At 47.2% G+C, this 288,358-nt stretch overlaps 1 protein-coding gene across 1 annotated transcript; it reads left to right on the top strand.

Annotated features, from left to right (window-relative positions):
• The first annotated feature begins 63,369 nt into the window (after nt 1-63,369).
• CALB2 (calbindin 2) lies at nt 63,370-216,939 on the top strand. The gene is made up of 11 exons (XM_069217466.1): nt 63,370-63,604; nt 151,577-151,653; nt 152,335-152,424; nt 153,617-153,697; nt 156,628-156,684; nt 160,266-160,343; nt 165,486-165,541; nt 173,792-173,831; nt 178,109-178,162; nt 186,749-186,820; nt 216,335-216,939. Exons 1-11 carry the CDS (start codon nt 63,508-63,510, stop codon nt 216,455-216,457), a joined length of 825 nt encoding a protein of 274 aa, XP_069073567.1. The 5' UTR covers nt 63,370-63,507; the 3' UTR covers nt 216,458-216,939.
• The last annotated feature ends 71,419 nt before the right edge of the window (nt 216,940-288,358 follow it).

The following is a 288,358-nucleotide window of genomic DNA, read 5'->3' as shown; positions in this document are numbered from 1 at the left end:
ACTTTGTATTTTGTATCACAGTGGTCACAAAGTTGTGATCATTGAGCTAACAAGTACTCAGGCTCTGAAGGACTCTACACAGTCTTATAAAAGATCAAAGACATCAACTACCCACTTGCCATTGGAACTCCCATGAGTGTCAGCATGTGAAATGTGAGGCATTGGAGCACTAGTGTTAAGCAGAAGTACCCACCACAGATACAGCATAGTAACCGTGAGAAAGTAGCTTCTTTCTAGAATGGTTACCCCCAATTTTGGCCTGTTTATGAGTGTTTATCAGTATGTTTTTATTGTCTCACTGGGATCCTGCTAGCCAGGACTTCAGTGCTCATAGTTAAAACCCTATTTGTCAGTGTGTTTTGCCTGTCTCACTGGGATCCTACTAGCCAGGACCCCAGTGCTCATAGTTTGTGTCCTATGTGTGTGTTGTCAGTATGCTTAACTGTGTCACTGAAATTCTGCTAACCAGAACTCCAGTGCGTATGCTCTCTCTGCTTACCAAATCTGTCACTATAGTTTAGTGACTCCATATTCCAATTCCAATTGGCACACTGGACCCCCCTTTTAAGTCCCTAGTATATGGTACCTAGGTATCCAGGGCATTGGGGTTCCAGGAGATCTTTATGGGCTGCAGCATTTCTTTTGCCACCCATAAGGAGCTCAAACAAACCTTTCTTCCGGACTGCCACTGCAACCTGAGTGAAAAAGTGCACACACTTTTTCACAGCCATTTACACTGAACTTAAGTAACTTATAAGTTACCTATATGTCTAACCTTCATTTACTGAAGGCTAGGTGCAAAGTTACTAGGTGTGAGGGCACCCTTCACTAGCAAAGGTGCCCCCACGTTGTTCAGGGCCAATTCCCCAGACTTCATGAGTGCATGGATACCATTACGCGCATGCACTACATATATGTCAATACATATATGTAGCTTCACAATGGTAACTCGAATATGGCCATGTGAGGTGTCTAAGATCATGGAATTGTCCCCCATTCCAAATATGGTATTGGTGGGCCAATCCCATGCACCCTGGGTGCTCCACTGTGTACCCTCAGTACTGTCAAACCAGCTCTCTGAGGTTGCCACTGCAGGCCCAGCTGCTGCCACCTCACAGATAGGATTCTGCCCTCCTGGGGAATGAGCAGCTAAATCCTAGGAAGGCAGAACAATGCATTTTCTTTGGGAGGAGGGTGTTACAGGCTTGGGAGGGGTAGCCTCCCAGAGCCTCTGGAAATCCTTTGAAGAGCACAGATGGTGCCCTCCTTGCATAAGCCAATCTACACTGGTTCAGGGACCCCTAGTCCCTGCTCTGGCACAAAACTGGACAAAGGAAAGGGGAGTGACCACTCCCCTGTCCATCACCACTCCAGGGGTGGTGCCCAGAGCTCCTTCAGTGTGACCCAAGCGTTGGCAATCTTGGATTCTAATGTGTTGGGACACTCTGGAGACCTCAGAGTGTTCAGTGCCAGCAGGTGACGTCAGAGACCCTCCTGATAGGTTCATTCCTGGGTAGGTATCCAATCCCCCTCTCAGGGCTATTTAGGGTCTCTCCTCTGGGTGGTTCCATTATATTCAGCTTGCAAGACTCCTCAAGGAATCCTCTGCATCCTCTATTTCAGCTTCTGACCGTCAAATCAACCGCAGACTGCTCCAGGAACCGCTGTAACTGCAACAAAGTACCCAGGACAACTCATGTGACCTGCAACTTCAGCAGCTCCAGACAGCATTTGCAACATTTTCCAAGGTCTGCCTTTCTTCATCCTGCACCAGAAGAACCGAAGGAATCTCCAGTGGAGTGACCGAGTCACTTCCCTGCTTCTGCAGGCACCCGTCTGTGACGACAACCAGTACTCTGGGTCTCCTCTCCTGATGATGAGCTTAATCCCTAGGAACACAGGTGGTGGACCGACGTGACCCAGACTGTCCTAAGGTCCAGCTGTCCAAATTTGGTGGAGGCAAGAGCTTGCCTCCCCATGCTGCCACAGTACCCCTGTGCACTGCGTCATCTCCAGCTCCTTGGGCTTCTGTGCACTTCTTCCAAGAATCCTTCATGCACAGTGTAGCCCATGTCCCCAGCACTCCATCCTGCGATGAACAACTCACTGAGTTGTTCTCTGGTGGTGTGGGATCTTCCTTTGTGGTGGGGCGAGGACCGCACTTTGCATCTTCTTTGTCCCCGTGTCCTGGGACTCCGGTGGGTGCTGCCTGGTCTTCTGTGGGCTCTCTGAAGTGCTGAGAGCCACCTCTGTCTCCTCAGTCTGAGTTGAGACCCCCCAGGTCCCTCCTGGGTCCAGGCAGCTCCATTTTGATGCAACCCGCATACTTGCGTGAACCAAGGCTTGTTGGTGAAATCCAGCAACGCAACAGCCTGCATCCAACAACTCGACACGGGACATCTCCTGCACCATGCAGAAACCCACAGCCATCTTCTTTAGTGCTCTTCTGTACTCTTCTTCTTACCGGAGAATCCACTATTGTACCATCTTCTAGGTTGGCAGGGGCTCCTGTACTTCCTGGACCCTTCTTCAGCTTCTCGACTTGGTCTCCTCTCTTTAAAGGTCTTCAGGTCCAAGAATCCACCGTTTGTTGATTGCAGTCTTGCTTGGTTCTTGCAAAATCTCTTATCATGACTTGTAGTGTGTCCTGAGGAAACTTGCTGTACTTTACTCCTGCTTTCCTGGGCTCTGGGCTGGGTTGCTTTACTTACCTTTGGGGTTTTCCTACACTCCCAGTGCCCTTCTACACACTACACTTGTCTAGGGGGAAATTTGTGATTCGCATTCCACTATTTTAGTATATGGTTTGTGTTGCCCCTAGGCCCATTGGATTCTAATGTATTTTCTGCTGTTTGCACTAACTATGACTGTTCACTTACCTGATTTGGTTACTAGTGTATATATTGTGTACAATACTTACCTTCAGAAGGAGTATTGCCTCTAAGATATTTTTGGCCTTGTGTCACTAAAATAAAGTACTGTATAATTATTATGGTATTGCAGGAGCTTTGCATGTCTCCTAGTTCAGCCTAAGTTTCTCTGCTATAGCTACCTCTAGACAGCCTAAGCTGCTAGAACACTACCTACATTTCACTAATAACAGATAACTGGACCTGGTAGAAGGTGTAAGTACCTTAGGTACCCACTACAAACCAGGCCTGCCTCCTACAGTGACCATTGGCTGCCCAGGACAATGAGACTCTCAAAGTATCAAGAGTTACCGTAGGGATCTTGAAGTTTAATTCAACGGCCTCATTTCATGAACTGAGGAGAATAATGATAGGCTAATCAGATCCATTAGGATGCAGGGCCTTGACCATTTGTTTAGACACATGTTCTTCAGTGAACACATTTGTCCACTGAGCCACCAGACACCTTGCACAGAAAATGTAATATTTATCAGAGAAAGTGATCTTCGCCTTTTTAAAACTGTTTGTATTTTCAGATTATAATAATCAATGTATTGACAGTTTATTGTTTTTTTTCTGTTGTTACTCTATTTTTTGCTGTATCATGTTGCATTATGTAATGTGTTCTGTTGCCTTTATTGCTGTATAAAAATATATATAAAAACATATAATAAAATAACAATAAATATAGATACTTACAAAATTAAAAGACAAAATGAGAATACATACTTTGAACAATGAGCAGCTATAAAATGTACATTCTTTTTAAAACATCCAATGTGTTTATCTATGTATGGACGATATGAGAAGTCTTTCGGTTCCTTTTAAGCTTTCTAACATGCTACTTGAAAAATGCTCTCCACGTACAGCACATCATCGACATTATGGTTACAATTTGACACTCATACACTAAAAGTTAAGGCCCTTTAGCACTGGCCGAGGAGAGGCACACAATATGGTGAGCTGTATGGCCCTTCAAATAACTCTGAGAAACCGTTTGGCTCTGCTCCTCAATAGCTTTTGTCAACAATGATATTTTGCAGATAACTAACTCATCCAGAAGCTCAACATGGGTAAGCAGCTACATAGAGGGACAAAGCACCAGACTAAGGCCCTCATTACAGGTTTGGCGGTCCGAAAACTACGATCGCCAAACTTGCGGAGCGGAGGCAGCCATCGTACCGGCTGCCTCCCAACCCAGTGGCATTGCAATGTTCCTGCCGGGCTGACTGGCGGGAACAGTGCTACGATATTGGTCTCGGCTTCCATGAGGCCAGTACCGTAGCACTATAGCATCCTTGGAATATGCACTGTCCTAGGGTGCTGGGCAGGGGGGCCCACAGCACTGTGTTTCCCCCAGCCTTTCGATTGCGGGGTCCCCACCATGGAAAGGCTGGCGGAATTAGGAATCATGCTCAGCGTCCCCGTGGCTGAGCACTATTCCGACTGCCATCAAACCGCCAGGAACCTTGTCCCGGCGGTGACAGCGGTCCCCTGGGGGTTCAACCTCCAGGGTTGTAATGAGGCGGTCAGACCTGCTGGAGTGCAGCGGTCTAACCGTCATCGTGAGTCTGGCGGTCCTAGGACAGACTCTAAATGAGGCCCAAAGATAACTAACTAATATTCTTTTGTCAAACTGACTGGGATGTTGTAATGACTGTGGTGAACAAAATTATTGTAGTATGGCAAGGCTTGTCCGGAATAACACAGGCAAATAGTTGAAAATTGTAAAATCCTTTTCTTTTAAAAGTTGTGAGGATTAAGTTGTTTATCCTAATATGGAAATCAGGAATAAACTTTGCCCGAAGGAGAACATAATCAGGACACCGAAGCAGGAAATGACATCATAACGAGAGATATTCTAGCAAGATGATGCTTGGTGGGTGCCATCTTTTGGGATATTTATTTCCTGCATGGGTTAGAAAGTCACTTCCCAATGCGATGTTGGCTTTTTTTTAGTTTTGGTGGCATTTTTCAGAGAGGTCAGAGTATTGGGAGTTGCTAGCACACTTTTTTGGATTACAACTTTACAGATTAGTATGTTTTGGAAAAGGGACTTGTGTTATCATCTAGTGTAATGATTTAGAAGAATAAGCCTAAGATTTGGATTTCTTCCTAGTTTATAGACAGTTTCCATAAAACGGTTTTGTGGTTGAGAAAGTGAAGCAACTCTATCAATTTCGGATGATACATATTCTATGGGAGATACTTTCCTGATTGGGAATTTAGTGTGGCTTGAGCTACATTCTGATTTGCAGTAAACCGCCATGGAAAGGCTGGCGGATGGGGACTCGTAATCCCCACCCAGAGCAGCACTGCTTGCAGCGCTGCCCTGATAGATTACAACCGGCAGGACCGCCAGGCTGCAGGCTGGCGGCAGTCTGACAGTGTTGGCAATTGGACTGTGGTGGCTCTGCCACGGTCATAATAGGGCAGTCGGGCTGCCTTGCCTGCGGCGGTCCGATCTCCATTGCGAGTGTGGCGGTCTTGAGACCCCCACACTCGTAATGAGGGCTTTTATGAACATTTGCAAACACAACAATTTCTTCAAAATTGAGTCTTACACAATTTTTATTTTTTTGTAGGATAAGATGTGCACAAGGATAATTTTTCCTGCAGAAACCCTTACAGATTAAGTCATTACATAACAGGTTAAAACCCATGAGGCATAAACTGAGGAAAGCACTGACTAGAGATTTGAGGGTGCAATGAAAGGAGACATGTATGTTTTTATTGGGCCTTTCAGGCTTGTTTCTAGGCCACACCATTTAACCTATGTGAAAATTCTCACCTGGCCATCTCACCTAGAGAAAGATAATTCTGCTTGTCATTATGATTACATTACTGTAGGGTGTTCTTTATACTTGTTGATGCCTGATCGCCTTCAGTCTGCCCTACCACTTCAGTGCTTGCTGCCATGCTTCCTATGATGCAATACACTGTGGGTGCAGATTTATAGAACAACTACCGAGCCTACACTATACTATGGAAATAACACAACCCAATAGTCAGCCTCTACTTTTGAGGAAATATTGTTTGAAGCCACCTTATTTAGGTAACTTTAAAAGTCTGCGCTATTGTAAATCTTCTTATCTCTATTTTCCTGTTGTGGACTGCAGAACTGGACTAGAAAAAAGCAAGAAAATTGGCTTTATCTGTTTCCATATGAGAGAATAATTATGAACTGTCAAATACATTTCGTGTGAAGGAATCTGAAAATAAATTCATCTGGACCATTAATTAGCAGTTACTTTGTTCTCACAGAAATGTTCATGACACACTTGACAGTAGGCATTGTGATTACTGACCTCATCTGTGAGCCTCCTTCTGGTGTCACTAGTTGTCTGAAATACGTGACATAAATGAGCTCTCCAACTGTCACCAAGGAGTTGAATGGTCATAAAGAGGTTAGAGGCTACATGAACGAATGAATCATTTTATTTGATCTTGACCCTACTCAAGGTCTGCAAATAAGGGTTACCATCACTAAATCTTTGCAAGCAAAACATATCACATCTGTGAAAAGCTTTTGACTAATTTAAAAACAATAGAAAGTGAGGCAAGAGGAGAGCCATAAGTAAAACCTATGGAAGATTTCCAAGTCTAAACATTTTTAAAACATGGGTCTTGCGAATCTCATACTTACTGTTGCTACATGGTTCAGGCCTTTATGAGGTTATGAAAGCCTGAAGTGACTTTCAATTTTCTAATTAATTATGTTGGGGGTATTTAATTGCCAATAATGCATGATCCCTAAAACAGGGCATTGATGTAAACAGACATTTTTGGAATATAAATTATTTTAGATGTCTATATGCACACATTTTCGATGCAGAATAGTGTATTTATATCATTTAAAAATCTTAAATCTACTATTTTGCTAAAAAGTGCTATTGAAGAATTACCCTTACTGATGTATCCAGTCAATAGTTTCCGCAGAGCTACTTCAGAGAATAGAAAGGCATGAAACCTTTTGTTTCTGGCAAAAACTACGAATTATTTTCTATGTTTCTACACCAACAGCAAAGAGAACACTTTCAGGAAGATCCTGTGGTAAAAGTTCAAAATGTAGTCATTTTGAAGCAAATGAAGTGAAGAAATGTGGGGGGAGCTGCCTCATGCTTCGCAACTGAAGTTCCTTCACCTGACAATGTAATCAACTTCTGCGCCAGTGATGATTTTGTTATTAGAAGCAAAACAAGACATCAGACCTTGTCTATAGTAAGGAAGTGAAGGCCTTCATAAGAATATTCAAGTAGACAAGCTTACAGCCCAAGAATTGTAATGAAATGATAATCAAGATATTTTAAAATTATAAAATTAGTCCATGTTTCTGTCAGTCAGAAAATCTTTACTCAGATCTTAGATAGAAATCCATAAAAGAGCATATGTACAAAGTTAAATATTATGTTAAAAAGAACTTGGTAGACGACTGTTCAACAAAGGTCACCATTTTTATGTAGATAACTTCTTCACTGGAGTTCAGTTGTTCAAGGGAGCTTGTCTGTAAAAAACTTGAGAGGGGACAATGCAGTGCCTTGCGGAATGACGAGCTGCTAGCTTTGAAATTTTCAGACATGAGGGATGTCTACATGCTTAGTACCATCCATGATGAGAGTACTTCCCCCATGACTGGTTGGGGCCAAGTTGCTGAAGTGCACAAACCTGTGTGTATTTTAGATTATAATAAGCACACAGGAGGTGTAGATAGGGTTGATCAGAGGTTGGAACCTTATACTGCTATTCGTAAGTCTTACGTTTGGAATAAGAAGTTAGCAATTCACCTCTTCCACTTAGCAACTTTTAATGCTTTTATTGTGTTTAAGGATATGTCTCCAGAGTCAAAGATGACATTTGTGAAATTTCAGGAGTCAGTGGTAGAGAGCCTTATTGTGGTGCAACAGGCCAGAGTTCCTAGAGAAGCAGTGGTGGAGGATATGGCTAGATTGAAAGATCGCCACTTTGCTGAGCACATTCCTCCCACACCCAAAAAAGACTTTCCAGCTAAGAAATGTAGAGTGTGTTTTCGTAGAGGTATCCGGAGGGAGACTTGAATGTACTGCCCAGATTGTCCTTCAAAGCCTGGGCTGTGTGTGGGTGGTTGTTTCAAGAATTACCACACTCAGAAGAATTACTAGGAACAACCATGAGTGTAAAATGCCTGTTTTTTATTTTCATGTGTTCAGTTTCATGGTTGGCATTTCTGTGATGTACTTAGTTAGAGCTTTTGTGTTTGTAGTTTTGTAATTATTTCTAATTAGTTAGTGGTTTCTCTGTTTAAAAAAAAAAAAAGTGATGCCATTGTGTGGAGTGGCGCTTGGCTGACCGTGTACATATTGACTTGCTGTTGGCTACTGCAACAAACTGCCAGCCAAACACCAGTCCACACACTCCCATCAGCTGGTGTGATTGCTGTATCAAGCATGTGGGCGTATGTAAGTGATGGGCCCTTGAGTGGCGCTGTGTGTCGATGCGAGTGTTGTAATGTGCTGGGCCCGTCGCTGGCGGCGTGAATGGTATTGTGCATGTCATGTATGAAAGGTGTGTGAATGGACGGTAAAGCAGTTGGTGCCTTGCCGTGGCTTTACAGCTCACGAGCTGTGAGTCATTGGTTCCGTTTTTTGGCCTTTCAGGTAATAACAGTGCATTTCATTTTTGTGAAATCTCTTGTTAATAAAATTTGATCCACTGAACCATCACTCACCCTCGTGCCAAATCCAACCAATATGTGTGGTAAAAATGGCAAAACCTGCTCTGCTGTAATCAGGCGTCGCAGCATACCTGTGACACGTTAGGTGCCTCGAGTGGGACCCCGATGATGAAGCATGCCACCAACTTATTTGGTGGGTGAGGGGTCTTTTTAACATAACCTAAGTGCGTTTCTTTTCACAATTTTTGTGTTTGGAACATCACATAAGTATGTGGACACACCAAAATGATCTATTGTAAAACTACCTGTGTTTGGGGGGGTGAGGCACCTATGGTTTTGGTCCCGGGTGCGGCCTACCAAACCCAGACATGTTTTAAAAATAGACACCCCAAGGAGTCCAAGGAGGTGTGGCTTGCCTGGATCCCCCAACATTTTCTTACCCAGACTCCTCGGCAAACCTCAAACTTTGCATACAAAATCATATTTTCCTCACTTTTCTTTGTAGGATCACCGCTGCGATACAAATTTCCTACCACCCAGCGTTCCCCTCAGTACCCCAAGTAAAATGATACCTCACTTGCATGGGTCCCCAAAGCAGAGTCAGCCTAAAAGATGCATAAAAGAAAAATATGTGCTTATCAAATCGCAGTGCTATCCCCTCAATCTCTAAAATGATTTGGCCTTTTTCTGTTGCAGGCACCTGGCCCACCCCAACAAGTGAGGTACTATTTTTATCGGGAGACTTGGGGGAACGCTGCGTGGAAGGAAATTTGTGGCTCCTCTCAGATTCCAGAACTTTCTGTCACCGAAATGAGAGGAAAAAGTATTTTTTTGGTCAATTTTTGAGGTTTGCAAAGGATTATGGGTAACAGAACCTGGTCAGAGCCCCACAAGTCAACCCATCCTGGATTCCCCTAGGTGTCTAGTTTTCAAAACTGCACTGGTTTGATAGGTTTCCCTAGGTACCGGCTGAGCTACAGGCCAAAATCCACAGCTAGGCACTTTGCAAAAAACAGCTCTGTTTTCCTTGTGAAAATGTGATGTGTCCAAGTTGTGTTTTGGGGCTTTTCCTGTCACGGGCGCTAGGTCTACCCCACAAGTGAGGTGCCATTTTTATCGGGAGACTTGGGGGAACGCCGTGTGGAAGGAAATTTGTGGCTCCTCTCAGATTCCAGAACTTTCTGTCACCGAAATGAGAGGAAAAAGTGTTTTTTGGGCCAAATTTTGAGGTTTGCAAAGGATTCTGGGTAACAGAACTTTGTCAGAGCCCCACAAGTCACCCCGTCTTAGATTCCCCTAGATGTCTAGTTTTCAAAACTGCACAGGTTTGCTAGGTTTCCCTAGCTGCCGGCTAAGCTAGAGGCCAAAATCCACAGCTAGGCACTTTGCTAAAAACAGCTCTGTTTTCTTTGTGAAAATGTGATGTGTCCACGTTGTGTTTTGGGGCTTTTCCTGTTGCTGGCGCTAGGCCTACCCCCACAAATGAGGTACCATTTTTATCGGGAGACTTGGGGAAATGCTGGGTGGAAGGACATTTGTGGCTCCTCTCAGATTCCAGAACTTTCTGTCACCTAAATGAGAGGAAAAGGTGTTTTTTTGGCCAAATTTTGAGGTTTGCAAAGGATTCTGGGTAACAGAACCTGGTCAGAGCCCCACAAGTCACCCCATCTCTTGGATTCCCCTAGGTGTCTAGTTTTCAAAAATGCGCTGGTTTGCTAGGTTTCCCCAGGTGCCGGCTGAGCTAGAGGCCAATATCCACAGGTAGGCACTTTGTAAAAAACACCTCTGTTTTCTGTGAAAAAATGTGATGTGTCCACGTTGTGTTTAGGGCCATTTCCTTTCGTGGGCGCTAGGCCTACCCACACAAGTCAGGTATAATTTTTATCTGGAGACTTGGGGGAACGCTGGGTGGAAGGAAATTTGTGGCTCCTCTCAGATTCCAGAACTTTCTGTCACAGAAATGAGAGGAAAAAGTGTTTTTTGGCCAAATTTTGAGGTTTGCAAAGGATTATGGGTAACAGAACCTGGTCAGAGCCCCACAAGTCACCACATCTTGGATTCCCCTAGGTATCTAGGTTTAAAAAATGCACTGGTTTGCTAGGTTTCCCCAGGTGCCGGCTGAGCTAGAGGCCATAATCCACAGGTAGGCACTTTGTAAAAAAGACCTCTGTTTTCTGTGGAAAAATGTGATGTGCCCACGTTGTGTTTTGGTGCATTTCCTTTCGCGGGCGCTAGGCCTACCTCCACAAGTGAGGTACCATTTTTATCGGGAGACTTGGGGGAATGCTATGCTGCGTGGAAGGAAATTGGTGGCTCCTCTCAGATTCCAGAACTTTCTGTCACCGAAATGAGAGGAAAAAGTGGTTTTTTTTGGCCAAATTTTGAGGTTTTCAAAGGATTCTGGGTAACAGAACCTGGTCAGAGCCCCACAAGTCACCCCATCTTGGAATCCCCTAGGTGTCTAGTTTTCAAAACTACACAGGTTTGCTAGGTTTTCTTAGGTGCCGGCTGAGCTAGAGGACAAAATCCACAGCTAGGCACCTTGCTAAAAACAGCTCTGTTTTCTTTGTGAAAATGTGATATGTCCACGTTGTGTTTTGGGGCTTTTCATGTCGCGGGCGCTAGGCCTACCCACACAAGTGAGGTACCATTTTTATCGGGAGACTTGGGGAAACGCTGGGTGGAAGGACATTTGTGGCATCTCTCAGATTCCAGAACTTTCTGTCACATAAATGAGTGGGAAAAGTATTTTTTGGGCCAAATTTTGAGGTTTGCAAAGGATTCTGGGTAACACAACCTGGTCAGAACCCCAAAAGTCACCCCATCTTACATTTCCCTAGGTGTCTAGTTTTCAAAACTGCACAGGTTTGCTAGGTTTCCCTAGGTGCTGGCTGAGCTAGAGGCCAAAATCCACAGCTAGGCACTTTGTAAAAAACAGCTCTGTTTTCTTCGTGAAAATGTGATGTGTTCACGTTGTGTTTTGGGGCATTTCCTGTTGCGAATGCTAGGCCTATCCACGCAAGTGAGGTACCATTTTTATCGGGAGACGTGAGGGAACACAGAATAGCAAAACAAGTGTTATTGCCCCTTGTCTTTCACTACATTTTGTCCTTCCAGATGTAAGACAGTGTGTAAAGAAGACGTCTATTTGAGAAATGCCCTGTAATTCACATGCTAGTATGGGCACCCTGAAATTCAGAGATATGCAAATAACCACTGCTTCACAACACCTTATCTTGTAGCCATTTTGTAAATACAAAGGTTTTCTTGATACCTATTTTTCACTTTTTATATTTCAACAAATGAATTGCTGTATACCGGTATAGAATGAAAACACAATGCAAGGTGCAGCTCATTTATTGGCTCTAGGTACCAAGGGTTCTTGATGAACCTGCAAGCTCTATATATCCCTACAACCAGTAGATTCCAGCTGACGTAACAGTATATTGCTTTAAAAAATCTGACATTGCAGGAAAAAGTTACAGAGTAAAACGTGGAGAAAAATTGCTGTTTTTTCCACTCAATTTCAATATTTTTTTATTTCAGCTGTTGTTTTCTATAGGAAACACTTGCAGGATCTACACAAATGACCCCTTGCTGAATTCAGATTTTTGCATACTTTTCAGAAATGTTTAGCTTTCTGGGATCCAGCATTGGTTTCTTACCCATTTTGGTCACTAACTGGAAGAAGGCTGAAAGCACAAACAATTTTTTTAATGGGGTATGTCCCAGTAAAATGTCAAAATTGTCTTGAAAAATGTTGTTTTCTAATTCAAGTCTGCCTGTTCCTGAAAGCTGGGAAGATGGTGATCTTACCACCGCAAACCCTTTGTTGTTGATGCCATTTTCAGGGGAAAAACCATGAGCCTTCTTCTGCAGCCTTTTTTCCCCATTTTTTTTTAGAAAACGAAATGTTCACTGTATTTTGGCTAATTTCTTGGTCTCCTTCAGGGGAACCCACAAAGTCTGGGTACCACTAGAATCCCTAGGATGTTGGAAAAAAGGATGCAAAGTTGGCGTGGGTAGCTTATGTGAACAAAAAGTTATGAAGGCCTAAGCGCGAACTGCCCTAAATAGCCAAAAAAAGGCTCGGCACAGGAGGGGAAAAGGCCTGGCAGCGAAGGGGTTAAAATTTGCATACCTGATCAGAAAGTCATTTGGTCATCTAAAATATTTTTTGCCAAGCTGTGCAAATTTGTAACAAGGTGCTTAGCAGTTAGAATCAAGATATTTGCTTTATTTTATCGCTGCAGCAATAAAGCGATAAATAGCTATACAGATCATATCAGACTGGAGTAACTGCAGATGAAAAATAGCTTCCTTACACCCCCGATATTTAGTGATTTAAGAAGTGGCATTAAAAAAACCTTCCTCTGCTCTTTGTAAAGCTTACAAAATAAAAACATATGCATTTACGATGGTTCTAAACGCATATCACATGGACAGGGTATTAGGTCCCTATTTCGTTGCACCTTAGGGGGATAAGCCACTAAAAAGTGGGCCGGGCCCAGGCAAAACCTTGTCAAGAAACATTTATGGTGCCAGTTCTCTGCTTCTTACCAAGTAACTTTGATCAGAACAAAGGAACCAGAGTCCGTGCGCACTCTTTCCTGCATGTGTGCGTTTATTTCACAGGTTGAGCTGATGTCATTTTTTTTCCAAACTTTGTTTATTGGTCTTTTATGCTTAACAGATAACAAAAAAAAACTTTCAAAAAACAGCTTTACACCTGAGTAATTACAAAGTAGAAGGTTAATCTACAAGCTTTAGTGATATTGTCTTTTATCAAGTGTTACTGCGGGCCATGCCCGTAGCAGTTTCATACACTGAGTTCAGTTTAGACATTTAGTATGTATTAACATTTGGATCATATCCAGGGGGAAGTCACATCCGGTATCTATTAGTTCACATTGTATTGCTGCCATCAATCACACTATGAATAGAGCTATAAACAATAAACATAGCGCTTAAGGAACAAATCCCTGTGAAGGTGTGTTGTGGTGTTGATAGCGATATGGGAGTTGCCAGTTGATGGGGCCGCTGACTCCGAGTCATATGGTCTCGGTAGGGGAGGGAGTTCTGACTATTTAGGTGGGGCGTGGGTTCAGCATTTGCGTTCTGAATTAGCCCTCTTTGCAGCATGTGATACCATCCTGCCCTACCTGTCCACTTCTGCTGACGCTCGTGCAGAGCGCTCGCTGGTGGTGACCATTTCTCTCTGTTCCCTGCCCACGTGGGTAAGGTGGGTCTCAATCAAACTGTCTGTGTCCTGAGCTCCATGTCCTGATCGCCATCCCGCTCCTGCGACTCCCATGTCTCCCATGTCTCCAGTATTTCTGACCATAGGGGGGTGATGGGGCGCGCGCGCGCACTCCGCGTGCCTCCTCCTGTTTTATCACGCTCAACTCCGCTCATGCCCATCTCTTTACATCTTGCTTCCAGCCTATCAGGGTCGGGCCTGTGGGGGATTTTGTTGGGCTGACGTCATCAGGGTGCAACCATTGTGTCATGGACCTGTGGGTGCCATATTTCCTGACACATAGACTCACCACGCCTCTGAAGTTCCAGTGGACATAACACTGTTGGACGTAGATTCCCCGCAGTGGCAGGGGTAGCAGAAGTGAGGTCACATGCACCTTATAACCACAGATGTGTAGACCCCCCGCCCCCCCCGCCTCCTATTTGCTGCTGAGGGATTAGCGGTAGGCGAAAGCTGATATCGGTAATCGTGGGTTATGAAGGCGACTCCCAAGTCAAGATAATGCCAAGTCCCCTTCGGTAAAAGGCTGTAAACAGTGGCAAGCAGAATCTGTGCAGACCACTGGGTAACCACGGACGCCATTTAGGGCTCGCAGCTGCAAACTCTGACTTGCCCTTTGCGACCCCTGGCACTACCTTTGCGACCCCGGACCTTAGATGAGTCAAATTCATTACCAGGAACACAGTGGCAGCTTGTCCATGTGGAGACATCAGTTGGGGCTCCACTCTCTTTCTTTTTTGTCAATTTGTTATTACACTAAAAGTGAATAATAATATATTATTCACTATTACTGTAATGCAAATGGAGTACATTTAACTGTAATATGCCCTTTACATGGCAGCTGAGGCAAGGACAAATTATTTTTAAAGTATGTTGTCTGCGTGCTTGCGGGCGAGTGTTTATGTGCGAGAAAGTGTATGTAAGTGTACATTTGTATGTACTGTGTGAGTGAAAGTGGAGGTCAAAGGGCGTGTGGTCACTTCCGCTATCCCTGACATTTAGGTGAATTGACGTCCATGTGGGTGACACGGACAACTGTGTAGACTTAAAGGATGGGCATTCACAGTAGCTACTAGGCAGGGTGGTTGGTGGCAGGAATAGGCTGCCTGTGTGTTAAACTGCGCCGGTCCACGCACTCCGTTTCAGGGGCTGCCGACTTTCCTTCCGCCAGTGCCTAATGGTGCGCAAGGTGCGGACCACGCAGCATCCCTTATAGATCAGAGCACACTGCGATTTCCCTTCATCTCCCTGTCATGTTCCATCACACCCCTGACTGGCTCGGGCTCTTCTTTCTTTCCGTACCTGGAAGCCCTAGCCACCCTCCATTATTCTGCAGTGGTTTCCATGGAAACCTTTCTCCGTCCTCAAAATGAGTTCCTGGGCGCTTGTATTCTATGTGGCCCAAATTCTCAATCCCTCTGGCCCACTCATGGCCAGTGGGGAGACAGGGACTACGGGGGAGGCGCAGGGGGTCTCACAGCCCATCTTCAAGGCTCCAGGCATACTTCCCTGCATACTCACTGTCCCTGGCAATGTGCACACTGCTGACATATGGACTAAGCCCCTTCTTGATAAGTGCACTGGCTTTCCTTTCTGCCCTGATGACGCTAAGTGGCATGGGCGAAACAGCATCCATCAGAACCTGGCTTTGTGTAGGTTGTTTGGACTCTTGAACTGGTTTCTGATGCGCCCGATTGGCAGACATCTTCCTCTCCTGAAATTTTATAAATTCTATCTTTCTGTTTGTATATGCTTCGAAATGGAAACGTAGAAGAAATGCAAGTACTCCTTTTTCCAGAGTACCTATTTGCTGCTGAGAGGTGCTGAACTCTTCTGTAGCAGTGCTGGGAATTGACCATACCAAGGGCACACCTGAAGGAGGGGTACGCCCCCTAACTAAATCCCATTTTGGGTCCTGACACCCAGAGGCAGTCACTCATGGTTTTTCAGCATGGGCCACACATTGTAAGTGTTCTTTGACTTACAATGTTTTCTTTTTTGCCTCTGTTACCCTAGGGGACCCCACTATGCGTGGTCTGCTTCATTTTACTAGCAATGGTGCAAGACGAATATACTATGTAGGCATTTCTGGTAGAAATTAAGGCCTGGCGTCGGTCTTCTGTCCTAAGAAGCCAGTCCTGGCCTCGGTTTATCAGTAAAAAAAACTGCACAGGCCAAATAGATAGGTACATTATCCATTCCTCCTTCCTGACAGTACCTTTCTTCCTGTAGGGACTGGAAGTCAGGAATATTTGAAGCCACAAGTTAATCAGGATAATTTTTACTGCTACTGTTGCATCCATCACTGGGGTTCTTTTTCTCATTGAGGTTCCTCTTAGAATCTGGCCACTCTCACTAGGAATCCTTACTATTTCTAGATTTTCAACTGAAAACGTTCAAGTTGAGTTTAATGGTTGCTCCCATCGTGGTCAACTAGGTGCTTTTCAGGCTTTCCACTCTCCTGGGGGTGATTTGGGTCCTTTTGGACCCTTTAGTCACCTCTTCTTAGAATCTTTAAGCTAGCACATTGCGGGTTATTTTCTCTGTCCTTTTTCACGATCTTATCCTTGCTCTGGGGTTCTCCAGCATGCCCCCTTTGAACCTCAAGAAGAAGTCTCCATAAAAATTGTTTCAACTCAGTCATCTTTTTACTTGCCTTTAGTTCTGTTCACAAACTTGGAGCTTTTATGTGCTCTGCTCCTTTTCTTTGTTTTTTTCCCTGGGGAATTTGTTCTTTGGCCTTCCCTGGAATTTGTACCAAAAATACTATTAGATTTTTACCTCTGCTAACAGATCGTTTTCCCATACCATGTACTTCTCCCTTCTCAGCTAATATAGCAGACCCTCATTCCCGGGATGTAAGAACATATAGGGGGTCATTACAACATTGGCGGTAAAAGACGCTTACCGGCGTGCAGAAGACCGCCAATACACCGCCGCAGCCGCAGAATTCCGCCACAGCTATTATGACCCACAGCTCGGAATCCGCCGAAATTCAGACACCCACACAAGTCCGCCACAACAAACACCACTCCCACACACCCAACACAATATAAAACACACACCCACATCACCCACAAACCCCTACGACCACAAGTCACGACCGAAGGCCAGAGAGACAGAGAGCACAGCAACAGAGAACCCCACCACACAGAGGCACCCAACACCATCACCCATACAACATTACACCCACAATACACCACACACCACTACACATTACCACAAACATCAACACTGATACCACCCCACACATCACCCAAACCACCCCATGTCACGCCAAAGACACCCCTGGTTTTCCGAGGAGGAGCTCCGGGTCACGGTGGAGGAAATCCTACGTGTAGAGCCACAGCTATTTGGCTCACAGGTGCAGCACACATCCATAGCCAGGAAGATGGAGCTATGGCGCAGAATAGTCGACAGGGTCAACGCAGTGGGACAGCATCCAAGAAATCAGGAGGACATCAGGAAGAGGTGGAACGACCTACGGGGGAAGGTGCGTTCTGTGGTCTCCAGGCACAACATTGCGGTTCAGCGGACTGGCGGCGGACCCCCACCTCCTCCCCCACAACTAACAACATGGGAGGAGCAAGTCTTGACCATCATGCATCCAGAGGGCCTCAGAGGTGTCGGTGGAGGAATGGACACTGGTAAGTCAAATCTTAACTATCATATCCCCCACCGTACCTGCATGCCATCACACACCCCCACCCTCACCCCCTCCTCTATCACCCCAACTCCTCACTAATGTACTAATAACACAAACCACAAATCCCAACACCAAGCCCTGCATGACACAACTAAGCATGGTCACCCCTCACCAAAGTATGCTCACTGCACATACCCATAACAACCCCCTAACCATCATCACACAAACCCACACACAGGAATGCTTGCACTGGGGTACAAAAACACCCACCCATTGCACACCATGACACACACACATGCAACAATCATGCTCTTATATCCCTGCAGGACCACTAAGGAACGTCACCACACAGGAGGGTCCAGACATCTCCACTCCACCCACAGAAGAGGCCCACAGTGACGACAGCAGCTCTGCCCTACTGGATCCTGATGACCAGCCCGGACCATCGTGGGCCTCGGGACAGTCGGTTCCCCTTGTACAGGCACAGCCCAACAACGACCTTCCACCCTCTGGTAACACCAGCACAGCACCCACCCAGCGGGCCCATACCTCCGTACCCAGGACACGTCAATCAGCGGTGTGTCCACCACTACAGGGAACCCAGGATAACCCACCACCCCAACAACAACAGGGGCCTGGGGGCAGTGGTAGTGGGCACACGGTCCAGGGGATGGAGGCACAGGAACACAGGGGAACTGGGAGGGCTGTGTGCGACAGGGGGCGGACAGGCCAAGGGAACCCACTCTCCACGAGGCCCTCTCCTCCATCATGGGAGCATACCACCACTCCCAGGAGACGATGGCGACGGTCCTGGCCAAGTTTCAGGAGACCCAGTGCCTGCAGGAGGAGCAGTATTTGGGGTTCAGGGAGGAGCTCAAGGCCATCAGCTCCGCCCTGGGCACCATGAGGGACACCGTGGCACTCCAAGGGGCCCCTGACACTAGCATGGACGATGAACTGCCCACCACCTCCACCGGCGCTAGTGGACAGGACGCCCCGCCACAGGCCCACAACACCAGCACCCCACCCCCTGCAGACGGACAACCACCACGCAAGCGGTCCCTGAGATCCAGGAACAGGACAGAGCAAGATGGCAAGACCCCCGCCAGGAAATGAGACCACCCTGATTGTCCTCCCACTGTCCCACTTTGTTACCCTGTCCATACTTAAACTGCCCCAGCTCCACTTCCTATGCCCATATGGGCAGTGCACCTGTGTGACCAATAGACTGGACTCTGCCATGGACATTCCTCCACCGTCCCCCATCACCATTTTACAACCCCCTCCATTTTTGAGCACTTAAATAAACACCCTTGAACCACAAAACAATCTGGAGTCAGTCTGTGATTTGGTTAATTTGTATTATCAATGACAGAGTCAAAATGCGTTCCCAATTGTAAAGCCAACATACCTATGTCACACATCACAAGTCCTTGAAGGATGCAAGCAGATGACACACGTTGGTAACCACACCTGTGAAACCGTAATGGAAAGGTACAACTCAGTGACCAAATACTGCTATTAAATAACAGACAGGATAGAGGTAGTAGTGTGAAAGTGAATGTAATGTGAAAAAAAGTTTTTCTCACCTGTGTATCACTGGAAATATTGCTGTATGACTGACTCCCTGTTGTCTATGTTTTCTTCCTCAGCTTCCTCCTCATCACTGTCCACAGGCTCCACAGGCTCCACAGCTGCTACAACTCCGTCATCTGGACCTTCCTCCTGCAGAAAAGGCACCTGGCGTCGCAAAGCAAGATTGTGAAGCATCGAGCAGGCGATGATGATCTGGCACACCTTCTTTGGTGAGTAGAATAGGGAACCACCTGTCATATGAAGGCACCTGAACCTGGCCTTCAGAAGGCCGAAGGTGCGTTCGATCACCCTCCTAGTCCGCCCATGGGCCTCATTGTACCGTTCCTCTGCCCTGGTCCTGGGATTCCTCACTGGAGTCAATAGCCAGGAAAGGTTGGGGTAACCAGAGTCCCCTTATAGCCACACACGGTGCCTCTGGATTTGACCCATCATAAAAGGGATGCTGCTATTCCGCAGGATGTAGGCGTCATGCACTGAGCCTGGCAACATAGCATTTACCTGGTCTGCCAAACATACCATCTGTACATTCATGGAATGATAACTCTTCCGGTTCCTGTACATCTGTGGTGGGGGGGGGGGGAGCAAAGCTACATGGGTGCCATCAATAGCACCTATGATGTTGGGGATATGTCCAAGGGCATAGAAGTCACCTTTCACTGTGGGCAAATCCTCCACCTCAGGGAAAACGATGTATCTTCTTACGTGTTTCAGCAGGGCAGACAACACTCTGGACAACACATTGGAAAACATAGGCTGGGACATCCCTGATGCCATGGCCACTGTTGTCTGAAAAGACCCACTAGCAAGGAAATGGAGCACAGACAGCACCTGCATGTCAGGGGGGATTCCAGTGGAATGGCGGATTGCTGACATCAGGTCTGGCTCCAACTGGGTACATAGTTCCTGGATAGTGGCACGGTCAAACCTGTAGGTGATGACTAAATGTCGCTCCTCCATTGTCAACAGGTCCACCAGCGGGCGGTACACCAGAGGATTCCGCCATCTTATCAATTGTCCCAGCTGACGGTGCCTAGGAAGGACAGCAGTGACCACAGAGTCAACAAATTCCCAGGTATGTACCCACAGATACACAGAACACGACACCAAACACAAAACTCTTCCTGTATGTGTGTTGAGTGTAGGCCTAGCTATGTGTGACGCAGTAGTAAAAGAAGCCATGTGGGCCCCTGAAATAGCGGCTGCCTGACCTCTAAACTGGGACAATGGGAATGTGAGGTAACTGCGCTGGCGTTGTACACCGTCACGGTAGGCGGTCGTAGACCGCGGCGCAATGCTGCATTGGTTAACATAGGACCCTATGGGTCCCAGGAGCCAATGACGAAGTGTGCCGGCGGTGATGATACGCACCGCCGCGGACGTCACCGCCGCGGACGTGACCGCCATTTTCTATCTGTTCAATCACTCGATACCAGATCTTCGACAGGAGAGGACCTACACTGCAAGTGCTGCTGTGACCTCGGTCTGGAAGAGACAATGGCTGCTGCGTCTGGGGAAAGGGCCCCTGCCTTCACTGCTCAGGAGTTGGAGAAGCTAGTAGACGGGGTCCTCCCCCAGTACACGCTACTCTACGGTCCTCCAGACCAACAGGTAAGTACACAGGGAGCACGTTGTATGGGCTATGCTTGGGTGGAGAGGGCTGGTTGTAAGAGGGAAGGGGGCAGAGTTCAGGGAACATGAAGGACTGTGAATGCATGTGCCACATGTCAAGGGTAGGGATGGGGGCCACTCACATCGACGGTGCAGTTGTTAATGACTTCTCTTCTTCCCCGGTGCGTCATGTAGGTCAGTGCCCACCAGAAGAAGGACATTTGGCGTGCCATCGCCAAGGAAGTCCGGACCCTGGGGGTCCACCAGAGACGGGGCACCCACTGCCGTAAAAGATGGGAGGACATTCGCCGCTGGAGCAAGAAGACGGCGGAGGCTCAGTGAGGAGGCCATTGACCTCTTCAGGTCCCTCACTGTTGGGCAGTCTACCATTGTGAATGCCATCTAGGGTGTAGAAAGGGAGTTGCAACACACTAATGCATTCCTGGAGGGCATTCATTCTGGTCAGGCTGCCCATCATCGAACCCTGCAATCTCTGGCCTCAGCACTGATGGCAGCGATTGTCCCTGTCTCTAGCCTCCCCCTTCCAACTTCCTCCACCCAGACCCAATCCCCTGTACCCCAGCCTCTGTCCCAAGCACACCATCAGACAAGCATGCATACACCTCAACACCCAAAAGTAGCTCAGGCAAACATAGGCACCACACAACCCACAGGCACTCACAAAAGCATCACCCACATGCAGACACAGCAACATCCACTGCCTCCACTGTGTCTCCCTCCTCGTCGGCTCCCTCCTCCCTCCCAGTATCGTCTACACTCTCACCTGCATGCACTACATCTACAGGCACTAGGACTCGCACCAGAACACCCAGCACTACACCCCGCTCACCTGCACTCACCACCCCCACTCCCATTTACACGTCCCCTGTGTCCTCTCCCAGTGTGTCTGTGACGCCCCCTCCCAAAGTACACAAACGCGGGCACCCACACACCCAACATCCATCCACCTCACGACAGCCTCCAATACCTGCACCCAAAACACCTAAAGTGATACCTCCTACAACCACCTCCTCTTCCTCCACTCCCAGACCCCCTCCAGCTACCCATCCCAGTGTTCATCAGAAACTGTCCCTCTGCAACGTTGACCTCTTTGCCCTCACCCCCATCCCTCCAATTCATCAGTCCCGTAGTAGCGCCTCAGCCAAAAAGACTCCAGTACCAGTGGTGCGTGTTACAGGTGTGTGGAGTGCACCGGCCACCAGGGCAGGCAGTGTGACACAGAGCCAAGGCACTGCCAGTCCACCCCCTGTAAAGCATCTCAAGTTGGCAAGTGGCCGACGGGACCGGGTGAAGACTCCTGGAGGCAAAACTACTCACAAGGGTCCCAGGGGGATTGCAGAGTCAGCTGTGACTCCTCCAAAGGCGGTGAAGTGCCAGAAGAAGTCTGCACAGCCTCGTGAGAGCAGCACGGCGGAGATGGGCTGCATCCTCCCCGGAGGCCGGGACGCCACTGCCAGCACTGTCGTCACTGGTCCGGAGACCACCGCCAGAGTCAGTGCCCAGGAGGGCAGAAGTATCGTCACTGGTCAGGAGACCACCGCCAGAGTCAGTGCCCAGGAGGGCCCAAGTATCATCACTGGTCAGGAGACCACCGCCGGAGTCAGTGCCCAGGATGGCCCAAGTATCGTCACTGGTCAGGAGACCACCGCCAGAGTCAGTGCCCAGGAGGGCAGAAGTATCGTCACTGGTCAGGAGACCACCGCCAGAGTCAGTGCCCAGGAGGGCAGAAGTATTGTCACTGGTCAGGAGACCACCGCCGGAGTCAGTGCCCAGGAGGGCCCTAGTATCGTCACTGGTCAAGGGACCACCGCCGGAGTCAGTGCCCAGGAGGGCCCCGGCTGCCACACCCCCGCTGGGTAATGAGGGACCATCTTGCCACACACCAATGCACAGGTCAGAGACCGCCATGGCAAAGCACCGCTGTACAGGGCAAGCACCGCTGAACAGGGCAAGCACCGCTGAACAGCCCAGAGACCGCCATGGCAAAGCACCGCTGAACAGCCCAGAGACCGCCATGGCAAAGCACCGCTGAATAGGGCAAGCACCGCTGAACAGCCCAGAGACCGCCATGGCAAAGCACCGCTGAACAGGGCAAGCACCGCTGAACAGGGCAAGCACCGCTGAACAGGGCAGAGACCGCCATGGCAAAGCACGCTGAACAGGGCAAGCACCGCTGAACAGGCCAGAGACCGCCATGACAAAGCACCGCTGAACAGGGCAAGCACCGCCGAACAGGGCAAGCACCACTGAACAGTCCAGAGACCGCCATGGCAGAGCACAGCTGAACAGGGCAAAGCACTGCTGCAGAAGGAAAAGACCGCCACATCAAGCATCGTTATCCGATGTACAGCTGGGACAGTGACGGGACAGGAACTGTCACGGGGAGCCTAATCCAGTCTAGGCACCATTCCCCCTCCAGAACCAGTGGAGAGATCCATCTACTACCTCTGTCCTTCACAGGATGAAGCACTCTGGGCACCAGTCCCCATCCAGAACCAGTGGAGGCTGTTATCCACTTGAGAGACTGTGGCTTTGCACTCCCCAGGATATGGCAGTGGGCAACCCACCCACTGTAGAGACTTGAGAGACTGTGGCTTTGCCCCCCCCAGGATACATCAATGGGCATGGAGCCCCGTCGTGGATCTGGCGTGGTGCTGTAATCCGGCTGTGGTGCCCCCCCTTCCCTTCCCCCTGAGGTGCCTGTTGTATTTCTCTCTGATGCCCTGGCAGTGTTCTCTCCGTTTGTGGACAGGTATCTTGTGTGGGCCTCGCCCATGTATTTTTGGCCCAGTGGTGCACGGACATTGAGATGTGCATATCTGCACTACTTCTCGTAATGTATACACTTTTGAATGGGTTTATATATATCCGTATATATTTGAAACATGTATTTTGATACATTACAATGTTTGAACTGATTTTGTTTTGTCTTTGCATTCTTCCGGGGGGGGGGGGGTTGTGGGTTGTTACAGTGATGTTTGGAAATGCATTGGTGTGTGTGTTGTAATGTGCGAAGGTGGGGGTGGGGGTGGTGGTGTTGCATGTGTGTCCCCCTGACTTTTGCCTCCCCTATGTCGTAGGTGCAGTACTCACCGTTGTCTTCGCCGCCGCCGCCGCTTGTGTTCGTAGATGAGTAGGAAGACAAGGGCAGGGAGGATTTATAATTCCGGCTCCATGGTGTCCTCCTTCCTCATGGGATGTGTTAAGGTGAGCGTTTTCCCATTACAAAAGCTGTTTCCGCCGTGTTTTTATCCACGGTGAAACCGCCCCAGAAAAGGTGATGGATTGGCGGGTTGTGATACTGTGGGCGGTACATTGTCTTCCGCCTGTCTGTTGGCAGTGACCGCCGCGCTGCTTGTCTGTACCGCCGTGGCGGGCAGAGTGTTAAAGTGGCTGTCTATGTTGGCGGTTTCCGCCACAGTCATAATTCCCTTTTTTTGTCCGCCGGCCTGGTTGTAATGACCCCCATAGTTCTGATTTATCTTGACTATAACTCTTCTTGTGTGACTCATTCTTTTTTTCTTTAACTTTTGGCTTAGGTCAACAGAGTCATAAACCTTGTGTTGCTTCCATCAGCTGATGGTTACATTCAGCCATTTCTCTGGCTTGTATTCAGTCGGAGGTTCCTTTTCCTTTTTCCATTCAGGACCACCCCACCATGGGTATGGCAGCATCATGGACTGAGCCCAGGGGAGTTTCTCTTATGAATGTCTACTGTGCTGCCTCTTGGGCTTTCTCCAGGATCCTTTATTAGACACTGCAACCATCAGGTATTTCCTCAGTTGATAAAGTTGAAACAGCTGTACTGAGTTTTGTAGCTATGCAGTGAAATTAAGCTAATTAAAATGGTTTCATGTGTGCTGCATTGCTTCGTTCGGTCTGTGTATTTTCCATGTCCTTCCTAATGCATACTATTTCCGCATAGGTGAGCAGTGAAAGAGAGAAAAGTGGTAATGTCTTGATTACTTACAATAATATTCATTGCAGAGTTCTACATTTCCTCATCCCAGTCCTGGAAGATCTCTTTCCCACCCTGGCAGAGATGGGCATGATTTCTCTGTTTTCAGTCACAGGATTTCTTTAGGAGGTGTAACCCTCTTATACCTCCTGTTGATAAGGAGGAGTTTTTTTAAGAAAGCAAGTGAGTAAAGGCAGATCATGGCAGCTTCCTTAGGATAAGGCAGCATAGGGATAACATCAGAAGGATAGCCCATCGGGTAGAGAAAATTAATTAGAAAGCCATTTCGATGTTATTACTTTCAGTCGATGCTGAAAAATCTTTTGATCGTGTTTCCTGGTCACACTTAGAGGTTTTGTTGAAAGCTGTTGGGCTGGGCCTAAGTATTTTGGACTGGAAACTGGTATGCTATGTAGCCCATAGCGTTAGAATGTGGCTCGGTGGAGGGGTGTCAGAAAGCTTTCTCTTGACAAGGGGCACAAGATAGGAGTGCTTAGTATTACTCCTCCTGTTGTTCACCCTTCTGGACGAGCCCTTAGCAATAGCTATAAGTATACTCGACACATCAGGGGATGGAATTTGGGGGACTTATAAAGTATGCCTCTTTGCGAAATTCTACTATTATCAACCCGAGGAATCCATACCTGCCTTTGTTAGGCTGCTTGAGCCTGGAAAGGTGTTGGGTTACCAAATTAATAGGAACAAATCTGAAGCACTAGGCATGTCTATACCCAATTGGGCAATGAAATACCTTATAGACAAATCTGGGCTGACATTGACTGATACAAATTTGAAGTAACTATGCATGTGCCTGACATGGAAGCTCAAAGGGTGGGGTGCGTTCTGCTGACCAGGGCAAGTGCATGTTCTCAAGATGAAAGTCTTCCTATATTTGTTATATCTTTTTCAATCCCTCCTGGTCCTTATCCCAAAAGTGGAACTAACAGACCTTCAGGATAAACTAATTAATTAAATTTGGGCTGCTGAAAAGACAAGAGTCAACAAAAATACTAATACTAGCTTCCAAGGAGAGGGCTGGTCCACCTTGCCCAGGTATACTTAAGCACTTTCAGGCAGTACATATATAGGTGATTGCAGAGTGAGACAGAAAGGTGAGAGCGCGAGAGAGGGGAGATGGCTATTGATGGGCTGAGGAGTAGTGGTGAGAACTTTCTGGTCTTGGCCTTGTTACAAAAGGGACACAGATCGAAGAACACATACACAGTAACCAAATTAAGTATCCCAGAAGTGAGGCCTATTAATGTTGCCTTTACCCAGTTCACCTATTCATAACAATCTGCAATTTACCCCAGCTCTCAAGAGAGAAATCTTTAAAAACTGGAGAATTGAAAACTGCACATGATTGTCAGACCTGTTCAAATATTTTAAAAAAACAGATGATGGATGGAATGCTAAAAAATGCAAACATTCATCCCCAGTCATAAAGATCTGGGTTTAATCCATAATTTTCTGCCCAGCACGCCACCCCAGTTTGGTCCCAGCCATATGCAAATCAATCTTGACTCTGGTCTCCATGGGAACAGTTCAGCCCGAACTGTGACTGGGGGTGAACGTTTGCATTGTTCAGCATTCCATCCATCATCTGTTCTTTTTGCTGATCAAGGATGGGAAAGTCAGGTTATTTACTGATTGTAAAGTCGAGTCTGGAATAATAGAAAATGGTGGGTTACTATCAATTTGGATGTCCATAGCTGAGCATGGCACAAGATGAAGGGTGAGCAAAGCCTCCCTTGGCAGTGAAAGTATGTTGCCTGCATTCCTGAAGCTAGAGGGACAGGAGACCCAGATACTGATGGGAGAAGGAAGGACATTCGATAAAGACATTGATAGTAAGCGATTTGTGATCCCAGTCATGTTGGCTGAAATACAAGGTGAGATTTACATCCCTATGTATTTACATTTTCTTCAAATATTTTATCACTACTGTTTTTCACCGTTCCCTCATAGTTCACAAACCAATTTAACAGATAGTGTTCATATGTTCTTCCTATTCTCTTCTAGGTCCTTCTGTCAGACGAGGATGGTTTTGCTGCTTTTATCCCTACCAGGAATGCTACGCTCGAAAGAACACAGATTAGTAGTAACTGAAAGAGAAGAAAAATAAGTCTATTTTTCACCCATGCATTCTCCTTCTTATCTATATTCTTCTCACAACTTATGTTTATTTATTTTTTACCTAAGTTTATCTCGCTGTTTGACACATTTTTTGTTTTTGTTTTTCAAATGACTTTGGTTTAAGTGACTATATCCAAACTGGAGATTAAGGGCAGAGGCAATGTCCAAGTGAGTAAGGGAGGACAAAAGCAAAAAGGAAATCGGATTCCAAATCAAGAACACAAGGAAAATGGAGGATACAAACGTTTTCCCAATCCCAAAGTGATTACTTGTTAAAGGTGTCACAAGGATGGCCTTTAGAAAAGGGAATGTCAAGGGAAAGACCCTACACTAACTGCACCAATCATATTAAGGGCGTTCATTGCGAGTGAAGGGACCCAAGAGGACTCATTTGCCCTCAGTCTGGTTGTAATGGTCACTTCAGGAAATGGACCCATATGCTCATAAGCATATCTATCCAAGTATCGTGTTGCTTATGTTGAAAACTAGTGTCAATAGGAGGAAAGTCCCATCCCTGAGGGATAAAGGTGGTTATAGCATTATAGTTGAGAAAAAAGTACCTCAAACCCAAGGTTGTCCTCCCTGGTGCCAAATGCACAGGCTTGGCAACTAGTGGGGACAACATGGAGAACTTGGCTGCACGAGTTGAAGTAGAAGTCAATAGAAGTCAGCCATGGTCAGTCTGTGGGTGAGAGAGAAGCGAAGTGCTCAATGTTTGTTGGCAAGTGACTTGATCACCCTTCGTTTAATACCAGGACTAGAACACAATGTGGCTCAGCCCATGTTGACTGTGTTGACCAGAGGACAAGTCGCTTGCCGGTCTTAGCAGTGACTAGAACCATTGCAGATCTGCACAGACTAGCAAGAGGTAATGAGTGGATCAGGATAGAGTCTGAGAAGGCATAAGAGTTGGAATCCATCTTCCCTGCTCAAGAGGGGAGGAGAATGATGTACTAGAAGCAGAGCAGGTGTTGGAGTCTGATGACCAGCAGCTGCTCATTAATAGGAGCATCAGGGTCACGCCCCTCCACCCCATTGCCTGTCTCAGTTTGTTTTAGTTTTATTTCAGGCAGTGTGGCAAGCACTTTTGGGCAGTGCAACGGTCAGGCAGAGACATGGCTCTTTTCGCAAACACATGGCTAGTGCGCATGTGCCCCGTCACAGTTTCTCCCGGGCTTGTCCATTTTCAACCCAAAACCTTTTCATCCCGCAACGCTATAGAGCCACCCCCACCGATCACGCACAGCATCCTCGCTGACTGAACACAGCATGGGCACTTTCGGTTTAAGCCCTGTGCTTCCTGAAACTGTGTGTCAATCAGCGAGTTGCACCTTTCCCACACTGTCCCTGGGTGGTGTGGGATCAGCAGCCATCGCTGCCCGAGTGCACCTGATTCCCTTTGCACTGCAAGCCCAGAGCTTGGAGATCTCCCTGCCAAGACGCCAAGCTATAAGGTCAAATACTCAGCAGGTCCTTTCATTTCTAAGAGTACCAGGCGTGAGCAAAACATTACAATTAGTTGCATCAGCTGTGAAACATTTTGGAGTCCATCAGTCTCCTGTGTTATCTGGAAGACAAGCACAATTTGGGTGTTCTCGTCGTAGGCTGAGCCTCACTGAAAGGAGGGAAGCCAATATCTGGGAACTGCCTGGCGTGAGGGGGTTGCCACCAGCACTGTGAGGGAATGAAGAAAAATAGGCTGCGAGTGCAAGGAGAGGCCTGACGTGCAGCACGCAAAGGTGGCCATATTGTGAGTACTACGTTCCCCAGGTGAGACTCCTCTGTCACTGCCCCAGTCAAATGTTCTGTCTCCTCAATGCCTCTTACCTGGTCTCCTGTCCATAAGAAGGGAATAGGTAAGAGAGGAGGTGAGGCATAGGAATGAAAATGACAGGGAAAGAGTGGGAATGAATTGAAAGCACAAAGCATGAGTAAGTGCAACAGAGAGAAGGAGAGTGTACAGGGAGAAAGACAGACCTGTGTATGAGCAACGGTGTGTAGCTCAGCTCGTCTGCATTTATGTACACATAATTGTAAGCACACTGGGTCAGTGAAATTGGGTCTCGGAAGTACCTAGTGAGGTAATTCTCTGACATAGGAGATACAAACCATATAAAAAAAATGGGATTAACTCAATATCTTTTTCTGAAAGAGCAGAACATATAAATATTCCTGCAGAGGAACATACTTACATATGTAATTGATTGCAGTTCTTTAAATCAGCAAGACTTAAGTTCCAGATAGGCTAGTTGCAGAGACACAGTTACACAGGAATAGTGCAGGGCATGATCTATAGGCACAGTTTTGGTAGCTAAATCCATCAGCTGCAGAGCCATGGGCTATGGAAAAGCACCTTTGAGCGAAAAGAAGGTTGTGCAATGGACAGCAATGCTTACTGAAAATCTCTCTGGCATACCTCTACACCCTGCCTTTTTATCCTCACGTTCAATCTAAGGCCCATATTTATACTTTTTTTAGCGCCGCATTTGCGTCGTTTTTTTACGCAAAAGCGGCGCAAACATCCAAAATACATTTGCACCACTTTTGCGTCAAAAAGCGACGCAAATGCGGCGCTAAAAAGGTATAAATATGGGCCTTTAAGTACACAGAGAAAATACAATGGCTTGTTAATAGCAGCCAAGCAGTGCATCCATCTAGCAACCAGCAGTCGAAATTCAATTCCTGAAAAGTTTGTGATTGTAAATAAAACTGAAGCCCAGGAGGTGCTTTGCCACAAATTTGATAGTGAAGCTTATGTATATTTAAGGAAGGCTGGCTGTCAACAACTACGAGAAGGAACATTTGATTCTTTGTGGTGATTTTTGGAATATTTATGAGACATCCCTTCAGATGTTCTGGATTTTTAGGCAATTTTGTTCAACTTTGTACTATAAAATGCAACATTTCGCACTTTCCCCCCAAATATGCCAAGGAGAGATAATCTCCTAAAAAGAGGTTATACTAGCTTGATTTGCTCACTTGCTTCAGTTAGTGAATGGCATTTCTGCCCACCACTTTTAAAGTGTACCAGCCGCCACTGCTGATGACTGCCAATTCTGAAGGGTTTAATATATGCTGAAGGACCTACACTAGAGGAAGTCCACTCTGCATAAGTAAAGTGCCCTACATTTAAGGGCATAGAAAGAAAGCCTAGGACGAGGTCAGTAAGGGACTGGTAGCAAGGCACTATGTTGGCTGGGAAGACAGACTGCTTTATAATGATCCTGTGTCAAATTGGCCAGGAAGCTAGTTGTTCCCCTACTACACAAGGATTTTCTTTTGTCACTAGTCCACAAAGTACCCTTAGAAGAAATACTCAAGATAAACAAGACCCAGGGTAGGCTGTACGTTTTGCTCTACTAGCCAAGGATGTGCAGAGACACAAAGACATTTTTTTGTATAACCTATTGTATTCCCAACTGTGAGGAGGAAAGACCAAGGCACCTTTAGTGCTGCTTCCCTATTTGGATGTTCCATTCAAGCCGGTAGGCATTGACATTGTTCTGTTTGCCCCGCACCACCCCTGCCACTTCAGGCACCTTGGTTTTGGTGTACCATGCCACTAAGTTTCCAGAGGCAGCTGGCCTCGAAAAATCATAATAATATTACTAGAACTGCAGGTCGAATATCTTAAATAATCTACTTGACCTAAATAAATGTACTTGCCCCATAAACTGGCCTCAAATTGTGTAATCCTAGGCAAATATTTTATTTTAAAGCACCACCTTTTTTTTAATTCTCAGATAAGTGAGTTTAGCATTTCTGCTGTACAAAAAAGCTCATTAATTTGATTAAATAGACTAAGGGCCTGATTATTATGGCGGTGGTCTAGCCACCGCCGTGTGCCGCCAGGGCCACGGCGGAGGCCAGACCACCGCGCAGCTAATGGTCTGACCACCACATTACGATGTGGACGGTTGGACTGTAAGCGGTCCACCGACACTATCAGGACCAGAGGTCCTGACAGGCTGGCGGCTGACCCATTACCTATTCAGCCACGTGGCGCTGAATTTGGCACCACTATGCTGATTAGGAAATGGTTTTACACCAGCCTTTCCATGGCTGGTTTCCTGCCATAGAAAGGCTGGCAGAAACCCAAAAAGGGGGCCACTGGGCCCCCTTTTTGGTCATTCAATGGGAAATTCACTGCCTGTAAATGACAGTGTGCTACCGCATCATGCTTTAGTAATGTGTTAAATAAAATTGAATGTTTAAACATGACCTGAGAAACACTCCTGCCCCGATGGCAGTGCTATTAATGAACTAAGTCAGAGATCATGTGTACACTATATGTAGATTCTTACTATATATGGAGCAAACATTTAGGGCCTGATTACAGTACAATCCACCAAAACTGTGGAGGTGAGGCCACTGCCAAGTTGCTGGCCTCTCCTCCCACCCTATTAGGATATTCCCCCTTATGCAGGACCCACAGAATGAGCACAATCTGAAGACCCTGCATGGCCCCGTGTGCAGCTGCAATGGCTTTGGCTCCATGAGAACCCCAGACCAATGCATCCGTGGATGTTCTTGCTGCCTGCATGGGGGGCATATCCTAATAGGGTGGGATAAAAAGATGATTTAAAGGCTTTTTATTGCTCCTTCACTTTCTGAGTGAAAAGAACACTTGTTACTTGTCAACTCCCCAGAACGGGCAAGTAGGTTCTGAATTTACCTTGACCTGATAAAATCTAAGTCGCCATAGTGAGTGGGTGAGTAGATTTCTCGAGGCCTGGGCAGTACCGCTGAGGAGCACAACTACAAAGGTGGTAGATAGGGCACTCATAGGAGCATTACAAGGCTTGGGTTCCCTAACACAGTGTGATTTTTTATGTTAGAACAAACTTTATCTCCTTATACAGGAGAGGGATGTGGCATCAAGATGGTGTAAACTACCACTTCTCCATGGCATAAGATTTGAAAACAGGTTTTCACAAGACGCTTAGAAGCATGGTGTAATTCTTCTAGATGAATTTCACAGAAAGAAGTTGGGTTCAGTCACTTTAAGCTTCTTTTTGGGCAGCTAATTCACAACACACTCACCTTCATCAGGGAAGCCTGGGAAGGAGCTTCTGAATCACCTCATAAGGATTTAGTGAACTATGTTATTGACCTTAGGATGTAGCTGGTGCAATGCATGGGTCAAGCAAAGAAAAATCTTCAGACAAAACAAGAGTTGATGAAGCAATGGAATGACCACAAAGCTATGAAGACTGGGTACCAGGAGGTCAGGAGGTATAGGTGCCGAAGCCCAGTTGTCCCACCACTTTAAAGAATAGGTGGTAGTGCCGGGCGTTTTTCAGGTAAACAACCTAGTGGGCACAAGTGGCACACAAACCCAAAGAGTGTGTTCTATGTGAACTGGCTTAAGCCATACTTCCAGAAAGATTTCAAAGTAAGAATCATGGCAATGGTAGAGGAATTTGAGGAAGACAGTGAGCCACTTCCTGGTGTACTGCACGGTTATGTGAATGATGTTTCTGTGGGTGTAAGATGCCCTTAAGTAGGATGGTGCTAAGACAATATTCTGATCTCTTTTCTCTGACTCCAGGGTTGATGCACATCTGTACACATTTTTATAATGTTGGAAATGTGACGTCGTTATCACATAAATACATTTAAAAAGTAGACAAAATATAGACTCACTGGATTAATAACTGAAACACCTTTGAGAAACATGCACAATCTCTTACCCTTTGAATTGTCAAAAAAGGAATGAAACATGGTGGCTGTTATATCTCATTTATTTATGGAGAATAAAGAACAATTTTGACTGGCAATTTGGATGTTTTTGTAAGTGTATTACTTTTTGGCAGAATGCCCTTACTCAGTTGGACATATACATATCTGGGCACATGACAGAGCTTCAGGGGCTAGGTTTGCCAGTGAAGACCAATGTATAAAGGATGTCTAACTGACTCCAGGAGTCCATAATTCCAGAGGTTGCTGGGATTTTGGACTTGGGGGTAATTCAGTGATCTCATAGTCCTTGGGCCAATTGTAGCGGTACTCTATCAAGAATCAACCAGCTTCCAGATTTGTGTTGCCTTCTAGAACCCCAAGGAGATGACCACGACCAATGCACACCCGATTCCCAGAGCTGATGAGATAGTGTACGACTTGGTGCTGCTAGCTACTTTAGCATATTCATTTGACCATTGGTTATTGACAGATCACATTAGTACATGGGGCAAAAGAGATGTCTGGGTTCTCTATGCTAGAGGGATTGTGCCAGTTTAGGGTGATGTCCTTTGGGCTTACAAATGCTACTGTCCCTTTTCAGTACCCGGTGAACCATGTTCTCTGAGGGCTGGAGGAATTCTGCGTGGCCAACTGTGACAACATTGCTATCTTAAGCAGGTTGTCAGAAGACCACTTCAGGTACCTAGAATAGATGTTGGTTAGGATACAGGGAGATAAACTGTCCATCAATGTGCAAGGTGCGCAGTTCTCTGTACTATACATTGGGCTTCATGTGGGCAATTGGACGATCTGCCAGCTAGATACCAAAAACAATCTGTGTTGGAGTGGGAGGTTCCCATTCTCAGATAAGAATCTTATGATTTGCCGGCTACTACAGAAATCTTGTGACCAGCTATGGGACTATATCTGTGCCCATGACAGCTCTGACAGCCAAGAAGCACTCTCAGAAGGTGTAGAGTTTCATAATGGCTGGAGGACCTGAAGACAGCTCTATGTAATGCGCCTGTGGTGCAGTCATCTGACTATAGTCTGTCCTTTATTGTACAGACCGATGCATCAGACAAAGGAATTGGAACAGTACTGGTTGAACTTGATGAAAAGGATTGAAAGTGTCAAGTTGCCTTTATCAGCCACAGACTACTTCCTACGGAACAGAACTCAGCGGCTGTAGAAACATAATGCTGTGAATAACAATGGGCTTGAAGAGGTTCTGGCCTTACTTGTTTGTTACCAAGTTTGTGGCGAAAACAGATCATAACCCACTTATGTGATTGATGAAAATGAAGGGCAAGAATCCAAGTTGCTAAGGTAGACTGTCTCATTACAAGGCCTAGATTTCACAGTGATGCACAAAGCTGGAGTAAATCATCGAAGCACAGATAGACATTCCTACTGATTTTGCTGATCCTCCATCTAAACTTCTCCAATGATAGAGTAAGGATTCTGGTAGCCATACCTGTGAGGGGTGTCTGTTGAGACAGGAATGTTCCCTGCATGGGATAGAGGTGTGTTCCCCTGTGATGAGTGCCTGATTGCATTGGAATCTAGTATCCTGACTTTTTAATTAGTCTGGAATCATGAACAGCTAGCTTGTGCACAATGAATTAGGTCTTTCTTTGACAATGTGAGGTCTAGGACCTGTCCTGTGACATGGAGGAGTGCACCAAGTGTGCCCTCATAGTTAACAGTGAACTACTGTCCCTGTTCTGGGTTTATTACATAAAGTGGTGATTGAAGCATACCATGTTTGAAAGTGTATAGTGTGACCAGACCTTTTAATCTGTGTCAGGGCAAGCATAGCATACTCTTCCTTCTTGTGTAAAGCTCTGCTGTTATGTGAGACCCAACATCTTGTGCTGACATCATATGTGTATGTAGAGTGTGTGTGTGTGTGTGTGTGTGTGTACTGTGAGTTTTGGTTCTGAAGTTTTGGAGATTGATCCATATTCCCTATCTAAAATGTGTGTAAAAGTGGGACCTAAACTACCCTACTTGGTTCCAGTCCCAGATTCCTGTTGACTAAAGAATGGATTGCTATGCAGAGTACTCCAACAACTTCTTTATAGCCAGGTACGGTGCCTGTTTGAAAACTAGTCTCCCATAGGTCTGGAAGTGTGCTAAGGTGTGCCTTGGTGTCAACTTTGTGCTGGAGCCTTGTTTCCCCTTCCAACTTTACTTGCCCTTTCTGGGTATTCATGTATGGGCAGCAACAGGCATGCAGGTGTGGCTTATATTTTTTACCTCGTTTTGGTACATTATGCCCTTCATTGGTTTTTTTTTACCAGTTCTGCTTCTAAGGTATTTTGTAAGTTAGGCTGTTTGTGCCTTCTTTGATGACCCTTCCTGGTCAGTGCTCCTTGTTTGGTTATGCTGCATGTTAGACCTGGCATCCTTGTGTGGTTTCCCCTGATGTTTTCCTTTCTGACCTCCTGTTTTGCTGACGTCATTTTTGATGGCTTTAGGAATCTGGTCCTTTTACCACTGCTGACCAATGCTAAAGTGCAGGTGCTCTAACCCTAAAACATGGTAATATTGGCTTATCCTCAACTGGCATATTTAAAAAACGTATAAGTCCCTGGTAAAGTGCACTACATGTGCCCAGGACTTGTAAAATAAATGCTATTAGTGGGCCTACAGCATTGATTGTGCCACCCACTTCAAAGTAGGATATGTACTTCTTAGATTACATGTTAAGGTAGTGAAAAACTCTGAAACGTATTTCTCACTTCTGCAAGGCATATCTTGTTCATAGGTTAACATTGGGATTGTCTTATTACACCTTATAAGTGCAATTTCCAATTGAGGCAAGATAGACATTTTAAGTTTGGTGTCTCTGGACTCCCAATTTAAAATCACAACTTATGGTAAAGTCAGACTTTACTTCTGAAAATGCCACTTTTAGAAAGTTGGCATTTTCTTACTTTAACCATTCTGTGCCTCTGCCTGCCTCTGAATACACACCAGGTTTGGGTGACAGCTGGGCTTTGTGCATTCCCTCTGGACAGTTACACTCAAAGGGAGCTGAGGTGTGCCATTCACTTCCTGATGGCCTGAGCTAGATGGAAGGGAGAAACTGACACTTGCACCTGGATAGAACAGTATACACCCCTGCAGTGAGTCTGGAACCTGGGCAGGAAGGGCAGGGACCTTGTGGACTTCAGAGGCCTCTCTTTGAAGTCTTCCCCACATCAAAGGCACAACTGGGTACACGTACTGGACCCCTGACACCACAAACTCAGTACAATTCAGGGCCTGAGGACACTGCCAAAAAAGAAGGACTGCTGTGCTGCTGAAAGGACTGTCAATCTGCTGGACTCTGCTGGACTTTGCTGGACTCCTGCTTTGCTGTGCCTGCTCTGCTGCCTGGTTTGCTTGGTAGTGAAAAGGACTGGACCTGAATCTCTACATCCCGAGAACCAATTAACTCGAAGGGCTTGCTGGCTTGCCTCCTGATCTCTTGCAGTCTCAGGGACATCAAAGACTGCTACCACCCTCCAACAGCACCTGGACTATGCCATCCTATGAGTCCAGCCAAGTGCTGTCAAACCAGTCCTGGGACCTTGGAAGTGGGGTTTCTCTGTGTCGCAACTCTCTGCGTCAATGCATCACCATCATTGTGCCGATTGGAACCGGCGCATACCACCCAACGATGATGCATTGCGCCATCTCCAGTGCTGCTCAACGCTGAAGCCTTCCCTGAGCACTGCTTGAAAATGAAGCATCACCAATCTGCAGCTTGGTCGACGCTGAAGCTTTTTCTGAGTGCTGCCCGATGCAGAAACTTTCCCTGAGTGTACGGCTCGACGATCATACACCGCCAATGTCTCCCTCAGATCGACGACGCATTGCCTCCCTGCTGCTCATCCTGAGCACCACTCCTCCAAAGCTCTGTTTACAGTGGGCCAAGGCTAGTGTCTGTATCTGACCCGTGCTCCATCGCAATCAGGAGGAGGGAACCAATAAAATGTCAGTAATCCGCCAATAAGGTGCTGTCACCCCCCTCCGCCCAAATCCCGGATGGACCCCTGCTTAGGGAGTTGCTCCCCTCTGGCTATCCCCAAGCAGGATCCACTAGGCACAGATATCATTGGAAAGGGGGAAATCTGACCTTTCCAACAATATCTATCCGACCCCAACCAATGCTCGAGGGCTGATCTGTGCCCGCCCCCCAGCACTGATGTAGGGGAAGTAAAACTAGCCCATAGGCTTGTTTTACTTCACTTTAGTGTAATGATGTCCATGTGTCCTGCGTGCTGATCGCCATTACACTAAAAGCAAATAAAAGACTCTTGCTGCTTGAGAAGCTCTTCCTGAGCAGCCTGAGTTCAAATTATAATAAAGGAGCCCCTCTGGTGCTGTGCATCAGAGGGGCCTTTTTATGCCTCCCACTGTCGGCCAGTGGCTGACAAACACGTTGGGGATGTACTGCAGATGTCTGGCATTGGTTGACACCACACTCATGGGGTTAAGAATGTTTGAGTAGACGAGTGAGGCTCAAACATATATATTATAATATCATCAACATAAGCAGAATGTTAGACAATTTCACAGCTGAAATCAACAGTGTTGATATTAACATTATTTCAGATACTATTAAAAGTGGTTCTAAGCAGAACAAATAAGGGAGAAAGTGGACATCCGTGTGTAGTGTCACATAAGTGAACATGAGATGAGAATATAGCATCTGTTGGAAACACAGGTGTTTGGGTTTATATTTAGAACACATATATTTTTATATAATTAGAACTAAAGCAAGATAGTGTTTTTAATAGGAATGGGCACTTGATCATATAAAGTCTTTCGGCATCAAGTCAAATGGCAGCTGTTGGTGGGTTAAGAGAAGATTATTTTAAAATAAATAAAAAATATCTAGCATGAACTGAGGAAAATTATCCTTTAATGAAGCCAGGTTGATTAATCTGATATACGAGAGGATAAATGTTTCAAGCCTAGTAGCTAATGTTTTGGCATACATTTTGCAGTCACTATTTATCAAATTGATTGAAGGTCTTTGCAAGAACTGTGCTTTTTATCATGTTAAAGAATAGTTGTAATTGCTGCTTCTAAAAAGCATGTATATAAATCTGAGAAACATGCCAAAAAGTCAATAGAGAGGCCAACTTGTCCAGGAGCTTTGAATTTTTTAAGTGCATGTAATATGATTGATGTTTAACTTTTTGCAACATAATGACAACTTTCAGTTTATCAAAATCAAAACTCCTACTTTGTTGCTTAGGATGTTTTGCAAAATATCCCTTAATATCCTTTTCTGAGGGTGTGATTATTTTCTGCATATAGATTTTTGTAATAGAGTTCACACATGGTAGGAATATCCTCATCCTAGACAACCTCCTTTGTGGCAGATATTTGTATCATATTGCTTTTTTTTCTTGTTCAAATACTTTGCCACATATACCTGCTTTGTTGTGGGTGTCATGATATTTGCCTTTGACCGTTTTGGATTTCTAAAAAAGTGGTAATATATCAGAAATACTAGAGAGGTGATATTGATGTTGCAATGTAATTAGCTTTAATCAATACGTATGTGAGGCATTATTGGCAACCTTTTCCTACTGAGAGAAGAAATAATGAAAGCTCTTAAAGCAGCGTGGTCTGCCCAAGTTGTTTGATACAGATGTATCACCAGCACTAAATTGGGCAAAAATGAATTTGTGAAATGAATTCTTCAGTAAAGATAACATTAGATATAAGTGATATGCGGACATTACTGAACCTACATCTACTATTGAATGTTTAAGTACAGTTATGGTCAACAACCATAAAGAAGCAGAACCTCCTAGAACCAAATTCCTATTTCTATTCTTATTTAATTATAAGTGGTAATGGATTTACTCCAAAAGCTGTTGATTTTTAGATCAAGAGGTTCACAGCTGTGCAAACATCAGAGATATTTCACTTATGCTGGATCGTCGTGGTCAGGCCGTTCCCAACACAGGTGCAAATGTCTCAATATATTACTTTCGGTGAAACTCACAAGTATAAAGAACGTACATAGAATCTAACATGTTGGGTACAGTTAGGTTAACTAAGTTACTGCAGCTCGGCTTCTGAAACGGGAGGAAGAATGTGATAATGCACAACAGTCACAGGCACATTTGAAAGTTTAGCATGAATTATTTTAACATAGGCCTATATCAACTATGAATAACCTAACATGAACACACTTTAACTATGGTTTGATTATAACATGAGAAACACCAACTGAGGTCAAACTTAACATATTAATCACTCCTCAGACATATGTATATAATGTGCATTAATAAAACAATTGTTAAGCAAAATGAAAAATAGTGACAATGTATTACTAACATAGATGGATACGTTGGGCCCAATAGTCGCCCTTACAAAACCTTTACGCATGCTGAGGCTGAATTCCGATCCTGATTCAGTAACACGCCAAAGCTATCCCTCAAAGGAGCTTGAGCAAAAGTAACATTTGTGCTCTGGGTGGTCTGAATTGCTTTACCTGTGCCAGCAAGAGATGAGGAAAGTCCATAACGATGTGAAGTACCTTTAAAACATCCTGGACTGTAGTGTATATTGCAATTACAATCACTGCCTTTTGATTCAGTAGAGTTTGTCTCAAGAGTAATTGTATATTTACGAAACAATAAAGCTTTTGATTTGCTTTTCAGCATTTGAAACATGACTTAGACTGTTAAACATTCTACTCAAATGTCACTGAAACATTCAGATCACTTCATATAAAGCAAGGCCTTCCATTCTGTTGAGTTATGCCTCAATTACTCACCGGTAAACGCATTACCCCAAGTGCTTTGTATGCCTAGATTAATGACTGTATGAGAAGTTTTCATGGACACACCCTCCCAAATTTGAATATTCCATTAAGGGTCCTTCTTACCTCTTCACATTCCTGTTTTGTTGACTCAAGCTCCCTCTCCATAAAGTGGTCCAGACACACATAATTAATCTGAGCAAGAGAAGCACGCAGAGTAATGCAACTCACAGTAATTAATGGAGCAATTACCCCTTTGTGACTTTTTTTGCCACAAGTAATACTGTATGAGATGTAACAAGCAATGAAGACCAGGACAATGGAAATTCGCTGCTGGACCCAAAAAAATATTTAATACATTTTTAGATCCTTGGCTACTACATCATAATAGAGTTGGCCTTCAAACCAAAAACACTGTGAATCTCCATGTCCCTCATTATTCTATAATGTCTTATAAACATTGAAGGAGTAGCCCAGGATGCTACACTACCTATCTTCACTAGAGAAGCCCCATGAGACTCTGCAAATGTAGTGGACCTTCTTGTTGATCTTCCTTCCACTCCCTGCGGTAAAGCTACTCCTGCCTCTTTATGTGCTACAGCAACTGTAGCTCGAACTCATCTCCTAAGAGTCTAAGTCAATGGTTTACCTCCTTTTATTCTAGGACCGAAATTGACAAACAAACTGTGAGAACCTGTGGGTCGGAAGTCTGAGACTATCCCTAACTATACTAAAATTGCCCTCTTAACATCTAATGAATGGAGCCTGCGCATCTTAGCTGATAGGAGATTCAGACAGAGTCTTTCTGTGTGAAAGCTTGGATTACGTTTAGGGATAAAGGAGGGACCTACGAGTAACATAATACTATCTTCATACACCCAAAAAAGAGTGTCTGAATGATAAAAATCCTAACTCCCCTAACCTTCAACCTAAGGTAACCTCCACTATAAAAATGTTTTAAGTGTACAATACTTCAGATCTAAAGTCAAAAGGTTCAAAAGGGGAAGATTTAAGGGCACAAAAGACTAAGGGCAGACTCCAGAGTCGAAAAGATGGCCTGATGTTAGTGAACCTTCTAAAATATCTACTCACTATATCCTAATCTTTATTAGAATACACCCAAGAGACTCTAAAAGCTTAAATAGTCACCCACTGTAGTCTGAGAGATGCTACTTTAAGGCTATGCGTAAAGCTTTCCTGTAGGAATTCAAGAATTTCATGCAACTGGGTTGATTGTGGGGATAGACTCTTAGCTAGACACCAGCATCTAAAAGTATCCCAGTGTCTGGCGTAACAGGTCAATGTAGATATTTTCCTTGAGGCCTGAATCAACGATGCTACTCTAAATGAAAGGCTCCTGTCAATCAGCCCCTGCCTTTCAACCTCCATGCTGCCAATAGTAACTTTCTGAGGACCTCTAGTTAAGCCTGGGAAATGAAAAGGGAGCAGGACTAACTGGCAGAGGCCATTCCCTGTTGCTGTTCATCACTACAATTAGAGAGTAATAGATGGAGCCAAACCAATCTGGAGCAATCAGAATTAGTGCAGCTGTCTCTGTCTTCTTCTGACTAGTAACTTCATAAGAAGAGGGAAGGGAGGAAAGACATATAAGAGGTCGCTTGGACAACTGAATATACCCCAAGCCTTCCTGTTGGTGATCTTCAAACAGAAACAAGGTAATAACGTGTCCTCCCGGTTGGCAAAAAAGATCCAGCACTGGACGGCCCCACACGTGAGAAATCTGGTAAAAATGAGAGATTTGAGGGTTCAGGCAAAATTCGTTGGAGCACGTTCATTTTCTGCTCAGCTTGTCCGGTAGAAGGTTCCTTTTGATCTGGATATGTATGGCTGTCAACAATAGGACTTTAGATGAGCCAACTCGAAGATCTGATCAGCTGTGCAGGACAGGAAGCAAGATTTTGTTCCTCGCTGTTTGTTTATGTAAGCTTTGGCAGTACTGTTGTTGGTCCTGACTAAGACTACTTTGTTGGAGAGGAGGTGAGCAAATTAACTGAGGGCCAAGTGAAATATCGCCAGCTCCTTCCAACTGGAGGAACTGTTTGTCTGACCAAAGCCATTGAAATTTGGTCCAAGACCAAAACTGACGAATGTGTCAGACTAGCTTGTTCGACTGGAACCTTGCCTATGAAACCAGGAATATAGTTGTAGTTAGATCCCCCTAGACCTTAAGACACTCCACCACTGTAGGACTGGCCTGTTTCATGAGACTGGAAAGGTGGCTTTGAATTTTCAGTAATCATTTTTCTGGTATGGTGACTATGCTGTCAACTGACTTGAACTTGGCTCCCATGTAAACGTGATCCTGAACCGGAACAAGATATGATTTTGACCAGTTTATTAGAAAGACATGATTTTGAAGAGTTGATAGTACAACCTCTGTTTGCTCTTTGATAGTCTGACATTAAAATGATGTTACCAAACAGCTGTTTAGATATGGAACAACTGTTATCCCTTGGTGATGTATAATTGATAATTAACTGAGCCAAACTTGTTGAGAACACTGGAAGTGATGACTTGAGACCGAATGGTAGCACTCTAAATTGGAAATGTTGAGGCCTCTCTGCAAACCTCTGATATCTCTGATGTGATCAGTGTATCTGCACATGCAGGTACATATTCTGCCGATCTATCATTGTTAGAAAGTCTTCTTGAGAACTTAGAGGTATCACTTCTTGTAAACAAACCATTCTGAAGTGAATAGTCTTATTACCCATACTCACCCTTCTCAGATTGACCATTGGCCTGTAATTACCCAATTTTTTTTTTTACTAAGAACAAAATAGAGTAATCTCTTTGTTCTATTGGAACCAGAATAATTGCCTTCTTCTATACTAGGGCCTGTGTCCCAGACCGTAGGCAAGACTCTTTTAGAGGGTCGGTAGGGATAGTTGTGTGGATGCTCCTCAACTCTGGTGGCAGCAGGACGAATTTTATTAAATACCCTCTCTTGAATGTACTCAATACCCTCTGATTCTTTATTGCTACCTTCCAGAACTTGTAGAACTTTAAAAGTTCCCCTCCCATTTGGCCAGTTGCATTTGAGGTAGAAGGATAATCGGGTGGATGTGGACCCATATGTGACCAAGTATTGGTCCTTAGTTGCATTCCGAGAGTGACATTTTCTCCTGGAAAGATTAGATCTTGACGCCTTTCTGGAAAAGCCTTTTGAATATTTGTTCCATACTCTAGCAGATTTTGATAGTGTGGCCTTATATGGCAGAGTATGTTTCCTGTCTTTGTGTGACTTCATGATAATGGAATCTAACTGATCCCCCAAACACTTTAAAGGGTAAATTCAGGAATGCAGACTTCTCTGAAAAGTCTATTTTCTAATCTTGCATTCATAACTTGTCATGGGATTGCACAAATGCAGCAGATATCAAAGGTATTGGTGTAATGATAACCAATGAAACATCAGCTAAATATTTTCCTTGGAGCCACGGAATATGAGATAAATCAGCACCTTCATGAATTGCTCCAGACAAATTCTCAAAGTTTCGGACAAAAGATAGACGTATGTTGAGGTTCTTAGAGTTATATTAATTGCTGCATAAGATTTCTTTAAGCTGTGTCAATTTTATAATGTACTCCGACTGAGGAGCACAGTCATCAGGATTCACAGAGGTTCTACTTATTAAAGGTGCTAAGACTGAGTCCACTTTCACATTAGTTGGAAGCGTGTGCTCTGAAACGGCCAGAGAATACATTCTCTGTAGAAATCTGGGTACAGTCCACCTCTTTCAACTGTCTGAAAATCAATTATTTGATAGTCTTGTACCGTGGCAGAGAGACTGACATGGGCTTTCTACATTGTGAGAAAATTCCTTCTTCACCTCGTCAACTCACAGTACAGTGACCCGGAAGACGTCTGTTAATATCCTTATTATCATTACTATTAAAGGCATCAGTAGTATTATCACTGCCATCAACTTTTTTATCAGTAATATCATTATTACTATTATCATCAGTCATCATAATTATTGGTATTATGATTAACAGTAGTTATTATCATTGCCTTTATTGGTGACACTCTTCTTATTATTATTCATATGATTATTATTAGTAGTATTAGTATTGTTATTACCACTGTTAAAATTAGTGATAGTATTATTATAATCATTACTATTATTATTGGTAGTGTTGTTATTTTAACATTATTTAATTTTATATTTTACTTCATATTTCTGTTATGCCTGTAACGTGCTCATGCATGTGCTGTCCTATGGCAGTCAGACCAGGGTCCTACCTTCACAGCTAGCTACTAATCACAGCAATGAAAAAACCCTTTGAAGCTAAAGTCACTAGCTAGAAGCTGATTTCCAGACTCACAATGTCTCTTGAAAATCAGCCCTTTCTTCTTCTCCTCCCAACTTTATTTTTGTTGGGTAGACCAACCCTTTTCCACCTGTATTTTCAGAGGTGCTTGCATTAAGACACAAGCCACTGAAAGAGTAAACAAATGTTTGGCCTTTATCAGTAAGCAAAGAGAGGTGAGGCGATGTTCTGTCGTCAACCATTGGACTTGTCCCTCTCTGCAGGATTATTCTCAAACGTTTTGCCTTCACCCCTCCAGTTTTGCTGAATTCAGTTTTGTTGGCTTTAGGAATATATGCCCTTTACTGTTGTTAACCAGTGCTAAACTGCTTGTGCTAACTCCCTAAAACATTACTCCTGATTGGCATATTTAATTTACGTACAAATCCCTAGTAGAGTGGTAGTCCATGTACCCAAGACAGGTAAATTAAATGCTTCTAGTGGGCCTGCAGCACCTATTATGCCAGCCATTTACATAAACCCTTTGAAACATGTCTCAGACTTGACCTGCTATGTGCAATAAACTGCCAATTAGACTTAGCAAAATAATCCAGTCAAACCTAAAACACCCCTTTTATTACACATGTCACCCCTAGTGTAGGCTCCAGACTGCCCATAGGGCAAGATGCATTATAATTAAAAGGTTGCATGCGTCTTTTTAAGGTTTACCTGTCCTGGTAATGGAAAACTCACAAATTCCTTGTTCACTACTGTGAGGCCTACTCTCCCATAGGATAACACTGAGTTCGCTTATGGTTAAAGTGGTAACTTTTGTTTGGGAGCAGGTAGAAATGTAATGTTTGGCATCTACGGAACTGTAATTTAAAATCCTTTGTAATGGTAAAGTTGGATTTTAAGTCACAATTCGGTAAATGCCAAAGTTGAGATATTCTTGTCCAGACCATTTGGTGCTGAAGCCTGTTTTCTGTGTTACATGCCTGGGTGTAATTGGCAGTTGGCCTGTGTGTACTCTTCCCAGACACCCACACAATAGAGGGAGTGGGAGTTGGCAGGATGGGCCATCCATGTCCGGATTGGGGGCAGAGCTATTCAGAGCCCTACTTGCAGTTCAAAGACTCTGCACCAGCTCACATACAAATAAATTCAAACCAGCCCATTGTGCCTGCAAGCATCCTAGGACCAGTGCAGGGAGGCTGGAAATTCCAGACACTTCTGTGCAGGGGAACTTAAGAGGTTTCTTCCCATTCAAATGGGCCACTAGTTATAAAAATAGGGCTCTAACACCCATTCTTCAGTTCACTTATGGACCTGAAGGAACAACTACTAGATGACTACCATGCTGCTATGGTCTGATGTGTACTTCACTGAAATACCATGCTTCTTCAGACCTGCTTTCCTGCTTGAACCCAGGACTTTCAGAGTGACTCCAAGGGCCTGTTGGCTGGCTTCCTGATCAGAGCCTCAGGGACAGAAAGGGTTCCAACCATCTTGAACCCATAACTGGACCCACCCTGGGAGAGCCCTTCCCCTCAAAGTGTGCCCCTCCAGTTCTGGATCCACAGAAGTGGTTATAAATGTGCCCATTAAACCCAAATCCAAAGCATGGGACTTATAATGTGTTTGCCAAAAAGTGCTGTGAAAACCAAGAGGAGACCAGGATCGCCCTGCCTCCCAATTGTTCAACAGCTCCTCACAAAAGGGTTATCTGGCCACATGGAGCCCTCATCGGCTACAGCCTGCAGCTTTGTCTCACTGGAGATTTTCTTATTCCATAAAAGAGACTGAGGGCAAGATTTAAGAAAAGTGGCACTGCACACAGTTCAGCACCACTTTTCTTGCACCCCTTAGTGCCCCCCTAATGCCACCATGTGTGAGCTATATGTAAAATACGGCGCACCATGACTGTAGTTAGGGGAACTAGCATCAAAATTGTTGACACTAGTTGTAAGCTTTGCAGGATTAGCATCAACATTTCTTACGCTAATCCTGCAAAGCCCATTGAGGCCCATTGTAAACAATGGTGTTAAAAGTGCTGAAAAAAATGACGCAAAGAAATCTCTTAGATTTCTTTGCACCATTTTTTCAGCTCCATTAACAGAGGAATGCCCCCTTTGCATACATTTTGCCTGGCGCAGGCATAATGAAGCACAAAGGGTTACAAAGTAGCGCAAGGCATGCATTGTGCCACTTTGTAAATTTGGTGCTGTGGTTTTGGCCTTGTTGGGGCATATTAGCGTAATAAATGATGCTAGTGTGACGCAAGGAGGCGCTAGGGGCTCTTAAATCTGCCCCTAAGTCTCAAAGTAGAAATCTTCACTGCGACTTTGTCCCACAGCTCCCCGACAACAATGCCTCCTCCACCAACACCGCTCGCTGCCATGCCCCTTTGAACTTTGCCAGCAGAACTTTACCTTTTCAGACATTTTTCGTCAAGATTTCTTCTAAGCCCGAAAGCAAGGGTAAACCGGGCACAGTCCACTTTGTGCATCCGACTCGTGTTCCATCTCAGTTGGCCATAACTTTTACTTTGCCCTGGTCTTGCACAACTACATGTCCGCGGTCGGCGCTTTGATCTTTTAGGTGCTATTGTACACTTTAACCTTTAAAAAATCATAACTCTGATTCTACGGATTGGCTTTTTGTCATTTTGGTGTCAACAAATTTATTAAAATGTACTCTATTCCTTACAATTGTTGTATGATTTTTCTTATGTTATGTTTTCACTTTATTACTGTTTAAGCACTGCATACATACTTTACACATTACCTCTAAATTAAGCCTAACTGCTTCTGTGCCAGGCTACCAGAGGATTAAGGACAGGTTAATTTAGTGACTTTTTGTGCTTCACCCTGACAAGGAGCGAGGCTATTGCCTGAGTGAGGTTTCACTCCCCTCAACCAACAACCCAGTCTCTCACACCAACTATCTGTGATCTTTATGAAAGAGGTGGTGAGCATAGCCTCCAGCCTTGCAACATGTTTTTTGAGTATGTGTGGTGGCAGCAGTTGGGGTTGGTGAGGTGCTGATTTATTCACCACCCAATACATGGCTAAAGGGATGCTGTGTTTTACTTCAGGTGATGATACCACAGATCTCTTATCAAGGTATTTATTTATCCCTTACATCAAGGGGCAAATCTATAATTTTAAAGTATCACCACTTGGAACTCACTTTTGTATTTTTTACAGATTAATAGTGTGCACTTGTATCACAGTGGCTCAAACACATTTGAGACCTCAGAACACAGAATATAAACATTAGGCATCTCACTCTGACCTGCAGTGTCTACTGCCAGAAACCACCAAACTTTTAGTCCGGATCCAGCTTGAGCAATGTATGCTTCCATACCTCTGTGAATCCACTCCCTACAATACATAGAATAATATGTTGATTGGCAGTAGATCTGGGAAAAGGGGAAGCAGGTAAAAGAGAAAATAGAGACACTTGATCTCGCCACTCTGACTTGACATTCAGCGAGACACTGCCTTCAACTGGATGAGTTCTGATATCTAAAAACAAATACAAAAATATTAACAACCTTTTTGTAAAAATATTTTATTGGTATTTTAACAATAAACAGCATACATACAAGTCTTCCTGTTGCGCTACCTATAATGATTTTGTGAACTTTGGTCGTGGCATTAGGAGCCTACTGTTTTTATACAACACTTTCTTGATACAGGTGAATTCAGCAACCACGGGATGCTCCATAGTTACTGCTGTTAAATCTCAGATGCTACCCCTCCAATTTGGTTTAGTAGAGCAACATGTAAGTTGGACTTTCACCACATAACCCCATGGTCCTTTCCCGGTCCCACCCGTTATTCAGTAGCGCCATTGTGTACTGAGGTCTGCATATAATGATTACATGTTAGCAGGACAAGGAATAGAGAGGCAATCATTGAAGTGTGTTCATCTCCCACAGCTCAACTGGTATGGCAGTAATATTTACCAAAAGTCCTGCGGTTACATTGCCACTGTGTGTTAACTGGAGAGAGATATCTATTATTTGTCTAGTCCCAGTTTTGCATCAAAGTAGCATAGAGAATTAATATGTCTCCTGCAAAGAATATCATGTAACAGCAGATAACAGATTTTTTTTTAATGTAAATGAGTCAGTGGGGTACTGCTTTTAACACTGAGATCCTTTTGTTACTTGCAGTTCATAAATTGTAAGTCACAGTGAGCTATGAAGGACGTCACTCATACACCTTGTAACCATCCCTGTCTTACGTAACACAGCCTGTACATTTACACACATGATTTATTGTCAAAGCATAATATATACATGTGAGTAAAGCGCTCTTACAACCTTGATTAGGACTATAAAAGAAATAAAACAAAATAGTGGTATTCAAATCTTTGTGTAAATACTGGGACAGACCAAAACATCTGACGTTCTTCCAGTGCATGCTTATGCCTTATAGACAGAGGCTGAGCAAAGCCAAAAACATCCCTCTCAAGTACCTGAGAAGAGTTAAGCTGTGTCTTTGTTTCCTCTCCATTGCTTTTAGGTGTGAGGGTCCTGACTGCTCCCAGCCAGGATACTTCAACAAAAGGAGGCATGATGGCCCCTTAACTTTGGCCTTTGTTATGGGCCCAGGTGGAATCTGACAAGCCCCTTCCCTGCCTGCATGTTTCTGTTCCAAAGGCCCTCATAATGAACACAGCGGTCGAAACCGCGGTGTTCATGCTGGCGGTCAAAACACTGACCGCCAGTGTCCCTGGATCCCCGCTGGCCGTATTAGCAACATTCCTCTGGTGGCATTGTTTTCGCCCACTGGCCCAGAGGAATGCCTGGCCGGGACATTGGCAGCGGCTCCACATGGAGCTGCCACCAATGCCTTTGTGCGGCGGGTGCAGCTGCACCCATCGCGACCTGCACGATAGGGCAGTGCAGGGCCCCCCCCGGGTGCCCCGGGGCACCCCCTCCGCAAGCCTAGCGCTGGTGGGTTTCCCCACCAGGGAAAGGCTGGGGGATTAGGGATCATTATCTGAGGGGCACCATCGCTGCCCTGTCGGATAATGATTCCGACCACCGCCAGGCTGCCTGACGGAGGCAGCCTAGCTGTGAGTGAGGGCTGCCGATGGCAGCCCTCAAGGTGTTCTTTATGTGGCGGTGTGGCCCGCCATGCCGGCTGGCGGGTTTTCCCGCCACCACCAGCATGGCAGGCCACACCGCCAACATCATAATGACCACCAAAATGTCTACAAATTATACTGGGACAAGCTTAGAATATTTCTGTGGGGCCCACATTCTTTACAGGGTAGACGGCGACCACCGATGAAAAAGGTGTGGAGACTCCATGGACTTGAGCCCTGACCATCGGTTACAGTCCCTTCTTAATAGCACAACACCGCTTACAGCTAGGTTCGGATAGGCAGGGCGGGCACCAAGGGGCCAGTGGCAGAGGCTGGATGGTAGGCCATTTTTTTTTAGCTGTGGATAAAGCAACTCCACGTGTCTGGGTCGATTTTGCTACAGGCTTAGAAACCGAAAGGCTGCTGTGGCCTTAGGTGAAAGTTAGTCAGAGCATTCCACAAAGCTAGGCCTAGGCCCATTCTTCGTCATTTGCAAAACAACAATGGGCTGAACTATGAAGGCACAGCATGTGGTGCGCCTCCTCCCGTCCCAAGAGCTGCTTCTTTCAAGCAGCACAATTAACACATCTTGTGTGCAGGTAGGAGGCTTTTGTCCCCTGCAGCAGACCACACAGATCGGACAACCAAGCTGCAGGTGGCTGCTGTACTGCAGTCTTCTCCCATGAGGATTGGGGGTGTGATGCTGTACTGTGGATGCTCTAAGAGCAATGGAACAAGAGAAAAACATTAAGAATCCCAAAAGTTTTAATCAAATTCAGATTTAAAAAATATGAATGGAAACAGGTAAAATGAAATCACATTTTTTAACTCTGTTGCTGTAAAACATCCTCATTCAACCGCTATCCTGAGGTAAAAAGCTAAAGGCAGGGGAACGCTAGAGAAGGAAAGGAGAACGAGATAAAGGGAAATGAGACACTGGACGTGGGATAAAGAGACAGACAGAGGGGGAGGTGAAAGAGGGAGAATTAACTGAGGGGGAGAACAGAGGAAAGAGGAGAGGAGAAAATTCTGAATAATCTGATGGAGAGAGAAAAGGGAGAGGGAGGAGACTAAGAAGAAGATGAAGTAAGGAAAGACTGAGTGGAGGGAAGGGTAGAATAACAGCCTGGTATAAAGATAGGGGAATGAAAGGTGAGAAACAAAAGTGGAGCGAAAGAAGATGACAAAGGGAAAAAAAGTGAACAATAAACCCCAAAAGGTTTTTAACTAACTTCAAATTTAAAGTAAAACATGAACAGATGTGGGTAAAAAAAGCACATTCCTTGACAATGTTACTGTGAAAAAAATATCATTCACTAGCCAACGCCCCCCTTCCCATCCTGGGGTGAAAGGGCAGAGGCAGTGAAGAGCTAGTCAAATGAAAGGAGAGAGGGATAAAAAAGGAAATCAGAGACTGTGAGATAGGTGATCAGACAAATGGATGGGGAGAGGGGAGATGAAAGAGGGGAAAACAATTAGGGGAGAGAAGAGAGGAAAAGAGGAAAGAGAGGAGGAAGAAAATAATTCCAGATAAGCAGAGGGAGGGAGAGAGGGAAGAGACTAAAGAGAAGATAAAGTAAGGAAAACTGAGTGGAAAGAATGGTAGAATGAGATTAGAATAGAGAGAGAGTGAAGGGTGGGAAACAAAACTGGAGGCAAATGAGATGGTAAAGCGAGAAAAACTGTGAACAGTGAATGATGAAGTGAAGGGTGGATGGAGAAGATTATGTCAGAAGTTCCCTGGTCAATGAGAATACAGAAAGGAGTCATTGTGGCCTCAAACATACTCCATAGTTCTCCGATGGGCCAGCAGTTTACAGCTTGATTTAGAAGCAGGGTACTTATAGGAATTGGTGAATATGTAGTCAACCCACTAGTTGTACCATAAAGAAAAATATAGTCAGGTAAAGGGAATACAATCAATGGATTTTCCTTAAGATTTACCATTACCACCAGAAATATGTGGCTTTTCTTACCACCCAACTCTAAATTAGGATCTTGGACTGTCTATTCCCAGAGGTATAACAAAGACCCTCCACATTCCTGAATCACCTTCGGAAGAATGTGGAACTCAAAGCACTCACAAGGGCAGCAATTCTTTGAACTTCTCTGGGGATTGGTGTTCTGCAAATACCAAGGCTTGCTAAAGCAGATAGTTTGTGACTGCAGAAAGGCAATACATAAAAACACACCAGAATAGAACATTTGTTGTAGTGTAGGACACAAATGAGTTCAAGGGATGGATAGAAATGAGTGTGAGTGATACAAAAAATAAAACTGATGAAAGGAAGAATTTGCAAGACAGAAAAGAGACCTGAAGTAAAACTCAAAAGGGAGATCGAAACTAAGAGTGGGGAACAAAGAGAAAGGAGGTAGAAAAAATGAAAGAGAGCTTACATATGAGACAGAGGAGTAAGAGAGACGGGACACTTTATAGTTTAAGAAAAAGAAAGGTGGAGAGATGGAAAGAGATCAGGATGAGGGAAATGGGGAAAATGAGAGCAACTAAGGGTAAGAGACTCAGGGAAAAATAAATATGCAACAAAAGAGAAGGGAAAAGAGTGGGAAGGAGAATGATAAACAGGAGAGTAAAATAGATAACGGGGACTGAAGGCATGGCTGATGGATGTAGCTAGAGGATGCAAAGCTGATACAATAAATAGAGAGACATACAGAAACATAAAAAATCCAATAGATGCATTGGGTTAGAAAGTGAGAGTGGAGGTGAAATGGTGGAATGTAAAAGGGGATAGATGGAAGAGTGCCAGAGGGAGGAGAGAATGAATGTCCATACGTGTGCGTAAGCGAAAGCATGGACACAGATATTATATAAAAATGTAAATTAAAGGCTGGAGTTGAAGTGAGTTTCTGTAGCATGTCAAGCGGATTCGGATAATGTCTCTTCTCAAACATAAAAGTTATCCAGTACCAAGCTGTCTTACATCCTTACGATATAACCTGCAGAGAGGCTTCTGTGGATCCATGAAAGTCGTAGATGTGTACAGCCATGGTATCTGAGGTTTAGCAGGGAGTTTTCTGGCCACCTAAGGGGGTGGGGGGAAGAAGCCTCAATGTGAACAGGAAAGTCAGTGACTTGAGGCAAGCAAGAACTTTTGGGATGTGAAATTGAGTATGAGTTTTAATGATCTGGGGATAAGAAGTAACTTCAGGAGCAGAAGCTTTGGAGCTTTGATGATCAATGCCCCTGAGGAGGAGCCTCTGGGCATCTGATAGGGACAGGGAGACCAAGTAAACAACAGTGAAAAGAAGCCTTGGGCACCACATGATGAGCAGGAGCTATTAGGGTAAGGTACCTAAATGAAGCAATGTCTCTGAAGCAAATGTTCACCCGCAGTGCCCACTGGGAGTATTGATGATGAGCAGGAGCTTCAGAGATCTGGCACTGACCATGAGCCGTATGCCCTTAGGGTGGGCAGTGCTGAAAAGGAGCTACACAGAAATATAAGTTTTGCAGAATCTCGTGGTGAGCACCTTTTTAAGGGCAGTGAGGGTACCCTGCTGTTTCCAGTTAAGAGTGATCACAAATTACTGGCTCTAAGGGTGCCCAGATAAATTAGGTGACCAGAAGATCAGCTGGAATCCAAAGGCACCTGAGAGTAAGTTGAAACCTCAGCCATCTGAGTCTGAGTAGGATCTTCAGGGGACAAAAGAGTGGAAATGGTCTTAAGGGTCCTATTGGAAGTGGGCAGTTTAAAGACCAACTGATAGGAAGGAAAGTCGTTGAGGCCTTAGTTTGAACAGACATGGGTTCATTAGGGTGAAAAGAAGAATACAGACTTGAGGATGAGTATGAACTCTGAGGTCATCTTGGTCAGTGGCAAGTGAGAATCCCTAAGGATGATGAGGAGATTTAGGTCCCGACATGGAATTCAGAGATACAAGGGTGAGCGAGGACTTAGGGATCTAACAGGGAGCAACGGATTCAAACACCCACCCCCAGGTCACAGACCGGGGTTTAATCCATCTTCTTTTGCTCACCATGTTACCCCACTTAGGATACAGCCATATGCAAATCAATCTTGACCCTGTGTGTGTCAGAAGACCTGTGGGTGACCTGCAATGGAATAATGGTGTTTCCAGTCTTGGATAATTTTACTGGCCATGTAGACCTTAAAAAGCTTAACTTACCAAATTTTTCCCAAAATTAAATCCTTGATACTTTCCATGAAATGTTTCATGAAAGGTTCCAACCCGCCCACGTGAGCCACTTTTTTGGGTTGCCAGGCCAAATTGTGGTCCCAATCTGACCCTGCTTAAAGATTTTTTTTATTTTATTTTCCTTCTATGTCCCTTTCTATAAGACCGACACCACCACCCATCATTAGCCCCCTATCTTTCCCCTCTCAGTCACACCATTGGCCCCATCTGTCCCCCCCTCCCCCTATATCACCACTCCTTTCAGACCCCTCATAAAACACCTCCATTCCCTACAAACCCCTCTTATAACATCTTCACTCTCATCCTCATTCTAAAAGATCCTCTCTTAGTCCTTTAGTATAGCATCACCTCCTCTTACTATCAGCCTATAATTTCTGCATCCCTACTATTACAGTCCTAAAACTACCCTACCCTGTTAGTCCCTCCTATAGAACAACCACACTTTTCAGTCCCTCCTATGACACACCCGTCTTTCAGGCCCCTCCTCAAGCATCAACCCTGTCACCCCGTTATAGAACATAAAACCTCTCACTGCCATCCGATAATTCTCTCCATCTCTCCCACTCCTCTTCTTAAACCCCACTGTCCCTCTTAGGTCCTTCTTAAACAAAAAAGCTCCTTGTTAGAGCCCCATCCTATAACACCACGCACTTCACAGTCCTTTCTTATAAGTTAAAGCCATGGCCCCTTTGCAGGACCCTCCAATAACACTGTAATCCCCCTCGTCCCATTAGAAGCCCCTCCAATAACATCACAGCCCCTAACAGGTCCTTTCTATACCAACCCTCCCCCACACCCCCTCAGTCTCTTACAGGCACCTCTTATACAGGGCGACCAGATCTTGAGGAGAAAAAAACGGGACAGGTCAGACATAAAAGAAGGACCCTGCACCCCCAACCCGCCCCCACCCACCTCTTCCTGCTCCCCACTCCGTCTCTCTGCTGGGAGCAGACAAGGGACTATGTTGCCTGACAGTAACAGATAAAATACTTTAATTATTTCATACTTTGTAGGTGTTTTTAACTTATGCTTCCCTAGGTGATCTGACATTTGTCTCAAAAAACGGGACATTTATTTAAAGATCTGCCCTTTGTCCCAAAAACCGGGATATTAATTTAAAATTAAGAGAAGAGTTGGGACACCAGGACAGTTCTCTAAAAACCGGGACTGTCTGGGAAAATCCGGGATGTCTGGTCACCCTACTCTTATAAGCCCTTTCAGGTCTTCCTGTGTTACATCTACGTCCTTCGTCCTCCACCCAGTCCTTACCTCATGAGGTTATCCCCTATCCCAACAGGAAACACTCTTTCTTAACACCCACCCCCAGGTCAGGCATAACCCCACAGCCCTATCAGCCCCCATGTAATACCACCCTGTCCTCCCAGGCCTTTACCTCCCACTGCGCTCCTGAAACACCTGCGTTCCTCCAGCCCCCCTTCTATAGCACCGCCCCCTGTAGTGAGGCAGCGCAAAATGATCCCCTGCAGCAGAATGGGATGAAGGGCCCCTGAATTTCCCTCATGGATGACCATTGGCACTGTCAGGTCGCGGCGGGACCTGAATAATTACGCCAAACACAGGTAACGGTTAAGTACGTCTTTCTTTATTCTCCTACTCGCGCGCACTGACTTCGCGCCTCCCTTTTCCTCCCTTGTCACTTCCCCTTCCTTTTCTCCCAGCCCAGTCCATTCTGACCTGATTCGAGGGGTGTTAGGGCTCCATCACCCTCCTGCTCCTCTCGTGGTGTCGTCTTACCTCCATGACGACATCACATCCCTCCCAACGGGGAAGGGAAACTTTTAACATGAACATCAAACTGAAAACTGGAAACCATTTATTTTGCCAACGTGGATTTCTGTTGAAACAGTTCTTGGCCCATGGATGAGTGCTCATGGGGTCGGTCAGTCATCGGCATAGTTCTCGTATCTCCGGGACGGGCCTGGATTGTGCCTCAGTAGGTATCTTCCTGTCCTGGATCGTTCTGACACTTGGCTCTCTCCTGTTCTCCCGTCGGGTGCTATTTTTCCACAGAGTTGTTCTTGCCTTTGTTCTGCTGTTGGGTGTGTTCCGTTGTGTTCCGGAGTGTCTCTCTCTTCTCTATTCATGGGTATCGGTCCCCCGGCATCTCCGTTCAGGTCTGCCCATTCTTCTGCGGTGTCCTCACCTCATTCATCTCTCCTCGCACAGGGTAAATGTTTGAACAGTGCTGCATTGCGTGTTACTGTTTCTGGCCCACGCCGAGCCGTTACCATAGTGCCTTTTATCTCCGTCACAGTCCATGGTTGTACTTCGAACGGGAGACGGAATTTTCCTCCTGGGTGGCGATCTTTTACCAGGACGGTGTCCCCGATCCGTAACGTCGTTTCACGGGCCCTCCGTTTTTGTGATGCTTTTGTGTTGGCATTGGTCCTCCTGGTTTCTGACTTGTTTGGTGGTGGTGATCTTGCTGCCCATGATGGATGATGCGGGATGGCATCCGACACCACTCTCCCGAAGCAAAGTTGGCTGGGGGTGACTCCTGTGGTGGCGTGTGGCGTGACTCTGTATTCTCTTAAGAAAGCATATATTGCTCATTTCGGATCTCTGCCTTCTGCTATCGCTATGCGGATGACCTTGTTGATTGTCTTCACAAACCTTTCCACCTCTCCGTTCGCTTGTGGCCACCGTGGCGTGATGCGCCGATGTTTAGTGTTTGTGGATGCTAGGAATGCCGCCCATTCATGGCTGTTGAAAGGTGGCCCATTGTCAGTGCGCACCTCTCCGAAAAGTCCATGGGTGGCCATCATTTTCTCTACTTTGGGGATGACTGCATGGGCGGCTGTGGAGTGTACGACTTCGACTTCCGGGTAGCGAGAGTAGTCGTCTACCACAATGATCATATGCGAGCCATCAGGAAGGCTTCCGAAATCTGCACTGACCCGTTGCCACGGCGTTGTGGGTCCCTCCTCAGTAATGACTGGCGTTGGGGGGTCTGGACTGCCACTGGCTTGGCATACTAGGCATTGTTTTCCCGTGTCTTCCACCATCTTGTCTAGGCCTGGGAACCACACTTTATCTCTGATACGGGATTTCGATTTTACGATGCCTTGGTGAGCCGCATGAGCCAGGGATACTGCTCTAGTTGTCAGGCTGGACGGGATAACCAAACGGAGGCCTCTCAGAAGACAGCCTTCTTCGCTTCTGGAGAGTTCTTGTCGCACATTGAATAGTGCATGCAAACGGGCTTGCGCTTCCTGTGTTCTGAAGGTGTCGGGGCGCTGCAGGGGTCGCCAGTTCCCCGTTCTTGTGGCTGCGATGGCTAGCTGTAGACACTCGTCTTGGGCGGTTGCTTCGATCACTTCGCTGAGCGGTATGGGTACCGGCCTGGCGCGTTCCACTATCGTTCTGACGTACTCTTCTGTTTCCAGTGCGTCTTCCGCTTCTTGCGGCGTGGCTACGCGGGCATGCCGGGAGAGGAAATCCGCTGGGTTTCTTGTGCCCGGTTGGTACTCTAGTGTGAAATCATATTCCTGTAGTTGTAGGATCCATTTTTCTATTCTCGGTGGTGGCTTTGAAGATGAGCCTTTGAATAGAGGTAATAATGGTTTGTGATCCGTCACCACGGAGAATGGCTTTCCGTACAAATAGAGGTGATAATGGCGGCATCCCCAGTGGATAGCGATGGCTTCCCGTTCGATCTGCGAGTATCGCTGTTCCGTTGGTGTAAGCGTGCGGCTGGCGAAAGCAATGGGTGCCCATTCCCCGCAGTCCTGCTTTTGTGCTAACACCGCACCTAGTCCTGTGGGGCTGGCATCAACGACTAACTGTGACTGTCGTCGTGGGTCGAAAAATGCTAGCGTGGTTTCTGCAGATAATGCATTTTTCGTGGCTTGGAACGCATTTTCTTGTTCTTCGCCCCACTTCCATTGTCTATTGGCTTGTGTGAGCTCCCGCAGAGGTCCTGTGATGTCTGCCAGGTTCTGCATGAAACGACTGCAGTACGTGACCATGCCTAGGAAACTCCTTACCCCTGAAACTGATGTGGGCGCTGGTGCCTCTTGGATGTCTTTGACTTTCAGGGGGTCAGGTCCGACTCCATTTTTCAAAAATCGGTATCCAAAAAAAAAGATTTCCTGTTTGAGGAATTCACATTTGTCCTTATGTAGTGTTAGCCCTTTGCTTTGGAGCCTGGCAAATACTGCCCGCAATCTTTTCAAATGTATTTCCACGGTGGGTGAGTGGACTAGGATGTCATCACTTACGTTGAGGACTCCTGGGAGTCCTTGCAGGACCTCTTTTATGACGTGTTGGAACACCTCTGCGGCGCTAGAGATGCCAAAGTTTAGTCTCTTGTATCTCCAGAGGCCAACGTGGGTGGAGAACGTGGTGATGGGTCGTGATTCTGGGTGTAGCATGACCTGATGGTAGCCTGACCGAAGGTCCATTTTTGAGAACCAGTATGACCCAGATAATTCGCTGAGGATGTCATCTATTGTAGGAGTTAGGTGTCGCTCCCTCTTGATTGCCAGGCTTGGCAGGCGCATGTCTATGCAAATTCTGACTGCTCCTGGTTGTTTGGGCTTTCGGGCAACTACGATGGGGGAGACCCATGGCGTCGGGCCAGACACCTTTTCAATGATTCCTGCCTGTTCCAGGAGGCGTAGTTCCTGTTCTACTTTGGGTCTTAGGTGGATTGCTATCCGACGGTGTCTGAGGGCTGTGGGTTTTACTGATTCGTCAATGTGCAGTCGTAGTGGCGGCCCTTTGAGGCATCCGATGCCTTCGAAGAGGGACTTGAAATCTTGCATTAGGAGTTGGAGTGTGCTCACGTGAATTGCGAAAGCGAAATGTACGAGGTTGAGGTCTTGAGCCGTGCGGCAGCCTAGTAGGAATCCTGTTCCGTCCTTTGATACATACACTTTGGTGGCTCTTTCCGTGCTATCGTGTGTAATTTCGGTCGTGAAAACTCCTGCTATGTCAAGCGGTCGGTTGTTTCCGAATGCAAACACTTGTATGTTTGTGGGCCGAAGTGCTGGTCGTGGTTGCGACAGGTTGTTGTACACGTCTAAAGCCATTAAGTTGATGGACGCGCCTGTGTCCACTAGTGCCTGTGTCGGGACGCCCTTGACAGTGACGGTGCACATGGGTAAACGTCGACCTCCGACTGCGTGAATTACGTGGACCGTGTGCTGGTCGTTGTCCGTGTCACTGTCCGAGTCTTGGATCAGAGATGCCTCTACCATCTTGACGGTTTTCTTTGTGGGGTTGTTTGCCTGTTTTGGTGTTGATTTGCAGACCTTTGCAAAGTGATTTAGCTTTCCGCATGCGCTGCACATCTTTCCCCAGGCTGGGCATGTGGTCGGATGTGGAGCTGGGCCACCGCACCATTTGCATGGCTTGCCCCATAGTCTTCCTTTGTACGGTTCTCTTTTAGGCCGCGGTGCGTTCGTTCGTACTGCATTAGCCGTCTCTGCTTTCGGCTGTGTTGTTGGCAGTTGTTCCATGTGCGCTGCTCTGGCTCATGCTAACTCTTGTGAGCGCCCCAGTGTGAGGATATCCTTCATCGGCATGTTGGGTTGCTGGAGGATGCGTTCTCTGAGTTTTGATGAGGAGCACCCTTGTATGAATTGTGCTCGGATTTCGTCCTCTTCATCTGGTAGGGTGCAGGTGCTGGCTAGCTCTTTTAGCCTAGCGTAGAAAACGTCGACAGACTCGTCCGTGATTTGGCGTGCTTGGCGCAGTAGGAACCTCTCGTAGTCTGAGTTTGCATAGGGCTCAAAATGTGCTGTAATTGCTCTTTTCAAAGTTTCATACGTGCGCGGCTGTACTTCCGTCACCGACTTGTATATTTTGTGGATGTCCGCTCCGCCGATGTGGAGGAGGAGGGGCCTGCGCCGTTCTGCCTTGATGTCCAACGCTTCAAAGTATGTCTCCAGGCGTTCTACCCACACCTTCCACCTTGCTGCTTGGGTGGGGGGGGCTCCAGTGGCGGTGAACGGTTCTATTGGCGGGACGCCGGCCATCATGGGTAGTGTCGCCTTGTGGTTGTTCGTGATTTGAAAAGTTCTTTTTTTTTGTTTTTGTTTTTTGTGAGGCAGGAGGGTACTGCCCTCTGTGGCTGTGTCCCTTTTGTTTCGCTTTATTTATATTATTTGTTTTCTTTTTTTTTTCCTTCCAGGCCTGGCCTCGCAGTCCTCACCTCCTTTCTGTGGTGTTCAGGTTGCTGGCAGCACGTGGGGGGCTCCGGGAAAAAGGCTTTATCTCTGTGGTGGCCGCCCCTCTTCGATAGCTGTCAGAGCTATGTAGTTTCCTTTCCTCTGTTTTTTTTTTTCTCGGAGGTTGCGGGTGCCTTCTTTGCTGCCGCCGTTGTGCTAGGGCCACGCAGCACTGCAGATTGGCAGCTGGGTCGGCGCGAGTCAGAGAGAGACAGCGCCTTCCTCCATGAGCGGCCGCCGTGGGCGAGAGGTACGCGTGCTTCTCTTCTTTTTTTTTTTTTTTTTTGAAAAGGTGGTGCCCCGCCCACTGCACGTTCCTTGCTGGTTGCAGCTTGGGCGAGACACGCCCGCGCTGGACAGCGCGTATTTCACTGACACTGGGGGAGCGCCGGTGTTCGGAGGCTTACCGGTCGCTCTCCCGTATTGCTGCCTGGTGGGTGGCGCTTCTCCCCGCGGGGTTCTTGCCGGCCTGCGCCTCTCGCAGGGGGGGGCACGCAGCGGTCCGTCCGGCGTCTGTTTGGGGTGCTGCCAAGGGATTGGCAGGCCCACCCTTCGTCGCCAAATGTCAGGTCGCGGCGGGACCTGAATAATTACGCCAGACACAGGTAATGGTTAAGTACGTCTTTCTTTATTCTCCTACTCGCGCGCACTGACTTCGCGCCTCCCTTTTCCTCCCTTGTCACCTCCCCTTCCTTTTCTCCCAGCCCAGTCCATTCTGACCTGGTTCGAGGGCTGTTAGGGCTCCATCACCCTCCTGCTCCTCTCGTGGTGTCGTCTTACCTCCATGACGACATCACAGGCACTGGGCTGAATGGTCCCCCCTGAAGGTTTAGGGACCCCTGGCGGATAATGCCCCCTCCACCCCCCTAATATCCTAGTGCGCTGCAGGGGGCTGGGTTACGCATTGCCATTTGCGAGACCTTGCGTCTATCTTCACCGCTCCTCTCAGCCCCCCTCTTATAAGGACATCGCTCAAACCATCCTGTCACGCGCAGGGGGTAAGATAGCTCACGGGGTCAATGCATTTTTCTCAGAGATCTGTGTTTTACCTGAAGTTTGCGAAGAGCCGACTCGAACATGTATGGTTCCTAGGAGGGACACGTGAGCACCTTTAAGGAGGGGGTCCCGTTAGTGGCGTAATGAGGATAGAGACGCTTAAGGCATGGACAGAGTGGGCTCAAGCCCAGGGCTCCGGCCCTCCAAAGGGCCTCCGGATAGAGCTGCCCTGTTCTGCAGGGTCTCGCCCTAACAGGCCCTGAGTTTCATATCTCACAGATATTCACTAGCCGAGGGCCGACTGGCGCCTCCTGACGCCTGGGACTCCCTCAGTAGTTGACCCCCCTCCTCCCCTTTCCCTTACCTCCCCTATCCCGAGTCGCCAAGCTGCTAATGCCCGCGTCACACCCAGTGGCGTAACAAGGGCCCCGCAGCCCCCGCCCTCAGAGCTCCAGGGGCCCCTCAGCACAGAATACTGTGCACGGGCGACAGTCCCCCTGACTGAGTCCACGGGGGTGCCACACCCCCCAAAGGTACTTTACTGGGGAACCCCTCAATTTTCGTTACGCCACTGGTTACACCCCTGCGCTGCTTCCCGTCTCTACCATAACCCGAGTTGCGCGTTTGCACGTCATGTGGAGTGCGCGGCGCGGACCCCTCCGCCTCTGGTCCCGGCACGCCCTCCTCCCTCTCTTCCCTGTCGCTCAAGCGAGCCTCAGTCCCCTCGATCTGCGCATCAGTACTTGCTCCCAGCGACCTCTCACCCCTCCTTCCATATGAGTCCATCCTCCTCCAGTCTGTCCTCCCCCTTCACCACACAACCAGCCCCGTCTCAGCTACACCTGTCTGTTACCCCTCCCTCAACAGCCCCTGCTCCCATACTCATCCTCGTTTCACCACTCTCTTTATCAATCTGTGAATCTCTAATACCCCCCATTCCCCGCCACTCCCCCCGGCTCTTCCTTTCATCCTTTTGCCTTTCTAGGTTCTATTTCTACATTCGGCAATCTGTCGCAGTCCCACATATTCGCCTCCTCTCTCCTCTTCATCCCGCTGCCCTCTCTCCCTCCTTAGGATCTGCTCCACATTTCACCCGTCTGTCACCTCTCCCTTACCTGTCCCTGCATTCTGCTCTCCCTTTTATCTGTCCACAATCTATCATCTGCTCATTGGTCCCTGATCCCCTTTCATCCGTCGGGCCCTCTCTTTAATTAGTCCCTGGTCTCTTCTTCGCTCACCTGCCCGCAACCCCTGCTAGTCCGGCCCCTCCTTTCACCAGTCTGCCCACTCCCCGCTCACACACCCCTGCGCCCCTTTCCGCCTACCGCTCTCCCCTCAGTAGCCCCGCTCTCTTTACACAACTCTGTCCCCAACACCCCTCACCAGCTCCTGCTCTACGTTCACCTGTCAGTCTACTCTCCCCTGAGCGATCCCTGCGCTCTCCCTTTCATCCACCTTTCTACTCTCTTCTCACAAGTCCCTGCTCCCCTATCACCACTGACCCCTCCCGCTCACCAGCTAGTCTCGGTGAAACGTTTCACCTGCCTGCACCCTCCCCTCGCTGGTCTTTGTTATCCACTCACCATTCTGACCCAACACACACACTTTCCCCGTCTGTCCCCTCTCTCCCAGTAGCCCCGGCTCTTCTTTCCACCTCTGTGCCCCTCTCCCCTCGCTGGTATTTGTTATACGTTCACCATTCTGGCCCAATACACACCATATTTATACTTTTTTTGCGCTGCATTTGCGTCATTTTCTGATGCAAAAGCAGCGCAAACTTGCAAAATACAATTGTATTTCGTACGTTTGCGCTGTTTTTGCGACGCAAATGCGGCGCTAACAAAGTATAAATATGGGCCACACTTTCCCCATCTGTCCCCTGCCCCCCACTAGTCCCAGCTCTTCTTTCCATCTCTGTGCCCCTCTCCCCTCGCTGGTACTTGTTATCCAGTCACCGTTCTGACGCAACACACACAGAGACACACACACTTTCCCCCATCTGCCCCCACTAGCCCGGGCTCTTCTTTCTATCTCTGTGCCCCTCTCCCCTCGCTGGTACTTGTTATCCAGTCACCGTTCTGACGCAACACACACAGACACACACACGGGACACACACACGCAGTCTGCCCCCCACTAGTCCCGGCTCTTCTTTCCATCTCTGTGCCTCTCTCCCATCGCCGGCTGTAGCTCTCCGTTCGCCAGCCTGCTCTCCCGCACAAACTGCTCCCTTCGCCCCTTTTGCCCTCTCTCGCTCATTATTAGGCGCCCTCCACGTCGCACCGCCATCCCTCGCCCTCACCAGTTCCTGCACACTGCTCCCCTTGTCATCAGTACAAACCTCGCGTGTGCTGTCCCTCCGCTCTTTCTCCTCAGCTGACCCCCTCCATCTTTAGTCCCCGCTCTCTGGTGCTGCCGCCTGCCCCCGGCTCCTCTCACCAGGCCGTGTTTGCTCTGGTCAGTGTGGCCACTCTCCACGCACTCGTTCCTTTCACTCTCATTTTCATTCGCCTACTTTCCCCTCACTCTTCTCTGATTATCTTCTCAGCCGTCTGCCCCCCGTCCCTTACTAGTCCTGCCCTCCTTACACCCGTCAGCTCCCCCTCTCACTAGCCTCTGCTCGCCTTTTCAACCCCCCCTTCCTCGCTAGCTGCTGCTCCCCCTTTCATCCGCCAGCAGCCGCTCCCTCGGTAGGCCTCACTCTCTCTGGGCAGCCTGTCCCTTGCCCCAGCTGGGCTCTGCTGGCCCTGGTTCTCCCCGTCTCGCTCACAATGTATGTAGCTTTATGTCTGACCCGGACTCACCCATCGCTGCCTGCACCCCTCTTCTGTCACCCAGTGGCACAGCAAGGGTGCGAGGGAGTGCTCCTGGCGTCACCACCATCCAGGCAGTAGAGGGCCGTCATAAATGGAGTGAAGTGGGCCCTTTAACCCCCTGGGCCCCGGAGCCCCTACCGCACAAGGGATGGCTGCGCGCTCTCCACAGCTCATAAATGTCTGGTGCTCTCTGCCCCCCACCGCCCCTGCACTAAACCCGCTTTGCGGCACTTCCCTGGTTGGGTGACTCTCTTCACAGCAGGTGTCTTGGTGCATATTCATTCCCTGTAGCCACCCCTTCCCACCTCTTTCTTGATCACCTGCCCTGAGAAGTCACTCTCCCCCCTCACTGCGTGACTCGCCCACATCCTAGCCCAGGGCTCGGCCCCTGCCCCTCCCTTCTTCCGGCCACACTCCCTCCCTTGCGCAGGTCTCAGCCTCTCCCTCGCACATCTGGGCTCCCTCCCAGCCTCGGTTTCAGGAGTGCTAGCGCCCTCCTGTGGCTGCGGCAGGCATCACCCACCTCCCCAGGGCGGTATATAAAGGGCGAGCCGTGGAGCGGGGCTAGGAGTCTGCGGAGAGAGTGGAGAGCAGTCGGGAGTATCTGAGCATCACCTGAGCATCACTCCAGCCTCCCCGAGGAGCTACCCCAGAGCCCCGAGCAGCAGAACCCCTGAGGACCAGAGACCCCCAGCAGCCCCCATGGCCCTGAAGCAGAAGTCGCAGCCCCCCTACCTGCACCTGGCCGAGCTCACAGCTTCCCAGTTCCTAGACATCTGGAAGCACTATGATGCGGACGGTAAGCGCTATACTGGATGAAGGAAGTTTGTACTTTACAGAAAGAATTCTGGACACTTGTTACTAGATAGTCAGTGGAAGTGCAGTGCCCTTGTCGTACCCCAGTTCATAACGGTGCTTTACTGTGGCTGTTGCAAAGTTTTGAGTGTCAATACGTCTCGTGCATCAGCTTCGGGGCGCTTTGAGACGTTGCAAGAGTAAAGTCACGCGGTACTCTCAAAGACACATTTTGGGTGAAAATTTAGTTTTGCTGTATACAGCGGGTAGGTGCCTTTTATGCCGGTACGGTCTATGTACCCTTTCGCGTTTTTATACGTTGATTTATTCGTTTTATGTAAAGCGCCTACACGCGGTGACACTGCACCTTTCGGGCGCTTTAGGATTCCAAATAAATGTTGGTAATAGGGCCGTCACGGCGTGCAGGAAGAAATGCGTTTTATGTGTAAATATGCAGTAGCTGGCATACCATCTCTTTTATACGAAAAGAATAAACTCAACAGCTCGGCGGGTTGATGCATCTGCTGGAGCGCGCGCATCTATATATAGACAAGGACAGTCAGAGAGCGGCGCAGTTTTGGATGGAAAAGGGGGGGCAAGCTTAACGCAGGTTTGACAAGTGATCTCAGACAATTCATTTTCGGGACCTATTTTTATTTCAACAAAAGGAAATACACATTTTTTAAGGCTAGCAGATTGTTTAAGGCCCTTACATAGAGGAAGAAATCTCGAAATGAGAAACAGTGCATTTCGAGACCACTTGCGTCCGACCAGCTAAACGAGAGCGATAGCTCAGTGGGTAAATTCACTGCCACATCGAAGAGTATGGTCATGGAATTACTTGATTCACAAACCGTTAACCTGCTGGCCGCCTCCAGGCGCTTTGGGCAGACGAGGGGACAGCCAGACGGGCATATCCAGGTTGCCCGCAGTGGTGTGTTCTGGTGGAGTGGGACTCGGCGTTGTCTTCCAAGCCCCTGAAATCGGGCCACAAGGTGTGCAGATATTAAAATGCTTCATACCTCATCTCAGGAGCCCCACACTGGTGGAAATGAAAGGATGGCCAGAGCTGCCACTTTAGAAGTGGGAATCAGGTTCGAGTCTCGACTTCGGCTCAACATCCTGTGATTATGGATAAATCACTTAATCCCACACCTGCCAAAAACTATATGTGGAAGTGCCTTTGTGTAATGTAATTGGTGTTCGTGTACAGACCTCCAATATCTTCTGGTCTGGCTGGTGCTATATAAAAACTGCAAAAATAGATTCCAGTCGACCAGTTACAGATGGATTCTATTAGACCCAGTTGCCTGCGGGCTTTAGGATGTTCGGAGCAAGCGCTTGCCTACTATGGAGCAATCCCAGGTGTACCTTGGAATTTGTTCGTGGTACCTGGTGGTGTCTCTCCAGATTTTAATTCGACCAGCACAAGTATATGGCCAAATACAAACAGAAATGTTACAGCTAGATCCAGCGGAAACCATTTGTAAGTCGTCCGCCCAAATTTCTTCCAGGGATGCCCTTTATTAGACAAATGAAATGAAAGCGACGCCGGAGCGGCCTGTGATCTTTTCAGAGTACAGATTTGAGAGACCAAGCAAATGAGGCAGCGCGGTGGGTTGAGGCGCCTGCTGCGAGCCGCAGGCCAGATGCTAGACACGGTGAGCTTGGCTCAAACTTCTGGCTTCATTAGGTTCGGCTCAGTGATTTGGGCAGTAGGAAAAACCGTTGCTCATAGAGCCACGAAGCAGTAAGAATGTTCTAGCACGTGAAATAAAGAATCAAGGTATATATTTTTTAAAGCTTACCATGCAGATGTCTGGAGAAAAGTGGAAACGTTAACGTGCAATATCTTCCGCCCGTTAAAAAACCAAGAGGGCGTACCCACCAAATGTGAAAGGGGTGACCGCCACCCGGCAGCGTACCCAGTGTGCCATGGACTCTACTGCCCCCGGCTGCTGTTTGAATTATAAAATACAGAAGTAAACAGGGTTCAACCCCACAAACCCGCCCTGCAGGGCTCCGGGCTCAGGTGACACAGCACCTGCTGCACAATGGAAGCAACGCCCCTGCTTCCACCCAGGGACGCAGCTCGGTCAGTAAAATGGGTTGGTTGGGAGGAGGGGAATGGGGGGGGCGGGGGCAGTTAAGCTTCAAATTTCCCAACAATCCCTCTGGCACATAATGTTAAAATAGGTTATCCGACAAGCCGGGCGCACAGAGGGGCTTAAGGGGCACCGGAAATGCTTATTGATAGGGATACTAAGTGATAGAGCGCAGATCATTGTAGGAACTAACCAACATTTTTTAATTCTTTCGGAACAGAGAGGGGGAAAGAGTGTGTGAGCGTTTTTGTCTATTTGAGTGTAAAAGTCCCTGGTGAAATCTGACAGACTCCGCGCCATATCTGACTGAAAGCACCCGAACCGAACTGCTGACATTTCTTAGGGGTGTAACGCCCCAAACACCCCTTGCTTCCACCCCTTTTGCTCGTTCTAAACATGCATATTTTCGAGCCATTCCACCTTCAGCACCCCTTGTGCAGTGAGGATCTGTGTGCCCCCTTTCGCCCCCAACACACACGTCTCCATCCTCCGACTTCTCGGGCGTGACGGAGCGCGTGCCGTGTCCCCGCAGTTCTCAGGGGTGACATCAGTCCAAAGTGAGTTACAGACACCCCGTGCTCCCCTGGCTGTACCCATCTTTCCTCGCAGCGACCAGTACCTACTTTTACAGCCTCTCAGACCTCCTCTCCCTAGTAGAACCTGCTCTCCCCCTCTTCCTGTCTGCGCCCCCTCCCCAGCAGCCGCTTCCAACACACCCTGCTTTTTATTACTTCTTTTTCGGACACCCCCTCCCATTGGCCCTCGCTGCCCTTCCCTGCCTCTCTCTCCTCAGGTCTGCCTCGTTTTCTTAGGCGCGCCCCTCACCCCTCCTTCCGAGATTGCCTAATGTGCTCCAGTTGTTGCATTTTTGCAGTTTTAAATGGTGCAGCCTCGACCCAATGGTATCAGCGCGCTTTACACGAGGACCAGATCACATCACACGTGTTTTTTACGCATAGGTAGATTACTTAAATTGCCTAGAGTCACAGTATGCTGTGCACAGGACTCGAACCTGGCGCCAAAGTCTGTAGGTCTGTCCTTGGCCGCACCGCCTCCACCTCAGGTGGTGGGCTTGTTAGCTCATTTTTGGTGACTCAAATCTACTCGTCATCATTAGACCTTGACCCAGAGCAAGAAAATACCAAAGCAGAAAAGGGAGAAAGACGGAGGAAAATAGGTGTATGAGCACAGTGACGAAGGGAGTAAGCAGAGAGGAGCAGTGGCTGGCAAAGCCAATAAGTCTGGCTCGCATTTTGAGATTTCACTTAAACGTTTAGAAAGTCTGATGCATTGAAGAAGCAACAAAGTTAATGTGTGCTGATTCAGTAACATAAAAAGGATGATGGACGGAGTGCTGAACAATGCAAACACTCACCCCCAGTCACAGATCTGGGTTTTTACCTGGGTTGGCTACTTACTGTTTCATCTGGCCTGCTGTGGAATGCTTGAACACAAAAAGGACTATTTTAAATCTCTAAGGCATACGGAATCAGCAACATCACAAAACAAAATAAAATGATGGATGGAGTGTTGAAACTTTTCAAACACCCACCCCCCAGTCACAGACCTGGGTTTAATCCATCTTCTTTTGCTCACCATGTTACCCCACTTTGGATACAGCCATATGCAAATCAGTCTTGACCCTGTTCCTCATGGGAACACTCCAGCCCGAACTGCCAAGCCAGGTCCTCCCTGGACCAGAAACAAGCATCCTGGGACCAGTTTCAGGATATCACCCTTCATTAGCCAGGCTAGCTTGAATCCAGTGGCACAGTGAGCAAGGGAGCCACGTCTGGGTATACCCTACCCACTTCGGGAAACTTTAGCAACACAAAAGGATGATGGACTGAGTGCTGAACAATGCAAACGCTCACCCCCATGCTCAGACGTGGGTCCCTTGCTCACTGCGCCACTGGATTCAAGCTAGCCTGGCTGATGAAGGGTGATACCCTGAAACCGGTCCCATGATGCTTGTTTCCTGTGCAGGGAAGACCTGGCCTAGCAGTTCGGGCTGGACTGTTCCCATGGGGAACATGGTCAAGACTGATTTGCATATTGCTGGGTCTAAACTGGGGTGACGTGGTGAGCAAAATAACGATGGATTAAACCCAGATCTGTGACTGAGGGTGAGTGTTTGAAAAGTTTCAACACTACATCCATTATTTTATTTTGTTTTGTGATGTTGCTTTGTGCGCCCTAAGTGGCAAGGGTATGCCCAGACGTGGGTCCCTTGCTCACTGCACCATTGGATTCAAGCTAGCCTGGCTGATGAAGGGTGATACCCTGAAACCTGTCCCAGGATGCTTGTTTCCTGTCCAGGGAGGACATGGCCTAGCAGTTTGGACTGGACTGTTCCCATGGGGAACAGGGTCAAGACTGATTTGCATATGGCTGGGTCTAAACTGAGTTGACAATAACAATAGATTAAACCCAGATCTGTGACTGGGGGTGAGTGTTTGAAAAGTTTCAACACTCTGTCCATCATTTTATTTTGTTTTGTGATAATGCTTTGTGCACCCTAAGTGGCAAGGGTATCCCCAGACATGGGTCCCCTGCTCACTGGATTCAAGCTAGCCTGGCTTTGGGCTGGACTGTTCCCATGGGGTACAGAGTCAAGACTGATTTGCAAATGGCTGGGTCTAAACTGAGGTGAAGTGGCGAGCAAAATAACAATGGATTAAACCCAGATCTGTGACTGGGGGGTGAGTGTTTGAAAAGTTTCAACACTAAACAGTCAATTTTGTGTTCAAGCGCTCCACAGCAGGCCAGATGAAACAGTAAGTAGCCAATGGCCTGCGGTGAGTAGGGACGGAGCCATAGTCTACTTTAGATATATGATAAATCATCGGAAGCAACTGGTCTCACACAATCCACACCATAAAGGACCTTCAAGAGTGCAATAAGGAAGAACAGGTTGTGTTAAAAAACGCTTTTCTTAACTTCACTATTAATATGGGTGATGTATAGAGTCTATTACAGATATTTTGCAAAGAAATGCTGTGCTTTATTTTTTTAACACCATATATCCATAAAGAAATTTCTTTTGGATAAAAATACATTAGTGAGCTGCCTCTGCATTACAATATTGAAAACGTCACTATCCCAGGATATTACATGTAAATGCATTTAGAATTTAAAACAATGTACTTCTGCACTCAGCGATCCGGCCAAATAGGGCATGAAAAAGCAGAAATTGGATCATAAATGTAAAGCTGTTCCACACAGGGGATCCTTAATAGGTTTGGCCCAGTGCCCCTAAAATCCTCAAGATGTCCCTGTCCTATCCTATACAATACTCCCATGAAAAATTAAGCAAAAACCTCATAACTTGCAATAAAACCCCTGCTTTTCCGTTTACGTTCTTGCACTGTCTCTCAACAGCATAGCACTTGAAAGCCCCTTGCCAAAACCTGTTTCCCAAACTCTGTCCACTTGGTAGGTGTCTTTGCCCACAACCTTTCGATCCACAGTAAATCCGCCTTCATTAGTTTGGCACAGCCAAACCTGACAACTGCACTAAATCATTCTCGCCTAAATGTACCACCAACAAAATTCTACCCATACCCTTTGTGCTAACTCGGGTGATGACTGCCCTCATCACACGCCACTCTTACCCCACAGTAGCACAGCATACACCTCCGATCTGAAGCCTAAGCCTTTGCCATAAGGCCATCACCCGACCTGCTTAGCTGCCCACGGCACTAAGCAGTGACCAAAAATTCAAATGGTGACAGTGGCCGATAAAGGTCCCAGAACACAACCCCAAACAAAAATCAATGTAGGAATACATTAACCAAAATACTTAGACAGAACCATTAAGCCTAACACAACTCTCATTACAGCTCTAACTCCAACAACCTAAACTCTAATGTCTGCCCTCGGAATCCAAACTCTTCACTTCCTTGACTGTCCCAAACTGGAATAAAATGTGCCAAACCGCTCCACCTCCCAACCCAATGTGTGAGGTAGCTTTCACACGACTCCTAACAACTGAAAATGTGTTAATGAGGACCCTTCCTTATGCCTCACTCTTTCATGCCAAACCTGGGAACCCCCTAATCACAGCCACAGCTAAAGGACCTAGTGGGGTACCTGACAACTCATCCAGCAAAATCTATGCCCCCTTCATCTTTCTGGTCTGCGCTGACCATCTCAGCTTCAACCACAATTCTGTGCTCCTCAGCAAAATTTCTTTCTACCTCATGCTCTGTCTTCTTCTGGTACCTAACAACTCTGAAACCCTAAACGCTCCTTGGAACAACCAAACCATACACAACTTGAACAGAATTAAAGCCTGGCGCACGTCTCCTCCTTACTGGCCCAATATCTGCCTATGTGACCTCTTTAAATTCTTCATTCTAACGTAACCTGCCAAAATGCCATCATGTCCATGTGCTAACTCCTTGTCCTACACCCAAGCCACCCACTCCACCCTAAGTGGGATACTCCGGAAAAAGCTAATAAGGCACCAGCGTCCCGCTTGCCCTATGTAGTGCTGGAGCCGGCCTAGTCGAGCCTCTCCACTATAGCTACAGCTCACTTTCTACCTCTCCCCTAAGTTTAGCCAGGTAAAACCCCATGCATCCTCTAAACTCCTCAATATTCCTTAACTGTGTTCAGCCTGTGAACTCCATCTGTGCTTTGTGAATAACATCCAGATATTTAAACAGGGCCACGTATCTTTATGGTGTGTCTCACAGTATACACTGGCGTCAATCAGCAGTAACAAGCCTACATGTCAGTAGTAGTCACGCGTGGTCTCCTGGCCAACTTCCACTTCCCTTCCACGCTTATTCTTTGGTAAATAATGCCAGGTTGTCCCTAAAGGCCATGGCTATTTCGATAAACCGTAGTTTTCCCCAAGGTCCTCATTCTATTTTTTAACCCCATCCAACTTCTCACTTAACCACCAGTTTTCTTGTCTATATTTACTGGATGCTGTTCAGTTTTCCTAGCATTGTCATTCACTCCCTCAATCCTGGTGTTTAGAACACCTTTTTATCTGCCTTCCCTGTCTTAGCAAACCCTTTTCCATCCATACCCACTGCCTTGTCAACACACCCAACTACCTTTGACTCATCTGTTTTCCCTCAGGCACCGCACCACAAGGGCCACTACAACCACCCCCCACGCTGTTAAATATCAGAAACAGACCTAAGAAGTGCCCCTTTTTCTCTCCAACCCATTCCAAGATGGCCTCCATTGTATTGTGTCTCAGTGACTCCTTCTTCCACAAATTTCGTATTGATCTTTACAATTCAGCTGATCTTGCTATTTAACCACCCTCTCATCTTCATCATCAGTTGACTGTAAGACACCAGTGCTCCAACCTTTGTTAGTTTTAACAAACCCAGTTACTTTCCATTACCCACCATCTACTTATTTCTTCCAATGCTTTCACACCCCCAATCAGCCCACCTTGTTATCTCACCTTCGTCCAAAACGTCCTCCTCATCCTTGTAATCCAAGTCTAACTCCTCACAATAACCAAAACACCAATATCCCTGGTACTTGGTCTCTCACTGTCTCCCATGCCCCCATCATACACTTTCGAGGGTTGGTGCATGCCGTCTTCAATTCCCTTTAGGTGGATGCCCTTGAGCCACTCTGCCCTCACCCTGCACCTGAAAGCCACCCCCAGTCACCAATACTGGGGTTGACGGGCTGGTATCCCCATGTTGCACCTGCCAATGGGTTCTATGGACCTGTGGGCCCCAGGAGCTGCTCTAGCCTGTGCCACTCTACCACAGATGGTACCCACACCTACTGCCCCACCAATTACTTACCAGTCACCCATCATCCTTGCCTGCTAACCACACACTGACACAAAGCACTGAGTTCCTTTACTTCAACCAAGATTATCACTTTCCTTATGGCTGTCTCATTCTCAGCCCTTTTCATGAACGTAGGCTTATCTCTCGGGACTGCCCCCTCTGTCCCCCTCACCGCCATGTGCCCCATTTGTCACCAACGTATTGTATTGCTCTCCCAGCAGCCTCTTGGGATGTCAGGAGTGGGCGGAGCGTATGAAGACCAGGAAGTGCTGAGAAGAAGTACTCTGGAAATGCAAGGGCAGGAGGAACTCATGCAACAGGTTGTTTTTTAGGGAGAGGAGTAGGAAGCGGAATAGAGACTACAGAGGAGAAAAAAAATGGAAAGGCGGGTTTGCATAAGTGCGGGAGAGGCGTGATTATGGAGACACGAGGAGAGGCAGAGAAAGGGTGAAAGAGCGACGTCTGTGGCAAGCTCTTTGCCAGGTGAGGAGAAGTAGCAGTAACACCAGCAGCAGTATCACCAGATCAGGGAGGGAGACCTCTGCACCTTAGGAAATGCACATTCATGATACAGTCTGCACAGATCAGAAGGAGCAGGCACAGAGGCAGGCATAGTAGCCAAGCCTCTTGGAATCCGTACCCCAGGATACCCACCCTTTTCTTCTGTCACCAAAACACTCACAATCAGTCAGGGGGTGGGGGATACTGTCTCAGGGTAAGCAAAGTACAAAGGGATCAGGTGGTTGGTTCCAGTTCTCATGTTATGAACTAAGAATGACACCAAATATATATAATGCAGCACTCCAAGGGGCCAAGGTCTCACTTTCAGGAGACAGACTCTCCAGCGGTGACAGTGGTTCCACGTGGCACTCTTGTGTTACACTACCCCTGACAGATGCTTGAACCTAGACTAGATTCCACGATCAGTGCAAGGCCTTCAGTCGGGGTGAGACCTATTGCTCTGGTTTGGAAGATCATAGAAACATTGGGGCCAGCAGCCACGTTTGTGGTTGAGTTTTACTTGAATAGCTCCAGGAGAGGGGCAAATACATGAAGGAGACAGAAAGCTATAGAATTGGAAGCAAGAAAATAATATTGACTAGAAAGCTAATTACTGACAAGCAATGGGCCAACCAAAACCCACTCAAAGTATCGGTTTTGTACACAAAATATCTTTTGTGAAAAAGCAGTTAAAGAAGTCCCTGGGCAAGACCTAAAACAGGCAAAAACACTGCACCAATTGTCAAACTGCACCCATACATAAAGTATCAACCGTTTTTATTACATTTGTTTAAAATCGGGCATTTAATGTATATGTAAGGTAGTACACAGCATTTGTAATGGCTAATTTTAAATTACTGTAAATTAGTAAGCAGTTTCATTTCACACCTAGTTTTGTTTGATTTCTGAAATTCAGTTTTGTTAAAAATCAAAGGTCAAATTCTGCTTCATAGGTGAAAAAAACGAACTTAGCCTTAGAATAATAGATGTTTATTTCTTCATCTATGGTAATTTTATTGCACGCACGTGTACTAGTGTTCTAGAGCACGTGATGGGCTTACCAGCAATTTTCAACCATTCTAAACGTGTACATTTTGTCAAACATTGTCATTGCACTGGTTAGCTGCACTAATCACTTTCGAAGCTAAGTATATGGTTCAATGCGCTTTACACAGGATGGTTCATACTTTTATACAAAAAGACTTTAAGCACTAATTCCATTTGACAATTGCAATTCTCAGGAAATTACCTTTCCAGGCTACCTAAGACATATAGAGTTGTCAGAATATTTCACAACAACAGAAGGACTACAATTTTACTTCAACCAAGCACACACAATGACAGAGCTCATCAGCGTAGAATTGGAGAAATGCACTAAGAACATAAATAAAATACAATTTTTAAAGCCAGTGTAATGCCTAATAATTAAATTTCTTTCTGGTAACACCTGAGTATTATCTCACCTTTGGAAAACAAAAAATCACCTCCCACTGTTTTCAGGCGACCCTCTATAAAAAGCGGGACATGAGCTAAATTTCCCAAAATCTGCCGGGACAGTTGGTGAAAAACCAGGACCTTTCCGGCAACTGCGGGACTCCTGGTCTCCCTAAATATTTCTTTGCTTGATCGAAAATCATCTGTGTTTTAGAAAAGCCCTGAAGACTCTCTTCTTCTCACAATCTTGCATTATCACTAGAACTTCAGACCCTTGCTTGTCATCTGTGTTCTTACCTTTTCAGATGTCTACATCTGGAAGCTGACCAAAATCCCTCAGCGCCAGGACACCTGACAGTAAGCGCTATGCAAATACCTAAAACATAGCATAAGATAACATAACTAGTTGAAAAGTACTAATTATTTATACAGTAGGCTAAGTTTCTCTCAAAAGACGCCTGCGTTTTTGTTGTTCATTCTTATCATTTCAAAGGAAATGTAATCCTATTTAAAAAAAACACCTAAATCCTAGGTTGCTTAAGAGATGTGAAGGACAGTCAAGCATAATTTCATGTAGGTGCGCATGCCGGTGTCAGTGCAAACCTCTTCCAAGCCTTTGCACCAGTGCCTCCCTCTTGGAAACACCACCCATTGCCAATGGATGTGGAGCTCGATAATTGTTAAACTGGACAAAGAGGTGAGCCCCTAACAACTGGCTACCCCGGAGACAGCCCATTCACCGGTCATATCAGAAGAATGCCAGATCCATTGGTTACAGAGGAGGCGCAACAACTATATTGATTATACTTAAGGCTACTCCTACCCACAAGTCAAACTGGAGAGGAATCACTTACCCTGGTCACACTTAAGGCAATCTGTGTCCATGCGATATACAGAAAGCAAATCATATAACATGCAATATTTGAGGAGAGCCCCATCGACTGGCGATACGGGAGGTGAGTCAAGAGCCTTGGCTATAAAGATGCTCGAATCAAGGCCCACAAGTGTTTCCTAATCTTGTGATAGCTCGTTTGACTTGTTAATTGTCTTTCCAATTTGTTCCAACGGCAGGGACCTAGTCTTTTAAGGACTCTATCTCCATGTATTATTTGCCTGGAGTTACTTGGGCATAGTGGCTGAGGTCAGTGTCCTCCCTAATGTCCTAGCGGTAGGTGAATTTGCTCGTGGCTTACAGACACTGTCAGTTCTGTTGGGCAACAACATCTCCCTTCCACTGATGCTGCAAGAGTGAAGTCAAATTTATCCTTCCATAGGGGAATCAAGGGGACCGAGTTCAGTTCTATTATTTTGGGGTACGAGGATATGGGCTCAAAAAACATTAATGGTAAAATAGTATTTTTAAGAATCTGCAAATTTTCGAAGTTCATCCTCCAAAATGGGCCTTTCTGTGTCCAAGATTTTATGAATCCTGGTTCTACCAAGTGGTCCTCTTTCAGTTACTGAGCCACATGGACTGCACTGATATTTAGGAGTATGACTCTTTAAAAAGGGTCACCACAATATCTGGACACCGTTGAGACTAGAAAGAGGAAATTAGTGATCCTGAAAACAGAAAGGCGTGGATCACACAATGTACAGCACAACGAGAGGCTCGTGTGCAAAGGGGTTTACCCTAGTGTTACTCCTGGACTCATAGGCAAAAGTGATGGAGGCCTAGGGAAGTTTAAATGCTTCTGCTCCTCCAGAAGAGGAGCGGTGTAGGAGGTGATCCAGCATCCTCCGGGCCTACTCCTATGGACCCCTTAGACAGAAGCCCAGCTTGCCAGTGGCATGTGGGCATGTAAGTGGACAAAGCATGCCAGCTGTCTCTCAAATCAGGCTTCACCGGCTTGAATTCCCCTGCTGGATTTTGCCCAGGATGTCATTGTTCTTGTTTCTTTGCACTGCGCAGCTGTAGGAATCATTCTTGGGTCCCGGCTGGCCTTTCTTGTGCAGGCATAAGCACATTGTAGTTCTCTGGCAGGTGAGGCTCACCTATGGTCCATGGGGGGCAGGTAGATCTTCTCTGCACAGAACAGTCAAATCCACGCCCTCTTATATTCTCGGGAAGACTGCTGGGGGGCAGTAACCTCCTGCAAGGAAACGTGGTACTATTCTAGTCTGATGTATAACTTGGCCAATGGAAGCAACAACAGAAGCTGTGGAGCCCCTCAGGTGACTCAAGCCGGGAGTCCTCCTAGTAGGAAGCACACTGGCTCAGCTAGAATGCACAAGATGGAGGCATGAAGGCCCAGTTCATGATCCATGGGAGTGGCCATTATTAGATGGGTACCTCGCCAGTGTTCCAGTTTTTTTTAGAGGATGTGGCACTCAGTGACTTTGGGGTCTGGGGGGACGGGTACTCAGGAGCCTTGCCCCCAGGGATTTCGAAAGAGTGGAGCAGGCCAGGTCTTGCTGGGCACATGACTGGCCAGCTGGGCGAGTTTAGAGTGAAGAAGTAGTTAGGGAAGCCATGTTTGGGTCTCTTTGGGGTCGGTGCACACCCGCCACCACGGTGTAGGGAGCGAGATATTTCTGGCTCACCCTATAATAAAAGGCTCTGGGGGAGTGGGGGGGGGGGGGGGGTCAGTTCACATTTCCTGTGGGGGAGAGGGCTGGATGGAATGGTACAGGTAGGTTTTGTTGTAAAAGCAGTATTCACGGGAGGGGAGGGGGCAGGTTGATGAACAGGTAAAACTATATATTAGTGAGGCTTTGAATTTAAGTGTCTGTGGCGTTTGCCAGGGCATAATAATGTGATAAAATGCACCGTCTGGCTGAAAGGATTTTGTCTAAGGTTCGAGTGCGCGACAAATGATGAACAGCAGGCAGCCCTCAGAGCGAGGGGAGAGGCCAGTGATTGGCGGGTTCACGGAGGCTGGAGCAGGCCACGGGATTTAGGAAGCCTCAGGGTCATGGAGGGGGCAACTCCAGCAAGATTCAGTGAGCGCCGCCAGGAATAAAATAAGACAGGGAGCCCGGTGGGCGGAACCGAACCTGCAGAGCAGCGACCTGTCCGAGACAAGAGCCCAGCAGCCCTCGGTGAGACTGGACACAGCTGCCCCGTGTGAGACTGTTCACACCAGCACTCTGTTGCTTCTGTGGGAGACTGTTCATAGCTGCCCTCTGTGTGAGACTGTTCACAGCTGCCCTGTCTGAGACTAGGGCCCAGTAGCCCTCGGTGAGACTGGAAACAGCTGCCCTGTGTGAGACTGTTCACAGCTGCCCTCTGTGGGAGACTGTTCACAGCTGCCTTGTGTGAGACTGTTCACAGCTGCACTCTGTGTGCCCTCTGTTTGAGACGGTTCATAGCTGCTCTCTGTGTGAGACTGTTCACAGCTGCCCTGTCTGAGACTAGGGCCCAGCAGCCCTCGGTGAGACTGCACACAGCTGCCCTGTGTGAGACTGTTCACAGCTGCCCTCTGTGGGAGACTGTTCACAGCAGCACTCTGTGTGAGAGTGTTCATAGCTGCCCCCTGTGTGAGACTGTTCACAGCTGCCTTCTGTGTGAGACTGTTCACAGCTGCCCTCTGTGTGAGACTGTTCACAGCTGCCCTCTGCATGAGACGGTGCAATAACCCTCTAAGTGGACAAGGCCCAGCTGCCCTCTGTGTAAGACTTTTCAAGGATGCCCTCTGTGTGAGACTGTTCACAGCTGCCCTCTGTGAGAGACGGTTCAAAGCAGCCCTCTGTGGGAGACTGTTCACAGCAGCTCTCTGTGTGCTCCTTTGTGAGACTGTTCACAGCAGCCTTCTGTGTGAGACTATTCACAGCAGCCCTCTGTGTGAGAGTGATCCTAGCTGCCCCCTGTGTGAGACAGTTCACAGCTGCCCTCTGCGCGAGACGGTGCAATAACCCTCTAAGTGGACAAGGCCCAGCAGCCCCCTGTGTGAGACTGTTCAAGGATGCCCTCTGTGTGAGACTGTTCACAGCAGCCCTCTGTGTGAGACTGTTCACAGCAGCACTCTGTGTGCTCCTTTATGAGACTGTTCACAGCAGCCTTCTGTGTGAGACTGTTCACAGCAGCACTCTGTGTGAGAGTGTTCATAGCTGCCCCCTGTGTGAGACTGTTCACAGCTGCCCTTTCTGTGAGACGGTGCAATAACTGTGTGCACAAGGCCCAGCAGCACTCTCCGAGAGACTGGACACACCTTCCCTCTCGCCCAGGAGCCCTTGGTGAGACTGGACAAGGTGCAATACCCGGCACACCAGACGTCTGTGAGAATGGACAAAGCCCAGCGCCCTCTGCTGGGGCAACGTGCAATAGCCCTCTGTATGAGAGACTGGGAAAGGCACAGAGCCCTGTGTGGGAAAGGTGACAAATCCGAGCCGCCCTGTGTGTGAGACGGGGCCAGGCCCGGACCCTCGGAGGGGCAGTGGACAAGGCCAGCAGACCTCGTACGTGACTGGACAAGGCACACTGGTGACCCATAGGGGAGTGGATAAGACCTATTGCCCATTCTCCTCGGTGAGGCTGTACAGAGTAAATGTCAGCTCGTGTGTGGGACTGGAAACAGTATAAGTGCTTTTTGAACATCGGCTACGAACAGGGTGTACCAGGGGTGTACAAATTTGGCCCAGGAGAGGTGAATTATTGTCAGATTTTCCAGGTAATGCATATAAAATACATTGTGATGCAGTAAATGGAAATGGAACTCGTTTGCATAATGGCCGTCCTGAAAATGCGAGGGATCCTCACCTCCAAGACCGAAATGTGGCCCTCGCGGGTTATATGAGCCCTTTGCCAAAGGCTGTAGGTTTAAGAATAACCCAGTGCACGCGCCCGCAGAGCACAAGGGACTTATCCATGCCACTAAATGCGCATCTCCTGCGCTTTCTCCGATTGCTCAGTGACCTGTGTGGTGACCTATGTGCTGGTGATCATGGCCACAGTCCGTATCCTAGTGATCCTTACATCCCCCTGAGATCAATAAAACGAGTACTATTGAACAAAGAACAATAACCATCTGCTATGTAGAGCCAAGAAACCTCTCTGGATGGACGTGTGCTCTACACACCATGCCTTGTGTATGAGTCTATGGGAACGGAATGCTGAACATTGTCAAACACTCACCCCCAGTCACAGATCTGGGTTTAATCCATCGTTCTTTTGCTCACCATGCCACCCCAGTTTGGACCCAGCCATATGCAAATCAGTCTTGACCCTGTTCCTCATGGGAACAGTCCAGCCCGAACTGCCAAGCCAGGTCCTCACTGGACCGGAAACAAGCATTCTGGGACCGGTTTCGGGGTTTCACCCCTCATCAGCCAGGCTAGCTTGAATCCAGTGGCATGGGAAGCACGGGACCCACGTCTGGGCATACCCTTCCCACTTAGGGCGACAAAGCAAAAACAACAAGTGATGGACGGAATGCTGAACATTGTCAAACACTCACCCCCAGTCACAGATCTGGGTTTAATCCATCGTTCTTTTGCTCACCATGCCACTGGCCTAGCAGTTCGGGCTGGACTGTTCCCATGGGGAACAGGGTCAAGACTGATTTGCATATGGCTGGGTCCAAACTGGAATGGCATGGGCAGCAAAAAAACGATGGATTTAGGCCCAGATCACTGTACTGGGGGTGAATGTTTGACAATGTTCAGCATTCTGTCCATCACTTGTTGTTTTTGCTTTGTTGCCCTAAGTGGGAAGGGTATGCCCAGACGTGGGTCCCGTGCTTCCCATGCCACTGGATTCAAGCTAGCCTGGCTGATGAGGGGTGAAACCCCGAAACCGGTCCCAGGATTCTTGTTTCCAGTCCAGGGAAGACCTGGCCTAGCAGTTCGGGCTGGACTGTTCCCATGAATAACAGGGTCAAGACTGATTTGCATATGGCTGGGTCCAAACTGGAATGGCATGGGCAGCAAAAAAACGATGGATTTAGGCCCAGATCACTGTACTGGGGGTGAATGTTTGACAATGTTCAGCATTCCTTCCATCACTTGTTGTTTTTGCTTTGTTGCCCTAAGTGGGAAGGGTATGCCCAGACGTGGGTGCCACTGGATTCAAGCTAGCCTGGCTGATGAGGGGTGAAACCCCGAAACCGGTCCCAGGATTCTTGTTTCCAGTCCAGGGAAGACCTGGCCTAGCAGTTCGGGCTGGACTGTTCCCATGGGGAACAGGGTCAAGACTGATTTGCATATGGCTGGGTACAAACTGGAATGGCATGGGCAGCAAAAAAACGATGGATTTAGGCCCAGATCACTGTACTGGGGGTGAATGTTTGACAATGTTCAGCATTCCGTCCATCACTTGTATTCATGTGTGTTAGAACTCGTAGCTCAATGAAAGGCGCACAAAGTGCCTTCACAAAAACCTACTCATAGACTATCTCCAGATTTAGTCAGGGCTGTGCCAGAGAGATGGTACTGAACAGCATCAAAGGGGCCGTGCACTCTGTAAAGATGTTGAAAGAAGGGACGGGGCAGATAAAGTTTTAGGGGTTCTTTACAAACTTCGTGAAGCTTTACAACGTTTGCAGAAATGTAAAACAGGACTAGACAGAGCCATTGGTCTTCCAAGTAGAGTCGTTTGTCATCTATCGGTAGATTACAACATCATTTATGTTACAGACCGCCTTCTACCGATGTGAGTCCTGCACAACTCTCAATGGGGAAAGCCCTGATCCGATCCCCGAGCTACAGCCCTCTGTAACCCCAAGATCCAGCCGCTCCTTCCACGGGATCGCACCTGAGGCACATTCAGTAAGGTTAAAGGACTCAGCCTAGGGAAGACATCCAGTGACGAGCCGAAATCCCCAAAAATCTTTGCAATGAGTGCTTCATTTGTTAAAAATAAATAAGTAGAGAGGTGCACAGATTTTTGTTTTAGAAGCATGCCGCTGGCCCTACCAAATGCAGGGGTTACCACATACCAAGGCTCTCTAGTCTGTGTTAAACCTTATTTATGTCTTTCTACCACCCGCCAACACTTCTCACTCTTTCTCTATTTCTTTTTAGGTTGCATAATGGCCAATACTTTTTACATACAGGGCATCAGGTCAGCCCTCTGCATCCATTGGATTGTTATTCTGTCAATCACATATTCTACTACAGCAAACAGCATGAGGCAGTGGGACAGCCTAGTGTTTAATTTGAGTTGGTGGTTGCCAGTGGGGCCACTGGCACGCTTTTCTGGGGACTGGCAAGTGTTTTTCCTCACAGGACACTTCCCAAGAGCAAATGAGGGAAATTAAACAAAGAGGAAAAAGGGAAAGAGAGAGAGATGGAAACTGTCACAGAGAGAAAGCAAGAGCCTGCAAGAGTGAGATAAAAGGGGCAGAGGGTGTCTGGTAGTTCATTAAAGAGGCCTGAGGTGGAGTCCAGACTATGTAGCTTTGGCATTGGGTGTGCTGACATGTAATATACCCAGCCACTGGGTTCTAAACAGAGCTTCTGTTACATATTAAGTACTGCTTCAGCCTTTGGCTAACTTACTGTGAGCAATGGTATTCTGCCCTTTCACGAGGCGCACATCCACACACAAGTAGTTCCTTTTGTTGCCAAGAACTACTATGGCAATTTGTGCTTTATGACACCACACTGAATATTTTTGTTTTAAGCCAATGTATTTTTTTTATTAGATTCACGAAGGTCTGACAACTTTCCAATCAATAACGTTTTGCAAAATCCACGACAAAGTAAACAATCATTGACAACTTAAAAAAACCTGACAGCCAGTGCCAGACCTGTTGGCTTTCCCAATGCGTGTGCATCCACTGTCTGTGACTGCGTTGCTCTCTTCCACATCTTCCGTCTTTTTCTAATCATATATTGTTCTTGGTCAACTCTGAAAACTCAAATGTCAAGCTCTCTGTCACAAGAGCTCTTAACCAAGTACTAGATTTTATTGTGCTGTAATGCAGTTGATCAAAGATGTATGAAAGTGCAGCTCTAGTCTTGCTTTTTTACAGGATTGCGCGCAATTTTCTGCTGATATATCCGGCGCTGTCCGATTCACCTCCGTTGCAAGCAGTGCTTTAAATGGGCCGGTACTGTCCGGTACTGAGTACCGGCACTTTTTTATTTTGAGAGGGAGAGTACCGGCATATCTCAAGAAAAACGTAATACTTTTAATTGGAGAGTACCGGCACTTCTCGGAAACAAGCAGGTACTCGGGTACAGAGTACCTGCACTTCTATTTTTCCATTTAAAGCACTGGTTGCAAGGAATTTTGGTGCCCCCGGCAAAATTATGTTGTCTTTTTTTGGGTGGTTACTCTTCCCTAGCGCAGTAAACATTTTCGTATTTATTTGTTGCAGTCTGGCGGCCTCTTGTGCTCCCACTGCTGCAGTGCATTGTTTCTGTTGGTGGGCCCCACACAGCGCTTTGAGGGTTAGGCGACCCTTGACAGGGATATGGACAGAAAGAACAGAGCCTGAACAGCGTCGTAAAGAAACTGGACCTCCCCCCCCCCCCCCCCCCAAAAAAAAAAAAGAACACGGAGGAGGGCCCCCTCCGGACTCAAACAGACCAAGTGCTGTGTCGAGGGGGGCCCTCTTGTTTTGTTACGCCTCTGGCCCTGAACCCCATCTTGTTCCCTCCCCTGTTCGAGGACACGTTCCCGGGGCCTGCGAATCAGTAGCATTTGCTAGTGCGCCGAAGCAATTCAGTGTCAAGCAGGGGTGCTTTTAAGGCAGCTACCCGGGGAGAGGATGTGGCGTTAAGGCCAATGCTACTGCCCTTGGACCTGGCGACCCTGTCTCCCATCCCTACCGTCGGCTTGTGTCCCGTGATGCCCGGCAAATCACTTATTATCCAACAACCAATGCAGAAAAGCATGTTTTGTTGCAGTAAGGTCTGGTTTTATTTCGAGTGAAACACTGCCGCAATAAATCCATGATTGCTAGCACAAGTGCTCCGCAGCACGAGGATTAGAGGCAGCTCTGGGAGGGGCGGCTGCGGGGTCTCCAGCTGTCTGCGTCATCGGTCGTCCATCACTGCGTGAGGCTAACAGAAACGGGCAGAAGGAGGGGGACGTTCAGCAAAGCCCTGTCCTCGGCCACGGAACGGGAGGAATTCGTATCCTGAAGTCATAAAGCACGAGGCCAATCATAGAAATCACCGTCTGCTTCTCCGCTCCCATCTCGGGACAGCGGATGCGCGCCCTTCAGTGCCCCGCAGAGCCTCTGAACGTCGAGCGCAGTTCAGTTCATGGGCCAGGGCAGTGCTTTAAATGGGCCGGTACTGAGTACTGGCACTTTTTTTTTTATCTTGAGAGGGAGAGTACCTGCATTTCTCAAGAAAAACGTAATACGTTTCACTGGAGAGCACCGGCACTTCTCAGAGACAACCAGGTACTCTGTTACAGCGTACCCTCACATCTTTTTTTTCCATTTCAAGGACTGGGCAAGGGTGTAATGGCCCTAATGCAAGCAACCACAATATCCCCTTGCCTCCTGCTTAGGTCGTGAAAAAAGACCCAATCTGGGGTGCAAGCAGTGTAGAACTGGCCTGTAGTGAAGTCAAGCGGCGCCTGATGGGCTGGCCTGACAGGCCAGTGTGTGGGCCAATTGTTTAGCAGTTTATGTCAGGTAGGTTGTTTTTTATTGATTTCCCGATTATTACTGCAAACATTGACAAAGACAAATGCATGTAGTCATCTTGCAAAATACCCATACAGCATGTCTTTAGAAGTTCAAGACTGGCCTGATTTGCAAATGTGGGCCTCTTTTTTTTAGCTATCTGGCTCGATAATTGAGGGCCATTTTTATTTCGAGGCCTGTGCCTATTTTTTGACTCAGTTCGACCCTGGGTGTAGGGCCTTCTCCTCAGACCTGCCAACCTTTAAAATACGTTTGCTGTGTGAGAAAATGGGCCTTGGAGGAACTGACAGCAGGAGAGGCGGGTCTTTGTACTGGGTGTTACTAGACACAAAAAAAGGCATCTAACACTGAACCCCAATCCTGGAGAGGTTGCGAAACTCCTGAGGGACATCAGCTTTGCAAAGCCTCCAGACACCAACTGGAATCCACTTCCTGCAGGAATTTCTAACTCACTTTGACTTTCACTGTGTGATATCGACTTTTCATTTGGAGAGAGTGTGAAGAGAACCAATATCAAGTGACACACAGTGCACTATTGATAGCCATACCCGTGGTGAGACTCCTATGGTGATATCAGTAGCACTGTCCAACCTGGAGGCTGCGAAAGTCAGGCAGAGCGTGTGTGAACACTAACATCAGGAATCTGTCAAAAAACTGCAAAGGGGTCTAGGCCCTGGTGTATGAAACCACTCAAATGTACCGGGGAGTGATAGCACTGTGCCACTCAGTGTACTGCTGCCATACTTGGGACTACTGGTACACTCACAGGAAAAGTATACCTGCCATGGGAGAGAATGGCTTTGGAACTGGGGAACCAGGCCCTAGTCTTGGCATCAGCTCAACATCCTGTGCTTCTGGGCAAATCACTTAACCTTCCATTACCTAAAAAAACCATAAAGGTGACCTTGTGTAATGTAATTGGTGCTCATGTGACGTGCTCCCATACCTCCGGGTCGAGTGTGTGCTATATAAAACTGCCTAATTCAAAAAAAATGTTTGGACTGACCATTGACAGCATAGCACCCTTGATGGGAAACAGCACTACTATCCCCGTAGAGTATTACAATCCTATTGCAAAATGCCACCATTGTCCCGTAGAAGCATAGCAGCACCCTTAAGAGTACCATCACAATACATTGTAGCAGCCCGCAAGTGCTAGTACTACTGTCATAAAAATAGTATTACTCCTGAGAAGTTCAGACTCTGTCCCTTTAAAGAGGGCACCTCTCTTGGGATGGAAATGTCCCCTCCAAGGCTCTGGAAATCGTGCGCCCTGCCCTGTGTTCAACTACTGATTGAGCTATGGTTTGTCTTTGCAGGTTTGTTGTTTGTTTCCTCTGTGAACAAGACAATAATGCATGTTCACCGACTGCCTCCTGTGTAACTGGATTGAGACCCCTGAGCATGGGTCCCGTTAAAAGTTCGCCCCTACTTCGGGGCATGGCTACTGCTCTCTGACTAGGCTGAGCTAAACTGACAAAGTTGGCAGCATTCATTTTATTTTTTTAACAGCAAATGTTATCACATTTTTCATCTTATGCCCCCCTGCACAAACACGCAATCCCACAAATATATAGCACGCTCGTAAGCAATAGTCAGTCCTCCCCAGATGTGCTGAGGATAAGTGGGATGGGAGCAGGACCTGGGGTCCTAGAGGATGAAGACTGGGGTGAAGCGTGCCAATATCCAACGGAGATCATCACTAGGGAAGGCGTCCGCCTAGTGCAACTTAAAATATTGCATTGTGCATATTTATTAAGTCCAGGCTGTCATCTATGGGGAAAACGGACAATGATGTTGTCCGAGAGGATGTGGTCAGTCTGGGATGCTGCTGCACCCCTTGTTGGGGTCCCTCCAAGGGTACAGCCACTCTGAGCGTAGGTGGGCCAATGGATCTCGGTGATTACAGGGGGAAATTGAGTCCTCCATCTTCCCTTAGGGACATTGGGGATTTGTGGGGACCAGACGCTACCCAAGAATGCATTGATATTTTGTAACGTGGAGAGATGTGGGGAAGCTACACTGCTGCAGGAGCTCTGGATTACCAACATGGACTGGTGTATGCAGGCGGAAAAAACTGCGTACTAAGCACACGCATGTCCATGGAAGTTTTATAAGATATGGGGTCCATGGAGGGGCATTCGGGACATATATTGAAGTCCCTAATTAGAAGGAAGTGCCCCATACAAGCACTGGTAAAAGCAACATCTCAACCAAATGGAACAAACTCGGGGGAGGAAGCTTGGGGGCCACTACCTGCTGCGGTTTTCGCTTTCATCACCTAGTGACAGATCTATACATGGCTCATCTACCAACATTTGCGACAGACATATTGGATTGTGTGCTTGTAAAGTGTCGGAAATTTGGTGCAAATATGTTTTTCCATTTTTAGCACTGGTTATTGGAAAATGTAATACAAGACATTTAAAAAAAAATCTATTTAACACCTAGGAAAAAGTGAACGTTAATGGTGGCAGGCAAACAGTTGGAGACAACTTTGCAGTTGTTATCTCTGCACATTTGAGAGGTGAACACAGATGCTGGGGAAACATTTGAAGCATAAACATACATTCTCTTTTTAATGTGTGGGGGGTACAGTTGTTAAACCACATACCCAAGATTGTGTATTGTACATATGGTGTCCATGCCGCTGGCTCATTCAGCGGTTAATGCCCTCCTTCAGGATGTCTGCCATATGATTGCTCCAGTCACCCAATATCTTGGAGATCTTGTGAGGGCAGAATTTATAAACCTCTTTCTCTTGATTTATAAACCTCTTTCTCAGGAAGTGTGCAGCACTGCATACTCTGGATGTATTCATACTGAGGAGGGTGGGGCTGAGGTACTCATTGCCCATCACCGTCCAAGCCCAGAGCTTCTTCCAGTATTCCTTGGTCTCCACCCATTCGTGTTCCTCCGTGGGACCAATGTCTTTGTGCTATTGGGTACAAAGGGACTTATTAACTATTGATCCCCAATGGTCAGTAATGTGTGCTGTACGTCATCTATCTCCTAGGCTACAAATCTCACATGTCAAACCCCTTCGGCATCGGAGCTTCTGGTAGTTTGGTGCCCAGCCACAGGGGCGCAAGCTGTGTCAGCCTTCGGAGGCACCCCTTGTACCCAGGAGCATCTCTCCAGACCTTTAGAATAGTCATGTTTGGTTGGGTGGTGAGTTTGGTGACCTTGTTCCATACAGGTAATTGTATAACCCCCCCAACCCCCTCCGGTGGGAAACACCCAGCTTCAATCAGAGTGCAGGATCATCTCGATAGCTGTGCTCCATTTGCTAACGTTAACCATTAGGGTTGCCAGTACTACTACGGCATATCTGAAGCTCTAATCCCCCATTTTACACCGATTGGGTGCATTTACAAAACACGATACTGGGTTGTTTCCTGGCCCCTGTAAATTCCTAAGTTCTGAAGCTCTTAAATGCCTGGGTGTAAACTGCATGGGTAAAATGACAGTACGTACAACAGTCTGAGGCCATTTTGTAAAGGGCATTACTACCCAGTACCGGCAATGGAAAGTTGGACCAGCAGCACAAATCTGCTGTGGATTTGGCAATCGAGGGGTGAAAGTTTAGTTGCCAGCTCTTTTACGGAGAGGGGGACGCACAAAGTTTCATGTATTTAAAATGCCCCTCCTTTGTTTCTATTTCATTTGTCCAATTTGCTGCATTTGCATATGCTCCTAGCACCACCACTGCAGAGTTATCTCGATCAATTGGCAAGCCCAACACTTCACAGTACAGTCTCAGGATTCTCACCAGCTGCAAGACTTGCACGAACCAAGCACATCCCCATGAAACAGTCTGCCCAGTCCATTGGAAGCCTTTAGGAGCCCAGATCTCTGTGTCTATTGAGCTAGCAGCTCTATCAATAAGGCGAAGGGCAGTGGTTAGAGCAGACATCCTTGTCTCGCCCAACTTTGGACTGCAAAGTGATCCAAAACGACTACACTATTTTTACTCTAGCCCATGTGGCCAGGGACAATGTTTTAATACATTTAGTGAAGTAGAGCCAAAGCCTGTTTTGTGAAATACTTGGAATAGGAAATCTCACCTAACAAAGTCAAAGGCTTTCTCAAAGTCAGTGTGGGCCAGTGCACATGGCTAGTCAAGTTCGCTGTATCGAGCGAGTGCTAGGTGTAAGAGCCGAAGCTTATGCCTAGTCGCCCAACTCTGCACAAAGACGTTTTGGTCATGATGTACCAATTGTGAGATAACTTTAGCCAATCGATTGGCTGGAATTTTAGCTAGGATTTTGGTTTCTGTGTGATATTGGTGTACAGGAGGACGTGAGTTAGAGAGGGCCATTTTGCTTCGGGATTACTACCAGTGTTGCCCCACATAGATGTTCCCGAAAGGGAGCCCGTGTGTGCTGCGTCATTAAACAAGACCAATGAGTGAGGAATGGTAAGAGAGACACATTTTTTATAGAATTTCATCAGGAAACTGTTGGGGCCAGGCTTTTTGTCTGACTGCATCCCCTTAATCACTTCAGTCATTTTGTCTACTGTGTGTTCAGTCAGGTGTAGTACTCTAATTGGAAGGTCAGTGATTAACAGAGGAATCCATTCAACCACTGGTGGTGGGTTTGAGGCGTACAATGTGCTACAATAATTTGCCAAGGTATTGGCTATATACTTCTCTGTGTACAGCCATTTGTGTACTGGGGATTTTTCGGGTCGAAATTTCTTGGGTGGCCAACCATTAAAGGAGTTTTCCTGATTTGTCTCCACAGTTGTAAAGTCATCTCTGAAAGGCCATCCAGAGATATCGTGTCGTGTCCAGGTCTCGCTCCTCAGGTGTGATGGTGCATTATCTAGTTTCCTTAGGAGTGGGATCTCTTTGGATGTTAGGGACAGTTTCTCCAGAACCTTTGTTTTCAGAGCTACTATGCTGGCTTTGCATTTGAGATGTTTAGGCTTGATGTGAGACATGACTTTGCCCATAAGAACTGCTAATGAAGCCTCCCAGAAACATTTGGGTGGGGGATTATGGAACCAGTGTTAATGTCAGAGAAATCAGTAATATCCACCATTAATTTCTAGCATAAGAGACAGACCCTTTTTACGTGTCACCTTCAGGGGAGAGATGTATATTAGTCTTTCTAGTTAAAGTGTGTGCTAGTCTCCACCAATCAGGTTCTTCGCTTCATCCATGTGTGATGAGGGTGGCAAGTGTGTGTTCACTTTCATGCTTTATGCTGGAGATTGCACGCCTCTGAGAAGGGCGCCCAAAATAATCTGTGCTGGGTGGAAATTGAGGAACAGTGGAAGAACAAACACAAAACACTTGGGGTGAATATCTAGAACAGTCGGTGGAGGAACTGGGCATTCAAGATGCATAAATCAGCAATATTGAAAGAGCAGCCTTCAGCAGAGTAACTAATTCCTCAACCAAATACCTGCCCCGCCTACAGGATAAGAACCACTTTGCAAAGAGACAGCATGCCTGGACAGTAATTAATTCTCAGAGAAGTTTGAAACCCCAGGAGTATATGCTTTAAAACACCAGTCTATATTATACTGTTTAGTTCACAAAGACACTAAAGATTTTATGCCATCTTGGAAGTGTCTGGTGACAAACCCAGGCTGCCGCATATGTGGCTACAAACAAGAGTCAGTACTAAACATCTTCTGTTTATGCCCAGCAGTCATGGACCAAAGGAAAAAGCAACTGAAGCCAATTTTCTTGAAACTTCATATCTGCTCCTGCAGGCAAGCTGTAATTCACTGGTTCAGTGGAGCCTCAATCCCGTTAGCTTGCCAGGGAGCAACAATTTTAACACTGGCATTGAAGAAATTGAATGGCGTCAGGATTGAGAATGGTCATGACTAGTATGTACTTTAAGCGTTGTGCACACGCACTTTCATTAAAAAATTAGTAGGCACATTAAAACCAGTAGCATCAAGATAGAGACTGGTCATGATTGGCATGCATTTTAACAAGCTCCGCAGGCGCTTTATACTAAAAATAAGTACACTCTTTAAGAGCTCTGCGCAAGCGCTGTACATCCGAAAATAGGGGTATCAAAAGAAGAACCGTACCACAGCATAAGATCACTTACAGTCTTGCATGCAACAAGTTCATTAGTCCGTAAAATGAATTTTAAGTAGAAACGTAACCATGATGTTTTTCATGTTTTAAGTTGAACGTCGTTTCCTATGAGTGTAAGCACTATCGCTATTGTTGATCTCATGTGTCTTATATGAGTGTTGATTGTGTCCATTGTAAAGAGTTGCAGTTGCTACCAGCTGTATGCAATGTTTTTCATTAACTAAGCAAATAAACTTTCATTTACATGTTGACTTTCATGTGTCGTAGGTGAGCATGGAATGCGTGCTTTGCAGCCCGGGCACCGGAATCCATCACTGGGTTCCTTTATGTGGATGGCTACAGAAAATGTGTGCTTAGGTGAGGTGCCCATGTCCTTTGGGTTAACCTGAGAGCAGGACTGGAAGTTTCCTGATCCTTACCCCACAGGTATTACTGTGGGTAGCCTCTGGCGGCTGGTAGGCCGGACTGACATCTCCTTTCTTTTGCCTTTCTCACATTGGATGAGTCCTGGACTCATCCTCTCCATCGCTAGGACTCTCACTGTAGTCCGGTTTCAGTAGCTGGTTGGTGGGAGTGTCCCTATTCCTTCCCTTTGAACTATAACCTCCTGTTCTCTGTCAGGGCAACTCCAGCCCCACCTGTACTTCCTGCTACATCACCATAAGAACAAGCAGAACCAAATAAACAAAAATGTAGGAACTGCATATAACTAGCTCCAGGCAGGGTTGCCCTTAAAACATTTCCACACCTACCAGATGTAACTAAATCAGCCCCCCTACGTTTGACAATTATAAAGAACTAATTGGCCAACTGGAGAATAAATACTGAGCTGTTGCTCTGCTCTGGGTGCTAGCATGGTCCACAGGACCCGAAATAGGTGACTGAAAAGACAACTGCGTGCCAGAGTCAGGTCCTTGAATGCTGGCTTCTTCTTCAAATAAAAAATAAGGAGGGATGCAACTGACCGGAGCAGGAGTGCTGACTGCTGAAGTAGGTGGATTGTTGGACAGCATCCCCCAGAATCGAGCCTGCCTTGTGGAGCCATCAGCTTAGCTGCTGGTGAGGATGCTCTGTGTCAGGGTCTTGGCTCCTGATCCCGCTGAAAGTGTTGCACAACTCTTTAAGAAATGAGACAAGTAACGGGTACGGAATTGTGCCTCTGCCGGACGACGCTTTCTAGAAGAGGCAACCACAGCTGACCAAGAAGGACAAAGAGCTATGATCAATGCTGCATGTGGCCCAGGGTGAGCCCAGATCTACAGAGGAACTGCTGCCACTGACTCACAGTGTGTCCTTGGAAGCTCCCAGTAGAGTCTGTAGCTTGCTTAGTTGTCCTTTCTGACCTGAAAATGATCAGCTGGGTTGACTAGGCACTGCTAAGCTGAGGAAACACCAGCACTTGTAAATCTGTCCAGTGGCGGTGGAGATATTTGACTTTAGAGCTATGCTTCATGGAAGCCTTCGCATGTCCTGCCATGCTCCCTGCAGCTCTGGCCCCAGCGCAGGAAAGGTTGGGTGCTTTCAGCCGGTTTTGGAATATGGCCCCCAAAATGTGCTGTATTAAAAGAAATCTCACCTGTGTTCAGCAATGTAGGAGATGGTGGCTTTTGAAGTGTCATCGTTTGAAGATATTCATTGCATTCGGTGGTTTTGGAAGCATCAGCGTTTTAAGTAAATCCCACTTTCAACGTTGGCCCTTTGTTTCCTGCTGTTGGGGCAACAGGGAGCAATTTTAGTCCCCTGTCGTGGACTGCCTCATCTACTTGGCCACCCCCCATTCAAAAATCTGTCAAAACTCTAAGGCCTAGAGGCAAAGGTTCACCTTTCATTATTACCATTGATCCGAGTTTACATACAGAGGTTGGTTGATTGTGATGACTGTCCAAACAAATAGGTGGAAATCTATTGATTGGGATAATGTGAATTGCTTAATGATCCCATATGTGCGTTTGTGTTCTGTATCAGTGGAACCCTCCTAAGGAAAGCTTTGGGCTCTGGCACTTACTGCTTTTTAGGGCTTGTTTGACAGCCCCACTGTCTGCAGTAGCTATTGTTACCAATATTTTCAGCACGTACATAAAATGGGCTTTGACTCCGCACAGAGGAGTCATACTGCAAGTACCTACCAGTAATTGCATTACTCTGACTACATTTTCCCCTAATGAATTACTTAATGGGGCCACTGCGCCTCCTACACACACACCTTCAAAGTAAAATGTATAAAAGCCCCTCCCACCCTCACCACTTCCTGTTTTAGTCGACTCACATAATACAGTTGGCCTAGTCCTTACAGGGAGGGAGAAAGGGGTTAATTAGTTAGGGGAAAACATACTCGGAGTAAGGCAATTGTACTTGAAGCATTACCTCCTCCTACGTTTCCCCCTAATTAATTACATAATGAGCTATAGCAAGCAATGACAGACCAGGTCAACTGAATTTCCATGTAGAACCCAGTTTTATTTATTTAGAATAAAAAAAAACTCTATTGCCTCATACCAGATAGTACTATAGTACTTTTCATCCCCAAAACCTCTTCCTGGTCAATTTCCTGCATTGCCATCTAAAGCAGACAAAAGTCAAGGGTGTAGCTCACATTGCGGTCTTACTAGTTTCTGTCAACTTCACTCCTGGTGACTCAGCAAGGGAAGTAGACATGGCCCTGGTGGATCTACCTTCTACCCCTGCTGAACAGTGCCCCTGCCTCCTTTTATGCCAAAGCTATACGGGGTCAGGCCTACCTACTTAGAGTCTGAATGAAAGGTCTAGACCCATTTGTGGCAGGACCAACATTACCAAACATTGAAGAAGAAAGCATGACTTTAGAAACTCTATCTAGGATAATAAGAAGTGCATGCTTAACAACCAAAGAATGCAACTCCACCTCTTCAAAAGTGCAAGGATTAGTGTGAGACACTAGGAGAATGAACCCGGATTCCTTTGGAAAACAGAGTTCATTTTGGGTACAAATGAAGGACCAGGCCGGAGTACCACCCACTCCTAAAATACCCAAAAGAAGGAATGCCTCACTGACAAGAAACCCAAATTTCCCCCAGCATCCTCCCTGAAGTAATTGCTACCAAGAAGAAAATTTTCAGGTTAAACAACCTTAACTCAACCTTCTCCAAGGTTCCAGGGAAGAACGCATCAAGACACCAAGAGAGAGAGCCCAAAGGGGGAAAAACCGTTTAAGGCAGAGGTCTCAGGTCACAAAAGAAAAATGTTGATAACCACTTGAACTAGACCAAGGGGTTCCAATTGTTTCTGTAAGAAAAACTACTTGTGTTCATCTGAAACCCTGAGCTGCTAATCTTAATGGAGCTCTATTAGTAACCACATCAGACAAGATTACATTAGTGGCCATCATTAGTCAAATATCAGCTTTGAAGATATTTTGGACATTCAGCTATCTTTCTCCAAAGATAAGCGCGCGAATTCTGAAAATACAGACATTCCAGTCCAAAATACATACTCCTCAATTCGACACACATATACTAATTCAACCAAGCAAAAGCCTCCAATAACGTCACTGGGATGCACACAGGACAGTCACCCACAAGCAGCTGGAAAGCCAGGAGCAGCTCACAAGCTACTCTCTGGAGAACCCTGAATTAGACCATTCTTATCCTGACTTTTGCCCCCACCAAAAAAAAGGTTCAAAAATTCCAAATGGATGCCCATTGAGCTTGAAGAGTAAAAAGTTTCAACCCTAGAGCAAACCCATCCAGCAGGAAATCTCACACCCTAACTAGCTAAATCGACTGAGCCATCAAGTATCTGGACTCACACTATCTGTGGGACGAAGCCCAATGTCTTGCATAGGAAGGCAGCGAGGAAGCATTCAAAAGGCCTACAGCACAGCCATGCCCTCTCAACTCCAGGTTGCCTTCCTCAGGGTTTTCAAGGTCTTTGTCAGAAGACAGGGAACATTAGGGGAGATGGGATACCACAAGAAATACCTCCTCCATAATTCTCATTGTCCAGATCAGATGAAACCAAGCAGAGCAGAAGATACTGGCGCTATCTGAAGTACTACAGACGTCTGTCCCCTCATCCTAATTGCAAACCTGAGAAGTAGAGAGAAGGACGGAGGGCCAAGGGCAAGAAGGGCACCCACTGTCCAAGCCATTTCTTTCCCAGCCCATGAACACTATAGGGGAAGCAGGACAATCCATGCTGATGTGAATATGCCTGCCCTTGAAGACCCTACCTCTAAGAGGACCTGGTAATGTCAGCTTGCTCGGACAAAAATCTTGTGAAAAAGGAATTTTCTTGTGCCACTTGTCTGCACGCTTGATTTCCAATAAATGTAAATCTATTTTAGATTCAAGATCTTGTCCAATGCACACAAGAAGCTTTGCTCTGAGTTCCATGACAGAGTTGGGAACAGTGTGTCTCCTTTCTTGTTGAGATAAGACTTGGTCGCGTTGAAGTAATTCCTGATTAGAACACTTGAGTCCACCAAATGATAAGCAAACACCAGCAGTGTCAGCCAGATTGCCTCCACTTCCCTAGAAATGGAAGACTCAATTATTCAAACTTCAACTACCATTCTGTTATACTAGTAGCTATGTCAGAAAGAGAGGTGGCTGAACTCCTGTCCTGATGTTTCATAATTGCATACACCTAGAAAGTTGCTTTCTCATGTCCGCTGCCCTTAGAAGTTCTAGGGAAAAGTTCTGAAAAGATGGATTTTGAAGATTCTTTCCTCTGTAGGAATCTCCACCCGTATGTTGGTTCGAGATTTTGCGCCAATGAATATCTGGTCTGGTGTCAGATGAGACATCATCAAGTTACCAGAAGCCAATGAAGTGTTAGTACTGCAAGCACTCTTGTGGTCTGCGTCTCTGTGTTCTCCTTGAATGATGAGATTACTGGATAATCATTCCCGTAAGGTGGAATAATACTGTTGTCCTTACACAACATGTCCACCAAGAGGAGATACAAAGTTTATCACCTATGCTGTCTTGACTGAGTGGCCAACTACCCTCACTGACCCATCGTCTCACAGTACCATCTCTGGATCTATCCACAGAACAAGATCCAAACATTTCATATTTTCCTGTTTGGCTGATGACAGAGACTCAGAGTCTTACCAGCGAATGTGTTGTATATGCATCAAGCTGCCACCCCGTAGAACCAGTGCATGTCGGATTGATCTCCTCCTTCCAGTGTCTAAAGATCAGCTCCATGACTCTTCTCCTGAAGTGGGCAATGTTAGCACACAAGGAGATGCTCCTCTCCAGGCTACTCTAACTGCACATCAAACCTCAAATTTACCTTGCATAGTAAAATATTTTGTCAGATATCTCAGGAAATGTATTTCCCAGACAACAAAGTAAGTACTCAGATTCTCAGATGCCAAATCCGGTGAAGGACTCATCCTTATTTGGAGCCCTAAGACCTTGTCACCTTAGTCATGGCTGCAAAAACCCTTGCAAATACCTCCTCAATCAGGAAGACTATTCTGTTGTTCTGTGCTCCGCAAAAGCTCATATTATCTAAAGACCGTCTCTAAGATGAGAGCAAATGCCTGTTCTGGGTATTTGCTCTCCACACTCTCAGCACAACCAGATGCACCTAGCACCATTGATGACTACTACCCAGGCACCAAGTGCTTTAATTAGCACCCTAAATTTGCACACCTGTGCTTACTTTCAGTCTGAACCGTAGAAGTCCATATGTGGCACACAGATACCAGCATAATATTAAGGTATAATTGGAGCACATTAACCAATAAGAAGGGTCATAATTAGTCGCCAGCACATGTGAGCACTAACCTTTAACCTCTTAATTGTCAGAGTGAGAGTGTAAGACCATTATCACTAGGCCCCAATTAACTCTTTAACACCCAACACCTTAGTCATAGAAAAACGTGTCACCTGGCTAATTTCCTACAGGTATGACCAGTGTCTGAAGGTGTCTGCTAGTACAAAAACTAGAAAACTCACAGAAACTGTATTGTGCCCCTTTATAGGTACATACATCAAACGGCAAATAGAAGAATGCACTTAAACATGTGTTTCAGAACCACATGCCAGTCTCTGACTAATAATTCAAGTAAATGGAAACAGAAAGTCACAGAAATTAATACACATGACTTTATAGGAAATTTTACTTAAGCCTTAAACTCGAGCCCCTGCAAACCTGAACAAACGGCTCATATATCTGTTTTGGAAATCCTGGGCCATATTTCGCCATATGTGCATGACTTTGCTAGAATTCCATTCAATAAACCAAAATTTAAAATGCTAACAAACTTCATCTTGTTTATATTTGACTTAACCCCCTCGGTAGGACTTGAACCCCTGTCCTTGAGGTGACACTGAAACCAGAGGCTAGTGCTTGCATCATTGAGATATGGCTCTTGGGTGCTTCTGTGCATTCTCATTTCATACACATTTATAGTTCACCATGATTTCCACAATAGCGCCAACATTACTCACCTGTTAATAGCGCTTACGTCAGTGTCCCCTGCAGGTTCTTAGCCATCCTTGGGGACACTAAGGGGCATATTTATACTCTGTTTGCGCCGGAATTGCGTAGTTTTTTTTTACGCAATTCCGACGCAAAACGAACTCCATATTTATACTTTGGCGTTAGACGCGTCTAGCACCAAAGTCCATGGAGTTTGCGTCATTTTTTAGCGTGGACACCTACTTTGCGTTAATGATATGCAAGGTAGGCGTTCCCGTCTAAAAAAGTGACTCCGAGGCATGTGCGCCGTATTTACACTCCCGGGCAAAAATGTCGCCCGGGAGTGGGCGGGTAAAAAAAAATGACATCCAGCCGCTTTTGCGTCGTTTTTTAGCACCTGGTCAGGGCAGGCGTTAAGGGACCTGTGGGCTCGGAAGGAGCCCAGAGGTGCCCTCCCATGCCCCCAGGGACCCCCCCTGTCACCCTTGCCCACCCCAGGAGGACGCCTAAGGATGGAGGGACCCATCCCAGGGAACATAAGGTAAGTTCAGGTAAGTATTAATTTTTTTTTTTTTGTGGCATAGGGGGGCCTGATTTGTGCCCCCCTACATGCCACTATGCCCAATGACCATGCCCAGGGGACAGAAGTCCCCTGGGCATGGCCATTGGGCAAGGGGGCATGACTCCTGTCTTTGCTAAGACAGGAGTCATTTCAATGGGGGTTGGGAGTCGAAAAAAATGGCGCAAATCGGGTTGAGGCGATAATTTTGCCTCAGCCGGACTTGCCCCATTTTTTGGCGCCCAAGCTCCATATTCCCCTACGCCGGCGCTGCCTGGTGTACGTCATTTTTTTGGATGCACACCAGGCAGAGTCGCCGGCTAACGCCGGCTAACGTCATTGAATAAATACGGCGCCCGCATGGCGCTTCAGAATGGCGTTAGCCGGCGTTAGATTTTTTGACGCACAACTGCGTTGGCGCAGTTGTGCGTCGAAAAGTATAAATATGGCCCTTAGTGCTTGCCTCTACCTCCACTGCTCTTGCCAGCCAGATAACATGGAAGTGTGGCAGCGCAGGGGTAGGCCAGACTCTTTTTCCTTCCTTAACGTCCTTCACGGGTGCTCAGCAGCCCAGGGAAATCCGAAATCTCGCTTCCTTATCCTTCCGTACCGCAAGCAGGAACAGAGAGGAGTTGCAGTGCAATATCTTCAGACCCTCAAAAAAGCTGCTCCTGGCCCACAGGTGCCGCTGCTGACAGGAACGGCTGGTGGGGCAGCGTGCAGAGCAGGGAGGTGAAGGGGGCAGTAATAAAAAAATATATATATATAACACTTACCTGCCACGCCGCCTCAGTGAGTCTGCCTTGCTCCCCTCCCCACCCAATCCAGATGATTCTCTCATGCTGTTACACAGCATGAGAGAAGCACCGGGATTGGTCTGAGTGGGTTTAAATGCTCAGTGAGGGAGAGGGAGCCTGGGCTTGGCCTCCACCCGGCAGTGAAACCCAGCCGGGTGGAGAGTTCTAAGTGCGCATGTCGGTTTAGCCGGCCTCGGGCCGCCTGCAAACTGACATGCGCACTTAGAGTACACCTAGAACTCTTCCCACACCTGCTGACACGGGGGATGCTGGCCCGCCCTGCCCTACGTACGAGGAAAAATTAAATGATAATAAAATGATTTTATTATAATTGTATTTTGCTGCTTTCCTGCTTCCATTCAGCGGGGGCGACGCTCCTCCACCATAGTGGAGGGGCCACCCCTGCCGGCATGCATGCTCTGCAAGGCTAACGCCGAGCCTTGTGAACTGTGTAGATTATCAATCTAGTAATAATGAAATAAATAAAGTTGAAGTCGCCACTCAATAGCGACCCATACAGTGTGCCTATGAGGTGCAACTAAAACAAGAAGTAGTGAGGGCGGGAGGGAATTTTATACATTTTACTTTGGTAGGTGTGTGTCTAGAAGGCGTGGCTGCCTCATTATATAATTAATTAGGGAAAATGTAGGAGGACGTAACCCTCTCTCACCACATTATATTGGCTGCTTAGTGTATCATTACGCCTGCTTTGGAGTACTTGCATTGCATTCTACTTCATAAAAGTGCTTCGAAGAATCACACATTGAGGCCCTGATTTATACTTTTTGACGCAAATCTGCTTAAGCGCAGGTTTGCGTCAAAAAGTATACCGCGGCTAGCGCCGTTCCTGGATGCCAGCCAGGCATCATATTTAAGCTATGACGCTAGCCGCCGGTAAGACCCAGTTAGCGTCAAAATTATTTACACTAAACGGGTGGGGGAGGCGTAGGGGAAACTGCAGGATGTGCGTGAAAGAATGGCGCTAGTCAGTTTAGAGTCAAAAAAATGACTCTAACCTGATTAGCGTCATTATTTCCATACACAACCCCCTGGGCATGGCCATTGGGCACAATGCCATGTAGGGGGGCCCAAGTTTGGTCCTCCTATGGCACTTTGCAAAAAAAAATAAAAAATACTTACCTAGACTTACCTGGGATGAGTCCGCCCATCCTTAGGTGTCCTCCAGGTGTGGGTGCGGGTGGGTGGGGGTGTCCCTGGGGGCAGGGAACAGCAGCTGTGGGCTGTTTCCATGGTCTCTGACCATGGAAAAAGGCCCACAGATCCCATAACGCCTGCCCTGACCCAGGCGTTAAATAATGGTGTTAAGCAAGTTTAGCGCAATTATTTAAGGCCCTCCTCCTCCCGTGCGTGATTTTTGCACAGGAGGATAAATAAGGTTCTAGGGCCTTTGAGTAATTTTTTTCCCAAGAACGCCTACCTTGCATCTCATTGACGCAGGGTAGTTTTCCGCAAGCAAAAAATGACTTTAACTCCAATATTTTGGCGCTAGACATGTCTAGCGTCAAAATATAAATATGGAGTTAAGTTTGCGCCGAATTTGCGTCAAACAAAATGACGCAAATCCGGTGCAAACAGAGTATAAATATGCCCCTAAATTCTTTATCTCATATTTGCAAAAGGCTATCATTGTTTTTATTTTATTTTTTTTCATTGTGGCGGAGTCGGACATGTTCCTAGGCGAGCTCAGGGTTGGTATTAAATTAATTTCCCTGGGCTGAAAGTCTGTGCTCAAAAGTAGGGCATCTGGCCAGGCATCTCGACGCAGATAATGTAGCAAATATGGAGGCAGATTAACCTACTAGGCACTGGTCTACGATGAAAGTAGGCAGTTTGCTTGACAGGCCACTCTGAACGCCGTCAGTGTGGCTGCCCTAACCCCGTCCTTGTGGCCTCACCAGCGAACTTGTCTACCGAATATTCACCCCACCCCCAACCGCGCCCACCCCTTCCCCCACTTGTTCGGCCTTCTAAAGTGATCAGCTGTGGCCCGGGGGCATCAGCTGCTTCACCCACCCCCAAGTCATGAAGTGTCCAGATGTTTGAGGTCTGTTTAAACCTTAAATGGCCTTCAATCGCGTAGAGTGCCCTCTGCAACGGGCCGGATAATCCGGGTGGATTCTGTGCTCTTAATCCCAACACAAGCATGGGTTTATCAGGAGATATGTAATGCAGGAGGTCTGGGATGAGCTCAGCCAGGAGGATGTGGGATATGTTAGGTCAAGCCTGACTGCGTTTCCCGCCTCTCCACACTTGGCTCGGTCCCTGACCCTGCTGCCCACAAGTCTGATTTTGGGAGCATTTCCTCAGCTGGCCGTTTTGCAACTGAGATTGATTTCAAGCACAAAGCGAGTACGAGAATGCATGTGCAAGTGATGTTTCCACGTACAACATTCTGACATCGTCGTGAGATGATCCCCTCTATAGAAAAAAGAAACCTCAAACAGGTAACCAGCTGTCTTCATACGATGAAGCCACAACCAGGGTTGCCACCTTTCCCAGAGAAAAATACCCGCTCACATTTTTAAGATTCTGCAGGGACACAATACTTACGCAGAGTTTTATATGAAATCGTCGCTATTGATTTTTGACTTGTCCTGTCTGTCTTTGTTTACTTTAATTGTTAGGTCATTAAAGCAGTTCCAAAAATTCATTTTGAAGTGCTTTCTTTTTATTTTACAACTTAAAGCAGGTAAAGATAAGGGGGAACACACTGGCGTTAGGCGATTTTCCTAGGTTTGTATCTACCAGGACACTTACATAGCTGTCTTGCCGGTAAAATACGACAACCCTGGCATAACTTTAAGGGACACCATGAGGTGCATTTCACCAAAATTATAATGGTAGAAAAAATGACAACAGACTCCCGGCTGTAGCCTTATTGACACCAGGGGTTGGGACACCACAAACACCTTGCCCCATTGAAGGCAATTGTATTTAATAAAAGTTATTGACACTCGAAGCTGCAGCATGACACAAACCTGCAGCTACTGCAAAAGCAAGCAGAGTTGAAGGACCCCCTAATGTGTAAAGATGCCACCTCCAGTAACGGTACTTAATGGCAACCCCGGCGGCCTCGAAATGACCCCCTCAAGAGAGGCAGGACTGCATTGATGTTTTTTTTTATTGATGTTCCCTAGCGCGAGCACAGCTGTGCTTCAATTGCAAAGCAATATTTCCAGCGGAGAGAAAACGCTTCGCCATTGTTGCTTTCAACTTGGTACCTTCCACGCTCTCCCGCCTCTTTCTTCACACTGTCACTCCATAACTCCGGAAGACACCCAATAACTGTTACGCAGTGGGAGGAATCTGAACTTGAAATATGGCTGACCCCTAGTTAATCATAGTAGCGTTTATGAACCCTAAAAGGGACTGACAGTTTCGGCCTTCCCAAACATCAAGTGTCCTGATATGTGATTATCTGTCTCAGGAGTTTCCCCCTTTAGGAGACCTCACATGTGACTGCCATTGCTATAAGTCTACCAGTCAACAAGGTGCCCCATCCTATCTTGTAACAGACCTTTGCCCCATCTTCTGCCATTTCAGATGCGTACCATGTGACTGGCTTTGGCCAAGTCTGCTACTCTTTTAGAGGCCTAATGCGACTGGACAAGTCCCACTGGATGGCTAACAAAGTTCCAGCCCTAAAGGTGACTGAGCTGACATGTAGCCATTTCTATTTTAGCCCAACTTGCCTTTCAGAGATACCAGCACAGTGTGTGACTGTCTCTACCCCAGCCTTTCCCCTCAGCCTCTCTGAGGCATGATGCTGATAGAATCTTCCCAGAGGCTTGTCTTCAAGGACAAGGAGACATGTGGCATTGCCATCATAAACTCATGACATTCAAGTACTGAGAGCTAACACACCTGAAGCATCAGTTCAGAGCCTTTTGTCATCCCCCACATTTTTAGGTCGAGCATGGCAGCTTGAAAGCGCTTCCGGCGTGTTGGTATGTATCTGGGCTTTTACCCACACCCACCTCACACCCATCAGTACTATCCGTTCGTGGGCTTGCCCTTCAAAAATGCTTTGATGACATTGGTAAATCGTTCACGTTTGTCCCTCCTTGTGGAGGTTTTGTTACAGCCATAGCCATCGCCCCTGTTACATGGCTAATTGCACTTTTGCCGATTAAGTTTGACTGCGAGCGACCTTGTTTTTCCTTTTGTGTGTCCCTTCACGCTAATGCCCATGGCGGCACTGGCGCTGTGAATCGGCTTGCTTATGTGAAGCTGTTTTACTTTTATTTTTCAATGTATGTGGCAAGTCCGGTTAGGAGTTTATAACGCTATAGCTCCAACTCGAGCAAATGCAAGACCCAATGCATTGCAAGTGTTAGGTTTTGGCTACAGACAGCTGTTTGCTGGACCTGGCCCTTTTTGCAGGGTGATCCTCAAACATTTTGTCTTTTTTCTCCTATTTTTTCTGACCTGTTTTTTTTTGGCTTTAGGACTCTGGGCACTTTGTCACTGCTAACCAGTGCTAAAGTACATAAACCCTCTGTCTAAAATGTATTGGTGATTGATTTATCTTTATTGGCATATTTAATTTACTAGTAAGTCCCTAGTATAGTGCACCAGCTGTGCCCAGGGCCTGTAAATCAAATGCTACTAGTTAGCCTGCAGCACTGATTGTGCCACCCGCATGAATAGCCTTGTAAACATGTCTCAGACCTGCCACTTCAGTGTCTGTGTGTGCAGTTTTAAACTGTGCACCCACTTGCCAGGCCCAAACCTTCCCTTTTACTACATGTACTGTGTGGTGTTTTACATGTCCTGATAGTGAAATACTGCTAAATTTGTTTTTCACTTTTTGAAAGCCTTTCCCTCCCATAGAATAACATGGGTATTGCCTTGAAATAATTAGGAGAGGACAGAGATGTGGAATTTGGGGGCATATTTATACTCTGTTTGCACCGAATGCGCGTCAAAAATTTTGACACACAATCGGCGCAAACCCTGCCCCATATTTATACTTTGACGCCCGACCCCGCGGGCGTCAAAATTCCACCATGTGCGTCATTTTTTGGAAGGGGGAACCAGCCTTGCATTAATTATATGCAAGGTAGGCGTTCCCTTCCAAAAAATGACTTTAAGGCCTGTGCCCCTTATTTATACTCTTGCGTCATTTTGACGCACAGGAGGGGGTGGGCCTTAAAAAACGGCACACAGCCTGATGTGCGCCGTTTTTTAACACCTGGGTCAGGGCAGGCGTTAAGGGACTTGTGGGCTCGGAAGGAGCCCAGAGGTGCCCTCCCCTACCCCCAGGGACACCCCCTGCCACCCTTGCCCACCCCAGGAGGACACCCAAGGATGGAGGGACCCATCCCAGGGAAGTAAAGGTAAGTTCGGGAAAGTATTTTTTTCCAATTGTTTTTGTGGCATAGGGGGGCCTGATTTGGGCCACCCTACATGCCACTATGCCCAATGACCATGCCCAGGGGACATAAGTCATTTTTTTACGAACAACCCCCATTTTCCCATACGCCGGCGCTGCCTGGTGTGAGTCATTTTTTTTTACGCACACCAGTCCGCAGCGCTGGCTAACGTCATTCCATTAATAAGGCGCCCGCATGGCGCGTTGGAATGGCGTTAGCCGGCGGTAAAAGTTTTGACGCACAGCTGCGTTGGCGCAGTTGTGCGTCAAAAAGTATAAATATGGGCCTTAGGGTCGCTGAACTACCAATTTAAAAATACGTCTTTTGATGAAGTTTTTTTGAATTGTAAGTTTGAAAACACCACTTTTAAAAAGTGTGCATTTTCTTGCTTAACTATTCTGTGTTTCTATCTGTCTGCTGGATACACCTCTGGGTCAGGATGACAGTTGGCCTGTTTGTGTATTCATTGCAGACAGTTACATAAAGGGAGCTGAGGTGTGCCCTGCATATCCTGATGATCCATCACCAGGCTGATGGGTCTTCCTGAGCTAGAGTGGTGGGAGGAGCTGACCCTTACACCAGAATAGGGCTATGCCTGTCCTTGCACAAAGCAGTCCCCAACCCCCTGGGATGAGTCTGGGTCCACGGCAGGAAAGGCAGGGTCTTGTGCTCTACAAAGACTTATCTTTGAAGTTTGCCTACTTCAAAGACAGAAATGGGTATAAGTACTGGACCTCTGACACCACATAGTTAGAACACTTCTTGACTGAGGACATTCTGCCAGGAAGACGAGATATAGAAGGGACTGCCACTTTGCCTGTTGCTTTGATGTGCTGGCCTGCTGCTTGGTGCTTCTGGCCTGGGAGTGAAAGGATTGGACTTCTGCTTTCCAAGGTTCCCCATGGGCTTGAACTGAGCTTGCCTACTGTTGAGAAGTCTCAGGGACACCCAGGACTTCACCTGCCAGTGGCTGGGCTCTTCTGCTGAGATTCCTGACTTGCCAAGTGGTGCCAACTCCAGTCCTTGGAAGTGTAAGCTGGTGACCTGAAGGAGAAAATCCACTCGCCGACACACTGCAGCAGACAAATTGATACAGCGCCTGTCTTGTGGCTGGAGAATTCATGCAGCGCCTGTCTCACGGATGCACAATGGAGTCAGGGCCTGTTTCACCGCAGCTTCCTCAACACAGTGCTTCAGGGTTTTCCACGCATTGTCCCCGGGGTGTCAATTTCTCATCGACCCCTCACCACAGTAAGGAACCGAGGCTACATGTCTGGAAATCAACACATCGCCTTTATCAGGAGGAAAGAATCGATGTATCACCTCCTCTGCAGTAAGGAACCCTCGCATCGCCTCTCCTGTAGGGAAATAATTGACGTATCACCTCCCCTGCACCATAAGGAACTGATGCATCGCTTTGATTTTCGGCACCTTACCTCCCCTGCGGCCTGCATCATCTTTGTTTTTGCGCATCCCAGGTACTTTGTGCTATAAAGATAGAATCATTGATTTCTATGGATTAAGTCTCATTTCAACCTTTAAAAAGTGATATCTTTACTTCTGTATGCTGGATTTATGTCGTTTTGGTCTAGTTTTACTCAGATAACTGTTGTCTATTTTTCTACACTGGTGTGGAGTCCTTTTCTAGTGTTTTCACTGTGTTACTCTGTGTGTGTGTGTACAAAAACTTTACACATTGCCTCTGAGATAAGCCTGACTGCTCGTGCTAGGCTACCAAGGGGGTGAGCAAGGGTTATCTTAGCTGTGTGGCTCCCTTACCCTGACAAGAGTGAGGATCCCTACTTGGACAGGGTGCAAACCACTGCCATTTAGAGACTCCATTTCTAACACTGTTGTCAAAAGACTTGTTGTAGACCATACCAAAAACCTACACTGAGCTTTGGGCCAGCTGATTGCTTAAAACTAGTTGGCTTTCTTGTCACTCTGATTTGCTTGCTTCTTATTTAATGGTGTTCCTTCTTCTTCTGTGCTTGTCCCTCTCCTGGAGCATAAGCTTCTTTAACAGCTTTTTAATTTTATCTTTCACTTGAAAACATTCAGGGCACTGCTTGTTTCTTTTCACTTCAGCGCTTCATCCCAGTGCATCCCAGTGCATGTGGTTCTTGCGCGCTCCCTCGTGTGTTGCTCCCCATATGCTTTTCCATAGTACTTCCGCCCCCCCATCTTATCTGTTGCTTCTCCCATCCCTCCCAATGTGACTTTTATTTTTTAAAACCCTTCACTCCAAACTTCTCGTTGCACTTCTGCTCACAGTTGTTCCCTGTGTGACTGCATCTGTTCTTTGTCCCCTGACCCCAGCTGCCACCGCTCAACATTTAGGCCTGCTCCCCTGTTGCTCCCCAAACCTCCTCCGCTGCTCTCCCACCCTTCCCCTGCCCATTGCGTTTGTTTTTTTAAACTTATTTTTTTCTTTTAAGGACGGCCTGCCAGCTGCAAAGTGCTCCAGGACTGCTTCTTTTTAGGTTGAAGTCTACCGGACAGCTGCTCTGTCTGGTTTGCTAAAGACATCTTGGGGTCTTTCATAAAGTTGGCCTAGGAATACATTCCACTGGTTGATTCTCACTGGCTTTGTGGTTTGTAACTCACACTTTCTGGCTTTCCATGTGCTGGGTTTATTAGCTTTAGGCTCCCCAGGTTCAGTTTGTCCCTCCTGTTGCCTAAACTGTGTTTTCTGTATCCTTCCATCAACTCACTTTCTGTGAACAGGCCTTTCATTCTTGTTCTTATCTGGTCACATTTGCTGTGGATTTAAAGACTGCAATCAAATGTCAGGCACTGTCTTCCAAGGGTGCTTGTTTACTTTTCTTTCTCTTAAAAGTGAGAGGATTTATGTGAAAATCTTGCTGGATACTGGTAGTAGGAAACAGTTTTTTTGTAGCACACAACAATGTTTAAATGAACTGTGTAAGTATTTCAGAATACATCAGAATTATGAACACACAAATAAAGCACATTTTTGTTATTTCTAAAGTGTGTTGGAAACAAATACTTTAATGTAAGCAAAACAAATCATTAAAATAAGGTTCCACACATTTTCCACACATTCCACACATTATCGTCTGTGCACTGTATAGTTTTATTAGTAAAACTTCATATCTGTGCAAATGTAGTGGCCAATTCAGCTGAAAATGTGTTGTCAGTGATACCACATCATGAATACTACACTCCACCAGTCGCGGCTTGCGGGGTGCCGAGGGGGTGGGGCAAGGAGGGGGCTGGGGAGGCGACACATAACAAAAAAAAAACACTTTACCTCCGCTCCCGTGACGCGAAGCTCCGTTCCTCTGCTCTTCTGTCTCCTCCAGCACAGGCTCCCAGCCTGCCCTGCGACCAGTCCTGACGCTGCCAGGGCGCTCCCAGGCAGAATGGGAGCCTGTGCAAGCTCTCTCCAGCCCAGCAACTGTGTCGCTGGGCTGGAGAGACCCTTCTGTGCATGTGTGTTTGGCTGGCCCGAGACGGCCGGGCAAACATGCATGCGCAGTGCACTCAACACCACTTTACACCATTATACTCTATGCCACCCTACGCAACTGCACTCCACCATGCAACACTCAACTCTATGCTGCTTCACTCTACACTGAAACAGTTTACTCTATGCCACTGTACTCATTGCCACTCTACTCCACTCTGCTCCACTTCACTCTCTGCTACTGCACTCTGTTCTACTCTACTCTTAACCACTGCACTCTATGCCAATGCATTCTACACAACTGCACTTTATGTCACTGCACTCTACACCACTGTACTCTACTCTACATCACTGTAATCTACGCCACTGCTCTCTAAGCCGCTCTACACTGTTGCACTCTGACACTCTACTCTGCAACACTGCCCTCTCTGCAACTGAACTCTACACCACTCTACTCTGCACTACTCCACTCTACGCCACTGAACTCTATGGTTCTATACACTACTCTGTACCACTCTCTGCTACTGTAGTCTGCACCTCTCTATGCCACTGCACTCTATGCCACTTGACACTACTTTGCACTCTATGCCGCTGTACTGTGTGCCACTCGAATCTATTCTGCACCGCTGCCCTCTGCATCACTCAACTCTATGCCACTCCACTCTGCACTACTTTCTACCACTCTATGCCGCTGCATTATACGCCACTGCACTCTACTCGGTGCCACTCCACTCTGCACAACTGCTCTCTACTATGCAGCACTCTAATCTACGCCATTGCATTCTACGACACTGTATTGTATGCCACTGACTTCAATGCCACTGCACTCAATAGAATTGCACTCTATGCCACTATACTCTGCAACACTCTAAGCCAATGCACTCTACACCAGTCCACTCTACTCTAAGCCAGACACTCTATGCGACTCCACACTATGCCACTCAAGTGCAGGACACTCTCTGCCACTAACTCTACAACACTCTACTCCTCTGTTTTCCATTCCACTCTACGACACTCCACGCCACTCTCCTCTAAGCCACTAACTTTTCGCCACACTAAACAGCAGCCACGATTGTGAACAACATGGCTAAAAGACATTTGGCAAAGCCAATAGCTCTTGCATAGGTGAGACCTATTGACTTTGGCAATGGTTGTTCAAAAAGCACTTTTGTGCCCATTTAAACTATTTTTAGTTACCACTTCAAGATTGAGTCACGCGCTCTAGCATTAGTAAAACAAAAACAAAAATTATATTATTGTCATGACGCATACGATTTATCGCCCCTTTTTGCTTTCTGCCGATGCTGAGCAGCATCGGCAAAAGCATTGGCAAATCCCATAGATCCATACTGACAACTAAAACCAAAACCGCTTGGCTTTGCCAATGCTTGTTTCAGTCGGGTATGCATGCCAACATTTGGGGAACAGCTACACTGTGTCAACAGCTAAAATGGGACATTTAGACAGTTGTATGTTCCCATTGGACTCAGTTCTTAATTATTTGACTTAGTTATTGGACTCAGTTCTTAGTTCTTGGACTCAGTTCTTAGTTATTGGATTCAGTTATTAGTTATTGGACTAAAGTTAGAGTGGCAGCCGAGAAAGGTCGGAGATGTAGGACTAATGGGCCGGTTTCACTCACGCGTCTCGAGCGCCCGCCATCAGAAAAAAAACGCAGCGAGCCGCTCCAGAGCCGCTTGAAGGTAATTTAATTGTGTGCTGCCGAAGAAACCATGTTGTCCAGTCGTATGGTTTCCTCGGATACACACAATTAAATTGCCTTCAAGCAGCTCTGGGCCGTCTCGCTGTGTTTCTCAGTGAAACGTTAACTGGCACTTATGGAGCCCGCGCGCCCCATCTCTTGACCTGAGCGCCCACTGTAAGTCACCGCCTGCCAGGGTGAAGGAGGGCTGTAAAGCCTGTTTACTTCTTGTCTGGGATGCACAGATGTGTCATCACGCAAGCGGTGGTGTTTGTGCTCGTGCTCACGGAGGGGGCCTTTTTTCTATAAACACAGAGCCAGACATAGCTTGTTGGCTGGCAGCGGTAGCGTTTGGGACCCAGCTGCCGGGCAGGCTTGTTTACTGCAGCATAATGTACAGTCCCAGCGGAGGGCTTCTAAGAGCTGCCACAAAGGGCGCCGGTTCCAACAGGTCTGACTTCACCTCCCATGGCACTTGCAACAGGTGGAGAATAGCTCAGGTAGGTTGCCCTTGCCTGGGCCCCTGTCCCCTGCCAGGCATTTTCCCTGCCATTTCTCTATAGCTGCTACCCACAGGTGCTGAAAGTAAGGGTGCGGGGTGCTGCAACACCCCCAACAAATCCATGCTGGACTTTAGAAGGTGAATGATCAATAAAGAAACCTTTACGTTTAGTTTTTAACTTGATATAATCGTGGTGTGTTCAAATACAGAGGCCAGGTTTATGGCCATGCCTTCTGACTAATTGCTGCTTATTCTTTTAACATGAAGACTGGTGTTCACTTTGCTTTAGCTGGAAAGTTAGAGCATTTAGTAAGGAGAACTAGCTGATAATCTTGCTGGGGGTAAAAGGAGTGTGAAAGGAAAGGCTGTGGGATGTCAGTTTTTTCCTAACACATCACAGTTTAAAAACCTGTAAATGCACTGAACAAATATTTACAAAAATGACCAGCAGTTAGGAAAAAACAGATGTAACATTTTTTTGTAATTCTGAAGAGTGGTGAAAACAAAGATTGTGTTAGGATCAGCACACATCAAAGCACTTTACTTGGTGATGGGCATACAAAAAAAGTTGCTGAAAACCGTTTTTCATACAGTATTGTTAGTACACTGTGGTTTTATCAGCAAAAACTGCATGTCTGCACAAAGTTTGTGGACATTTCATTGGAAATGTGCTGTCTGTAAAATTAATACATTTGCAACAGTGTGACCAAAATGCACCACTGGCTACATATAACACCCTTTCCACTCTCCTGCTGAATGTGTGTGACTCATTTGCTATACTTACTCTTTGTGTGATACTTGGATTTTTCACACTCTATTTGACTTCAGAGATGCAAAATTGATGGCAGCATCCCACCCCCAAAAAATTGTTCCAGCACCTCCGCTGCTACCTCCTCTTTAGTTCTTCCACCTCAGCCCCTTTTCACCATGAATCATCCATTTTCCCCATGTTTCTATTTCTTTTTAAAAAAAAAAGTTTTTATTCAGGATTTTATGAGCATTAACGATGATGAGTCATCAAGGTTACAAATCAAATCATGATTACAAATTATTCATAAGGGTCACAACACAATAAAATACATTGCCATTTATGCCTCTTTTGTATAGTAATAATAGACTTACATTTCATGGAGTCATGTTGATTCATGCCCTTGAGTTGGGTTGCGGCCTTTATTCAAGTTTTAACATAAAGCAGCCTTGCCCCATACAGAATGATGCTTTCGTGTGGCCCCGATTCTTAATGCATACAAAAGTTCTTTCAACTGGACTGTTTTCATTTTTTTCTCCCAGAGATGATATACTGGAGATTGAGGAGTCTTCCATAATTGTAGAATAAGAGATTTCACAATTAATGTTGCAATAAAAAAGTATTGCTTTGAGTACTTGGATAGCCCAGGATGATTGGATATGCCAAAAAGTGCTCCCATTGGCTCAGGGAGCAATGATACCTGAAGCTTTATGCTGATCGAGTGGAAAACTTGACACCAAAAATTAGTGATAACAAGGCAAAGATAACAAACATGAAGCCAATCCTCTACAGTGCAATGACATCGAAAACAATTACTTGATATTCATGGAACCATCTTATTCAGTTTCGTGGGAGAATAATAGAGCAACCACTTGGTGAAGAATGCCATTCTTTTAAAATTAGCACCTCTTAAAGATTTACATGTAAAACTATTGTAATGCTTCCATGTCAGGGGATCAATTGCGCAAGCTGTAGCAGCTGCTGTCCGATTTAGTGCAGAGGTGATATCTCTGGTTGACAATTCTTCAAGAAGAATACTATACCATGCACTAATCCCTGTCCGTTTCTGAACCCACATGGCTTGTGTGATTTTAAACGGTAATGATTTGGCTGAATACTGGCCTACAAAACCCATAGATTGAATAAAATGGCCTATCTGAAAATAAGAAAAACTGATACGTACTGGAATATCTGGATTAGTAATTTGAAGATGTGCCCATGATATAACACTATCCCCTCTAAAAAAAAACATGCAATTTTCCTAACCCCAGACTTTCCTAGTCATTTAGGGCTTTTGTGATAAAAGGTAGCCCAAATGCAATAGCTTCTCTTAGATAAATAGTTGGATGATAACGAGTAAACTGATAATTTTGCTGAAGTTCTGCACTTCTAGACCAGAGAAAATTTGGGATCTTATATCTGGAATGTTTTGGCAGCCATGGCATTTTGAGAAAATGGGATAGATGAATATTGTTCTAAAGAAGCATCTGTTTTAAATAAAGTTTGAATCAGCATGACATACATAGGCCGCTTCTACAATTCAGTCAAAATACGTCTTCTATAGTCAGCTGAACTGTCTCAAGCTGAGTACGGGTTTTTTTATTTGACCAAATAAACTCACACAACAATACGTTGAGATCCTTGAAAAACGTTTGAGGAACTTTGATTATGACGTTGGAAAATAAAAATAGGAATAAGGATAATATCATCATTTTGATCAAGGCAATGCAACCAATGATCGTTACAGGTGTGTTCTGCCATTTGAGCATAAGAGCCTGCGCTTTCCTAAGAGTGGAGACATAATCAATTGAATAAAGATCAGTTATATTTGAAGAGACATATATCCCAAGATATCTAAAAGGATGGGGAATCCGATAATTAGCTTGCAATTCCACTGGCAAGACACTATCTTGGGCATTAAAAAGCAATGCCTCATATTTAGATTTATTGATCCAATAGCCTCCCAAATTAGAACAAGCTTGGATTTTACTAAAGGCCTTTTCAATATTCTATGACTCAGCAGCTAGATACAAAATTATGCCGTCCACAAAAAGGTTTTAGCTTGGGGGCGCCTGGCATCGGAGCTTTTATGGAAATATCCTGCCTCAATGCAGCAGCTAGTGGTTCGATAAAAAAAAGCGAAAAAAACGGGAACAAAGGGCATCCCTGACGGGTCCCTCGCCATATCAAAACCTTTCCAACCATGCTTGTATTAATTAGGATCTTGGCCTCCGCCCCTTGATACAAGTTCAAGAGAAATTGGACTAGTTTTTGGGGAAATTTGAATCTTCGAAAAATTGCAAAAAGAAGCTCCCATTTAACAAGATTGAAGGCATTTTCTGCATCAAGAATAATTATGGCTGCTTTGATTTTATTTGCGGAATAATAATCAACAGCTTGGCGCAAGAAATTTGTATTGGTGGAGATAGATCTTCCTGGGAGAAATCCACACTGGTCGTGATGGATTAAACAATGAGCTAAAGATGTAATACTGGCTGCCCAGAATTTCATAAGTATCTTATAGATACTATTTAGAAGACTAATCGGACGATAAGAATCAGTTTTTTGCTTTGCTTATCTTTTTTTAAGAAAACTGACTATTACTGCCCGAGTAAATGAGCTTGGTACTTTTTCTCCATTAAGTGTCGCATTTAAAAGTGCAGCTAAAATCGCCATTATCTGCAGAGTTTTGTACAATTCTGCTGGAAGGCCATTTTCCCCTGAAGCTTTACTATTCAGAGATTTTCGAATGGCTTCAGCTACCTCTGACTTGGTAATTGCCTGCAATAATGCAGACTGCAGTTCATGGTTCAAGCCCAGTAGAGAGATTACATCAAGATATACTTTGATAAGCTCGGTGATTTAGCTGTGTCGGGAGTGTAAAGTTTTGCATAGTGCGCTTATAAGACCTTTCCTATCTCCTTAGCCTGATCGACATTACGTTCTAAGAATTCGTCAAAAATAGATTTGATTAAGGAGGCATTTTGGCGTCTTTTGATATAATTCATTTGACATTTACCTACATGATCACTCTCTTCGTAAAGCTGTTGGAAGCATGTATTATGATTAACAATTTCTTGTTCTAAAAATACGTTTTTCAATTGGCTTTTGGCCTCTTGAAGACGAGCCCCCGACGTGCGATCACTTGCTGCCTGATGTTGGTGTGTAGCATTATTAAGTTCTCGCTGGAGACTGCTCACTTTTTCTTTCCTTGTTTTTCTAAGAAAGGCCTTGAACGCTATGGCTTCCCATCCTATATGCGCCTTACATGACTCCCAGACAGACAGACAGAAAAAAAGGAGGCAGTTGCTTCATTTCTAACTAGAAATTCGGCAACTGAAATTTTAAGAGCAGATATCCAATCTTGATTTGTTAATAATGATTTATCTAAGGACCACCTGGGCCTTTCTTGATGCTGGTCAGGGAAAGATAATTGGACGGAGGGAACAGAATGGTCCGAAAAAGGGTTGGACATGATGTCTGAACCAGCTCTTTGCCAAGAATAAGATACTAAGAAGAAATCGATTCTTGATGCTGAATTAAACCTTTTAGAAAAACAGGTATAAGTTCGATCTTGCGGATGATCCAGCCGCCAGGGGTCCCGTAAAGCCAAACCGCGAATACATTTTTGCAGAAATCGATAGGATTGCGGCTTGTTTTGCATAAGATTTTTGAGGGAGATATCAACAGTCATGTCTTGAATTATATTAAAATCGCCTCCAATTACTAAATGACCAGAAAAAGTGCTCTGGAGATCGTAGAGGTTTTGCAAAGAGGTAATTTTGTCTTCGATGGGGCCATAGAAGCTTGTAATATGCATTACCTGCCTGCCTACCTTGATACTAACTACAATCCATCTCTCTTGAGGATCACAATGAACCTTCAGAATTTCCCCTTGGAAATCGTGGGTGAACAGGATTGCCACCCCACGAACAGCTGCACTTGCAGAGGCAAAGAAAGAATGGGAAATAAAGTTGGGGATTTTAGGGCAATTTGTCTGTTGTTTAAGATGGGTTTCCTGAAAGAGAACCACCTGAGTTTGAGAAGATTTTAGCCAATGAAGTATTGCTCTAAACCTCTGTGTATTATTCAATCCATTCGCATTACATTACACAATTTTGAAATACCTAGCCGAATAAATGCTAATTTGACTATGCATCATTGTTTGAAATTTCTGAGAGCCTGCTAGCATTAAGCCTGGCCTTAGCGCTTATTCCGGCAGTATAAGACCTATTATTAAGAATTCCTCCCCATTCTTTTTCACCATCATCATTCTAGACACTATGGGGGTTATTCTAACTTTGGAGGAGGTGTTAATCCGTCCCAAAAGTGACGGAAAAGTGACGGATTTACCACCAGCCGTATTACGAGTCCATTATATCCTATGGAACTCGTAATACGGCTGGTGGTATATCCGTCACTTTACCGTCACTTTTGGGACGGATTAACACTCCTCCAAAGTTAGAATAACCCCCTATATCAACATTTTCTTTGAAATTTGTAGTCTACTCTTTTTGCCCCCCAAAGTGCAAAACCCCCACCACCCAGTGCTCTCACCCCCACCTACAAATCATGGGCCTACCTGTCATAGCCTCGTCCTCCCAGTGACGTCAACCCCTCCAGGTGAAGAACCCCTCAACCCCCAAAAGAGAGTGCACTGGCGTGGCACCCATTGATTTGTGTCTGGGCAAAGTGGCAAGTGAGAACCAGTGGGAACCGGTGTATGATTGTACCTAAAAATAAATAAATAATATATATATATATATATATATATATATATATATATATATATATATATATATATATATATATTTAGAACAATACATTTATCATCATATATCATCATATATCATCAGAAGGTATGAGGGATAACGTCTTGCTTTTGCCTATGACATTCATGATAAACGGCCAACAACATGCATCTAATACTTAGTTTACTCCTTGAGAGCGGCAAGGAAGTCTTTTGCCTGTTGAACACTTTGGACAATATGGGCCAGGCCCTTATGGAAAACTTTTAATTTCGTGAGTTGCACTATACCAGAGGGAGCCCCCAGTGTTTGAAGCTATCAATCAAGCTAACAAATTCATGACGTCGAGGTGCTGTAGTTGTTGACATATCGGAAAAGACCCGGAAAGAGAAGTCACTTCCTACTTTAAACGTTCTTGCTTTTACGGTTTGAGATAAGATCTGCTCCTTTATCCTGTAATCCCCAACATTGACCTGGATAGGACGTGGATATTTAGAGTTCTGGGGTCTTGCTGCTGGAATTCTATGGGCCTGCATGATGGTCAGGTCTGAGTGAGCCATGGTCTTGTCGAGGAGAATATGGCTGTGAACCAGATCTGTCATCACTTTTGTAACCAAGGGTGCAGTCTCTATTTCTTCGGGAATTCCGACAAATCTTAGATTAGAACATCTAGATCTATTTTCAATATCGTCCAATTTAGATTGCAGCTCCTCGAGTTCAGCCTGAGTCTGGCTTGCCACTGTTGTGGATCCATGGTAGGTATCTTCAAGGTCGGAGGCTCTTTGCTCCACAAGAAAACTGGGGTGTTGTAGATGTCGTAGCGGGATTTGACCCATCACCTCGAGAGCTGCAGGTCCTGGGTTGCCACAAACCCTATATATGGCCCTTATGCGATCCTTGAGCCTTAGAAGGAGGCAGTAACATAGTTCACCAGGAAGCTAGGGGAATCGCAAGCTCTAATAACTTCTGCGGACACAATAATATTGTCCTTGGTACCAATTGTGGAAGGTTGGTCTCTTAATTCTTTTGCTTTTGCTCTCTTTTCTTAAAAAAAAAAAGAAAGAAAACGAAAAACAGGGGCTGATGCAATTATTCCTAAGGACTTATTCCTAAGGGCTGACCTTTCCCTATGTTAACTCAGTACCCTTTCAACTGCCCTAGTATTTGCTAACAAAAGCAGCAGCCTTTCGCTAAAAAAAAATATGACCAAAGTCATTAGATCCTAGAAGTCTAAAAGGTCTTCTCCAAGTATTGCCCCTTTTTTCTTATTTTTGCCTTCTTTTCACCCGCATAAACTGTAATAAATGTTGTTTTCTCTGTGCACTGCTCGCTACCTGTTACCTGCTGCTGTCGGTCATTATCGCTTATTGCTGTTATATCGCTGCCGCCTTTATGTTTGAGCTTGCGCTGCTGCTGAGAAATGAAGAAAAGTGGCACCCCAGCGGAAGACGAGTAGAATGGTGCCTCATCAGGACTTGGCTCGGACGCCAGCTACAAAGCCGGTGCTACAGGCCCGGGGTTGCATGCAGGCTGTGCGCTTTCCACACAGCCTCAGCTGTGTCCCAACACCAGGCGCCACTCCATGCTTACCACCTACCGCTGCCGCCAAACAGCTTGGCGCCGCCGTGCCGTGCCATGCCCTGCTCTTCTCGCCTTCTTTTTACTGGGCTCCTCCACCGCTGTTCCGGGATGCCTCAACCGGGCCATTGCTGCCTGTCTCCTTTGCTCGACCGCTCCCCCTGACGCTGTGCCTCGCCTCAGTTCTCTGCTAACCGGCCCGTCTTCCTGCCCTCTGACCCGGACACAAACAGGTCACGGAGCATGACGGGGGCTCCACATGACCGCGCCTATTTCTCATTGACTTTCACTCTCTTATTTTTCCAGTTCTCCAGTCTGATCACATTTTTTGACTAACTCCCTTAGTTCCTTTCATTCTTCTTGTGCCCTTAATGCTTTTTCTCTTGTATGATTCACTCTCTTCTTTCTTCTGTTCACACTCTCCATTCTTTGGTTTCAGGTGGGAATATAGGCTGAAAAACATAAACTGCAAAGATAGCTACACAATTATTGAGTGGCAAACTGTCAACCATGTACATCTCCTTTCAAAAAATTAAATCTAATTTAAACTCAAATGATGGCAAGCTCACTTCTCACCTAAATATTTATTTGTTTACTTGGTTACTTAATATGAACTTATTTATTTCATGGCAGCAACATTTCGATCAAAAACATTTTACGTAGCATCAATGATTGTACATAGATCAACATGGGTGGGATGATTAACTTTATTTAGTCATACTCACAGTTATAGTATAGGATAACAGTGATAGTATAGGTGGAAAATAGAGATGTCAGTACACTTACTGAAGCTATACCCGGCTAGATGACCCGACGGACATGAAATATGCATTTATGAGGTGTAGGTGGGGGTATACGAATGGTGTAAATTGTTACCATTTGAAGCAAAATTGAAAACAATTATAAAAGTATTCTTGTCTCTCAAACTGCAAAATGTGACTTACCAGTGTTTTGAATTCTTGAGAATCAAATTTAGTATTCTAATTCAAATTTTTGCCTATGCGGAGTTCAGTGTGGTGTAGATGCAAGTGACAATTTTACGTAGGTAGGTATTTATTTATATTAAGTATTTTGTTAGTTAACATGTTATAACCTGATTTATAGTTTGCACATGGAGTACTTCCAGTCTGAGTGGCAGACGGACCACTGTCTGCCATATTTACAGATGACTGATGGCCCAGTGGTCATCTCTGTTAGTTGAAAACTACTGGCGTCACAACGATTCCCTTTATAGTATCAAAAGTTTGGTGGGTGGTACCCATCGATTTTGATGGGCGTAAACCAAACCTTTAACAATTTTTGTTTTTCAAAAACAAACTTTCCCAACAAAAGGACTTTTGTATCAAAAGAGCCAATGAGGCTCCATCAACAGAAAGCTTGTGGTCTGCCCATCTCTACTTGAAACAGGCGGTCCAAGTATTACAATGACACACTCCACTATACTGAGATTGACCCTACAGAGTCCACAGAGGTATATCTAATACAAAGCTAAATACATGGTCTACAGCAGAATGCTGAAGAATGGCACAGCAACACATCACTTGGTGGTTGGCGGCTTGGCGTGGAGCAATCATCTTTTTAAACTTATTTTTAATTACCTTTGTGCACAACCACCAGCACAATGCGAATCCACCACATTTTCAGTATACACATGGAGCAGTCATCTTTTTTTTTTAGGTCTGGTGTTAGCCAAGATCTTGTGATTTTACTAAAATTACAATGATACTACTTATAAAAGGGGCTTGGGGGCTCTCTTCCTCCACTGGACAGCTCCTGGGTCATTCCCATTTTTCTTTTGCCTAAACCAGCTCACAGTGTGCTAACATTACATTGAGGGAATTACATTATGAACTATTACTTTGCAGTCCTTACATGAGAAGTCCTTACCACACATGGACGTTTCCAGTACTTTACATTGCAGGCCTTTACTTCACAGGTAAGTTCATTTTTACTTGTTTGTCACTTAATGTTAATGTTATATACAGTCTAAATTTAATAGTTAGTAATGACGTTTTTTTAGGATTCAGGGATGGCAATGACCATGATGTAATGATTCCTGATGCAAGCGCCGGGAAGTAACCACTGACATTCCAGCACACAGTATGGAGCAAAGGATCAGCTCACTTCATTCACTGGCTAACTTAACTGGTAGTGGTGGCCTTCTACTCTTTCAAGGAGCTCACATATGCCCACAAAGTAGTTATCTTCAGTGCCAACGACTAATAGGACAATGTGTGCTATTTAAGACCAAAATAATATTTCTGCCTTTAGCAATTTTTTCTATTGGTTAGGGATAGGTAGCTACTTTAACAGTAAAATTACAAAAAACAAAAACATTACAAAACAACCATTGCGAAAGCCAAAAGGCTAACAGCCTATGTCAGACATAGTGGCTTTGCCAATGTTTGCCTTCACTATGGTGTTGAGGGGGTCCTCAACAAAGTCAAGAGTGTGGCTCAAGCCAAATCTCCAGGGATGAAAAGAGGGCGGTGGTATGTTCAGTTTATCAATGGAGATGGGGAAGTGATCGAAAGGGGATGAAGAAGCAGCAGTTTCAATCCCTTAATGGAATTATATTTACAGATGAGATGCAGGAGCGAATGCAGAGGGATATCAGTTATTGCTCGCAATTACATATTTCATTTGAAGAGTGGTCCAGTAAGACATGTTAGATAGAAGAAGATTTAAAAAGTACAATAAGAGGTAGCATTTAAATGGCCTGAAAAGATGAGCAAATTAGTGCCAGGATTCTCGGAACTGATGAGAGCCGGTGAATTAGCAACTCGTGCTGCAAGCACAGACGATGGAAGGGGATGGAATTTGGAATAAGTGGCCAAGCACAATTAACAAGCCAGACTTTGTAGCAAAATTGAGAAAGAAATAACAAAGCAAATGTGGGAATATATATCTGGCAAGGAGAACGGTGTGATAGTACATTTTGATTACTGTGTTTTTGTGTGTTTGCACGTAAAGTGGAAGATTATACAATGTTCTTGTGAACCATCCGTTTGACAGTTGTGTGGCCTGATACAGAATAGAAATGTACAGCCAAGCATGGGTGCCATCTCAGAGTGGTTTCTGGTTCATATGAGCAGGGTCTAGTAATGGGTGGAGGTATAGTTGGCAGAGGATGGTTTACAAGAGAAAGCTATTAGTTAATTTGAATTGGATGCTCATTGCAGAAACACCGCATGGATTTCTGAGTCGAGTCAGTATATAGATGCTGATGAAAGTGAAGGGTGTTGATGACATATTTCATGCGTGCTGTGTCAAGAATGGGTATTGATGGTACAGTTGAGTGGGTTTTTTGGTACAAGAGATGATGCTGTGATATGAGTTGGGTGCTGGTGGTGGAATGAATTTGATTGTGAAGATGAAACAACGGACAAGATAGGTTATAGGTGACAGTTGCCAACAGTAAAATAGATTAACAGGCTCGGACATTGGTGCCGAGGGCACAGCATAAAAATGATGGAAAAGAAGGTGGGTGGTGTTCCAGATGTAAGGTGCTAACGTCACACGTGAGTGTTTGGTTATTAGAAGGGTGCTGATTGCAAAGTTCGTGACTATAAAAGTTTTGCAATGCCATACTAACAGCCGACTGTTTGCTACACAAGTGCCAAATAACAGAAATCACGTAAGCGGTGTAAAAGGCAATGGGTCGGATTCTAGAGTGAGTGGCTTCTGGGACTGGAGATGGGTGCTCTAAGTGCAGAAGGTTGTATTCTGTTGATTGCTGGTTGTAGAGGGTCTCAATCGGGGGTAGCAGATAATTACCGCACGTAAGGGCCGGCATATGCGAGGGATGGTATGTTAGAAGGATGCTGGAATGGAAGATGGGTTCTGCTGGTACAACAGTGTTTGGATAGGAGGTGGCTGCTGCTGGTAGGTACCACCAACTGCTGCTGGGTTTATGTTGGAGAACGAGTGAGTCTCTATTACAGTGAGTGTTTCCCGGGGTAGATTTGCTGTCATTCGTTACCTCACTGGATTACGCCCCTAAGGATGAAGTTGCTGAAGGGTCACTTACAGGAGAAGGAGATGATGGGAACGGGGTGGGCATGGGTGAGCGAGTCCAAGAAGCAGACTGAAATAACTGTAATTAGATTCAATGGGTAGAAAGAGGGGCCTTGTTCCCATAGGAACCACGTCTGTAAATCTGCATCCATACCAAGAATATCTGCATATTTGAATTATCCTCGGGTAGTTATCTCTAGGGAGTATATGTGGTGTCATCCGCACCAGCTTTGTGCAGCACTCACAATGACACCACCCAGAACATTGCTCGAAAGGCCGCTTTGCTCGACACACACATCATTTCCTCTGTTGCCCCAGACCTGCCCTACAACTCTCGGGTACCTTCAGCAGTTACCTGACACCCTAATCCATGACAAGTAGGATAGCTGCTCACCGCCAGCAATAGGAAGAACATTTACAAGGAACAGGGGTTACGATTACCCAAGTTAATAGCATTCAAAATACAGAACTCATAAAAATTGGTACCTGTGTCAGCCTTGCTCAGATTTGAAATCATGACCTGCTGATCACTCCAACAGAGTATCTGTCTCAGAGAGTCATCTACCCAAACTGCCGCGCTAGGCTAGAGATTATCTTTCTGTCTCAAAGATGGGCACTGACGGGAATCTCAGGAGTCACCTGGCACACTTTAGCTGTGTCTGGCTGATGAGCATTCAGAATCACACCTACGGCTGTATTACTCATAGTGTCCCCAGGACGTATTGGGCATTGTGTGCGCTTCCTGTGCCCCAGGGGCAATTTGGTATTACAGAAGGAGCCACAGCCACTTTCTTACTGTGTTTGTTTCATCATTTACTGGGTGGCGTGGCCTCATCAAAATGAGGGAAGCACTTTGTTCCTATGCCCACCCTTAGTATGGATATGTATACTTCAGTATTAGGGATGAAGGCACAGGAGTGAAGAGGTCATCAAGATGTGCACTGACTATGCACCACAAAGAGGTGGTGCCAAGCCTGTTCTTCTCCCAAGGGCTCTAGGTGTAAGTCAAGAAAGGGGGTCCCAATGATAGAGCCAAATATCCCGTGCAGGCAAGTGCAGTCACTCATTTCACCCGCCTGCATGGGGATCTCTGCCACTTCTCTGAAATGCAGGGCGGGTGCTGCCTGAACTGTGAAAGCAGGAACAGCTGCTTCAAACACCCTTGCTGCATTTTACTATTAAGTTTCCGTCAGGGCAGCTGTGTGTTTCTTTTTCAGCTTGCCCCATCCAACAACCCTTCTGACCACCTTCCGGCCATGACAGAGAACTAAGAAAACATAGGGTCATGTTGGAGACTACCAGAGGCACACACTGGGGGTCAGAACGGAGGTAGGGCTCCACACAGAGTCCCTTTGCACAGGTGATCCCTCCCCCTCCCCCAACTCAGGGTCATCATTGGTGTTAGGCCTTTGTCCTTTTTGCATAGCTGTGGTTGCCTCTTCTGAAAAGTGTCTGTCATGTCTTGTGAGTATATACGATGGAACCTTTTTGGATCCTGTAGGGCTCCATAGCATGACATAGGTATTAGAACATTGTTGAAGTGAATGCAGGGTTAGAATGTGGAGTTTGTGGTTACACACAGAAGAATAAAGGCATGTGATTTACAGCTGTGTGCGTGGTGTATTCATTGGTGGTTACCCAGGCTGGGGAGGACGCCACAACTGGTGATAAGATATGGGATAAGTAACCCTGAAGATCAACAGTGCTCGTCTGGAGAGTTTGAAGTGATCTAAGCAAACTTCTCGTGCTTGCCAGATGAGCCTTTGTTGAAGTGTTGAATCGAAAGTTGGCGGATGTGGAGTCAAAGCACAACTTCAACCAGTGTGAAGCAGTTGGTGATAAAGAAAGATTCACTGAGAAGTCTAGGCATCAGCAGACAATAAATCGTGATCAATGTTATGCAGAAAGGTATAGCACTGCTGCACAATGTAAAGCTACGCATTGCATAGAGTGATACTGCTAAAGGCAGCCACCAACAGATATAGAAAAGAGCGCTAGCTGACAGAATGATTTATAATGAACCATATTGTAGTTACGTTTAGCTGAGCATCAAAAATAAGAGATTTAATACCTCAGTGGCAGGCAAGGAGACCCAGGAAGAAGCACAAGGCCTGTGCTTACGGAGCTATCCAATACCTGAAGTGGCACACCACCAAAGCTGCTGGGTGGCAGCTCAGCACAACTCCAGAAGTCTCCATAAAGCGAAGGGCTCCAATAGAGACCAAGAAAGAGGCTACGGTTCCACAGACTGTCAAAGATGAGCCAGAGGCCAGCACATCGCGGGCCCTCGGACATGGTATGCATGAATCAATTCATCATGACCACCAGATGGAACTGGACAGAGCTCCAGTCAGTGTCAGCCAATCCTGTGACCAGTTACAATGCTGTTGCTTTCTTGAAACCATCATCAGCTTTTTCTACCACCAAAAAGCTAAATATTGGTGATAGATGGACTGCTTGGAGACATTTGATTTTATTGATGCATTAGAAGAAACAGATAACAAAAAGATTATCAATTACCTCAGAAATCCTGCTGGTAATGGTGTAAAAGAAGTCATAAAGAAAATGCTACGAGCTGATGAAGTTACATACTGTCAAATCAAAGAAGTTTTGAACCTCAAGTTCAAACCAGTGCCAAATGTAGATTATGAAAGGTACTTTTCAGTCAAGAACGACAAAGAGTTTGTGAAACCATGGATGAATTTTTGAGAGACTGGATACACTCATAAAACACCCCAGATTCAAGAATTTAATGACAATGAAGCAATACGTCTCAGTTATTGAAGGATGCCTTTCAGATTCATTCAGATAATAAATGTTGAGATAAACTCCGAGTCTACAGCGAGTTCTCATGGCTGCGAGAGCTGAAGCGTGTGCTGATTGACAAGCTGCTGACATAGAGGCCAGAAGTGCCAAATGTGAATCAGTCCTGAACATGAAAATTAAGCAGAAACACAAAGCTGAAGGACACAAGGTGCCGTCTCTGTGGAAAAAGAAGTTGCTCAGATGTGGATTGTAGTTTCCACATGAAAGTGAATGTCGCACCATCAGACTGATATGCAAAGGCTGCGGTAAAGAAAAACATTTTGTAACAGTTTGCAAGGCAAAACAAAAAGTAAGTGTGTCACAGCGTGAAGCCAAAATGGCCGACTAAGCGTTCCAGAAGTGATGTTCGGTGCACGCTCACATGGCCAAGCGACAATATAATTTGAGACAAATCGACATCAAACAAAGTTGAAAGTCATCTAAATCATTGTCGAAAAGGTTGTCAGTATTAGTATTGAGTGAAAGTAAAGAACATAATTGCGCAAGGCCAACGTTTATCTCAGAGAAACGTGCACATGTTGGACTGTCTGCATGCGAAGAGAAATACCACTCAAAGAAGTGTCAACATGGAAACGCACTCAAGTCATTCAAACATTGTCCAAAGATTACACGGAAATTAAATGGTTGTGCAATACATTTTATCATCCACAGAGGTGCATTGATAAATATTATGCCTGAAGAGAAATATAATAAACTATCTCCATTACCAACACTGACACCATCGAAAACAAAAATATACATGGGCTGCATCAACACCTCTGGAACGTAAAGGTTCATGTGTAGCGACCTTGAAACACAAGAAAACGAAAGTGCAAGCACCATTCATGTACCTCAAGGTACAGCATCAAGTGCCTGTCGATTTAATTTCAGCAGGGTTGTTGATATGGGATTGATATCAGTGAAGTACAATATGAATGCTCATCTTGAAATAGTAAGTCAGTTGCTGTGAAGGAGCTTCATGCATCTGCATGGATATGTGTCAAGGGAACAAGGCAATTGAAAGAGAACGACATCCATGTCCACACATTACTGATATGATGACAATACTGAATGGTGTGAAAGTCTTCTTTCACCTTGATTTAAACAAAAGATATCATCAGTTGGAACGTAAGGATAATTGCAGGTACATTACAACATTTTCTACACATATTGGTCTGTTTCGATACAAACGACTACAGGCTTGATTTAAGGAAAGTGGTGCTGCACCCAATGCAGCTCCACTTTCCTAGCACCCTTTAGCACGCCCCCCCCAACGCCACCAGGTGTGCGCCGTATCTAAGATATGGCGCACCATGGAGGTAGTTAGGGAACTAGTGTCAAAAGTTTTTATGTTAGTTCGGGGATTTGAAGGATTAGCGTAAAAAATGTTGACGGTATTACCACAAAGCCCATTGAGACCCATTGTAAACAATGGTGTGCTTCCAGTTAACGCCTGCTCTGAGCAGATATTAAAAGTGCTGAAAAAAATGATGCAATAGAAATCATTTACATTTCTTTGCTTCATTTTTTTCCCCTCCCCCTTAATGGGGGAATGCCCCCTTTGCATACATTATGCCTGGCGCAGGCCTAATGCTGTGCAAAGGGTTACAAAGTGGCGCAATGCATGCATTGCGCCACTTTATAAATTTGGCCTGGTGATTTTGGCCTCATTCGGCCACATTAGCGTGAAAAAATTACACTAATGTGGCGCAAGGGGGGGCTAGGGGCTCTGAAATCTGCCCCTAAGTTTTGGTGTGTCATAAGGTGCTGGGATTTTTCACGGTGTCATTAGATGTATCATACCACTTGTAAATTAGGGGTGGGTGGTGAGCTCCGCTGGCTGAGCTAAATTAGTTTTTGGCCCTTCTTGTCTGACCAAAAACTCCACTAGCCCCGCCAGCGGAGCAGAGCTCACCGCATGCTCACTGGAGCCCAGTTATGTGTCAGACAACGCAAGCACAGACAGTCTGTGTTTGCTCTGTGTGGCCAATAACTGGGCTGCAGTGCGCACCGGCGATGGATCCAGGCCTCTCTCTGCCAGCAGCCTAAGAGCAGGGGGCAGAGGAAGGCAGAAAGCCAGGCCACTGGGAACGTCGAGGATGACGAGGACCCTGTGGAGGACCCAGGTAAGTCCTCGTTTCTTTTTTCCTTTTGTGCTCACTAGTGCACAAGAGGCCTGAAATGGCATGCTTTGCTGCCAACGGCCCTGGCCTGAATGCAGCCATTTCAGGCCTCCTGTGCACCAGCCTGCCCAGGCCTCCTGTGCACCAGCCTGCCCAAGCCTCTTGTGCACCGGCCTACACGGGACAGGCCGGTGCACAAGAGGCCTGAAACAGAAGCTTTTGCTGCCCACTGCTGTCCTGAATGCGCCTGATCTCGGAAGTTCCTCTACCTATCCCCACCTTCCCCAGATCTAGCTTTGAATTATTGTATTGTATTGCAACATTTATATGGTGCTTACTACCCCTATGTGGGCGGCAAAACCGTTTGCCTACATGAATGGAGCGCTACACATGTAGGGTGCATGGTTGGAAGGATGTTGCTATCTCTTATACATATTTTCCTACTGAACTAAGCATGTATCCTCACTCTCAATTCTCTCTACCCAGTGCCTTCCTGACAGTGTCATACATGATGTCACTTCCTGTGCTACTTAATGTGACTTCACTTTCAACAAATAACCCCCCGGGAGATTTAGAATTTGCCCCCTCTGGAAAACATGGATGCCAGTGGGCAGTCTCGAAGGGCTGGTGTTTCCCACATCCTGAAACGCTTGGAGAACTCCATCATATTACATGACAAGCTAGCTGGAAGCTCACGGGTAGAGAAAACAACGGCTGGCATTTCTGCAAAGTGTGAATATCATAACGTGCCTTTTATAACACTGCGCCATATGGTCCCTTGCCTCAGTGAGCGCTAAAGGGGTTAACGCCTGCAGGCGGCGCCCCCCACCACACCTGTGCATCCATACTGCACTCCTCCGCACCTCGGAGAATCCTTTCGGGCCCTATTTATATTTCTTGAACAGAAGGCCTCGTGACATTGATATTGGTGATAATAAACTTGCTCCTGTATTAATTAGAAAATTGTTACCATTTTTAAGAAAAATAAAACCTCTTAAGACTTAGTTATTCTGTATCTGCTCCACGAAAAAAAAAAAAAAAGCGCAAGCAGAGATTTCATCTCCGCCTGAACGCACTTTAATTTTTTTTCCCAATTTACAAGCATTCTCAATAGAACGCCTGAAAAGATGCTCGAGACACAGATTTCGAGGCGCATCACTAATGATGGGAAATGCCTTATCCTGTGGGCTGCTATTCCCCGTGCATAAATCTACATAGCATAGATCAAAGATCATGAGGAATGGAACCAGTTGTACGAATATAATTTTTTTTACTTTTGTTTTCCTCCAAGATGAAAAACGTTTTTATGTCACGAAAAACCCTTTCCCTACACTGCCACCAAATCTCTGGGTGACCTGTTCCCCTTCCCATCTTGGAAAAGGAGCCGCGTCATCATTAGGCTTCGTGTACATTTTCTACCATTTCTATGAAGAAGGAGGATAGGATCAGTGCCTGATTCAACCCTGCGGAGGCCCCTATGCAGTCGAAATTTCCGAGCCCCCTCCCAAATGATCTCCTAATACTGATATAATTGTGCCAACCCAAAAATGTAATAAACCAATTTTATTACACAAAACTGAACATTACACGTACGTACTTTGCACCGATTTTTTTGCAAACTGACAGCTGACAGAAGGTGAGCTTTTAGGAGACAAACTGTTCTGTGAATCTGAAGTCTAAGGTTTATGTAATTAAAATTTTTAATGGGTGCATTACATTAATACAGTATTTTATCTATAGAGTCTTTAATGTAAAATTTTCATTTCTTTAAGGTGATTCATTTTTTTCTATCTTTTGGAAACAAATTAGGAAAGCTTCATTGTAATTTTCTTTCAAGATCAAATCAATATTATTTTGGTCTGTTGTGGCGGGGCCCCTAAAAAGAGTGGGGTCCATACGCCGGTGCCTACTTTGCCTATTTGGTAATCTGGCACTAGATAGGATAGGATTTTCAGAATGCCCATAAAATTAGGAGTTTGTGGGCATTTACAATTTTAGAAGGCTAATCATGCCTTGTAAGCCCGTTTTCCACTCCTTGCGTCTAACACCGTCCGGATCATCACCTCACTTGCAAAATTCCGAAGAGCCCTCAAGATCTGGATATTCGAATAAGCCTCCGGGACCTGCAAGCGCCTAGATACCCTATCGGGTGATTATCCACGCTTTATAAATCCTAATTGATTGATTAACAACTGCAGTTTTCTCAGTACTCGTGGCAGAAAAATCCACAGTAGTAAATCGATTTATACATGCCAGGAATATTTTTGTGAATTCTTAGCAGTCTTGAATGAGGTATATTTGGCAATAAACATGATTATGGCTAGGAATATCTTTGAGAATCCAACCCCCTGTGTATTTCCATTTTACTTAAAATAAAAATCACAATCTTACAACCTAGGACAGCCAGTGACAATTCTGCATCGTACTGTGAACAGGGATTTGCAGGGCTGGACTAGACATTATGCCACTCCAAAATGTTCCAGGTGGGCTACAGGCTAGAGGGCTGCTTTCAGACAAGAAAGGATTCCATGACCCCATACTAGTCACAGCCTCCTGCAGTGTGAGGCTGGTTTAAGCATTTTTGGCAGGGCTGATTTGGCTTCCCAGTTCAGCCTTGGGATCTGTACCACTTATAACAGAGCAGTACAGGCCTGTACCAGTGCACCATAAATAGTATTCCATCATGGCTTCCCCTCTCATGTTAATAACAAAAAGAGACGGCTGATGAGAGAGGGGAAACACAAAACTGACTCATATGTTTTGCTAGATATTTGGAAGGAGTGGACGAGTGGGTTAACCAAATGGCTCCATATCAGCAGGATACAACCTTTCTATTTCTGGACTTTGTATTTGCATATTACTGGTGTATTGGTCTAATTGGAATTAAAATGAACCAAAATACAACTCGTAAAGTGCATTGATATGTAAAAATAAAGCCTAGGAATAGAAAAGAGGTTTTCTGGTGACATGGAGCCATCTGGTCACCCAGATGGCTCCAAGTCAATGGGAAATGTAAATGCCTGGGTTTTGCCTTTTCTACAATGAAGACTGCAGTATGGGCATAGCTTAATTTGTGCTGTGGTTGCAGGTGGTGGACACTGTTGCTCATTTTTGTGGACCAGGAGTTAATTTTCATCTTTGAAAAAGGCAAAGGAGGAAGAGAGAGATAGGAAAATGATAACAAAGCGATAGCACAGGGTGAAAAAGAACATTCTTGAGTGAGATAAAGAAACAAGAAGTGCAGGTTGGTGAAAGAAGTATGAGGTGGAATCAAAATTAGACAGCCTTGGTATCTGGCATCCCTGACATACATCTACACTGATATTGACTCCTAGGGAGACTGCACTTTCTGCTGGTGACAAGCAGGATTGATTGTAAGGCCTTTTGCCAAGCCCAGACATGGACATCCGTTCACCTAAATACCATGGGCAGAAGAGCTGTCATTATGCACTATTTGCCCACCAGAGACATGACAGGGCTGATCCCTTCTCCCACCATTAGCCCCTGTACTTCATTCTATTTGCTGCTGACATAGGAAGGGCAAGGAATGGAACTATAAAAAGTAAACAGGACTTTCTGAGAACATGTGTAGGTTTTGTTACTGATGCTGCCTTTAGGACCACTAACACCAGGGGTAGCAAGAGCACTCCAGAGATGCCTAATGGCAAGTAAGAGACAGCAGGGGCAGCATGTTCTACCCCTGCTAGCCAAAACTGACACCATGAACGCAGCAATCAACCTAGCAGAAAGGCTGGTACCTCATTTGTTCTCCAGGCCTCATTCGTGAGATATAAGGATGGCACTGGCAGATCTCTCCAGACTAGTGATTTTTGTACCCTATCCCAGGATGAGGCGTGAAAAGGTCACGTGAGGAGTCCCACTCTCTGGCTCACAAAAGGGAAGAACTTTGGAACCAGTTCGTCACATTTATCAGGTACCAGTAGGTTCAGAAAACTGGTGAAAACGGAGCCTTTTGCTAGGGTGTTTTTCCAAGCCTTGGGACTACCGAGTGAGGGAGAAACATATAACAAAATGCATATGCTTCGTTTTTAAACATGCAAATGCCAATATTTTTAGAGTGAGTCTCTTGACAACAAATTTCGAACAGCATGAGCCTCAAATTTAGCACGTGCCCTGCCTTATCACCACTAAGTTCCCAAAAAAACGTGGAATGCAGCTGACTTTACTGAACTCAATAAAGCCACCAAAGATTTTAATCTTGCCATGGCCATCTCAAGCATTCACCTTTCCAAATCAGATACATTGAGCAATGCTGAGTTGGAGGATAACAGCTTCTCTAATAAATAAGGAGATATAAAAATGAAACATAAAGGTCAAGAAACTAATTGAGTTGTGGTGGGCGCTATCTGAAGCGCCTGAGGAACTGGCCTCTAAGTAGCATCGCTTCAGACCAACAGAAGCCAGCTTATTTTAGCCTCACCTTCTTCTCCCAGCCCTGCCTCCTATTTATCAATTATGTTGAAGACCCTGTACTCAATCTAATGACCTTAACTTCTCTGATTAACTACTATAGATTCCTGTTTTATATTAATGCAGATGGCACTCGGTACTTAAGGTTGAGTACCCATAGCCTTAAACAATAACTGTCCATCCACCCCAGATACTGCAATTTGGGTGGATTTCATAAGGACTCTCACATAGTAACGAGACTGCTGGATTTGGGGTGGCAGCACCTCTGCATTGTATGTTACTGAGTCACTCCCACACCATTTGGCAGCTATCGGCCCAACCCTCCGGCTCACTAGCAGCACCTCACCAAAACTTAACCGGTAAAGGTGATAATTTTGGAAGCCTTGCATAGACTCTGAAAAACCCTCAGGGAAATTGTGGTGGAAACAAGTCTTACCCTTTTCTCTCCACATACATGTCTCTTACACACACATAGGCAAGAAAAGAGATGCAGGGCAGTTTTTAATACATTTATGCGAAAGACTGCAATCTATGATAAAATGCATGAGCGGCAATGATTAGGATAATGAGTAGTAACAAAATCAAGATTGTGAAAATAAGAGATGTGAATATAAACAACCCAACAAAAAAGCCTAATCTCTAGCCCCTGAGCAAGAGCATGGCTATGTAAGCCAAATCTGTCCATACAATGTCCATGAGACGCACCATGGTACGAGGTCAAGCTGCTAGTCTCCAGATCAGGATCCGTGGAGACGCAAAGGCTGAGGTTGGCCAAAAAAATGGCATGCAGCATAGATGGAAATTCTGACTGGAACCCCCTCTAATGCCCTTTATCCTACAAGATGTTTTTATAGGGGACATGTTTATGTTCATGCACAGAAGCCTGATGCGGATATGTACCTAAGCGCTGGACTGTTCACGCAGGCTTGGGGCTGGCAATGCAAAATATTATTCTGTGTGCCTCACATTTGGTTCTTGTGATTCCACATTATGCAAAGTATGTCATCCATAGCACTGGTAATGCCCACTTTTGCAGAATATCAGCTGATATTGGAATTAAAACAATACCACTAAAAGTTAAAAAAAATTAAAATTAATAAAACAACAGTGCATAATAACTAGGTAAAAGGGTATAGGCCGCAAGCCGAGGCTAAGCTGTCACTTTTCCCAAGCAACTAACAAAAATGGACCAATGACAATAAAAGTGAGAATATTCAAAGATAAAGCCTATCTGTGACTTTAAGGTGCTTTAGCCAGTAGAGTAGGGGCCTTTACAATTCAGCATCACAGCTGAACCTCCTCTTTTTGTCAGTCTGAAAGCTCAACACATACCTGCAATTCCACAGGACAGTCAAGGCATACAGGAAGTACAAATTATAGGAGAAAAAAAAAGTTCATACATGTAGTCAAATTTCTGAAGGAAAACAGATATCTACAAGGAAGTGTAAGAAACTTGTAGAAACAACTGTGAAAATGCTTTTAGCACTTTCTTAAGTACATGACATAAATGATCAAAAACCTACATTAAACTTCATTCACTATATTTATTTTTCTTGGGCATTCCCAAGTGATTAGAAAACAGACTAAGGCCCTCATTTTAACCCTGGCGGTCAAAAGACCGCCAGGGTTAATGTGGCGGTATCACCACCAACAGGCTGGCACTGTATACCGCCACATTATGAGATTGGCGGGTTGGCTGCAGCCAACCCGCCACTTCTCCACAGATACCGCCACGGCGGTATGAGACACCCGCCAGAGATATCTATCTCCAGCCCAGCGGCTGACATAGTACCGCCCATGGCATTATGAGCCGGCCTACCACCATGGTTTTCGTGGCGCTAGCAAGGCCACGAAAATCAAGGCGGTAGGCCCTACTGGTGACAGGGAATTCCTTTCTCGTCACCGGTAGGCGGCTCCCCCACACCCCAAACACTCATCTGATGCCCCCTCCATCCAGACTCACCCCCTCACCCATCTCCGATCCACTCACTCACCCCCATATACGCACACACCACACAACTGACCCCACAGCCACACACATACACACATCACCCCTCCTCCCCCCACCCCACTACAGTCACAGCGCCCCTCACACCACACACCATCCTCCCCGCATACACGCACACAGACACCCACACACACCAGGCATACACCCATTCACTTAGGCATACACGTATTCAGTCGCACACTGACATACACGCATTCATTCACACACTGACATACACGCATTCATTCATGCATACTTCCAGACATATTCACACACAATCACACTGACATGCAGACACATACTCACTTCACAATCCTTACACACATTCACTCTCACACATACACAAACGCAAACAACAGAACACACACAGACGCATACACACACACACTCAGACATTCATGAACACTCTCAGACACACACACACACACAACACCCCCCACCCTCTCACCCTCCCTCCCCTGTCGGAAGCCCGCTTTACCTTGGATGGGGAGGTCTTCCGGCAGGGAACAGGAAGGGGCACTGCTACCGCCAGCAGTGGCCTGCCAGCAGAACACTGCCAGCCCTTATTACTGGACATAATACGGCTGACGGCATTCAACTGGCGTGGCTGTGCTGGTGGTAGCAGCACCAGCTTACTACCATCTACCACCATGAGCACTGCCGGATTTCCGCCCTTATTGTGGCAGAGGTCAGGCAGTGGTCATAATATAGCAGACGAATGGTAGCCGCGGTGGCGGTATGTTAGCGGCTGTCATCCCGGCAGTAGGCGGTAAGTACCGCCAATGTAATAATTAGGGCCTACATGCCGGCCAAAAGCGCTCTACCCATTGACACACATGTTCGCTCAGCAACCTGTTTTGCATCTTGATCCTAAAGTCACTGGACCACTGGCTCACATCCCTCATCATTCTCTCTGTGTTTGAATGTCAGGGTGTCTGCTACCACTTTCATGGCACAATATTGAGGTTGATAGTATTGCCATGTAACAATGCTATTGTATTGCTATTTACTACATCTTCGCAGTATGTCTATAATTACTATTTTTACCTCTATTTATCTAGTCTCAGCCTACAATGTAGTGGTTAGGTCAGCGTAGTGTATGCCATATTACTGTCATGCAATATAACCAGGGCCAATGGAATTATGTGATTTTGCAGCTGCAGCATGTTCCACATAGTTGTGAATTGGCTATGTTTGCCACATAATCCATAATGTGCTGCAAAATCAAAAGAATTTAACAACAAAAAATGTATTCAAAGTGGATGAAAAGTTACTAAAAATGTGGTGACATGATGCAGCGCAGTGAAAGTCCCTTCATGCATGTAGGTTGAGTGATTACCATTCTGATAATTATTTCTCTTTTCGGGTTTCAAACTGGTACTAATGAGGTGAAATCTTTGCTCCAGCAGTGTTAAAATGTAAGAACTACAGAATAGTGAGGTAGCACTATCACAAAATGTGCTACATTATGCTGCATAATTTGCCTTTTCTCGCCACATAATTTAGTCAGCCCTGAGGTGTAATTTGGTCTCAACTTGCAGCATAATTCCAGCAGCCCTGAATATAACACACGACGTAGTGAGGTATATGTCTTGCTACTTCTGTGCCTCTGCCTCAATTTTCGTGTTCATGCTCATAAATGCATACTAGATTTCACCACATTCAGTCCCAAGGAACAGGGCAGAACCTGCTCTGTAACTCCAAGGTGACTTCCTGTCAGAGACTAGCTATGTTGGTGCCCACTGCTCAGCCCAGTCTGCACTGCTGTGGAGTTGCCTTATAAAATAAATTAATATGTCAGTGTTTGCCTGCGTTGCTGTCTTACGTGACAGCTAAAGCTACAACTCTGTTTCCTTTGTGAAGATCACCTCATTTTCCTTTCTGATTTTTTACAGCTTGGACCTCTGCCTAGAAACTATGGCAGTGACAGAAAATGTGTGAGAACTTTCAAAACAATTGTGTGGGGTTTAAAAACAAACTGCAGCAGAGTTGAGGCAGTAGTTTCAGCAGAAATGGCTGTGCGGCAAATGTTGTCATCTCCTAGACCAGGCTTCTCCAACCAGTAGCTTGTGAGCTACCGGTAGCTCTCCAGGTACCTATAGCTAGCTCGCCATTTGTATATACGAACTCATAAGGTGATGTTTGGAGAAATATGGTTACATTTCAAAAAAATATATTTGTAGCTGATACTGGGGTGATAAATTATGGGGTGTTGGGGGCAACTTCTTATTAATATTATTACCTTGGTGACAGGGACATTGAAGCAGTGGCTGTTATGTAATGTCCAAGTAGAGGCATTCCACATTGACAAAGCCTCTTTTTAACATTGCTGCTGGCGATTGTGCCTGATGCACTGAGGACTCACGCAGAAGACAAATGACATGCTAGTGAAGAGTGCAGTATTCTCCTGCTCTGGCATTGATAAATTTATATTTTATGAGCTGTGATAGATTGAGACTATGACTCGGGGAGAATACTTACCATCTCTAGTTTACTTTTAGAGACCCTTGGAGGCATTAACTGGAGACATACGTGTGATATAACCTAGACCCAGACAAATGTGTTATAGTTGGATGACTATGTCCAGGTGAGACCCCCTTAACTAAATGGGGGTCAAAGTGTAGACAAACTCCTCCAGTTGGTCAGCATTTACAATTAGCAACAAGGGATCTTGAATTTGTTGATACTTCCCTTTATGTCTTTGTTTTGAATGTATTGAATACAGCCACTGGGGACTTACAGTGTCCTTTGCATCTTATGTTGTAAATGTAATCACAATTTGAGCACTGTGTCATATGCACTATATTCACCTTTACCCAATTGCACTGGAAATGTATGTATTCAATACATATATGATGTAAAAACAAATGTATCCTGTGCAATTGCTTTAGAATTGTTTGTGCTACTTAATTTAAGTGTATCTAAATAATGTTGTCAAATAGGTGGTAGATTCCTCTAAGAGACGAGGGCTTTCCTTCTGCCCATGAGTCAATTTTTCCGATAGATGTATATTGACCCCTTTACTGTGGGCATATAGGCCTTCATTACAAGATTGGCGGCAAATGCCACCTACTGCCACGGCCGCCAACATACCGTCGCCGTAGCTACCGACAGTCCATCGAATTATGACCGTAGCAGGAAATCCTCCAGAAGGCCGGCAAAATTCTGGCTACGGTCATGGGGGCGGACAGCGGTAAGGTGGTGCTGCTGCCAGCAGCAGCGCCACACCAGCAAAACACTGCCTACCGTATCATGTCCCATGATATGGCCTGGTGGTGTTTTGCTGGCGGATGCTGCTGCTGGCAGCAGCGCCGCGTCCCGTCTCCTGCCGGAGGGCCCCCTTCAAGCAGGTAAGTCAGGTTCTTCAACAGGAGAGGGGGTTGGGGGGTGTTGTGTGCATGTGTGGGGGTGTGTGTGACTGTGTTTGAATTTGTGCATGCGTGTGTAATGCGTGTATGCATAAGTGTGTGTGTGTGTACGAGCATGTTGTGTCGTGTGATTGCCTGTGTGCCTGGATGTATGTTCGTGAGTGTTGCTGTGAGTGTGTATGAATGTATGCAAGCGTGGGTGATTGTGTGTATGCGTGTGTGTATGGGTGTGTATGTATGTGCGTGTACATGTGTATATGGGGGGTTGGGAGTGGGAGGGTGGGGCAGGACTCTGGGGAGGAGGCAGGGGAGACCCCTATCAGTGCCAAGGAATGAATTCCCTGCCACTGATAGTGCCTACCGCCATGGTTTCCCTGGCAGTACAGAAACTTCCATGGGCGGCCTGGTGACGGCCGCCGGGCTGGTGTCTGTAGTCTCCAGCCAGGCGGTTGTTACCGCTGTGGCGGTCGGTGTGTTAACTTGGCGGTTTGGCTTTGGCCAAACCACCAATGTCATAATAGTGGAGGTATGTACCGCCAGCCTGTTCCCAGTACTACCACCACTATTACACCGCCCGCCGGGGTCATAATGACCCCCATAGTGTTGTCCTTGTCATATACGTATATGATGGACTGAAGTGATCACTGCCAGTAATCTTGCATGTGGAGGCCGCTAATCTTGTCTGTTGTGGTCCCTAATACAACACTAATAATAGTAGTAGCTTGGGATGATTTTCATTGAACATAAATAATTCCTATAAGTGCTATATATATACTGTTGGATAAACAGATCATGCAATGCATCCTAATAAAACAATCAGTGGTTCAGCTGAACCTAGGACAGAGGAGTGCTCTGCTCAATGCTTTCAAAGTTAGTGCTGTGTATGTTTTTAGGCATGAATGAATATGTATATTGTTTTTAAATGACAATATTTGGGGAGTCATTCACAAATCATTAGCCTAAGAACAGCTTCTCAAACAATACATGCCTCATCTTAACATGTCCTTGAGATAGGACGCATCCAAGCCCTTGTGACAAGGCAGTGTAACTACAATTTAGTATGACAAACAAAGCAGGACGTGGGACAGAATGAGATGGGTTGGTGACGGTCTTCATCATATGGAATAATATTAATATAGCATTAAAGTAGGGCCTATTACCACTGATGAAGGATTCGCAGATGCCTAGTGCGCTGCTCTGGGTTCTGTGACTCGACCTTCGGTGAGCTCCGCTCTGCAGAGCAGACCCTTCTTTCTCCCATTGTGTATCTAGGTGACGTGAGCTGTTAGTTACTTTCAGTTCTAAGGGACCCATCCGCCAGTATGACTTGAAGTAAAGCAACGAGGTACCCAGGTGAGAATGGAAAGTCTGAGGGTGGGGTCAAAATGACCTTTGATCTGGGGTTTTCAGGTGAGTGGCATGACCTGAGCAGATCCAGCAAGGGATAGGTCCCAGGGGTTGGGGGTGGGACTATGTCAGCTTCTGCCTCTTTCCGACAGACTCTTTGACCCGTAAGATGTTTAGTTAGTTTCAGACACCCACCTGCACACCGGACTGGTATAAATTTGCGGTTTAGTTATGGGTGTGATTTTTCTTTTTTTGTTAGAGTGGACAAATCATAATATTTTTTCCTCTTTAGTTTTGCCTTGCTAGCTTTATGTTGGGGTTTGTTCCTTTTAGCACTTTGTTGTTTTGAGCTCTGGTCACTTTGTTGTGGTTTTCAGGCTAGTGGACTGTTCTTTGTCATTGGTACTTTAGTACAGGCCTGGTGGAGGAGATGATGATGCACTAGTTGGAAGAGGGGTGGTGTGTCGCCGGGCAGATGTATCCAGCTTGGGGGTGAGGAGAGGAGAAATGTTTTGGCTGACGGTAAGTTGAGGTAAGTTGGCCAAGGTGAAGGGCATGGCAACTGGGAGCAAGACAGGAAAAACAATGAAACAATGAGGAGCATTTTGGATTTGTTGTGATCCTTGAATGTTGATGGTAGTTTGTTGGGAGAGTTGGGGGGCAAAGGGTGGATTGTATTGTACTGTAATTGCATTTATAATGAGCTTACTACCCCAGATGAGGTATTGAAGAGACTTACGTCAGGCAGCACGCTGCTTTGGAACCTAAAGTTAGTGGTTAATCAAGAGTTTATTGGTTATTGTTAGGTTGCAGGTATGACTTTCAAAGAAAGAGAGGATGTGACTTTTTTTAGATTTTGGAAAGAAATGAGGGCAATTTGCAGAAATGCAATGATAAATATTAGAGCAAATATATATGCAACTTAGATAAGGCTGTGCTCAGAGGAAGGATGCATAGAGCAGATGGGAAGCAAGGTGATGGTGATTCGAAAGAGAGAGGGGACACTTGGAAGTTTTAAGTCAAGGTGACTTTTTCATGCAGGTTTTGTGGAATGCAGAGAAGGTTTTTGGGATAGCATGCAATATACGGATGGAAATCTGCAGAAAAAAACAACATTATTTGCCTGTGAGATAGTGCTATGTTAGGTATTTAGGCACTAGAATCAGTCTGATAGTCTATACTCTGCTAGGCTATAATCAACCAATTCAGAAAGGAGAGCTAATTAGTTCAGGGGCTGGAAGAGTAAATTAATAGCTAACGTTATATACAGGGAAATACCAAGAGCTCCGGGCCATGCTCGAAGCAAGCAGTACCCTCATGATTAAAGCAATGTGAGAGAACATACAGGGTAAATAACGCAAACACTGAAAAGGAGGTTCTGTAAATGCTGGAGTAAATGCCTCATGATGCCCATCCTTGACATCTGACTCACAGTATTAATTAGAAGAGTAAATCAGTATTCCTGTACATCCACCTGATTTAGCAGGGCACGCGATGGGGTGAGGATAGCTTCCTAGACAGTGAAAGTGTATTGCTTGCATTCCTGTGTCTGGAGGCCCAGGGACTGAAGTGAGAGGCTTGGAGGGATAAGGGTGCTAGTTTGTTAATAGCCGATGGACCTGATGATGTAATGCACTTTTATAAGGAGGTTTATAGTCTAGCCCCACCCGGCCTGAAGAGCCACATTGGGTATAGTCGTTGCCTGTACAACTTTTGTTATGTATAGCACAAAGAAACGACAAAACTGTGCACTACTTTGGACTCTAGGAAGGAGATGTGTCCTTCTTGCCCTGAATGTGTACTGGTTATGTTTCCACTGCTGAGCGAGGGCTCGTGCATGACAAACGCTGATTAACCAATAACTGCTCTCATACTCCATTTCCTTCAAACACTTCAAATTGAAGCTTTACCGCTCAAGAAGACTTTTAAATGTAAACATAGCACTAAGAGCCAACGGAGCATTGTAAAAGTAAAGAGGTTGAAGAGCAGCGTGGTGGCAGCGAGCGGGCGAGCGACACAAACGTCCTGTCCATGCATTAGGCCCTCTCAAAATAGCCCCGTTGCCCACCCAAGGCCCATTCACAGGAAGGAAACAATCTTTTGTTGTTTTACTTAATGAAATAAATAACACAGGACTGCAGCCTCGCGCTCAAGGCCTAGTGCCCTGGGTTACCGCAAGTGCCTTCTCACCGGGGTAAGCTCACCGGGGGTGATTGCTAGGACTGTGCAAGTGTGAACAGTAGAAGTACCTGCGACACACCCACTATATCGAGGCCGCAAGCTGACACAGTGATCAAGGAATGAAAACAGTTTTCTGACAAGAACACTGTCAAGGGTTTTGCCATTACAGAAAAGTAAGTGAAAATGTGCATAGAAGCAGTATGTATTTCTTAGTAGTGGTTTATTCTATTTTCTTTCTACTGTGACGTTATTCCTCACTTATGACCAGTGTCACTGGAATTATGCTGCCGGGGAAAGATAAATTATGCTGCAAGATTGGCTAAATTATGTGGCAGGAAAAGGCATATGCTGCGTACTGCTGCACATTTTCTGATACTATTTCATTATTTTTTCATTTATATAATTTAGTACTGTCTTGTCAAAAGTTACATCTCGTTAGTCCCAGTCTAACACCAAAACAGTGCAATAGGCATCTGAAAGGTGGTTAGTCAACTTCGGCAATGGTCCTTTCACTACGCAGCAACACGTCACTGGGTTTTTAGGAACTTTTGATCCGTTTGACCTCTAAACAATTTTTTTGTTAAAATCTGCAACTTATGCAGCAAATGATGGATTATGTTGTAAATCATAATCATGCGGAATACTGTGAAGCCACAGAATTGTAGAACTCCAGTGGCCCTGCTTATGGCACAATATTAAGCAAAAAAAGACTGACTATGGCAAAGTTTTTACTCTTCATAAGTGAAAAGTCTTGTCAAGTTTCACTAACACAACATTCATACAGATTGGGCAGGACCAGTGCAAGTGTCTATTATGCAAAGAAAAGGACAGGCAACAATTTCATGTCAGCACTGGCAACATCACTGTCTTGCCTACTCTCAGTCCCCCGGGGTGCTCGCAGAACTTCCATAACAGACATCCCATTGTGGGGCACTTGTGACTGTGCATTTATTCTCTCCCAACAAATTCTATCATTTTGCCAAAAAAACAGACAGAAATGGATTATAGCCGGGGCCACTGGAATTATACGATTCCGCAACTATAGCATTTTACATGTAAATATGGATTTGTCACATGTGCCGCATAATACATCATCTGCTGCACAATCTGCAGATTTTAAGAAAAAGCCATCTCAAATGGATCAAAAGTTACTAAAAATGTGGTCATGTGTTGGTGCACAGTGGAAGACCTGAGGTTTACTCGTCACCGTTCAGCTGCTTACTGCTGTACTTTCGTTTTAAACTGGTACTAATCGGGTAAAACCTTTTTCCAGAGTGTTAACATGTACAAAATGACAAAATAATAAAATCATGCTACCTCATGTTACCCTGAAAAGTTCAGTCATCCTGCTACTGGATTTGGTCCTTCCATGCTGCATAATTCCAGTAGCCTTGATTATAGTGCTACCATTACTCCTTGGGTACTAAACTGGTAAGAGAGAGAAGGGTGAGGTGAAGAGAGTAGGTGAAGCAGAGGGACAGAAGGGTAATAGGAAGGAGGCTGAGGCAAGAGTGAGGATAGTGAGAAAAAAGAAGGATGGTCAAGCAATCAATCTGGATTTAGATAGCACTGCAATTCACCCAAAGGTGTATCCAGACGCTTTCAGGTCCCGGGAGACTCATTTGGACAGCCAAGTTTTGAGTGCCCTTCAGAAATCAGGAAGTGAGGTGATAGTCCATGACTGAGTGGGGAGGCTGTTCCAGGCCTTTGCTGCAGTGTAGGAAAAGAAGCGTCCTCAGCTTCTGCTTCAGTAGATGTGGGCAGTGTGGGCAAGTGAGAGGGATGTGGAGTGTAATCTTCTTGACGGTCATTGGTAGTTCAGGCAATGCGTAATGTAGACGGGTCCTTGGTTGTGTAGAGCCTTGCGTGCGTGAGTGAGCATCTTGAATTGCCATCTCTTCTTTACAAGGAGCCACTGGAGTTGGCTGAGGTGAGGTGTGATGTGGGTTTGTTGGGGGAAGTCAAGGACGAGTCTGGCTGTGGCGTTTTGTATGGTTTGAAGCCTATGTAGAAGGTGCTGATGGTTCCTACTTAGAGTGTTGCCATCATCCTATCGGCTGGTGATGAGGGCCTGTGTCATGGTGCTGCTGTTGTGCAGGGTTAGCCACTTGAAGATCTTACGTAGCATGCGCAGAGTGAGGAAGCAGGTTGAGGAGATGGCTTTGATCTGTGATTTCATGGCGAGCTTGTTGCCTATGATGATTCTGAGGTTTCTGGCGTGGTCATTTGGTGTGTGTGTGAGTCCCACGTCTGAAGGCCATCAGGCATCGCTCGATGGGTTGCTGTTGTTGCCGAAGATCAGTACTTCTGTCTTTTCTGTATTCACCTTTAGGCAGTTGTTCTTCATCTAGTCGGCATGCCTGTCATGCATCTGTGGAAGTTGGTCCTGGTGGTGGTAGGATCATTTGTGAGTGAGATGATGAGTTGGGTGTCATCTGTGTAGTATATTATGTTGAAGCTGTGCGATCTGACGATGTTGGACAGTGGGGGGTCAGATATATGCTGAAGAGCATAGGACTGAGGGATAAGCCCTGCAGACAATATCCTTAGGTTTGAGGTAAAGAGTGGTAGGCTGACCCTCTGAATTCTTCCAGTGTGGAAGGAGGTGATCTATCAGAGTGCCTCTCCGTAGATGCCGATGTGGTGGAGGCTTTTGATGAACGTGTGGTGTGAAATGGTGTCCGAGGTTGTAGAGAGGGTGAAGAGGAATAGAACTGCTATTTCTCCCAGGTAAAGGAGGGTTCAGATGTCATCAGTGGGTGCGATTAGGGTGGTCTTGGTGCTGTGATTGCTGCGGAAGCTGGATTGGGAGGCATTGAGTTTCTGGTTCTACTCCAGGTGTGTTGTGAGTTGCCTGGTAATGGTGAGGGGGAGAGAAGGAAGGTGATTTGGAAAGACAGCCGAGAATGAGCAAGGGTGAGGGACAGAAGAAAATGGTGATGAAGAGAGAGAAGGGTGAGGTGGGCAGAGAAGCACACTCCATATGCCCCAATGATTACTTCTTTTCATTGTTAATTTCAAACAGTCCCAATGCCAGTGAGTTTGTCTCAACAAGCTTCCTCATTGGTTTTCCACTTTGAGGATAGTCATGTAATTATCAAAGATGCAGTGTGAGAAATGTGTCTGCTATTGACTTTCAATGCCTGAAAGCTTCCCCCATATGCTCCTTTGTTGTGCAGCCCCAGTCTGTCTTCACTTTCCAGTCCACAAAATTGAGTGCTGTGCTAACCATCCACATCCACCTGCACAAATTAATAATTGACCTTTTGGATGTTGAAATAAAATAAAATGCATGGATTCTCTGAGAAGAGTTGGAGGCATGAATGAAAAATTTCCAAGCTAAAGTAAAGGAAAGTTTTAATTCTATTAAGGACACGGAGGTGAGGATTATGCATTTCTTACCTCACTTCAATGGTTATAGAAGTCACTTTCAAAGAAAACTTTTAATATAAAAATAAAACATGACTAGAACTACAACTCCTTTTAGGCAATGTGGAAGAAGGTATTTATAACAACAATCCACCAATCATATCACAAATGCATGCCCATCTATACCTATGACGTTCATTCTTGTTCTTCTTTCTTCACTAGATGAAGTAAACACTTGGAATTCTCACTAGTCATTCTTTTGAACATTACCTGGATAATGAAAAACATAGAGTTATCAGATTGCTTCAGGAAATCCCCTAATCACTTGCTTGCAACACAGGTTACACATAACCATCAATGCAATCCACTGAAAAACCATTACAAAATGTGATAAATAGCATTTCACACAATCCAATGTGTACATTTGTTCCAAACAACATTTACCTATCCTAAACATCTTTATCCCTGGTGGGAACAAGATATGAGAAGTTGCGGAATGTAGGAGGTGATAATCCTCACCTCCATGTCAATAATTGAATTGAAACTTTCCTTCACTTTAGCAAAGGAATTCTTCATTCTATGTCAGGATTGGAGGCGAGGATTATTTATGCATAAAGCTTACTCACCACTAAAGCCACCATGCCTGAAACTGGCTTGAAATAGAACTTCCTAAAAGTGGACTCCGATGATCAATCTGTGGCATTCAGAATATCTTCCAATCTGCCACCTAGTAGCTTTGGATACCATGGCCCCCCTAGTGGAATGGGCTCCAAACTTCCAGACATCTAAGCCTGCCTCCATCATGATCCATCTTATCCTCCTTGCTATAGAAGTGTTGTATACTGCCTTGTAAGGTTTCTTAGTTGTAATGAGGAGTTGTCTTTCCACCCCAGGCCTTACATCCATTGTTCTATGCTCATATTTTATAATACATCAGACAACACACACAGTTTAGGAATGTCATTAAAAGCAGGATAGATATTGACGTCGTATTGGTCTTTGTTCTCTGAGAAACAGAAAAAGTCACTCCCTCTGGAGTGAATAATCTGGCCGAAACATCCAGTGCCCTGACACCTGAGACCCTTATACAGGAGATCAGACACAAAAGCATTGCCAATTTCACAGATAATTCCTTCATAGACAGGTACTGGTTGGCTCGCCTGCTCATGACAACAGAAAGAATAATATTAACATCCTAAAATCATGAGCATCTGGGTTCTGGGGGTTTAGCCAGCCTGATCTCTTTGATCAATTTGCAGAGCCAGGACGGGACTTGGTTCAGAAGAGAGTGGGCTGCCACAAAAGCTGATCAGAACTAATTCACTGTATGATAAACTAGGCCTGAATGGGCCAGCTGCGCCAGAAAATTCTGTAACTTCTGCCCCCATGGCATCCACATGTCCCTCCGTACACCAACAATTCCATCTGATCCATGCTGAAACATACCTTTTAATGGTTCCTGAAGCCCAAGATTGCCGGATAAAACCTGCAGCTTCCTCTGAAAGTCAGTTGTTTTGTCAAGACTGCCTGAAATACTCCCTGCCATGAGTTTGAGATGGCCCTGCAGGACAAGGGGATGAGGGCAACCTAGGTGCCCCTGCAGTAATGAAGGGTAAAATGGCAATGCTATAGCCAAGCCTGTGATCTCCAAATTGGGGTCACCAACACTAACTATGCCTTCTGACATCTGACTTGCTCTGCAGCTCTGGGAACTCATTAGAAAGGGGGGCAAAGGCATATATCTGCCCCGTTGACCAATCTTGCAGAAACCTGTCCACAAAAGTAGCCCCCCCGAGTCCGGTCTCCAGCTGATATACTTGGAAGTGGGTGGGTCAATCTGGATGCAAACAGATCCATCTGACAGGGGTCCCATCTGTCCATGAGTGTGGCAAAGAGCTTGCCGTCCAATTTCCAGTCACTGCTGTCCTGCTATATGCCTGGGGTTTCAATCTGCCACCTCGTTCTGCGCTCCTGGAAAGTATTGAGAGTTTACAGAAATCTTGTGCTCCTGGCAATATTGCCAGAAGTCCTTTGCCAGATCTGACATGGCTTTTGATCTCATGCCTCCCAGGCGATTGATGTACTGAACCGCTGACATATTGTCCATTTGCAAGAAAATGCAGCAGGAGACTTTGTTCTTGGCCAAGGAGTCCATGGCAAAGGACCCTGACAGAAGTGCCAAACAATTGATATGCAGTACTAGTTCCTCTTTCATCCATCTGCCCTCCCACCCCCTCCCCCCCATGGAGATGTCTCTGCACCTGACTCCCCAGCCTGGGTGGCTGGCATTTGATTCTGTGACTAGGTCTTGGATTGATCCAAATATTGCCAGACCATTCCTGGCCTCCATGTGATCTATCCACCATTGTAGCCCTGTCTTGGCCTCTAGGTTGAGGGGAACCAGCTCCAAATATGTTGGCCCTTCCTCAGGTGAGCTACCTTGAGTCATTGTGGGGCTCTGTAGTGCAAAGGGCCTGGGAAAATCACCTGAATTGAAGAAGACAGAAGTCCCACAATCCTGGCCAGCGGTCTCAATAAAACCCTGTCTCTCCTTAATAGCTTCTTCAGTTCTTTCTTTACATTGGAAACTTTCGGGAGACTAAGGGAGGCGAGATTCACATCTATCAAGAATCCTAGGAACAACTTAGTCTGAGACAGGGACAGCTCTGATTTCTTGTTGCTGATCATGATCCCCAAATACTGGAGGAGCACAATAGTAATCTTGGTGAGAAGGCCTACCACATCCAGCAACTTATCCTGGCAGGCACCCCACAACCGATTTATGCCCTTCTTAGGATCTTTCATGTACTTCCCACACAACGTACACAGTTTGCTATTGATCTCTGGAGTAAGGGCCACCTTTCCACTAAGCCTAGGTCTGGCGCACTCTGCCCGAAGATGGGCCCAAACCTTTTTCTCCAAGGGCTGCCTAATTTTGTTGGCAACAAAACTATATCTCGCACCCTAAGGTAACTATAACTTGCGCCTTCGCCATGCACAGCTAATTACTCCACATAGTATATTATTGATGAGCTCTTGTGTGGCATCTTTGATATTATCACTGCAACATTTCCAATAAAATTATTGATAAGAAAGCTGTGCATGGCAAGGGCGCAAGTTATAGTTATCTTAGGGTGTGAGTTATAGTTACTTAAAAGAACCCTGACTATAACTGCAGAATTTTTATGGTTTTGTACAAGTAAATTCAGAACCTATGTAACCTTTGTTTTTTTTAGTGAATATATATATATATATATATATATATATATATATATATATGGAAAGCGCAACAAAGAGAAAAGCAAGTGACAACTGACGTAGCAGTGAAGAAAGAGGAACAGGAAGGGACATCATGGATATATATGGACATGCATTTGTGATATGATTTGTAGACTGTTGTTATGGCTACCACCTTCTCCATTGCTTGATGCAAGTTGTAGTTCTGGTCATGTTTTATTTTTTTATAAAAATGTTCTTTGAAAGTGATTGCCACAACCATTAAAGTGAAGAAAGGAATGCATAATCCTTGCCTCTTGTCCTGACATAGAACAAGAAGTGAATGGAAATATTTTACCAAGTTATCAGACAGGGTTCGCCCACCTGCAATACAACAGATAATATTAAGGCACGGTCATGCTGGTTTTCGGCAGGTTGGCAACATCCAAAAATCCATGTATCCTTATTTTATAGATTAAGTGGCAGTCTGCAAAATTGTGGACATTGGACTTTAAGGGCACAATTTCAATGACCTGGGAATACTGCATTACAAAGTATTTTTCATGGGTACAAGGGACTGATAAAATTGGTGAGCAGCTTCACAGTTTCAAACAAGATATATACTAACCAAGGCCTCAAATATTTAGTTTAAAAACAGTAGATTTTGGGCATGTAATAGTGAAGTAAGGAATATTGAGGTTGGTATTCGATGGAAGCGAATTAGATTATTTCCGATCAGATTCTTACAATATAGTGTGAAACAAGAAAATGTCCAGCATTTCAGGGCAGATTGCTTCCAAGAAACACTATACTTAACGTTAGTTGGTGCGCAGAGAAACACTGCATGATTCACTAAATGACACAAACTAAATGTTGTGTTTTCCTTTTTTAAAGATTTATTTTAATATACATTTTTAAGCATAAATATAAAGAGCACCGTATGTTCAGTCAGAGACTCAGAAATAATGAACTAAGGCATAAAAGACTTGGGCAGAATGATGTAAGCACTTATAAAACTAAAAATAAAATAAAAGATGGACATAAAAGCAAAGAGGTGTTGTGACATAAACAATGAGAGACACAATACACACACACACACACACACACACAGTTGAGCACCCAACCACCGCCGAAAGCTGCCAACCTTCTGGTTCAGCATGCACATTGCCTATCAATGTATCAATATTTCCACTCCAACCTTCTGGTTCAGCATGCACATTGCCTATAAATATATCAATATTTCCACTCCAACCTTCTGGTTCAGCATGCACTTTGCCTATCAATATTTCCACTACAGTGTGTAGAAATAGAACAAAAGGCTGCATATATACTGACTGTTCAATGATCACTGCTTTGGAAGTCCTTCAGTTTCCTTGACCTCAGTGGAAATTAAAGAGGAACTGATGATCTGCTGTCTCTTGTTGTTATGGAGATCAGGACAGTGCAGAATGTGCCAAAGAGCCCCAGTCCTCTGAAACAAGGACAGTCAGTGCCCACTGGTAACCACCGGCACAAATTAAGTCATAAAATTAATCTCTGAAGCGGTGTAACGATTATTATTGAACACATAAAAACTGCTGAAAATGTCAATTTGTGAGGCGCTATGCAGTCATCGTGTTCCCTAAACCCTTCTCACAACCATTCACATGACATCACCCATAAGAACACAAACTGAAGTACCAATACGTAAGCAATTGTTAGGTTATATATGTCTGCCAACACATAAGGTGCCCTTGCAGACGATAGAAATAAAAACAAGACTGCTTCAGTTGCCCTCGCTATTCACCAACGTCTTCCAAGATATTTAAATAAGTTTTCCAGGTGCAGTAACCCATTCAACATCCAAACGTCTTTACACAAAATATGTGACAATGAAAAGTTCCTAAAACTACTCTGCCAAGCAATACATATCATCTTACACATTAAATGCAGTTGTTAGGCTGTAGTCCCACAGACATCAGGCAGACCTCCTCATAGAGGATATATTTAGAAATGAAAGGCTGCTGAATAAAATGCCTTGTCCATCTGCAGTGCTGTTTTCAGTATCTGGTTGGCCTCACTGAGGTTATCAATCAATCAGGGCATATTTAAAAAGCGCGGTTTGTCACCCGCAAATGTATTCAGGCGCTTGTTGACGGAACTAGTCGAAGAGCCAGGTTGTGAGCCATTTCCTGAAGTGCGCCAGCGAGGATGTGGTGCAGAGGTGGAGGGTGAGGGTGTTACTGGCTTTGGCGGCGAGGTGGAAGAAGGAGCATCCTCCAGAGCGGCAGCTGCATATGTGGGGTATCTGTGCGAGGGCGTGGTGTGTGAGCCGAAGGTCATGGAATTGCAGGCGGTGGTTCAAGTAGGCGGGTACTTGGTCATGGAGGGCATTGTAGGCATGGGTCAGGAGTTTGAAGAGGCATCTCTTCTGGACTGGGAGCCAGTGGAGGCCCTTCACGTGCTGAGTGATGTGTATTCTCTTGGATAGGTTGAGGATCAATCTGGTGGCAGCGTTCTAGATCGTTTGGAGTCTTTGCATGAGGTTGGTGGTGGTGCCTGCATAGAGTGCTTTGCCGTGGTCCAGTCGGCTGGGGATGAGGGCCTGGTTCACTGTCTTCCTGGTGCAGATGGGAAGCCATTTGAAAACTTTGCTGAGTATGCAGAGGGTGTGGAAGCAGGCTGAGGAGACGGCGTTAACCTGACCTTTCATGGAGAGTTCACTGTGGAGGATGATGGCAAGGCTGCAGGGGTGATCTTTCAGCGTGGGGATGGGTCTGAGTTCCATCTGCCACCAGGAGTCGTTTCAGAGGGTGTCTGCTAAAGATCAGAACTACGGTCTTACCCATGTTGAGCTTCAGGCAGTTGTCCCTCATCCACGCTGATACGTTCCTCATACAGTTGTGGAAGTTGGTCTTCGTCACAGTGGGTTCTGCTGAGAGCGAGAGGACTAGCTGCGTGTCGTCAGCATAGGAGATGATGTTGGTGTGAAGAGAAAGTGTACATTTTCACTGTCAGCAATCAAATTTAGAAAAAGTGTATCCTTTGCATCTTTTGTAATGTCCGATAAGGCTATTGGTTACTTTATGTGATACTTCCACTGATGTCATCAGTGATGTCATTTATGTTGTCATCTGCTATGTTGTGAGGTTATAGACAGTGCTTGGAGAAACAGTGGTTGTGGTCATGTTCTACTCCCAGCCGCTGCCACTGTAGGCCTGCACTAGTTCTGTGCCTGTGAGAAAGAAGTTCGACTGTCTGGTGTCTGCATTCTACTTTTTTGTGGTGTGTGCAAATGAAGTCTGGAGTACTGCTGTTTTCCATTATCTGTGCGTATCTAGTGTGTGATGTGTGCCTACACTATTCTATTCTGTGTGTGTGAAGCTGTCATTGCTCCTGTCTGTGCTGTCCACTCTGTGTTAGAGCAAAGTCTGAAGAAATGCTTCATGTTTTATTGTGTGTGTGTGTAATATACATAGCTGTTATCTGTGCTGTGCACTTTCTGTATGAGAACAAAGCTTGCAACACTCCTACATACCATATGTGTTCCTTATGCATGGTTGCACAAGCTCCCGTGCACAGGTGTGTGAAGTAAGTTTGTCATACATCTGCTTTTGCTGTACTAAGGGTGCGGGTAAGAAGCTAGCATTGCTTCTGCTTTTGCTGAGGCCTTCCTTTGTGCCACATAATGTGTGTGTTCTGTGTCAATGCATGCATGTGTGCTCATGTGAAAAAGACTTAGGCCCATATTTATACTTTTTTAGCGCCGCATTTGCGCCGCTTTTTTATGCAAAAGTGGCGCAAACTTACAAAATACAATTGTATTTTGTAAGTTTGCGCCACTTTTGTGTAAAAAAATGACGCAAATGTGGAGCTAAAAATTATAAATATTGGCTTTACAGTGGTGGTGATGCATATGCTGTACCATATGCACTGGACTCTGTTGGTCTTTTGTGTGCCTCTGCTGTGGGTCAGACAACATGCACCTCTAACTGCAGGTATTTTTCCATCCCTCCTCTTACACCCTCCCGACCCTCAGTCTGGCGTGGCCAAAAGTTCAGCGTCTTTTCAAGCTGCCAGCTCCGATGACTCACGCGCCTTTTGTCCACCCTGGGGAGTGTAACCGGACCAATGGCGGTTGGGAATTTGACCTCCTTCATTGTGTTGCTCACAATTATCCATTTTGTTGTGGAAATAACCTGTCTTAGACAGTGAAGCTGGAGGATTAGGAGTGAAATTTAAACCGAGAGGCCGGGAGAGCACAAAACGAGTGCCCTCTGTGCCCCTGGTGCCACTCGTACACCTTGTCCACTGTTCAATGGGCATTGATCCCCTTGACTGCCCTGATCCTCTTGACTGTCCTGATCCTGGGGGCGTATGGAGGGCACTAGACAAAAGAGAGATTGACGAGAGGTAGGCCGACTGCTCCTCATTGTCATTGCACCTACTGTAGCCTTGAGAGCCCAATCAATCAACCATACATGCCTGTTACTAAATGAACATTGGTCCACCACAGTTACTAAAGATGCTACTGTCTATAGAAGAAAGGAAGCGTGCAGGCTACTAAAGATCTCACTGTGTATCTTTATACACTATGTTATAATTTCTATAACCATGGTCCATAGGTTAAGGTCGATGTCTCCACGCCCTATAAGTTTCAGCTGACGTCCCTCTTCTAGTTTAGCATTACTCCATAGGTGCTGTAGGGATCTTCTATACCACAGAGTCTCGATGACTTGCTTCTGGTGGCTGGCCTCACCTTCTTATGAAGAGCTCCACATGACTGGAAGTCATCTCTCTTTGGTTCCACCATCACCTCATGAGTGGTCAGACATGATGAGCAAAGTCTTACCCTGGGGCTTTGTGTTTGATTGGTAGAGGAGGCCGGTCTGCAGCCATAATCTGTGTTCTTTATTGGTACGGATAACTGTTCTTGTGCCCATGGATGCAGTGTCCACATCAGAGGCAATGATAAGTCCCTGGCTATGTGACTGGGTGCTTGATTCAGTTGTGCCCAATAGAAGAGTGACACGTCTACAGTTGCTGGCTGCAACTGTTGCGCACAGTGTCATGGCTTGGGTCACAGCCTGATGACCAGAGGCTTTACCACCGGGTTGGAACCTTGCCTGTTTTGTAAAGATGCCCTGTGTAAGGATGCCTTTGTTGGTTCTGACAGGCTTGGTTAGAAATGCATTTCAAGAAATAAGAAGTACTTGATGTTTTTTTGGTCAAGGACACGCTGTGGGCACAGATAGGGTTCTATATTAAAATATTATATGCAGAAATATTTTCTGATAATAATATATACATATTATCTTCTGAATGTAGTTTACAGATTTTCAACCGATGTTGATTTTCACTATAGGTGCTGGTAGGAAAGCCACCAGCGGCCGTGTGGCTTTATGGCTCCCCCTTGGCCCTCACAATTTAGGTGATGTTGGTGCCCCAGGTGCGCACACACTTGGCAAAACAAGTGGGAAAACATAATAATAAATTAGCGTCAGGAGCCATTCATTTATTATTCCCTGCTCCTCTGAAGGAGTGCTCCATAATTATGTTGTGGGGGCTACAGAAAATACAGCAGCCCTCCAGCAACATTAAAAAACACACACAGTAAGTCTCCCGGGTCATTGAATCCATGGCCCCAGGACAGCGTACCATATTGTTTAAAAGCACACCAAACTGGACCTGTATGCTCTTCAAGTGGAGTGCAGAGCCATTTGTGGTTGGTTCTATGGATGCTTGAAAAATGTTAAAAAAGACTAAAACACATTTTTAATGCTTTTATTAAAAATGCTTATTAAAAAAATAATTTGGGACAATCACTATTATTAAACATTGCAATGTGTGGATTTATAACATATACATTGACTTATAGTTATTGGTGACTTTTTGACAAAGCCAATAGGTCTGCTTTATATATGTTGATGTGCTGACCTCTTCATTAAGCCAATGGGCCCACCACTTTTTGTATTTGACCTTTTGACACAGCCAGTAGGTCTGCCTTACTTAAAATCGCACGCTTTATATTTTTATATTACATAGCTATGTGTGGCAATAGGGAGTTGGCAAGGGGCTTGGCCGGCCCTGCAAGGTGGTTGGGTGCAGGGCCTGGCTGGCCTTACACGGCATGGGATTGGGCACCCAACCCCACTCCGCGCATGGCTACGGACATTTTAGTCTATGTTAAAAAAAAACGAAAATTAACTGACAAAAAACAAAGGTTAAAGTGATGTTATAGTTAGGAATTGTAATTATCTCTTACTTTAAATTTAAAAAAAACTCAGAAAATCACTGCAAAATCCAAAGGTTAAAGGGATATTATAGTTAGGTAAAAATGTCAATTAAAACATGCTGTTTTAAACAAATAGTACCAATGAAATTCACAAAGTTATAGTTATCTCAAATAACTATAAGTCGTGCCCTAAAATACCTATAAGTCGGGGTTCGCTATGCACTGCTAACTACCTCCCATACTGAAATGTTGATAAAATCACTGCAGCATCTGAAATGACATCATTAATTACAACACTGTGCATGGTCTAGGTGCGAATTATAGTTATTTTAGGACACAATGTATAGTTACTAGAGATAACTATAAGTACTGGTGAATATCAGCCATCTTTCTTGTTTTAAATGGTATGTTTTAACTGACATTTTCACCTACTCGACCATGGGTGACCGTAGTGTTTTTTATTGTGACGCAGAGGTTCTTCCTGTCTGACCTGCTTGCATAACTGAGGTAGACTAGACCAATGGATATTAGCCCTAGGAGCTTTGTGCGCATTGCATAATCAGTCCCGTTGAAGGAGGAGAGATACATCCTGCTGGCCCTTGGGCAGTGCAAACGCACAACCTGTCAATTATAGACATCATCTGCTTGCCGTACAGGAATCTCTGGCAATATATTTGTGCTTTATAAAGATTTAACGAGGCATCCAGCAACAGAATAAAAATGTCAAGAACCAAGTTTTTTAAGGACACAGAACTCTGAACTGAATTCTAGCTTGTAATATATTATTTTTGCATGTGGTTGCAAGAATATATGGTCCTCCCACATCACTACAATAACTTTGGGATAGATTTACTAATGTTTGTGAGGGAGCAGTGCAGCTGTTTGCATTGCTTGCAGGTTTTTCTAAAGTATAATAGACTTGCGCCACATTTTTGTAATACACTACACAAAATTAGTGCCTACGCAAAACTTTATTAAATCACATCGGATTCTCTTGTAATATTACAACTACATTACAGTCTACCCCTGAGGTCACAAGTATCCTGAAACACTGAACTTTTGGTTAGGAAATAACAAGACAGACTGTGGCTTCATGAATGGTATCCTTCCTTCTGCCCTCCCTCCAGGGTGTGATATCGTGAGCAGAGAGACCTGCACTCTCCTCTCCCTTGAAATTAAGGCATCTCATGGATCTGGTGTTCCTTCTCTGGGGCTCCTAATAGAGAGCTCTTCTGCAGTATCACTCTCACTCTTCTTCTTATGAGTCTAAATTCTCCCACTAAACGAGAGGTGGGGTCTTCTTACCACCAACCTTGTTGAATTTGTTGTCCTTTGGGGGTGTTAGTCCAGAGTCGGTTCTAGAGTTGCAGTGGTTGACGATGTGTCTTCATCTCACCACCACACCACTTCCAAGATACCTGGACCAATGCCCTGTTTGCAGATTTGTTCGGGCCGAATACAACATCTGCAGTGATAGTGATTCACCTTGCACTTTCCATTTGCCTTTGAGATCTAATACCACCAGCAGATTAGCATTTTGCATCACACACCTTTGCTTTACTACACACACCAGCCTTTTGTAACCTAAAATCTTTGTGGATTTTTTCGTCTGTTACAGGAAATGGCTACATTGAAGGGAAGGAGCTGGAGAATTTTTTCCAGGAATTGGAAGCTGCCCGGAAAGGAGCTGGAGTGGTAAGAATGCTAAATCCTACAACTTCCCAGAGAAGGAACGTTCTCCAGACTTTTCATAACAGACTTGTATTTGTGGATTGTCAGTAGGGCAGGGTAAAGCCACTACATGTAAGGTTTGTGGCTGAAATATAACTCATTCTGGTACTTCCTGACCACACATTCATTGGCCTGGGTCCTAAGGGATATTTTTCTAATCGTGTCCACCAGTCTGCTCCCTGTCTTCACTTGTCCTCTTCCTCTCCTCCTTTTGGGGAGAGTGAACATAAGAGTCATTGTCTCTGACAAAGAACATAGTAATTGCTGGAGCGCAAATGGAAGATTTAGTAATCGACCACTTGGTGGAATCAATGTGTTTTAAACCGTGGCTAGAGAGTTTGGCCCAAGGAAACTTGACTGTGGCCTGGCAGAGCTTCTAGCAGTTAGCAGTGGTGTAGGAGTGTCAGAAGGGGAGGGCATTTAGGGGTGTGGCAGCTGCGTAGCAGAGACTGAGGGTAGGTTGTAAAGTGACAAAAAAGTCGACATAACAAGTAAGCCATCAGGGTCAGACTTTAGCTTGTTATGACAGGCAGAAAGATTGCTAGCAGGGAGATGGGAGAGTTCCTCAGTGGGCACATACTTCCAATACTTCTTCTAGAGCTAGACACGGCGTGGATCAATCACACTACTTTTTTCTCTTTGCAGGACGTGGCAAGTGTGAATTTTGGAGAGAAGATGAAAGAGTACATGAAGAAGTATGATAAGAACTCAGATGGGCGAATCGAAATGGCAGAGGTGAGTTGTACTGTGCTGATTTTGGTGTGGCGCCGCTCAGGGGTGAGTGTTAGTACAGCAATGTTCTCAGGTCACCCATCGCTTGGCACGGTAATAGGCAGGTGTTAATATTGCATGTTTATGCCCACAGGGTGAATGTGAGCTAGGATGGAGAATAGATGGATTTTCATGGCGTTTCGGAAGTGCCAGCTGGGTGGAGATCTTGTACACACGCACACTTTGTGCAATTCACCTCATGACCAAGTGACATTTGTCATCAATTTAAACAAGGTTATTAGTCTACTTCCTCCACATACTGGTGGAAAAACATACTATCCCGGGTTTGCTAATTTGATGACCCATTGTCCTCTGCAACCTAAATGCACCAAGGCTTGCTTTGTCTTGTCATCAATGCCACTGGGACACCTCAGGATTTTCTGACAATCCACCGTCCTCTGAGGTGTGTTGGATTGCTATTGAATAAAGAAATCCAACTACCGACTGTCCTTGCACAACCCACAAGACATGCTAGTGACAAGTGTGAAGACAGATCCCGCCAACACTGCACAACAGAACACCAAGCAATCACCCTGTGGCATTCATAGCCTCACTTGCTGCCAGACACATTTCAAAATGACCACATTCTTTCTTGCAGTGAATGATTCCCCCATGAAATGCATTGTCTCAGTTATGATATTCGACCACTCTTTTTGCATCTAGTCTCCCCTTTGTGAAATTCAACTTGCACATACATGCATGGATTGCAGCTACACTGTTACTACATGTTGATTGCATTATGTGTGCACTGCTCACACCATGACAATAAATGCATACATTACACTACAGACACAGTTTGCAGCATTTACACGCCCTCAATGTGCAGACACTGTACTACTTCCTTGCGCTGGAGTTAAACATCTCCTAGAATCTATCAATTATTTAATCCAGTTATCTCCACGACACTCTCCTAACACTGAAATAGCTTCTTCATCACATTCATCATCACACCCACCTTCCGAGTGCAAACCTTGCCATGGCCTTGTCTTGCCAAATTGCCTCTAACTTGATGAATGTGCTTGGGGGCTTTGCCTGCAGCTTATCTGAAATACACTTGTTGTATTAGTCGAACATTTAATAAAACTATTTTGTATAAAATTGTGTCTAACTTTCTCTTTAACAACTTTGTTATGCTGCTTGTGTTGTTGCTTCACAGCTGGCCCAAATTCTCCCCACTGAAGAAAACTTCCTGCTCTGTTTCCGGCAGCATGCTGGGTCCAGCATGGAGTTTATGGAGGTGAGTAAGGGACTCTTGTAAGTCGTAGATGCTTTCTTTCCACATCTGTAAATTCCAAGGACCAGGTTCCATGTTGAGCAATGGTTACTGTACACCAGAGGTGGACATTTCTGTGTAAGTTATGCTGTAAGCAGTGGCGTAACAAAGATCCCTGCAGTGCGAGGCCCCCGAACTCCAGGGGGCCCCTTTAGCACAATACCCTGGCCGGAAAACTCCTTACTGAGTCGGAGGGGCCCCCCACTATGTACTTTGCAGGGGAGGGGGGTCAAGTTTCTTTCTGCTACTGGCTGTAAGTGAAGTGGAACCACACAATTTAGCTCTTGAGTTTCCCCAGTTACATGTCCCAAAGCGAAACAACACTGGAGGTGACCTGTGATTACACTACCTGCACAGGACTCATACCATGTAACTTCGCTAGAGTGGACTACATTGTTATTCGTTACACTGGATGTACACTATAAGTACTAAAGAGATGCATTACATAATACTTAATACTGTTGTAGTTAAATTTCTCTTGCACATACATGCATGTATTGCAGCTATACTGTAAGTACATATTGTTTGCATTGCATGTGCACTGCTCACACCATGACATTAAATGCATACATTACACCATGGGCACATTTTGCAGCACTTACACACCCTCAAGGTGCAGACACTGTTTGTATTACTTCCCTGCGCTGGTGTTAAACATCTACTAGCATCTTTCAAAAATTCAATAGGATTTTTGTATTTTCAATATTTTAAAAAATATGGTTTGTAATCGGAAAAAATATGTAAAGGTTGATTAACTAGGTCGTAGACACACAACTCATTGACAACACATTTTGTATCTAAGAATCTTGTTACATATGACAATGCTTCATTACATTGTCACCGCAGATCTGAAAATCCCCGCCCTACCTTCTTAACAACCAGCAATCTTTAGCTCTTCTCCCATTTATAAGCTTCTGGTGAGTTGGATCTTTCTTCTTAATCATTGAGCGCTCTTTGTGGCAAAAGGAGATCTGCAGTCCTCAATCCCCATAATTCAGTTGTAGATAATGCCTCATACTCCAAAGACTTGTCAAATATCTGGGGACACATTTACAAAACCTTCACGCGACACAGGGCAGCAAGAAAAGTTGCGACGCTGCATTGCATGAAATGTAGAGATCAGGAATGCTCCATGTTTACAAAGATATGGACCATTCTGCTCTCTCCTTACGCTGGTGTACTGTATGCAGCCTAAAGCCAGTGTTGGCACCCTTGCACCATAGTGCACGGGTGCCTGAGTTATAGGCAGGATTGTTTTTGTGCAAAAAGGGACATATTCCTGCACAAAAACAATACTTAGTGGTAATTTCCTCTTTCTTTGTGTGCTGCAGAATGCAACACATGTGGACAGAAGAAATAACAAGGGGAAATAAACATATTTCGTCTCATTCCGCCATACTTGGGAAGGCGTAGCATTTGGACGCATTCCCAGTTTTACAACTCTTTGTAAATCTGGAAATGCTCCAAAATCCATGGATGAATGCATGGGAATGCCCAGGCTCCCTCCACCCATAGAACGCCTCCCTGGGTGAAAGCTAATGTAACGCAGTGCAAGCAGCTACCTTGTGTTACATTACTTTGCTAAGTCACACAGGGTCAGGCAAATAAGGCTTTGTGTGGCTTTGTAAACATTAATGAAACCTTTGTGTTGTCCTTGCCTGACGCAAGTACAACGCAGAGGCTTCATAAGCATCAGATCTGATGTTCCAGGTTCTGATGTTGAAAACATCTAAACCAGCCCTCTGGTAGTTCTAGGTGAACAATTCTCAATTCGTCTTAAAGTACATGTAAATTGTGGTTCTTGCAAAATATTGAGCATGCTTCTCTATTAGCAGCAATCAAAACTCCTTGTATCCTCTTCCGGGTTTGTAAAGCCTTCTTTTCAACCCCTAAAAGCATATAAGAGGCGGATCCTTAAAAATCATTCCACACATAAGTGAAGGTTACGTGCGTAAAAGATTGCCTCAGTGCCCATCCATGACAATTTGATTGACAGATTCTGCAAATTTTTACAGGTGCAGATGGCAGATAAGGATCATCTTCCATCTGGCCATATTTTTCACAGTGAATGAGGGCGGAGAATTGGATTCTTCCATAGAATTCCCACAGGAGGCAGCAGTGCTAATGTGGCGAACATCAACAATATCATGACATTGTTGGTGTTCACAAACATTCTAAAAAAATTGCACTTAATTTAAAAAGCCATCAGTCGGGCAGTAAGTCTATGAATGTGCCCGAAGTACCCAACGCTTCTGTGAGTGCAATGAGACAGGATTTCTTCTAGGTACTTTGCAGGCGGGGCCCCCTCAAGTTTCGTTACACCCTGTGCTCTGCTCCACTTTGAATGGCTCAACTCATAGGGATTAATTATTCATCCGATACATACCGAACTGAGGGATATCCGGTTTTATTGTTTATGATAATTATCTCCAATCCCTCTTTGGCATTTGGTATTCAGGAACTATGGGCCTGATTGCGACCTTGGTGGAAGGGATACTCCGTCCAAAATGTAATAGATATCCTGTCTGCTGTATTACAAGTTTCATTGTATCTTATGGAACTTGTAAAACGGCAGGCGGATATCCATCATGTTTGTGAAGGAGTATCCCATCCACCAAGGTCGTAATCAGGCCCTATATATGTAGAATGTACCCTCTAAAACAATTCCCAGTGCTATGGTTAGTGTTGACAGGAGTACCCTAGCTGCCTGCTCCTTCAATTATCTTTGAGAATTTCAAAGAATTAGTAAATGTATACATATATCATGGGTGTTACAAAGGAGGTCCTTTTGTCTTCCCACCTCCATCCTTCTCCATCATGCAGATGGGAGAAGCATGCTTGCATTCGAGGATTGGTAGAAGTATCTTTATCATAATTTACTCTTCTTCTTGCAGGCCTGGCGGAAGTATGACACGGACCGCAGCGGATACATCGAAGCTAACGAACTGAAGGTATCTGCATGAAAATAGAGGGGGGAGGAAGACAGGGTGTGGCTTAGGTCCTTCTGGTGCGCCAGTGTGGACTATCCAGAATATTCCTTGAAAAATTCTTAAATTAACAGTATGCATTTCCTTTCTCAGATCTCCTCATTTCTTCTCTTACTTGTAGAGCCACGACTAGCCAAATACCATCTTACTCCACTCTTAGCTGTTCACCCCCGTCCGTTTGATATCAGATTGTGTCACTCTATTGGCATTATTTCAGATTTGGTATTCACCCACTAATAGTAAAGCATGACCCAGACTCACAAAAAATATATAGAGCCTCTTCAGAGAGCTCAACAACATATGGACTTACACAAGTGCATTCCCCATCCTCACCCAAGCGTATAATCAGAGTGCTAGGTTATTTCACTGGATCTTGTTGGGTGTTGGAGCACCTACAAGTGTCAGCTGTAAAACTGCACGCTCTCCTTTCTTTCCTAAAATGTGGGTGCTTGGAGCCAAAGCTCCCTATGTTTCATTGACTCTCCAGTTGAAGCTGAGGTTGAGACGTCAAGGGTTACTCACAGGAAGTCACTTGTAGGATGGCTCTAGTACTTACGGGCATATTTACAAGCCCCTAGCGCCCCCTTGTGCTGCCCTAGCATAATTGTTTTTTACAAGGCGGCATTAAGAGGCCTTTTACCGCGCAGTATTTACAAAGTGGCGCAAGGCTTGCATTGCACCACTTTGTAAACTGTTGCACCACATTATGCCCGTGCCAGACATAATGTATGCAAAGGAGGTGTTCCGAAGCAGGAAGGCCCGAAAAAAATAGCAGTGAAATTTACAACATTTCACTGCACCATTTTTTCAGTCATTTCTAACTCCTGCTTAAAGCAGGCATTAAAATGAAGCACCAATTTCAATCAGTGGGCCTCCCTGTGCTTTGCTGCACTAGCGTCAAACATTTTGACGCTAGTGCAGCAAAGCGCCACAATAGCATAAAAAATGTTGAAACTATTGACCTAACGACTGCCATGGTGTGCTGTATTGTAAACACGGCACAACCATAGTGTTGTTAAGTGGGGCAGGGGTGATGCAAGAAAAGTGGTGCATCGGGATCAATGCACCACTTTCTTGTAAATATGCCCCTTAATTTGTAAAAGAATGAGTGCCTGTGCCAAAGGCTCTGCTCTGAAGCCTGCGGCTGGAGCCATTAAATGGCACCGAATTCCAAGGCCCTCACAGACATCATTTCCACTGGTAATGTTTTAATACAGAGATACAAAGTAACAGTCAGTTCAACAAACGTGCCATGAAATGTTGCTCTGGTTCTGGAGGTGAGGGCTCAATATATTTATATTGGTTGGAGGGTTTGGTGTAAGGGGTAGCTGGTAACAGGTACCTTGCGGGCAGAAGTATGGTTATTACATGGCCTAAACTGATTCGTATCTCAGTTATTACCAGGCGCTGTAGGCTATCTCTAGTGCCTCTAGGTGACTCAAGATCACATACAGAAAATCAGGGGCACCCCCTTGGTCTCTGCCCCTTGTAGTCAGCATTAGATGAGCCTTGCTGACTGGATCTCAGCTCTGGTCAACGACAAACAGGTTTTTCTTGTGCCTCAGAAAGTGGCAACAAAGAGCAGGGGATCATGATGCTCACAAAGCAAGAGATCTGCTGTTTAAGATATTAGATTCAGTACCCTGGCAACTGGAAACTGACGTCAGCACAGCAAAGCAGAGGTCAAACAGAACCGAAGTGTGACACAACATTCAGCATATTTTGCATGTACCGTACCCTGGTTCGGTGGAGATGTTTTTTGGAGGCAGCTGGAGGTGTTTACTGGGTTGTTGGTGCAGGCTGAGTGTGCCCATTCTGAGAGGCTGCTGCTAAGGTTGCTCAAGATGCAGTTAGTGTGGTGAGGCTGCTGAGCTCTCTGTTGTGGCACAGCTGATCCATATTCATTGGGCGGCTCTACAGTCTCAGGAGGCAGCAGACTTGTCCTGGGATAATCCTCATAGTCTCTTGTCACTGACTGATGCTTCTAGTCCACACATAAGCAACTCAGACTAGCAGGCACTTCAGATCATGGTCAAAAAGCAAAACCTTACCCTTGCTTAGCACCAGCTGAACCATCATTCAGAAAGTACTCTTTGGGTCCAAAGGTACTCTTTAAAGTACCAGCTACAGGGCAACAGTACTCTTCCACTTCAGAATCCTGCTCCCAATCATTAATGGAGCATTCCTGGAATTATAGGTGAGCAGTTATTCTGGAAAAAGAACATTTCCGCTGTCTCTTTCCTGGACATATTAGAAACAACAGTCTTCACCAGACAAAACGTGCATTCAAGTCCAGTGCACAACTTCTTAAAAAGTTCTGGTCACAGGCTATGCATCTTTTGGGAGCACGATACTACTAGCCTCTCACCTCAAGCAGAGTTGTCAGCACAGGGTAGACAGAGGTTTCATACAGTACAGGGTTTCCCTCCTTACAGCCCCTCCAAAGCATGGCTCGAGCCTCACAAAAGCTCGTCACCTCAAATAACCCACATGTAGAACCTCATCCAATCGCATATCCCTAGGCTCGCTCAAGCTAACATCGCCAACCTTACCCAAGTTCAGTCTCTAGCCTCGTCGAAGCTCTCATATTCAGTCTATCTGAAGTAATGAGTACCAACCATCCAATCGACTGCATCCAATCACATATCCCTAGTCTCCACCAGGCTCATGTCTATAACCTCAACCAGTCACAAACCCCAGCCTTGCACAAGCTAATGTCCCCAGTCTGACCAAGCGCATGTCCCCAGCATTAATCAAGCCCATGTATAGATCCTGTTCCACTGTTCCAAACCTATGTCCATCAGTTCACAAACCTCAGTCTCAAATGCACCCAAGGTCATTTCCCCACATGCATCTCCACTCATTGTTCACAAACTTACACAGGTTCATTTCTCAAAACTTATATCAACATTTATTCCCAATCAATGGGCCAGTTATTCCAGTCTTACATAAGTGCATGTACCTAACTTCAAACAAGACGTCTCAACTTCTCCCAATTCCCCTTCCTAGTATCTTCAAAACTCATGTTTCCAAAACTCACCCAAGCTCATGTCTGCAGCTTTACCTAAGCACATCTAACCCAGATGCAAATCCATATCCTCCATCAAACACGTGTCCCAACCTCACCCAACAGATACCCACAACCTCATTCAAGCACCTCTTCCCAAACTGCCTCAAACTCTTGTTTGACCCAAAGATATGTCTCCATCCTCAACCAAAACACTTCACCCCGCATGTCATTTGTGCTGAGTCACTAGGGTACCAGAAGAATCATAAACAAGGCAGATGTCCTTTCTCTGGTCGAGGATTGTTCACTTCGCTTCAGCCCGGTTCTCACCCAGCTTCTTCACTATCACTTCACATGTGTGGCGACTATGTATGCCATACTGAGCTGACTGGATGCAGCGTGATGATAGAAGATAGCACAGCTCACCACAGAAACAGTGACAGGTCATACTGATGCAACGTGCAAAGAGAATGAGGGTCTGGCTAGAAAGTGCAATAGTTGTTTTTCCTTTGTAAAAAGATGTGATCTCTGTTCACAGGGCTTCTTGTCAGATCTGCTGAAGAAAGCCAATCGCCCATTTGATGACAAAAAGCTGCAGGAGTACACACAGACCATAGTAAGTATGAAAAGGACAAAAGCTCGCCTGTTGGGGAGGGATAGGGACCGCTGACTGTGATGTGTGTTTGAGAGTGAGATCCTTGGCTGAGATATAAGTTCAGGGAGTCTATCAGATCCCATTAATAAGTGGTGTGTTTAGGGGATTGTGATGCAAGAGCTTCCAATCTGACCATAAATCCGGACATGTGGACATGGCTACAATCAACCATTTACCAGCTGTTATTAGCCCATAGCAAAGGCAGCAAGTGCTGCACCTCTCATGTTTAAAGGGATCTATGTATTTTATTAGCTAAATCTTGGTTGTTTAATAACATTCCCTTTCTCAAGTGGTAAATGAAGTGAGGCCTCATTACTAAGCATTTTTTGCATCCAGGCACCATTTGGGTAATTTCAGTTTATTTATTTTCTCATGTAATTATGTAATAAGCACTCTAGAGCCTGTTGTAAACTCTCTGTGGGCTTTTAACCACGCCCACTTTTGCTGTTCATTCTTTGTTGTGCTTGCCTTAAATGCTTCATTTTTATTGGTGCATTTCGTGAAATGTCCCTCCTTTGTGTGCTTAGTTCCCTCCCCTGGCGTATTAACTAAGTGAACATTCCTGAACATTTCTGTTGGCCATCACACTACCTCACGCTTCCTCCTATTACAGCGTGTGATGGTCCCTCCCCCGGTTTCAGTTTGCCTTACATCCTAGCCGGGATTCTTTCTAGACATTCACGTGGGGAGCTAATAACTCTTGCGCTCATGGCAGAGGTGGTGCTTTGAATCCGCTTGCTTCTGTCAACTGTTTTACACTTCATTTTCAATTTATGTGACATGAAAAGTCCAGTTAGGAATTTACAATGCCAATCGCTCTAACTCGAGCAAATACAAGACCTGTTGCATTGCAAATGCTTGTTTATAGAGTGCGGACATGGCCCACAGACATCAGAGGGCTTCACAACAAAAGAAGAACAGGACAAAAACAAATACAAAAGATACATGTACAATAAACCAGGAGTAATCACTAGGTTAGCCTCCCTGTGAGGTAGAGAATTTCACACATATTCAGTGTAAAACATAGCAATGAAGAGCAGGTGGTTCAGTACTACATGAGGATCCTCAATCGTTCATGCCAGTTGAAGTTGGTATGCAAATGGCGGGAGCATGAGGGGGGTAGGTGCTGTTTAGGCCAGGTGTAGTTCGAAGAAAAGAGCTTTGTGGTCTTTTTTGAAGGTGACATGACATGTGGTCAGTCAGAGGATGGGTGGGAGGGAGTTTCAGATTCTTATGGCACTTCCAGAGAACGACTAGTTCATGTAGCACTCGTGCTTGAAAGTGGGGGGGCTCAAGGAAGAGCAATTGAATGTTCCTTGAATCTATGCTGTGCCTAAGATATTCAGGAGCTTATTTGCAAGCCCCTTGCGCCGCCAGTGTGTCACTTTTCCCCACCTAAAAAGTGAATCACCACTGGGCAAGGGACTTGTAAATAAGCCCCTCAGTTTCTCAGACAGGTAGAAAGTTAAAGAGGAGTGAACAGCTTTATGAGTGGTGCAAGCAGTTTTAAATTGAGCTATCACCTCTATGGGAAGCCACTGAAGGTAGCGTAGAATGGGGGAGATGTGATAGAATTACTTGGGTCCTGTCACCAAGTGGGCTTCCGCATTAAGGACTGCTCGGAGAAGACCTAGGTGGACTCTGGGAATGCCAGAAAGAAGGGCAATTCCATAGTTGAGTCTAAAGAGCACAAGCGCATGGGCAACCGTTTTAAGGCTGTGTGCTGGGATGTGGCTCCTAATTCCCCTAAGCAGCCTCAGCTGGAAATGGGCACTCTTAGCCATGGAGTAGATATAGTTCTGGAGGTTCAGGCATCTGTTGAGGGTGAATCACAGAGATTTGGCATTCTGAATAATGGAAGGCCGGCCATCAAGGTCAGACAAGATCCATCCAATCTTGCAATCATGCAAGTTAACTTTCTTTGGTTAGATGAGAATACATTCTGTTTTCGCTGGGTTTAGTTTTAGGTGGTTGTTAGCCATCAAAGCTTGATTTCTATTTAGTTAGTTGCATAGGCGGGTAAAGTCTTCAGGCATGAGACCTTCAAGAAATTTGGGTGATGTCAGTGTATAAGTGGAAGAGGAGTCCCTAAGGTTTGTGAGTGGCTCAAGGTACAGGTTGAAAAGGGTTGGAGAGAGAATCAGACATTCAGGGACACCTTTTTGCAGGCTGACTGGATCTGAGACGGAATTCACAATTTTTACAATTTGGGAGCTTTTTGTTGGGTGTGAGATGAACCACTTAAGGACGGCACCATCAATACTCATTTGATACTTCAGGGTGCCTAACCAAGTGTGTTGGTTGACTGTGTCATTCGTTGCGGAGAGGCCAAGGAGCACAACTAGACAGGAGTTGCCAATGTCTAGGATGTGGAGGGTGTCCTCCACAATCTGCAGAATTGCTGCAGAAGGTGTCATCCACAATCTGCAGAATTGCAGTCTCAATGCTGTGGCTCTGATGGAATTCGGATTGGACGGAGTCAAGAAGGTTGTTGCTGAAGATGTGGAAAGACGGTTGGGAGGCTATGCAACTTTCAATCACCTTGCCTAAGATGGGTAGGGTGGATGCTGGGTGGTGGTTGTTGAAGATGTCAGGGTCCAAGGATTGTTTTTTTTAAGAGAGGAGAATTTTTACCACTTTTTAGACAGTCTGGGAACAAACTCTGATCTAGTCATGTTTAAACTATGGTTGTCCAAATGGGAAGAAGCAGTTTTGCTGCAGATTTACTGATGGAGCCTGGAATTGCATTGCAAAGATGGTTGGAGGGTTTCACCTTTGATAAAATTCGTAGTAGATCTGCCTCTAAGACTGTGGAGAAAGAGGACCATGTTGCAGTGCAGTATATAAACACTGGAACACACAGTTGACAATGTATTTATTTTTTACCCTTTGTGTAGATAATATGGAAAAAGAAATACATAGAAAAGAAGAGGGTAGGGTGAAAACAGTAGCGTTGCCTTTGTAACATTTACCAAGTACAGAATTCTGCTTGAGCTACAGTTGGTCCATCTTACAGGGAAGGTGTTTCTCCCTTCAATTTTGGGGAGTAACATTCAGTCTGGATGGCCAAAAGCACCTCTGTTCATTATATCAACAGACAGGGTGAAGTGGGGTAATGGATCCAATGTTGGGAGGTGTTTTGTCTGTGGAAGTGGGCACAGCAACTGAGAATCTTCCTGGTAGGGGCACACCTACTGGCTTCTTTACTGTGAGGACGGACACTCATACTCAGTCACACCTCCCTAAAGGACCATGAGTGGGCTCTGCACCCTGAAGTAATAGAGGTAATCCTCTCTAGAGGGTGGTTTCCATTTGTGAATCTCTTTGTTATTGACCAGACAGTGTTGTGTCTTACATTTCCCTCTCAATGGTTTCCTAAGGGATGCCTTCAACTAAATTTATGTGTGCAGTTTGCTGGAACAAGTTTGTTCACTAATGCAAGTGGGAAGACATCCGCTTTCTAACTTCTTGTGATTTGTATTGCCCCTTTCACAGCACGATCTGGTGGGGGATACTATTGAGGGCTATCTGGTGGCCTTGTCTGCCTTCGTGTGTCTTTATTGCGTAGCTCACCCCCTAGTGGAACACTTTATAACAGGTTTTCTTTACTTGTTTTTTTCCCACTCTTTGTATTGTGCTTCATAAATATCTGAATCTTGTTTTGACTTTCTTCATAGTGGCCTCGTTCAGTCTGCTGTAAAGTTGCCTGGCTCAACCTTTTACCTTGAAGACAGTTTTGTTGGTGGGAGTAAACCCAGCTTGTAGAGTTGGAGACCTTCAAACCCTATCAGTTTATCCACCTTTAACAGTTTTCCGCCCCAATAATTTGGTTCTTCATCCACGCCCGACCATCTTACTCAAAGGGGTTTTGGCATTCCATATGGTCCAGTCTGTTACACCTTCCTTTTTTTTCTCTCATCCACTTCCAACTGGGGGGAAGAGCAACTGCATAGATTGTACCCCAAATGTAATGCCTACACTGGTTGGGAAAAAGTGAGTGATTAGCTGTTTGTGTGCTTTTCCAAAACTAAGAAGGGCAAGGTGATGAGCAAGAAAACCATGTCATTTTAGGTCATCATCTGTATCAGGATCTGCTATGCCTTGGCCAACAAAAAAATCTCTAGAGGAATTTATATCCATTCCACCAGATCCTTTGAGCTTCTACAATACTTTCTGGTGGCATGCGGGTTACTGATATCTTATAGTCACCTATATGGTCATCTTTGCATTCTTTGCCAAGCACTACTGACTCCGTCTCAAGCACACAGTGAAGGGTTCTTTGCCTGAGCTGCGTTGCATGACTTCCTTGGTTAAGCAGCTCTAGTCTGTTCCACCTCACAGGAACTCATTCTTAAGGTGAGGGACCTGCAGCTAAACGTATCTATCAGAAAAAAGTGACTTATGTTTATTAATATTTCTGATGGATACATAATCTTCCTGAAGATTCTACACCACCATCCCGACTCCCCTGAGGAGTTAATGCAATGACTAATAAGATCCCAAGGTATGCAAACATTTTATGTGATGTACTTGGCACTGTTGTTTCTCTCTTTGTTTCTATCTGCACTCCTCGAATGGATGCAGAAGAAACTCAGGAACTGATGCCAGAACACCAGCTGGCACCTAACGTTCTCCAGAGCCATCATGTCTGGGAAAACTATTTTCGGTGAAAGCTCCATCCAGACCAGTCTTTAACCTCTAGGTGATAATTCTTAAGGTAAGGAATCTGCAGGAAGATTATGTATGCACCAGACAAATTGTTACTAAATTAAAGTAACTTTTTTTCTATCAGTGTGGAGAAGAAAGCTCTGCTGATCGAGATGAGCGTTTCAATCATAGAAGAGATCTAAGAGGAGCTGTACACAGTATGTGTTTTTATCTGGGAAAAGGTTTAGGTTTCCCTGGCTGAGGTGCCTCTTTCTATCAGAAAAGAAATTTAGGAGTTGCTGATCATTGTGTTTTTATATCAGAGTGGGGATGTAGAATATGCTGATTGAGATGCTTCAATCAGCAAGAGATTTAGTAGTCTTTGACAGCAGTTTGTGCTCCTATTGTGCAGAAGTGAAAAGAACCACTGATCAAGATGTGCTTCTCTCTCTGCAGCTACGAATGTTTGACATGAATGGTGACGGGAAGCTGTGTCTATCAGAGATGTCCAGGTAAGAGGTCCAAGCCTGTAGAACTTATTCTTTGTTTAGGCAGAGCCAAAGACTATCCACTTGATATGGTACTGAACACAAAATTAGGACTACCTCAAACAGAAATAATTGTTAATGTATTAAATTAACAGGATACAAAATGTGATTCTGATGGATACTTCTAACTGCAGATACCTCACCTTAGAATACCCCCCAGGTGCCCAATTCGATCCCACTCTTTTCTTCTGCAATACTTCTGAGTGCCATTAAGTGGCACTGTGCGACTCAGCTCTGTCTCCATACCACCATGGAAATGACAAATTTAAGTGTCACCTGTTCACTCTGATGTAAGTTCCTTTCTTTCTGTGCATCCTGATGCGGTTTTGGAACACCACACTCAGTTTCGTGGTGGTCCTATAACTTCTAAACGAAATCCAGTGTGCTGAAGAACAATGTTGTCTCTGAAATTTATCAGGTTCTAAACCATGCTGTGACAATAGAAAACAGATGTCAGTCACAATCCGCATAGGGTGTGTCTTTGGTGTCTGGGCTTAGACCACAACCCATTCTTGTAATAAATATGCACCTATGCACCTATGCACCTGAAAGCGGTCCGGGACTAAGAAACAAAGGTGTACGTGGCCAAAAATAAGACATAGTGCCCCTTGATTAAGCCACTTTCCAGTTCACAGTACGGGTTTGGTCCCACTCTTAAGGCCATTTCCCATGAGCAATCAACTTTGCAAAGTTCTCTGTTAAGTCAAAATCAAAGTCCCAACGCAAACATAAAATAGCAATGTGGGAATCAACTCCATTCCAACACTCTGCATCCAAATAGAAGGTACATGATGAGACCCTCTGTCTCTCTAGAGCCCAGTCCTAGAGCCAATTGCCCAATATTTCCTGCTGTGCCCTGAGTTTCCCAGCTGTCAGCAATACCACAGCTTTTTGTGCTATTCTGTCTCCCTCTGGTGCACCTTCGGGTCCCAAGGAACCACACAGCTTCCATTCGGGTTGCAACCTTTGGGCCCATTATCAGCCCCCATTTTCTGTCCTGCTTCGGGCAACATACTAACTACGTTACAGGATTCCATTCCAGCTTCAGACCTATGCAGGACCTTTCCATATCAATGTCAGTACCAGATCCAATGGTGCCAGCGAGGATCCGGTGTTGATTCCCACCTTACTACACAGATACAACTTTTACATGGATTTACAGGAGGCCAGTTGGCTTGACTCTTGCCCAATGGAAAAGAGTGTATCATGTGCAATACTGGTCGAGCAGGCAGCTGAGGTCCTATATTTACTGCTGCCATCAGTCGAGACCAAAACAAATGTCCTTATGGAAATTTGGCAGCCTGGGATAGCCATGTTTGAGCCCTGTTCTTCACTAACGGGGTCCTCACTGATACCTTGATGGGCACATGGTTAAAGCCCTGTTCCTGCCCACTGAGGAATAGGTAGGTGGTAAGGCATCACATATCAGATCGTGGTGACCCTGATTTTATTTATTTTTTTACTTAACACCCTACCTCGTAAAGCCTTATGGTTCAAACTTCAACCAATAGGGTAACTCCCAAACCTTTTTGCATGAGCCCTCCAGTAGGGAGCAAAGAGGATTAAGGAATTTGGCAGATTTATATTCTTCTCTAGTAGCTTGGCATTGGGAATGGTAAATGCTGTAAGTTTATTGGTTGCTCAATATGTGTCATTTGGGACATGGCCAGTGAGTTCTTGCCAGAGACCATAGAAGTTTGTAGGGGCTCTTTGGCTCAGACAATACATAGGACACAGCCATATATGTGATCTGCATTAGACTAGATACTACTGATTGCCTGGGAAGGACAGCTGGCACCAGTGGTGTGCTCCACCAACACAGATGGGTGTGTTCCACAGGATTCTTCTGAGATGTATAAGCCTTTTTTATGGATATGCCTTTTGGTGGCTTACACCTTTTTTGGTGGAAAGATTCTGTCTGGGAGCACTTTAAAGCTAGTGGGGCCATGGTTTGTTCCCTTTGTCTGTTGATCCCTGCCAAGCAGTTCCTGCATTAGTTCATAAAGTACAGAGGCTACTCCAGGCGGCTGACATATAGGCAAAGACAGTTGACAGTCTCCACAACAAGTATAGCAGTCAGCCCAATCTTTTTAAGGTTGTGGACCCAGATCTGGGCCAGCAGGGGGATCAACCCTCCAATTCCTCTTCCACTGCTGCAGCAGCCACCAAACTACTTTATGTTGGCCTTAGTGGCACATGCCTATCCAATGGGAAGGGGGGAGAGGGTCAGGATCCATCATTTCCTCTCAAGGGGGAGATCTGTGCTGTCCAAAAGATGTCTTTCAAATCATTCAACATGGCTACGCAATGCTTTTTCTTTTTACCCTGAAAAATATTCCTCCCTCATCACAGGGAAATTTAGACAAGCTCCTGTCTGTTCTCCTGCAAGAGGTGTGAATGTTGCTTTCCAAGGGTGCTACTGAGATGGTCCCCCCCTTGGAAATAGGAGAGGGTTGTTACCCTTATCATTTCTTGTCCTGAAGAAAGGCAGAAGTCTCAGGCTTCCTTTGGACATTTGGCTTCTAAGTGCCTTCCTGCGAAGGGACACATCAAAATGCTCACAATGGCCCAGATCCTGTCTGCTCTGGACTCTGGTGACTTGATGGGTCCTTGTACGTAGAGGTTGTGTATTTCATAAACCCGACCTGCAGTCCCACAGATGTTACTGGAGGTTCCAGGTAGGCAACGAGCATTTTTAGTTTGGTGTGCTCCATTTTAGCCTCACCAGCACCCCTTGAGTGATCACTAAAGTGATGGCAATGGTCGATGCCCACCTTCGGAGGTCAGGGATACCAGTTTTCCCCTAGGAATTTCCTTCCTCCACAACGAGTCCAGGACATTTGGGCTGTGAAACCGATGCTTCAGCCTTGTTCCTGGATCTTGGTGAGAGTTTCTCTGAGGCATCCAGGATTCTCTGTCTTCTACATCCTCCTTGTCAGCAATGACAGATAGCAGCTGCTGACTCTGCAGTGAAATCTGAATTTCTGATGGGCCCAGCATCAATTAAATCAGGCAGATGTCATTCAGATGTCAGTGGAGGCAGCTTGCAATCTTCAATGGTTCCTTCTCAAATGCAACTGATCCAGCAGCAGGCCCCTCTCCCTTCCCCACCCGAAGCTGATGTTGGCGGCGGATGTATCCCTGCTAAGCTAGGGAGGTCATCTGAGGAGATGGAGATCAGAGGACTCTGGCCTCTGACAGATGCCCAGCTTCCCATGAATATGTTTGAGTTGTGGGCCATTTGTCTGCTTATGAAGTGAAGGCCTTCCTATTTGCCATCAAGGGTAGGCTGGTGCAGGTTCTCACGGACAACACCACCACCATGTGGTATTGCACCAAGCAGGGCAGAGTGGGGTTCTGGGATCTGTGCCAGGAGGCTCTGCTCCCTGTTCGCAAATCACCATGTATGGTCCCTGAATGTCAGAGCACATGAGCTGAGCATGTGACATTTAGCAGATCACAAGTGGTCTTTACATCCTGAGGTGGTGCAAAGCATTGTCCAACAGTGGGGAGAACCCCGGCTACATCTTTTCACATCTGTTGACAGCACGCAATGTAGAATGTTTTGCATGTTGGAGTTTCATCACGAAGACTTATTAGGAGATTTTTTTCAAACAGCAGTGGAACACGGGACTTTTGTACCCCTTCCTGCCTCTTCTGTCTCAAGTTCTAAAAAAGATAAAAAATGAATGGGTCCAAGTCATCCTAGTGGCCCGAGATTAGGCCAGGAGAGTGTGGTACCCCGAACCTCTGCACATGAGCATCTTTCCTTTGATAAGGCCACCACATCAGGAGGATTGTCTGTCACAATAACCAGACATGGTCCTCCATCCAAATCAGGGCAAACTATAACTATTGTGATCTTCCATCCACTATTCATCTACTATTGAACAAGGGAAAACAGGCAGGTGCCTCTCAGTCTTGTCTGTGATGAGTTAGACTCATTCAAAATCAAGAGTGTTAGGATTTAGGCAATTCTGCCTGAAGAACGTTTATCTACAGGGAGAATTCATTTTGCAATACAACCTTATTGATTATGGACAATCAGATCATAAATCTTGTGTATCAGAATGATGGTAATTTTTATAATAATCTCAGCAGCCATAATAAAAAACGAAAATGAACATTAAAAATACTCAAAGCATTTTATATCACACATTACTATTTTTTTTATAATAGATTAGTTTAGTTCCTAACACCTATGAAACTATATTTATGTATTGTGAGCTCCTTAATTGCTATGTTATTGGAGCAGTCAGTAGTCTCTCCAGTATAAATGTGACTAGTCATGTATTTATCCTTAGAGCTGTCAGCCATCAGTCGGATACTTGCTCTCCATCAATTCCCCTCTTAGCAATCATAGTCAGTGTGTGTCGCCCCTCCCAACTTAAGTTCTATGTAAAGTCTTCCCTCCAATAATTCTCAGAGGAATAAGATGGGGCTGCTCCCTGAGCATCCTCACATCATCTCTCCATAACACTCGACAATGGCTCTGTTACTTGAGCTATAGCCAGCACGCAAATGTTGACGTGGCACACGAAGACTAAGTAAATGTTGCTTTTCTTTTTTTCTTCCATAGATTTGTGTGAGACAAGATGACCACTTAACTTCCAAAAAATGATTAGCTACGAAACACAGCAATATTTTATTCACAACAGAGAATGGAAACGTAACGGTTTTTGTTAGCATGAATAGCTCTGCAAATAAGGTTTATATTAATATTGACATATTGCATACAATAGCATTTCATTAGTTTTTTTTTTAAAGCACTAAGCCTGTCACACATGCACTCTAAAAGAGTTAGGGCTTCTATGGTTGCATACAATCAGGACTGGTTTGTCTGTAACATGTGTTAGTGTTATACAGTAAAACCCTGCCATACACCTGCATCCATGGAGCCTGAGCGGCGGCACCTGACTGTGTTTGATCTGAGATGGAGGATTTAATCCTTGCTCCAGGAGCCCTTCCATGAAATCCATCTATGCTAGATGCTGGGACAAATTTGTGGCAGGGTGTGGCACTTCTGAAACAGATCCTTTGCAAACAAAGCTGTTCATCTTTTGACCAGCAAGGCCTTGCAGTGGCCACTATTATCAGACCAACTGTCTTTGTTTAAATCACATGTTGTGGTGAGATTTTTAAACGTCTGACACATGTTCCCTCCAAACCTATTTGTAACACCACTGTGGGACCTTAGCTTCATCTTGATGTTTTCTCATTAGTACGCCCTTCGTACCGATGCATAGTTGCACACTGTCTCCTAACTTTGAAGACTATATTCTTCATTGCAATTACATCTGCTTGTCACATGAGTGAACTCCAGGCGCTTTCAAGGGCAAGCACCACATACCACCTAATTCTCAGACAAGTTGGTACTGAGGATTTACTCTGCGTTGTCGCAGAAAGTGTGACTCCCTTTTACGGTGGTCCATCCATCACTCTACAAGAGTTCTTTGCTCCTCCTCACTCCTCAAATCCATCAGCTCGACCCTGAAAGTACGTTAAGCTAGGCGATCAGCTTTCTGTGGGGTTCTCTGGGGAAAAGAAAGGGGATGCTGTACAGAAGAGAACCTTGTTGATGGGAATAGTCCCCTGTATCAAGATCTGCTATGTGCTGGTGATGAAGTATCCCCAGAAAGTCTGAGAGCTCATTCTACCAGGGCTAATATGGTACCACAGCTTTGGCACACAGAGGGCCATATTTATACTCCGTTTGCGCCGAAATTGCGTCGTTTTTTTTGACGCAATTTCGACGCAAAACTAACGCCAACTAACGCCATATTTATACTATGGCGTTAGAGGCGAATAGCGCCAAAGTTCCCGGAATGTGCGTCATTTTTTAGCGTGAACCCCTTCCTTGCGTTAATGATATGCAAGGGAGGCGTTCCCGTCTAAAAAATGACTCCCAGGCCTTTACGTGGTATTTATACTCCCGGGCAAAAGAGACGCCCGGGAGTTGGCGTGGCTAAAAACGGCGCATTTGCGCCACTTTTTAACGCCTGCTCAGGGTAGGCGTTATGGGGCCTGTGGGCTCAAAATGAGCCCACAGGTGCCCTCCCATGCCCCCAGGGACCCCCCCTGCCACCCTTGCCCACCCCAGGAGGACCCCCAAGGATGGAGGGACCCACCCCAGGGACATTCAGGTAAGTTCAGGTAAGTTTTATTTTTTATTTTTTATATTTTATTTTGGTGGCATAGGGGGGCCTTATTTGTGCCCCCCTACATGCCACTATGCCCAATGACCATGCCCAGGGGACAGAAGTCCCCTGGGCATGGCCATTGGGCAAGGGGGCATGACTCCTATCTTTACAATGATAGGAGTCATGTTGATGGGGGATGGGCGTCGTTAAAAAATGGCGCAAGTCGGGTTAAGACGATTTTTTCGACGTAACCTGACTTGCCCCATTTTAAGACGCCCATGCGCCATTTTCCCCCTACGCCGGCGCTGTCTGGTCTACGTGGTTTCTTCCCACGCAAACCAGGCAGCGCCGGTCTGATTGCGCCGTCTAACGCCATTCCATAAATACGGCGCCCGCATGGCGCTTCAGAATGGCGTTAGACGGCGCAAAACTTTTTGACGCTAAACTGCGTTAGCGCAGTTTAGCGTCAAAAAGTATAAATATGGGCCAGAGTGCTTGTCTTTGACATCTGCCAGACTGTGACATGGACGTTAATGTATAGATTCATCAAGCACTATTACCTTGACAGCCAGATCCGACAGGAAAGATATTTGGTCTGCTCAGTCCTACAGGACTTTCTGTTCTGAGCCCACTCCATTAACTGTCCGCCAGAGGGCGGGCGGGATGGTACTGCTTTGCTGTCTATTCAAAGCAGAGGAATCTGTGTTCTGGTAAAACTCTATCTAACCACAGATTCCTCACTGCCCTCATACCTACTCGTTCTGTGGAGTGGCCTCTTTTTGACCTCTAAAAGTGTCCCAAATTAGTATTCAGCCCACACATGCCGATTTCTCACACTCCACGTCTGAGGTTGCAGAAAGGGAAAAAAAAGAATCTGACATCAATCTGGCAGTAATATGCAGCTCTGCTCCATCACTTCCGGGGAGGTACAGAGCCAGCAATAAGTTCCAGGGCACCTCCTACTGGTGCGCAGGAGCATTGTTGTAACAACATTTCCGGATCCAGTCTGGTGCCTAGTGAGTATTCTAAGGTGAGACATCTGCAGTTAGGTAGTGTATCCAGCACTAAGAGTGTTACTAAAGATGAGTAACTTGTTCATTTACCCCAACTCATTTTACTGGGTGTTGTATTTGGGCAATGGAAAACGTGGATCATCGGAGAGAAATGGCTGTGGTTTACATCAGTTTCACTGTAGCCTTGAAAGCCATTTGTCATAAATGACTTGTGAACAAAGTGATACCTATATGGGATGGAGGTAGAATTGTAATTCAAGGAAGTAAGTAATGTAAAAAGGGAAAAAAGAGTGCTAGTGAATGGGGTCACGTAGTTTTTTATGAGTGATGTAATTGCTCTCATTGTAGGGATCACTATGGCAACTATTGGAGTCCCAGCACAGATGTCTGAATGGGTTGTTTGCCTGTGGGAACATTGTACCAATATATGTGACCTAATTCATAAACCATGAAACGTGGAAACAAAGGAGGGACTTCAGAAGGTCAGATGAGTGTCCTAGTTAAAGGAGGATGGCATTTGATGTAAATAAAAGAACAATTCAGTGCTAAGAGCAACAGGAACCTCAGGCGTAGAACAGAGGGGAGTCTGGTGGTGCCCGGGAGAAGGGAGCTAGTCCAGCTAAGTACAGAATAGGAACTGAGTGACTCAGTGAGGAGATAGCCCAGGACTTCATCGTGAAAATGCAGACTATAAGAAAGTGGAAGACAGCAAAGGAGACATTCAAAAAGTTATGTTGGGTAGGTTGAAATGGGGTGAGTTATGATGGACTGTGTTGTCTTAACATATGTTTTGTTACATAATTTGACGGTATGTCATCTTATTTATGTTATTTGATGCTATTTTATGCTGCCAGCATTACTCTATGTTTTGTTGTTATTTTGATATAGAATAGACCTCTTAGCACCTTGGGTCCTTCATGGTCTCCCTGGAGTAAGAGGCAGGTAATTTTCAAGCCTAGCTCTCTCCAGGGAACAGCGCGTGTTGTGATGTCAGGGTCTCTGGGGCAGATATAATTCAGCAGTTCTCATTAGCAGGCTGTGTTCTTTATTTCTCTCAACAGGTTGATGCCAGTTCAGGAGAACTTTCTGCTGAAGTTTCAGGTACGCTCTCCAGCACTCTGTTCTTTATGCCCCAAATTAATATTCAAGGGTTATCTGCACTTCTGTCGCTTCTGGCATATATCAGCCCCTCACACGACTCCTGGCATAAGGACAGAGGGTCTTGGTGTTTATGAGCTGTGAGCTTGCCCTACCTGATGAGCACCTCACAATATGATTGGCCAGAGAGATGCACATATCATCTTAGGTTACTGACTGCCAATAAAGGACCAAAAGTAAGCACAACAGATATTAAAAAACTCAAGCACATCCACATTTTGTGTATAATAAACCACTTAGGTCCCGATATTAAGTCTGACAGATGGTACTTTGTCCTCAGAGTGGAAGAGGACATTACCTCCACCTTCCTGATGAACTAACATCTGTCAAATTTAGATATGACTGTCAGCCACGCGGTCATTCCTGTACTTTAAAGGGAAACACCATCATGGTGGTTCCCTTCAAGGTACAATCATTTGGTGGACGACTGCCATCGGTTTTGAAGGACATCCACCAAACATTTAACGTTTTTTGTTTTGCAAAAATAAACTCACAAAGTAGAAGCCTGTTTCTGCAAAACAAAAACCTTAATGACACACACACCCAGGAAGTTTGGTCCCAGGGTGTGTGGGTGATTATTGTTTTTTTTCTGTCTCTCACCTCCAGGTTTTTCATTGTGGTGACAAACAGGAAAAAGGACATTACACTATCCACCATGAATAGAGCAACTGGTTGTTAGTTGTCAGAGGAAGCTTTCCATCGAGGGGACCAACATGGGCTCTGTTAAATGAGTCAAACACAACAGAGGACCCTGGCAGCCAAACTCTAAATCAGTCTCTTAATCTCCTGATGCCACAGTTTCCATATCTGCCATAACTGCGAGCACTTAGAGACAGGCCAAGTGCTAGTGGGAAGCAGCATAAATAAATGGACATCTATATTCTTTGTCTGCCATTTCTTCTTTGTTTGTTCCCTCCTTCACTGTGTTACATTGGCTTACCTTGGGATATTAACTATTAGTAAGAGCCCTCGAAACCTAGCAGTGCTTCTGAAGAAACTATCATATTAATATCTCTGTTTTAGTGAAGGGGCAACTTTCCTTACAATGTCTATTATATGGCTACAGAAAATCCACTATAATCCACAGCTCATTATCCATGCTTTATCACAAACAGTTAGTGCCCTATCATCCACCTGTATCATTATATCGCCTGCAGGGCTCTGCCTTACGCCTACAGTGTTCTATTACATGCATACAGAATTCTCTTTCACTTTTGGAAAGTTTTGTCAGAGTGCTGCACTGTCCTCCTTTGTTCTTTTATACACAAAGCTGTGATTCATAAAATCAGAGCCTTTACAACTGCAAAATGGTTTTGGGTAAGTTCAAAACCAAAAATTGTGATTCAGGTAACTTGTTAACGGAATCACAAAATAATAGGTTTGTGATTACATACTGAATTGCAAATTAAGGGGGCGTCTTTAGGGCATCTCTTTCAAACTGTGATTTCTTATGGTATGTCCCAATAGTTTGCAACCGCAATTGCAGTTGCAGTTATTAATACACCGCTGACACATCAAAGGAGGTCGGAACCAATTCTCAAATGTGAAGGGGTCTCTTAGGGACCACTTCACCTTTGAGAATGTTGTAAAAATGGGACCACTGTAGCTTTTGGAACTTTTTGTTTTAAAACAAAAACGCATCCCGATTTCTTTCAAGGAAAACGAGCTGTGTTTCTTTTAAAGGATTGCTTTATGTAAAATCAATCACAGACATAGTAATCTGCTCACCCCAGCAGACCACCAACCCTGTGATGGCAGCGATTCCTAGGGGGTTGCAATTTATGACTTACATGATTTTTATGCCAGGCCTTGACTGGAGGAAAAATCCATGTCTTTCCTTGGTAGAAAGGGGAAATATAGGGGTTTACGAATGTCGGCAAACATCCATGCTTGTGAGCATTAACCCATGTCCAGTGGCGTCTCCTTCGTTTGGGCGGAGGAACGTCACCCCATCCTGCCAGCAGCCGCGGCTGCAAAACCTTTTAAAGAAAACGATAATAAACTATGTTTATTATCGTTTTCTCTGAAAGGGGCAGGGCCACGGCGGTGATGTGCACTGAGGGGGAGTGCTCAGCACTCCCTCTTCACAGTGCATGTGTGTTTGGCCGGCCATCTCGTGCTGGCCAAACACACATGCGCTGTAGGCTGTAGGGAGTGCTCCCAGCCAATCCTGACGCTGCTTTGAGCAGCGTCAGAATTTTTGCAGGGCAGGCTGGGAGCCGGTGCCTGCAAAGGCAGAGGCGCGTCAAGGGACAGAGGAGTGGCGGAGGAGGTAAGTGCTTTTTGCTTTTTTTAAAATTAAATTGAACCTTTATTCCCTCCCTCCTCCCGCGCCTCCCCGCCCCACTCCTTCCGCAACCCGCAAGCCGCTACTGCTCATGTCCAAGACTAACCACATGGAAGGCCCACTGTCCCACCACTTGAGAGTTACAGAGAATGCCATCTTTGTGGCGGAGATCTTCACACACATAAATTGATTTATGCCTACCAGGAATGCCTTTGTGAATTCCTGGCAGGTGTGGGTATTGTAAATTAGGCTGTTAACATATATTTACGACCAAATCCACCTTTATGAATAGGCCCCAAAGTATTGTAATTCTTATGCTTATTGGACTTCATCACACTGCATCCGTAGTGTTCATTCATAGACATACAATTTTCAAACTTGCACTGGTGGTGCTGTACTACACATCCATGTGGCTGTCGGGTGCATCTATTCTGCTCTATCCCACAGCTACAATTCTGCACCTTACACCATTAGTGCTCAATCCCACACATTTAATGCTGTTTTCTGCCTCTCTAGGGCTTAGGCACATCTATACCCTACTCTTTTAGTGGCCTCTGCCTTAAACTGTCCTGCTCAATCATATGCCTATTGTGCGCTAACATACAACTGTACTACCCTAACATATCCCCAGAGACCTCATAGACACCTGCAGTGCCCTATGAACACGGCCACTGGAATTATGAGTCTGTCCTGGGCATTTCCAGGATAATAATGGATTTTTCACATTTACCACATAATTCATCCCGCTGCTATGCAATTTGTAAAGTTATGTTGCTTCTAGCTCAAACAGTTTAAACGTTACTAAAGATGTGGCAACACGTGTTGCTGCGCAGTGGAGGCCATTTGTAAAAGTCAACTGGTCACCTCTCTATTGCCTATTGATGTACTTGAGTGCTAAATTGCTACCGATGAGATGGTACTTTTTCCAAGACAGTGTTAACCTGTGAAAACGGCAAAATAATGCAGGGACACTGTCACAATAAACGACGTATTAGGCTGCTTAAATTGTGCTTTCTTGCCGCACAATTTAGTCAGCCATCTTGTATTTTCTGATCACCCTCATCTCATAATTGCAGTGGCCCTGTCTGTGAGACACCTGTATAATCAACTCTCGTTCTCTCTCTGTCTCTCTCTCTTGCACCCACCTTGGTTTATTATACGCCTAGTTATCTAAAGTACGCATTCAGTGCTCTAAAGCCAAGATTGGGTGCTCTGGCATGTCTGTAGCCTCTTTAAACACTCAGGCCCATATTTATTCTTTTTTAGCGCCGTATTTGCTTCATTTGTTGACGCAAAAGCGGCGCAAACTTACAAAATACAATTTTATTTTGTAAATGTTCGCCCCTTTTGCGGCAAAAAATGACGCAAATGCGGCGCTTATAAAGTATAAATATGGGCCTCAGTTCTTTCTCACACCCCCGTGGCGCTGATTCCTACATCCGCGTGCATGGTATGCGTACAGTGCTCGGTATTAAACGTGTCCTGTCCTGCGCCCATGATACCTGAGTGTCCCGTCACGCGCCTGTAGTGCTCGACTACAAACCCGCAGCGCGCTGTCAGCTTCTGGTAACGCGCAGTCAAGCATAAGTCACGATACCATACACCCTATAGTTTTCTATCATAAATTGACGGCACCCTGTCGTGCGCATATGATGATCTGTCGTACAATACCTTTCTGTCTAATGCATAGAATAGCCGGTGCTACACACCTGTGTGTGGGCCCCGCAAAACCAGGCGTTTTCCAGACAATGGCGGGAGTATATTATTACTCCAGACAAGAGGTGACATTTACCGCTGGCCTCCGTCTCCACGGCGTGAGCCCTTCACGGCTCATTGCTCCCTCCTCCCCGTCCCCAGCGCCCTCACCTCACCGCCCCTCTGCACCCGGAGCCCAGATCTCGGCTTTAATTATACATCCTTCTTGTTCTTTCAGGGAATGAAGCTCAGCTCGGAGGAATTCAATTCCATCTTTGCGTTTTATGACAAAGTGAGTAATGTCAAAGAATTCAGCTCCTCGCTGGTAGAGATGAGTCGCTACAATGCAAGCACTAGGGGTAATGGGATGTGGAGGGGGGCGGAGGGGGAGCAGGTCCCATGACTGGAACAGTGCCACCTTTTGGGCGGAACAGAGAGGAAGACTAAACATCCAGAGCCATAGGTCAGAAATTCAACCAGCATCAGTACAGAGCAAGCAGATTCAAAGGGAGGGAGACTCCAAAATACAGATCCCTAAGGCAGAACCATAGCAGACTCAGAACAAAGATGGAAACTCCGAAGCACAGAGCCAAGGGACTGGAACAAGGACACTAGAGGGAGCCGCGGATATACAGAATCCCAGGCCAGGACTGGAACAGAATCACTGCAGACAGACAAGGGGACTGAAAATGCAGAGCCCTGGGAATGTAGCATGAACCGCTTCAGTAAAGACAGAGGGTGACCCCCAAAGTGCACCTGCTAAGCCGGTACTGTAACAGAACCAGCGTTAGTGGGGAGAGAGAGGGGGTCTCAGAGATACAGCGCATCATGACTGTAACGGATCCAGCGTCAGTACCGTGCAAGTCTCAGACGTACCGACCCCTAGAATTGTAAAAGGACCGGCATCAGTACCGTAAAAGTCTCAGAAGTACTGAGCACACGACTAGTAAAAGAACTAGCATCTCTGCGACAGAGAAGGGGATTCAGAAATACTGAGCCGAGGACTGTACAATAAAAGGCACCCGCAGAGACAGAGATAGACTCCCAAAACAGACAACCCCAGGACTGTAACAGGGCCAGCATTACGGCAGACATAGATGGAGTCTGAAAAATACACACAAGGCCTGTAACAGGACCACCATCACTACAGGCATAGATGGAGACTGAAAAATACACACAAGGACTGTAACAGGACCACCATCACTACAGGCATAGATGGTGACTGAAAAATACACAGCCCTAGCACTTTAACATGACCAGCATCACTGCAGACATAGATGGAGACTGAAAAATGCACACAAGGACTGTAACAGGACCACCATCACTACAGGCATAGGGGGATACTGAAAAATACACACAAGGACTGTAACAGGACCAGCATTACGGCAGACATAGATGGAGACTGAAAAATACACACAAGGACTGTAACAGCACCACCATCACCACAGGCATAGATGGAGACTGAAAAATACACAGCCCTAGCACATTAACAGGACCAGCATCACTGCAGGCATAGATGGAGACTGAAAAATACACACAAGGACTGTAACAGGACCACCCTCACTACAGGCATAGATGGAGACTGAAAAATACACACAAGGACTGTAACAGGACCACCATCACTACAGGCATAGATGGAGACTGAAAAATACACAGCCCTAGCACTGTAACAGGATCAGCATCACTGCAGACATTGAGACTGAAACATGCACAGCCCAAGGGTTGTAACAGGACCAGCATTACTGCAGATACAGATGGAGACTGAAACATGCACAGCCCAAGGACTGTAACAGGACCAGCATCACTGCAGACATTGAGACTGAAAAATGCACAGCCCAAGGACTGTAACAGGACCAGCATTACTGCAGATACAGATGGAGACAAGCATGCACAGCCCAAGGACTGTAACAGGACCAGCTTCACTGCAGACATAGATGGAGTCTGAAACATGCACAGCCCAAGGACTGTACCAGGACCAGCATCACTGCAGATACAGATGGAGGCTAAAACATGCACAGTCCAAGGACTGTAACAGGACCAGCATCACTGCAGACATAGAGACTGAAAAATGCACAGCCCAAGGACTGTATCAGGACCAGCATTATGGCAGACATAGAAGGAGACTGAAGAATACATTTCCCCAAGACTGTAACAAAACCGGCATAACTGCAGACATATATGGAGACTAAAAAATACACAGCCGGGGACTGTAACAGGACCAGCATCACTGCAGACAGATCGAGACGTACTGTAACAATGACCGCAGTAGTACAGGAGACTCTGAGATACAGGGCCCCGGGACTTAAAAGGGCATGCGGCAGTACAGACAGAGAGGGAGACTCGGAGATACAGAATCCCGGGTTGTAAGAGACCCAGCATCAGTACAGAGAGAGACTCAGACATAGAGACCTGTAAGGGGTACTCAGCTAGCGTAAGTACAGACCACAGAGGGACACTCAGGAAGCTCTTTAAATGGCCAGGTACTGAGAACTAGCCCTTCTCTAATCTGAAAAGGAGAGCACCAGCACATCTGAGCATGGGTGCAACACTTGAATAGTAGAGTTCCTGCACTTCTCAGTTGCAGACAGGCACTGTGGAATAGTTAGTACCCACAGTTTTATAGTTCCAGCCCAAGAACTACATTCAGGTATATGTATTCCCAAGACTAGACCCAAACGAACACTGGTAGACATTAAGTACACAAAGGGGGACTCAGGGACGCGTAAAGGAAGCCAGCAGAGTCTACCATGGGACCAGAGTCAGTATAGTACACCCAGTACACAGAGGGAGACTCAGGGGCGCATAAAGGAAGCCAGCAGAGTCTACCATGGGACCAGAGTCAGTATAGTACACCCAGTACACAGAGGGAGACTCAGGGGCGCATAAAGGAAGCCAGCAGAGAGTCAGTATAGTACACCCAGTACACAGAGGGAGACTCAGGGGCGCATAAAGGAAGCCAGCAGAGAGTCAGTATAGTACACCCAGTACACAGAGGGAGACTCAGGGACGCATAAAGGAAGCCAGCAGAGAGTCAGTATAGTACACCCAGTACACAGAGGGAGACTCAGGGACGCGTAAAGGAAGCCAGCAGAGAGTCAGTATAGTACACCCAGTACACAGAGGGAGACTCAGGGACGCGTAAAGGAAGCCAGCAGAGTCTACCATGGGACCAGTCAGTATAGTACACCCAGTACACAGAGGGAGACTCAGGGACACATAAAGGAAGCAAGCAGCGTCTACCATGGGACCAGTCAGTATAGTACACCCAGTGCACAGAGGGAGACTCCGGGGCGCATAAAGGAAGCCAGCAGAGTCTACCGTGGGACCAGAGTCAGTATAGTATACCCAGTACACAGAGGGAGACTCAGGGGCGCATAAAGGAAGCCAGCAGAGTCTACCATGGGACCAGTCAGTATAGTACACCCAGTACACAGAGGGAGACTCAGGGACGCATAAAGGAAGCCAGCAGAGTCTACCATGGGACCAGTCAGTATAGTACACCCAGTGCACAGAGGGAGACTCCGGGGCGCATAAAGGAAGCCAGCAGAGTCTACCGTGGGACCAGAGTCAGTATAGTACACCCAGTACACAGAGGGAGACTCAGGGGCGCATAAAGGAAGCCAGCAGAGTCTACCATGGGACCAGTCAGTATAGTACACCCAGTACACAGAGGGAGACTCAGGGGCGCATAAAGGAAGCCAGCAGAGTCTACCATGGGACCAGTCAGTATAGTATACCCAGTGCACAGAGGGAGACTCCGGGGCGCATAAAGGAAGCCAGCAGAGTCTACCGTGGGACCAGAGTCAGTATAGTACACCCAGTACACAGAGGGAGACTCAGGGACACATAAAGGAAGCCAGCAGAGTCTACCATGGGACCAGTCAGTATAGTACACCCAGTACACAGAGGGAGACTCAGGGGCGCATAAAGGAAGCCAGCAGAGTCTACCATGGGACCAGTCAGTATAGTATACCCAGTGCACAGAGGGAGACTCCGGGGCGCATAAAGGAAGCCAGCAGAGTCTACCGTGGGACCAGAGTCAGTATAGTACACCCAGTACACAGAGGGAGACTCAGACATATAAAGGAAGCCAACAGAGTCTACCATGGGACCAGAGTCAGTATAGTACACCCAGTGCACAGAGGGGGACTCAGACATATAAAGGAAGCCAGCAGAGTCTACCATGGGACCAGAGTCAGTATAGTATACCCAGTACACAGAGGGAGGCTCAGGGGCGCATAAAGGAAGCCAGCAGAGTCTACCATGGGACCAGAGTCAGTATAGTACACCCAGTGCACAGAGGGAGACTCAGGGGCGCATAAAGGAAGCCAGCAGAGTCTACCATGGGACCAGAGTCAGTATAGTATACCCAGTACACAGAGGGAGGCTCAGGGGCGCATAAAGGAAGCCAGCAGAGAGTCAGTATAGTATACCCAGTACACAGAGGGAGACTCAGGGACGCGTAAAGGAAGCCAGAAAAGTCTACCATGGGACCAGAGTCAGTATAGTACACCCAGTGCACAGAGGGAGACTCTGGGGCGCATAAAGGAAGCCAGCAGAGTCTACCGTGGGACCAGAGTCAGTATAGTACACCCAGTACACAGAGGGAGACTCCGGGACACATAAAGGAAGCCAGCAGAGTCTACCATGGGACCAGTCAGTATAGTACACCCAGTACACAGAGGGAGACTCAGGGGCGCATAAAGGAAGCCAGCAGAGTCTACCATGGGACCAGTCAGTATAGTATACCCAGTGCACAGAGGGAGACTCCGGGGCGCATAAAGGAAGCCAGCAGAGTCTACCGTGGGACCAGAGTCAGTATAGTACACCCAGTGCACAGAGGGGGACTCAGACATATAAAGGAAGCCAGCAGAGTCTACCATGGGACCAGAGTCAGTATAGTATACCCAGTACACAGAGGGAGGCTCAGGGGCGCATAAAGGAAGCCAGCAGAGTCTACCATGGGACCAGAGTCAGTATAGTACACCCAGTGCACAGAGGGAGACTCAGGGGCGCATAAAGGAAGCCAGCAGAGTCTACCATGGGACCAGAGTCAGTATAGTATACCCAGTACACAGAGGAAGGCTCAGGGGCGCATAAAGGAAGCCAGCAGAGAGTCAGTATAGTACACCCAGTGCACAGAGGGGGACTCAGACATATAAAGGAAGCCAGCAGAGTCTACCATGGGACCAGAGTCAGTATAGTACACCCAGTACACAGAGGGAGGCTCAGGGGCGCACAAAGGAAGCCAGCAGAGTCTACCGTGGGACCAGAGTCAGTATAGTACACCCAGTGCACAGAGGGAGACTCAGGGGCGCATAAAGGAAGCCAGCAGAGTCTACCATGGGACCAGTCAGTATAGTACACCCAGTACACAGAGGGAGGCTCAGGGGCGCATAAAGGAAGCCAGCAGAGTCTACCGTGGGACCAGAGTCAGTATAGTACACCCAATGCACAGAGGGAGGCTCAGGGGCGCATAAAGGAAGCCAGCAGAGAGTCAGTATAGTACACCCAGTGCACAGAGGGGGACTCAGACATATAAAGGAAGCCAGCAGAGTCTACCATGGGACCAGAGTCAGTATAGTACACCCAGTGCACAGAGGGAGACTCAGGGGCGCATAAAGGAAGCCAGCAGAGTCTACCATGGGACCAGAGTCAGTATAGTATACCCAGTACACAGAGGGAGGCTCAGGGGCGCATAAAGGAAGCCAGCAGAGAGTCAGTATAGTACACCCAGTGCACAGAGGGAGACTCCGGGGCGCATAAAGGAAGCCAGCAGAGTCTACCATGGGACCAGAGTCAGTATAGTATACCCAGTACACAGAGGGAGGCTCAGGGGCGCATAAAGGAAGCCAGCAGAGAGTCAGTATAGTACACCCAGTGCACAGAGGGAGACTCAGGGGCGCATAAAGGAAGCCAGCAGAGTCTACCATGGGACCAGAGTCAGTATAGTATACCCAGTACACAGAGGGAGGCTCAGGGGCGCATAAAGGAAGCCAGCAGAGAGTCAGTATAGTATACCCAGTACACAGAGGGAGACTCAGGGACGCGTAAAGGAAGCCAGAAAAGTCTACCATGGGACCAGAGTCAGTATAGTACACCCAGTGCACAGAGGGAGACTCTGGGGCGCATAAAGGAAGCCAGCAGAGTCTACCGTGGGACCAGAGTCAGTATAGTACACCCAGTACACAGAGGGAGACTCAGGGACACATAAAGGAAGCCAGCAGAGTCTACCATGGGACCAGTCAGTATAGTACACCCAGTACACAGAGGGAGACTCAGGGGCGCATAAAGGAAGCCAGCAGAGTCTACCATGGGACCAGTCAGTATAGTATACCCAGTGCACAGAGGGAGACTCCGGGGCGCATAAAGGAAGCCAGCAGAGTCTACCGTGGGACCAGAGTCAGTATAGTACACCCAGTGCACAGAGGGGGACTCAGACATATAAAGGAAGCCAGCAGAGTCTACCATGGGACCAGAGTCAGTATAGTATACCCAGTACACAGAGGGAGGCTCAGGGGCGCATAAAGGAAGCCAGCAGAGTCTACCATGGGACCAGAGTCAGTATAGTACACCCAGTGCACAGAGGGAGACTCAGGGGCGCATAAAGGAAGCCAGCAGAGTCTACCATGGGACCAGAGTCAGTATAGTATACCCAGTACACAGAGGGAGGCTCAGGGGCGCATAAAGGAAGCCAGCAGAGAGTCAGTATAGTACACCCAGTGCACAGAGGGGGACTCAGACATATAAAGGAAGCCAGCAGAGTCTACCATGGGACCAGAGTCAGTATAGTACACCCAGTACACAGAGGGAGGCTCAGGGGCGCATAAAGGAAGCCAGCAGAGTCTACCGTGGGACCAGAGTCAGTATAGTACACCCAGTGCACAGAGGGAGACTCAGGGGCGCATAAAGGAAGCCAGCAGAGTCTACCATGGGACCAGTCAGTATAGTACACCCAGTACACAGAGGGAGGCTCAGGGGCGCATAAAGGAAGCCAGCAGAGTCTACCGTGGGACCAGAGTCAGTATAGTACACCCAGTGCACAGAGGGAGGCTCAGGGGCGCATAAAGGAAGCCAGCAGAGAGTCAGTATAGTACACCCAGTGCACAGAGGGGGACTCAGACATATAAAGGAAGCCAGCAGAGTCTACCATGGGACCAGAGTCAGTATAGTACACCCAGTGCACAGAGGGAGACTCAGGGGCGCATAAAGGAAGCCAGCAGAGTCTACCATGGGACCAGTCAGTATAGCACACCCAGTACACAGAGGGAGACTCAGGGGCGCATAAAGGAAGCCAGCAGAGAGTCAGTATAGTACACCCAGTGCACAGAGGGAGGCTCAGGGGCGCATAAAGGAAGCCAGCAGAGTCTACCGTGGGACCAGAGTCAGTATAGTACACCCAGTGCACAGAGGGAGACTCAGGGGCGCATAAAGGAAGCCAGCAGAGTCTACCATGGGACCAGTCAGTATAGTACACCCAGTACACAGAGGGAGGCTCAGGGGCGCATAAAGGAAGCCAGCAGAGTCTACCGTGGGACCAGAGTCAGTATAGTACACCCAGTGCACAGAGGGAGGCTCAGGGGCGCATAAAGGAAGCCAGCAGAGAGTCAGTATAGTACACCCAGTGCACAGAGGGGGACTCAGACATATAAAGGAAGCCAGCAGAGTCTACCATGGGACCAGAGTCAGTATAGTACACCCAGTGCACAGAGGGAGACTCAGGGGCGCATAAAGGAAGCCAGCAGAGTCTACCATGGGACCAGAGTCAGTATAGTATACCCAGTACACAGAGGGAGGCTCAGGGGCGCATAAAGGAAGCCAGCAGAGAGTCAGTATAGTACACCCAGTGCACAGAGGGAGACTCCGGGGCGCATAAAGGAAGCCAGCAGAGTCTACCATGGGACCAGAGTCAGTATAGTACACCCGGTACACAGTGGGAGCCTCAGAGGCGCATAAAGGAAGTCAACAGAGTTGGGGGACTGCGATGGAACCAGAATCAGTATAGTACAAGCAGTACACCGAGGGAGACTCCATACTTGGGGACACAGAGGAAAAAAGGTCTCCTGCTCCAGTGAACGCTTTACTGCCAGATGTTTCACATGGAGTGGAAGCCAGCAGGGTGTTAGGACTGTACCAGAATCAGCATCAGTCATTAAAGCAAGACAAACGAGTGCTGGAGCACCACAGCACGCTAGGACTGTGGTTAACATTATGCATTTGAGGTACCAAATCGTGATTCCATCACCTCAACTCTTTACGTCATGATCAAACCAGGTGCGAATGAAGCAGGCATAGTAGAGAAATCCGCTGCGATCGCGAGAGGTGGGAGCACGCTAGCGAGAGGCGGCGAGACGGTTCTGAGAAAGAAGGGGTAAACATGTTGGAGAATTTAAATGTTTATATTTTTTACGGCACACTGGAGCCCAAAAGGGCATTTTGTCATAGAAAGCCAAAAGATGTGTTGCAACTGTACATCCTGACATTTTAAAAGTTATTAAGGACTCACATGGCTGAATGCACTTGTCCCTTTAAGAAATTCATAACTAGGTAGCGTGGAGGAGTCTGGTTTGTTATTGGAGGACTGTACTAAGAGCAGTCAGACACAGATATGTGTTTTAGTTGGTTGTGCTGGCGGGGTTGTTTAAGCAGGTGTGAGGCTGATCAGAGTTGGCTCTGTTCTGTAATTGCACAGAAATGTTAAATGATGGAAAATGCTCCTCTTATATTCCCAGCAGTTTTTAAGCCAAGGGTTGCCATCACATTTTTGTTTTCAATTGATTTAAAGCCTTAATTTATGTGTGAGTGCCAAAATGCCCCCTGATAAAGCTTGTTTTACTCTATCGCTCTCTCCTCTGCCTCATCCCCTGACCACCCCTAGGACGGTAATGGTTTCATTGATGAGAACGAGCTGGACGCCCTCCTGAAAGACTTCTTCGAGAAGAACAAGAAGGTGAGATGGGCTCATGTGCTGGGGAGAGGCTTGGCGTGCTTCCTGTACCCTCCAGTCTCTCAGTCCGAGAAGTCAGGAAGGCACATTTAGACTTCTCAGGGACACAGGAGAGGCAGTAACAAGGGTGTTGAAATGGGGTCAGCCATTATTTGATAAAGGGTTGTCTGTTCCAAGGTATGGTAAAGCTCAGCCTATCCTCAGGTCAGGTAAAGGCCAGTCCATTCTCAGAAGAGATAATGATTGGTCCTTTGCCAGGTCTGGCCCTGTCTGTTTTTTTATCCTTTTGTCAATTGCATTTGTATGAGTTTGCATAGGTTTCAATGTTTGTTTATACTGTATCATGTTGATGGATTTCACTATCCAATCTGACAATAAAAATCAAATCCTAGTTGTCCCCAGTTATATAAAGCCCCATCCATTCTCATGCCAGATAAAGCCAGCCCATTCTCAGAAGAGATAATGATTGGTCCTATGTCAGGCCATATAAAACTCCATCCATTTCTGAGGCCAGATGAAGCTTCTCGAGTGAGTCAATGAATTTAATAATCTGTGAATCATACAAAGTAACTCTAATAAATGGACGTCACAACCTACAAAAAGCTCCCTCCTCGTGACGCACAGGGCTTCAGCCATCCGTAGGTTTGCTAAATGCACTTCTTCGCACCTGATATCTGCTGTAATCGAAATGTATAAAGCCTAAGCAATTCTATGATGCCGAGCTCTGGAGGCACTGTGATGTAACAAACCTAAGAATCAAAGAGAACAAATTCATAAGGTCCGTAACAATCCTTGGCTAGGATACCCCTTTTCCACCGTTAAGGTTAGATCTCACATTGAAGCCTATTGTGGAACCTACCAGACTGCGGCATCTACTGTATTGGCTTCATATTTGGACTGTTGATGTGTTAAGACCATTTAGGGATGCGCTTCGCTATATTATTTATTACTCAAGCAACGAGTATTGAGTATCCCCTGGCTAAGGTATATTAAGAGGTCTCTATTAGAAGTTGGCCTGAGAGACAACTAGTATAACCCATCCTCTACTCGCCATCCACAGTTGCCAGAGCGAAAGCCAGGTACTGGGAATCATTCATGGTGCAAAGGGAATCTTCAATAGCCCTGGGCACTTCATCACAAGCATTTTTGCATCAAAAACCTGTATTTAAGAGTAAGCAATTGTTAGATTATAAACTCCACCACTTTTAAGATTTTTGCATTTAAAATTTAGATATGGTGTTTTGCCATTAGCTATTTTTACATTTGCTTGGACATCATCCCCAATTAAATCCAAACTATGTCCTTTATGCCACATGGCAGAGGAAACAGAGGGACGTTTACTGTTTTTGCACGGCCTATTCTAGACCTAAGGCTAAATGTGTCGATCCACTATGTCAGTTTATGGGCATACTGGACTAGATAAATTTGCTAAGAATATGCAAAACTGATTCAAGATGTATGCCGTGTTTTCTGTTTCTAAATGTATGTACCCATCGTGGCTGATAAAATCTAAAACTTTGGGTAAGGCATGTGTTTGCAATGTATAACAGCCCTCTGTTGTTCTGTTTTTACTAAGGCCTATATTTATACTTTTTTAGCGCTGCATTTGCGCCGCTTTTTGATGCAAAAACGGCGAAAACTTACAAAATACAATTGTATTTTGCAAGTTTGCGCCGCTTTTGCGTCAAAAAATGACGCAAATGCGGCGCTAAAAAAGTTTAAATATGGGCCTAAGGGGCATATTTATACTCCGTTTGCGCCGAATTTGCGTCGTTTTTTTCGACGCAAATTCGACGCAAAACTAACTCCATATTTATACTTTGGCGTTAGACGCGTCTAGCGCCAAAGTTCATGGAGTTAGCGTCATTTTTTTGCGTGAACACCTTCCTTGCGTTAATGATATGCAAGGTAGGCGTTCCCGTCTTAAAAAATGACTGCGATGCATAAGCGTCGTATTTATACTCCCGGGCAAAAATGACGCCCGGGAGTGGGCGGGACTAAAAAATCTGCATTTGCGCCGGATTTTAGCGCCTGGGTCAGGGCAGGCGTTAAGGGACCTGTGGGCTCAGAATGAGCCCAGAGGTGCCCTCCCAAGCCCCCAGGGACACCCCCTGCCACCCTTGCCCACCCCAGGAGGACACCCAAGGATGGAGGGACCCATCCCAGGGAAGAAAAGGTAAGTTGTGGTAAGTATTTTTTTTTTTATTTTTTTTTGCATAGGGGGGCCTGATTTGTGCCCCCTACATGCCACTATGCCCAATGACCATGCCCAGGGGACAGAAGTCCCCTGGGCATGGCCATTGGGCAAGGGGGCATGACTCCTGTCCTTGCTAAGACAGGAGTCATGTTAATGGCGTCTGGGCGCCCAAAAAATGGCGCAAATCGGGTTAAGACGATTTTTTTGCCTCAGCCTGACTTGCCCCATTTTTGGACGCCCAAACGCTATTTTTCCCTACGCCGGCGCTGCCTGGTGTACGTGGTTTTTTTTCACGCACACCAGACAGCGCCGGTCGGCTAACGCCGGCTAACGCCATTCAATAAATACGGCGCCCGCATGGTGCTTCAGAATGGCGTTAGCCGGCGCTAATTTTTTTGGCGCAAGACTGCGTTAGCGCAGTTTTGCGTCAAAAAGTATAAATATGGGCCTAAGTTTTTTAGAATTTTATAAACAACTTATTTATCCTTTCATCAACTGCATTTGTATGAGTTTAAGTAGATTTCAATGATTGCTTGTGTTGTTTCTTGTTGGTGAATTTCATTATCCGATCAGACAAAGATGAAAGCCTAGTCAGTTCTCGGTTACATAAAGCTCCATCCATTCTCGGTTCACATCAAACCCCACCCATTCTCAGAACAGATAATGCTCGGTCTTTGGTCAGGCCAAAAGAAGCTTCATCCATCCTCAGGCCACATAAAGCAGAATCAATTTTCGGGTGATATAACGCCCCATCCATTCTCAGGTGAAATAAAGCCCAGTCCATTTGCAGGTCAGACAAACACTGGCCCATTTTTAGGCCAGAAAATTCACAATTCGACCTCAGTCAGGTAAAGCGAGGTCTATTCTCAGGCCAGATAAAGCCCCTTTCCATTTACTAGTCTGTAAATTTTAGGGTATTCTCCAGTAGGTAAAGCATGGTCGATTTATTGTTCATATTAAGCCCAGTCCATTCTCGCGAGAGAAAATGCCCAGTCCTTTGATAGGCCATATTAAGCTCCATCCATTCTTAGACCAGATAAAGCGTGGTTCATTTTCGGACTACATAATATGTCACCGATTCTTGAGTCGTACAAAGCCTCATCCACTCTCAGACGAGGTGAGAAATCCCAGTCAATTTGCAGATCTCAGGCCAGAAAAAAACCAGTCCATTCTCAGTTAGGTAAATCCAAGTCCATTCGCAGGTCAGGTCAAGCCCTGTCCATTTTCAAGTCTCTGAAACCCAGTCAGTTTTTGTTTACATAAAGCCAGGCCAGGTACATCCCAGTTCATTCTCACGGCAGATAACGCCTGGTCCTTTGCCAGGCCAAATAAAGCGTCATCTATTCTCAGGCCACATAAAGCAAGGTCCATTATAGGGCCGTATGAAGCCCCATCCATTCTCAGGCGAGATGGAGCTCAGTCCAGTTGCAGATCAGATAAACACTGGCCGGTGCTCAGGCCAGAAAAAGCCCAGACCAGTCTCAGTCAGGCAAAGCCAGGTCCATTCTCGGGCAAGATAAGGCCCTGTCCATTTTCAAGTCTGAAAATCCTCTCAAGTAGATAAAGCCTGGCTCATTCAGAATAATGATGAAGTCCACTCCATTATCTGAACAGATAATGCTCAGTCCTTTGATAAGCCAAGTACAGCCTCATCCAGATAAAGCTTGGTTCATTCCCAAGCTACATAAAGTCGTATCCATTTTTTAGTCATGTAAAGTCCCATTTATTGCTATTCCATTTAAAACCCTGTCCATTCAAAGGCCTGATAAAGCTGTATCTATTCTCAGACCAGTTAAAGCCCAGTGTATTCTTATGGCAAATAATGTTTAAAGGTTCCTGAGGAAAGTTATCCCTTGCTTACCTGGGGAGCAGAAAGGAAGGTTTTTGACACATGTGTTCTATTGCAGATCAGTTACTATAACAGTATTTGGTGCTCCAGGCCAACTATCTGGCAATGCTGCAAAGTATGCAGAATTTTGCTGTTAGTATCGTCAGAAATATTGCAAAGTTTAAACACATAACTGAAGCACGACGAGTGATCAAGAGAATGACCAGTTCAGTTCAACTACCTCTGTATAGCTTGTAAAGTGTGCTCGGACAGATTTTGGAGCTGTGCTTACTGCTGTAGAAGTGCTCCATCCTACCCATTGCTTTCTGCAAACCATTCCAATTTTCTTGTGACTTGGAAAAAAGAGTATGTGTTGGGGAATAGTTATTCTGTTATTTGGCACTTAAAATTTGGAATAATCTGCCTGTAACCCCTGTAACAGGACCAAAAAACCCAGTTTCAACAAGGAATTCAAAACCTTTTCATTTTACAAATTTGTGTTAGCTTCTGCTCTTGCCTGCTGTTTTCCAGGTCCCGGAAGCATTTTGTAGGCATCAGATCTATTCTTACATAAGAGAATATCTAAAAAATTCAGTTTGCATAATGTTCGGCTCAATGTAGGTACAATAATGCTGCGTCCATTGGCAGGTGGTATAATGACCACTATAGTCTAACTGCGAAAATGCCCGGCCCCTTCTCGGGTAGGCTACTAACAAGTATTTTCTCTAGTGGGATAAAGCTTCGCCCATTCTCAGGTGGTCTAGTGACCCCTATATTCTGAGGTGGGATAATGCCCCATCCGCTCTCTGGTAGTCTGACTAGTTTATTTTTAGATGGGATAAGGCCCAGTCCATTCGCATGTGATCTAATGACCAGTACATTTTTAGGTGGGATACTGCCACGTCCATTCTCAGGTAGTCTGACTAGTTTGTTTTAAGGTGGGATAATACCCCGTCTGTTTTCATGTGGTCTAATGACCAGCATATTCTCAGGTGAGATATTGCCCCGTCCATTTTCTGGTACTCCAATGATAAGTTTATTTTCAGGTGGGATAATGTCGTGAACATTCTCAGATAGCCCAATGACCAGTTATTCTTAGGGAGAATAATGGCCCATTTATTCTCATGTGCAGTACCTCTCAATGATGTGATCCATGACATACTTTAAGAATTAATAAGGTCCCTTCCTGTTTAGATGGAACAAGACTCAGTACTTCTCTGTTGTAACAATGCATGGTCAATTCTAAAATGCAAGTTTGAAAGAGGAAGCACCACAATTGGTGCTGGTAAGATGACTCCACATACAAACATCGATATTTGCACTTATCCCCTCCTCAATCAAATAAGTCTTCCTCTGAACCAGAGTTGGTAGATAGTCCCCCAGTGGAAGAACTAAGGCTGACCCCTGTGCAGCTGTTTGCCCTTGTTCTGGTGTTAAACCCTCTTCCACCTTCTTCCAGAATACCCAGAATTTCCTGTACCAAATCAGTACGGGTCACATCCTTCATACAGGTCATGCTGATTATCTTCTGTGGTGCCTAAGACCCCTCTCGTGCACCCTCGGGCCCCAGCGGGTCCTTCCCCAGTGAAAGTCAACAACAGACATCCTAAGGTCCTGGAGCTGCATTGGTGCCCAGAGTTTAGCCAGCAGTTCCTCCACTAATGCCAACATCGCCTCCGGTTCTGGAGTCTTTATTAAACAAAAAGACATTCATTCACTAAAGCGGGCAGGCGCAGAGATTGGTAGTGAAGATCCAGTAGAGATGGAGGAATCTCCGTTCCAGACCCTTCCCTAGAGATGACTAGTGACAAAGAATAAATAACATATTTTTAACTGATTCGGATCACATCCTAATGCTCCACACAATAGACCACGATGATGATAGGAGTGAGGCAGCAATTTTAATGTCCTACCACCGCAGACACACCTGATTACTTAGCTGTTCGGAATGCAAGTAGCCCAGGTAGCTGTCCGAAGGTAGAAATCGAATAACCTTCAATGTTGCCTCAGAGAGGTAAAAAAATTAAATTGGTGATCAAAAAAGCACCAGAGGTGCTAGAACTGTCTTAGCTAATGGGGAGAAACAAGGCAGACCTTTTGACGGAGAACCTCCACTCCACTTCTGCTGTCTTGTATCTGTTGCTCTAATTAATGAAGTCCTCATGGAGCCCATCAAGGTGGCTTGGCCAAGCTTACTTCTATACCAGCAGTGAGCCAACAGGGTGCCTGCCGCTATTGGTCAGTGCTGGGGATCTGGCCTTTTGGCCATCCCCCTCTTCACAAGAAAGCTGGTACTGCAAGCTTTCCCTTGCGTGACATAGGATCCTGACTCCTTCTCCAGTACATCACCAGATTGGAAGTCTAAAAAATGATAAGCGTGGAATAAAGTGTTTGCCTCACAGAGTCTGGCACTTGGGACCATGAATGTCACATGCTGTTTGGGCACGTACACCCATACACTGTGGGAAACGGCAGATGGGGTGGTGCCATGCCTCTCAAACCATATCAAGGGCAATTTTGTAAAGGTAGTTTGGAATAGACAGGGTCCAGTGAAACAAATGCTGACGCAGGTCGGGATACCATGAATTTGGTTGCTAGAGCCATGGAATCTTCTTTTTCTCTCAGAGGACACACTTGGCTTTGCTGAACTGTTTTTCTGAGGATAGTTAGCCAAATGTAATGAGCATGCCCTTTGATGGGTCTTGAATTTTGGAAAAAACATGAAATTTAAGCAGGGTTCAGCCACTGCTTGGTCTTTGGGATTGAATTTCCCTGCCTGGAAATTTCATAAACAGCGCCACAAGTTTTGCAGCTACTTAAAAGTGTTGCTCTTTCATCAACAGTAGCCATCTTAGCCAGGCCAGCAGACACATCAGCTCCTGTGTCAGTACAAAGAACTTGGTGGAACCAAAGGTATACAGGCCCAACAGCCCTCCTACTCTTCTTCATGCTTTCCAGTGACACCCAGAAAACCGCTTTAGCTTTTCTTGTCAGGTTCCCCTGAAGCCTGTGGGGTGCAAGACTAGAGCACCATTTGAAGACCTGGCATGGATTCAAAATGGGATGTAGGGCCTTTACAACATAAAAGTTGGATATGCTGTTCCTGTCCCAATCATATCCTCCCAATCAGATGAGCACATCTGCATCTTTAAGCATTAGGTTGTGGCACTATTGTAGAAAGGAATGGTGGAGTTAGTCCCAAAGCAAGATATCTGGCAGTGTTGCAATCCCCATTACTTTCTTGTGCCCAAGAAGCACAGTGGCCTGCATTCTATCCTGGACCTCAGGGTCTTGAATTCTTTCCTCTTCAGGAAAAAAACAAGATGCTGTCCTTTGCCCAGGTGCTTTTGGCTCTGGCATTGGATGACTGGATGGTACATCTTGCTTGTAGGATGTGAACTTATGCATATTGATTGTGCAGGTACACCAGATGTACTCCAGTTAATTTTTTCCCATTCTTATTAACATTGGCTCCCAGGGTCTTCACCAAGATGATGGCAGTGGCTCTGGTACATCTGTGCAGGTCAGGGCATCTCAGTATTCCCACACCTGGGAGTTTGGCTGCTGAAGGAAAGGTAGCTGCAGCTGTTACCAGACCACTTGAATACTACAGTATCACTGCTATTAAACTTGCAGTTTTCCATCATTCTTCCAAGGACACACCTGAAACCCTCTCAGTGCCTCCTGTTCATATGGGCAGCTTTGGAGACTGTATCTGTCAGAGCTGAGTGTACTTCACTTTCTGAGTCTACTGGCTTCTTGCATTCTGTTGGTTACTTATGCACACTGACTCATGAGGGTTCTCCAGTGGTGTCTCCACCTGCAATGTTTCAAATATGGGGAGAGCTGACAGACATCACTGGGATCCCCCAGACACTGCAATGTAGCTCCAGTGGTGCTCAGTAAAGGGGAACCTGTCCTCTGGGAAGACTTTTTGCCCACCATCAGCAGTAGCCATCATGCTGGCAGATGCATCCATCTTGGAGTGTGGTGCTTATCTGGAGGAATTGGAGATCATAGGACTTTGGTCTCCAGAGGTGCTAGAATTCCATTTCAACCTAATCAAACTACGGGCAATTCACCTGGCCCTGAAGGCAAACCCACCCTCCCTCCATGGTGGCCTGTCCAAATTCTTACAAATCCTCAACCTCTCTACCAGGAAGTGCTGAGGCTGTGGGCTGGGGCTCAAGTATAGGGGAGTTGGCTGGTTGCCAGCTTTCTGGCAGGTTTCTTGAATACAAGAGCCTAGATCCTTAGTCGATGTTATCTTTCCAAACATGAGTTTCGCCTCCTTCTAGAGACTGTATGTAGGAGGCTGGCCTGGCTTGTAGTGGGTACCAAGGGGTACTTACACTTTGTACCAGGTCCAGTTATCCCTTATTAGTGTAGAAGAGGTGTCTAGCAGCTTAGGCTGATAGAAAAGGGTAGCTTAGCAGAGCAGCTTAGGCTGAACTAGGAGACATGCAAAGCTCCTACTATACCACTGGTGTCATATGCACAATATCATAAGAAAACACAATACACAGATATACTAAAAATAAAGGTACTTTATTTTTATGACAATATGCCAAAAGTATCTCAGTGAGTACCCTCAGTATGAGGATAGCAAATATACACAAGATATATCTACACAATACCAAAAATATGCAGTAATAGCAATAGAAAACAGTGCAAGCAATGTACAGTCACAATAGGTTGCAATGAGAGCACATAGGTATAGGGGCAACACAAACCATATACTCCAAAAGTGGAATGCGAATAACGTATGGACCCCAAACCTATGTGAGCTTGTAGAGGGTCGCTGGGACTGTAAGAAAACAGTGAGGGTTAGAAAAATAGCCCACCCCAAGACCCTGAAAAGTGGGTGCAAGGTGCACCTAAGTTCCCCAGAGAGCACAGAAGTCGTGATAGGGGAATTCTGCAAGGAAGACCAACACCAGCAATGCAACAACTATGGATTTCCGGACGAGAGTACCTGTGGAACAAGGGGGCCAAGTCCAAGAGTCACGATCAAGTCGGGAGAGGGCAGATGCCCAGGAAATGCCAGCTGTGGGTGCAAAGAAGCTGCCACCGGATGGTAGAAGCTGTGGATTCTGCAAGAACGAAGAGGACTAGGAACTTCCCCTTTGGAGGATGGATGTCCCACGTCGTGAAGAAGCTTGCAGAGGTGTTCCCACGCAGAAAGACCGCAAACAAGCCTTGCTAGTTGCAAGGGTCGCGGTTAGGGTTTTTGGATGCTGCTGTGGCCCAGGAGGGACCAGGATGTCGCCAATTGCGTGAGGAGATAGAGGGGGCGCCCAGCAAGACAAGGAGCCCACTCAGAAGCAGGCAGCACCCGCAGAAGTGCCGGAACAGGCACTACGAAGAAGAGTGAACCGGAGCTCACCCGAAGTCACAAAAGAAGGTCCCACGACGCCGGAGGACAACTCAGGAGGTCGTGCACTGCAGGTTAGAGTGTCGGGGACCCAGGCTTGGCTGTGCACAAAGGAAATCCTGGAAGAGTGCACAGGAGCCAGAGCAGCTGCAAATCACGCGGTACCCAGCAATGCAGTCTGGCGTGGGGAGGCAAGGACTTACCTCCACCAAACTTGGACTGAAGAGTCACTGGACTGTGGGAGTCACTTGGACAGAGTTGCTGAGTTCCAGGGACCACGCTCGTCGTGCTGAGAGGGGACCCAGAGGACCGGTGATGCAGTCGGTGATGCCTGCGGTTGCAGGGGGAAGATTCTGTCGACCCACAGGAGACTTCTTCGGAGCTTCTAGTGCAGAGAGGAGGCAGACTACCCCCACAGCATGCACCACCAGGAAAACAGTCGAGAAGGCGGCAGGATCACCCTCACCCACCTCTACCACCCCCCCTCCCCTATCTTTTCAACCCTACTCCTATCTATCTCCCTATTCTCCTAAAACTCTAACACTCACCCCCCTCCACCCTTAAGCCCCCCTCCCCCAGCTCTTCTCACTCTACCTGTCCCCCCCTCCCTCGCGCTTTCCCGCCGCGACCTCCTGCACGCCCCCGCCCCCCAGCTCCCATTCGCCCCCAGCTGACCCCTCCCCCCTCCTCCCTCTTATGGCGGCCGCTGCGCGACAGTGGTAGCGACCCTTGACCCAAGGGTAGGTCGCTCCCCCTGCCGCTGCAGCTCCTCCAGCTCCTCCAGGTTCCTGAGTTCCTGAGACCCACCTCCCAGCCCCTCACCCTGCCCCGCGCTACTCACCCTCTCTCCTGCTCCTGCTTCTTTTCCTCCTCTCTGTCTCTTCCTCCTCGCTCCTCCTCTGCAATCTTCTTCTGTACTCTTCTTCTCCCCGTCTTCTCTCTTCTTCTGTGTGCTCCTCAGCCTCTCCTGTCGCCTCTCTTCTTCCTCATCTCGTTCTGTGGTCTTCTGCCTTCTGCTCTTCGTCTTCTTTATCTTCTTTGGTGATCTTCTGTTCGTCTGCTCTTCTGCTTCCTCGTCCCCTGCATCTTCCTCTGTGTTCTTCGGTTCTTCTGTGTTCTTCTCTTCTGTTCTTCTGTGTTCTTCTCTTCTGTTCTTCTGTGTTCTTCCGGTCTCTGTGTTCTTCTCCTCTGCTCTTCTGTGTTCTTCCGGTCTTCTGTGTTCTTCTCTTCTGTTCTTCTGTGTTCTTCGGTTCTTCTGTGTTCTTCTCTTCTGTTCTTCTTTGTTCTTCCGGTCTTCTGTGTTATTCTCTTCTGTTCTTCTGTGTTCTTCCGGTCTTCTGTGTTCTTCTCCTCTGCTCTTCTGTGTTCTTCCGGTATTCTGTGTTCTTCGCTTCTTCTGTTCTTCGGTCCTCTCCGACTCCTGTCTCTTCCCGCCCCTGTCTCTGCCCTCCTGCTCCTGCCTCACCCCCCTCTATCTCTCCACCTATCTCTCACTATCACCCACATCTACCCTTTCGCTACCTGCCTCCCTCACTCCTCTACCTATCTCTCCACCTAACTCCCTCACTCACCCCCTCCTCCTATCTACCTATTTTTCTATCTCTCCACCTATCTCTCCATCTATCTATTTCCCTATCTCTCCCCCCGTCCCGACACCCCTCAGTTACCTATCTCCCTATCCTCTCACTCTACCTCTCACCCTCACCCACCTCTACCACCCCCCCTCCCCTATCTTTTCAACCCTACTCCTATCTATCTCCCTATTCTCCTAAAACTCTAACACTCACCCCCCTCCACCCTTAAACCCCCTCCCCCAGCTCTTCTCACTCTACCTGTCCCCCCCTCCCTCGCGCTTTCCCGCCGCGACCTCCTGCATGCCCCCGCCCCCCAGCTCCCATTCGCCCCCAGCTGACCCCTCCCCCCCCCTCCTCCCTCTTATGGCGGCCGCTGCGCGACAGTGGTAGCGACCCTTGACCCAAGGGTAGGTCGCTCCCCCTGCCGCTGCAGCTCCTCCAGGTTCCTGAGTTCCTGAGACCCAACTCACAGTAAGTACCCCCCACCTCCCAGCCCCTTGCCCTGCCCCGCGCTACTCACCCTCTCTCCTGCTTCTTTTCCTCCTCTCTGTCTCTTCCTCCTCGCTCCTCCTCTGCAATCTTCTTCTGTACTCTTCTTCTCCCCGTCTTCTCTCTTCTTCTGTGTGCTCCTCAGCCTCTCCTGTCGCCTCTCTTCTTCCTCATCTCGTTCTGTGGTCTTCTGCCTTCTGCTCTTCGTCTTCTTTATCTTCTTTGGTGATCTTCTGTTCGTCTGCTCTTCTGCTTCCTCGTCCCCTGCATCTTCCTCTGTGTTCTTCGGTTCTTCTGTGTTCTTCACTTCTGTTCTTCTGTGTTCTTCGGTTCTTCTGTGTTCTTCTCTTCTGTTCTTCTGTGTTCTTCCGGTCGTCTGTGTTCTTCTCTTCTGTTCTTCTGTGTTCTTCCGGTCTTCTGTGTTCTTCTCCTCTGCTCTTCTGTGTTCTTCAGTTCTTCTGTGTTCTTCTCTTCTGTTCTTCTGTGTTCTTCGGTTCTTCTGTGTTCTTCTCTTCTGTTCTTCTGTGTTCTTCCGGTCTTCTGTGTTCTTCTCTTCTGTTCTTCTGTGTTCTTCCGGTCTTCTGTGTTCTTCTCCTCTGCTCTTCTGTGTTCTTCCGGTCTTCTGTGTTCTTCGCTTCTTCTGTTCTTCGGTCCTCTCCGACTCCTGTCTCTTCCCGCCCCTGTCTCTGCCCTCCTGCTCCTGCCTCACCCCCCTCTATCTCTCCACCTATCTCTCACTATCACCCACATCTACCCTTTCGCTACCTGCCTCCCTCACTCCTCTACCTATCTCTCCACCTAACTCCCTCACTCACCCCCTCCTCCTATCTACCTATTTTTCTATCTCTCCACCTATCTCTCCATCTATCTATTTCCCTATCTCTCCCCCCGTCCCGACACCCCCTCTGTTACCTATCTTCCTATCCTCTCACTCTACCTCTCACCCTCACCCACCTCTACCAGCCCCCTCCCCTATCTTTTCAACCCTACTCCTATCTATCTCCCTATTCTCCTAAAACTCTAACACTCACCCCCCTCCACCCTTAAACCCCCCTCCCCCAGCTCTTCTCACTCTACCTGTCCCCCCCTCCCTCGCGCTTTCCCGCCGCGACCTCCTGCACGCCCCCGCCCCCCAGCTCCCATTCGCTCCCAGCTGACCCCTCCTCCCTCTTATGGCGGCCGCTGCGCGACAGTGGTAGCGACCCTTGACCCAAGGGTAGGTCGCTCCCCCTGCCGCTGCAGCTCCTCCAGCTCCTCCAGGTTCCTGAGTTCCTGAGACCCACCTCACAGTAAGTACCCCCCACCTCCCAGCCCCTCGCCCTGCCCCGCGCTACTCACCCTCTCTCCTGCTCCTGCTTCTTTTCCTCCTCTCTGTCTCTTCCTCCTCGCTCCTCCTCTGCAATCTTCTTCTGCACTCTTCTTCTCCCCGTCTTCTCTCTTCTTCTGTGTGCTCCTCAGCCTCTCCTGTCGCCTCTCTTCTTCCTCATCTTGCTCTGTGGTCTTCTGCCTTCTGCTCTTCGTATTCTGTATCTTCTTTGTTGATCTTCTGTTCGTCTGCTCTTCTGCTTCTTCGTCCCCTGCATCTTCCTCTGTGTTCTTCTGTGTTCTTCTCTTCTGTTCTTCTGTGTTCTTCTGTTCTTCTGTGTTCTTCTCTTCTGTTCTTCTGTGTTCTTCGGTTCTTCTGTGTTCTTCCGGTCCTCTGTGTTCTTCTCTTCTGTGTTCTTCCGGTCTTCTGTGTCCTTCTCTTCTGTTCTTCTGTGTTCTTCCGGTCTTCTGTGTTCTTCGCTTCTTCTGTTCTTCGGTCCTCTCCGACTCCTGTCTCTGCCCTCCTGCTCCTGCCTCACCCCCCTCTATCTCTCCACCTATCTCTCACTATCACCCACATCTACCCTTTCGCTACCTGCCTCCCTCACTCCTCTACCTATCTCTCCCCCTAACTCCCTCACTCACCCCCTCTTCCTATCTACCTATTTTTCTATCTCTCCACCTATCTCTCCATCTATCTATTTCCCTATCTCTCCCCCCGTCCCGACACCCCCTCTGTTACCTATCTCCCTATCCTCTCACTCTACCTCTCACCCTCACCCACCTCTACCACCCCCCTCCCCTATCTTTTCAACCCTACTCCTATCTATCTCCCTATTCTCCTAAAACTCTAACACTCACCCCCCTCCACCCTTAAACCCCCCTCTCCAAGCTCTTCTCTACCTGTCCCCCCCTCCCTCGCGCTTTCCCGCCGCGACCTCCTGCACGCCACCGCCCCCCAGCTCCCATTCGCCCCCAGCTGACCCCTCCCCCCCCCTCCCTCTTATGGCGGCCGCTGCGCGACCGTGCCGCTGGCGCACCAGAGGCAAGCCCGTCTGCACCCGTCTGCGCCCGTCCGCGCCTGGCCCGCGCCCAGTGCCACGACCCCTGGTCCCCAGCCCTCCCCTACCCGCTGACCCGCTACGACCCCACCACCCTCCACGCCCTCAACCCCGGGCGCTCCAACACCTGCTTCCAAGCCCACCCCAAGCGCACCCATGGACCCTTCGCCTGTAACTCCTGCAAACGCATCTTCCACCACGCAACTACCACGACCACCAGCCCACGCGCCATCAACCACCTCAAGTGCATCCTGGTCAACGCTCGCTCTGTCCACAAGCACGCAGTTGAACTCTGGGACCTCCTGGACTCCACAGCTCCGGACGTCGCCTTCATCACGGAAACCTGGATGAACGCCTCATCAGCTCCAGACATCGCCACTGCCATCCCCGAAGGCTACAAGATCTCCAGAAAAGACCGCACCAACCAAGTAGGAGGAGGTATCGCCATCGTCTTCAAAGACTCCATCAGCGTCACCACCTCCACCGAAGACACCCCTCTCGCCGCTGAACATCTGCATTTTCAATTTCGCACCGACCCCAGGACCACCCTCAGAGGATCCCTCGTCTACCGTCCCCCCGGACCACGCGCCCCTTTTAGCGACACCATCGCCAACTTCATCTCCCCGCACGCCCTCGCCTCGCCGGACTACATCCTCCTAGGCGACCTCAACTTCCATCTGGAAAAGAACAACGACCCCAACACCACCGCCCTGCTCGACAACCTCGCCAACCTCGGCCTCAAGCAACTGGTGAACACCGCCACCCACATCGCCGGACACACGCTCGACCCTATCTTCTCCGCCAGCAAACACATCTTCTTCAGCCACACCTCCGCTCTACACTGGACCGACCACAGCTGTGTCCACTTCACATTCCGACGCAAGACCCGCCACCTCCACACTCAACCCATCCCTCGTCGACAGTGGAACAAGATCCCCGAAGAGCAACTCTTCTCCGCACTCGCCGCCAACCAACCCGCCCTCACCACCGACCCCAACGACGCAGCCCTCAGCCTCACAAACTGGATCTCCAACTGCGCAGACAACCTTGCTCCCCTCAAACGCACGCATCGACAGACCAACACCAAAAAACCTCTTTGGTTCTCTGACACCCTCAAAGAATCAAAGAAAACTTGTCGCACTCTCGAGAAGGCCTGGCGCAAGGACCACACTGCTGACAACATGACCGCCCTCAAGAACGCTTCCCGCGAACACCACCACCTGATCCGCGCTGCCAAAAGGAACTTTTTCACCGACAGACTGGACAAAATCAGCCACAACAGCAGAGAACTTTTCAGCATCGTCAAGGAGTTCTCCAACCCCAACGCCAACGCCGTAACGCCCTCACAGGATTTGTGCGAATCCCTCGCCACCTTCTTCCATCGCAAGATCAGCGACCTCCACGACAGCTTCGGACACCAGACCCAACCAAACATCACCGAACCCGCACCCCCGGCCTTCACCCTCAACAACTGGACCCACATCAACACTGAAGAAACCAAATCCATCATGAACTCTATCCACTCCGGCGCCCCTTCGGACCCCTGCCCTCACTTCATCTTTAATAAAGCCGACGACATCATCGCCCCGCACCTCCAGGCCGTCATCAACTCTTCTTTTTCTTCTGCTACCTTCCCCGAATGCTGGAAACACGCCGAAGTCAACGCCCTCCTAAAGAAACCTACGGCTGACCCGAGCGACCTGAAAAACTTCCGCCCCATCTCTCTCCTGCCTTTCCCAGCCAAGGTAATAGAGAAGACCGTCAACAAACAGCTGACCACCTTCCTGGAAAACAACAACCTGCTCGACCCTTCACAAACCGGATTCCGAACCAACCACCGCACGGAAACCGCCCTCATCTCAGTCACAGACGACATCAGAACCCTGATGGACAACGGTGAAACAGTCGCCCTCATCCTCCTCGACCTCTCGGCTGCCTTCGACACCGTCTGTCACCGCACCCTAATCACTCGCCTCCGCTCCACCGGGATCCAAGGCCAGGCCCTGGACTGGATCGCCTCCTTCCTCTCAAACCGTTCCCAAAGAGTTTACCTCCCACCGTTTCGCTCAGACCCCACCGAGATCATCTGCGGCGTACCTCAAGGCTCATCGCTCAGCCCGACACTCTTCAATGTCTACATGAGCCCCCTCGCCAACATCGTATGCAAGCACGACATCATCATCACCTCCTACGCCGACGACACCCAACTTATACTCTCCCTCACCAAGGACCCCGCCAGCGCCAAGACCAACCTACAAGAGGGGATGAAGGACGTCGCAGATTGGATGAGGTTCAGCCGCCTAAAGCTGAACTCTGACAAAACGGAAGTCCTCATCCTCGGCAACACCCCGTCCGCCTGGGACGACTCCTGGTGGCCCACGGCCCTCGGCACCGCACCGACCCCCACAGACCACGCCCGCAACCTCGGCTTCATCTTGGACCCCCTTCTCACCATGACCAAGCAAGTCAACGCCGTGTCCTCCGCCTGCTTCCTCACCCTCTGCATGCTCCGCAAGATCTTCCGCTGGATCCCCGCCGACACTAGAAAAACCGTGACCCACGCCCTCGTCACGAGCCGCCTGGACTACGGCAACACCCTCTACGCTGGGACCACCGCCAAACTCCAAAATCGCCTGCAACGCATTCAAAACGCCTCGGCCCGCCTCATCCTCGACGTACCCCGCAACAGCCACATCTCCGCACACCTGAGACACCTGCATTGGCTCCCAGTCAGCAAAAGGATCACCTTTCGACTTCTCACCCACGCACACAAAGCCCTCCACAACAAGGGACCGGAATACCTCAACCGACGCCTCAGCTTCTACGTCCCGACCCGCCTCCTCCGTTCCTCTGGCCTCGCGCTCGCTGCCGTCCCTCGCATCCGCCGCTCCACGGCGGGTGGGAGGTCTTTCTCCTTCCTGGCAGCTAAGACCTGGAACTCCCTCCCCACCAGCCTCAGGACCACCCAGGACCACTCCGCATTCCGGAGACTCCTAAAAACCTGGCTTTTCGAGCAGCAGTAACCCCCCCCCCCCCTTTCCCCTAGCGCCTTGAGACCCACACGGGTGAGTAGCGCGCTTTATAAATGTTAATGATTTGATATGATTTGATTTGATCAGCGATGCAAGGTTGCAGTACTCGTCTTTGCTACTTTGTTGCGGTTTTGCAGGCTTCCAGCGCAGTCAGCGGTCGATTCCTTGGCAGAAGGTGAAGGGAGAGATGCAGAGGAACTCTGATGAGCTCTTGCATTCGTTATCTAAAGAATTCCCCAAAGCAGAGACCCTAAATAGCCAGAAAAGGAGGTTTGGCTACTTAGGAAAGAGGATAGGCTAGCAACACAGGTAAGAGCCTATCAGAAGGAGTCTCTGACGTCACCTGCTGGCACTGGCCACTCAGAGCAGTCCAGTGTGCCAGCAGCACCTGTTTCCAAGATGGCAGAGGTCTGGAGCACACTGGAGGAGCTCTGGGCACCTCCCAAGGGAGGTGCATGTCAGGGGAGTGGTCACTCCCCTTTCCTTTGTCCAGTTTTGTGCCAGAGCAGGGCTGGGGGATCCCTGAACCGGTGTAGACTGGCTTATGCAGAGCTGGGCACCATCTGTGCCCATCAAAGCATTTCCAGAGGCTGGGGGAGGCTACTCCTCCCCAGCCCTGACACCTTTTTCCAAAGGGAGGGCGTGTAACACCCTCTCTCTGAGGAAGTCCTTTGTTCTGCCTTCCTGGGCCAAGCCTGGCTGGACCCCAGGAGGGCAGAAACCTGTCTGAGGGGTTGGCAGGAGCAGCAGCTGCAGTGAAACCCCGGGAAAGGCAGTTTGGCAGTACCCAGGTCTGTTCTAGAGACCCGGGGGATCATGGAATTGTCTCCTCAATGCCAGGATGGCATTGGGGTGACAATTCCATGATCTTAGACATGTTACATGGCCATGTTCGGAGTTACCATTGTGACGCTATACATAGGTAGTGACCTATGTATAGTGCACGCGTGTAATGGTGTCCCCGCACTCACAAAGTCTGGGGAATTCGCCCTGAACAATGTGGGGGCACCTTGGCTAGTGCCAGGGTTCCCACACACTAAGTAACTTAGCACCCAACCTTTACCAGGTAAAGGTTAGACATATAGGTGACTTATAAGTTACTTAAGTGCAGTGGTAAATGGCTGTGAAATAACGTGGACGTTATTTCACTCAGGCTGCAGTGGCAGGCCTGTGTAAGAATTGTCAGAGCTCCCTATGGGTGGCAAAAGAGATGCTGCAGCCCATAGGGATCTCCTGGAACCCCAATACCCTGGGTACCTCAGTACCATATACTAGGGAATTATAAGGGTGTTCCAGTATGCCAATGTAAATTGGTGAAATTGGTCACTAGCCTGTTAGTGACAATTTGGAAAGAAATGAGAGAGCATAACCACTGAGGTTCTGGTTAGCAGAGCCTCAGTGAGACAGTTAGTCATCACACAGGTAACACATACAGGCCACACTTATGAGCACTGGAGCCCTGGCTGGCAGGGTCCCAGTGACACATACAACTAAAACAACATATATACAGTGAAATATGGGGGTAACATGCCAGGCAAGATGGTACTTTCCTACACAACCCCCCCCCAAACGAAGGACAATAAGACTAGCCATGACCTGATGAGTCTTCATTGTCTAAGTGGAAATATCTGGAGAGTCCATCTGCATTGGAGTGGGTACTCCCAGCTCTATGTTCCACTGCATAGTCCATTCCCTGTAGGGATATGGACCACCTCAACAATTTAGGATTTTCACCTTTCATTTGTTTTAGCCAAAGTAGAGGTTTGTGGTCTGTCTGAACAATGAAGTGAGTGCCAAACAGGTATGGCCTCAACTTCTTCAGTGCCCAGACCACAGCAAAGGCCTCCCTCTCTATGGCAGACCAACGCTTTTCTCTAGGGGTCAACCTTCTGCTGAAAAAAGCAACAGGTTGATCCTGGCCCTCAGAATTAAGTTATGATAAGACTGCCCCTACCCCTAATTCAGATGCATCAGTTTGGACAATTAATTTTTGGGAGTAACAGGGGCTTTTTAGGACAGGTGCAGAGCACATGGCCTGTTTCAGCTCCTCAAAAGCTTTCTGACAGCTAGCTGTCCACAATACTTTTTTAGGCATCTTCTTTGAAGTGAGGTCATTAAGAGGGGCTGCTATGGAGCCATAGTTCTTTATGAACCTCCTGTAATACCCAGTGAGGCCTAAGAAGGCTCTCACCTGGGTCTGAGTTGTAGGGGGAACCCAATCTATGATAGTTTGGATTTTCCCCTGAAGTGGTGCAATCTGTTCTCCACCTACAAGGTGTCCCAGATAAACCACTTTCCCCTGCCCTATCTGGCACTTTGAAGCCTTGATAGTGAGGCCTGCCTTCTGCAGGGCCTCCAAAACTTTCCATAGGTGGACCAGGTGATCATCCCAGGTAGAGCTAAAGACAGCTATATCATCTAGATATGCTGCACTAAAAGCCTCTAACCCTTGCAGGACTGTATTCACCAACCTCTGAAAAGTGGCAGGTGCATTTTTCAACCCAAAAGGCATTACTGTGAATTGGTAGTGCCCTCCAATGGTTGAAAATGCAGTTTTTGCTTTAGCATCCTCTGATAACTTGATCTGCCAATACCCTGCAGTCAAATCAAAGGTGCTTAGATACTTGGCAGATGCCAGTGTATCTATTAGCTCATCTGCCCTGGGTATAGGGTGAGCATCAGTTTTAGTTACCTGGTTGAGACCTCGGTAATCTACACAAAACCTAATTTCCTTCTCTCCATCTTTGGAATGAGGCTTTGGTACAAGTAACACAGGAGAGGCCCATGGACTTTCTGAGTGCTCAACCACTCCCAGTTCAAGCATTTTCTGAACCTCTTGTTTTATGCAGTCTCTGACATGGCCAGGCTGCCTATAGATCTTACTTTTGACAGGCAAGCTGTCTCCAGTATCTATAGTGTGCTCACACCAAGAAGTGGTGCCTGGCACAGAGGAAAAGAGTTCAGAAAACTGACCCAGGAGATTTATGCAGTGGTCTTTCTGCTCAGCAGTAAGACAATCTGCAAGAACTACACCTTCCACTAGAGCATCTTGTTCTGTGGAAGAGAAGAGATCAGGGAGAGGGTCACTCTCTTCTTCCTGTCCTTCATCTGTTGCCATGAGCAGGGTGAGATCAGCCCTGTCATAGTAGGGTTTCAGGCGATTGACATGGAGCACCCTAAGGGGACTCCTGGCAGTGCCTAAGTCAACCAAGTAGGTGACTTCTCCCTTCTTTTCAACAATAATGTGGGGACCACTCCATTTGTCTTGGAGTGCTCTTGGGGCCACAGGCTCCAAGACCCACACTTTCTGCCCTGGTTGGTACTGAATCAGAACAGCCTTCTGGTCATGCCATTGCTTTTGGAGCTCTTGGCTGGCCTGAAGGTTTTTACTGGCCTTTTTCATATACTCAGCCATTCTGGATCTTAGGCCAAGTACATAGTCCACTATGTCTTGCTTATGAGCTTTTAAAGGTTGTTCCCAACCCTCCTTAACAAGTGTTAGAGGACCTCTTACAGGGTGTCCAAATAGGAGTTCAAAGGGGCTGAAGCCCACTCCTTTTTGGGGTACCTCCCTGTAAGCAAAAAGGAGGCAAGGTAACAGGACATCCCATCTCCTCCGGAGTTTTTCAGGGAGTCCCATTATCATTCCTTTGAGAGTTTTATTAAACCTCTCAACCAGTCCATTTGTTTGTGGATGATAGGGTGTGGTGAACTTGTATGTCACACCACATTCCTTCCACATGGCCTTTAAGTAAGCAGACATGAATTTGCTACCCCTGTCTGATACCACCTCTTTTGGGAAGCCCACCCTGGAAAAGATTCCCAGGAGGGCCTTTGCCACTGCAGGAGCTGTAGTGGTCCTTAGAGGAATTGCTTCAGGATATCTGGTGGCATGGTCCACTACCACCAAAATAAACCTATTGCCTGAAGCAGTAGGAGGGTCAAGGGGGCCAACTATGTCAACCCATACCATTTCAAAGGGAACCCCAACCACAGGCAGTGGAATAAGGGGTGCCACCTGTTTTGCCACTAGCTTGACAGGTTTCACAGGACTTACAAAATTCCTTTGTGTCCTCTGACATTCTAGGCCAATGAAACAAGGGAACAAGCCTGTCCCAAGTTTTCATTTGTCCCAAATGTCCAGCCAAGGGAATGTCGTGGGCTAGAGTTAGGAGGAACTCTCTGTATTGCAAGGGGATCACTAATCTCCTGGCTGCTCCAGGTTTTGGATCCCTTGCTTCAGTATACAAGAGGTTGTCCTCCCAGTTATCTCTGTGTGAGTCACTGACATCCCCATTTTGCTGTTTGACAGCTTGCTGTCTTAGACCCTCTAGTGTGGGACAGGTCTGCTGTGCCACACTCAGCTCCTCCCTGGCAGGCCCCCCTCCACCCAAAAGCTCAGCAGTGTCTGCTTCCAGCTCCTCTGGTGAAGGTTCTGCACAGGGGGGGGATTCTTCTTCCTCAGAAGTTGAATCCACTGTAGAGGGAGGGATAGTAGGTAGTGATTTACCTTTACTAACCCTAGCTTTAGGGAGCACTTGGTCCATTGTTCCAGGATCCAAGTCACCCTGTCCTTTTTGCTTTTTGGCCTGAGCTCTTGTCAAAGCAAAAATATGCCCAGGAATGCCCAGCATTGCTGCATGAGCCTCCAACTCCACTTCTGCCCAAGCTGATGTCTCTAAATCGTTCCCTAGTAGACAGTCTACAGGTAAATCTGAGGCAACCACAATTTTCTTTGGACCAGTAAACCCCCCCCACTTGAGATTCACAACAGCCATGGGGTGGCTAAGAGTGTTGTTATGAGCATCAGTCACTTGGTACTGGTGACCAAGTAGGTGTTGTTCAGGGTGGACCAGTTTCTCTATTACCATGGTAACACTGGCACCTGTGTCCCTGTAGGCCTGAACCTCAACACCATTTATTAGGGGAAGTTGCTTGTACTTATCCATATTAAGGGGACAAGCAACCAAGGTGGCCAAATCAATGGCACCTTCAGAGACTTGCACAGCCTCTGTGGTCTCCCTAACAAGACCAACCCCAACTAAATTACCAAAAGTGAGCCCAGCTACTCCCTTGGATTGGCTATTAGTGGGTTTGCTCCCACCACCACTGCTATTACTAGGGGCACTAGGTGTAGCAGCAGGGGTTGTAGTGGTGGGAGGCTTGGTGCTTTTCTTTGGACAACTGGGATCAGTTGTCCAATGGCCTTTTACTTTACATAAATAGCACCATGGTTTCTTTACTTGATTAGAAGAGGATTTGGGCCCACCACCCCCACGAGAGTGTTTTTGTGGGCCTGATGAAGACTCATTTTTAGATTTGTCCCCACCCTTGTCTGAAGACTTACCATCCTTCTTCTTGCCATCCTTGTCACCCCCTGTATGAACTTTTCTGTTCACTCTTGTTCTGACCCATTTGTCTGCCTTCTTTCCCAATTCTTGGGGAGAGGTCAGATCTGAGTCCACTAGATACTGGTGCAACAAATCAGACACACAATTATTTAGAATATGCTCTCTCAGGATTAAGTTATACAGGCTTTCATTGTCAGAAACTTTACTGCCATGTAACCACCCCTCCAAGGCCTTCACTGAATGGTCAACAAAGTCTACCCAGTCTTGTGAAGACTCCTTTTTGGTTTCTCTGAACTTGATCCTGTACTGTTCAGTGGTTAAGCCATAACCATCTAGGAGTGCATTCTTAAGAACTGTAAAATTATTGGCATCACTTTCCTTCACAGTACGGAGTCTATCCCTACCCTTTCCACTGAAAGATAGCCATAGGATAGCAGCCCACTGCCTTTGAGGGACCCCCTGTACAACACAGGCCCTCTCAAGTGCAGCAAACCACTTGTTAATGTCATCCCCCTCCTTATAAGGGGGAACTATCTTGTGCAGATTCCTAGAATCATGCTCTTTCACAGGATTACTATCTGTAATAATGCTGCTGCCACCATGGGGTCCAAACCCCAACCTCTGCCTTTCTTTTTCTAAGTCAAATGCTTCCCTGTCTAGATCCAGCTGTTGCTTTTTAAGCTTCAGCCTGGACTCTTCCACTCTCAATCTATTGAGTTCCCTTTCTAACACTCTGTCATCAGGGTGGGTGGGTTGGGCATGCCTAGACACAGAAGAATGGTGTGAATGGACAGAGGGAGACCTGTCCCTAACAGATGGCACTCTAACAACCTGGCCTAAAGGAGTTATCTCCCTACTGTGATGAGAACTCACATAAGTACCAGCCCTGCTAGGTGGCCTGCTAAGGGGCAGGTTGGGAAGGTTCCCATCTAACACTTTTACTGGGGCTACCCCAGAGTCAGAGTGTGAACCATCAGCTAATCTGTCACCTGATGTGCCAGCTATGGCCTTATCATTCTCGATGAGCATATTAACTAACAATTCTCTAGAGGGATTCTTCCCTACCCCTAAACCTCTATCAATGCAGAGACTCCTTGCACCTTTCCAGCTAAGGAGGTCATAAGCAGAGCTGGTCAGATCCAGAGTTTGACCTGTACCAGACATGATAGAAACAAAAGGTTTAAGGGACAGAAAAAGAAAGAAAAAGTTTCTGAACTTTTTAAGGAACAGGAAAAAAAACTTTTTCAACTTTTAGGAAACTTTTTGAAAGTTTAGAGGTACTTTTCAGCACTTAGCAATAGAGTAAGAGAAGAAAAGCAAAACGTTTTAGTTAGGTGTACATACATTGAACTTGTTTTGTATATTTTTCTCTTATGAAAAGTACAAAATGACAAAGTGGTAAGTAGTTGCAAGTACTTATCCCACCGCTGCACAACCAATGTAGGAGGCTGGCCTGGCTTGTAGTGGGTACCAAGGGGTACTTACACTTTGTACCAGGTCCAGTTATCCCTTATTAGTGTAGAAGAGGTGTCTAGCAGCTTAGGCTGATAGAAAAGGGTAGCTTAGCAGAGCAGCTTAGGCTGAACTAGGAGACATGCAAAGCTCCTACTATACCACTGGTGTCATATGCACAATATCATAAGAAAACACAATACACAGATATACTAAAAATAAAGGTACTTTATTTTTATGACAATATGCCAAAAGTATCTCATTGAGTACCCTCAGTATGAGGATAGCAAATATACACAAGATATATGTACACAATACCAAAAATATGCAGTAATAGCAATAGAAAACAGTGCGAGCAATGTACAGTCACAATAGGTTGCAATGAGAGCACATAGGTATAGGGGCAACACAAACCATATACTCCAAAAGTGGAATGCGAATAACGTATGGACCCTAAACCTATATGAGCTTGTAGAGGGTCGAAGGGACTGTAAGAAAACAGTGAGGGTTAGAAAAATAGCCCACCCCAAGACCCTGAAAAGTGGGTGCAAAGTGCACCTAAGTTCCCCAGAGAGCACAGAAGTCGTGATAGGGGAATTCTGCAAGGAAGACCAACACCAGCAATGCAACAACGATGGATTTCCGGACGAGAGTACCTGTGGAACAAGGGGACCAAGTCTAAGAGACACGATCAAGTCGGGAGTGGGCAGATGCCCAGGAAATGCCAGCTGTGGGTGCAAAGAAGCTGCCACCGGATTGTAGAAGCTGTGGATTCTGCAAGAACGAAGAGGACTAGGAACTTCCCCTTTGGAGGATAGATGTCCCACGTTGTGAAGAAGCTTGCAGAGGTTTTCCCACGCAGAAAGACCGCAAACAAGCCTTGCTAGCTGCAAGGGTCGTGGTTAGGGTTTTTGGATGCTGCTGTGGCCCAGGAGGGACCAGGATGTCGACAATTGCGTGAGGAGACAGAGGGGGCACCCAGCAAGACAAGGAGCCCACTCAGAAGCAGGCAGCACCCGCAGAAGTGCCGGAATAGGCACTACGAAGAAGAGTGAACCGGAGCTCACCCGAAGTCACAAAAGAAGGCCCCACGACGCCGGAGGACAACTCAGGAGGTCGTGCACTGCAGGTTAGAGTGTCGGGGACCCAGGCTTGGTTGTGCACAAAGGAAATCCTGGAAGAGTGCACAGGAGCTGGAGCAGCTGCAAATCACGCGGTACCCAGCAATGCAGTCTGGCGTGTGGAGGCAAGGACTTACCTCCACCAAACTTGGAATGAAGAGTCACTGGACTGTGGGAGTCACTTGGACAGAGTTGCTGAGTTCCAGGGACCACGCTCGTCGTGCTGAGAGGGGACCCAGAGGACCGGTGATGCAGTCTTTTAGTGCCTGCGGTTGCAGGGGGAAGATTCCGTCGACCCACGGGAGATTTCTTCGGAGCTTCTAGTGCAGAGAGGAGGCAGACTACCCCCACAGCATGCACCACCAGGAAAACAGTCGAGAAGGCGGCAGGATCAGCGATACAAGGTTGCAGTAGTCGTCTTTGCTACTTTGTGGCGGTTTTGCAGGCTTCCAGCGCAGTCAGCGGTCGATTCCTTGGCAAAAGGTGAAGAGAGAGATGCAGAGGAACTCTGATGAGCTCTTGCATTCGTTACCTAAAGAATTCCCCAAAGCAGAGACCCTAAATAGCCAGAAAAGGAGGTTTGGCTACTTAGGAAGGAGGATAGGCTAGCAACACAGGTAAGAGCCTATCAGAAGGAGTCTCTGATGTCACCTGCTGGCACTGGCCACTCAGAGCAGTCCAGTGTGCCAGCAGCACCTCTGTTTCCAAGGTGGCAGAGGTCTGGAGCACACTGGAGGAGCTCTGGGCACCTCCCAGGGGAGGTGCAGGTCAGGGGAGTGGTCACTCCCCTTTCCTTTGTCCAGTTTCGTGCCAGAGCAGGGCTGGGGGATCCCTGAACCGGTGTAGACTGGCTTATGCAGAGATGGGCACCATCTGTGCCCATCAAAGCATTTCCAGAGGCTGGGGGAGGCTACTCCTCCCCAGCCCTGACACCTTTTTCCAAAGGGAGAGGGTGTAACACCCTCTCTCTGAGGAAGTCCTTTGTTCTGCCTTCCTGGGCCAAGCCTGGCTGGACCCCAGGAGGGCAGAAACCTGTCTGAGGGGTTGGCAGCAGCAGCAGCTGCAGTGAAACCCCGGGAAAGGCAGTTTGGCAGTACCCGGGTCTGTGCTAGAGACCCGGGGGATCATGTAATTGTCTCCCCAATGCCAGGATGGCATTGGGGGGACAATTCCATGATCTTAGACATGTTACATGGCCATGTTCGGAGTTACCATTGTGACGCTATACATAGGTAGTGACCTATGTATAGTGCACGCGTGTAATGGTGTCCCCGCACTCACAAAGTCTGGGGAATTCGCCCTGAACAATGTGGGGGCACCTTGGCTAGTGCCAGGGTTCCCACACACTAAGTAACTTAGCACCCAACCTTTACCAGGTAAAGGTTGTTACTTAAGTGCAGTGGTAAATGGCTGTGAAATAACGTAGACGTTATTTCACTCAGGCTAAAGTGGCAGGCCTGTGTAAGAATTGTCAGAGCTCCCTATGGGTGGCAAAAGAGATGCTGCAGCCCATAGGGATCTCCTGGAACCCCAATACCCTGGGTACCTCAGTACCATATACTAGGGAATTATAAGGGTGTTCCAGTATGCCAATGTAAATTGGTGAAATTGGTCACTAGCCTGTTAGTGACAATTTGGAAAGAAATGAGAGAGGATAACCACTGAGGTTCTGGTTAGCAGAGCCTCAGTGAGACAGTTAGTCATCACACAGGTAACACATACAGGGCACACTTATGAGCACTGGGGCCCTGGCTGGCAGGGTCCCAGTGACACATACAACTAAAACAACATATATGCAGTGAAATATGGGGGTAACATGCCAGGCAAGATGGTACTTTCCTACACTGTACAAATCAACTTTACCCTATGGGGCATCCTTCCCCTCAGGTGAATCTGTTCAGCACTAGTGAGAATGCACATTGCCTGATTTTTTGTGCTCTCTAGTTCCCACTGCAAGGACCTCTGGAAGATACATGACATGTGTCATGGACTTTCTCCCTACATTATGCATTTCCCCCCATTTCCTTGATTACTCAAGCTATTCTGGTTGCCCCAAACTGGCCATGAAGTTTGTGGCATGCAGGCCTGTGAGTGTCTGTAAGTTACCACCTTCCACTCCACTTCTTGTTGGACCTTCTCTTGCAGTCAGAGGAGCAAGGGCTGTACCCCAAGGACCAGAGTCTCTACCATCACATCTGAAGATTGAGTAGGGACATTTGAGTTCCTTTCATCTGCCGCCAGAGCTGCCGCTGGTGGACATTATCCTATCAGCCAATTACCTTTTACAAAGTCAGTCTATGCTGGGTGGTGGAACTGTTTTTTTCCTTAGTGCGCAAGGGAGGGTATTATCCCCAAAGGCATGCCTTTCTGATGTGTAGTTCTTTATAGCCAAGCCACGCTCTGCAGTGGGCAGAGTTAAAGGTTATGTATCAGCCTTCATTTTCTTGCCCTCTCTGTCTAAGTCCCCAGTTGCTGTGAGGTTTTGAAGAGGTTGTCATATATGTTTCCTCCATCCACTTTCTATGATGCCTCAGTGGGATCTTAACTTGGTTCCGATTTTCTCGATGGACGGGGGCTCCATTTGATCTGATGCATAATTGATTGTTGAGGCTTTTAACAACGAAGAATGTTTTTTTGGTGCTCATCATGTCGACATAGCAGTCACCTACTAGCACTGAGTCCAACCCCTGTTCGTATCTTTCTTTCCAGACAAGCTTGTTTTTTAGAACTAAGACATCCTTTCATTCGAAGGTGGTGACCTACTGCCCTTTGGGTCAGTCTACCACCCTCCCCACATTCTACCCACCACTCTGACCCTCCAAGGAGGATGAAAAATTACATAGGCTGGATCCCTGCTATACTGACAGGACCAAAGATTTTCTATCAAGAAGCTCTTTTATGGATACATAGGCAACAAGAAGGCAACGCTATTCAGAAGAGGACTCTCTCCATGTGGATTCAGCTTCATATTAAAATCGGTAATGCCCTTGCCAAAATAGAACCTCAGGAAGGTTTCAGAACTAACTTTACCAGAGCAAAGACTACTTTTGCATTGGCCAGGGGTGTGTCTAACCCAGCAAATTGTTGTGCAGTGGCATGGGACTCAATCAACACATTCAGAACTTTCTAGTGTGACCATTTCCTTAGACCACCACCTAGGAAGGGGATAGTTGTGGTATCTATTGAAAAGCTGAGGACTCTGCAGGTAGAAGTATCAACCAGAATGAGTTCGTTACCTTTGGCAACAGTCTTTCTGGTGGACAACCTGCCTGCTGATTCTGTCCTGTGTAATGGTCATGGTCACCCCACTAATGAGGTTTCATATTAGATTTTTGCACTTTATAGCCACTGTTGAACACTTCTGGGCTCATCTCTTCCTCTATATGTTAAAATAAACTGAACATCAACTGTTGACAGTGCGCCAGAGTGATGCTTTGTGGCTTTAGTGATGTCACATCTAGGGTGATATAAAATGATGATTTGGAGATGAATACCACCTCCCAGAGCAGGAGCGCTATTACAAAGTTTCCAGCTCCATTCTATCTCCAGTGATATTCAACAAGTGATGAATCTGCAGGCAGGCAGAGTTTCCACTAAAGAATTGTTACCAAAGGTAAGTAACGTGTTCATCTAGAATAATCCTGATTCCACCAAAGGCAGCATCCAGGTTCTGTACAGAATCATGTCTGCCAAGGTACGAGAATGTTGAGATCTTTTAGGCAGCTAGAGAGAAGTTTGGCCACCACCTTCGCTGATTTATTCTCAAGGCATGCAGCAGGTCAGTCTATAATTGTCGGTATCCTTGGGGGGGGGGGGAGGCAGAGTTTCCTTAAAATGGGAGAAACCACCCGATCATCCAGAGTTCTTGCACCCCCCCCCCCCCCACAGATAAATGCCTAGCATTAAAAAAAAAAAAAAAGTCTTGCAAGCTTAAGATACAAGGTAGTCTGTAGCTAGCAATGGACACTCCTATATAGTCCTCCAGGAGGCACTGGCCAAGCATCTGTGGAGAGACATACACTAGATTCCTTAGATGATATTGATTCCCTAATGTTCTCATAGTTTCTGTTCAACATAGATGATGTAATTAGTCACCAAAACACTAGGGTAGAGGGTGAATTCCTGTACATTTGATTGCCAATTTCAACACCGTCCTTGAAGCTACTTTCAGAAGTGCCTCCAGTTATATAGCCATGTCAGTGTAAATTCCACATTGTCCTGGTATGGTATGTACAGTTGCCATGCATAAATCAGCATTGCCCAAAAGCATCTGAAAGGCACAATACTGTTTGAAATGCAATTTTCAGCATTTCCAAAGATTGTAAAGTACCATTACAGTGTCAGTTTTACTTTTCCACAGTACCTTCAAGTGATGGACTACTACCAATTTAGAAATTGCCATGGTTGTGAACGCTGTGGTAGATAAAGATCCGAGGTGGCAGTTGTTGAAAGAGAAAAAATGTTACTTATAAATCATACAATCGAATAAGCTTAAGCTCCTGTTTGGAAAATGTGTACAGATTTACTCATAGAGGGTGTTGTTGCTGCAGTCCAGATACAACGATGGGCACTTGTGGTCAACCAGAACGATTATTAACGCAGCCTATATATCCTTATTCAAAAGTGTGGACTTTTCTTGTTACGGAAGGTATGCAAAAATGTATCTAATTTGTAGACACAAACCTCGAAGAAAGTCTGATCTAGCCTGTTTCTCCAATTCTTGTCCCCTACAGGAGATGAACATCCAAAGTCTGACCAACTACAGAAAAAGCATCATGTCACTCTCTGATGGAGGAAAGCTCTATCGTAAGGAACTGGAGTTGGCGCTGTGCAACGATGTTCGTTCCCCCATGTAACCACTTCTTTCATCTCAACCCCCTTCCCCACCCACCTTCAACTCAACCAGTAGAAAAGGACATTAAGAGAGAGGAGGGCATGCAATAGCTGCCTCTGCCCTGCATCTGGTGCCACCAAGCTAACGTGGGCCTGGGTGGGGGTCGGAGTTCATGGAGAAGGTGGTCACTGAAAGTGGGGGGAGTAGCAGGAGCTATGTACGTTGTAAGTCACATTTCTACTAGCAGCAGATTGGAGAATGACCAGAGGTTGGGTCTAAAACTCCTAGAGTAAAAGTGGTTTGTTTGATGCATTATTTTTGTGGGGAGGGCGGTTGGATTATTTTGGGACTTGCTGTGGCCTCCTTGGTGTTGCTTATTTTGGGGTTCCCTGTATTCGTTGCTCTGGAGTGAAAGGATTGCTCTTTTTTTCTTTATCTCTTCCATACATTTGTGTCCTTTTTCACCAAAGAGCGGTGTACGAATAAAACTGAGGTTGACTGCTACCAGAAGTCTCGACTCTTGTGTATACGCCAGAGAGCAAGAGTGATGCAGAGACACAGCAAACACTTCTACAGAAATTAAACATGAGGCCATTGCTTGCCTATAGTAATATACCACAGCGGCATAAGCTGAGGGCGCAGTTATGGTGGGTGGGATGTCAAGCTCTTCAGGTCAAGAGTTATCATGGAGAAACCCATGAGTAGAGTGGACAGTACAGGAGTTCGATGCACCTATTCTAGGTGACAGAATGTGCTCTTGGGGGGGGGGGGGTGGCAAAGCCATTAGGGGTGACTACTTAAGTGGAAGACATACTTCTTGTTTTGAGAGCGGAAGCCCAAACGGTGGAGTAAGGTGCGGGCCAAATGGCGGAGGAGGGTGCGGGCCAAACGGTGAAGTAGGGTGCGTGCCTCGACTACTGAGGATTTGGACGTGCATCAAAGGCATCAAGCACTCACATCAGGAGTTAATGTACACACACTGTGGGAGAGAGGACATGCCAATGAGGGAGATGGAACTTTGCCAAAGAGGTGTGAGCGCAGCTGACACACAACTGGATCAGTGAACAAGGCCAGACCTACTAGGGGAAGGTAAGCCACCGGGGTCAGGAAGCATTGAAGGGAACAAACTCCTTGGTGAGGAGCTGATGGTATACGCACTGGGGCTTGTTGAGAACTGTGGGAGGGTTTGTAGGAAAATGGGCCAAAAGCTTGTCAGCGGGATATGCCTCTTGTCGGTGGTTATTGCTGTGCACTGGTTGTCTTTCAATCCCTAATAAAAGATTTACGTTCACCCGTAAATTAAAAACGGCCTCCTCAGATTTTAGGAGCCATGCTGTACTGCCCCCCTAACCCCCCCCCCCCCCCCAATCCCTAATAAAAGATTTACGTTCACCCGTAAATTAAAAACGGACTCCTCAGATCTTAGGAGCCATGCCCCCCATTTATTACAGTTAATAACACACCGGCCTCTGAAATCCAGTTCTTTCAACAACTCCTCTCGCTCACACATCTTACTTTCGCACTCACCACCCTGTATTTACTCTGCAACGAATCGCTGCAAATCTGTGTATTTTCAGCTGCCAATATATTTCCTATTCAAAAAATGCCAACACATATTGCAGTGCGTCGCTTGCCAGCAGCACGTATGCAAATTCATTCTGCGCCTGCTCAGTCCGTATAGGCCGCGCTCCCAGCGTGAATTTTCATAGGGAGGCAGAATTTGCGTGCCTCATGTAACGAGAATGGTAGAAAAAAAACAGGTAAACAGGCCTGTAACCTGGGGACTCAAATAACACGGTGCGCTGTCTGAAATTCTGAAGGGAAGACCGGACATCATTCTAACACCTGCCCCGAATCCAAACATAGGGCAGGTGTTCCAAGCTTTGCATATCAGAAAAAGTTCTAAGTGCGCGGTGCAGTGGCACAGCTGAGCTAGCACACATAAGCCTGGGAGGCCACAGTTGGGACCGACACAACGGAAAAGGGGCTGTATTCCTCAAGTGCATGTGACAGAAAAGCGTGCAGGGCTGGGGAAGTGTCATACACATCTTCCAAGTCCATCAACCATCTTTCCACAGTAAGGATGTTCTACCACCTGCTTAGGAAAACCTGCCTTTGCCGTGGGGAGATATATAAATGTGTAGCGCCTCAAAGTACGAACTAGGGCTTCAATGTGCTTATCAGACTTTTTCTCCTGATCTCTTGTTTTCGAGAAGTATATAATGTCAGGGATCAACGGCATGATCTCCGAATGGCTAAGAACAATGGATACTATGCCTTGGCTATCCAAGATTCCCCAAGCTTCCTTGATTCTTCAGTGGTAGCTGTGGCCGAGCAGTCCATCACAAATACAGCCGAGTAATAAAGGACAATATCCAGTACGGTCTGTTACGTTTGAAAATGTTTATATGTTTTATTTTCAGTTAAAGTAGTAGTCTGTAGCCCATACGCTTCACCAGACTGTTTTTAGCTATACAACAAGATATAACCCAAATGCCAGGCTCCACACACTTAAGTAAACTGGAAGGATGCTGATTTATGACAATGCATTTCTATAGCCTCAGAAACACGTGGGGCCTAATGTTTGTGAAGCCCTCAGGTTTAAGGCTTAGTTTCAAATATACTTTGACAGGTTAGACCTGCTTTTTTACACTTACCGCTTTTATCTACTCCAAAAATTAGTTTTTATGTGTCTTGGTATTTGGCTGGGGGTTTTTAGCACAAGATATTTGTCCATTTTAGGTGTGTTTCTTTTTATGTTTCTTCTGTTAGCCCAGAATGCTAGCATTTTTCTCTCGATCACGTGTAATAACGTTTTTATTGTATTGTACTATTGATTGCTTAAAAGAAACATAAAGAAAAAAAAACAAGTGCAAGAAAGCCACATGAAATAAAAATTTTAACCAGTTCAATCTTCCCACAAAGGTGGTAAGGTGTCAAATCAATGGTCATTTTACCTAAGAAAAACAACAGGAAGTGCAGGATATCAGATTCCCATGCGAATGAAGACGAGTTCAAAGGTGATGGCATCGTGTTCATGTGTTGGCCACACTTTTCCACTTCCGATGTCTTTAGAGATAAAGGAGCCAGGCACAAGTTACTCACTCTGGAACATTAAAACACTCACAATCGAGAGGATATAACGAATGCACTTCCCAATTTCTGCATATTCCACATCAGAAAGCACTCTTGTATCTAATAGAAGGCTGCTGCACCTGTGGTTCCATTACTTGCATTGGTTGTGCAATAAAAGCAGATTTACAAATATTGAGTTTGACGTCTGCAATACCATTTCTTCCTGAGAAAAGATGAAGTTGGAGTCATTGTAGAAGTGATCGCTCAGAAATTACTTTTGTGGATGCAGATGACGACTTCATGCAGTGTTTCGATGCACATTGTGCCTTAGCATGACCATTCTTTGCCCACTTAAATCAGAGTAGCCTTTATCTTAGTTTAACACTCAAAACAATTAGTCACTTATCATTTAAACCTTGTTCAGCGTTGTGGGACACAATGGGTTCATATCTCTCACACTACCAGCCACAGTTATTTCTTTCTGGTGTTCTTGTTGCATATTGAGTTCTTGGTCCCTTAAGGTTATGGTTTAGGTTCATCAGGCTTGTTTGCGAGTCCAGAGCCAAGAATCTACAGTGATTGGGACTTTTTCAGACGGGATGGCATATCCAAGAATGACCAACTATGTTGTTGTGTCTAAAGGCCGCTTTAATGAAACAGGTGCACAAGCTTTATGCCAGCCTTGGCTCTATGCCTTACATGCTAAACATCAATCGGGCCTCACTATACATCTTAAGCCCATATTTATACTTTTTTAGCGCCGCATTTGCGTAGTTTTTTGACGCAAAATCGGCGCAAACTTACAAAATACAATTGTATTTTGTAAGTTTGCGCCGATTTTGCGTCAAAAAACGGCGCAAACGCGGCGCTAAAAAAGTATAAATATGGGCTTTAGTAACTATTCAAATCCTCCTCCCCTGAGCAACCCTTCACAGACCAAACCAGCCAAAATCCAATCACAACTCTTCTCACTCAAACTCCTCGCACCCAGCCTTTGTGCGCACCACTGTTGCCATCTCATTCCATTCATAAAATCCCCATCCTCTCTCCCCCCGAACCTTTAACTAGGTCTCAACATGACCAAAGTTTCTTTGCAATAAGTTTTAAACTTGTGTACCAACGACCATCAGAAAAAACATGTTTTTCTCCCCCCATTAACATTTACATTACCACAGGCAAATGCAACATATCTGCTAAAAATGTCCTCACTTCATTAAAAACTGTTCTACCCCATAGATAGACAGGTGCACCCCATCAATGCAAAAAAACTCCACAGTCATCGCAAAAAAACTTCTTATTTTATGTCACTGTGTACCAGAAAAACAACTAGTGCCTCCGCTTTTCCAGACCCTTTTAGCTGCACCACTATATCAGGCAGTCCTAATTGCCATCCTCCTATCTTGGTTTTGGCATACCTTGCTGCCCACTTTATGAATCAGTGCCCACAGAACCAAACCTCAATATGCCCTCTCCGTGGGCCTGCAATGCAAACTAGGAATAAAAAGGAGCATGTTAATGCAATTTGTGAAAAACCCAGCCCAATTGCAATTAGCACTGATAACAACTTGATCGCCAACGTCCCACGTGCTTAATTTCAGCCGCCGTCCAACCCCTGAGCTCTGCCTCTGTTGCCATCCCGATCTGAAATGAGTGTGCCGAAATCCTGGGCTCCATACATCAACCATCCACGACAAGCGCCTTCCGCAAACCCCAAAACTTGCGACTTTGAGAAATGCGTCCCATTCGCATGTCGAAACACCTTCCCGAATCACTCCCCTTTGCCGGCCCAATGCCACCCACCATTCCTGAGGGCATACCAGCACATCCGGATACGTTCTCATCGTCACACCGGTGCCCCTGCCAGACTGGTCCCTTTTCGATATTGGGATCCAAACTTGAACTGCACCAGGAAATGTCCAGACATCCTGCCAACAAATCCCTACCTGGACCATAGAACCGACCACATCCGTAACTCGAAATGCACCAAAAAACAACCAAACCATAATTACAGAGAACCAAAATGCCTCCCAATCATCTGTAAAAACAGACAACATTCCAATCACCTGCTTCAATATTTCCAGTGTGATGGGGCAAGGCACTCTTGCCCCAGTGCCCCTCTCTCTTGCCCAACCTTCCAGAATGCGCTTCCCCATTTCCCACACCGATGGTTCATACTCCTACAACAGTTTCCTATAGAAAACCACTCCTGCCGACGTAACCAGTTATAGTGGCATGTGACAAACCCTGTGTCAATCAGAGATATAATAAAATGTAGCACATCATTCCAACTGGTGTGACCACTATCAGGGCTGCTACGTCGCACTGCCCCTGATTGCACCAACTCGTTCCACACAAGCCCATTCGCCTTGCGGGTAGACTCAGACAACAAAACAAGGATAAGCTGCATCACACGCTGTCGTCTATGGAAGACAAATGAGCCGGCATCACTGTCTTCGCCTCTTCAGCCAATAATGCAAGCCCATAGAACCTCATTCACTGGAAACAAGAAAGAGCATCGGCAATTTAATTGTTTACTCCAGCAAAATGTCTTGCTTTGTATGTGATATTCGCACACAAACACTCTAACACAAAAACCCTTAACAACTGCTACACCTTTGGGTCCCGTGCCAACTGACAATTGACAACGTTCACCACTGACATGTTGTCCTTGTTAAACATGACAGTTCTGTTAGCAAATTGACACCGCTCACAGACAGACTGCAATCACCAATGGGAATAACTCCAGAAAGGCAATGCTTCCCCCGCGCTTCCATGCTTCCGGCTACTCTTCTGCACACCACTGACCGTGCCAAAAGAATCCGAAGCATAGCCATCCACTGCATCTGAAAACATCTTGATTCACCACTCCACCTGATCCCCCACTCCCACCGTGGGAATACCATTGCATTCACTCAGAAACACTTGCCATATCCCCCCTCCTCCAGCATCGAGGCGTGCTGTGGTGTGGGAGTGACGTCCCTGCCAGGGCCCTATACCTTCTACAGAACATCCTGCCTGGGCTTCGTGACCTCCCCAAAAACACTACCACAGTCTGCACTTGTGCCCGGCTCCTCATCATCCCCACACCATTGTCATCAAATTGCTCTTCATAAAGATCTTGTGATGGGTCAAAATTCTGCATGGTGGATGCAGGTCCGAATCGTTGACTCTCCACCGAATCGTCCAATTCTGTCCCAGAGCCGGCTGCAGAGACACAAGCTCTGTCTTTGGACTGGGATTTGAAAGCTGCACCAGACCCTCCTGGCTGACCGTATACCATTGCCGCCACCAAACCTAGCACAACCCCCTGGTTGGCCCTAAACCGACCCTGTCGTGCTTGGCATATAGGGGGTCATTCCTACCCTGGCGGTCCGAGACTGCCAGGGTAGGGGACGGAGGAAGCACCGCCAACAGGCTGGCGGTGCTTCTGGGGCTATTCTGACCGCGGCGGCAAAGCCGCGGTCAGAAAAGGGAAGCCGGCGGTTTCCCGCCGGCTTCCCGCTGCCCCTGTGAATCCTCCACGGCGGCGCTGCAAGCAGCGCCACCATGGGGATTCCGACCCCCTTCCCGCCAGCCTGGTTCTGGCGGTTTTCACCGCCAGAACCTGGCTGGCGGGAACGGGTGTTGTGGGGCCCCTGGGGGCCCCACATTGATTTTCAGTGTCTGCTTGGCAGACACTGAAAATCGCGACGGGTGCAACTGCACCCGTCGCTCACCAGCAACTCCGCCGGCTCCATTCGGAGCCGGCTTCCTCGTTGCTGGTGCTTTCCCGCTGGGCGGGCGGGCGGCCTTTTGGCGGTCGCCCGCCAGCCCAGCGGGAAAGACAGAATGACCGCCGCGGTCTTTTGACCGCGGTACGGTCTTCTGGCGGTTCCCGCCAGGCGGGCGGCAACCGCCGCCCGCCAAGGTAGGAATGACCGCCATAATGTTGAAGGGACTGTCATGGCACCATACCCACATCCCAGAACCCTCTTCCTGGAACACCTCTCCCCCACATCCAAACCATAGAACATGCCTCAGACGCGGGGACCGGGAGGTCCTGCCACTAGTCTAAGAATACCGCACTCTCTTTTGCACATGGAACTCTTGTGCACCTCCTTCCCCCTGAGCATTCTGGTGGACCTCCGTGCCACACAATCCACTCAACAATTCCCGTTCTTCTTCATGTGGCACTCCCTGGTGGAAACTCTGTACTTTCACACCCCACTCATTACTCCCTGACACTGCCTCTCTTCCTCCTCCCTCACTGCCTGCAGGCTGCTTATCAAGCACTTTGCTTCCCACATCGCAGCCCTCCTCCTCCCTTTCCCCATCATGAAACAGTGCCTGGCTGCGCCGGCTTGATAAATCCAGTGGCAGGCCCTAAGGTTCATAAGCCCCCCACCTCCACCGTCATGTGCTCCACCTCCACCTTGCGACAGAGGGGTGTCATCACACTCTCGGGCTGTGCTCTGTTTGTCTCCTCCACCAAGCGCATCGGCATTTGCAGCACAACAGGCCCGGGCACCACAAGCCTTTCAAGAGGTAGGGTCTCTTTAAAAACAGGTACTTTACCCTGACTGCAATGCGTGCCTCCACCCAATGCACACCCTTGCCAGAGTGGGCCGCAACACAGTCTATGGCCGCTCTGGTGGCTGACCTTTGACCTCTCACCAGCCCTGCAGCCCTCTCCTGCATGGCGGCCCCCAAGGTGAGGAACATGCCAGAATCATTGCACACATGTTTTTGCCCCCTCCCACCTGTCACAGCATGGTGAGCATTGCAGCCTGTGACGGTCAGCCCACTGCGCTGCCCCGACATCGCTCAGAACCCTTAACCCTCCCCGCTTATGTTTTCGGGATGGTGATGAACAGCCCACATCACACACCCCGGCGATCTCCACTTTGGCCGTGCCACGTGGGGCTATCCGCTTGTTGCAGGGCCCCCACAGACAATAGATCAGACCTGTCTGCCTCCTGCATCATTTTTGAGGCCTGGAGCATGCTCTCACTTAACAACATTGTCTTGTGTATACAGCCCCATGACTTCACTAAACAATGCAAAACTAGCCACAGGGCAAGCAAAAACCTGTGTATCCAAAGCTAAAATAGCACCCGGCCCCAGGTTACATGACCCTAATACTTCTTCTGACTCCGCCCATGCACTCCCCCAGACCAATTGGCCCGTTCCTCGCTCCTGGACCATACTACCTGCCCGAAGATTCCAGGAGGATAGGGCATTCGGCCCACCCCATAAAACCCCCCACTGTGTATTGGGGTTAACTTTGGTCCCTTGGCTAGGGTCATCAGTTTATGGATAGTGACAAATTGCTGCGTGAAGTTTAGAGGCTAAGATTTTCTATACCTAATTCCACATACATGTATACCTACTCAGTACATATATCTGCAAAGTATGTAGATGTGGAATTAGGATGGTAAATCTATGCTTCCCCATATGCTCTTAAATTGTGATATTTTGTTCCTCAATACTCTGTCCTCAATATTCTTGTACCACAATATTCTGAGGGTCGATATTTAGTAGTACATCCATCGAAGGGCTTCATTTAGTTTTTTCACAGGAGCCAGCCCCTCAAAGAAAGTAATATTGGGCAATATTGGGAATAATGATTTGGGAGGAAGGCCTAGTTATGGGGGATAGAGGGATTCTACTCAACAGGAGATCAGCAGACAACCTCCAAGGGTAAAAAAACAAAACATCTAATGGCAACAAAAACATGAGAAGCGCCCATCTAATGATAGACTACGACCAGACCGGCAGTCTACTCATAACAGTACAATAAGGGATTGACTTGGTTGCAATTAGAGCGGAGACATGCCTTAGGTATCCCCAAGACTCTTTACAGCCTAAGCCAGGAAGCATGTAACACCAGCACCCCAGCTATGTCTGATATTAGAGACCATCAGGTAAAAATCCAAACTGCAAAAGAGTGAGCTGGCTGCATCAGTCAGATCCGTGCTTTTATCCTTTCAGCTCTTAATGGTATGGTAGTGTACTCGGAGACTATTGGTACACAAACCTGGGGAGAGGGGACATTCCCACGTCCTCATCTTGATGCCTCCTATGCAAGAGCTGTAGATTGTGAAGCGTGAAGCATGATTCTCAATCAGAAGTCACATTAAATTTAATGCTAAAACTTAATTATGAATTACGTCTGGTCCTTAAAGACATGTTTATGACATGGAATAAAGAGTAGTTTGCAGCCCAGTAGTCGTTTTTAAACAAATAAATGCATAAACATACATAAATGGCACTGATTTACAAATGGCTTTTTGAATAAAGATTTAAAAAGTATAAATTCACCCACTATAATGAATAAGTAATGAATAACTTCACATTTTAATGCGTGCAATATATATGTGTAAGCAGTATATGAGATAAACGCTCAGCTCTCTAGTCAAATGGTTGACGGAATAAAACATATGGCGCTGGATGTCAATCACCAGCATCACTTTGAGGAGGATCCTCTGAGCGACTGCACCAGCGTTCATAAAAACACTTCAGAAATGTTTAACCAACTCTTTTGTCTCTCCTAGAGTTCCATGTAGTAGAGACAGTTCTTAGTTGAGCCAGTGGTTGCAGGTGGGGCCTGTTGGCTCTCATTTTTGGAGACCAGCACTTATTTTTCCATCATTATACTTTGACCCAGAACAAAAGAGAGAAAAACACGAAAGGGGAAAGAAAGAGCAAGAGAAAGATGGAAAACAGTGACAAATGGAGAAAGCAGAGATGAAAAAAACATGAAAAAAGTGAGATAAAGGGATAGTGAGTGTTTTCTGGTGGATAAAAGAAGCAAGAGGAGGAATCAAGAGTAGGCAGCCTTGGTTTTCGACACCCCAATATTTGTAGCCAGCAACGGGCTTTTGAGAAAAACATTGGGCCCAATACTTAGGGGGTCATTACAACCCTGGCGGACGGTGTTAAAGGTGCGGCAATACCGCAAACAGGCCGGCGGACAAAAAAAGTGAATTATGACCGTGGCGGAAACCGCCAACAATGACAGCCACTTTAACACTCCGACCGCCACGGCGGTACAGACAAGCAGCGCAGCGGTCACTGCCAACAGACAGGCGGAAGACAATGTACCGCCCATAGTATCACAACCCGCCAATCCGCCACCTTTTCCGGGGCAGATTCACCGTGGATAAAAACACGGCGGAAACAGTTTCTGCAATGGGAAAATGCTCACCTTAACACATCCCACGAGGAAGGAGGACACCATGGAGCCGGGATTACAAATCCTACCTGCCCTTCTCCTCCTACTCATCTATGAAGACCAGCGCCGGCGGTCGGCGAAGACAACGGTGAGTACTGCACCTACGACATAGGGGAGGAGGGAGGCAAAAGTCAGGGGGACACACACGCAACACCCCCACCCTCGCATATTACAACACACACACCAATGCATTTACAAACATCACAGTAACAACCCCCAACCCCCCCGGAATAATGCAAAGACAAAACGAAATCAGTTCAAACATTGTAATGTATCAATATACATGTGTCAATTATATACAGATATATATAAACTCATACAAAGGTATATACAGTACGAGAAGTAGTGCAGATATGCACATCTCAATGTCCGTGCACCACTAGGCCAGAAATGCATGGGCGAGGCCCACACAAGATACCTGTCCACAAACGGAGAGAACACTGCCGGGGCATCAGAGAGAAAAACAACAGGCACCTCAGGGGGAAGGGAAGGGGGGGCACCTTAGCCGGATTACAGCACCACGCCACATCCACGACGGGGCTCCATGCCCACTGTTCCATCCTGGGGAGTGCAAAGCCACAGTCTCACAAGTCTCTACAGTGGGTGGTTTGCCCACTGTTCCATCCTGGGGAGTGCAAAGCCACAGTCTCACAAGTCTCTACAGTGGATGGTTTGCCCACTGTTCCATCCTGGGGAGTGCAAAGCCACAGTCTCACAAGTACATAACAGCCTCCACTGGTTCTGGAGGGTGACTGGTGCCCAGAGTGCTTCATCCTGTGAAGGACTGAGGTAGTGGATGCATGTCTCCACTGGTTCTGGAGGGGGACTGGTGCCCAGAGTGCTTCATCCTGTGAAGGACTGAGGTAGTGGATGCATGTCTCCACTGGTTCTGGAGGGGGACTGGTGCCCAGAGTGTTTCATCCTGTGAAGGACAGAGGTAGTGGATGGATCTCTCCACTGGTTCTGGAGGGGGACTGGTGCCCAGAGTGTTTCATCCTGTGAAGGACAGAGGTAGTGGATGGATCTCTCCACTGGTTCTGGAGGGGGAATGGTGCCCAGACTTGATTAGTCTCCCCGTGACAGTTCCTGTCCCGTCACAGTCCCAGCTGCACATGGGATAACGATGCTTGATATGGCGGTCTTTTCCTTCTTCTGCGGTGCATGCCCTGTTCAGCGGTGCTTGCCCTGTTCAGCGGTGCATTGCCATTGCGGTCTCTGGACTGTTCAGCGGTGCTTTGCCATGGCGGTCTCTGGACTGTTTAGCGGTGCTTGCCCTGTTCAGCGGTGCATGCCCTGTTCAGCGGTGATTCGCCATGGCGGTCTCTGGACTGTTCAGCGGTGCTTTGCCATGGCGGTCTCTGGACTGTTCAGCGGTGCTTGCCCTGTTCAGCGGTGCATGCCCTGTTCAGCGGTGATTCGCCATGGCAGTCTCTGGACTGTTCAGCGGTGCTTTGCCATGGCGGTCTCTGGACTGTTCAGCAGTGCTTGCCCTGTTCAGCGGTGCATGCCCTGTTCAGCGGTGATTTGCCATGGTGGTCTCTGGACTGTTCAGCGGTGCTTTGCCATGGTGGTCTCTGGACTGTTCAGCGGTGCTTGCCCTGTTCAGCGGTCTCTGGACTGTTCAGCGGTGCTTTGCCATGGCGGGCTATGGACTGGGCATTGGTGTGTGGCATGACGGTCCCTCATTGCCCAGCGGGGCTGTGGCTGCCGGGGCCCTCCTGGGCAATGCCTATGGCGGTGGTCTCATGACCAGTGACGATACTTGTGCCCTCCTAGGCAATGACTATGGCGGGGGCCTCATGACCAGTGACGATACTTGTGCCCTCCTGGGCAATGACTCTGGCGGTGGTCTCATGACCAGTGATGATACTTGGGCCCTCCTGGGCAATGCCTATGGCGGTGGTCTCCTGACCAGTGACGACGGTGCTGGCCGTGGCGTCCCGGCCGCTGGGAAGGATGCCGCCCTTGTCCGCCGTGATGCTCACACCAGGCTGTGCAGACTTCTTCTGGCCCTTCCCCACCTTTGGAGGAGTCACAGCTGACTCTGCAATCCCCCTGGGACCCCTGTGAGTTGTTTTGCCTCCAGGAGTCTTCAGCCGGTCCCGTCGGCCACTTTCCAACTTCAGAGCCTTTACAGGGGGTGGACTGGCAGTGCCTTGGCTCCGTGTCACACTGCCTGCCCTGGTGGCCGGTGCACTCCACACACCTTGAACACGCACCACTGGTACTGGAGGCTTTTTGGCTGAGGCGCTACGACGGGACTGATGAATTGGAGGGGTGGGGGCAAAAAGGATAACTTTGCAGAGGGACAGTTTCTGACGAACACTGGGATGGGTAGCTGGAGGGGGTCTGGGAGTGGAGGAAGAGGAGGTGGTTGTAGGAGGTGTCACTTTAGGTGTTTTGGGTGCAGGTGCAGGTACTGGAGGCTGTCGTGAAGTGGATGGATGTTGGGTGTGTGGGTGCCCGCGTTTGTGTACTTTGGGAGGGGGCGTCACAGACACACTGGGAGAGGACACAGGGGACGTGTAAATGGGAGTGGGGGTGGTGAGTGCAGGTGAGCGGGGTGTGGTGCTGGGTGTTCTGGTGCGAGTCCTAGTGCCTGTAGATGTAGTGCATGCAGGTGAGAGTGTAGACGACACTGGGAGGGAGGAGGGAGACAATGAGGAGGGGGACACAGTGGAGGCAGTGGATGTTGCTGTGTCTGTATGTGTGTGATGCTTGTGTGAGTGCCTGTGGGATGTGTGGTGCCTATGTTTGCCTGAGCTACTTTTGTGTGTTGAGGTGTGTGCATGCTGGTCTGATGGTGTGCTTCGGATGGGCTGGGGTACAGGGGATTGGGTCTGGGTGGAGGAAGTTGGAGGGGGGAGGCTAGACACAGGGACAATGGCTGCCATCAGTGCTGAGGCCAGAGATTGCAGGGTTCACTGAAGGGCAGCCTGACCAGAATGAATGCCCTCCAGGAATGCATTACCGTGTTGCAACTGCCTTTCTACACCCTGGATTGCATTCACAATGGTAGACTGCCCAACAGTGAGTGACATGAGGAGATCAATGGCCTCCTCACTGAGGGCAGCAGGGGTGACTGGGGCAGGGCCTGAGGTGCCTGGGGCGAAGGTGATGCCCACCCTCCTGGGTGAGCGGGCACGGGGCGAACGCTGAGGGGCTGCTGGGAGGGCAGTGCTGGTAGGGGAGGTGGCGGCTGTACCTGTAGAAGTGGGGGGCACAGATGGTGCCGCCACCACAAGGGAGCTCCCATCGGCGGACGAGTCCGTGTCGCTGGTTGGTGATCCGGTGGCCGACGTGAATCTCCCCTCGCCCTCCGTCCCACTGGTGCATTCTGAGTCCGTGGTGTGGCCCTCCATGGCCATGTGGGATGCAGCTCCCTTGTGCTCCGGTGCCACTGTACCTCCGCCTGACGACTCTGATGCACAAAAGAACAGGGAGAGCACAAAAAGGGGGGGGGGGGGACGACAGAAGAAAGACAGGTTGAGTGCATGGCATACCGCTACCGTTGGCGGACAATACAGACACAGCAGCCCCCTGCACTATGCCGTGCTCCTGGCCTCTACTGATGCAATTCCTGGGATCTGGACTGCATGGCTATGGTGGACATCTGCACACATGGATGCCACAGGGGCCTGTATACCTGTACTTGGCACTCTACTGCGGTGGGGTGGAGTGCCACATGGCCTGCATTACGGAGGGGCCTAGCCTATGGAAGTCGCCATGGCCTAGGGAAACCCACAGCCCTCCTCCCACACCTAGACCCCTCAACTGCGCGCAAAGTCCCCAGAATGATAGTGTACTCACCCCTTGTGTCTGCTGTGATGCCCTCAAGCGCCCATCCAACTCCGGGTAGGCCACCGCCAGGATCCGGAACATCAGGGGGGTCATGGTGCAATGGGCACCCCTCCCACGTTGGGAGGCCATCCCCAGCTGAGCCTCCGCCGTCTTCTTGCTACAGCGGCGAATGTCCTCCCATCTTTTCCGGCAGTGGGTGCCCCGTCTCTGGTGGGCCCCCAGGGTCCGGACTTCCTTGGCGATGGCACGCCAAATGTCCTTCTTCTGGTGGGCGCTGACCTACATGACATGCACAAGGGAAGAAGAGAAGTCATTACCAACTGCACCATCGATGTAAGTGTCCCTCCTCCCTACCCTTGCCATGTGGCACATGCATTCACATGCATTCATGTTCCCTGAACTCTGCCCCCTTCCCTCTTACAACCAGCCCTCTCCACCCAGGCCTAGCCCATACAACGTGCTCCCTGTGTACTTATCTGTTGGTCTGGAGGACCGTAGAGTAGCGTGTACTGGGGGAGGACCCCGTCTACTAGTTTCTCCAACTCCTGAGCAGTGAAGGCAGGGGCCCTTTCCCCAGACGCAGCAGCCATCGTCGCTTCCAGAACAAGGTCACAGCAGCACTTGCAGTGTAGGTCCTCTCCTGTCGAAGGTCAGGTATCGAGTGATTGAATAGATAGAAAATGGCGGTGACGTCCGCGGCGGTGCGTATCATCAACGCCGGAGCACTTGTTCATTGGCTCCTGGGACCCATAGGGTCCAATGTTAACCAATGCTGCATTGCGCCGCGGTCTACTACCGCCTACCGCGACGGTGTGCAACGCCAGCGCAGTTACCTCACAATACTATTGTCCCAGTATAGAGGTCAGGCAGCCGCCATTTCAGGGGCCCACATGGCTTCATTTACTTCTGCGTCACACATAGCTAGGCCTACACTCAACACACATACAGGAATAGTTTTGTGTTTGGTGTCGTGTTCTGTGTATCTGTGGGTACATACCTGGAAATTTGTTGACTCTGTGGTCGCTGTTGTCCTTCCTAGGCACCGTCAGCTGGGACAATTGAGAAGATGGCGGAATCCTCCGGTGTACCGACCGCTGGTGGACCTGTTGACAATGGAGGAGCGACATTTAATCATCACCTACATGTTTGACCGTGCCTCTATCCAGGAACTATGCACCCAGTTGGAGCCAGACCTGATGTCACCAATCCGCCATCCCACTGGAATCCCCCCTGACGTTCAGGTACTGTCAGTGCTCCATTTCCTTGCAAGTGGCTCTTTTCAGACAACAGTGGCCATAGCATCAGGGATGTCCCAGCCTATGTTTTCCAACGTGTTGTCCAGAGTGTTGGCTGCCCTGCTGAAACACGTAAGGAGATACATAATTTTCCCTGAGGTGGAGGATTTGGCTACAGTGAAAGGTGACTTCTATGCCCTTGGACATATCCCCAACATCATAGGTGCTATTGATGGGACCCATGTAGCTCTGGTCCCCCCCCACAGGAGTTAACAGGTGTACAGGAACCGGAAGAGTTATCATTCCATGAATGTACAGATGGTATGTTTGGCAGACCAGTACATCTCCCAGGTAAATGCTATGTTCCCTGGCTCAGTGTATGACGCCTACATCCTGCGGAATAGCAGCGTCCCTTATATGATGGGTCAACTCCAGAGGCACCGTGTGTGGCTATTAGGGTACTCTGGTTACCCCAACCTGTCCTGGCTACTGACCCCAGTGAGGAATCCCAGGACCAGGGCAAGGAATGCTACAATGAGGCCGATGGGCAGACTAGAAGGGTGATCGAACGCACCTTTGGCCTCCTGAAGGCCAGGTTCAGGTGCCTCCATATGACAGGTGGTTCCCTATTCTACTCACCGAAGAAGGTGTGCCAGATCATCATCGCCTGCTCGATGCTTCACAATCTTGCTTTGCGACGCCAGGTGCCTTTTCTGCAGGAGGATGGTCCAGATGACGGTGTTGTGGCAGCTGTGGAGCCTGTGGAGCCTGTGGACAGTGATGAGGAGGAAGCTGAGGAAGAAGACAACGACAACAGGGAGTCAGTCATACAGCAATATTTTCCAGTGACACACAGGTGAGAACATTTTCATTTTTACCATTACATTCACTGTCACACGTCTTCCTCTATCCTGTGTGTAATTTCATAGCATTATTTGGTAACTGAGTTATACCTTTCCATTACGGATTCACAGGTGTGGTTACCAACGTGTGTTATCTGCTTGCATCCTTCAAGAACTTGTGATGTGTGACATAGGTATGTTGGCTTTACAACTAGACGCGCATTTTGACACTGTCATTGATAATACATTTGACCAAATCACAGACTGACTCCAGATTTTTTTGTGGTTCAAGGGTGTTTATTGAAGTGCTCAAAAATGGAGGGGGGTTGTACTATGGTGATGGGGGACGGTGGAGGAATGTCCATGGCAGAGTCCAGTCCATTGGTCACACAGGTGCACTGGCCATATGGGCAAAGGAAGTGGAGCTGGGGCAGTTAAAGTATGGACAGGGTAACAAAGTGGGACAGTGGGAGGACAATCAGGGTGTTCTCATTTCCTGGCAGGGGTCTTGCCATCTTGCTCTGTCCTGTTCCTGGATCTCAGGGACCGCTTGCGTGGTGGTTGTCCGTCTGCAGGGGGTGGGGTGCTGGTGTGGTGGTCCTGTGGCGGGGCGTCCTGTCCACTAGCGCCGGCGGAGGTGGTGGGCAGTTCATCGTCCATGCTAGTGTCAGGGGCCCCTTGGAGTGCCACGGTGTCCCTCAAGGTCTGCTGTATGTCCTTCAGCACCCCTACGATGGTGCCCAGGGCGGAGCTGATGGTCCTGAGCTCCTCCCTGAACCCCAAATACTATTCCTCCTGCAGGCGCTGGGTGTCCTGAAACTTGGCCAGGATCGTCGCCATCGTCTCCTGGGAGTGGTGGTATGCTCCCATGATGGAGGATAGGGCCTCGTGGAGAGTGGGTTCCCTTAGCCTGTCCGCCCCCTGTCGCACAGCAGCCCTCCCAGTTCCCCTGTGTTCCTGTGCCTCCGTCCCCTGGACCGTGGGCCCACTACCACTGCCCCCAGGTCCCTGTTGTTGTTGGGGTGGTGGGTTATCCTGGGTTCCCTGTAGTGGTGGACACACCGCTGATTGACGTGTCCTGGGTAGGGAGGTATGGGCCCGCTGGGTGGGTGCTGTGCTGGTGTTACCAGAGGGTGGAAGGTCAGTGTTGGGCTGTGCCTGTGCAAGGGGAACCGACTGTCCCGAGGCCCACGATGGTCCGGGCTGGTCATCAGGATCCAGTAGGGCAGAGCTGCTATCATCACTGTGGGCCTCTTCGGTGGGTGGAGTGGAGTTGTCTGGACCCTCCGGTGTGGTGACGGTCCTTTGTGATCGTGCAGGGGCATAAGTGCATGATTATTGCATGTGTGTGTGTCATGGTGTGCAATGGGTGGCTCACCGTGTACACCAGTGCAAGCATTCCTGTGGGGGGGCTTGTGTGATGATGGTTGGGGGGGTGTTCTGGGTATGTGCAGTGAGCATGCTTTGGTGATGGGTGTCCATGCTTTGTTATGTCATGCAGGGCTTGGTGTTGGGATGTGTGGTTTGTGTTATTAGTACATTAGTGAGGAGTTGGAGTGATAGGGGAGGGTGTGAGGGTGGGGGGTGTGATAGCATGCAGGTAGGGTGGGGGATATGATAGTTAAGATTTGACTTACCAGTGTCCATTCCTCCACTGACTCCTCCGAGGCCCTCTGAATGCATGATGGTCAAGACTTGCTCCTCCCATGTTGTTAGTTGTGGGGAAGGAGGTGGGGGTCCGCCGCCAGTCCGCTGAACCGCGATGTTGTGCCTGGAGACCGCTGAACGCACCTTCCCCCGTAGGTCGTTCCACCTCTTCCTGATGTCCTCCCGATTTCTTGGATGCTGTCCCACAGCATTGACCCTGTCCACGATTCTGCGCCATAGCTCCATCTTCCTGGCTATGGATGTGTGCTGCACCTGTGAGCCAAATAGCTGTGGCTCTACCCGTAGGATTTCCTCCACCATGACCCTGAGCTCCTCCTCGGAAAACCGGGGGTGTCTTTGGTGTGACATGGGGTGGTGTAGGTGATGTGTGGGGTGGTGTATGTGTTGATGAGTGTGGTGATGTGTAGTGGTGTGTGGTGTTTTGTGCGTGGATGTTGTGTGGGTGATGGTGTTGTGTGCCTCTGTGTGGTGGGGTTGTCTATTCTGCTCTCTCTCTCTGGCCTTCTTCTCTATTTTGTGGTCATAGGGGTTTGTGGGTGATGTGGGTGTGTGTTTTATATTGTGTTGGGTGTGTGGGAGTGTTGTTTGTATGTGTATCAGGTGTGTGTATTTTGAATTGTCCAATGTGGAGGTGTTTTGGAGATGTGTGTGTATTTTGAGCGCGGCGGTGTGTACCGGCAATGGAATACCGCGGCTGAAAGACCGCCGCGTGGATTCGTGGGTCGTAATAGCATGGGCGTGTTTCTGTTGGCATGGAGGTGGAGGTTTTGTTTTCGCCAGTTTAACACTGACCTTTGTTGTTGCGGACTTGTGTGGGTGTCTGAATTTCGGCAGATTCCGAGATGTGGGTCATAATAGCTGTGGCGGGATTCCGCGGTCGCGGCTGTGTATTGGCGGTCTTCTGCACGGTGGTAAGCGCCTTTTACCGCCAATGTTGTAATGACCACCTTATTGTTTTCCAAATTAAGTACTGAGTAGAGATCATGCATGGAACAAAACTCCGGGAGGTCCTATCATGATCCAGGAAGCCTCAGTGCATCAGCTAGCATGGGTGTCAGGTACGTTTGTGTTAGCTGTTGTCACAACCTCACAAGGCACAAGAATCATTCTCTTGGCACTGATGTCAATTAAGGAATGCCTAGGATAGCAGCTTTTACCCATTTTGTTCCATTTGGTACCCTTTGCACTACCCATGCTATGGCCGAATTTGGGTTCATGATGACATGAACTAAAAAAGGCTGTGCTAACGTTCTGTAGTATCTATTGCTTGCCATTTCTGTAACTCTCATCAACAAATAGAAGGCTGTTATTGGTGGGACAAGAGGTAAACCCTGTGGTTTCCCTGTAGAGCAAAGGATACGTGATGTTGTTTCTGATACTGCTGGTGATTTGGTCAATCAATGTCCATGGTCTAAGTCTATTGCAGCCCAAGTCGTGTTTAAGGGACCTTAATTGGTTACTATAGAAACAAGAAAAGGTGCCCTGAGATGGGTGGGACTTTCACTCTCACTCCATGCAGATAAAAGACCCTGTACCAACAAGAAGGCAGATCTCTCTTTGTGTGTGTGAGTTCAGCACTTGTTGCAGTGGGATGTGGAGAAAGATTCCCATGTTTTCTGGAGCTTGTCCACTCTCAGAAGCATCAGTGGAGTTTTGGGAGCAAGCCTAAGTTCATATCGGTCATTTTGAGCCAAGGGGTGGCCTAAGAGAATGGTGCATGCCCTCCGATCGACCTATCAGACACTAAACTCGTACACTCACAGTTCATTGCACACAACAGCTCTATCCAACTAGAGAAGGACTAGAACACAGTACTCAGAACATATCATCATAGATAACTCAGATTCCAGTCTGTCATGGAAACCACGGGCTCGCATGCTGAAGCAGCATCAGTGAAAGGTGTGAATAATCAGCACTCTGACGAAGGAAATGTTAACCTTTGACATAAGGTTTATTTCTTATATAATAGAGCCCACAGCATAGCAACCTCGTCCTGTGCCTTCCGACCGCCAAGCGTTGAATCCATTCAGAACGCACAGGTCTTTGAATCGCCACGAGCAAGCCTGTATTCAAAAATATACATACACAGAATGTCTCACATATAACTTTTAAACTAAACAATTCCACGACACGTGCACGCCTACAATTCATCAACCTTAACAAGACTGTTTATTTCATTACATCTTCTTTCTCTTTTGCAAACAAAACCATTTATTTTAGAACACATTATTAAAGAAAGAAGCCTTTATACTTTGAAGGTACAGAAACATTTCATGATGTCCTGCAAGCTTTATCATGAGAGTGAAGACTTTCATTAGCAACCTGTGATGTGCCTGCAACAGATAGATCGTTTCCTGAAGCACTGAAGCATGAATCCGAAATCTCATTGCCGTGCTCCTACGAATGAATAACTTCTGAGTCATTGACTATATCAACATTTTGCTTATGATTAAAAAACAAGTGAGATGTATCTTGTAAACCATCATCATACATGTTTTTGTTATCCAAAATCTTTTTTGCCTGTTCATGAGAAAGTTTAATTACACATCTTCTATTCCACCACCCCTTTTTATCCAATAACAAAGAACCTTTAGATCCGTTCATATGCAAACTGGTGAATAATACATAGATGATCCTTTTTTAACTCTGACAGCACTCTTGATTAAAACCCAATCACCTACAGAAAAATTCTGTTCTTTTTACATGATGCATGGCATCAAAATGACTTTTCTGCTAATTTTGTTTAATCGTTGAATTAATTCTCATTTTATTTGAGTCTAAGCATGCATAACATTTTGGTTGTCCTGTTAAGTCTTTAATCCAATCAGGACAAACTACAGTCCTAGGGTCTCTTTTTCTTAACAGACGAAATGGAGAAATCCCTGTAGTGGAGTGCAGGGTGATCAAATAAGACCAACTTTTTTATTCAAAAAATTTGCCACCAATGTATTAACAGCCAGCACAGTTTTGATCCCCTCCTTCAAAAATCTGCTCAATTTTTCTACCAGACCATTTGAGGAAGGGGAATACAGTGCAACCTTGAGATTTTTTATCTGATGTGAATCTAAAAAGTTTTTTATTTGAGTTGGGGTGGAATGTTAACCATTATCATTTACCAGTTCTTTCGGTGCTCCTTCAATATTAAAATCCTGTGTAAAAACTTTATGACAGATGCTGTGTTGGGAGTATTAGTGAACTCAAAGTAAACCCATTTTGAATAGTAGTCAACCATTACCAGCATAAATCTTTGTTCAGGGTGTAACATAACAAAAGGGCCTGCAAAATCCACAGCAATCTTGTTCCAAGACTCAACAGGAACAGAAACACAGTGTAAAGGTGTCTGTGAAGTTTCCAATGTTTATCAGATAACAAGCTTGTTTCACATTTGTCAATCCACTGAGAAACATTTTTATCCATTGAAGGCCACCAAAAATATTCTTTTAAGATTCTAGAAGTACCTCCAATACCTAAATGTCCTAGATGTGCGGACTCAATTAAGCTACTGCGTAAAGATACCGGTGGAATACAAAGATCTGCACGCATCAAAGCTCCTTCAACTGAGGAACGTTCTGCTGAAATGTGAGCAAAATATTTTAAAGAATCAGGTAAAGAGCGTTCTTTTGGCCACCCTTCTCTTACATAAACCATTGGTTTCTGCAAAACTACATCTGTTCTGAATGCATCCACCCAATCTTTATATTGAATACCTCCCACAGAGTCCAAAACATCCTCAATGGTTGCCACAACACACTCTATTTCTTCATTTTCATCATCTAGACCAGAGGTCTTCAAACTGGGGGGCGGGCCCCCCTAGGGGGGCCTCAAGTGATCCCGGGGGGGGGGCACCAAACTCTGGCCAAAAGAAATATTATACAGATAACATGCCTTTGTTTAAAGCAGAAGCGTGTTATTGCAGTTTAAAAAAGGTAACAGTACTTAACTGCAATGTTTAAATAGGTTTAGACATATTTAAACATTGCCATCTTTCTAAAATAATTGTGAAAAATTCTGAGGGGGGGCAATGATTTTTATTTTTCAACTGGGGGGGCGCTGCATTAAAAAGTTTGGAGACCACTGATCTAGACCGACAATTTGTAGTGGCATCCTGTACAGACAGTCTGCCCTGACATTTCAACCTCCAGAAATATATTTAATTACAAAATTGAACTCTTGTAGGCGAGAAAGCAATCTAACCAATCTTGAAGACGCTTTGCCTGTTCCATTACCATTCATCAAATGTTATAACAGTTTATGATTTGTAAAAATTTCAAATTGAGTACCCTATATAAATGTTTTGCACTTTTCAACAGCCCAAGAACACGCAACAGCTTCTTTCTCGATTGTTCCTACCCTGAGACCCACTGACAAAGGACGGCACCCAAACCTTGTTGGCTAGCATCAACCATGATACTACATTTATGACCTGAAATATATGACAATAACACTGGTGCCTTTATAATCAACTGTTTGACATAATTGAAAGCTTTAACGCAAGAACTGTTCCAAACAAAAGACATGCCCTTTTTGAGAAATGACCGTAGAGGTTGTACTACTTGAGCATAACCCTGGAACAAAACAAGAATAATATTCTGTCATGCCCAGAAATGACCTAGGTGTCTCTTTGTCTTTTGGTAGGGAAACATCAGTGATGGCTTGAGTGAGTGAAAACTTAGGTTTAATGCCTTCAGATGAAATAGAATGACCTAGCTAATCCAACTCGTTTGTTAGAAATTTACATTTTTTAAGACCTGAAGGAATGCCAACTTTTTTAACACATTCAAAACCTTTCTTAAGATATCTAGATGTTCAGAAACAGACTTTGAAAAAATAAGTACATCATCTTGGTAAGCCTGCACACCATCAATTCCTTTCAAAATGTGATCGATACGTTTTTGAAAGACGCTGGCAGCAGAAGCCAGACCAAAAGGCAATGTCAAAAACTTGTATGCTCCAAATGGAGTCACAAACGTAGTGAGATCAGTGGACTCTGGTGCTAACGGAATTTGGTGATATGCAGATTTTAAGTCCAATAAGATTAAAAAAATTGCAGTGCCAATATTTGTAAGAAGAGTGGCAGTCGTCGATGATATTCTTGTTAAGAGATCTTAGATCAGCAAATAAACGAATTTCACCACTCTTTTTGAGCACTACAACAATGGGACTAAACCATTCAGAAGCATCAGTGGTAGTAATTACACCTTCAATGATCACATTATCCAAAAAAATGTTTAAATCATCTCTCACACTTAAAGGAATAGCTCTGACTTTATGTGCTATAGGAATAACATTCTGTTTTAATTTTATCACGTGCTCAAACTTGTCTATTTTTCCAATTTTAGAATTAAAAACATCTTGAAAGTCATCTAGCAGTGTTTTTGAATCACAATTGTCAATAGTGTAATAAATGTAAGAAACCTGAGTGTCATTGGCTCGTACATGTTTGTCAGAACCAGGAACAAGTTTCAACCCCATTTTTGCTAAGTCTTGCCAGCCCAAAATAGTTTTGCCTTTGACAGCAACATACATTTTTGAAGTGATTTGTCTACCCAAACATGACAAGGTTTCATGGAAAAATCCTAACATAACAATATCATTGCCCCCATTTGCCTTGGGAGAAATATCAGTTTTGTACAAATGAATCTTTTCGGACCATTGAGCAGAATAAAGTTGATCTGAGATAATAGAAACTGGTGCACCAGAATCAGCCATCATATTCAATGTGTACAAGTTAGCGATAATCACTTGACAAAAGGGGCCTTTATATTTGAAACCTGGTTGAATAGAATCTGCAGACTCCACAGTTAGAACCATTTTATCAAAGTCATTCTGAAGAGGGACAATATCATCATGCATTTGAACACTACTAACTTGAAGTACACTCTTACCTCTATAAACAGATTGGAAGTGACCTATTTTGTGACATTTAATGCATTTTTTGCCTAAAGCAGGACATTTAGGACTGTTGCCTACATGTGAAGTAGAACCACATCTGAAGCATACTAAAGTGGGCTTTTTATATACAGGTTTGACAACCTTATTTTTGAACGCAAGCGCATGAATTGAATCAGAACCTTGAAGGGAATTAACCACACAGTTACTAGGTGACACAGTTGAAATACATTTAGATTACACCATTGCTCTTTCAATTCCTTTTGCCATATCAATTACTTCAGAAAGAGGAGGATCCCTGCAGCTTAAGATCCTTTCTTGTATTTTCTTAGAGAAGCAACTGTACACAAACTGATCTCTGACATAAGTATCCAGCGCTGGACCAAAATTGCAATTTGCAGCCAAATTTCTAAGAGCAGAAATGTACTCCTCCACAGTCTCATCCACTTTTTGTTTTCGTTTCATGAAATTAAAATGCTCCAGCATTACATTGGGCTCTTCCCCAAAAAAATTATTTAGCCTTTCTATTGCCTCTGTATACACAGTCCAATTATCTCCATCACCAGATATGTGTGCCACAATAGGTAAATTATCAAAAATGTGTTGACCTTCAGTGCCAAGATAACCAAACAGTACTGCAAGTTTTCCCTTAGGAGTATAGGTTTCAGCATCAATATCAATTAAATAATTCTCAAACAAGCGATACAAAATTCTCCACTGTATTTTAGGTTTCCCAGGCAATAGTAAGAATGAAGGAAGTTGAACTACTTGTTGAGCAGAAGTCATGAATAGAAATATATATAAATATTTTAACCACTGAATTGCTACCTACCAGGCATGTAGTGCCTCTTAAAAAAAATAAGGAATGTTAAGCAACTGTTATTCAAATATTGCAGTAAATTCTGTCCCAAACATTTCTTTTCAAAATTGATTCCAATGTAAGATGGCCAGCACACTAAGGGGGTCATTCTGACCCTGACGGTCCATGACCGCCATGGCGGAGGGCAGCGGAAGCACCGCCAACAGGCTGGCGGTGCTTCCTGGGCGATTCTGACCGCAGCGGTAAAGCCGCGGTCAGAAAAGGGGAGCCGGTGGTTTCCCGCCGGTTTCCCGCTGGCCCAGGGAATCCGCCATGGCGGCGCTGCTTGCAGCACCGCCATGGGGATTCCGACCCCCTTCCCGCCAGCCTGTTTCTGGTGGTGTCCACCGCCAGAACCAGGATGGCGGGAACGGGTGCCCCTGGGGGCCCCTGCACTGCCCATGCCACTGGCATGGGCAGTGCAGGGGCCCCCTAACAGGGCCCCACAAAGATTTTCACTGTCTGCTTTGCAGACAGTGAAAATCGCGACGGGTGCCACTGCACCGTCGCACCCCTGCAACTCCGCCGGCTCCATTTGGAGCCGGCTTCATTGTTGAAGGGGCTTTCCCGCTGGGCCGGCCGGCGGTCTTCTAGCGGTCGCCCGCCGGCCCAGCGGGAAAGCCGGAATGGCCGCCGTGGTCTTTTGACCGCGGAGCGGTCTTTCGGCGGGAACCGCTTGGCGGGCGGCGACCGCCGCGGTCAGAATGACCGCCTAAGTGTCGAAACGTCAGATGCTTAATACAGAAACACAAATAATACTAATGACGATTTAATCAGGTGAAGAATCTGGTTGAATTGCTTCAAAAATGAATTCTCCCCAATCCAATATGGCCGCCACGCTTGAAATACGATGTAGCCTACGTCAAAAACAATAAGCGTGCAGCAGCGCGAGGAAGCACTACAGAGAGGCGCGTTGCCAAACAAGCAGAATAATTCGAAATTCACCGCACTCAGGCCTCAGCAATTATCAAGACAACCAGCTTCCAGGTATCCACTGGTTAGTTACGATCGGAAATTAAACAAACCCTGGTGGAGAAACAGCCGAAATCCACAAAAGAAGAGCTGGTTGGCTCCTAGATAGAAATAAGTACCTCCCTCAGCTCGTCGCCAGATGAAACGTGTGAATAATCAGCACTCTGACCCAGGAAATGTTAACCTTTAACATGCGGTTTAATTCTTATATAACGAAGCCCACAGCGTAGCGACCTTGTCCTGTGCCTTCCGACCGCCAAGCATTGAATCCGTTCCGAACAGGTTGTTGAATCGCCACGAGTAAGCCCGTATTCAAAAATATACATACGCAGAATGTCTCACATAGAACTTTCAAACTAAACAATTCCACGACACGTGCACGCCTACAATTCATCAACCTTAACAAGACTGTACATTTCATTATAATCAGTTAACTGACGGGATTATGAGGTCGCCTAACCGCAGATTATGGGGGTTTTTACAATTTTGGAGGAGGTGTTAATCCGTCCCAGATGTGACGGATATACCACCAGCCGTATTACGAGTTCCATAGGATATAATAGACTTGTAATACGGCTGGTGGTATATCCGTCACTTTACCGTCACTTTTGGGACGGATTAACACCTCCTCCAAAGTTGTAATAACCCCCTATATGTTTTAACAAATGAAAACATATCTTCATTTGGCCATTATTATCATGCCAAGCTTCTTCAAAATGCCTCCTCTTTCCCAACTTCATGGTTTCATGCTACTGTAGTACAAACAGGGCCTTAAGGTCTGTAGCAAGAGCCCCTAAGCTGAGAAGAACACAGGTTCAGGACTTGGCATTCAGGGGAACAATATGCAGCCCTCCCTGAGTGTTTCAGTCCCTTCCAGCTAACCTGTGTATACAATCAGGTCATTAGTGCATACTTGGGAACCCTACTGATTTGGGTGGCAGGCTACTGCTTTTCCATCAGCACTATCGCCTATAGATTGTGGCCTGTGATCATATGGCTTTATTTTAGGCCGGAACAGGCTGCAGCAATTAACTGCCCTTTACAGTGAATAAAAAAAAAAACAATTCCCAGCGCTGACAAACTGCAGTTAAATCCAGAAGCCTCTCTAGAAAGAGAAACTAGAAGTGTCAATCAAGATGAAAGGTCAATGAGGGAAGGGTTATTAGACCTGCTATTGCCTTTCCCTTCTCTGATTGCTTGTAAGAAGTGTAATAAAACAAACATTTGCAATGCAATAGGTCATTTGCCATGCAATGGGACTCACGTTTGCTCGAGTTAGAGCTATTAGCGTTGTAAATTCCTAACTGGACTTTTTTTTGGCACATAAATTGAAAATTAAAAGTCAAACAGTTGACATAAGCAAGCCGATTCAAAGCGCCACGGCAGCCATGAGCACGAGTGCGAAGGAGAGACATAAAAAGAAAAAGAAGTTTGCTCGCAGTCAAACGTATCAGCAAACGTGCTATTATCCATGTAACAGGGTTGATGCTCACAGCCATAACCAAACCAACCCAAGGAGGGACAAACGTAAAGCATTTATCAATGATGATAAAGGATTTTTGAAAGGCAAGCCCATGAATGAGAGACAGTGATGGGCATACGGTGGGCGTGGTTAAAAGCCCACAGATAGATTACAACATGTCAGAGAGCTTGACCTTAAAAAGATTCTGCAATGATTCTTTCATAATATTAGCCAGGGCATGTGTTTTTTAAGGCTAGACTCCTCTCACGGGCCCAGAAAGCTGTCATAGATGGCAACAGCAGTTTGTGGTGAGTAGAGAAAACTTTTGGGAGAAAGGTACATTGATGGCCCAAACAAGCCACTCGCTAAATGTCTCCCATAACCAAGAAAACCAGTAAAGAGGAGCTATTTTCTAAAATATTTTGAGTCATGCACAATACTGTTTTGCTTACCTGTCAGAAGGGCCTGCTCAGTTTGGTTTAATGCACATGTAACTGGCAAGTAGCCCAATGTATCATTGGAAACGGACACCACCAGCCAGTGGCTTTTAGTTACCAGTAATGTGCATGCTAGACAATTTAATGACATAGTTACAGTTTTAAAGGCAAAACTACAAGTCCCAGAATGCAGATGCCTGCTGGCAAAATAAAGTGTTGGACGAAGGAGTCAGACACTTGAAGCAAGCAAGCCAGAGCTTGCAGGTATCAAGAGGTGGCTGCGGAAAAACCCACTACTATGCTTGACGACATTTTGGGAGCAATGAAAAAGGCAGGAAAGAGCCGAGAGGATGGTCATCAAAAAGAGTATGTGGCACACAAGAGTCATAATGGAGGGAGAGGAGGGGAGGATGTGGAAAAGACGGTGCGTCTGGGTTCATAGTGTGATTTTAGGACTCTCGATGTGCGAAACACTAAACCGAGGACAAGCTGCAAATGCCCAGGCGAGCCCCTGTGTTGGGTGTGATCGTAGGCGCTGCCACGTGTGTTCGCTATAGGCCTCTCTGTGCTTCTGATAGAAATGGATCTGTAACCCGCTTCTATGTAATGGGGGATTTTTTGTGGGGCGGGATACCTTTATTTCCTAAAACAACATCACAGGGGCCAAGGTCACATGCCGTATTTTCCGGTGACATTATGCGAATTAGTCATCGGGCTGAAAAGGAGGAACAGACCACGCGACACCCCTCTAAGGGATAAAAGGCCACTTTAATAGAACAGGTCCAGTGAAACAAATAACCTTGGCAACAAGCCTTACAAAACTATGACCTCACTAACAAAGTTTTCTCCTAACCCCTCCCCCCCACTAAACTTCCCCTTCCCAGTAACCCTTAATCAAAACCTTTCCCATCTGTCTTCCTGCCCCCCTTCTGTATTTCCCTTGCCTTTCCTCCCTTGTGACCCTTGCTACAACCTCCCTGACCTCAAACTTCCGCCTCCTCCCCTCCCCCCAACGGCTTTATGTGCAAATCCCCCCGCCCCCACCAGACCTGTCTACCAGCGGCAGCCTAATTTCAATAAACAACAAACATACCACCAAAGTGCAAACAATTACCTGTCCTCTTAAAGCATTATTAAGCCCAAAACTGATAACTCTGGTGGTCATTCTGACCTCGGCGGTAAAAGGCGCCTACCGCCGGTCAGAAATCCTCCATAATCCCGCTGCGGTCGCGGAAACCCGCCACGGTCATTCTGACCCGCAGAAGGCAAACCTCCGAAAATCCGACCGCCACAACAGACCGCCAGACCAGCGGTCGGCGGAAAGGTGGAGGTGACCAAACCTCCACCGCCACGCCAACAGAAATACGCCCATCCCATTACGACCCACGAATCCACGCGGCGGTCATTCAAACGCGGTATTCCATTGGCGGGACACACCGGCGCGGTCAGAATACACACAAACGAACAAAACTCACCCACATTGGACGATTTGAATCCCACACACCTGATACACATACACACACCACTCCCACACACACAATACAATATAAAACACCCACCCACATCACCCACAAACCCCTACGCTTAAAAATTCGTAAAGAAGGCAAGAGCGAGACACCAGCATCCAAAACATAACAGCCACAGCCACTCAACACCATCACCCACACACTATCCACACACAAAACAACACACACCACCACACTCAACTCACTTAAATACACATACTCCACCCCACACATCATACACACCACCCCATGGCACCCCAAAGACAACCCCGCTTCACAGACGAAGAACTCAGGGTTATGGTGGAGGAAATCGTTCATGTAGAGCCCCAGCTGTTCGGCACACAGATACAATACACCAGCATTGCCCGGAGGACGGAGCTATGGCAGAGGATTGTCGACAGGGTGAACGCAGTGGGACAGCACCCCAGAAATCGGGAAGACATCAGGAAGCGATGGAACGACCTACGGGGGAAGGTGCGTTCCATGGTATCCAGGCACAACATCGCCGTGCAGAAGACTGGCGGAGGACCCCCACCTCAACCCCCACAATTCACATCATGGGAGGAGGAAGTCTTGAACATCCTGCATCCTGACGGCCTCGCAGGAGTCGGCGGAGGAATGGATACTGGTAAGTTGAAGCTTCAATACTGCTTCCCCCCCACCTGCATGCCAAATCAGACCCCAACCCTCACCCCCATCCTCGAACCCCACCCTCACCCCCACCCCCATCCTCACCCCCACCCTCACCCCCACCACCATCCTCACCCCCACCACCATCCTCACCCCCAACACCATCCTCACCCCCACCCCCAGCACACCTATTCCCCGCCAATGTCTCACCATCACAACCCACACATCCCAAAACCTAGGCCTGCATGCGTCCACTAAGCATGGACACCCATCACCAAAGCATGCCCAATGCATATACACATCCCCCCCACAAGCCACCCTCACCAAAGCCCCCACACACGAATGCCAGCACTTGGGGACACGAGAACCCACAGATACACCCATATGCGACACATTTAAACTATAACCATACCTCTATACCCCTGCAGGACCCGACCGTCAACACACCGCGGCGGAGGGGCCAGAATTATCCACACCCCCCACCCAAGAGGCCGTCAGCGATGACAGCAGCTCTGTCGATCTGGACACCGATGACCAGCCCGGACCATCGGGGACCTCTGGACAGTCGGTTCCCCTCACACAGGCACAGGCCACTATAGACCCTAACCCCTCTGGGAACACCAGCACAGCTCCCACCCAGCGGGCCCATGCCTCTGTCTCCAGGGCGCGTCAATCTGTGGTGTGTCTACCACTACAGGGCACCCAGGATAACCCACCACCCCAACAACAACAGGGACCTGGGGGCAGTGGTAGTGGGCACACCGGCCAGGGGGCAGAGGCCCAGGGAAACAGGGCAACTCGGCGGGCAGCTGTGCGACAGGGGGGGGAGGAGAGGCCCAGGGAACCCACTCTCCACGAGGTCCTCACCACCATCATGGGAGCATACAACCGCTCCCAGGAGACGATGGCGACGGTACTGGCCCGGTTCCAGGAGATCCAGGTGCTGCAGGAGGAACACTATCGGGGGTACAGGGAGGACATCCGAGCCATCAACACCACCCTGGTTACCATGGTAGGGCTGCTGCAGGACCTCGTAAACAGCAGGGCGGACACTGAACAACACCCAAGGGCCCCTGCCACTAGCCGGGACCAAGAACAGCCATCCACCTCCGCCGGCGCTAGTGGACAGGAGGCCCCCGCACAGCAGCAGCCCACCAGACCCCCACCTCCTGCAGGAGAAGAACCACCCCGCAAGAGGGCCCTGAGATCTCGCAAGACAGAGTAGGATGTCAAGACCCCCGCCAGCAATGGATACCACCTGATGTCATCCCACTGTCCCACATTGTCACCCTGTCCATCCTCGAACTGCCCATGCTCCATCTCTCCACAGGCCTCTGGACAATGCACCTGTGTGACTGTTACTCTGGACTCTGCCATGGACATTCCTTCACCATAGCCCCCACCCACTTGAAACCACCCATCCCATTTTGAGCACTTCAATAAACACCTATTTTGCACCAAAATATCAGGAGTCTGGCTGTGATTTCAATAGATTGTAATTGACATGACAGTGCAAATATGTCCTTGTACATGGTGAAGTCAACAAACAGCTGCCACAAAGCTGTAGTCCATGGGGAAACGAAGCACAGGACTCGTAGTGGGGACCCCAGATCTGAAATAGGGAGGGAAAAGCCAAAACTCAGTCATCATACACTGGGGCAAATAGACAGGCAGCAGAGATGCTGCAGAGTAGTTAACATTTACTAAATTATCTTTGAAATGTTACCTGTGTCCTATTGGAAGTACTGTTCAATGATTCTGTCCCTGTTGTCTGTTTCAGCCCCGTCGTCTTCCTCCTCGTCACTCTCCTCAGGTTCCACCGCTGCCACAACACCACCGTCTCGACCATCCTCCTGCAGGAAAGGCACCTGGCGGCGCAAAGCCAGGTTGTGAAGCATGCAGCAGGCCACGATGATGTGACACACCTTCTTAGGTGAGTACATTAGGGATCCACCGGTCATATGCAGGCAGCGAAACCTGGCCTTTAGGAGGCCAAAGGTGCGTTCGATCACCCTCCTAGTACGCCCATGGGCCTCATTGTACCGTTCCTCTGCCCTGGTCCGGGGATTCCTTACTGGGGTCAGTAGCCACGACAGGTTGGGGTACCCAGAGTCCCCCACTAGCCATACACGGTGTCTCTGTAGCTGTTCCATCACGTAAGGGATGCTGCTATTCCTGAGGATGTAGGCGTCATGCACTGACCCTGGGAATTTGGCATTTACATGCGAGATGTACTGGTCAGCCAAACACACCACCTGGATGTTCATTGAATGGTAACTTTTTCTGTTCCTGTACACCTGCTCCCTGTCTCTTGGGGGAACCAAAGCCACATGGGTCCCATCAATGGCACCAATTACGTTGGGAATATGTCCAAGGGCGTAGAAATCACCCTTCACTGTAGCCAGTTCGCCCACCTCAGGGAAAATGATGTAGTTCCTCACGGATTTCATCAGGGCAGACAACACTCTGGATAACACCTTTGAAAACATGGGCTGAGACATCCCGGAAGCAATTCCCACGGTTGTCTGAAATGACCCACTTGCCAAGAAATGGAGTACTGACATGACCTGCACCAGAGGGGGAATCCCTGTGGGTTGGCGGATGGGGGACATCAGGTCGGGCTCCAGCCGGGCACACAGTTCATGGATAGTGGCACGGTTAAGACGGTAGGTCAGGATAATGTGGCGTTCTTCCATTGTCGACAGGTCCACCAGCGGTCGGTACACGGGAGGATTCATCCGTCTCCTCGCCCAACCCAGCGGACGGTGCCTAGGAAGGACAACATGGAGCACACAGTCAGGCAACCCACAGGTACGTACTCACAGCTAGCACAGTATACGATTCTCTATGCAGTGAATGGCGTGTCTGAGTGGCTATGCAAGGCCTAGGCCTGTGTGACGCAGTTGAAATTGAGCCATGTGGGCCCTGGAAATGGCGGCTGCCTGACCTGTGAAGTGTGACAATGGGATGTGAGGTCAATGCGCTGGCGTGGCACACCGCGGCGGGCGGCGGCCGAAGACCGCGGCGCGAAGCCGCATTGGTTAACATTGAAGCCTATGGGTTTCAGGAGCCAATGGCGAAGGGCGCCGGCGGTGGCGGGACGCACCGCCGCGGTACGCACCGCCGCGGACGTGACCGCCATTTTCTATCTACTTATCCACTTGCGACTTGAACTTTCACAGGAGAGGACCTATACTGCAAGTGTTGCTGTGACCTCGGTCTGGAAGGGACAATGGCTGCTGCGACTGGGGAAAGGGCCCCTGCCTTCACTGGAGAGGAGTTGGAGAAACTTGTGGATGGGGTCCTCCCCCAGTATGCGCTACTCTACGGTCCTCCAGACCAACAAGTGAGTTTAATTCTATCTGGATTTGGGGCCACTGGCTGGCTTGGGGGCCTGGCGGGGATGGGGGGCATGTTGGGCCTGGCGGGGGGCCTGGCGGGGATGGGGGGCATGTTGGGCATGGCGGGGGGCCTGGCGGGGGGCCTGGCGGGGATGGGGGGCATGTTGGGCCTGGCGGGGGGCCTGGCGGGGATGGGGGGCATGTTGGGCCTGGCGGGGGGCCTGGCGGGGATGGGGGGCATGTTGGGCATGGCGGGGGGCCTGGCGGGGGGCCTGGCGGGGATGGGGGGCATGTTGGGGCTGGCGGGGGGCCTGGCGGGGGGCCTGGCGGGGATGGGGGGCATGTTGGGCCTGGCGGGGGGCCTGGCGGGGATGGGGGGCATGTTGGGCATGGCGGGGTGCCTGGCGGGGATGGGGGGCATGTTGGGGCTGGCGGGGGGCCTGGCGGGGGGCCTGGCGGGGATGGGGGGCATGTTGGGCCTGGCGGGGGGCCTGGCGGGGATGGGGGGCGTTGGGCCACTGGAAAGGAAAATGCTGAGTAACTTGAACGTGGTATTTCTCCCTCCCTGTACGTGTCACATAGGTCCGCGCCCATGAGAAGATCGGGATTTGGCGTGCCATCGCCAAGGAAGTCCGGGCCCTGGGGGTCCACCATCGACGGGGCACCCACTGCCGCAAGAGTTGGGAGGACATCCGCCGCGGGACCAAGAAGACCGCCGAGTCTCTGCTGGGGATGGCCTCCCAACGTAGGCGGGGTGCCTGCCGTCAACTGAGCCCCCTGATGTTCCGGATCCTGGCGGTGGCCTACCCTGATTTGGATGGGCGCGTGAGGGCAGCACAGCAGACACAAGGGGGTGAGTCCAAGCATTATCTACTCTGTTGTTGCGCAGTGGAGGTGTCTGGGTGGGGGAGGAGGGCTGTGGGTCCCCCTAGGCCAGGGCGATATCTGTAGGCTGGGCACCCCCGTAAGCCCCTGTGTCCCCAGCCACCACCCTCAGTAGTGTGTCAGTACAGCCATCCCTGGGCCGTGTCATCCATGGGTGCAGTTGTCAACTCTAGGCGTGTAGGGCATGTTCCACGGAATGCGTAGCGGACCCCAAGTGCGCAACTTAGTGCAGGGGGCATCTGTGTCTGTCATGTCCGCTAACTGTACCGGAGATCCATGTAATCAATATCCCTTTATTTCTCTCTCCCCCCCCTTTTTGTTTGTCTTTCTGTGCTTGTGTGCATCAGCATCATCAGGCGGAGGAGAAGTGGCATCGGGGCAGGAGGGAGCTGCATCTCACATGGCCCAGGAGGGCCATGCCACAGAGTCAGACTGGACCAGTGAGACGGAGGGCGAGGGGAGCTCCACGACGGGGACGACTGGAGCCTGCAGCGACACGGACACGTCCTCGGAAGGGGGCTCCCTTGCGGGGGTGGCACCATCCGTGCCCCCGCCATTACAGGTACAGCCGCCACCCAGCGCACCATCTCCGCCCTCCCAGCAGCCCCTCCGCGTTCGCCCCGTGCCCGCTCTGCCAGGAAGCCGGGCATCTCCTTCGCCCCAGGCACCTCAGGCCCTGCCCCTGTTACCCCCGCTGCCCTCAGTGAGGAGGTCATTGACCTCCTCCGAACGCTCATTGTTGGGCAGACTACCGTTTTGAATGCCATCCAGGGGGTGGAGAGGGAGGTTCATCGCAGCAATGCGTACCTGGAGGGCATTCATTCGGGTCAGGCTGCCCATCAGCGATCGTTCCAGGCTCTGGCCTCAGCACTGACGGCAGCCATTGTCCCTGTCTCCTGCCTGCCTCTACTAACTCCCTCCTCCCAGTCTCCTGTTCCTCTGCCTGTCCCACCCACACCATCAGACCAGCCTGCACACACCTCAACACCCAAGAGAAGCTCATCCAAACATAAGCACCACAGATCACGCAGACATTCACACACGCAACATTCCGATGCAGACATGCCAACAGTCACTACCACCTCTGTGACCCCCACCTCCTCGTCTCCCTCCTCCCTCCCTGTGACGTCTACACTCACACCTCCATTCACCTCACCATCAGCCAGTGTTTCCATCACCAGCACACCCTCCACTCCAGTCCGCACACGTGCAGTCACCACCCCCACTGCCATTTACACGTCCCCTGTGTCCTCTCCCACTGTGTCTGTCACCCCCTCTTCCACACCACACAAACGCAGCCACCCACCCACCCAACAGCCATCCACCTCACGACAGCCTATCCCTCCTGCACCTGCACCCAAAGACAGCAAACGTGACTCACCTACAACCACATCCTCTCCCTCCACTCCCATTCCCACTGTACCTACCACTCTCCATTGTCCCAAGAAGCTCTTCCTCGCCACTACTAACTTCTTTCCTGACCCTGAGCCCCCCCCTCCTTCTCGTCGGGGTAAGAAGAGCACCTCAGCCACCACCAGCCCTGCAGCCCCCTTGACAAGGGTGCAGGGGTATTGGAGCCCGCCAGCCCGCATGTCTGGATCTTCGCCCAGCAGCAAGGGGACAGCCAGCCCACCCCCTGGGAAGAGGAGCAGAAGGCGGAAGGGGCGCCGCAGGAGCCCGCCTTCTACATCCCCCCCGGACACCACCCAGAGACAGTCACCAGCCACAGCTCCAAAGGGAGGAAAGGGCCACAGGCCCACGACTAAGGAGGGCAAGGGCAGCAAGTTGGAGAGGTCAGGCAGCAGGCCTGCTGCCCAGGAGGAGCCCACAACCCCCATAGCCGCTGCCCCGGGAGGAACCGGCACAGCTGCCCCGGGAGAGCCCACCAGCCCCATAGCCGCTGCCCAGGGAGGACCCAGCCCAGCTGGCCAGGAGGGCCCCACCACCCACAGCCCAGGTGGGCAGTGAAGGAGCACCATCCCCGCTGCCCAGGAGGGCACCACCAGGCATTTAGCAGTTGGCCATAGACCGTCCGCCGTCTCAAGAACCGCTGAACTGGGCCCTTCAAGGCAAGAACCGCTGAACTGGGCCCCGCCGTCTCAAGAACCGCTGAACTGGGCCCCGCCGTCTCAAGAACCGCTGAACTGGGCCCTTCAGGGCAAGAACCGCTGGCCCTTTGGCAGACGTGGCAGGGCAGGATCTATCTCGGGCAGGGCTGCAGGATGTCCTCTGGCCAACTTGCCTCCTCCAGTGGCAGTGGGGTCTGTTATGGACTGTATGGACTGTGGCTTTGCTCTCCCCAGGATGGCCCAGTGGGCAGGCCACCCACTGTATGGACTGTTTGGACTGTGGCTTTGCTCTCCCCAGGATGGCCCAGTGGGCAGGCCACCCACTGTATGGACTGTTTGGACTGTGGCTTTGCTCTCCCCAGGATGGCCCAGTGGGCAGGCCACCCACTGTATGGACTGTATGGACTGTGGCTTTGCTCTCCCCAGGATGGCCCAGTGGGCAGGCCACCCACTGTATGGACTGTATGGACTGTGGCTTTGCTCTCCCCAGGATGGCCCAGTGGGCAGGCCACCCACTGTATGGACTGTATGGACTGTGGCTTTGCTCTCCCCAGGATGGCCCAGTGGGCAGGCCACCCACTGTATGGACTGTTTGGACTGTGGCTTTGCTCTCCCCAGGATGGCCCAGTGGGCAGGCCACCCACTGTATGGACTGTATGGACTGTGGCTTTGCTCTCCCCAGGATGGCCCAGTGGGCAGGCCACCCACTGTATGGACTGTTTGGACTGTGGCTTTGCTCTCCCCAGGATGGCCCAGTGGGCAGGCCACCCACTGTATGGACTGTATGGACTGTGGCTTTGCTCTCCCCAGGATGGCCCAGTGGTCATGGAGTCCCCTCGTGGATCTGGCGTCGTGTACTCAAGTGGCTGAGGTGCCCCCCCTTCCCTTCCCCCTGAGGTGCCTGTCCTATTTTCTTTCTGATGCCCCTGCAGTGTTCTCTCCGTGGAGTTCTTGTCGTGGGACTGGGCCTTGCCCCTTTGCACAGGACCCCTGTGATCCACGGACAGTGGTTGGACTACATTTAGTAGCTGTATATATTTTGTACATAGTTTATTTATTTTTTGGGATTAATGGCGTACATATTTCAATATATCTGCCCGTTTATGATCTCTTCTTTTGGTCTTTGCATTATTTCGGAGGGGGGTGGTTTGTGGGTTGTGACAGTGATCTGTGGGAATGCATTGATGTGTGTGTTGTAGTGGGTGTGGGTGGGTGGGTGTGTGCCGGTAATCTTTTCCCTCCCCTGTGTCGTAGGTGCAGTACTCACCGATGTCTTCCGCGCCGCCGGGCGTGCTCCTGGTATATGAGGAGGAATAGGAGTGCGGGGATGACCTGTAACTCTGGCTCCATACTGCCGGAATCTCGCGTGGAGTGCGTAGAGGTGAGCGTTTTCCCGTTCGTAGTCTGTTTCCGCCGTGTTCTTATCGGCGGTGCTCCCGCCCCGGAAAAGGTGGCAGATTGGTGGGTCGTAATAGGGTGGGCGGTACTTTGTCTGCCGCCGGGCTGTTGGCGGGAACCGCCGCGCTGTTTGTTTGTACCGCTGTGGCGGTCGGAGTGTTAAGTTGGCGGGCTGTGTTGGCGGTTCCCGCCAGGGTCAGAATGCCATTTTTAATACCGCCGGTCTGTTCGCGGTCCGACCGCCGCCTCTCCGCCGACCGCCAAGGTCAGAATGAGGGCCTCTGTCTCTTAAGCTGAAAACCCTGACATCAACAAACCTCAAGCAAGGCAAAGCCAAAAACCTGAAAGAACGAGGGAGGGTGGGTGGGCCAAAAAACTGGCCGAGTACCGCCTCCTGGGTGTGACTACGGCCAAAGAGGCCGCCCAAACCCAACCCACACCTTTTATAATGGCCCCCAGGCTACCACCCCTTCCTGTCCCTTACCCAATCGGATAACCCGGTCCCCCTGTGGCCAGGCATGCCTGACTCCCCCCAACCCCCCATTTTTGAAAGTTGAATGAGTGGTAAGGGAAGCTCCACCCTCACTGGCATCCCTGTCTGCGGCCTTTGACCGAGAACATCCAGCGGCGCGCAGTCCTCTGCACCCCAGCGTGCAGTGTGTGAGGCCCCGCGGTGCCAGGGCGCGGTACCGCAGCCCTCCTTGTTTAATCCCGCCCTTCGATCTTCTGACTAACAGGCGAGCAGGAGGAGCCAGTGCGAAACTGCACCTTTTAGGCCTTAGGGCAGCGGTGATGTAGCTTCCACTGATGCAGGGGGTGCAGTGGCACTGCGGCCACAGACCCGAGGGGCCCGTTGAACCCTGATTATTGCTGTATTTAACAATACAGACAGCAGCTAGGGGTTCACTTAATTCCTTGCAGTATGGTCCATGACACATTGCCTATGCTACTGTCCTCGGGGGCTTAAAGGAAGCCCCTGCAGCGCAGGAGGGGCCCCAAACTCCCACGGGAGCATTAGTCAGCCCAATGTCAACGAATATTTGTGAGATGTGGGAGACTCTGGGGTCCCTCATCAGATTCTGCAAGGGGGCGGGCGTCATTTAGCGTATGCCACTGACGGCCCTTGGAGGCATTTCATTGCCCAACCTCTGTATAATGCTTAATTCTTGCATTTTGTATGTTTCCAAGCACTCTCCGTTCTTGCAGATAGAGAAACTGGGGCACAGTACACACTTTCTCTTTACTGCTGTGTGTTTTTCTTCCCTCAGACCTATGCCAAGCTCTCCTGTCCAGCAGCACATTAAAACAGCCTAAAGAAGTGTCAAGCGCTCCAGAAGGACCAACATAATGTTACATCATGCTTCATTTTCCAATCACCCTCACGTCCTCTTGTCTGATCATTCCATCTCGAGAGGCTTTTTAAGGCATGGGCAAAGTGAGCAACTGACCAAGACCCGCCTTCCCATGAGCCCCCTTTGGAAAGAGATTTGTTTCTCTATATTACCTCTTTTTCTCCATTTCATCCTCTTCCCCCTTTTCTGCCTACCTCTACCCCGGCTATATCTGCCTCTACCCAGTGTTATATTATTTTTGGGGGGCCACAACCCCTGTTTCTTACACTTCAACATACAAAATCAATATTGGTTTGTTTCTTGTAGGCTTCAATTAGCAGAAAATGGGTTATAAAGTTCAAAGTTGATCCATACTAGGGCCCCCAAAATATGTCTTGTCCTTGGCCCCAAAAATCCTTAGGTGACACTGCACTTTGCAACACTTTGAAAAACCTTCTGAGAGGCATCATGCGCTATGACTGAATGATATGAACGCTCTGTTTTGTCCCTGGATGGAGCTAATGGTATGTCCTTCCTCTGCGATGTGATCTTTACTCTCCACTATCTGTGAGGCAACACAGTTGCAGTTTCCAATACTACACTGCTAGTTATCACCAGATGCTTGGAAGCATGGCATCTCTCATCGCTCTGAGCCCAGCTACCACTGAAAAACTATACCTTTATGAGATTATGTCCAAAATAACGCGATCTTTGCTTGTCTTCCTCACATTCTGCACCAACATATAATATCTTCACAGTGGTATCGTAAATCTGTTAGGAGTTTACAGTGCATTTGGAGGTCAGATCAGAGGTACGTAACTTACAACACACAGATTTGTTTCTTAACATAACCTGCTTGGCTGTAAACAAACATTCACCTAACCATGTGTTCAGTGGTGTTCTACCACTACATTGCGGATGAAATGCTGACCTGCAAAAAGATCACATTCACTATATCGACTGTACCAGTACAACGCAAGGCAAGTCTAGGTAACTGGATGTAGAGTTAAAAACTGCAAATACACATATGTCTTGGCTATGTAGCGGTAGACAATGTAGCGTATGGGATAATTTTGTAGGTCGATATTTTGACCCTGATATAGTGACATACCATCATAGTCGATCACGCTTGTTCCTCTAACAAAGAATGTTATGTTCTTTATCCTTACATAACAGAATTGGTATGCAAGCTCTGGGATAATTATTCTGAGTTTATTAAGCTAGCATCTTTTTCGTGAAGGGATAGTTACAATCGCCACCAACATGGCTGTTCTCATCCCCTCCTAAAACAGATGTGGCAAAATCTCCTTCGTCCCTTCCAAGTGGTTAAAGCCTGTCGCAACCTGACACTGCAAACCTACTATTTGAAGCATCCTTTCTTTTCACTTTACTCTCTTACTCTCTCCATCTGCCGTTCAGTCCTGGATGTGCTCAAGTCAAGGAGTTCTCCTTTTTCACCTAGACTCAGACACTACTTGTAGCATGAGCAGGTTGCTAAGAATCTCGCCTAGACCACAGCCATAATCGTGAATATCTACCAGCACCACTGCCCATGCTTTACCACATACCTCTCCTTTGGTCTAGTCTCTTGCGACCTCAAACAAATAATCTTAAACTAGCTGCAAATTAAATATCCCTTTGACTGATGGAAACTCTGAAACTTCTAACTCACCTCTAAATTCTGAATAGTAGATGTGTTCTTAGAAAGAGTTGCCACTTCACAATTGCAGCACTTTATTGAGGCCTGCAACATGCTCAGCCCCTTGCAGACAGCATTCTAACCCACCAAAGGGTTTCGTGTCAGTCGGATTTAGTCATAGATGACTTCTTCATGTTGGTTGAGTAAGGAGCTGACTCTGCTCTGAACATCTTTGACTTGTCAACCTCATTCTGCTTAGTGGATTGCTAGATCCCCTACTCTGTCTGCATGAGAGCAAGATTGTAGGGCTGGTGCAAAATAGTGTCCATTCCTTCCTCCCCACAGAACCCAATTGGTGACCCTTCTCATTCAAAGCTCACAATTTAGGGAATGGAATCCCTCAGGAATGTCGCTATTCTAACCCTCTTTAACATAAACCCCCAGGCAGCCGGTCAACCTCATTAGGTTCAATGGGCTCAATTCTACATGAGGACAGCATCCAAATCGTACTCCGGATGGCTTATGTGGTGCAGGCAACTATGCGGGAACCAGATCTCCACATGAGAATTTCCCAGCTTGAAATGTACTGTTGCAATCTTCTTGGTAAGCTGACCTACATTTTTTAAACATTTTCCTATCTACTATTTCAGTTGTTCGTCTGCTTCCAGTGTGAAAAAAATAAAAACAATTTATATGTTTAAAATGGAGGGGTAGTGGTGATGTATTTGAGGTGGTGCAGAACAGTCAAAGGGGAGCAGAATTATGGTGGACCCATTCATGGCAAAATTATGCTAGCTGGAGGCCATAACACGTAACCCAAAGAAGTAACAAATATGGTAATGCAGGGGAAAATATTCAAAGAAGAAAGGGAAAGAGTACTGGCAACAGAAATTACTGACGAAAGACTAGAGAGCTGGAATCCTCTCTCACAGCTATAGGTGAGGGTCACAGAGAAACCGGCATGCAATAATAACAGATAAATTGCAGCCGTGGGGATTATGCCTAGAAGAGGATCCTCAGATGCACCTGCGTGTATTCAAACTGAACATCTCCAAGATAGAGCTCTGCTGCTTTTTTGGCTACGTTCATGCTGTAGAAATACCACATACATACATAAAGAACATAGTGGTAGATGCCATGGCTGAGGGTCAAAATGATATTGTCTAATTACCTCAATGCTTACCCTGTCTACAAACCCTGTAACAGAGCAATACACTTCAGTTTCAGAAAGCGCAGTTATTATTCACTGTACCCCAATCTCGTTAATTCAGTGATAAATTTATACTTTCAGTTTGGTAGGTCGTATCCTTCTTTTTCCAACCACATGCTTCTGCAGTGATTGAATTTGTCACATCTACAAAACAGAAATCCTAACAGCTATCCTATAGAAGCAACAAAGGTCTCTTGTCCTCAACACTCAAAGTTGAATCCTCATTATTGCCTAGGTTATGTTCAGACCTCTTTTGTCATCATGCATCCTACTAGTGAATCACCATCCTCATATCAGACCGCCATCCGCCCCATAAGCCATCAAAGAACCTTCCGCTCTACGTCAGCAAACTCTGTTATGGAGATTGAGAGATGGGAAACAACCATAAGTTCAAGAAATATCAGACTAAAAAAAGAGAGATGGTAGATGGTGTATGGATACAGAGATGCAGCTATAGGCACACATGCCTTGAAAAATCAGGTACACGAAGGCTAAATAAGCAGTGGAACAGGACAGATGAGGCAGTGGTAACTCTAATGGGTACAAAAGAGGGAATAAAACAAAAAAAAAATCAACCAACACACTTGGCTACCTCTTAGATACACGTAAGACTATGGATTTCACCTGGAGCCCCTCTTATTCCAGACAGAAACTCAATGCAATTTGTAAACAAAATTGTAATATCACACTTTTACGAGGTTTTTAGGACTCAATCTAACTCAATACAAACAAGCACAGGGAAGGCAAAATAAACAGGAATGCAAGCATGAGGCAAATACTACAGGGAAGAACAGGAGACTGAAAAGAGTATTGCGAGTGCAAGGTACCTGAGAGCTATAACAAAAAAGCCTGTTAAGGTGGGAACACAGAACAAAATATTTACATGCACAGTTAATAAAAGCCAGTGCAATTATAAGGCTTATGAAGTGCTGGCAGTTCATCAAACATTCAGACTTTTGTATAACCTTGGTAAATATTTAAAAAGGCAAGGATTAAAAAGAAGAATCGGTATCATTACAAGGCTATTTGTATGCAACCAAAAATAAAGTGCGTTCCAAAATGGAATAACGTTCCCTGTTAAAATAAGTTTCAGCAATCCAAGCTAGTATACCCGAACATTCGCTTTGAAGACCAGTGGCGGCCACTTCATATGTCAATGAGGGAGAGGTGGACAACCATCGACAGGGAAAACATTTTTTTTTTTAAATGAAAAGAAACCACTTACCTTGTGGAGCCTGACTCCCATCGCCATCCCCTGCTGCCTTAAACCCTCTTCTGTTGTCTCAGCGTTCGCTGGGACACCAGCACAGGCTCCCCAGCAATCCAGGCGCTGCTTATATGCTAAACATAGCATGTATCAAACAGAAATTTGGCCCCAAGAGGGAAGTGTGTGCCTTGACTTCCACTGCAAATCTAGGCAATTTCTCAGAAAAAGAACCCTTTTGTCTCAATATGGTATTCTTAAATCAACTCATACTTTTTTATTTTATCAATAGTTTCATATATTTATCATTTAGAACAGATTCATCAATTATAACGGATTCAGGTGCTCCTATAGTGACAGCGCAGTGAAAGTGAATACTGTGATATGCAAAGTGCCAAAGTGTTATATACAATATATACAGAGTATGGTTAAAAAAGGAGATCAGTGATCTTCAAAAAGACTCCTTAATTCCAGGTGTCTTGAAGTCACCTTATATTTTTCTACATTAATCCACATCAAATTATGTTGACGTTTCGACCTTATATATAAGCATGAATCAATAACGGGTCATCATCAGGACTGAAAATTTCTGTATGCCACTAGCACCTAAAATAGATAAGATAAAGATTTCTTCTTTAATCATTTCATGGGAAGTTTAATCCTCTTTGCAGATCTCTTCTTTTTTAATTGGAACCCAAAGTAAACTCACCCACTCACCTACTGGTCCAAAGATTTTCAACAATATTCAGTCCTGATGATGACCTGTTATTGATTCATGCTTATACATAGGGTCGAAACTTAAACATAATTTGATGTAGATTAATGTATAAAAATATAAGGTGACTTCAAGACACCTGGAATTAAGGAGTCTTTTTGAAGTGCATTTCAAAGTTGAGCACTGTTCCCAAATGAAGTAAGTTTAAGCAATCCAAGTTGGTAAACACGAACATTGACTTTAAAGACGTAACTCGCTTGGGTTGCAGTGACCATGATTATACTAATAATATAAAAGGGAAAATTGCTATTCAACATGTTTCTTGTCATTGGGTCTATTTGCAGCGAGTGCAATTTTGTGTAAATATGCAAACTGTTCATTCTTGAGTCTTGTTCACTTAGTCCACTCCTTAGAACCCACATGTATAAAACAAAAGTGTGCATTATTGGACCTTTTCAGAGCAAGAGCATTCCCTCTTTTGGGAAGAATTATTTTCTTGAGCTCGCCAACGATTAAATTGAATCAAACTCAGAGTTGATTTGCTTTAAAAGCTGGTTCACGTTTAGAAGAAATTTGAGAAATAATGCAATCATTTGTGAGGTGGATCCTTTCATGCAAAACAAACTTGTTGTCAACAGGTTCTAATGCCATATGAGTTAAAAAGGTTTCGAAGGAGCATTCTGCGCCACAGCAGCAAGATTGGATGGATTCATAGGTGCACTGAATCATCTCTTCAGTTGGAGTATAATCTGCAGGCCTTGTTCTCCCTTGGAGGGTGCCATTTTAGTAGATCATCAATTGGTGGCAGAATTCCAAATCAAGCTTAGAGGACTTTGCTTTTCAAGTGATTCCCTAAGATGGTATTTGTAGGAAATTGGCTCTGTATATACTATTTCAAAGTAAGAAATAGTGTGCACAAAGTCCAAGGGTTCCCCTTAGAGGTAAGATAGTGGCACAATTAGATAATTCTAATGCTCTATTTTGTGGTAGTGTGGTCGAGCAGTAGGCTTACCAGAGGGTAGTGTTAAGCATTTGTTGTACACACACAGGCAATAAATGAGGAACACACACTCAAAGACTTACTCCAGGCCTATAGGTTTTTATATAGAAAAATATATTTTCTTAATTTATTTTTAGAACCACTATTTCAAGATTTGAAGTAAATACATAAAATACAATGTACTCCGCACAGGTAAGTTAGGAACTTTGATTTAGAGCAATAACATATACAGTTTTTGTTAAAATGGCAATAAGCTATTTTAAAATTGGACACTGCCAAAATCAACAGTTCCTTGGGGAGGTATGTATTCGTTATATTGTGATGTAAGTAAGACACTTACAAGTCTCAGTTCCTGGGCATAGGCAGCCCACTGTTGGGGGTTCAAGGCAACCCCAAAGTTACCAAACTAGCAGCTCAGGGCCAGTCAGGTGCAGAGGTCAACGAGGTGCCCAAAACACATAGGCGCCTATGGAGAACAGGGGTGCTCCGGTTCCAGTCTGCCAGCAGGTAAGTACCCGCGTCCTCGGGGGGCAGACCAGGGGGGTTTTGTAGAGCACTGGGGGGGACACAAGCAGGCACACAAAACACACCCTCAGCGGCACAGGGGCAGCCGGGTGTAGTGTGCAAAGCAGGTGTCGGGTTTTTTATTTGTTTGAATGGAGGGACCCGGGGGTCACTCTAGCGGTGCAGGCAGGCACGGGGGCTTCTTGGGACAGCCACCACCTGGGCTAGGCAGAGGGTCGTCTGGGGGTCACTCCTGCACTGAGGTTCGGTTCCTTCAGGTCCTGGGGGCTGCGGGTGCAGTGCTTGGTCCAGGCGTCGGGTCCCTTGTTACAGGCAGACGCGGTCAGGGGGAGCATCTGGATTCTCTCTGCAGGCTTCGCTGTGGGGGCCCAAGGGGGTCGTCTCAGGCTACTCACGGGGTCGCAGTCATCGGGGAGTCCTCCCTGTGGTGCTGGTTCTCTGGATCTCGAGCCAGGGGCGTCGGGTGCAGAGGGTGAAGTCTCACGCTTCCGGCGGGAAGAGTGCGTTCTTTAGAAGTTGCTTCTTTGTTGCAAAGATGTTGTTGTTTTTGAGCAGAGCCGCTGCTCACTGGAGTTTCTTGGTCCTGGGGGTCAGGGTAGTCCTCTGAGGCTTCAGGGTTCGCTGGTCCCTGTTGGATGTGTCGCTGGTTGCAGGTTTTCGACTCAGGAGACAGGCCGGTAGAGCTGGGGCCAAAGCAGTTGTCGTCGTCCATTGTCTCTGCAGGCTTGTAGGTCAGCAGTCCTTCTTCTTTCTTCAGGTTGCAGGAATCTGATTTCCTGGGTTCTGGGGTGCCCCTAAATACTAAATTTAGGGGTGTGTTTAGGTCTGGGAGGGCAGTAGCGAATGGCTACTGTCCTGGAGGGTGGCTACACCCTCTTTGTGCCTCCTCCCTATGGGGAGGGGGGGCACATCCCTAATCCTATTGGGGGAATCCTCCAAAACTAAGATGGAGGATTTCTAAAGGCAGGGGTAACCTCAGCTCAGGGCACCTTAGGGGCTGTCCTGACTGGTGGGTGACTTCTCCTTGTTTTTCTAATTATCTCCTCCACCCTTTCAGCCAAAAGTGGGGTCAGTGGCCGGAGGGGCGGGCATCTCAACTAGCTGGGATGCCCTGGGGCGCTGTAACAAAGGGGGTGAGCCTTTGAGGCACACCGTCAGGTGTTACAGATCCTGCAGAGGGAGGTGTGAAGCACCTCCACCCAGTGCAGGCTTTGTTCCTGGCCACAGAGTGACAAAGGCACTCTCCCTATGTGGCCAGCAACATGTCTGGTTGTGGCAGGCTGGCAGAAACTGGTCAGCCCCACACTAGAAGTCAGATTGGTATTCAGGGGGCATCTCTAAAATGCCCTCTGGGTGCAGGTTACGATAAATTGTACACTAGCATCAGTGGGCATTGATTGTGCTGAGAAGTTTGATACCAAACTTCCCAGATTTCAGTGAAGCCATTATGGAACTGTGGAGTTCGTGCTTGACAAACTCCCAGACCATATACTCTTATGGCTACCCTGCACTTACAATGTCTAAGGTTTTGCTTAGACACTGTAGGGGCATAGTGCTCATGCACATATTCCCTCACCTGTGGTATAGTGCACCCTGCCTTAGGGCTGTGAGGCCTGCTAGAGGGGTGACTTACCTATGCCACAGGCAGTGTGAGGTTGGCATGGCACTCTGAGGGGAGTGCCATGTTGACTTAGTCTTTTTCTCCCCACCAGCACACACAAGCTGTGAGACAGTGTGCATGTGCTGAGTGAGGGGTCCCCAGGGTGGCATGACACATGCTGCAGCCCTTAGAGACCTTACCTGGCATCAGGGCCCTTGGTACTAGGGGTACCAGTTACAAGGGACTTATCTGAGTGCCAAGGCTGTGCCAATTGTGGAAGCAAAGGTACAGTTTAGGGAAAGAACGCTGGTGCTGGGGCCTGGTTAGCAGGGTCCCAGCACACTTTCAATCAAAACTTAGCATCAGCAAAGGCAAAAAGTCAGGGGGTAACCATGCCAAGGAGGCATTTCCTTACAGTATTCATATAAGATTGCGCAATTAGAGCCCTGTAGGTGTTAATGGTCATCCATGCGTGTTTGCGCAGTCTAAATGTTATTTTATGTTCCCACCAGGAGATCCGTGTAGATAGTTTGATCAGGACTAGCTTAAATAGCAGGTGCAGCAAATTAGAATTCCAGGCCTCTTCCATGTTCAGATGTTTTATTTAGGATGATATTCTTGCGGACCAGTTGTTTGCATTGTGGGATGTATTAAAAGGGATTTCTTGCCTTAATAGTCCCCTTAATGTGTTTGCTTTTGCGTGCTTAAGTAAGGAAGTGTATTTGAGGCAATCTCCCTCTTGTGTAATTTCCTGTTTTTGGAGACCAAATTCCAGTCTAATCTGTGCAGGTGAGGTGCTTTGCGACGAGGAAAAAATAAAACAGAAAACTTTGCTCTGGGATTTGTTCAAGGAAATATGAACATTTCCCTGGGAAGATTTCCAAGCCATATGTCACTAAGGGCAAAACAGTTGCTTTTATTACTGTTACCAGGGGTTGCCAGGAGGGGCTCTGCAACTTAGTAGCCAGGGTCTGTAATGCTGTGATTTGAGATGCCACCCTTGATTTCAATGTGTTCAAGTGCAAGCGGTGAGACCAGTGCTCTTTAAACCATATTCCTAGGTACTTGTAACTCCCACTTCTCGCCACAGGGTTTCCTCCCCTATACCAGGTCTACTTCCCGATAACCATGTTCCCAACCACGACTACCTTAGTTTTCTCTAAGTTGATAATTAGCTTGTTGGCCATACAGTACTGGGATAGAGAGTTCATTAGGTTTTGTGGACCTATCACGGATAAATTCAATAGGATAATGTCATTGGCGTATATCAATGCTGTTATCGGTTGTTGGCCTGTTTTTGGTGGGTGTGAGTAGACTGAATATGATTTGGCACTCAAGTTTGCTAAATAGAGGTTGAATAACAGGGGCCAGAATGCTCCCTTGTTTGATGTCTCACTCTATCGGGATTCTAGTTGTTAGACCCCTGTTGCTTTCAAACGTGACCCTGGCCCAGTTTACTGAATACAGAAGTTGTGTTCCTCTAAGCAGATTCCCGGGAATGTTCCAGTCTATACGTTTTTGCCAATTTCTGCTGACCATGTCGAATGCTTAGGTCAGGTCTACAAAGCAGGTATGTACAGCAGATGTTTTCTTTGCATATTTTTCTGTGAGCAAGTCTAAGGCTGTCAGATTAACAATAGTGCTTGAGGCTGTTCAAAAGCCTGTTTGATTTATCAGAATTAGGTTCATTTCCGTTGCCCAGGATTCCAAATCGGCGAGTAGCAGCCCAGCACATATTTTTGCATTGGAGTCGAGTAACTCCATCATGCGGTAGCTACCTGGGTTGATGCATGAACTTTTCTTATAAATAGGGTGTATGATTGCCACCTTTTCATGAATTCAGGACCCTGTTTTCTGATAGGCAGGTGTTCTATAATCTCCTCAGGTAGCTTTTCCAGAACACCATAGGTTTAAATAATGCAGCAGGTCGGCCTTTTGCTCCAGGAGCCCGTTGCTTCTACAAGCCAGGATTCTTGCCTTAACAGTGTTCAGTGAAAGTTAAACCTGAGGTTCTACTAAGAAACCCCGAGGGGTGACACTCGTTAGGGTTCTGTTATAAATTTGAGATATATTCTACCCATTGATCTTCTGCCACTGAATTGCCTGAGCTTCCTATCAGCCCCCATTCCGGCTGGTTAATAGTGGACCGGAGCACCCTGCTGTTATTTGCTTTGCAGGTCTCCACAATTCTTATCCATACTTGGGCCCTGTGTGCTTGTTTGGCCTCCCATACTGCCTTTTTGTACTCGGATCATAGGGCCAGATGTAGCAAAATTTTGCGATTCGCAAATGGCCCGAATCGCAATTTGCGAGCCCGCAAAATCGGAAATGGGATGCAAAAATCCAATTTCCGAATCGCAAATTGCGCCGCGAGACATTACCGACTTGCAAAAATTGCGACCCCATTGTGCGACCCGCAAATAGGAAGTCGCAATTTGCGAGTCGCAGACCATATGAAAAAGCCACTCGCAAATTGCGACTAGTCGCAAAAAGCCCATTTTGCACACCCAATTTACCACTCAATCAATCAATCAATCATTAAACTTATAAAGCGCGCTGTGTACCCGTTAGGGTTTCAAGGCGCTGAGGGGGGGGGGGGGGGGGGCAGCTGCTATCGGTCGAAGAGCCAGGTCTTGAGGAGTCTCCTGAAGGTGAGGAGGTCCTGGGTCTGGCGCAGGGGGGTCGGGAGGGAGTTCCAGGTCTTGGTGGCGAGGTAGGAGAAGGATCTGCCGCCGGAGGTCTTGCGTTGGATTCGGGGAACGATGGCGAGGGAGAGGTTGGCAGAGCGGAGTTGGCGGGAGGGGACGTAGAAGTTGAGTCTGTTGTTCAGGTAGGCGGGTCCGGCGTTGTGTAGTGCTTTGTGCGCGTGGGTGAGAAGTTTAAAGGTGATCCTCTTGTCCACGGGGAGCCAGTGGAGGTCCTTCAGGTGGTGGGAGATGTGGCATCGGCGGGGTATGTCGAGGATCAGGCGGGCGGATGCGTTCTGGATGCGTTGGAGTCGTTGGATGTCTTTTGCTGGGATGCCTGTGTAGAGTGCGTTGCCGTAGTCAAGTCTGCTACTGACGAGGGCCCGGGTCACCGTTTTTCTGGTTTCCGTCGGGATCCACTTGTAGATTCTACGGAGCATGCGGAGGGTGTTGAAGCAGGAGGAGGAGACTGCGTTGACCTGTTTGGACATGGTGAGGGTGGAGTCGAGGATGAAGCCGAGGTTGCGTGCGTAGTTGGCTGGAGTAGGTGGGGGTCCCAGCGCGGTGGGCCACCAGGAGTCGTCCCAGGCTGAGGGGGAGCGTCCGAGGATGAGGACTTCCGTTTTATCGGAGTTTAATTTCAGGCGGCTGTTTCTCATCCACTCGGCGATGGATTTCAATCCCTCGTGGAGGTTGGCTTTGGCGGTGTGTGGATCTTTAGTAAGGGAGAGGATGAGCTGGGTGTCGTCGGCGTAGGAAAGGATGCTGAGGTTGTGCTGACGGGCCAGTTGGGCGAGGGGTGCCATGTAGACGTTGAACAGCGTTGGGCTTAGCGAAGAGCCTTGGGGGACGCCGCAGATGAGGTTGGTGGCTTCGGAGCGGAAGGGTGAGAGTCGGACTCTCTGGGTTCTGCCGGAGAGGAAAGATGAGATCCAGTTGAGGGCTTTGTCTTGTATTCCGGCTTCGTGGAGACAAGTTAGTAGGGTGCGGTGGCAGACCGTATCGAAGGCAGCGGAGAGGTCTAGGAGGATGAGGGCTGAAGTTTCGCCGTTGTCCATTTGCTGTCTGATGTCATCTGTGGCGGCGAGGAGTGCAGTCTCGGTGCTGTGGTTGCGTCTGAATCCGGATTGGGAGGGGTCTAGGATGGAGTTGTCTTCGAGGTAGTGGGTGAGCTGGGCGTTGACGATCTTCTCGATGACCTTCGCTGGGAAGGGGAGGAGGGAGATCGGGCGGAAGTTTTTGAGGTCGTTGAGGTCAGCCTTGGGTTTCTTGAGGAGGGCTTGGATATCGGCGTGCTTCCAGCTGTCCGTAAAGGTCGCAGTATCGAAGGATAGGTTGATGATCTTACGAAGTTGGGGGGCGATGGTGGAGTCGGCTTTGTTGTAGACGTGGTGTGGGCAGGGGTCTGAGGGGGATCCTGAGTGGATGGAGTTCATGGTCTTTCGAGTTTCGGCGTCATCTACGTGGGTCCAGGTGGTGAGGCGGTCGGCGTAGGAGGAGTTGTCGGGGTGGGGTCTGGCGGAGGTGTGGTGTTGAGGCTGTCGTGGATGGCGGCGATTTTCTGGTAAAAGAAGGTGGAGAGTGCGTCGCAGAGTTTCTGGGATGGTGGGACGTCGTTGACGTTGGGGTTGGAGAGCTCCTTCACGATGCAGAAGAGCTCCTTGCTGTCGTGTGCGTTGTTGTTTAGGCGTTCTGTGAAGTGGGAGCGTTTGGCGAGTCGGATAAGTTGGTGGTGCTTGCGGGTGGCTTCCTTGTGGGTTGCCAGGCTGTCGGGTGTGCGCTCGAGAAGCCATTTTTTCGTAAGTTTCTGGCAGGTGCGTTTGGAGGTGATCAGTTCGTCTGTGAACCAAGCTGCTTTTTTCTTTTCTTGGTTGACGGTGGGCCTCTTGAGTGGTGCGTGGGTGTTGGCGCAGTTGAGGATCCACTGTTGGAGGTTGATGGTGGCGGAGTCCGGGTCGGTAGGGTCGGTCGGTGGGTTCTTGGCGAGGGTGCTGGTTAGTCGGTCCTCGGTGACTTTGCCTCAGCGGCGGTGCGGCGGTAGTGGGGTGCGGTGGTGTTGGGTGTTTTTCTTGAATGTGAAGTGGACGCAGTGGTGGTCGGTCCAGTGGAGTTCGGTGGTGTGGCTGAAGGTGATGTGGTTGCTTGCAGTGAAGAGTGGGTCTAGGGTGTGACCGGCGATGTGGGTGGGTGTGTTGACCAGTTGTCTAAGTCCGAGGTTGGAGAGGTTGGTGGTCAGTGATGCGGTGTTGGCGTTGTTGTTGTTCTCCAGGTGGAAGTTGAGGTCTCCAAGGAGGATGTAGTCCATTGAGGCGAGGGCGTGGGTGCTTGCGAGGTCGGAAATGGTGTCACTGAAGGGGGCTCTTGGTCCTGGAGGTCGGTATATGAGAGTTCCTCTGAGGGTAGTGTTGGGGTCAGGGTGGATCTGGAAGTGAAGGTGTTCAGCTGTCTTGAGGGTGTCGTCCGTGTGGGTGCGGATCTTGAGGGTGGATTTGTGGACGATGGCTATTCCTCCACCGATTCCGTTGGTGCGATCTCTTCTGGTGATCTTGTAGCCATCAGGGATGGCGATGGCGATGTCTGGGGCCGAGGAGTCATTCCACCAGGTTTCGGTCAGGAAGGCTACGTCTGGGGCAGTGGTGTCGAGGAGGTCCCAGAGCTCGATGGCGTGCTTTCGTGCAGAGCGTGTGTTGATGAGGATGCAGTGGAGGTGGTTGGTGTTGGTTGTTGCAGGCTTCCTTGTTCTGTTACAGGTGAAGTTGCAGGTGCGGCAGGAGAAGGGTCCTTTGGTGTGCTTCGGAGCGGCCTGGAAGCAGGCTGTGGAGGAGCCAGGGTTAAGGGCGAGGAGTTCGCTGGCCGAGTAGCGAAGGCTGGTGGTGCGGGGGACGTGCGGACCAGGGGGGGTGGCGCTGGGCGCGGTCCAGGCGCGGACGGGCGCAGAAGGGCTTGCCTCTGGCGCGCCTCCAGCGGAGGGCCTCGAACACACTAGCAGAAGCGTGGGTGGGGGTCAGGGGCACGAGACAGCAAGGTGGTGCTGCGGACGTGGGGGGCGAGCTCTAGACCAAAAACAGGTCAGAGGTCGCTCACCCGCGATGTGCAGCGCCAGCCATTAAGAAGGGAGGGGGGGAGCAGCTGGGAGGCGGGAGGGAGCGGCGAATGGGGACGCGAGGGGGGCGGGGCCGCAGGGAGGCAGCGGCAGGGGAAGCGGCAAGAGGGAGCGCCTAAGGGGCGTAAACCAGAATAAACAAGGCACAAAATGACAAAAGTAAGGCACAAGTCAAAAACAGTCACAAAATACTGTAAATGGCACAAAATACAATCGGAATACAGCAATCAGAAGGGGCACAAATGGGGCCAAGAGCGCAAGGAGGCAAGGCGCTGAAAAGTAGAAAAACACTTACAGATACGGCGAAAAGCGGCAGAGAGCACACAGGTCTAGCGAAGCTTACCAGAGCCCACTAGACACCAGGGATGAGGCGCAGGAGGATGCCTGCGGGTGGAGGAGGACCTCGAACACGCTAGCAGCAGCGTGGGCGGGGGTCAGGGGCACGAGACAGCAAGGTGGTGCTGCGGACGTGGGGGGCGAGCTCTAGACCAAAAACAGGTCAGAGGTCGCTCACCCGCGACGCACAGCGTCAGCCATTAAGAAGGGAGGGGGAGGGAGGAGCAGCTGGGAGGCGGGAGGCAGGAGGGAGCGGCGAATGAGGGTGCAAGGGGGCGGGCCGCAGGGAGGCAGCGGCAGGGGAAGCGGCAAGGGGGAGCGCCTAAGGGGCTAAAACCAGGATAAACAAGGCACAAAATGACAAAAGTAAGGCACAAGTCAAAAACAGTCACAAAATACGGTAAATGGCACAAAATACAATCGGAATACAGCAATCAGAAGGGGCACAAATGGGGGCAAGAGCGCAAGGAGGCAAGGCGCTGAAAAGTAGAAAAACACTTACAGATACGGCGAAAAGCGGCAGAGAGCACACGGGTCTAGCGAAGCTTACCAGAGCCCACTAGACAGCAGGGATGAGGCGCAGGAGGATGCCTGCGGGTGGAGGAGGGCCTCGACCACGCTAGCAGCAGCGTGGGCGGGGGTCAGGGGCACGAGACAGCAAGGTGGTGCTGCGGACGTGGGGGGCGAGCTCTAGACCAAAAACAGGTCAGAGGTCGCGAACCCGCGACGCGCAGCGCCAGCCATTAAGAAGGGAGGGGGGAGGCAGGAGCAGCTGGGAGGAGGGAGGCGGGAGGGAGCGGCGAATGGGGGCGCGAGGGGGGTGGTGCCGCAGGGAGGCAGCGGCAGGGGAAGTGGCAAGGGGGAGCACCTAAGGGGCGAAAACCAGGATAAACAAGGCACAAAATGACAAAAGTAAGACACAAGTCAAAAACAGTCACAAAATACGGTAAATGGCACAAAATACAATCGGAATACAGCAATCAGAAGGGGCACAAATGGGGGCAAGAGCGCAAGTAGGCAAGGTGCTGAAAAGTAGAAAAACACTTACAGATACGGCGAAAAGCGGCAGAAAGCACACGGGTCTAGCGAAGCTTACCAGAGCCCACTAGACACCAGGGATGAGGCGCAGGAGGATGCCTGCAGGTGGAGGAGGGCCTCGAACACGCTAGCAGCAGCGTGGCCGGGGGTCAGGGGCACGAGACAGCAAGGTGGTGCTGCGGACGTGGGGGGCGAGCTCTAGACCAAAAACAGGTCAGAGGTCGCTCACCCGCGACGCGCAGCGCCAGCCATTAAGAAGGGAGGGGGGAGGGAGGAGCATCTGCGAGGCGGGAGGCGGGAGGGAGCGGCGAATGGGGGCGCGAGGGGGGCGGGGACGCAGGGAGGCAGCGGCAGGGGAAGCGGCAAGGGGGAGCGCCTAAGGGGCGAAAACCAGGATAAACAAGGCACAAAATGACAAAAGTAAGGCACAAGTCAAAAACAGTCACAAAATACGGTAAATGGCACAAAATACAATCGGAATACAGCAATCAGAAGGGGCACAAATGGGGGCAAGAGCGCAAGGAGGCAAGGTGCTGAAAAGTAGAAAAACACTTACAGATACGGCAAAAAGCGGCAGAGAGCACACGGGTCTAGCGAAGCTTACCAGAGCCCACTAGACACCAGGGATGAGGCGCAGGAGGATGCCTGCGGGTGGAGGAGGGCCTCGAACACGCTAGCAGCAGCGTGGGCGGGGGTCAGGGGCACGAGACAGCAAGGTGGTGCTGCGGACGTGGGGGGCGAGCTCTAGACCAAAAACAGGTCAAAGGTCGCTCACCCGCAACGCGCAGCACCAGCCATTAAGAAGGGAGGGGGGAGGGAGGAGCAGCTGGGAGGCGGGAGGCGCGAGGGAGCGGCGAATGGGGGCGCGAGGGGGTGGGGCCGCAGGGAGGCAGCGGCAGGGGAAGCAGCAAGGGGAAGCGGCTAAGGGGCGAAAACCAGGATAAACAAGGCACAAAATTACAAAAGTAAGGCACAAGTCAAAAACAGTCACAAAATACGGTAAATGGCACAAAATACAATCGGAATACAGCAATCAGAAGGGGCACAAATGGGGGCAAGAGCGCAAGTAGGCAAGGTGCTGAAAAGTAGAAAAACACTTACAGTTACGGCGAAAAGCGGCAGAAAGCACACGGGTCTAGCGAAGCTTACCAGAGCCCACTAGACACCAGGGATGAGGCGCAGGAGGATGCCTGCAGGTGGAGGAGGGCTTCGAACACGCTAGCAGCAGCGTGGCCGGGGGTCAGGGGCACGAGACAGCAAGGTGGTGCTGCGGACGTGGGGGGCGAGCTCTAGACCAAAAACAGGCCAGAGGTCGCTCACCCGCGACGCGCAGCGCCAGCCATTAAGAAGGGAGGGGGGAGGGAGGAGCATCTGCGAGGCGGGAGGCGGGAGGGAGCGGCGAATGGGGGCGTGAGGGGGGGCGGGGACGCAGGGAGGCAGCGGCAGGGGAAGCGGCAAGGGGGAGCGCCTAAGGGGCGAAAACCAGGATAAACAAGGCACAAAATGACAAAAGTAAGGCACAAGTTAAAAACAGTCCCAAAATACGGTAAATGGCACAAAATACAATCGGAATACAGCAATCAGAAGGGGCACAAATGGGGGCAAGAGCGCAAGGAGGCAAGGCGCTGAAAAGTAGAAAAACACTTACAGATACGGCAAAAAGCGGCAGAGAGCACACGGGTCTAGCGAAGCTTACCAGAGCCCACTAGACACCAGGGATGAGGCGCAGGAGGATGCCTGCGGGTGGAGGAGGGCCTCGAACACGCTAGCAGCAGCGTGGGCGGGGGTCAGGGGCACGAGACAGCAAGGTGGTGCTGCGGACGTGGGGGGCGAGCTCTAGACCAAAAACAGGTCAAAGGTCGCTCACCCGCAACGCGCAGCACCAGCCATTAAGAAGGGAGGGGGGAGGGAGGAGCAGCTGGGAGGCGGGAGGCGCGAGGGAGCGGCGAAGGGGGGCGCGAGGGGGTGGGGCCGCAGGGAGGCGGCGGCAGGGGAAGCAGCAAGGGGAAGCGGCTAAGGGGCGAAAACCAGGATAAACAAGGCACAAAATGACAAAAGTAAGGCACAAGTCAAAAACAGTCACAAAATACGGTAAATGGCACAAAATACAATCGGAATACAGCAATCAGAAGGGGCACAAATGGGGGCAAGAGCGCAAGGAGGCAAGGTGCTGAAAAGTAGAAAAACACTTACAGATACGACGAAAAGCGGCAGAGAGCACACAGGTCTAGCGAAGCTTACCAGAGCCCACTAGACACCAGGGATGAGGCGCAGGAGGATGCCTGCGGGTGGAGGAGGGCCTCGAACACTCTAGCAGCAGCGTGGGCGGGGGTCAGGGGCACGAGACAGCAAGGTGGTGCTGCGGACGTGGGGGGCGAGCTCTAGACCAAAAACAGGTCAGAGGTTGCTCACCCGCAACTTGCAGCGCCAGCCATTAAGAAGGGAGGGGGGAGGGAGGAGCAGCTGGGAGGCGGGAGGTGGGAGGGAGCGGCGAATGGGGGCGCGAGGGGGGCGGGCCGCAGGGAGGCAGCGGCAGGGGAAGCGGCAAGGAGGAGTGCCTAAGGGGCGAAAACCAGGATAAACAAGGCACAAAATGACAAAAGTAAGGCACAAGTCAAAAACAGTCACAAAATACAGTAAATGGCACAAAAGACAATTGGAATACAGCAATCGGAAGGGGCACAAATAGGGGCAAGAGCGCAAGGAGGCAAGGCGCTGAAAAGTAGAAAAACACTTACAGATACGGCGAAAAGCGGCAGAGAGCACACGGGTCTAGCTAAGCTTACCAGAGCCCACTAGACACCAGGGATGAGGCGCAGGAGGATGCCTGCAGGTGGAGGAGGGCCTCGAACACGCTAGCAGCAGCGTGGGCGGGGGTCAGGGGCACGAGACAGCAAGGTGGTGCTGCGGACGTGGGGGGCGAGCTCTAGACCAAAAACAGGTCAGAGGTCGCTAACTAACTCAGAGCAGGTGGTAACCAGTACCAAAGTATAAAAGGAGACCCAGAAGGCATCTGGGTTACTCAAGATGGCGGAGATATATGTGATAGCAAGGAGGAGGAGAGCCCACGCCGCACAGCAGATGAGGAGGAGGAGCCAGAGACAGGAGAAGATATACAGAACCAGACAGACACTTTTCCAACAAACTGAGGAGGAGATATATGATAAATACAGACTCAGCAGTGCAGCAATATTAGAATTAATTGATCTTCTCAATCCGCAGCTTCAACGCCAGACTATGCGCAGCAGCGCCATCCCCACACATGTGCAAGTGCTATGCTCACTGCACCTCTTGGCCTCGGGTAGCTATCAGGGGGTCATTGCTGTGGCAGGTGGGGTATCTCAAAGTGCACTCTCACGGTTCTTCAGAGCATTCCTAGATGCCATACTCACACACATGTCCAGATACATATACCTACCCAGGAATGAGGCTGAAATCAACAGCACCAAGTTGGAATTCTATAGGATTGCCAACTTTCCGCATGTAATAGGGTGTGTAGACGGGACACACATACAAATATGCCCTCCTGCAAATCTGGAATATCTGTTCCGCAACCGGAAGTGTACCCACTCACTGAACATCCAGGTGGTATGTGACACCCATTATGTCATCACTGACATGGTAGCCAAAATTCCAGGGAGTACACATGACTCTTACATTTTCAGGCACAGTGGGATACACCAACGCCTAGAACGTGGGGAGTTTGGAGACGGCTATTTCCTAGGTATAGCTGAATACACCTTGCAGACATACACACAGGTCAATGTGGAACCCATCCATGCTCAGCTAACATTGTTCATTTTTGCCAAACAGGTGACAGTGCTTATGCACTACGACCATGCATACTGACCCCGTACTTAACACCCAGCAATGAGACAGAGAGGCGATACAACAGTGCACATAGGAGGACCCGAAATGTTATAGAGAGGACCTTTGGACTGTTGAAGGCAAGATTCAGATGCCTCCACAGAAGTGGAGGTGCCCTCCAGTATGCCCCAATAACAGCATTCAAGATCGTTGGCGCATGCGCTATACTGCACAACATTGCCACCAGACGTGGGCTACATCTCACCCCTGAAGACCCAGATTCTGAGGATGAAAAGCAAGAGCTACCACATCGCCATCATGGGGATAGAAGCATTGCTAATCAAGGCAGACAGAGAGGGGACCACATTGCAAACCAATACTTTGGAAGGTATGTGCTGCCTGTCACCACACACACAAATGTCACACACAAAGAGCCCAGGTGTGAAGTGGAACAAAGAAGAACTTTAATGAAGTGAACCAAAAAACTATAGAACTGAACTATTGATCAAGGGCTGTAAATGTCCACCTGCCATGAGGACACATTAACCTCATGTGCCTCAACTGTTCGTTAGTGCGTAGCTCAAATCCTACGCCTGGGACGCCCAGCATGGCTAGTGCCTGGAGCGTCTGCAGATCCCTGCCATGCACTGCTACTACGCAAGAGCCTGGTGTCTGTGGCAGATGCACTACTGATAGTAGAGCCCTCCTCACTATCTTGCGGCGTGTCTGCCGCACCCCTAGCCACCTGTCTTGCCTCCATCATGTCCACAGCGTGGCTTATCCGTCCAAGGCTGCGAGCCACATCGCTCGCAAAGTGGCCAATGTCGACCAGTAAACTGACTGTGCGGCGCGACAGCCCTGTAGTATCCACAGCCATGCGGACGATGGAGGCAGCCATGCGGTCTAAACGGTGGATTAGTTGACGTTCACGGCGCCTTGCACTCTCTCTCCGTAACAAGTTCAGTCACAATTTGCCTGATGGAGAGCGCAAGGTCCCCTACATGACTGTTCAGGTTTTGTAGGTCTGTGTGGACCTGTGCCAGCCCTGTTTTCTGATTCCTCTCCATTCGCCGCATGGCCCCTGATATCAGTCTCATTTGCCTTGTCTGCAGGCGCTGACCTTCGATGAGTGCTGCCTCGGCAGCGGACATGGAGGAGTCCCCTACACCTCCCTGGGACACTGCAGGGACATGGACACGTCGTCTGCGACGCGGTGGAGCATCTGTGTCCTGTTGGCTGGCACTGTGGCTGGAACCGGGTGCTGGGTCAATCTCCACTATGGCCACTGGTGCATCTGGAGGGGACTGTGGTCAGGTGGTGCAGGTCCCTGTGGTGGCTGCTCCTGGGTCCTGTGCTGCCTGGTTGCTGACCTCTGCACCCTGGATGGTGTGGCTGGTGGTGGTGTCTTGTGGGAGACCTGTGGGACATAGGGAACACACTGTCAGTATCTACCATCTGTTGTATGCTTCCTAATAAACTGTTGCCTATCAGCTGCCTACTGGACTACATTGCCCATAATGCACCATTCTGGTGGTTGCTACTCTGAAATTGAGCTATTTTGGTTGTGCATGCTACTGTGTACTAGGTGGGTGGGAGTATGGCAGATATGGGTGTACATGCATGTTTCATGGTACTCACTGGTTGATGGTCCTGGCGCTGACGTGTCCAGCTCTCCTATTCCAGACACTACCTCTGGCTCCAGGGTCTCTTGCACTCTTTCCTCCATGGGTGTGGGTGGTGGGACGGTAGATAGGCCTCCTCCAGTGCCCCTCATCTCCCGGAGGCGCTCTGCCACCCTCTCCTTGGTCCTGGAGCGCAGGTCATACCATCTTTTTTTCAGTTCATCTATGCTCCTGTGGCTCACCCAATTGCATTCACCTTCTCCTGGATTTCCGTCCAAATCCTCCTTTTGTCCAACTCAGGCACACTGAGGGCTGCTCTTCCAAAAAGTTGATCATGGTGCTGGCAGCATTCATCCGTCAGCACCTCCAGTTCCTTTTCAGAAAATTTGATTTTCCTCTTTCTGCCTGATTCCTCCATTGTTGCTGCTGTTCCTCCTGTTGGCTGTTCAGCAATTGGAAATGGGTGTGGTCCTCCCTCCTCCCAGGTGTATTAGTAAACTTCCTGGCTGTGATGTCATCATCAAGAGCCAGGAAGTGTTTTCCAGAGTGTTCTGCTGCACCTGCATGCAATTTGCGGCACAGTCGCAATTTGCGACACCCACTCGCAATTTGCGTGTTCGTTTTTAGCGAGGTCGCAAAAAGCGACATCGCAAACAGCGGACTCGCAATCTGCGGTGCGACTTCATTTGCGAGTCGCAAAATGAAGTCGCTTCTTCTTGTTGGATACCTGTTTGCGAGTCGGAAATTGCGAGTCGCAAAGACTCGCAATTTCCGACTCACAATTTTTTTGCTACCTACATCTGGCCCTTCATTCCTTTAATTGTGTGAGATGTTACCTCTTTGCCGGAGTGGACTTAACGGTTCTGGCTTCCCTATTCAATTTCTGCCTTAATTGCATTAACGCGGGAGTGAACCAATTATATTTGTGTGTAGCTTTTGTTCTTTCCATTGAATGTTGTTGGCCTAGCTGTTTTTTCAAGAGTAACTGCATTGTCTCCCTTTCAGAGATGAGGTCGGTTTTATCCCTTTGCAGCATTGGTAGGTTGGTTTCCATTTCTTAAAGTTTTCCATGGATAGATTGTTCCATCTTACACGCTGCCAGGGGCTGCCAGGTACTGTGAGCCTAAATACTCTACACCGCCAATGACCCGGTTATTAGTTGATATTTTTAAGATCTGAGGGTGATGATTGCTTTCACTTCTGACCTCAAAGTGGAAGCTTTGGATTTCTCGAAATATGGATAGCGATGCAAAAGTATAGTCAAGGGTTGACTCAGAATTCCTCTATTTAAGCGAGGCTGCCATTGGGGAATGGGTAGTCAATCATTTAGGGCTCTAACCCGATAGCCTCCAAATTAATGCTGGCTAAGGTTGTTCGAGCCCTAATTTGAAAAGCGCCTTGACATAATGAATTGCGGAGAAGAGGTCCGGACGTCAGCACCCGTTTTTCTCTCTTCATCAGGACTGCTGTTGACCGAGTACCGGCCAGTTCACCCTTGAGTGAGCAGAATTAAGGAGGTGACGGTACCGGGGACCTACCATGTGGGACAGAGGTGATCGTAATGTCTTGCTCTTGCGTTGGTTTGAAAGAACCACTTGCCCTCTTTGCGTGGCAGCGAACTGAGGCATCTTCCACCAAGCCATTGCCTATTTTACAGCCCCTTTGGTTGACGGCTTTAATCACCTGTGGTTTTAAGAAGAATGGATATTTTTCAATTTCTAGTAAAATCAACTAAATCCCCCAGTCTTTGAGCGCTTTTGCTTAAGCCACTAACTAATGGACAAAATCAGCACTGCAGAAGCACACTTCGGTATTTTCATTAAATTCTCAATTTTTAGGCCAAAAAAAGCCAAATTTTCCTGATCCTTCCCCTTTGTGGACTCCAGGTCCTGGATACAATTACAGATCTTCACTATGTTGCCCCTGTTTAGGACATCCCAGGGGCCCTGTGATGTATATTTTGGTGAAAAATAAGGCGATGTGCACTATCATTTGTGGCCTCCTCATCTGGTGTTACTCTCTGTCCTTGTTTGGAGCATGTAAGGTAGATCTAAGCAAGGTGCCTACAGAATTCTACCACTCGGCCTTGGCAGGAAATTGATTGGCAGGCAATGTTTCACTTAATCTGCTGGACCAGCTTGTGTTGTTGTGGCACAGTGGTATCATTGCCTTCTGGGAACCTGAAGGGGGAGATGCCATAAAGAATTCGGTTGAGCTTACGGATATGCCCCAGGGGTGCGCAACCGAGATGGTGGGATAAGGGTACTCCAACAATTTCCCACCTCCTAGGGTTCTCTCTGTTAGTTGTTGCCCCCTGATTCCAGTCACCTGTAAGGGCTCGTTTGTTTGTTAGCAGTTTTCACCAGACAGACAATGTCATTCTGTTGCCTCAAGATATAGTTTCTATGCTTTGACTTGTGACATTTTTTGCTGTTTTTTTACTTTGTTCTCTATTGTCTCTTGCTGTTGTGCCCATTCTCTCCCTGTGGGCCGTAATATTGCAAATCTGTGTGGCCACGTGGTGTGCCCTTATTGGTTGTCCCTTTGTTACTATTTCGCCCGGGTTCTCCATAGGAGCCATGCTGTTGAGGATCTGTTTAGCCTTCTCTGCTTGGGCCATCCCATTGTTTGTCCCTTGTAACGCTCCTTCCAGCGCGGGACTTGGGGTCTGTGGGCCCAGGCTTACCAATTGCAGGCCAAGGTTATTTCCCAATTTTTTCAAGTGTTTTTTTGTGCTTCCTGGAAATTACAGGTTGAAATGGCTCAGCCTCCATGCTGTGCTGCTGGTCCAGACTTTGATTTGACGGGGCCACTTTTTGGCATGGGCTTCCATTAATGTGTCTTTCGTCCTCCAGGGGCCCTTGGAATAGATTTTTCCATTCAATCTTCTTCTTATAATTTGGTTGCTATGATTCTTTTTTTCAAGTATGCTACAATTGCCGACATAACACCCAGTAATTCTGTCGGTTTGTCCAAGTTTGGGATGCATCGGCACATCTGTACTTCTGTTCCAGCTTTTGCCAGAACCTCTGCTCTCTTAATTAACAAATTTAAATTGTCCAATTTGCTATCTATTGCCATAGTGAGGTTGCCAATGTCTGCAAGATTGAACTTTGAATGTCGAGTTTATCAGAGTTAAGTATTGTTGCATTGGTTATGGCAATTAGTGTTGTATTGTGAGCTTCTCATGCCAAGCGACAAAAGTGTACCATCCACACCTTTGGTCTCCATTCTTGGAGTCATCACTGATTCTTGCTCTGAAGTTTTCTTTGGGCCGTCAGATTGGCCATTGCCTGACCTGAACAATTCCATGAATGGGTGAGTTTGCCTGGCTTGTTCTCTCCAAGTCTTCATGGGCTGTTCTTGGCATTCTTGAGTTCTTAGATCCTAAGAAATCTTTTTCTGGTGGATCACTAGAAAGTCAAGGATCAGTGTTTTTTTTTAATAATTAGATTCACAGCCCTTTATGATGACTATTGGAGATAAGGGATAGCCCCCGTGGCCTCACAGTACTTTGCTTCGTGAGACTTGCTTGGAGTTATGGCTGGGGACTTTAAGCCAGGCATAGATTCACTAGCTGGGTTAAAAATGGGAAGATCATCCCATGTTACACTTATAACAATTGCGCTGTGACTGAGGGAACTCCATTTTGATTGTTCCATGCCTAACTGTTGCTGTCGCTCTTGCACGGTCTCTGTCAGAAGGGTGTTTTCTCCAACTGAATAAAATAGTCCTGTATTGACTTGCTGCATCCTGTCCCCTTTCCTGGCTCACTTTGTCCTGAGCTTGCTGTTACTGTTGCTCCTTCAAAGGTTTGTGACATTTCCAAACTTTTTGTGAGTCCTTTCCCCTCCTTCCAGAGCCTACCCTTTTTATTCCTGTAGGGATCTGCTTTTTCATTAAGGTTTGTGCCCTATCCTGGGCCAGGCAGAGGAGTGAACTCCATGTTCCTATGGCTTCTCACACTGTTCCTTTTTTGTCTGGCGTTCTATGTCTGGTGCCTATTATTTCTGTGCCCCCCCCCACGCTTCACCTCTTGCCTCTGTGCTACATTGCACTGCTCTAGCAAGCCTGCGACCTGTCTCTAGTGCAAACACGGCAGCAGTTTCAGCACCTTTGTTGTTATTTTGACTTTTATGTTCTTTTGGCTGGCAGTCTCCAGAATTTGCAGGGGTTCTGCTCAGGTCGTACCTGCAGCGCCACCTCTACTCCCCTATTCTGTAGTGTGGCTAGTAAGTTATGGGGGCACGAGCTTACTGTACAATGTGAGTATGCAAAGGGACTCTCTCCAAGAATGACTCTTCACTTGTCATGGCACTGCCCAGTGTGTCTTTCTGGCTCATGCACATTTTTCAAAGTGCAAGTTAGAGCACTAAGGTCCATATTTATACTCTGTTTGCGCCGGGTTTGCGTAATTTTTTGTGATGCAAATTCGGCACAAACTGAACTCCATATTTATACTTTTGGCGCTAGACCCGTCTAGCGCCAAAGTTATGGATTTGAGTCATTTTTTGTACGTGAAAACCTACCTTGCGCTAATGACATGCAAGGTAGGCATTCAAATGCAAAAAATGACTCTAAGGCATATGCACCTTATTTATCCTCCGGCGTCAAAATGACGCACAGGAGGAGGCAGACCTTAAAACAAGGCGCCCAGCCGGATTTGCGCCGTTTTTTAAGGCCTGGGTCAGGGCAGGCATTAAGGGACCTGTGGGCTCATTTCCATGGTGGGAGACCATGGAAGCAGTCCACAGGTGCCCTTCCCTGCACCCAGGGACACCCCCTGCCACCCTCACCCACCCCTGAAGGACACCCATGGATGGGGGGACCCATCCATGGTGAGTGCAGGTAAGTGCAGGTAAGTATAATTTTTTTTTTAAAGTGGTATAGGGGGGCCTAATAAGTTAACTTGGGCCCCTTACATGCCACTGTGCTACTGTGTCCAATGGCCATGCCCAGGGGACAGAAGTCCCCTGGGCATGACCATTAGGCAGAGGGACATGACTCCTGTCTTTGCTAAGACAGGAGTCATTTCCAGGGGGGTTGTGCATCAAAAAATGGCGCAAGTCAGGTTTGAGTTGATATTTTTGACTCTAACCTGACTTGCACCATTCTTTGGCGCACAACCCCCAGTCTTCCCTTCGCCTTCGCTGCCCGGTTAGTGTAATTTATTTTGACGCTAACCAGGCCGCAGCGCCGGCTAACGTCATTCCATAAATAAGGCACCTGGCTGGCTCGTTGGAATGGCGTTAGCCGTCAGTAAACTTTTTTACGCAAATCTGCACAAGTGCTGATTTGCGTCAAAAAGTATAAATATGGGCCTAAGCTCTCCCCTCGCATGTCCTGTCCAATCAGCAAAATGACGGTGGATGAAAGCACCAGTTCTTTCAAGAGTTTTTAGTGGCCTTTAAATAGCCAAACAGCCATTTCCCTTTTCCGTTCAAGACCCAGCCCCCCCACCTCTTGACCTTCTTGTCTTACCTTTTCTCCACGGCTTAATTCACTTTCAGGTTTCCTTTTTGGAGCATGTTCTGCTGGTTGTAATATGATCTACACAGGCCCAGGTAATATGGTTAAGCTAGGAATTCCTCACGTAAACCTGCTTTTATTTCCACTGTACTAATCAGGGGAATGGAGCTCACTAGAGTCAGACATTTAATGGATAGAAGGTAGTGCAACTTTGGTGTGGCTGTGTCACTCGGAGTGTGGCAAGGATAGTTTATGGCTGCTCTTACCAGTACGTGTCAACACACCATGGCCTCACCTGCTTGAGATGTCCCCCCCCCCCCCGTGCTGTGCTTGTGAGCAGCATGGAGCACTGGTTTAGGGGATCAGTAGGCAGGATATTAAGCAGAAGGCTCATCTTCTTACACCTGATGTCTCCAGCTCATGTCATTTTCCTAAAGTAGAAGACTTGGCGAGCTTTAAATCTATTCTTATCCAAGGGGGCCGCGTCCCCATTGCGTGTTATCAGAGTTTCACAGACCGAGATGGTGACGACTCTTTTTTCAATGATGTTATTTCCTGTCTACTCCATATAGAAGGATGTGTTGCATGCTTTTATTTCCCCGTTTTTCGTTGTGTTCATCATCCACCTAGGCACAATTTCTATGCCTGACCTTTGCTTCCTTTTCTGCAGCAGCATTCCCAGCTGCTTAATATTTTATGTACGCTTTATCTCAAACTTGTCTCAGGGTAGTTTTAGTGCCTTGCTTTCAACACTTCTAACATTCGACTTCTTCAATTAAGAATTAGCAATATTGCCAGATTTATTTCTGCCCTTTGTATCCTTTTCCTCCTCACTGGGGCCAGGTTAAAGAGACACGTGGGCACCATTTTAAGTGCTTACTAAGTGCATGATGGCACCATTGCTACTAAGATGAAACAACTTTTCTAAGGTAAAAAAGAAGGAAACAAGAGAGTGTCACAGCCTCTAGTCATTGAAAATAGTTGGGAGATATGTAATCCCTATTTTGGAATTAAAATTTTCTAGACACCAGCCCTGCATTTGATACTAATTGCTCTGGGATCCCCCATTAGTGGGTGTCATCCAGTCCTGTTAGCTGCCTCTGTGCCAATGCAAGTAACAGCTCCCCTCACACCGAAATCAACTTCACTCATAGCCAGCTCAGCTTCCAAGCAGCCTACCTGCTATCTTTAGTAGGCATTTGGACATGAGTTGCACTTCAGGCTGAGCTGGCACAAAGGGAAGTATTATGGATGGCGAGCCTTCATCCAATGCATTGGGATATATGCACTGAAGGTGCCACCCCGCCGCCCTGGCACCCCAAGAGTCTTTTGCAATCCTTCATTGATTCATACTGGCCCAAGGTACCCCCTTTCCAAAAATAGCCCACCTACACAGCAGTGAAGATCCCAGCGTGGAGGGTCAAGTGCTGTACCAAGGAGCATGAAAGTAGAAATCCATTCTACAGATGCAAGCATTTGCCTGCGTGCTAGGAGTAGGTGGATGTTAATGATCGCTGCCTGCAGGTAAGTATCAAGTAATGTCGGGAAGATACAAAAACTCACATATGAGGTTTAAATGGATATCTCCATGTTAGCACTTACTGGCGGATACCTGGGGGCTCCAGGTCGGCAGAAGGTTTTAGCCTGCTTCTCCATCTTTACCAGAGATACCCACTTGCTAGATTTGAGGGATAGCAGAAATGGTCACGAGAACAGCCCATTGTGAAGTCTTTGCTTGTGCATGGTTAGAGTTCTGTGTGATTCATAGTGGCCAGTCCCTTTTATGAACTTTGTTTCCTTGGTGGGTGATTTCCCAATTCATGATGTCGGTCATTGACCTCCTGGTGGATGATCCTTCACTTCCGGGTTAAAAGGTGCTCTGACAGTATAAAAGCCAGCAATACCTTCTTGCCTATGCCTGACAAGGTCCTACATTGGTAGCTTATTCCATTGCCAACTAGAGTGTCACTTGGCACCCTTCCACCAGGTGTACCTTTTTTATGTTTTCAGGCCACCATTAGCTTTTTGTGTAGCTACTTGCTACGTAAGTATCTCCAGTTACTCTTGCAACCTCACCAGTAAGAGCCAGTCTCCATTTTCCACCTGGCCCGAGATAGTCTAAGCACAAATGATGATAAGTTTATCTGACGGGTAACATAGAAAGCTGTTAAGTGTTTCTTATGATATTAGTGTATTCTGTACTTTAAAAGAAGTAGTGAGCTCCTGACTTACCTGAGCTGCAGATCAATGTTGTTTTCTCTGACTAAGGTAACCCTGTTTCCCCTGATTCCACTTCTCCTACATCCTTTACTCCTGAAGTGGAAAAAATGATGATGGCTTTTAGACAACAGGCCGTTTGTGGATAATCTGATGCACAGTCTGCTACTCTGGTCACAACACTATAAGGTTTAAATGGATATCTCTGCAACTGATGTATTTATTTAATAAGTTTGCAAGGTTAAAGTTCTTCCACCCCACCTACCATTCCGATATACCTTAAGGCTAGAAAGGAGGGCTTAGCAAGCTCAAAACCCAAGTAGGAGCAACTAGGTGGCACTCTGGGGAGCTGGGATAAAGGAGGCTCACCGAAAATGTTAGCAGGCTGTTCCTTCCCTTGAGCGCCATAAAGCATTTGGTGATGGTGATGTATAAACCTTCCCACACAACTCTTCCATACCAAGCAACTGGCCTGTGGGATCACCCTCTTCTAGGCAGCTTCCTGGTGTAGGGCCACTTGTAGAACCCATTTCTCAGAGCAAAAAGGGAGATCCATGCAGCAGTTCTAGTAGGATCAAGGACTTCAGGTTTTCATACACCCTGGCAGAAAGGCTGTTCAGTGAAAAGTCTCTAGAAAGCTTACCTTGGACATCAACTGGATATGCGTTTCTGACAGTAGCAGCTTGAATTCCCAAGTACCTTTCTCTTTTGAGTTACATCTAGTTTTCAGGATGATGAAGAGTTTCACATAGGCCATCCCAGCCATGGGTTTCGGCCTGCATAAACAGCAAATAAGATAATCGGGTGTACTCTGACAAAAGGTTGAAAACAAAAGCACAAAGGACGGAGAGGCAATCACACCAGCCACTGCACAAGCAGTCTCCAATCAGTACCGTGGGAGCTACTGGCAGCTCACCAGCACCCTTTAAGTAGCAGCAGTGAAGATTCCAGACTACAACTGACTTGGCCCCAGCCCTACCGGCCTGTCTGCAGCTTCAAGACTCCTGCTACAAAAAGACGAAGAATCCTGTAGAACCAGCGACTACTACAAAACCCCAGAGGACTGCCTGCCTGCCCAAGGACCAAGATCTCCTGAAGACAGCGGCCCTGTCCACAAAGAAACCCCCAAGAAGGACTCCAGAACCTCCTGGATCCGCGAGTTCTGCCCACTCTGCATCTGACGCCCAAGGCCCGAGTTCCGGTGGTTCACCAATCCAGGGAAGGTCCCCAGGCGATGCCGACCGCAAGTCCACCCTGGATTGACCCCTCCTGACCAACACGACAACGCCTGCAGCCTAAATCCAGAGAACCCTGTGACCGCGACTAGCTGCTGTGAAAATTCACGACATCCAAACGTACCCCTGCACTCGTAGCCCCCTGGCCTTGGGGAACACAACCAATGGTCCAGCAATGTCCAGTGGGCTCTCTACTAACCTGGCCAGCCACTGGTCTTCAGTCGACTCCCTGGACCAAGCTGCAGCCCCTTTGTGACCCTGAGGTTCCTCCATTGAAAAGCATTGGGTGCCGATGCTGTGTTTGCACACAGGCACCTGGCCACTCCCCTACCGCTGAGAGTGTGTGTTTGGTGCTGACCTGTGGCCCCCTCAAAGCTGACCTAAACGCCCCAGGTTTGTGCCTTGAAGTCGTGGGTACTTACCTGAAAGCTGTTTCTTTCTAAGTGCCCCCAGTCTACATAGGATTCCATTGGGCGCTCAACACCAAATTTGACCTCTGCACTTAGCTGGCCCCATGTTGCTGGTGGTGCACCCTTGGTGTCTTCCTAAACTTTGCTCTGTGGATACCCTAACCCCCGAAGACTAGGATTGTAAGTCGAATACTTACCTGCAAACTGTGTTGATACTTTCCCACCCCTAGGACTGCATTGCTTTCTATGAAAATTGCACTGTCTACTTTTGAAACTGAAAGGTATTACCCGAAAAACGTTTTATCTGTGAATTTCATACAAAGTGCATTTGATACTTGAAAGTGATACATTCTTGAAACTGTAGTTATCTGCAACAAAGACCCTTTTGGTTCTAGAACTAAAGTAACAAAGTATATTTGTTGACAACATAAACCATTGGCCTGGAGTTAGTCATTGAGTGTGTGCCTCATTTCTTGACTGTGTTTGTACAACACATGCTTACCACTACCCTCTGTTATGCCTAATTGTTCGACCACACTACCACAAAAGAGACCAGTAGTATTATCTACTTTGGCCTCTGTAAAACCTCTGGAGTTCCAATGGATTGTGTGCACACTATACCTTACTTTCATATAGTACGTACAGAGCCAGCTTCCTACAACACAGTTTCGACCAAGAGAGTCTGCAACATGACCATCTGCCCCATTATCAGACTACCAAAGTCACAAAGCTATTAGTCATGATGTAGGCTCTGCTTTGGGAAATCACACTTTTTGTGTGAACATTGGCCCAGGAGAAAAAAAGTGCCAGCAGTAACAAAATTCAGAGTTAAAGTTCAGTCACTAAAGTGTGGGACTGCAGGAGTAAGAGACAGATTGTGTGATTTGGGTGCATGATCAGCTCAGCAGCTGAGGAGAGTAGAGGGTGGGTCCAGAGCTGAGACAATTGAGAGCCCCATTTCCTTCAGAGAGGTGTGCATGCACTTGCCTGTGTGCATGTCTACAAATTTATGTGTGCAAGTGTCTGCCATTGTCTGTCTGTCCAATAGTGTTGCTCTTTCCAATCTTTGCATAGTGCCAAGTATCATAAAAGGTATATGCTGCTCCTGATCATACAGGGTTCATTTCTGGCACAATTGTGTCTATTCCTAAATAATAATGGTCGTATCTGCCATATTGTGAGGTCTTTTTGGTCTAGTTGTAGCATACTGGCAGCTATCATTGATACATTGTGATAATGACTGACCTAATTTTTGCCATCCCTCACATAATGATGGCTGACCTGGCATAATATTTGCCATGAGTGACATAGTGTGGGCTTCCTGCCCATTATGGTAACTTGCCTTGGTACTAAGGTGTTAGTATAATAATGAGCATTACTGGCACATAAGCCTCTTTGGTGTTACGATGATCATACAGGGCATGTGACTGTAATGCCTGAGAATCTGAAGCACAGTCTGTCCATGTGAGGCATTTGTGCTTTTGAAAAATTGATGAAAATTAGAAGGTGTTTGGGGACTTATTGAGGGCAACAAGGCAGATTTTGTACCAGGAGAGGCCAGTAGGTATCACTTCTGTGAAGGCAACAGAAAAAAAGAGGTTATCCCTTGTACTATAATCAAACTCCACTGTCAGTCCCTCTGAGCCTTGTTAGAGGATATTATTCACTTTCAAAAGGAGACACACACTGTATGCCCCTACTTAGAGCCACACTCTGGGGTTTCACACCATTACCTGGGAAGCACTCAGACCGCCTGCCTATCAAGTGTGCACGGGAGAAGCCACTGCATTTAAAATCAATTTTACACACCTGAATTTCATGGAGTTTTCTTAATTTCTATACAACTATACACAAATGGACAAATTAACTTCACAAAGTTAATCACTAACAATTAATAAACTGTCCATGTATGAAGCACAGGGAAACCATTTTATTAACGCTGTCCTTCCTATGTTTCAGAGTAAAACACTTTGGCCCTCATTACAACATTGGCAGTAAAAGCCGCTTACCACCGTGCAGAAGACCGCCAACACACCGCGGCGGCCGCGGAATTCTGCCACAGCTATTATGACCCACATTTAGGAATCCGCCGAAATTCAGACACCCACACAAGTCCGCCACACCAAAGGTCAGTGATAAACTGTCGAAAACAAAAGCTCCACCATCACGCCAACAGAAAAACGCCCACACTATCACGACACACGAATCCATGCTGCGGTCTTTCAACCGCGGTATTCCATTGGCGGTACACACTGCCGCGCTCAAAATACACACACATCTACAAAACACAGCCACATTGGAAATTCGAAGTACACACACCTGATACACATACACACACCACTCCCACACACCCATTACAATATAAAACACACACCCACATCACCCACAAACCCCTACGACAAAAAATTCCAAAAGAAGGCCAGAGAGAGACAGCACCAGCAAGAACAACAGCGTCCACAGGCACACAACACCATCACCCACAGAACTTCCACGCACCTCACACAACACACCACTACATATCACCACACACTCCACCCCACACATCACCTACACCACCCCATGGCACGGCAATGACACCCCAGGTTCTCAGAGGAGGAGCTCAGGGTCAGAGTGGAGGAAATTGTCCGGGTAGAGCCACAGCTATTCGGATCACAGGTGCAGCACACCTCATTAGCAAGGAAGATGGAGCTATGGCAAAGAACAGTGGACAGGGTCAACGCAGTGGGACAGCACCCAAGAAATCGGGAGGACATCAGGAAGAGGTGGAACGACCTACGGGGGAAGGTGCGTTCCGTGATCTTAAGACACCACCAGGCGGTTCAGCGGACTGGCGGCGGACCCCCACCTCCTCCCCCACAACTAACAACATGGGAGGAGCAGGTCTTGGTGATTCTGCATCCTGAAGGCTTCGCAGGAGTAGGTGGAGGAATGGACTCTGGTAAGACAAATCTTAATTATTACATCCCCCACCCTACCTGCATGCCAGCACATACCCCCACCCTCACCCCCAGCACCGCAACTCCTCACTTATGTCCCAACATCACAAACCACCCATCCCAACACCAAGCCCTGCATGCAACAACAAAGCATGGACACCCATCACTAAAGCATGCCCACTGCACATACCCATACAACCCCCTAAACCATCATCACACAAGGTCCGACACAGGAATGCAAGCACTGGGGTACACGGTCACCCACCCACTGCACACCATGACACACAGAGATGTAATAACCATCCTTTTATACCCCTGCAGGACCCCTACCCAACGTCACTGGACAGGAGGGTCCACATATGTCCACACCACCAACAGAAGAGGCCCACAGTGATGACAGCAGTTCTGTCCAACTGGATCTAGATGACCAGCCCGGCCCACCGGGGACCTCGGGACAGTCGGTTCCCCTCACCTAGTCATAGGCCACCACAGACCTTCCCCCCTCTGGAAACACCAGCACAGCACCCACCCAGCGTGCCCATACCTCCGTCCCCATGA

Source organism: Pleurodeles waltl, chromosome 12 (genome assembly GCF_031143425.1).
Source record: "Pleurodeles waltl isolate 20211129_DDA chromosome 12, aPleWal1.hap1.20221129, whole genome shotgun sequence".
In the NCBI taxonomy this organism is placed as follows: Eukaryota; Metazoa; Chordata; class Amphibia; order Caudata; family Salamandridae; genus Pleurodeles; species Pleurodeles waltl.
This window is presented reverse-complemented; position numbering and strand designations above follow the sequence as displayed.

What these genes read in the sequence shown, in the direction of transcription:
- CALB2 (XM_069217466.1), top strand. Translation starts at nt 63,508, where the DNA reads ATGGCCCTGAAGCAGAAGTCGCAGCCCCCCTACCTGCACCTGGCCGAG. An exon ending in CCCGGAAAGGAGCTGGAGTG is followed by an intron (nt 151,654 to 152,334) that starts GTAAGAATGCTA and finishes TTCTCTTTGCAG; the next exon opens with GACGTGGCAAGTGTGAATTT. An exon ending in AGGAGTACACACAGACCATA is followed by an intron (nt 160,344 to 165,485) that starts GTAAGTATGAAA and finishes CTCTCTCTGCAG; the next exon opens with CTACGAATGTTTGACATGAA.